The sequence below is a fragment of the Podarcis raffonei genome, chromosome 10, assembly GCF_027172205.1.
Source record: "Podarcis raffonei isolate rPodRaf1 chromosome 10, rPodRaf1.pri, whole genome shotgun sequence".
NCBI classification, from domain to species: domain Eukaryota; kingdom Metazoa; phylum Chordata; class Lepidosauria; order Squamata; family Lacertidae; genus Podarcis; species Podarcis raffonei.
In genome coordinates this window covers 38,014,103-38,302,460 of record NC_070611.1, presented here as the reverse complement: position 1 = coordinate 38,302,460, position 288,358 = coordinate 38,014,103, and the positions used below count along the sequence as shown (strand labels likewise).

The following is a 288,358-nucleotide window of genomic DNA, read 5'->3' as shown; positions in this document are numbered from 1 at the left end:
TAGAGCAGCCTTGATCGAACTGGTAACCCTTAGACATTATACACATCTGGAGGGCACCGGGTTTTGCTGCGGCTGTCAGGAACTGCAGTCTGGAGAATGCTGGATTGGCAAAGGGTGCCATAAAGGGTGCATGTATTCCCCTTAAATCAGTGTGAGGTACTTTTTGTGAATGAAATGTGCAAACAACTCTAGTACAGAATGGAATCCTAATGAACTGAAAGGCTATGCTTTATTGAGCAGACTGCTCCTGGTTACAGTTCAAAGTTTCTTTTCAAATGGCAATTGCCAAGATGAAAGGCTCGTAATTAACTCTATTTTACCTCCCTCCCCCCCCAAACAAAACCCCCAACCCTCAGTTAGATTCTTTCATAGGTTTATGATTTAATTAATGGCTAAGACAACAACTTACTTGATGCATGACTTGCCTTCATAAGCAAGTTTAGATTATTAACTTCTTCTTTTTCCCCAGAGGGACCACCCTGTTGGTGAAAGGGCGATTCACTACACGATATCCTTCTGTCCAAACCTGCTCCTCGATGTCATGTGTTCTGTGATCCAGCCGTGTGGTTTTCCTTATAACAACAGCTGCCTTCCCCCCCAGCCCATTGGTTCCCTCTCTTTCTCTAATTGTAGCTCCTTGCAACTGTGCTCCCTCCAGTCAGATTTACTTAGCTCAGCATGAGCTCAGAGTTCTAATATTTGCGGATCAGGGGTAATTTTATGCAACATGCTCTTTTTAAAAAATATTGTCAAGTACCTGCATATAATTCTGCCCCCCCCCCCTTATGAGGCACGGATGCTTTTTTAGAAGGAAACTGGTGGGGTCTACAACTAAATGTCCCTGTGTTAAGCGCATCTGTTCAGGATTCCATCCACCCTGTCATACCCTTTTCCAGGACATTTCATTCCATTACCCCTCTTGCCATTTTTTGCCCTCCCTGCAACATGCAGTAAGCATTCCATGACTACTGAGCATGCTCAGCCCTTATCAGGCTGTTAAGTGGGGGAATGGAGTCCTTCAGTAGTGTTTTTCTCCTATATATCTCTCTCCTTCTGAAAGATTGGGTATTCCACCATCCCCATATGACTCTGGAGTTATTACTTAAATTGAATGCAGATTCCCCAACCCCAAGCCTATTGTAGGACTTTCGCTTCTTTTGAATGTATTTAAATTGCAGCAAAAAGCATCATCCTAGTCAACTTATGTAGAAGAAAGTGGGTTTTCTAAAAGAAAAAAAAACTAGCATTTTTATTTCTTACACGGGATGGGTTCTGTGAAGAAAATGCTGAATTTGGTGCATGTGGTCCCCCCCCCCCCCAAAGAAGAGAAATAATCACTTCTTCATTTTTTGTTGTTGAAAGAAAATTCTCATTCATAAGTGACAGGTAAAGGTGAAAAACTCAGTGCCTTTTTTCATGCAAAAATCTGCATTATGAACACTGGTGCTACATTGTCTGTAATGTGAACAGTACATAATGAGCCATCACTAATAATTTCACTGGAGACAGAGACTGCTGAGGAATGCCAGACTTGATGAAAACCACTCACTTTAATTGCCACAGTGGCTCAGGAACATGGAATAAATTGAGTATTCTTTATATAACCCGGTATCTCCTTAATTTAGAGGCATATTCTAAACAGATTGTGACCCATTAATATTAGTTAACAAGGATGTTCATAGGTTATAAAATAAACATCTTTATTTCTCCAGTAACTACCTGCCTATAAATAAAAATTGTATTCTTAATTGAAAAAATATTTTGTTCTCAAACTTATCAAATAAAGAGAGGACTCCTTCATTTGCATGCTGTATCTTGTATTGGGGCTATTTTCTTGGATGCCTCTTTCCTACAGCCACAGAATTAGAAACTAAATTGTTTCCAGAAATTGCTGGTGAATGGAAACTCATTGGCGTGTAATAAATAAATCACTATCATTATTCCAGTTGGTTACCTGAGGGCAAAAGATCTAAGGGCTAAAAGTTGATAACAAAAGTATGCTTCTGTTTAGGAGAGATAGAAAAGTCTGGATCTGTCTCCTCAGGAAAAAAAAACCATGGTGTGGTACAATTTTGCAACTATCTTTTAAGAATGTTGCATCTATTGGAGTAGCTCTCTAATAGCCTAAGATTGCAATCCTGTATTCATTGAACTTAGTGGGGCACTGAGCAGACATGCATAGGATTGTTTATATATAGGAATACCAGGAAGTAAGCCTCAGTGAACTCAAGGTGGGTTACTTCAGAGAAAGGATTGCTGGGTGTGGTAGCATACAGTCCTACCTCTGTGCATTGGAAATTATGTGTGGTTTCACCACCAGCTTTTATATGAACCCTTGCTCTGCTGCTCTTAAGAGCAGCTTGCTCTCCAGCAATTAATAGGTGATCGTGCTTATTTCCATGCCAGCAAAGCTTCAGCAGCTAATTTGTGTGTACTGAATTTCTGTTAAAAAGAACAGACAAGGCCAGGTCTTTTATTCTACTCAGTTGCCACCCTACAGCAAACATTGTTGCTTGCTTGCTTTACTGAGTCTATATATCCTGTATCTTCAACTCTAAGAGTTCTTAGAGAGACCAACAATAAAGTAAAATCAAATACAATATGAATGTATTTTTTTAAATGTAAGCAATAATCAAATAAACAGCAGCAGCTGAACTGCTCAAAAGTTGCAAAACCTGAGTGATCAGAAAGGGTCACTAAAAAGATCGTGGCAATATTATAGAAATGTGCACCCATTTTATTTAATTCCTCGTTTCTTTCTATCCCTTTTGGAGCTGGGAAAATCTTCAACTGTTTCTTCTTTAGTTTAGAAAAGAGAGGAGTAAAAGTGGGGGGGGGACAAAATAGACGAGCATAAAATTGGGCACAGTGTGGCTATAGGTTTTCCCCCCCACCTCTCGTGATATTAGAAGCTGGGACCATCCAACGAAGCTGAATATTGGAAGGTTCAAGACAGACAGAAGAAAATACGTTGTCACACAGCACATAGTTAAACTAAGGAATTCTTTCCCACAAAATATAGTGATGGCCACCAACTTGGATGGCTTCAAAAGAGGGTTGGACAAATTCATGGAGTCTAAGGCTACCAATGGCTGCTGGCCACAATGGCTATGTTCTCCCACAACTGCTGGAGAAGTGTGCATCTGAGGGCTAATTTCTTAGAATCACAAATGGGGATTCACTCAGGTGCTTCTTACAGGCTTTACATAGGCACCTGATTGGCCACTGTGAGACCAGGATGCTGAAATAGACGGGCCACTGGCCTGATCTAGCAGGACTGTTGTCTTTTGGACGGGATGCATGAAGAGCCTTGAGAGACCCACACTTAAGTCTTACTAAGAATAGGTCTCATTACTAAGGATGTGGGAGAAATTGAGTTGAGTTTTTCATTTAAAAGCAAACCTGCCAGATTTCTACTTTCTGAAATGTGAACAGAAACACAGACATGCTTTGAAAGTTGCATTTCTCCGAATTTCGCAAGAAATGTGTACAAAAATTCGGACTGGAGCATAGTATGCATAGGAATGTATATGGTAATGAAAATAACATGCAAAGATGCATTATATGAGGGGGAAATGCCTTGCAAAAAATGTGTATATTGGGCAAAATTGCAGGCAACGAGAGGGGGTGGAAAGAGAGAGATTTGTACTAAAATAGTTTATTTTTTAAAAAATTGCAAACGGATGTGGAAATGTAGGGGCCTGAACTTAAGACAGAAAATAAAAGAAACTGAGAGAAACTAAAATTGACAGATTGCACCATCCCTATTCATCACACAGTTATCAACATCTTTAGCAGCTGTACGCATTTAGCATTTGTTAAACCAGCTAGCAAACTATCAGATTACTGCACAATTTACTGAAGCTGTGGTGTTTATTTTTTAAAAAAACAACAACAACTCTCTATTGAAAATGTGGTGATAAACTTATTGTAGCAAAGTACATACTGAAATGAAAAGGAAAAAAAGCCACAAGTGAATGGAAGCTTCTGACATTACTTGCTTTCAGAACGTGAGTGTACATGCCTGCCTCTTAAGCAGCGTTCAAGCACCACATAAGAAAGATAATGGTTTTTGGTCATTTTGCCAAAAAAAACCTTAAAACCCCAATCTCCACTGGCAGATAAATGCAGGAATGCTGTAAAACACACGTGATATATTTTAATTAGACTAGAATGTTTATATTCTTATTTTAATTAGTCTGCAATGTTTACATTTTTCCTGTGTGATAGAGCTTTCATAAAATTTCTCCCACTCTGTGTTAAAATGATTTAATGGCATGTCAACATTATTATTTTTTAAAGCTGGATAAGAGACAGTATTATTGCATACACTAGTTAGGCTGAAGTAGTTGAGTTTAAGAGTATTTTCTGCACTGGGGCTGAATTGGCTTAAATCCACAGAGTCAACTTTGACTGGTTGGTGGACCAGGCAGTTAGGAACCTGTATGATTAAGGAAGGCAAGCAAAAGGCATTTTGGTTTCGCTGAAAGCTTGGAACACCTTTATCATTTCATTACTCCCTTCAGCTCTACAACATGAAGGAACAAAAATCTCCTTTGATTTTGGCAAGATTTAAGGCCACCTCCTGGTTCCCAACCAAAGTACATCTGTGTATTATTAAGACTGTGCCCAGTAATTTAGTTCTGGCACTGCTTATGTAGGTATGTTTGAATCTCAAAGCATATACAGTGGCTGGAGATTACGTTGGAGACAAAGTTTCTTTCCAAATCATTATTTGTATATATTAGTCATTTTTTCCTTTATAGGTCAGGAGACTACAATAGCGTCTCATATTTATATGTGTTTGCAGTTTCTATTGGAATCACTTATTTATGACTGGCCAACTGTTTGAAATAATCAAACAGGCTGGGCTAAAGGTGTTTCCTCAAATATATTACCAGCACTTCCTTTTTAATTAAACCTTCTGCAGATCTTTCTGCCATTTTTGAGCATTCCTCATGAAAGGAATATCCATATTTCAAAATTTAATGTAATATATTCTTTCAGTAATTTAAGATCAATAACACACACACACACACACATTGTGTGTATAATTTGTGTTCATGGTGTTATCATGGTAGTTATATACAATCATGTTTCCAATACCATATGCACCTGCAAAGGTTCTGAGATGGCTATACACCTACACTTGAAATACCTGCATGTCCTGTAGTTTCTTGCTAAAATCCTACAACTTTTTCCCTACAAATGTTCCAGTGAAATGCTGTCTGGGTGGTGCAATATTAAAGGTAAAGGGACCCCTGACCATTAGGTCCAGTCGTGGCAACACTAATGCACTATTATTGCACCAATGGCATGGTGCAGAATACAAGACCCTCGGTCTCATGTTCGCCCTTCCTTCCTTCCTCCTTCCTTCCTTCCTATTCTAAGATTCTTAAGAGAGAAAATGTGTGGGAGTGATGATCTTAAGAGAGAAGTAGAAAGTGAGGAGGTGGCTCTGCCACTCCCCACTATCTTCATGCAACCCTGAGAACTCCCCCCAACCCTGTTGTAGTTCAAGGATTAGGCCTCTTTCGGCCTATCCTCTCCTTGTCCTGTAGTCTTTCTCTAAGTCAAATTTAATTGTAAGCTTATTGTGGGAGGGATCTGCCTCTTTCCTTATGTGACTAGACAAAGCATCAAACACATTGCTAGCAGAATATAAACAGCTATTATCAATTGGTAGTTTGGTCACTGGCAAATATATCAGAACAAAATGCGGGTAAGGTGCTTGGAATCACAAGTGGGGAGAGCCCTGTTGCACTCAGGTTCTGCTTGTGGGCTTCCCAGAGGTATCTCATTGGCCACTGTGAGAACAGGATAATGGACTAGACAGGCCAGGGCTCTTCTTATGTTCTTTTGATGGGTCATGTAAGGTTGCCATATGTCCTCTTTTTCGAGGACATGTCCTCTTTTTCATGGGCATGTAAAAGGAGAGTCGTCATAGTGAGCCATAGTTAAAATTACAAGTAGGCAAATGTGTCCTCTTTTTTGCTCTTCAAAATATAGTAACCATAGGTGGGTGGGTGGAGAATTAAAATCTCAGTTACAATGAGAAGATTGGAACAATCTATTATGAGAAGATTGGAATAATCTGTGATAAAAAAATAACAGATGAATCCTGAAAATTAATCATCATTGATCAAGTTCAAACATGCATGCCTATCACTTGCTAACTGCAGTGTTGCATTTTTTTAAAATAACTGTTTTAGTCTTTATTAGACCCTTTCCCTTGTGCTTCCAGCAATGTCCCCCTTCCCTTCAGCACAGTCTCTGCCATTTCAAATCCACCATAGAAATTCCTCTCATTAAAAAATAGTGTGTTTTTTTTAATGAGCCTTATAAACTTGCAGCTGCAGGACACACAACAAAGAAATAAATAAGCAATCCAACTGCGGGGGGAGGTGAAATGAAAAAAAATGGAGCGGGGAGACAGAATAAAGAGGGAAAGGAGGAAAAGAGAAAACAGATGATCCTCAATAAAGCTTCATTTCTATTCTGCCAAGATTTGCACAAAGCTTCCATATATTTCCTTATACTTTACCTCCCTAGGACAGTCCTCTCTTTTATGGTCCAAATCTGGCTTAAAGAGACAGAACCATATGAAGGAAAAGAAGAAGGGACCTCAGACATGTCCATCAACAGTTAACAACAGCTAACAGACACACAGGTTACTTGGTTACTTCCCTATTATGGTGAGATGTGTTACATTTCTATTTAAATTACAGTAATTATTTCTAAATCTGCAACTACACCTGCGAATTGGCTCATGCAAATGTAATGGCAACCTGCATCCTCTTTTGCGATGCGCGTCTCCCTTTTTGGCAATGCATATGTGGCCATCCAGCCTTAATTTTTAGCAGTGAGGCAGTCAACCTGTCATGGAATCTTAGGCTGCAGTCATTTGCTCTCTTCCTTAGAACTCAATTGCGCTGGAGTACTTTCAAGAGCCAGTGTGGTGAAGTGGTTAAGAGCGGTAGACTCGTAATCTGGGGAACCAGGTTCGCGTCTCCGCTCCTCCACATGCAGCTGCTGGGTGACCTTGGGCCAGTCACACTTCTCTGAAGTCTCTCAGCCCCACTCACCTCACAGAGTGTTTGTTGTGGGGGAGGAAGGGAAAGGAGAATGTTAGCTGCTTTGAGACTCCTTCAGGTAATGATAAAGCGGGATATCAAATCCAAACTCTTCTTCTTCTTCTTCTTCAGCAGGTCTCCCTGTTTCAACAATGCACTCCAGGTGTGTGAATTCTGATGAGGACTCAAAGCTCATTTGGCAAAATGTTGCAGCATCAAGGGCTTCTGTTCAGGGTTTCAACCAGCCAGACATGTCCCTTTTCAGGACACTCCTTTCCATTTGTCCTACCCTTAGTTTTCATTTTTCCTCCTAGCTGACACTTACAGAGTGGAGAGAATAAATATTGTTATGCGCAGTGCTATTTTTCTGGGGGGACGCAGGGATACGCATACCCCTAAACATTTTGTGAATCTTTGTACTTTTGTCCATTTACTGTATTTATTTTTCTCGATTTGAACTATAAAATGGTGATTTTCTTGAGTCAAAATGAGAGCACTCCTAAACATTTGGGGGGGGGAGCACTGCTTATGTGTATCTTATCTCATTTTATATAAATTGGAGAGAGAGAGAATGAATAAAGAAATGTTAACCAAAAATGACTTAAATCTGCATAGCCCTTTTACTTCCTTTTAAGTGGCAAGTCAGAAGCACAGAAGACTAGCATGATTAGTGGTTACACAGTCTGCAAACCACCCACCCCACATTGCCTGGACCATAGATTTCTAGTGCAAGCCTATGCATTCATAGTCAGAAGTAAGCATCACTTAATTCAGTGGGACTTACTCCAAGGTATATATAGGACTGCAACCTTAGTTACTATTTTGGAAATGTGATGAGTCTAGAGGCACAGAATCGCTTTATATGGAAATATGTGGTGGAGCCCTAAAGACCCAGCTTGTCTATGAAGAGAATGTCAAAAACCAAGAAGGGGCAAATTCATTTGCCAAACACTAGATACCCCAATCTTTCAACAGCAAAATGTAGATTAGGTGGGGGGGAATACTAAATGTAGAAAGATGTGAAAGAGCTTAAACATGGGAATCGCCTTTCCTGCAGAAGGATAAGCATGAAGAAGTGGAAAGCTAGCTGTCCACCCTAACATACTTGTACATCTTCATGAACAAGCTAGAGTCTGCATGAGACAACCAATCTCAATTCTCTTGGACTGTCAGGAGAAACCAAGACCAGAGTCCCCCTTACCTAAATGCCACCTGTTGTTGCTCTTCAACCATGGGATGTCCTCATTCACCACAACCTTTGAGAGGTTCAGCTTGCTTCCCCACCCTTTTGAAGTTTTTCTTTTTTTAAATTTTATTCTGGGTTTTGTTGAACTGTCCCAATCTAACCAAAAAGATGATGATAAATGATTCCTCTTAGAAATACACTAGCTGGTGTCTCACCTCAGAGAACACCTGATTACTTCTGAAGAAAAGGAGAAACGTGGTACAGATAAATGACTGCATTACTGTTTTACCTGCTCTCTCATTTCATTGTATTGGGAATATTGGTGTTTTCAATTGTAGGTTATTGTACCCTGCTGTGAATGAAAGAATGATACATCTTTACAAGGTTTGGGGAGCCCTGGAGAGGATGCCATTCTAGCCCCCTTCATCCCATGCATATGGGTGGATCTCCTTGGCAGTTATGGTTCTGATGGGCATCTTTACTTTCCTAAAACACAATGCTCCAGAAATTCATTGTTCCAGCTCTATATGGGTGAAAATTATAGCTTCTGGCTGAGGTGCCCTCTGGTGGCCATTTTTGCCTGTGGCACAAGTCATGTTTCCTTTATTCACAATGTATCAGAACTCCAGGCATATTGCATTTGAGAGAAATACTGTAACAAAGCTGTTACGCACACTGAAGGGATCAGAACAAGGGAACATTTACCTGACCATGTCTTGCAGTGACACTAGACCTGACTTTCATTATAGAGTGATTGGAAGGGATGATAAATATAGAAAGCTCTTTGAAAACTTTAGCACAGAGGTAGCTAACATGGTTCCCGCCATATGCTGTTGGCTTTTTTTCAGCTGGAACTTGCCAGAACTCATTTCCAGCCCCTCTCAGGTGGGTGCCATTGCCATTCTAAGAGAATAAGGGAGGTGTTCCTGGTGAATTCCAGCACCTCTTTTTCTGGAAAAATAGCACTGTTGGATTACATCCTTCATCATCCCTGATCATTTGCTATATTGGCTGACACTGATAGGAGTTCTTGTCCAATAACATCTGGAGGGCCGCATGTTGGTGCCCCTAATCAAGTGCTAGAACAACTTCTTCTTCTTCTTCTTCTTCTTCTTCTTCTTCTTCTGCTTCTTCTTCTTCTTCTTCTTCTTCTTCTTCTTGTTATCCCAATGAAGAGAAGCACATAAATGTTGTCACCTCACCAGAGTGAGGGACATAATTTGGGTCTGGGTGTAAGTGGACTGCAAGGCTCAGTATAAGTGCATCTGATCCCCACAGAATTCCGACATGCCTCATTCATTCTATGGTTTATGGTTTATTTTCTTTTTTAAAAAAATAGTTTAATGCATTGGACACGTTTTCATGTATCACTCAGCTTTCTGCCAAGTGTGGTCCTGGGTTTATCCTGTTTGTTGCTCCCTCCATTTTTAGAGACCATTAAGTTATTTGGGAGAGCTACCTTTGGCAAGGCAAGGAGCTGAGGTCTTATCCAAACAGCCAACAATCATAGCTGGCTCACCACTTACCTATTAATGCTCCACGTTTCATCATCCTGATAGGCAGCGAAGGAGCTGTACTCAGAATGGAGTTTCCATAGCAAAAGCCCAAACAGCAATGTCTCCACAGGACACATTATTACCAAACGCTCAAGGAACACTCCATCAGATATGACATGGTGAACATTTACAAATGGCCCTGTAGGGAAAAAAAGGCTGCATTTAAAATAAAAGTGACCACTTCAAGGCTAGAGGAATGCCAGCCCTTCTATCTTCAGATCTTGCATACTGATCACCTTCATTTCTGGCCTATTTATTTATTTGTCATGGGCAAACCTTTCTGATGTGGAGGGTGCAGTCTTTCACTGGCGCTTTGCCATAACCAAGTTGGAGCCATAAAGCTTCAGCCATATACGTGGCTCCTTGGCCTGTTATTCTTTTATTTTATTTTTGCAGAGAAACAAGAGCGAATTCAATTTTAACAACAGTAACCCTTACATTAACTTTCAGCTACTTTTGTTGATCTTTTCCCCTCTTGTTTATCTCTTGCTCTCTCTTTTTTTTACAATGCCATTCCACAATGCAGCCTCTGTTATGGTTGGGTGGAAACTATGAGAGACCTGGTGAATGCGCAGATGCCAAGAAAGTAGTTTCCTTGACAACCGAAATGAAGCAACAAATAACAAGAATGCAGCCCTCAACTTGGTTCACTGATCTGTCTAACTCTTGGTGCCTACTGAGAGCTCAGAAATGACTTTGCAATGTGTCCCTACAAGGATAAGTTGGCCAGTGCTTCCCATCAGAAAAGAACAGTGAGGAGCTACTGAGGCCCAGACATAATCGTTCTTATTTTACAAGGAAGTACAGCGGTACCTTGGTTCTCAAACTCAATCCATCCTGGAAGTCTGTTCGACTTCCAAAACATTTGAAAACCAAGGCGCGGCTTCTGATTGGCTGATTGGCCCTGGAAACAACGACAACAGCCAAAACGGACATATGGCTTCCAAAAAACATTCACAAACCGGAACACTTGCTTCTGGGTTTGCGGTGTTCGGGAGCCAATTTGTTCATCAGCTAAGCCATTCAGGAACCAAGGTACCACTGTACGTTGTGAATGGGAAGAAATATGCTGCCTTACATGGTGCATCCATGTATTCAAACTGACTGTGTGAGATGGAAAGGCAATCATCCTGGCATAAATATGGAGCAAGTGTGTGTGTGGCAAAATGTGAAGGTTTGTTTCAAAAGAAAATTGATCTGTCATCCATATCATATACGCAGTGGTACCTCTGGATGCGAATGCAACCAGCGTGTGTGGGTAACGATTTGCTGCTTCTGCACATGCGCATGACGTCATTTCGACCATCAGCATATGCACAAGCAGCGAAACCCGGAAATAACATGCTCCGTTACTTCTGGGTCACCACAGCGCGCAACCCGAAAATACTTATCCCGAAGCTACTTCAACCCGAGGTATGACTGGTATAGTACAAGATCACCATTATATATCATCATACAATCACATATACAGTGGTACCTTGGGTTTCATACGCTTCAGGTTACATACGCTTCAGGTTACAGACTCCACTAACCCAGAAATAGTACCTCAGGTTAAGAACTTTGCTTCAGGATAAGAACAGAAATCATGCTCTGGCGGCATGGCAGCAGCAAGAGGCCCCATTAGCTAAAGTGGTGCTTCAGGTTAAGAACAGACCTCCAGAACAAATGAAGTACTTAACCTGAGGTCCCACTGTATAGTGATGAAGTGTGAGGAGAGGTCAGTCTGAGGGGTCATCTCTGGTGTGTTGGCAGTCCAGCTGGAAGGTGAGCTACTTGGAAGGTGAGCAACACTGTTCAACTTAGCAGAGCATAACAGGAGGGCAAGTGATGTACTGAATGTGGTACCCAGCCACCAAGAAAGGGAAGGGAACAGGTTCTTGTGCGTGAGCATGAAATGATGAAGGAGGAGGAGGAGGAGGAAAGAGGAGAGACCCAGGTAGTAAACAGGAGGAAACAAGGGAAAGTAACAAGAGATGAGAAAAAGACACAGACCAAAGCAGGGGAAGGGGGGGACATTATCACTTGTGATGAATTAAGAGAGGAGAAATTACAACTGAATAAAGGGGGATAGCAAGCATTACTAAAGAACAAGGAAAAAGAGAAAGGAAGTCTGTAAAGTCTGAGGCAGCCTACACCAGCTATTCATTCAACTGTGTAATAATAATAATAATAATAATAATAATAATAATAATAATAATTTATTATTTATACCCCGCCCATCTGGCTGGGCCTCCCCAGCCACTCTGGGCGGCTTCCATAAAAACCAAAAATACAGTAAAATATCACACGTTAAAAACTTCCCTGAACAGGGCTGCCTTAAGATGTCTTCTGAATGTCAGGTAGTTGTTTATCTCTTTGACATCTGCTGGAAGGGCATTCCACAGGGCGGGCGCCACTACCGAGAAGGCCCTCTGCCTGGTTCCCTGTAGCTTTGCTTCTCGCAATGAGGGAACCGCCAGAAGGCCCTCGGCGCTAGACCTCAGCGTCCGGGCAGAATGATGGGGGTGGAGACGCTCCTTCAGGTATACTGGACCGAGGCCGTTTAGGGCTTTAAAGGTCAGCACCAACACTTTGAATTGTGCTAGGAAACGTACTGGGAGCCAATGTAGGTCTTTCAAGACCGGTGTTATATGGTCTTGTTTTGGTCATTTTATTTGCAATTCCCCACCAGATGGTGCTCTTCTCACACATGCAAAATAATAAATAAGGAATGGAAATTAGACTGGGGGGAATCAATGAAGCTAACATGTTATAATTTACATATTGGAGCTTAGCCAGATACAAGGAAGCATTAAACCATTTAAAGATGCTTAGTTTTGCAGAATTTATCCTAATCAGAAACCAAAATTTTTTTATCCGGGACCTTGGCTTATGCATTATAGCAGCAAATAGTGGTCAAGATTTATATAAGATTTGTTGTGGATTGGCCAGTATATAACCAGTTGGATAGTAGATGGGGCTGATTCATAAGCTTCTTCGATAACACCGGAATTGAAGGAACCATTCTCTCCCCCCCCCCTTCCCGCCAGCTTTTTGCTATTGGAGACTGTGTTAATCTTTGGGGTGAAGCAGAATTTGCAGTGTTTAGTCCCAAAGCTTCTCATTGCTCTCATTAAATGTACTTTTCCACCGTTAAGTATACAAAGCTGTCATTTCCCCATTAGCCAAGGTAAGATAGGGATCTGAACAACATGAGCCAAAAACAACTTGACTTTCTTTGAGTACCAGAGTCAACAGAATTTGAAAAATGACTCCATTCTATACAGATGGGATTTTGTGGGGAGGAGATTGTGTTCGGGGCATCACAGATGTGGTGCAGTCTACAGAACTGCAAGAGGACCAGGGGGGACTCAGACTTATTAGGCATCAAAAGGGCCTCTTTAAATGTTACATTCCAGTACTCATGTTTTGAAAATTTCAGCTGCTGATTAAATTGGTTTCAATTCTATAAGTGTGTGGGAGAGTGAACTCAGAGTATATAAATGACACCATGTCAGTCCAATGAACTATCCAAAGAATGTATGTTTGTATATACATGCAAATATATCTATATTCAAATAAATAAACTATGTGTGCAAGTGTGCACATATATAACACACCTAGGGCTGCATTCTACATAAGTCCAACTCAGGCTGTGGGACCCAAAGAAATTAAGAAACATTACTAAATTAATTTCAATGGGTCTATTCTGAGTAAAATTTAGTTGAATACAACACATAATAATTGTGTTGTGATTTTATGTTTATCACTGTTCACTATTACTGAGGGGCCTTTATATTTGTTAGGTAAAGTAGTGCAACACTCATTGCGGTTTAGGGGATGCAAGACTTGGACAAGGTTCTGGGAGACCAGGGTTCAAATATTCATTCAGACAGTCACTGTCTTTGAGCCTAACCAACCTCACAGGATTGTTGTGAGGATGAAATAGGATGAAATTGTGTATGCCACCTTGAGCTCCTTGGAGGAAAGGTAGGAAATAAGTGAAAATATTGATGAGTTGTAATTTTGCGAGGAACTGCAAACCAGAAATGTGCCTGGCAAAATTGCAAAAAGCAACATGCCTACACAGTATTTTTATTTATCTGCTGTGGACTGTATAAAATTATGAATCAATCTGTGCTCTGCTCTCTCTCTCTCTCTCTCTCTCTCTCTCTCTCTCTGTGTGTGTGTGTGTGTGTGTGTGTGTGTCCGTGTTTCTTTCTCTGAATCACTTAGAATGCAATTGTTGTTCACATTGATATAGAGGACTTTGAGTAGCCTGTCAGTGAAGTCTTCTGCTGCCCTCCAGTGGTACCATTCCTAATATATTCTTGCTCACCTGTTTTGATAATGAAAGACAGTAGATCACACCATATATTGGCAATTGTCTGAATTTCAAAATGCCTGCAATCAAGATCAAGGGTATGTATACTGTGAAAAGATTTACAAGTCCCGTGCTGACTTCCATTTAAACCAAGACAATTTAAAGTCCTAAATTCTGCCTAATTTGTGTCTGCCAGTTTGCACATTGATCTCCTTAGTCACTCTTTCTCAGATGTGGGGAATGGATGCTGCTGAACTACAACTCCCATCATCCTTGATAATTGGCTGTGCTGGTTGGGACTGATAGGAGGTAGAATCCAACAACATCTGAATGGCCGCAGGTTCCCCACTCCTGCTCTAGTTCATCCTGATTTATTTTTGTCTTAAAGTCAACACAGGACTTATTCAAGTGCAAACTGTCATTAGTGCATAGTAACAAGACAGTTCCTTCGCTGAGCACCTGTACATGACATTGATTTAAGAGGCTTTGCAGCAAGCCTACCCAACCTTTCAGCATTGCCTATTGAGCATTAATGGTTCAAAATATGTTGTTGGCTACCTGCAATAGATGGCATCACCTTGGAGGGTTTGCACCAAAGACCCCAGAGTTTTTTCTAGTGCTGTAATAGTAAAGGTTAGTGGGACACGGGTGGCGCTGTGGGTAAAACCTCACTTGCCAATCGTATGGTCGGCGGTTCGAATCCCCGCGGCGGGGTGAGCTCCCGTCGTTCGGTCCCAGCTCCTGCCCACTTAGCAGTTCGAAAGCACTCTTAAGTGCAAGTAGATAAATAGGTACCACTTTATAGCGGGAAGGTAAACAGCGTTTCCGTGTGCTGCTGGTGCTGGTGCTGGCTCGCCAGAGCAGCTTCGTCATGCTGGCCACGTGACCCGGAAGTGTCTCTGGACAGCGCTGGCCCCCGGCCTCTTAAGTGAGATGGGTGCACAACCCTAGAGTCGGACACGACTGGCCCGTATGGGCAGGGGTACCTTTACCTTTTTACCTTTAATAGTAAAGGTAAAGGGAACCCTGACCATTAGGTCCAGTTACCGTACAGCTTCCAGGTCATGTGGCCAGGATGACTAAGCCACTTCTGGCGAACCAGTGCAGTGCACGGAAATGCCATTTACCTTCCCACTGGAGTGGTACCTATTTATCTACTTGCACTTTGACATGCTTTGGAACTGCTAGGTTGGCAGGAGTAGGGACCGAGCAATGGGAGGTCACGCCATCACGGGGATTCAAACCGCCGACCTTCTGATCATCAAGCCCTAGGCTCTGTGGTTTTGCTATTTTATTTCCTATTTTAATGGTGCATTTCCTAAGACATATCACTGTGTTGTAATCTTTCATTGGTATTAAATGTTACAAAGTCACAAGTAGTCTTTTGAGGTCTTTGAGAATTGACTATCCAGCTGGATATGAGACAAAACAGTGGGCAGCAAGTTAGAAAGGGTTGTGCAAACCCAGTTGGTGCAAGACATTTGGTGCAAGACAGATTGCAAGGTGTACCAGGGGCTACCATGATGAAAAGACATTTTTGAAATTCTAATACCTAGTAGCTGCACAGTTCTATCTCTAGCCTTGATTGAAACACGCAAGTCCATTGTAAAGCGAGGCTCACCAATGCAGCAAAGTCTGGTAGTATTGCTAGATATGGCCAAAGATTAACTCTATGTGGTACACTAGTAGCAAAGTCCAGCATCTTAAAAAGCAGAGACATTGCCAGCAAAGGTCCGTATAGTTAAAGCTATGGTATTCCCAGTAGTGATGTATGGAAGTGAGAGCTGGACCATAAAGAAGGCTGATCGCTGAAGAATTGATGCTTTTGAGTTATGGTGCTGGAGGAGACACTTGAGAGTCCCATGGACTGCAAGAAGATCAAACCTCTCCATTCTTAAGGAAATCAGCCCTGAGTGCTCAGTGGAAGGACAGATCCTGAAGCTCAGGCTCCAATACTTTGGCCACCTCATGAGAAGAGAAGACTCCCTGGAAAAGACCCTGATGTTGGGAAAGGTGGAGGGTACAAGGAGAAGGGGACGACAGAGGATGAAATGGTTGGACAGTGTTCTTGAAGCTACCAGCATGAGTTTGACCAAACTGCGGGAGGCAGTGGAAGACAGGAGTGCCTGGCGTGCTCTGGTCCATGGGGTCACGAAGAGTCAGACACAACTAAACGACTAAACAACAACAACAAAGCAGCAAAGTCAATGGCCAAATTGAGAAGTGCAGACTAGTGGCTAGAGTGCATTGTAACCTCCCTCCAGTTAAGTCCCTTCTAGTCCTAAAAGACAGGCATTCTTCTTCATGCCACCACAAGCAATAGCAGGATGGGGTCAGTGCAGGTATGAGGTCAGCATGCTTGTGGACCAGCCTCTGCCAATATCCATGCTGGTTGGGGCTGGAGGCAGTTGCAGACCAAAACATCTGGAAAGCCCTGGGTAAATGCTGACTGGAAGTGCTGACATAGTGTGAGGCAAGAGGTTAGTCAGCACAAGAGACAAGACCACCTAAATCTTCTGCAGGCTGTAGCTGCTTTCCTAGAAAATACATTCAGCGTACAAATATGGAGAAATTGTAAGATTTAAGAGACGAGGGGCCAGGGTCAAGTTGAAGACCTTTGGCGCAAGGATTAGATTTCTCCGAGCATTTTGTCTGTGCAGCTATGCAGATGTTAAAGCAAAGCAGCTGAGGCCAGTTCTCTGTCAGTCCTCCTGAATGGACCTTGGGGGATAAGATTATGTTACCTTCATAATGTGAACCTTACAAAGTTCATTCACCTCAAGTACGAATGGCAGCCAATTATAGGGTTATAATTGCTGCAGAGGGGATTTGGAATTAGCCTTGGATGAACTGGCTCAAATGATGTATAAAATGTATATGGGAGCATGTGACTCTGAGCAGGGGCTAAATGGAGATGTATTAAGCCTCTGAATATACATAGTTTTAACCGGACTGCTAATTGAATGGAGATAAAATTGCCTGGAAATTCAGCCAGTTTTCAGAGCTGTGAGGAGTGTTTTGGGGATTTCTTTCTTTTTAAGAAGCAGCAGGAATCTGCTCATAGTTTGACCAGGAAGACCAGAGCTGGCTATGAAACTGCTATGACAACTCTGATGAAGTGACTATAATTTAGCCTCAACTTTCAACATGAAAAGTTAGAGTCATAATCCTTAAACTGCTAGATTGCTGTAAGGATTGGGGAGACAGAATTGTAAAGCATCTTGCCCACTGAAAGATCTGAAAGGTGTATTCCAGTTTTTAAAAAGCAACCAAAATAAACCGCTTCCCTTCTTTGTAAAATTATTTGATGGTATACCTGTATCTGACATCACTCGTTTCCTCACTCTCCCAAATACCACAATATTTTGATGTTTCACATTCCTGTGCACTTCTGTGCTTCCTGACTCCTGCTTTTCTGGAGATCTGTCTAGTGCAGATATATTTATTTGCAGATATATTTTATTAGAGAGCTGCTGAAAGGGGCTGTATATCTAGGCTGCGTCTATCATCCACAGCTGCTTTGTAAGACACTACTGGGTCAAAGACAAATAACCAAGTCAGATTAATGGACTGAACGACAAAAGTAATGCTGTGCATATTATAGCATCTTGCAGTGTGTGAATTGGCCCTAAAAAACGCATGTAGATTTTTCAATCTTTTGGGGGTAAAAATATACCCTATTCAGATATCTGGAGTTGTAACAATAAGTGGGAAGCACAGGTAGGTGTATCAAAGATGGCGAAATAGTTTCACTATTAGGACAGCTATTAACTTTGAATCAAATGAAATGTGTTGACAGAACAGGCTGTCCTATAGATATGTTTCATTTAACTGACAGATGGTGGTGATGATGACACCAATAAATATATTATTATTTTCTTTCATTTAAGAATCAGTTCCCATAATGCACCCTGAAGAAATTTACAGTATAAGAACATATATTTTAAAATTTACAGAATTGCATACACAAAAACATTTTTTGAAAAAAATATATAAATATAAAAACAATTTAGTCACATATGCATAAAATCACATCAAACCAAAAAACAGGTAATAACAGGGATACAAGTTTCAGAAGAATACTTGAAATAATAGTAACAATATATCAATTATAATTAAAGGGATAAAGCACTTAATGCCAAATACAAGTTTCTAAGTGGTTCACTTTGTATAAAAATCAGTTACACAAGCATGTAAATATATAAATACCCATAGAATAGAAATGATGACAGCACACATTAAAACAATAATTAAAACAATGCATGAATTAAAACAAGAGCCTCAAGATAAAAGCAATGAAATTCCTTGAAAATAGGTGCTGTTACCTAGTTATGTGCACCTAAAGGGCTTCTGCTGTTGTCATATAGCAAAAGTAACCCCTTTGTGTTTTATGGCAAAAAAACAGCATGTGATATGGCATGGGCTTCTGCTTTTCGGAGAAATTTAGTGACAACTCCCTTGGATGTGTCTAACATTGTAGTTTTTTGAACACTAGGCAAAATATATTGTTTCATACCACCCCAGTCTCTGAGATTCCAAGGGTTCCATGTGTTTACCCACGGTTTGATTTTATTGGAATCAGGCACAGTGATGTCTTTATCATATATGGTTTACCTACACATATATACAACCTGAGCCTACAATGATGGGGCTCAGAGCAGTAACACCCCGGAAGATCTTGCTTCTCCCATAGTCAAAGCCTTGGAGTCCAGCAGAACTAAAGCTGGGCTCTATATCTCCAGTTGCTGCTGCTGCTTCCAGCTCACACACACACACACACACACACACACACACACAGCTGCACCCATTGTCTTTCTCACTACCACCCGGGTGGGGGGGGCACCCATCTGCATTCTGGCACAGAGCAGCTTCCTTTGTTATACTAATGACCATGCTTAGGAGGTAACTAAGGCCCTTGCCATTATATTTTTAACCTTGCTGGACCCAGGACCCAGGCGTCATACAGGCTAACCCCCAAACTCACAATATTATGCATGGAAATCTCTGTGTTAAGCTGGTGTGAGACATACACAAGTTTTTGATTCAGTGTTTCTCTTTCTCAGCTTCCTGACCAGCTTCTCCCTTCCGTGTTCCAATGGTGGAACATTGGCTTTTACATCCAGAAGTTTCCAGTTTCAGTCCCCAGCATCTCCTGGTAGGAAAATCTGAAGACCTGCTGCCAGTCCATGGAGAACATACTGAGCTAACTAGACCAATAGTCTGATAAGGCAGGTTCTGGCAATCCTTTTCGTCATGTCAGTTATTTCCATTGTAGATCTGCAGGCAGGCATTGTTGTTGATCTTTGTTAGTGGTAGAGGACAACATGGCTGTGCTGCTCACCCAGACGCCCTCCAGATGAGTTGCAGCTGCATACTGGGGATAGAGAGGAGAAGGGAAGTAGGAAGCAATGAGGACAGAGGTCAGGTGAGTGGTGCAGCCCTGCCATGCCTTCTGCCACTGTTTCTTGGCAGAGGCTGCCTGCTGATTCAGAAGTTGCAAAAGCTGCTGGAAAAGTTTCCATGTGGCAGCAGGGTGGATAATTTTAGAAAGACTCGCCAATATCAGCTTGCTGGTGTAGATATTCTTCTCCGATAAGGGCAATCCAGGTTGAAAATGGGTTCTGATAAATATGCACCTTTTGGAAAGAATCTTCTTCTTTAAATACCATTAACAGGATTTTATTAATGGTTGGGTTGCGTTTTAGTGGCGTAATGACACATTTCCATTAGATAGCCTGGCCTTTCTTAAAGTGCAGTATTTAGATCTTGAATCACTACAGTCATTCACAAAAGTTTTACATTTTTTTATTTCCAGCATCTAAATCAAATGAAAAGGCTACCCTGGCCAAGCTGTAAATTTTCTCACACAAACAAATGTCTCCCTTTCATTTTTGATCTTGTATGAACATCATTCTCAATATATATACCCCAGGCTAAAAGATGTTCCTGATTACGGATTGTAAAAAAATGCCTTCAACATCTTTCAGAACGATAATGTGTTCCACTGGATTTCTGACTCAGTTTTTGCATTCATTAGGATCCATCAGGGGGCAGATTATCACTTATTAATTATTCCCTGTTGTTTTCCTTAACTGAATTAAAGCATCCCTGTTTCTCTTGCAAAAAGTCATGATCATTACTTTATGCTGACACCTAGTGGGGGAGGAGGGAGAGACACTGGCGTGTAAATATTTCACCATTATAAATCTGAAATGTAACGTACTATGCAAGGCTTTTATTACAAAACATGAAGCTGCCTGGTATCAAGTTTCATTACTAACCCCAAATGTAAGACAGGTTCACTGAATGGCTTGCAAAAAGTTCACTAATCCTATGCTGGGGTCAAACTTCAAATAAGGTACTTCCTGTCCCAAACCATTCAGAAATCAAGGTTATGTTTGAAACAATGATACCTTAGCACTGACCTAAGGGAAAAACTGGTATGATGATGATGATGATGATGATGATGATGATGATGATTAGTTTATTAAATTTGTATACTGCCCCATACCCATAGATCTCAGAGCAGCTCACAACACAAAATGACATTATAAAAACAAAACAAAATACATAATAAAAATAAAAGCAAAGGCAACTCAATCATCTCCTCTTCCGCAACACATTTTAAAAGGGCATTTGATGTCAATCGGCCAAAAGCCTTGTTAAAGAGGAGCGTTTTCACCTGGCGCCTAAAGGTTTATAATGAAGGCGCCAGCCAAACCTCCCTGGGGAGAGTATTCATCCCACAAGTGGGGAGCCACTGCAGAAAAGGTAGGTTTGTCTGAGTTCCTTTCTGAAGATTTGTCAATATCAGAAGACCCTATTTGTCATAAAGGCATGTCTCTTTTCTTCCACACACTGAACTTAAGAACTAAGAAGCTAAAACTACATCTGTACTCCTAGAGGACCATTTTTAACATGTGGTTCAAAGATAGGTTTGTGTCACAGAGAAATTTCCAATATTCCTTCCTACTGAAACCTCAACGCAAGGAGTTGTGCTAATGCTGGGAACCAAAAGGCCCCATAATGGGTGCCTGTAATCTAACCTTTCCTAAGAGGGCCCCCTTACTACACATACACAGTATATGGAACGGATGGCCTTATAGTCAGGTCGCCTTCATGAAAAATTGGGAAGAGTGGAGAGCTTAACCAGCTATGACAGCATGGGACAGCAATGGCAGATCTGATCTTCTTTAACTGTGTCCCTGGATGCTCATTGGAATACATGTATCACATTGTGTATCTTGGTGGTGCATTTCAACAGTGTTACAAACTATACACCACCTAAAGGAAATGAACCTATGGCCATCCTGATTTTCTAGACTACAACTCCCATCATCCCTGAACATTGACCATGCTGACTGGGGCTGATGGGAGTTGCAATATAAAATGACCTGGACACCCACATGTTTCCCTATCACCACACTACATCTTGGTGGGGCCATTCTTTTATGGGACAACAATATTTGAGATAAGGCATATATGGGAATATCTAGTCCCTCCAGTGGAGTGCTAACATTAGTTGGGACTGCATCAGCCAGAAGTCTTAGCTTCAACTCATAAGAACCCCGATCTAAGAGTAGATATTCAAGATTTTTGCTGTTGTTGTTGCATATCCATGACATCTCTGTCAAAAGGGAAACATGCATTTCCCCCACAGATATCTCTTTGTGGGGAAAAGAGGCAAAGGAGCACAATTCACTCTAGCTTCCTCTCCAAGATTTGTTTCACATTTCTAAAAGACATACATGGTTCTCCTTGTAACATGACTCCTGACATAGGGCAGTGAAGCTTTGGACCAGAATCCTGGTCAATCTTCTTGGATAATGGTGGGCAGAGCAATCCAAACAAGAGGAAGCCTGTTTAAATTATGACGGGGGAAATTATGCCAGTGCAATTTGTTGTTGTTGTTTAGTCGTTTAGTCGTGTCCGACTCTTCGTGACCCCATGGACCAGAGCATGCCAGGCACTCCTATCTTCCACTGCCTCCCACAGTTTGGTCAAACTCATGCTGGTAGCTTCGAGAACACTGTCCAACCATCTCGTCCTCTGTCATCCCCTTCTCCTTGTGCCTTCCATCTTTCCCACCATCAGGGTCTTTTCCAGGGAGTCTTCTCTTCTCATGACGTGGCCAAAGTATTGGAGCCTCAGCTTCTGGATCTGTCCTTCCAGTGAGCACTCAGGGCTGATTTCCTTAAGAATGGAGAGGTTTGATCTTCTTGCAGTCCATGGGACTCTCAAGAGTCTCCTCCAGCACCATAATTCAAAAGCATCAATTCTTCGGCGATCAGCCTTCTTTATGGTCCAGCTCTCACTTCCATACATCACTACTGGGGAAACCATAGCTTTAACTATACGGACCTTTGTTGGCAAGGTGATGTCTCTGCTTTTTAAGATGTTGTCTAGGTTTGCCAGCTGAGCTGGCCCAAGCCTGACAGAGGGAAAACAAATCTTGAAAATAGAGTTGAACTTACTCTATCCTTTTTGCTGTGTTACTTCCTTGGGTTGCACAGTCATATGACCAAGCTGAATAGAGTTTGGAATGCAATTAAGTCTCTCCTTGCTCCATCCCACCCACACCTCTTCCCCAGAATGCCCCTTCTTCAGAAACTTCCCTGGCCTCTGCTCAGTGGGATGCTCTGCAGCTGAGCTGGAATGGAGGACTTACACTGGTATATCACCAACTGAGCCAGGATGCTATTCCCAACTGCACTCCCAGTGCAGTTTGGGTTTGGATTGCTCCCCAAGTGCTCTTAAGAGTCCAGCCTTATGAGGACAAACAGCTCCGAGAGACAGACTCACAACAAGGGGCAGAAATCAGCAGCCATTCATTTTATCAGCCTTCAGTAGAGGTGCTGCTCCATTTCAGACCAACTTGGGCAAAAGGTGACGCTCTTGAAAGTCAAACTTCCTGGGCACTGAACAGGAAGCAGAAGATTTCATGCAAAGGCGTTCCTAAGCTCTCCTAATTTCCACTATAATTTCAAGTTTTTTAAAAGGCAAACCAGATAGCTTGAATATATATATACCTGCATTTTCATATTTAATATTGCAACATAAAATTGAATCCCTCCCATTTTTTTCTTCTTTTACAGCAGTAGCATCTAAACCATAAGTAGCTAACCTGGTGGCCTCCAGATTTTTTGGACCACAATTCCCATCATACTTAATGAGCATGGCAAATGATGAGGGAGGATAGGAACAGTAGTCTGAAAATCTGGGAGGCACCACATTGGCTACCCCTTATATAAAGGATAACACTCAATTTGGGCTTTCCTGAATGCTGTTAATAGGATTTCAGATCTCCATGCCTTTTGACATTATTCTTTGGCATCACCCCTCCCCCACTTCCTGGCCTTGCGTTATTTCTCACAATGCAGAGGACTCAAGTATTTTAAGTCACTGGCGGCTCACTCCTCACTTCCATCACCAAAATAAACGCACATAAAATAATAGACTGGTGGTTGAAGGTTTAACAATTATGACAAGCAACCAGGATACAATACTTATCATCTCACTCAACCTCAGACGTTATCAGTCGGCAGGAGAAATTTAATCCCGAACATAAATTGCATTTCCTAAAAAAACATAATCTTGCCTTAAGACACCAAACTCACTGATTAGAGGGAATGTCTGTGTTTACACATTTGTAGAACGCATGCTGACTGTATTAGTGTCCTAGGAAACAAATCGGGCACAGCACACAGGCCGGCTGGAAGCACAAAGCTAAAGGAGAGAAAGAATTCTCTCTTTTTTTACTTTTCTTTTTTTGAAATCAGACCCTCCGATCTCTAAATCCTTTCAAATTCCTGAAGCACATTAGCTTTACTACTGCACGATTTTCGCGGTAGTATTTCCCCTAATGAAATCTGACTAGAAGTTTAAATGAGTTTAATGCATGAAATGTATAAATAAAATGTGGCCTTGATTAAATTTAGACTTGATACATAACTTAAATGGGTAGCACAAGAGCAGCTTCGGTATCATGTATCCGGCTTATTTTTGACCATGCTCTGTTAAAAGGAGAGCAAGCTTTTACATTCCACATACCTTCCAACAGGAAGACAATATAACGGAGAAGGTTCCCTCAGACACAAAGTGCTATCACTCTGCTCACAATCAGGTAGATGCTCTCTGTTATTTTCTAATGCTAGGGGAAAGAATATCGGATTCTAAATACATATATCAAACCTTTTTTAAAACCGTGGTTGGAGATACTTGATGCTTGGTCTCACCAACACCATCATTCAGGTACTAAGAGAGCAAGGGTGGTTTCACTGCAACTTTCCTGATATTACCTCACTAATGTATCAGACCCCTGACCTAGAGAGACCATTTCTAGGTTTGCAGGCATCTCAGTTTCCATGTCCATTAAATTATTGGCCTCATTCCAAATGTGGCAACTTGGAAAGAAGGATTTGTGATACTGAAGATGAGGAGTACCAAAAGGAAAGACATTCCCCCCCCCATATTATCTCAAGATGATGAAACAGATCGCCCATGCTTGAGAACAGTTCTTGAAACCAAACATAAAATCCATCGCCACCAGAATGAAGATGCGAAAGAGATGTTAGTTTATTTGTGATTTAAAATTGCCCGTGCATTTGTTGGGATGTATTTGTGGAAGGGAAATAACTGTCGGCCATCTTTAGTCTTGTAGAAGTCGACATGGGAACGAGTATGTGGTGATCTACAGTTAGTGGCCCTCCTAAAAAAAAAAAAAAAATCAAATTCCTGAGCAAAATAGCAATGGCACTCAGACATAGTTATAACTTTCAAATATATATCCTGAATGTTTTGTCTGAAATGGAACTCCAGGTCATTTGCAAGTTCTCATTTACTGAAGTACCACAGAAGGCAGATCATGCATTAGGGGGAAAAAGCTGTCCCTTGCATGGGAAAAGAAAGAGAGAGAAGCAACCACTTTATTCATTATAGTGGGGCATTTAAACTGGTTCTTTTCATTGTTCGGTGAGGTTCAGCCAAAATCAGTGAGTCAGTGCACATGGTCATATTCATCATTTGGTAGCTACATCACATATTGACCCTTTCAGGGATCTGCAATGGTCGCCAACTTCAAGGTGTTACCATTGAAATGTAAAACCCTTAACCAACTTGGGACCAGCTTTCTGCAAGATCACCTTGCTCATCTATGTCCACCTGTCTGCTTCAGTCTACAGAACTGACCCTGTTGAGGTTGCCACATAATATATGTTATGCAGTTGTAACAAATTGATCTTTAGTGTGGCAGCACTTACACTATGGGCTCCCTGCCTATTGACATCAGGAAGTCACCTTCACTGCATTATTTTTGGTGCCTGCTTAAAAGAAGAAGAAGAAGAAGAGTTTGGATTTGATACCCCGCTTTATCACTACCCTAAGGAGTCTCAAAGCGGCTCACAATCTCCTTTCCCTTCCTCCCCCACAACAAACACTCTGTGAGGTGAGTAAGGCTGAGAGACTTCAGAGAAGTGTGACTAGCCTAAGGTCACCCAGCAGCTGCATGTGGAGGAGCGGAGACGCGAACCCGGTTAACCAGATTACGAGTCTACCGCTCTTAACCACTACACCACATTGGCTCTCCACATTTTTGTTCAGGCAAACCTATCCAAACATGCAAATGTTGATGCATTTTAATCTCTTTTTTTTTACTGTTCATCTGAATTCTTATAAAACATTTAAATTGTTTTTAACTATTTTTACTGATAGCTTTCAATAATTTCAATATTTCTTATCAACCACTTAGAAGTTTTATTACAATTAAGTGGTACAGTGGTACCTCAGGTTAAGTACTTAATTCGTTTCGGAGGTCCGTTCTTAACCTGAAACTGTTCTTTACCTGAAGCACCACTTTAGCTAATGGGGCCTCCTGCTGCTGCTCCACCGCCAGAGCACGATTTCTGTTCTCATCCTGAAACAAAGTTCTTAACCTGAGGTACTATTTCTGGGTTAGCGGAGTCTGTAACCTGAAGCATATGTAACCTGAAGCGTATGTAATCCGAGGTACCACTGTATATCATTTTTGTTAAATAAATTTTGAAAATTGTATTTCATTTTAATATCTGCTCCGCCTTTCCTTCAAGGAGCTCAAAGTAGCACTTATGGGTCTCCTTTTCCCCATGTTATCTTCACAAAAACCCCATGAATTAAGTTGGCAGAGAGACAGTGACTAGCCTAATGGCACACAATGAGTTTCATGGTTGTTTGGTGATTTTAACTCTGGTCTCTTAGGTCCTAGTCTGCATAATATCACTAAATTTTATTCCACATTCTGGGGGGGGGGCAGATGTAGAAATGAACAATATTTTCCCACAGGTCTAGAAAAATTCCCTTGTTAACAACCCTTTGTGGTACCTTTAAGACTAACCAATTTAGCCATGAGAGGACAGAGTTTTGCTGTGATGTGACCTAGAAGAAAAGGCGGCAGGCTAGAAAGACAGAGAGATAGAAGGCCAAGGCTGATTTCTTGAATCCAGGGCTGTGACCATGGAGTCTTAGTGCTGTAAACCCCTCCATCATAGGCTCAGGTTATATATGTGTGTAAATAAACCATATATCCTAAGGACACTACAGTCTCCACTCACTCTGACCCATTCTCAAAAGGAAACATGAAGCCTGCATAAGAACCTCAAATCTTGGAATCTCCCACTGCTCGGAGACTGGGGTGGTGTGCAACATTATGGTTATTATGGCATGAATCCACACTAGACATTGTGATAGCAGGGACTCATTCTCAACCAAGATAAGACACTTGGGTCCTAAGTAGTAATAAAGCTACAGTGTTTAAGTGTACACACTTCCTTTGCAAAAGAGGAGGATAGGGAGGGAACCAGAACAGGTGGGAAAGACACAACTTTTCTCCCAGAGGAGAAGCAATAAAAAAGGGAACTGACAGTGATAGATCAGTCAGTAGAGCATGAGATTCTACATCTCAGGCTCATGTATTTGAGCCCCAAACTGGGCAAAAGATTCCTGCATCACAGTGGGTTGGAGTGGATGATCATTGTGGTCCCTTCCAACTCTATAAGTCTATGATTCTACTTAGCCCTTGCATGGCCCGTAGACACGATATCCCTTTAAAATCTTCCATATTTCCCATCAGCAATCAAAGCTCTTCCTATGGTGATTTATATGACACCAGGCTGTGGAAGTAGCTGTTTAATGATGTTCAACCATGTCAGTGATCTCTAAGGTTCTCCACCTTTTAAAAAAGTCATACCAAAATTCTGCCACTTCTAAAAACACTGAAGACTGTAAAATTGGATTTGAAAATGCAACATTAAATCCCCTAAAATCTGATCCTTCTGTCAGGACCTGGAATAAATTAAAGTGATGTACGTTATTTTTAAAGAAAGGGAAAAAAATATGGGAAGCGGTTTTCAAAGCCTGAAGGCAGAGGACAAAACAAGTTAAGCAGGTGATACAAACCATCTTATTTTCATTCTTATAATGATTTTGCTGCTTCCATATGGGGGCTTGGGCTGGAAATAATTCATAGAATGCAAACTGAAACAAAAAAGTAAAACAGCTTGAATCATACCCTTCTGAAAATATCAGCTGAGTTTTCATAACCAAAATACTGCTAAGAATTTCCTGGAATTCGGAGCAGATTGAAACCTGCCGCAGCACAGTGGCAGGGCATTTGCCTTTCATGAAGAAGGTCCCAGCATCAATCCATGGTGTCTCCATGGAGACTCCTGCCTCAGACCCCAGAAAGCCGCTGTCAATCATTGTAGACAACACTGAGCTGGATGGACCCATGGTCTGACTCAATCGGACAAGTAATGGATGGTAGGGTGGAAATGTGCTACTCACCAGATCTCCAGTTGGTCACAATACACAGTTACATATAAACATGTTAAAAGGTAAAGGTAAAGGACCCCTGACAGTTAAGTCCAATCACAGATGACTCTGGGGTTGCAGCGCTCATCTCGCTTTACAGGCCGAGGGAGCTGGTGTTTGTCCACAGACAGTTTTTCCGGGTCATGTGGCCAGCATGACTAAGCCACTTCTGGTGCAACAGAACACCGAAACCAAAGCAGCACATGGAAACGCTGTTTACCTTCCCACCAGAGCGGTACCTATTTATCTACTTGCACTTTTGGGCGTGCTTTCGAACTGCTAGGTTGGCAGGAGCTGGGACCTAGCAATGGCAGCTCACCCCATCATGGGGATTCGAACCGCTGACCTGATCTGCAAGCCCAAGAGGCTCATTGGTTTTGACCACAGTGCCACCCGTGTACCTAAAACATGTTACAGTAATGCAAAGTTACACACACAAACATATCTGCACTAATATATATAGTTTAGATAGAAACTTTATTTGCATTAGCTACTAGCCATAACAATAAGATAAAATATACCACCTCATGAGAAGAGAAGACTCCCTGGAAAATACCCTGATGTTGGGAAAGATGGAGGGCACAAGGAGAAGGGGACGACAGAGGACGAGATGGTTGGACAGTGTTCTCAAAGCTACCAGCATGAGTTTGACTAAACTGCGGGAGGCAGTAGAAGACAGAAGTGCCTGGCGTGCTCTGGTTCATGGGGTCACAAAGAATCGGACACGACTAAATGACTAAACAACAACAAGAGATAAATAGTTAGCTATATGAAATACATTCTGGAGGTTTGCATTTCCCAGAGGTTCCACAGGATGGGATCCAGCCCGTTGCCCCAGAACTCACAGATATTTCTTCACTCTCTGTCATCGCCTCCTCCTCCAGCTGCTTCCTCATTCAGTCCAGCTTTCTAAGCCTAAACTGACTGCTATGTTTTAGAGTGCTCCATCTCCATGCCCGGTTTACATGCTTGCTGTCATCAAGGTATATCTGGGCATCTGCATAGAATCGTGAATGGGCCTTTTGTGCCTGCTTGGCCTGTCAAATTCTCAACCAGGACCTTCTGTTGTACATCCCTTCCTTCCATGGAAAGCACAATGCCAAAGTACAGGCTTGATCGGAGTTCAATGCACCTTTCTTCTCAATGGCTTTGCATAATTTTGTCATCTGGAAGGAACCAAAACCTAGATCCCAAATGGGCATGGAAGCTGCTTTCTACCATTGCCTGAACCCCACCCCTCCCAAATTTCTAAACCAGCACAGCACAGAACTCTGGTTAACAGCTAATAGTTGTAGCAGGGAATGGTTACTGCAGTAAACACTGTAGAAATATGCCTACATTTCATATACATTCCAGGAGAAACTTCCCAGACTGATTTGCCATGCTGTCATGTGTCACATCCCATTACCTTTGTGACTTCGTGTTATGATACATCAAGGATGTGACTAACATTAACCACATGTAATGTTGCACAGTACCATCTTGTCTGCCAAGGAAATTTAGAGCAGCATGTCTTTCAAAAAGCAGGGTTTCCATTAGAATTATTGGTTTCCGTGCTCGTGTGTGAGCGAGAGATTAACTCATCAGTTAAACTCAGTTTTCAAGTCACGTGCTTGAATACAAAACCCGCAGCCCTTACCCTACTAATTAACAGAGCACAAAGGAAAATCTGGGAGCCAGCCTTCTTTCTGTTCCATATAGTATAGCACAAAATTGGGTGGTTGGGTTTTTGTTTTTCTTTTGTTTCAAACAGGGCTGCATAGACCTTGGCACCAACCACTGCACTCTCAATGTTTGGAAATGCTTTCCAGGGACAAAGAATGCACTAATTAGAAATCAGGATCCCAGGTAGATGAAATGCAGAGCCATACAGTAATTTGTGTTTGTGATCAATTTAAAAGCTGCACTCTGGAGAAGATTGGTGATCTGGGGAGCAGCCGCTGGGGTACAGGAAAGGGCTCTGAATTTACGGTACAACAGTTCCTGCTCCTCACCTACACGGAGGGTGGCAGTGTTGACCAATTGTAATTGGATTTTTTAATTCTAACTTTTTTAAACAGTTGTAACCTGTCCTGAGTGACCTTAGGGTGAAGGGTAAAGGTAAAGGTCAAGGTACCCCTGCCCGTACGGGCAGTCTTGACAGACTCTGGGGTTGTGCGCCCATCTCACTCAAGAGGCTGGGGGCCAGCGCTGTCCGGAGACACTTCCGGGTCACGTGGCCAGCGTGACAAAGCTGCATCTGGCGAGCCAGAGCCACACACGGAAACGCCGTTTACCTTCCCACCAGTAAGCGGTCCCTATTTATCTACTTGCACCCGGGGGTGCTTTCGAACTGCTAGGTTGGCAGGCGCTGGGACCGAGCAACGGGAGCGCACCCCGCCATGGGGATTCGAACCGCCAACCTTTCGATCGGCAAGCCCTAGGCGCTGAGGCTTTTACCCACAGCGCCACCCGCGTCCCGAGAGGGTGAAGGGTAGATGGTTAATAATCATAAGAATAAGAATAACTGTGAGTATATTTTGATAAACTTTTTTAATTGTAAATGACTTAGAAGTCATTTTGGGGAATAAGCAGCATATAATAATATAATGATGGTGATAAAATCTTGAGATAGTTGCATATGAATGCATGTAGAGAATGAAGCATTGTTTGCCATTATTTTATCCTGAAGTTATGGTCATCTTGTACTGATGGATTCATGTGAGTAGGAGTGTTGCATAGAAGCTGGAGAAGGCTTTAAAAGGCAATCTGACCACACTTAGCGAGGGGCCAACCTGGCTCCATTTCATGCCATTGAGGGGTCATGTTGTCCATCTCAGTCAGCAAAATGTTTTGGGGTGTCCGTGACTCAATGTGAGACAAAACTACAATAACTTGTTCAAAGGGGGGGTTCGTATAATCTTGTTTGCATTGGGTATGCATATTCCTGCTCCTCTATTTTGCACCCTAAACTCAGGAAGTGTTCTAGTAAGTGAGACAAAAGGGTTTGTCGTGAGCTATCTTTCTACTAGATATTTCCAGTGAGATAAATTGCTAATCTCAGCAATATTATTATTAGCAGTCTGGATTGAGGCTCTGTGTTCCATTTAATATGTTCCTCATGCAACGTAGCATCCTGAATTGTCGCTTTCCCTTTGAAAAATAATAATTAGCAAACAATTGCTGTTATTTGGGTGCATAAATTTATGGCAGAAGTTTGCCTCTGAAGTGCATGGAAAGTCTTTTCTGATTAAAACTTCATAAGGTTCCATGCTGTGCACTATTGTTTCGCCTTTTGTGCTTAAGGTGTCAAAAGGGATGGAATAACAGAGGAGCAGAACTACAATTTTGTAAAATCATATGCTCCACATTAGAGTTTTAAGGTGTGGAAAGAATTAAGAATAGGGCTGAATAAGTTAGGAAGCACAATGGCACCACACACACAAACACACACCAAGTTCTTAACTGTGCAATCACTGAAATGTTTATAATACATCGGATGAGCTTCCATGTGCAGCTCTAACCACTTAGTGATGTAAGTGTCAAGTGATGATTTGCATGTGTAGAACAGCATCACAGATAACAAGCAACAGGCAGGACCTTCTGATCACAACACCTTCTCCGCTGTTGTTTCCAGTAACGGAGACAGTTCACACATTCAACTGCAACATAATATGAGTGATGAGATGTCAGGTATCACTGTATCATTGAGTGATGCACATGCAATATTTTTTCAACAGATAGTTCTTTCATTAAGTTCCCACCTACATGTTGATCACTTGATAAAGGCCGTGTCAAGTGATATCCTACATGAAAATAGCTGTTTACTTGGCCGTTTTCCTATGTCGTGAAGGCTGAAATTTCAATTCAGTGGAGCAGGGTCAATATTAACTGATATGCATGAAATTTCAGATATAGCTATATAATCCCTAGTGTAGTAAGATAAGACCTTTGGAGCAGGCTTTTTTTAAAAAAAGTTTTTTTATGAACCACCCTATTGGATATATGATCATGTATGATTTAGCTGAGATTCCTGCTTTGCAGAAGATTGGACTAGATGACCATCAGTGTCCCTTCCAACTATACAATTCTATTTTTCTAAGATTCTAGGTAACCCATCTGTCCGGCAAACTTTCCATGGAAAATGAAATCACAACACAAATTCATTCTTTTGATAAATGCCAGCATTATTCTTAGCCGTGAATGTATATTTCATCCTGCCACTCATATTATTGCATTTCTAGGGAATTTACAAGAGAAATTCATCATGACAGAGATTATTTATGGCACAGTTGGTGACAGTGTTTTGTAAGTAGGTCCCATTGTGACCAATGCAGCTTACTCACACTTATTGGTCACTTTTCCCTCTATTTTACAAAAAGCAAACTCAAAACTACATAACCCCTGACTGAATTTAATAAGCCTTCAGAGTGAATTAGGTGTTATAACCAAAACAGTCCTGATACAGAAGAAATACAAAGCAAACGTTATGAATATCAAATAAAGCCATATTTTATCATTTTATCATATTTATTGGCCTATCATATTAGTAGCAAATGGCTGCCGCAAATGGAGGCAAAATCTGTAGGTTTATGTGCACACCATGATTTATAAGTCAATTTCTTAGAAATGAGAGTAACATTACTTTGTTGAAGAAAATATTTAAAGAAATTCCCAAGGACTCCTGTGATATGCCCTGTGATATGGTCAAACGAGCAGCTCCTAATAGAAATATTATAAATGGTTTATGTGTTAAGGTCCATATTTGACCATAAAAAGTTGATAGAATACACAGTTGGGGCTTAAAGTAATCAGTATACCTATTTCCCCCCCAGAAATTTCATTCCTGACCTCTTCTCAAAATTTGTACACAATGTAGTCTCTTGTGAATGTACTTTATTTTCCAATGTAATGGCTGTGAACCCTTTTAATTTTGGTACAGTTTTTTGTACAGTTTTTTCCATCTTTTTATTTATTTTATTTCATATTTATGACTGGATTGTTATTTTAACTTCATATTAAAGACTTGGAAATGTTTTCTTAAAACAAAAGCAAAATGAATTCAGTTAGGATTGCTCTGTTAATCATCCCCTCCTCCTTATTACCTTTGTCTTCTTCATCTTTTAAAGGAGGGGGAAAATTTCCCCAAACCTTAGTAATTGAAAGCAGGAACTATTTCTAACCAAGAAGGGACAAATTAAGAAGTCAAATGAAGTGAGGGGAAAACACACACACACAAAATAAGTCTATGGCTTGTGCCTTCTATTGACACAATAAACGTTCTTGCAGATACAAAACTGACACCTTTGGTGTTATCTTTCACGAGTTATCAGTTAAAGACAAATAAAGGATTTGTAACACTGGGAAGCCCTGTCAGTCAGCTGTAACTAGCTCATTGCATAGCAAAAATTAATCTTTCTTTTTTTAAACAAACAACAACAACAATTTTTGTACCTCCCTTCACTGCAGTGTACAGTGAAACAAAGTACAATAAAGCACAATACATAATATTTCCTATAGAAATAAAGAGATGTCTTTTTGTCAAGGGTTTTCTCCAGTACTAGAACATCCCAAGATTCATGCAATGCAATGAATGTATTTCCCTTATCTCACATATGAGTTAAGCATATATGGCTGCTCAAACTGAACAATCAAAACAACTTGACTGTGGTTAGTAGTTCAAAGTTCAGCATCTTCTGGGTTATTCTGCCACCAGGTGTAACCTTTTCTAGAAAGAGTCAGGCAGCAAAAGAAAATACCTGCATTTCATCATCAGATGATGGGTAGGGTAGATTGCAAAGTAAGGAAAAGAAATCCAGAAGACTCAAGATGCCCATTTCAGTCTCCTTTTTCATGGAGACTCTGTAATGTGAGTGCAGGGTGGCCATTTAGGCATCACCAAAATGAGAGGAAATGGAAGAGGACACAAATTTGATCCTGTTAAAGTTACCCTGATACCTTATTGCATACTAGCAAAAGTAGTGAGGATCAGAAATAGAGACCTTAGGAAGAAATCTTCCAGGCTGTTTTTCTTTGTCTCCTTCCTTCTGAGGGCCCTGCTTTCCAGCTTCTTCTTAGCAAGAAAGAGTAATGATCCCAACTGCACATTTGCAGACTCCTTAAGGCATGAGCCTAAGTATATTTTGTGTCAGTCCTGCCTCCATTTTTATGTTAAGTTGAAAGTGTGTCTGGTATACATTTGTAATGAATATTATCACTGCCTGCAGTATTAATCTCCTCTGTATATCCTGCATAAAGACTTTTCCTGAATTGCTTTTTAAAAAAATTCTGCTGAAAAAATAAGCAGTAATTTGAAGTCTAATAAAACGGCAACTGTAATCCACACACATAGGTTCCCCCACCCCCAATGTGGAACATGATTCTGCTCTGGCATCACCTGAAACTTATTTGTGCCTCATTAAGATGCACACCAACAGCAAGCAAAAATATGAGTTTGAAATTTGTTTTCTCCCAGATTTCCCAGTGGTGGTGAATATTCTTTCCTCGCTTGCATTGTAAGGGCTTTGAGTATTACTCAGCCTCCTTGGAAAGTAGAGCTTGCATATGACTTTTCACACCAGGAAAAAAATAACCCAAACCAACTCATAGTTGAATATTTGTTTTTAATCCAAGCCATATTTCATCTGCTCCCCTATTCTCCAGAATTTCATAATATCCATATGGTCCACGGCAGTGTTCACATTTATTAAAATGTGGAGCTGAGTTGTGGTTTTATATTCTGTTCTCTCTTAATTGTCAATATTTTACTAGCTGTGACAATAGATGGATAAAAGCCTGTTTGCCCGGCATGAGGGCCTGAAGTGACAATGTAAACTAGGGCATAGAAGAATGTGGCATATCTAAGGAAGGGTTCATACAAACTTGAATGCCCATTGCCAAACAGTGTTCAGCTTGTGATTCGATAAAATACACTAGGAACAAATAGGCATTGTCTGTATTAGGTTTTGGAAGGACCTTGGGCAAGACGCCTCCTGCAGTGTGGGGCCCCCTTCCTCCTTGCTGCCATTGGCTGCTCCCCATCACTGTGGCTTGCTTGCCTGCCAAAGAGAAAGCTGGATGGCAAGAGAGTGTTCAGGCAGTAGCTGCCACCATTGTTCATCCTCTCTGGAGCAGAAGGGAAGGGTGTGCAAGTGGCAATAACAAGAAGCACCAGGAGCCAGAGGATTTCAGCAACGGGCCTCCAATATGCCCAGCCGTGTCAACCTCTGACAAACCTAAAAAAAGATCAAGCTTCCTTTTCCTAGTGTTTATGAGATGATGCTTTGGAGAAATTCCTCCCGTGGGAGGAGGACATTCTGTGTATGCTCTTTAAGCTCAGTCTTCTACATTTGTGGTGCTGTGGTTGGAGTGTTGGACTAGGCCCTGAGGAAGCAGGGTTCAAATCCCCACTCAGCCATGGTGATTTTGGGCCTGTCACTGTCTCTCAGTAACAACACTTGTACACATGTCAATATTTGGGGGGAAGCTCTAGGTGCATCCGATATCAACAGAAAGTTTACCAGATTGAATGATAAAGGGTGTTCCACAAATGATGCTTGGTGAATTGACTTTACTTTGTGTGGGTTTTTTATTATTACAGTTGGTGTTTTCTTCTTTTTTTAAAACTCACTATAATCATATAAACCAGTAGTTCCCAAATAGCTAATTACTGAGAATCCCCTGTTTTCCAAACCCAAGCCACAGACCCCCTACTTTTGAAAAGTTTGATAACTCTATGGTAATTACCTCTGCAAAGCAATTTTTTGAACAAAATGTGGGGTAGCCTCTAATAAGCAAAGGATTTTAGGTATACAGTGGTACCTCGGGTTACATATGCTTCAGGTTACATACGCTTCAGGTTACAGACTCCGCTAACCCAGAAATAGTACCTTGGGTTAAGAACTTTGCTTCAGGATGAGAACAGAAATCGTGCTCCGGCGGCGTGGCGGCAGCAGGAGGCCCCATTAGCTAAAGTGGTGCTTCAGGTTAAGAACAGTTTCAGATTAAGAAAGGACCTCCAGAACGAATTAAGTACTTAACAAGAGGTACCACTGTACTAAAAAAACAAACAAGGGCTGAGTGATATTTTCAACATTGGGATATACCCAGTGCTTTTTTTCTTTAAAAAAATGTTTAGGGGTACTCTCGTTTTCCTACTCATATTGAAATACTGCCCCTCAATGAGGCCAAACTTAGATTCACAAAATGTTTAGGGGTATGTGTACCCCTGTGTCCCCATCACCCCCCCCCCAAAAAAGCACTGGGTATATCAGCAGGTAAACATTGTGATATTCCTATATATCACAATGTCTGAAATTGGAAATCAGGTGTGGGGATGAGGGAAAGGAGATGAAGCAGAGTCACCTTCACCGCATGGTTTGAGTGGGAGGTGACGGGGATAGGGGTTGCATCAAGCCACTGTCAGCAGCACAGCCAGCGGTGGCAGCCAGTGAAGAAGCACATATACTATGGTTGCTGCTGCTTTCCTGCTGACTGAGAAAAGCTGCTCTGCTTCAGTGCCTGGGGAAGGTATTCCCATGTTGCCTTGAAGTGAGGGCGATCAGCTGCCCTGCTTTCCCTCAGCGTGAGGGAATGCTGCAACATTCCAGGGAAGATTCTGGAGCAGATCATTAAGCAAACAGTCTGTGAGCACCTAGAAAGGAATGCTGTGATCACCAATAGTCAGCATGGATTTCTGAAAAATAAGTCATGTCAGACTAACCTGATCCCGTTTTTTGACAGAATTACAAGCCTGGTAGATGAAGGGAATGCAGTGGATGTAGCCTACCTTGATTTCAGCAAGGCATTTGACAAGGTGCCCCATGATATTCTTGTAAAGAAGCTGGTAAAATGCGGTCTTGACTATGCTACCACTCAGTGGATTTGTAACTGGCTGACTGACCGAACCCAAAGGGTGCTCATCAATGGTTCCTCTTCATCCTGGAGAAGAGTGACTAGTGGGGTGCCACAGGGTTCTGTCTTGGGCCCGGTCTTATTCAACATCTTTATCAACGACTTGGATGATGGACTCAAGGGCATCCTGATCAAATTTGCAGATGACACCAAACTGGGAGGGGTGGCTAACACCCCAGAGGACAGGATCACACTTCAAAACGACCTTGACAGATTAGAGAACTGGGCCAAAACAAACAAGATGAATTTTAACAGGGAGAAATGTAAAGTATTGCACTTGGGCAAAAAAAATGAGAGGCACAAATACAAGATGGGTGACACCTGGCTTGAGAGCACTACATGTGAAAAGGATCTAGGAGTCTTGGTTGACCACAAACTTGACATGAGCCAACAGTGTGACGCGGCAGCTAAAAAAGCCAATGCAATTCTGGGCTGCATCAATAGGAGTATAGCATCTAGATCAAGGGAAGTAATAGTGCCACTGTATTCTGCTCTGGTCAGACCTCACCTGGAGTACTGTGTCCAGTTCTGGGCACCACAGTTCAAGAAGGACACTGACAAACTGGAACGTGTCCAGAGGAGGGCAACCAAAATGGTCAAAGGCCTGGAAACAATGCCTTATGAGGAATGGCTAAGGGAGCTGGGCATGTTTAGCCTGGAGAAGAGGAGGTTAAGGGGTGATATGATAGCCATGTTCAAATATATAAAAGGATGTCACATAGAGGAGGGAGAAAGGTTGTTTTCTGCTGCTCCAGAGAAGCGGACACGGAGCAATGGATCCAAACTACAAGAAAGAAGATTCCACCTAAACATTAGGAAGAATTTCCTGACAGTAAGAGCTGTTCGACAGTGGAATTTGCTGCCAAGGAGTGTGGTGGAGTCTCCTTCTTTGGAGGTCTTTAAGCAGAGGCTTGACAACCATATGTCAGGAGTGCTCTGATGGTGTTTCCTGCTTGGCAGGGGGTTGGACTCGATGGCCCTTGTGGTCTCTTCCAACTCTATGATTCTATGATTCTATGAACATTATTGGCTGCCTTGGTCTCTCTCAGCAGCGTTATCGGCTGGGCTCATTGTGCGATATCAACAGTGCCTTGAAATTGGCTGCCCTGCTCTCCCTCGCATGAGGAGCCATATATTGCTGCGTATTGCTCAGTCAAAATCGTTATTGCGGTGTGATTTCAAAACCAATTTTGGCCAAATCGCACAGCGCTAAAACAGACCATAAAATGTGTGAGATTACCATGCAAAAATGACAAAAAAATTAGTTGGAGAGGATGCAAGTGAGGGGGCTGCATACCCCCCTGGGTGCGTTCCCCAGGGATACCCAGACCCCTAATTGGGAACCACTGACATAAACGTTTTCCACACAGTTTTAAGCCTCTCCTTCCTCCATTCCTCCCACTTACCTGGGAATTGTTTCTGCACAGCCATGCATACAATAGCATTGCAATTATTTTATAATCAATCAGCTTTGGTGAGCATGTTAGGAGCATGCTTCCCCCACTTAGGTACATGTATCCCATTTTTTTTTAACCCTCTGCATTTACTCATTTAGGTGCTAGACTTTTCATTTCGCCTCCACCATTCTCTATTAAGAACATTGCCCCAGAAAGAAGCTCCTTGTTTGTATATATAAACTTCCTGTCAAGTGACCTAGTTTATTTTTATCCCAAGTTGAGATTTTGTTCCAACTCAGAAGATAGATTTCCAAGGACTTTTAATTAGAACTGGAGTGGGGGTGGGGGGGATATGCCGATGGTGTAATTGATTTTGTAGTTAGGCTCTGTTTAATTTAACTTCCTGGCTTTGTCACATCATTTTACTTCTTTTGAAGCAACGAAGGCAATGTAGTTTTTCTTCCGTAACAGGGTGATTCGTAGTAATAGAGTGAGTGAGATGGGTCTTGGACTGTTCTTTCCTCAGTCCTGTCTGTCTTCACATCATCACATTTCCTGGAAGAAGAATTGGCTGAAAAATGGCTCTAAGCCCAGCTTACGCTATTTCAGTGAAGAACTTGAAAGTGACATTATAGTATCAGGCAGCTGCACTCCCCTCCTTTTTTTTTTTTCTTTCAGCCAGATGCAAAAGGCAATGATATGAAACTGAAAGAAACCACAACTCAGTCGTCTGCCTTCCACTTAATTTTTCATACAAATTTAAGGTCAGGTTGTGGCCCAGCAACCCATGAGGTGTGTGTAACATTAGAAGGCCTGTAGCAAGTCTTGGGAAGGGTGGGGGGAAAGGAGAGGGAGAGAGAGAGAGAGAGAGAGAGAGAGAGAGAGAGAGAGAGAGAGAACTAAGTGTGACTTTTCATTCATTTAGTAGCATGGGTATAAATCCAGAGTTGCGTCATTAAAATCTGTCCAATTTATCTAGATTCATTAATGACTTGCTTAAGGGGTTAAAAGCACAGCACTTGATCTTGTTGTCTTCAGGACAACATTACCAGCACTTAGAAATGGGAGACTGACAATTTTAGTTCTCTCAGTTTCTCATGGTTTTTTCCCCAGCCTTTAATTCCATTCTCCACATTTTTGCAGCAATCTGTGGATTGTTGTGGGGGTTTTTTTTAAAAAAGGGGGTCCATGAAAATCCACCAGCATGTCAGTGCACATTTCTCTTAATATACATATTTTTGCCTGCAATTTCCCCTAAAATAAATAATTTTGTGTGTTATTTTCATGTATATCTGCAGTTTTATGGATGCATTACTTGGTTGGAGTATATGCAATATGCTTTTGTATATGTTACTTGACTGGAGAAAGGCATTGCAAAATTCAGAGAAGTGCAAATTTCAAAGGTGTGTGCATTTTGGCTTGTGTATTGTTTTGGAAATGGTCAGTTAGGCAAATTCACTTTAAAATGCTTACTGAATTGAAATTCTCCTCCATCCCCACCTGCAACCCAATTAAGAATTTTAGAAAATTCATATTTCCTTTTTTATTATTATCGATCATTGTCATTCAGGAAGGACAATAAGAAAAGTCCCCCCAAACACAGTCAAATATAAGGCATGTGCATGTGATAATTAAGACTCCTCAATACTGGAATGTTTTCTTGGTGGCTATACAGTATCTGTTCTTTTTACTAGTCATATTGTAGAAAAGAGGTGAAGTTTCATTGAAAGGAACATATTGAAAACGTGTGCGTCCCACTTTGTCACATCTGTGTCAAGCCCCCCAAAAGGCAATTGTTTTTACTTTCCTTTTAATCTTGCAAAGAAATTTAAAAGTAGAAGAACTGACCCCATGTTCAAAGTCATTGTCAGAGACAATGAAGTCATAGGCTTCTGGTTTTAATAATGTCTTGCAAAACACTCAACATCATTAATCATATTCAGAGAATAAATGACACACAGATTTTCTAGCTTCAAGTCCTCGTGAACAGCATTTCAGAGTCTTGGAAATTCATGGAGACACCTTCCCTGCAATGCTGCTCAGAAGGAAAGCTGTGAAGGAAAGTTTTTTTAATATATATACGGTAATCATTCATTTCCATTAAAAACCTGCATATTCTGAGTAAAAGACTTTAAACCTCCAGAATCCTATCAGTATTTTCTACACTGAAACTGCAATATATTTCCTTCAGAACAGCTCAGAAAAGAGGACCACTCAAAAAAGTATGATGTGGATTGTGAAATGTTGCAGTAATTTTGCTTGATTTAATGACCACTTTCATTCATCAAATTAAAATAAACTGCTGATCCATCAGGTGAGCAAGTAGAATGCAGACAGTCATGACTGTGGTCATATCTCTCTGATGTATATATGAGCGGTGATAGCTGGTGATTTGCCTCATTCCCACAGAGCTCAGCAATTTCCTGCAGACACAGGGGCATCGATTGACAAAATCTATGGTTTGCCCTGGAAATTTCAACTGAGGGAGTGTTTCTGTACAGGAAAAGCACCTCTGAAATCAAAATGATTGTGGCAACCTGGCTCCACATGCAAATATAAACTCATTGTATCACACATATCTCTTTAAATGTGTGTCTTTAATTTATTGATCTTATGCAAAACAGTGCAATAAACATTAAGATACTAGCTAAAGCAGAACAAAACTGGCCTCGCATTAATCATTGTACATCAATATAATTTAGGAATAAATGCAAGTGGTTGGGCTAGCAACATTTGCAGAAAGAGTATCATCTTATGTCTCCAGTTTAATACTGGACAATTGCACATCCTTAATAGAAGTGTTAATAAAAGATAAAAATGTGGCCATGCTGCATCAAACACAACAGATTTGGCTTGATCCACAGCCCTGCACAAATAATGAATTAGCCTTTCCATCTGAGCTCAGTGCCAAGCACGCCTATACCAATTCCCAGCTTCCTGCTATGGTTGACTAAGCTGCCACTGAGGGGGCGGGATTGAGGTCTTTATGGAGCAATTTAGGCCATGTGAAAAGAGATGGAAGAGCTAGAGAACCAAATTTTGGCACTGTTTGGTTGTTAGTTTGAGAAATTTTACAATTTTACAAACTTTGCGGGGGATTTTGACTTAGTAATTTTTGAATTTGGCCTGGCATTTGGTGCTGTTTAGATATAAGTTTGAGTATAATTAAGTTTTTAATAAATCAGTGCTCATCTTCTAAGCAGAGCTTACAAAGTCCAGGAAGCTTTGATGCTGGGGTGCTGAGATTTTGTGCTGGACCACAAATCTCATTCTCTCTCATGTTTTAAACCTCTCTGCTCCCGTTGTGTATTTGGCAAAGCACAGTCCGAGTGTCACCATCTTTATTTGCCCAGAGACTTAAATTGTCATTGGCATATTCCTTCTTGGGCTGCTTTGGAAGGGCAGGATATAAATTTAATAAATAAATATGCAAGTTTGTGTCATAGGCCTATGTCCTGAATCTTTTAGGCAATGTCCCTGTTGGACACTTCTTTAAAACTTAGGGTTAGGTTTAGGCTTGCAAGACCTATTTAGGGTTTTTTTTAATTCATATACTGGGATATAACAATCTGAGCCAGGCACAGAAAACATATATGGAGAATGAGAGAATTCTTGAGCCCAGGAATTCATTCTAAGTACCAGAAATGAACTGAGCTCACAGTCCTTTCACATACAAATATATTTCTGATTACCATCTCCCCCATCCCAGATTCTTCATTTCAGCAATATAATGATTGTGGGTGTAAGGAGTCATTTTGTTGCTTCCCTTGCTAAAAAAAAATTGGGAGTCAGAAATCCTTGCAAATCACTTGAACTACCAGTCGTTCCTGATTTACCTTCTGCCTATCCCTGCTTTAACCAACCATAAAAGTAAGTCACATTATGTGCTTTTTTTATTGCGATCCCTGGTGGAAATTATGCTGTGGTATCCCATAGCACATCTGGAAGAGGGAAGCTTTTCCCCCTCATTTCAAGGGGCAAGCTCCACAATCATATTTCAAACAGTACTGCTTAAGAAGATCAGGTCATTTTTCATCCAATACCAAATGCAAGATACTTTCCATAATTGTCATGATCATCCCCAAGAATACTTTAGAACAACCTTTGCCAACCTGTTACCTTGCAATACAGCTGGGGCTGATGAGATCTGTAGCCTGAAACATCTGGAAGTTGCCAGATGTTGAAGGTTGCTTTAGAAAATATACAAGGGGAAGCCTAGCTCAGCAATTGAGCAGAATATATATGCTTTGCCTGTAGGAAAGTCTAGGTTCCATCTATCACATTTGCAGTGGGAAAGATCAGGTAGTAAGAAAGAGCCTCTGTTTGAGAACTGCTGCAAGTCAGTGAAGACCGGGATTGGTCAATGTGGTGCAGTTCACATGCTGTTGGACTACAACATTCATCACCCTTGAACATTAGCCATAATAACAGTGGATGCTAGGAATCAAGCTGTTGGACCAACAACATCTGACTATCCCTGATGAAGACAACACTGGGATGAATGGACTGTCGACCCTTGTATAAGGCTGATTTCTATATGTAAGCTTGTATATAAGCTTAGAGACCAAGTTCTCATTGCTAGAATACAGTCTGTGACAATTTTATAATAAACACGAACTTTCCATCTAGTAAACAATAACGTGTATAAGGAAGGTGTTAGGCAAATGTACAGGAAAGTGTTGTGATGTCATCTAACCTCCCCATGAACAAATCAGAATTAATGCTCAATAAATAGGTCATCTGGAAGTTGAAGACCCAGTGAAATCAATGGTCACAACTAACTTGTCCATTGATTTCAACAGGTCTACTCTGAGTATGTCTCAATCACACACCCTCCAAGAATTCTGGAAACTGTAGTTTGCCTCTCAGAGAGCTCCAGTTCCCAGCACTCTTAACAAACTATCATTCCTAGGATTCTTGTGGGGGGCTGCTTTTAATGTATGGTGTGTATGCAGCCTCAGAAGGATATAACCCGCTCTCCAAAAGCACAATTCTCTCATTTTGAGATTTTGAAAAATCCTAAATTATTTTCAAAAATATATAAATAAATAGTCTCCTTCAATTTGCTGTGTGAGCAATTCTGGGCTTAGGTGTCAGTCTAGCACTGGTTGCCTCAGTACGGCACGGCAAGATGTGAGGTTTGCCATGATGTTGCCTTCAAAAGCATTCGTGCAACTGTTTGAAATTTAAGTGGCAGTAATATTCATCACATATGTAATGAATAAGTTAATATACATCAAACCTCATTCTTTCCTTAAAACATGTGAGCCCTTTAAATACACCCCCACTTATCTGAAGACAGGACTGAATCAAGATTAAATTTTATTTGCCAATTATGCCCATACTTCAAGCCAAAAAGAAGGGGGGGATGCTTGAGTTGGACTCAACAATAAAATTAGAAGTCAAAATTCCTTTAAATACCCTCAGTGCTTAACTTTATTTATAGCAGACGACAAGAGTATATGTTTTCAATGTTACAGTGGTGTTTGCTGCCTTTTTGAGGTTAGTTGCATTTCCACATTTTCACAGATAAAGAAAACCATGATTTTTAAACAACCTGCAGCTTTGTTTATTGGATTCAAATATGGCTTGGTTAATTTTCTTCTTCTTCCATTGCTGCTTTCACTATAAACATTTTAGCACCAGTTACTGATTTCTCTGTTACCTGCACCATATAAATTGGCAAATCCTATTTGAGAGCTGAAGCATTTAGCAATGCAGAGCAAAACATCTGTCTTTAGAAAAACTGTAAATTAGTTTTATAAAGAGGCAATTCAGCAGAACTAATACAAATGATTTCACGCTTTTTCCGTGAGCAGCTGGCTTTTCATTCCTGTGCACAATGAATTAGCAACCTCTGGAATCTGTTTCACGAGAATAATTCTGCAAATCTAAAAGAGATGGCGGTGGAATATGAAGGTGTTTGGTGCATAAGAGGGCATGCCCATATCAGCGGAGAGTGTTTATTATTATAACTCAGTTGAACTATGTAAAGCAATAGGATGTCTGCACTCATGGAAAATATTTCCAACAGCTGGATCCTAAGACTTACTGTACAAGGAACACAATGCTTAGGGAATAATGGCTACCCTTGGGCAAAATGTCACAACCAGAGCCAGGGCTGTGTTTTCCCCTGCAAAGGGCATAGAATATGATATTAGCTATAGAATTCAGCATCCCAGGAATTTGACTTTCTTTTTTAAAATGAAATGAAAAAAGTTTGTAATCCCTATGGTTTTGAAGATATACTTAAAACCTCTGAAATCAGAGGATCCATGGAATTAAATTTCCATGCTTAGAAACAGAGCCAGCTCAAGACATTTCACTGCCTGAGGCAAAGAAAAAATAATCCCTGCTCCTTTTCATATTTAGAAGCTTTCTTGCCTAGGAGCTAAATCTTACTTCAGCACTGGTGTAATGGCAGCATTCTCCACTGCACCTGATGCCAGCAAGCTGGTTTAGGGGGTTGCAGGAAAGGCAGTGGGGCACTTATATTAGGGTTACCAGACATCCCCATTTCCCGGGGACAGTCCCCAGATTTGTGAATAATTCCCCGGACAAATTAAATCCCCGGAATTTTCCCAGATTTCATCTAATGTTCCCGGGAAATGCAGCAGTGGCAATCTCAGCAGCCCGGAGCAGTTGGCTATGGCTGGCTTCAGGAGCTGCTCAGAAGTACCCATTTGATGGTGGTGCAGAGGCTCTAAGATGCAGCTTCCGGGCTGCCTCCACCTTCCCTGACCCAAGCTGTGAAGAGAGGCTTCATGCTGCCTATCGGAGCAGCCTCCCAACTCCTACTTGCATGCAAGGGATCTCTCAGTTAGGCAATGGGAAGCCTCCCTTCCCAGCTGAGGGATCCCTGCCCCCTCCTGCTTGCATGCAAGAAGGAATGGGATTGGGGCTGCTCTGATGGGAAAGGAGGCATCGCGCTGCCCAAGCCTCACTGCCACCGCCACTCTCGGCCCTCCTTCTCCGCCTTCCGTGCCTGACCACTGCGCACCACTTCTCCACCACCACCAAAGGACCAACAACTCAGGGGCTGCCCAGGCTCATAGAGAAAGGATATAGAAGCCTCAGAGGAAGGGGAAACATGGCAGTTGAGGTCAAAGCAGCTGCCGCCCCTCTGCCAGTGCCATCACTGCAGCATCAACATCCCGAACGTGTAGTGATTAATTAATTAATTAATGTGTCCCCGGATTCATTGAAAAAAGTCTGGTAACCTTAACTTATATGCCCCTCGAGCATCTGCCATCTGAGGAGGCAATGCCACTTTGCCTAATGGTAGGGCCAGTCCTGGTTAGACAGCAGACCTTTGCTGCCTTAGTGCCAACAAAGTATGATGTGTGGATGCATGTTACGTATCTCTTTTTAAATTGGTTGGCCACTGTGAGAAGAGGATGCTAGACTAGATGGGCCACTGGCCTGATCCAGCAGACTCTTCTTAATTGCTAATTGAGAAAAATCTGCAAACATTTAACATCGGCAGGTTTTCTAAATTAGCCATTCAGATTAAGCCTTTCCAATAGCTCGTTTGGTCCCTAGCTTTGCAGTGCAGAAGTCAACTGGTGTTGCTGCGGGTCTCTGTTTTTCCAAGAGATCAGCTGCCAATTAGATGTATGCTAATGAGAATTTCAAAACTGGATTAAAGGCATTAGCACGTCCTTTCACAAGTGGGAAGCCGTGCTGAGTGCTCAGTGGCAATCCTGGAATGAAAGGAGGTGTCAAAATATTTGTTGGGTGACTACCTGGGCTCAGCAGGCCATCATATTCTTCCTGGCTTTCCATTAAGATTAGTTGCAATTACAGGAGGAAACTATCATTGCCCTTAATTCACTAAGAAAACACTAAGGAGTGTCTTCTAATTCATTTCAGGCAAAAGTTAAACACCACCTGGGAGGGATCTAATATACCACCCCCAGGCCTGGATAGACTTCATGCTCCTGTGGGATGTGGTTCAAGCATTCTCAAGGGACCACTAATGTGAAATATCTTATTACACATATTAGCAGCCTCTACTACCAGAGAAAACAGGATACAGTGTTTGTAAAAGAAAGAACAGTAAAAAAAAAATCAGTTCAAGAATAGGGAAGCCTAGTTGGCTGAATCCAGGACATTAAAAAATCTCCCTTCGTTAGATCACATCTCAAAATCAATTCATTTGGTATCCTACTGTGTTCTAGTTTTCTTGCTTATCAACCTCATCCAGTGGGATCCTTTGGGAAAGGTTCTAACACAGGCTTCCTCAACCTTGGCCCTCCAGATATTTTTGGCATATAACTCCCATGATCCCTAGCTAGCAGGACCAGTAGTCAGGGATGATGGGAACTGTAGTCTCAAAACATCTGGAGGGCTGAGGCTGAGGAACAGGTGATGGGCTCTATGGTCACCATGCATTCAAAATATTGGTTGGTCAATGTGGAACAGCTACTGAGTTAATAGTGTCTGGAGGGGTAGCCATGCATGCAGTGGTAGACCTTGGAGTCTCAAATTTCAGTGGCACCCAGTGTGACGCCAAAATTCTGTGCCCCACCTCTCCCCTTCCATTCTAACTACAACTTGTAGAGCCCCCTGAGGCACCCCAAGATTCCACTGGTTTCCCAGTGCGACCAAACCAGTCACACTCCCCTAAATCCGCCTTTGATAGAAGCCTGTTGCAGCAAAACCAACAAGGTGTCTTAGGCTGCAATTATCTTAGGCTGCATTTATCTGCTTGAGCACCACATTCCCACACAGGCAATCTTCCAGGGGCCGCATGGTGAACAGGGGCTCGAGACAAAACTGACAGGGTCAGAACCCAAAAAGTGGACAGGGTGAGGATACAGCTCTTACTGTTTTGTACAGTAGGCTATATTACGGCCTTGAGAAAATCTGAGATTTCTACTCATCTCTCTATCTTCCATCCAGGCAATGGAGATCAATAGGACTTATTCCTAGACCCATGTCTGTAGCAGAGGTGGGGCACATAGAGGCTGAACATGCCCCTCCAGGCTTCACTATCTGGCCCTAAGGGTTATCACCAGGCCATGACCCTCACTGATCCTGATCCACACCCTCTTGACGCTAACTCCCATTGGCCTCAGTGAGGCTGACTTCTGATTAGACATGCACAGGATTGCCCTGACGTTCCACACCCTTACAAAAAATTAAGCAGACTTCCTCAGAAGGTGGTGGACTCTCCTTCATTGGAGGTTTTAAGGAGAGGTTAGAATCATAGAATCATAGAGGTGAAAGGAACCTCAAGGGTCATCTGGTTCAACCTCCTGCAATGGAGGAATTTTTTGCCCAACATGAGGCTCAAACCCAGGACCCTGACATGAAGAGTCTCATGTTCTACTGACTGAGTATCCTCGGATCCTGTCATGGATGCTTTAGTTGAGATTCCTGCATTGCAGAATGTTGGACTAGATGATTCTATGGTTCTATAAGCCCTGTTGAACACCATGTGGTTTCTTTCTGAGTGAACATGCATAGCACTGCCCAGCACAGTCACCATAAGCACTGAGAAATGCATTCTAGCATAAACATAGAGTTCACTTCATCACATGATGATGATGATAACATTTCAGGCATCTCTAATTCATGAAAGTACATGCTGAAATAAATTTGTCAGTATTTAACACGCCACAATTGTCGTTTATTAGTTGGTTTGTTTTTGAGTTAATTGTGCATTGGACTTTCTGAGCAACCCAGATCCCAGTGGCGATTGCAAACATTATACTTTTGCCATTTTAAAAGGTGCCAGCCCTCTAAAAAAACCAGACCTTTAAATTCCAAGGCTGCAGCTCATTATGCAGATATCTTTTCCTGCAAAGAACTGGCATTTGTTATAGCAATAGTTCTCCCATTACGTTTGCATGTATTTTCAAATGCAAGTGTAATTCAAGAGAGTGCCCGGTCTCTTCAATCACTATGAAATCTCAAGGACATCAAATAAGTCCTTATGAAATCAACAGAATTTAAATGCATGGTTAAGTGCATAAATCCCCTCAATTTTTACAGCAGGATGCGAGCATGCCGAAATCTGTCTGGAGAGCATCCAGCGCTTTTTGCCTGACTAGGCTTGGATGAGCTATTTATGATGCATACTTTATTTACTTTCGATAATATAAATCATGGTGTGTTGCCATCCAACACATTCCAAGTACATAGAATTTTCCCCTTCTCGATGATTGACAAAATTAAACTAATTTTTTCAAAAAGGGCAGTGTAACCAACATTTGCCTGCATAGTAAGCTGCCCATATGGTCCTCTCTTACAGTACGAAGAGATTTATTTATTTTTAAGCAACAAATTATAGACCAATATCAACTGGACAGTGTTGTAGTTGTTGTCCTCATATTGAACTCAGTATTCTCCTAAAAATAATTCCAATGGTAGCTGTGGTTTCCTTTTCACAGCTGAATTGGTTGTACTGCAGATTTGAACTGATGGTTTATTGAAATAATATCCATGGACACATCGGATTGTATCCAATACTGCAGCTCTGCTGGCACAACAGAATTTCTTCTTCCTCTCATGTCCCACCCCCCACCAGTGCCAAATGGTTGAGGGGACCCCCAGAGCAGAAGTTTAAGAAACTGAAGTCCTATTACGTGAGTAGAACTCTGCTTGCAAAGAGATGCTAGATGTACAGTCTACCCAGTTCAACCTCTGCTGATATGAGCCTTCTGACTTGCTAGTATCACATGATGCCTTATATTGGGTACAAGAAAACTGTCACTAGAGAACAGGCTAATGTATATGGACTTTAAATACCAGCAGGCCTATGCAGGCTATTAAGAGAACATCCCCCACAGTGGTCTACTGATGTTTGTTTTTAATTTCTTTTTGCATCTAAACTATTTGTGGCGTGACATCTCTTTCGCTTGTTTTTATTTTTGATTCAGATTTGTCACAGTCAACAGCTAGTTCAGTAAAGTTATTTGAATTGGATTGGATAATTTTTTTTACTTTTAATGTTTCTCACTGTTTTTATGATTATATTGTTTGGTTTTATTTTTTTATATTGCTGTAAACGACTGTGATTTATATTTTTATGATACATCAGCATGTAAATATTTCATTTAATAAAAAAAAATTCAACCCATAGACTAGAAGGAGAAAATATGGGTCCAGAAAAAATGTATGGAGGATGCACAACTCACATTCTTTTCAATTAAATATGTACAGGAGACACACCCTTTGGGTTGTGCTGTACTGGGGAAATGGTTCAGATGAAAACAATGATGAAAGATCTAAATCAATGGAAAGAGAAGACATCTCCAAGTTGCTTTCTTGCTCAGCAAAGCATAGGAACATGCTTCGTACCAAGTCAGATCATTGGACAATGTCACTCAGCATTGTCTACACCAGGTATAGGAAAGCTGCGACTCAGGAATGATGGAGGTTGTAGTCTAGCAACATCTGTAGTCCAGTCACCTCTGGTTTACACAAACCTTCCCCAACTGACCTGGCCCCCTCTGGTTGTTTTGGATTACAACATCCATCATTCACAACATCCATCATTCCTGACCATGCTGACTTGGAGCTGGAGTCCAACAATATGAGGAGTAGACCATCTCATTGGTCTACAGTAGGAGTGGCCAATGTGGTGTTTTCTAGATGTTGTGAGCCACAACTCTCAGAAGCCCTTACCAGCAATGGTCAGGAAAGATGGGAGCTGTGGTTCACAACATCTGGAGAGCACCATCATGGCTATCCCAGGTCTACACTGATGGACAGTGGAATCCAAGATTTCAGAGTGGGGTCTTTCACAGAGATGCCATGAAAATTGAACTTGTAGCTTTCTCCATCCAAAACATATACTCAACCACTGAGCTCTTTTCTCTCTCTCTCTCTCTCATACACACACACTTCAGCAAGACAGAATAAAGAGTCTAAAACACTTATTTCAAAAACCCAAGAGAAAGTCAGGAAAGCCAGATCCATCAGCATGTACCTAATGAAATGCTCAAATGAAACATGTAGGTTTCCACAGATGGAAATTCCATTCCCAAAGGAACCGGAAATAAATAATTCTGCAGTCTGAATGAAGGCATAAAGCTGACCCTTTCCCCCCTGTTTTCATTCTTCTCTCAAATTTTAGAGACCATTTGAAACTTTGCCCAGCAGTCTAATTTGACCCCTGGTAAAGCAGAGTTAGGATACGCTATCGAATAACAAATACAGAAAAATGTTTACATATTGTTCCTTTTCATTCAGCTGTGGGCACAAAGCCATATACTGATGTTAACTCCCAGCCTCCAGAATGAGACAGAGAGAGAGATTTTATCTTTATTTTTATTCTAACCAATACCTGCACACCGCTATTTGTCTTCAAACCTTTACTCATACAGTAGCGCTCTGTGGTCCTTGGCACCATCTTTTCCTTCTAATGACTTTGGCAGGTGCAAAATGCTGACTTTGTCTACCCAAATAGATAAATAAATAAACTAGCCAGGAAACATATGGTAGACTTTCTATTTATAAATTTAAAAAATCCCCTAAATAACCCAAAAATATGTTTCCACCATTTCAGCCAAAGATGAGTCTACCACAGTCACAATATCATCTGTAGCCATTTTGAATTACATAAAAGTTCCAAGACATCAACAGATTCGTCATCTTGATAATATTTGTTTCATTTAGATTTGCCAATTGATTATTAAACCAAGCAAATTTGTTCTGTTTGGTTCATCTCTCAAGGAGTGAATATCATATGAAAATATGTTCTGTGCCTTAATATATGGTATATAATAATGTTTAGAAATGAAATGGTTGAGGAGTTTAAATTACATTGGAAAAGTGCAGTTCAATATATAAAATGATTTGCTAACAGCTGAATCGCTGGGGGTGAGGAAGATCTTCCCTGAAAGTGAGCATCAGAGCATCTCATTGCTCTGCTTGGTGCCCAGAATTGCTATCATTTGATGCCCCTAAAAAGTGCTCTAAAGACTTGCCTAACCCATAGTCCAGAGGGAGAAAATACACTCAATCTTGCAGCTCTTGGCTGGGTCATGGGGCATCCTGCAGCCCTAGGATTTGGATCTGCCACTGGCAGGGTTGGCACCAAAGGGGAAACAGTCAAAGGGAGTCATCCCTTCGGGTGTCCCTTGGGGAATGCCAAAACTCAGGGCATTACCCTCCTATTCCTACCACCACCAACTTGGATGAGGTTGGATAGTGGGGAGTGCCTACAGGGGTCAACTTCTCAAAAACTTTGCTGGGGCCCGACACAAGGTCCAGATGTCATGTGCACAACACCGCACAACGTCCTCATGTCACACAGAGCCAGGGGGTGGAGGCAGAGGTAGCACAGCCCCAGTGGCCCCCATCCTTCCTGCCACGCAAGGAAAAGATGGGGGAAGCTTCCCCCAGCAGTGGCAACAGCAGCAGGAGCCACCAAGCACTGAGCCATGCTACACCCAGCTGTGTGTTCGCCCTCTGAACAATGGGGGCCACAAACCACCTCAAAAACATTAAGGGGTCAAAATGCCTTGGCCCCTAGGAGTCGGTTGTACTCCCCCTAAAAAAGTTCATAGTCTGGGGGTTCTCCTGAATCCATCTTTATCACTAGAGGCTCCGGTGACCTCAGTAACTAGGTGTGTCAGCTTAGGGTGGTGGAACAGCTACAGATGTTTCTGGACTGGGATAGCCTAACCACTTTCACCAATGTGCTAGCAACCTCTTGTCCTGATTACTGTGTGGTGCTACTTTTGAAGTTGGTCCAGAAGCTGCAGCTGTTGCAAAATGCCGTAGCTTGACTGCTCACTGGGGCAGGTCATCATCCCTAGTGGGTCACTCCTAACGGAACTCAAAGCAGATAGGTTTTATTCCTATTTTATATGTTGACTCATACACAAGGAGCATGCTTTAGGTCACAACCACACCACACACTTAAAGCACAATTACCACACATCTAAAGCATATGGCTTCCTTCAAAGAATCCTGGGAACTATGCCAAATAAGCCTGGGAGCTGTACTTTACAACCTGACAGACCTATGGTTCCCAACACCCTTAACAAACTATAGTTCTCAGGATATTTTGGGGGCAGCCATGTGTGTTAAATGTGCTCTGAATGGATGGTGTGTATGTGACCTTTGTTTCTGCAATTCTGCTTGGTGAGGAAAGGGTGAAGAGAAAAACAGAATGATTTTGTCTGTGTCCTTCAATCTCACTGCAATTTTTTAAAGGAAAAAGCACAGCTCTTGACTAAAGTCCTGCATGGAGGAAAAGCTTCTGCTTTGTTGGGAAATGCTGGATATCAAGTGTTGCGGTCTTGGCTCATCTCCGAAGACTGGAGCTTCTCAATGGAAGCAGCATGAAATCATTGCGCAGCTGAAACGTTATCTGTGGCAGGAAAGGAAGGACGGTGCCCAGACCAATGGATCACACTGTTTCTATAATTCACAGCCTGTTTTTTATATAAGCAGGATAATTAGAATCAAACAAATCACTATCAACTGTAATTCTGATGCAAAGAGGAAATTTGGCATAAGAACAAGTCGAGTAGAATTGTCAATTAGGTAAAGACATAATATCCCGACCACAGGATTTGGAAATTATGTGCTTCTAACCAGTTTTCATTCTCCTTTTTATTGGCAATGGTTTATAATCCTATTGCCGCAGTCAGCAAATATCAAAAAGTGATGTTGTATTTTGGAAGTTTGCTTGAATGCCAGGGATTCAGATTATTATTTCCTGGCAACAACTAACCTACCATATATGCCATGTGGCATGTGGAACTATGTCCAACAGAAGATGCAGGAAACCAAAAGGAGAAGTTATGGGGGAAAGCGAACTGGGTACTGATTTAAGTAGAACAAGATGTAGTTTTATGACCTGTTTTCCAGCTAACATATTCTGTTTAGGCAACAGGGCATGTTTTACCCATTATCACTTGCACAGAAAATTAAAATATCCTGCCACAAGCTAAAAATTAATATGCAAAAAAATGCATTCACTATTATGTTGAAACCAATAGTTCTGAGTTTTGAAGAAGAGCTCTTGAGAGTATTTAATGGTGTGAAGTTCACTGTACTGTATAGCCTTTCTTTGGACCAATTCCAAAATTATATTATGCAATTTCAAGGTAAAACTGAAATTTTGAGGAAATTTTTTAATGGACCTAAAAAATTAAATTTGGATTATTTATTTTTAAAAAACATTATTTCCAAAATACGAAAATAAATAACAACAAAATACAAAATAGACAGAGTTTCATCTGATGACTGCTAACAGAAGGTAATGCATTTAACATATTTTTCCTCTGATCCAACTTTGAGATTTTCTGTATAATTCATCACAATTTTACAGCTCATAAAATTATCTGAGGAAAGACTTTGACAAATGTCACTGCATACATCCCTGATTTGTATATAAGATAAAATCATACCACTGTATACAATTTGAAATCTGACCTCAAAAGTTTGACTTTTTAAAAATAAACTGGAAAAGGGGAAGTAGCCTCTTGACTGCTTGGCTTTTCTCAGCTCTCAAATACAAAATATTGTTCAATGTTATGTATAAAAAACTGTTAGAATCAAATACCATTGCATTATGCCTACCTAAATCTTAAATAGTTGAGAAACAGCTTTCTCTGTTTCTGGTACAATATTGTGTCAGGTGTTATAATCACATGACCTCTCTGAAAAAGGCCACTCCCCAGACGAAAAGCGGGAGTTGAACAGCAACAGAACAAGATTACACAACTGTGAGTCATCTCTTATGAGTGCAATGTATATTTTCATCTAGCAGTGGCTCCCTCTAGGAGCTGTAGGGTTTGAAACACACCCACACCATGCTGGTCATCCCTACTGTGATGGGATGATGAGCTGCTTGTGCGTAAAATCCTAATCCCTCAGAGTTTGGCTAAGTCCCCAAACCTCTGTCTGTGATGGAGCTCCTTAAACATGACTCCATCAATCGCTCGTTGAATCGGACAGTGGGCGTTTACGGAACTGCTTCCAGCATAAAAGCTCCTTAACGGAAACGCGTCTTCTGGACTCTCGGCGTGACAGTTTCCGCCGAGGAGTGGGTGTCCCTACAGGAGGTCCTGAAATCTCCCCGCTGCTCCCGCTTGAAGTGTCTCTGAGCCCTCCCTCCGACTCACTTTCCCTTGGAACTCCACTTCTCCCCCTGCTGGTCCCCTCCTCCGCTGAATGGTCTCTCTCACCCTCCATGAGCCCTTTCACCTCCTTAGTCTCAGATGGCAGTTCCCTGACATCCACCTCCCCTCCAGGGCCCCCTTCACCCCCTTCCCTCCCCTCCTCTGCGGGAGGCGAGGGAGCAAAACCCCTGAAGGAACCTCCCTCATCTTCCGAAGTTTCGAACACTTCCCTCCACCTTTTGCTGTCTCCGGTTTCCAAGTACTCCTCCTCATCGGAGTCTGTTCCTCCTTCCAACTCCGATTCCCTGAATCCCTCCAGTTCCTCCTCATCGTCGGTGGTGCCAAAGTACTCCCTCCGAAACCTCGTTACTGGCTGAGGTTTCCTGGGGAACCTTTGGTGGAACGTTTCGATCAAGATCTCGTCACGGACCTCCTCTGCCTTCACCCAGGTGTTTTCCGACTCCGGTTCCCCTTCCCACGCGACCAAATACTCCACCTGATTACCCTTCCACCTGGAGTCGATGATTTCCGCCACATGGTTGCGGCTTTCCCTTTCTTCTATGGCTGGCCCCCGTGTGGATACCCCTTCACCTTCCCCCCTGTATGGTGACAGTAATGACCTGTGGAATACTGGGTGCAGTTTCATGTGGTTCGGTAACCGGAGTCTGAACGCCACTGGGTTGACCTGTTGGATGACCTCAAATGGTCCCAATCTTTTGGGTCTCAATTTCTTGCAACCCCCCTTGAACGGCAACCCTTGGGTTGATAGCCAGACCCGACTCCCCACCCTAATTGTTTCACCTTCCCTTCTGCTCTTGTCTGCCTGCCTCTTATATTCTTCCTTGGCCCTTTCTAAGTTGAGTTGGAGTTGACGATGGATCGCTTCCATTTCTTCTACAAAAAGTTCCGCGGCCGGAACACTCCATCTTTCCCCTCCTTCCCCTGGAAACGCCCTGGGGTGGCACCCATAATTAGCCAAAAAGGGGCTCATCCCGGTGGACACATTCTCAGCATTATTGTAAGCAAATTCCGCTAGTGCCAACTTTTCGACCCAATCGTTCTCTCTGTCATTGACATAACACCTCAGGTATTGTTGGAGAATACCGTTTGCTCTCTCCGCCTGCCCATTGGTCTCAGGGTGCCTGGCAGTCGAAAAGTTGACCTCTACGTGCAATAAGCTCATAAGTTTCCTCCAGAATCTGGACGTGAACTGTTTCCCTCTGTCGGAAACCACCCTCAAGGGGGCGCCATGCAGTCTGAAAATATGTTCTACAAACAATTTCGCTGTTTCTTCCGCCGTGACTGCATGTGAGCAAGCTACAAAGTGACCCATCTTAGTTAACAGGTCTACTACGACTAGTATGGCGGTTTTCCCCTGGGATTTGGGCAGATCAGTCATAAAATCTATCGACACCGCCTCCCACGGTCGTTCTGGTGTGGGTAACGGTTCTAATAACCCCGCTGGTGCCCGCCTTTCTCCTTTGGCTCTCTGGCATTGGTCACACCTTCTCACATACTCCCGTACATCCTCCCTCACCTTGGGCCACCAAAACTCCCTGGTCACCAACCACATGGTCTTGTGTTGCCCAAAATGCCCCGCTGTGGGATTGTCGTGCAGCTGTTTGAGTACTCTCCCCCTCAATTCCCCTTCGGGTATATATAGCGCCCCTCTGTAATACAATGCCCCGTTTCTTTCTTCAAAACCCCCGGGGTCTTCTCCCTCTCTCCTTAGACCTCTGAGCTTGTCCTGGGCGTACTCATCATTTACCGTTCCCTCTACCAGTTCTCTTTGCCCCACCCAGGCCGCACCACACACCCAGTGGTCCTCTGGGATAATATGTCTCTCTTCCGGCGCTCCCTCCCCCTCCAAATATTCAGGTTTGCGAGAGAGAGCGTCCGCTCTGATGTTTTCTGGACCTGGCACATAGCAAATTTCAAAATGGAATTTGGAGAACTCCTGGGCCCATCTCACTTGTCGTTGGTTGAGCACCCGTGCCGTTCTCCAATACTCCAAATTCTTGTGGTCCGTACACACTTGCACCTTATGTTGTGCGCCAATTAGTAAGTGTCTCCATCTCCGGAACGCTTCGTGAATGGCGAGTAGTTCTCGGTCATATACCGTGTAGTTCCTCTCGGATTTGTTCAGCTTACGCGAAAAGAAGGCACACGGTCTCCATTCCGACTTATTGCTCCCTGGCTGAAGCAGCACCGCCCCCACCGCCCGGTCTGAGGCATCAGTTTCCACTCTCATGGGTTTTTGTAAATCCACATGCAGGAGCTGTTCTTCCGAAGCGAATGCCCTTTTCAATTCCTCAAAAGCATGCTCCGCCTCCGCCGTCCAAACGAATTTCTTCTTGCTGCTTAGACAGTCCGTGATGGGAGCCGTTAAGTGGGCAAAGTTCTTGATGAATTTACGGTAAAAGTTCCCAAACCCTAAGAACCTTTGCACATCTTTTTTCATTTTCGGTGTCTTCCATTCCAGCACCGCCTGGACCTTCCCTGGATCCATGGCTAATCCCTTGTCTGATAAGCGGTACCCCAGGAATTCCACCTCCTTGGTGTGGAACTGACACTTCTCCAATTTCACCCACAACTGGTTTGCTTGCAGCTGGCTCAGCACTTCCCTGACATCCTTTACATGCTGCTCCTCATTCTCTGAATATATCAGCACGTCATCGAGGAAGGCCACGCAATTCTTGTAGAGCAAAGGTCCCAGTACGTGGTTCATGAGCGATTGAAAACAGGCGGAGCCTGATTGTAATCCGAATGGCATAACGAGATATTCAAACGCCCCCAAAGGGGTGAACATGGTGGTTTTCCATTCATCCCCCTTCTTTATTCGTATCAGGTTGTATGCTCCTCTCAGGTCCAGTTTCGTGAATATCTTTCCCTTCCTCACCCTGGTCAAAATGTCATCAATCCTGGGCATGGGGAAAGTCACTGGTTCTGACACGGCATTTAGGGCCCGGTAGTCCACGACCAATCTCGGTTTATCCGTGTTTTTTTTGTCCACAAAAAACACTGGGCTCCCCCCCACCGCTCTGGACTCTCTGATGAAGCCCCTCTTCAGGTTTTTATCAATAAACTCCCTTAACTCCTGCATTTCCCTGTCTGACATGGCGTACAGCTTGCCCACGGGGAGCTGGGCCCCAGGGACCAGATTAATTTGGCAGTCAAAGTCTCTGTGCGGTGGTAATTTATCTGCTTCCCTTTCACTGAAGACCTTGCTCAGGTCAGCGTATTGTTTGGGCACCTTCCCTTTGTCCGCCACTTCCGTCCCTGCTAGAGAGGCTTTTGCCCCTTCTGGCACCTTTCCCTCTCTGCAGTGTTCCAGACAATGTGCTGACCCAAAGGAGACCACTCTCTGATGCCAGCCCACTAGCGGGTCATGCAACGCTAGCCAGCTCATTCCCAAAATGACTGGAGCCCCTCCCAGGGTGGCTACATTGAACGCTATCCTCTCAGTGTGCCTGGCCACCCTCATAACCATTGGGACGGTTTGTAGGCTGACTTCTCCTCCCAGCAGCTCCCTCCCATCGATCGTGGTGACCTGCAGGGGGTTGCTTAAAGGGAGTGTCTGTATCTGGTGTTCAGCTGCAAACTCCTTGCTCATAAAATTACAGGAGCTGCCTGAGTCCAGCAGCGCCTTAGTCTTTAGTGGGTATCCGTTTGCCAGCTCTAGCAACACCTCTATTACTAGGGCTGGTCTTGGAGGTTCCGGAGTGGGCACTTTTACTGCTCCTTGGCCTGTCTGCAGTGCCCTGACAGAGGCAGACAGGCGTTGGCTTTTACTGGCTCCTGGACTTCCTCCTCCTTCCCCCCAACAGCTCCAGCCATCCCTTGCCATTCCTTTCTTTGCGGGCAGACTCTGGCAAAGTGACCTGGCTGCTGGCAGAGATAACATTTCTTGGCGCTCTTTCCCTCCTTCTTCCTCCCTTCACTGGGATTTGAAACTGCGTGCGCGCGCGCTGTTCCAACTTCCATCGGCTCTCCTGGCGGGAAACTTGGTTCTGGAATCTCTGGAATGCGGAAATCCCTCCAACGCTCTCCTTTCCCCTCCCGCTTCTCCAAGGCTCTTGCCTCCTGGCGTGCTCCAATGGTCAGCGCTGATTTGGTCAGCTGGTCCATAGACTCCGCCCTGGGCGCCCGGGAAAGTTCATCTTTCACCGCCGAAGAAAGCCCCTCTTCAAAGAGCATTTGAATGGGTTCCGCCGAAAGGTCCCACCCCAATCTATGTATCAACATTGTAAACTCAGTCCAGTACTCACGAACCGATCGGCTCCCCTGTTTGCACGCCATCAATTGTCTGCGCACCAGCCCCTGTTCAATCTCGCTGGAAAACATCAAATCCATGGCGCGAAAAAACTTCCTCGCGTCCTTCAGCATGTCACTATTCCCTGCCATCAGGGGTCTGACCCAATCTCTCGCCCCTCCTTCGAGATGGCCAATCACAAACGCCACTCTCGATGCCTCGTCGGGAAAGTCATTAAACTGCAGTTCAAGAGCATACTGCATCTCTGTCCTAAAGGCTTGGTAGTTCCTGGGGTCCCCCCCAAACTTCTGCACCATTCCTGGCATCTTTCTTGCTAGTGTAGCGCCTTTTGCCTTTTCTGCATCCTGCGCCCTCCTTTCTTCTAGCCTCGCCGTTTGCATTGCTAGCTGGAGTTCCAACACTCTGTACCTTTCTTCCAGGCTTGGACCCTCTCCAGCTCCTGCTGCTCCTCCGGCTCCGGCTGGGTTACTCATGATGCCTCTCTGCACAAGCTGCTTTCAGGGACTGTCCGATTGCTGTGATGGGATGATGAGCTGCTTGTGCGTAAAATCCTAATCCCTCAGAGTTTGGCTAAGTCCCCAAACCTCTGTCTGTGATGGAGCTCCTTAAACATGACTCCATCAATCGCTCGTTGAATCGGACAGTGGGCGTTTACGGAACTTCTTCCAGCATAAAAGCTCCTTAACGGAAACGCGTCTTCTGGACTCTCGGCGTGACAGTTTCCGCCGAGGAGTGGGTGTCCCTACAGGAGGTCCTGAAATCTCCCCGCTGCTCCCGCTTGAAGTGTCTCTGAGCCCTCCCTCCGACTCACTTTCCCTTGGAACTCCACTTCTCCCCCTGCTGGTCCCCTCCTCCGCTGAATGGTCTCTCTCACCCTCCATGAGCCCTTTCACCTCCTTAGTCTCAGATGGCAGTTCCCTGACACCTACCATATAGAGAGTCCCAAGCAGTGCTGTCCTGAAAACCAGAAGTTACCAGTGATGTGGTTCATTAGGTGAAAGTACCAAGGCAACAGAATGGGAGAGGAAATCCTGCCCTTACCTGTCAGTATTGCAGTGCTTCATTCTCTCATTGCTTAGTTTGACATGGTGCCTTTAATTGCCTAATTACCTAATGTATTGTTGTGTGAGAAACGGGAGCTATTTAAGTGTCTCCTCCCTTTTCAGGTTTCCCTGGGCCTGCCTGCCTTCTTCCCTTTTGGAGATTGCCTCTGGCTTTACAGGTGCGTGAGTTGTTGTTGTAGTTGTTGATGTTGTTGTTGTTGTTTAGTTGTTTAGTAATGTCCGACTGTTCGTGACCCCATGGACCAGAGCACGCCAGGCACTCCTGTCTTCCACTGCCTCCCACAGTTTGGTCAAACTCATGCTGGTAGCTTCGAGAACACTGTCCAACCATCTCATCCTCTGTCGTCCCCTTCTCTTTGTGCCCTCAATATTTCCCAACATCAGGGTCTTTTCCATGGAGTCAGTCGCTATGTCAATTTATTATTTTCCTTTGTAAATAAACCTTGATGCTGCATTTCAACCACAGTCTGCTTCTGCTGTACTCCGCTATTAAGGGCTAAGTCCCTGACCTCCAGGATAGAAGGGGAGTGTGTCAGCCCACATGACCTTCTGTGTCAGGGCGTAGTGCAGTGTTTCCCAACCTTGGGTCTCCAGCTGGTCTGGGACTACAACTCCCATCATTCCTAGCTAGCAAAACTAGTGGTCAGGGATGATGGGAATTGTAGTCTGAAAACAGCTGGAGACCCAAGGTTTGGAAACACTGGCATAGTGGTATGTGCCACCATGAGCACTACGAAAGTGTGTGGTTGTCGAACGTACAGTATAGTCACCTTACTGGTGTCAGCAGTCTGCACCTGTACCAGGTCAACAACCTACTTGGATGGTGTTCACTGCAGTATCTGCCCCGCAACTCCACCGCTGCCTGCCAGTGCCAAAAAGTGAGCCCATAATTCCCTCTTCCTCACTGTTGTGATGCAGCAGGTACTGGTGGCATCACCTTGTGAGCTGCCTCACCAACCACTGCTGAAGAAAGTTCTTAAGAACATAGCCTAGTAGGAGAGTAACTGCTTTGCATGCACAAGGTTCAATCTATGGCCTCTCCAGATATAGCTGGGAGGAGAGACTCCTATTTGAAACCCTGGAGAGCCTCCACCAGTCAGTGTAAACAGTACTGAGTTAGATGGACCAATGGTCTGTCTCAGTAGAAGGCAGCTTCCTATGTTCCCTTGAGTGTATGTTTTGAGAAATTATAAGTCTCTTGGGGCACCTACATAATAAAAATAATGATCATCATATCTAATAGTAAGAACAACTCACATTCTCTGAGCTGTGAGGAATTTTAGAGGCCCTCGGCAAAATAGGTTGAAACACTCAATTTGAACCAGGTCTTACTCTATAAAGTTCATTATACGCTTAACCTAAAAGCCCTGAATGTATACAATTGATGTATTGCCAGAAAATATTTTCTCTATTAGGGTAAGAAGCTGCACTGGGGAAGTTATCTTTCATCAGTCTATTCAATGCATCGCAGGAACAATACTGGAGTTATACTGAAAAAGAAGTTACCATATTAACTGCTGAGAATATGGATGATAGGCAAAACAAATGGTCACTTGCAATCACTACCAGCAGATGGTGATGTGGCTGCTGTGGTTATTAGAACTGGACTTTCTAGGAAAGTATAAGTTTTTTGGGGGGTTAACTAAAGAAGATAAGACTTCTGACATTGTAAGGGAAACTTGCCTGTATTTCAGGATGTGGTTTAGAGAGTGTGATCACCCCAAAATGCACACAAAGATCACCCCTGTGTTTTCACAGCATGCATGATCATTCCAGGGAAGAACCAGTATTTCTCACCACTGGTTTTCACACACTGAGCAACTCTTAATATAAGTAGTGAAGGGTATCCAGGGGTCATAAGACATAATCCTCTCTCAGGGTTTTTTCTTATAACGATGCTCTTATGAATATCAGCACTTCATTTTTTTATTAAAAATAAAAGCACTGTTCTCTCCAATGGTATCAGAGACAGAACTTCTGTTTTGCACTGCCGCTCCTTATTACTGCTTGAAGCCACTGGTGGCCTGTTCCAACTGATTTTGGAGCTGTAATGTCAGTAGGGCCAAAAGTGGTTCGCCCCTTTTGCAACATTTTTAGAAGAGGACCAGCAAGTGGTTGAGGCCCTAAGGTTTCCCCTACATGCCTGCAAACTGTGGAGAGATATACATATGCTTCTGAGTGAGTCTTAAATCTCCACTTCAGCTTCCTTGGGTAATGTTATAACAGAGGGAGAAATCCTATTCTCTATTGACTTTCTATATACCATGCATAGTTTTTTTTAAAACTTCTAGCATGTCACAAAAATCCCAAACCCTGCAACTGTTCTTCAGAGAGAAATTGCTCCATCCCCTTCATCATTTTGGTTGCCCTTTTCTGAACCTCCCACTGGCTTACACAAGTGAAATATAAAATATCAAGCCTTTGAGTAGTTTTTGTCAAGGATTTTTTTTAAAAAAAACCACTCCCTCATATGCTATGGAACCATCCACCCTTCTCCAGGAAGATGATTTGTTTTGTTCAAAGGAGCAGCCCTTTGTAACATTTCCCTAAAGAAAGAATTAAAGAAGAGGGAGAGATGACACTCTCCTAACTCTGGAGTTTCACATGAACGACTTTGCAGCACCAAACATGTGCTTCACTTCTGCACTGAGATGACAAACACAAGTCAGATGAAATGGGCACCCCATGGCCAACAGATGGCTTTAGGCAAGATTCATTCTTCTACCACGTGCCTTTCAGAGCAAGATGCAGCACAGCACTTCCAGAATTCTTCAGAATCTAGACATGTCTTTTAGCCCAGGACCCCATGGAAAGGACACACCCATAACTAACGGACACATTCTTCTTAAAACACATTCAGATCTATCAGCAATTTTGAGATATTGAAAACTCTAGCTACAGGGAATCCTCAAAAGCATGTATCCTGATATTATGTGATTGATTAAGAGAATGGGAATGGGAAAAAATATTTCTGTAAGATAGTGACAAGGACAAAACTGTGATTATTCTGACTGGCCAAAGAACTGATACTACAGAGGCGGCATGTGGATAAAACGGAATGTAATTTTTCAGTAATAGCTTCTCTATGAAGAAAAATGGTGCATGCCATTCCATTGACATCATGCTACCCTAATATCAGCAGGGCAGTCTTTAAAACATCATTACAGCGGGTAAGGTTTACATGCTTCATTTTTATTCCACCCTTTGTCCAAGGTGTCCATGATGGTGAACAAATCTCCACATATGATGCCATAACCCCTTTACCCCCAGAACAACCTTGTTGTGGCAGTTGTGGCTGCTTCACACATGGAATACCCTTCCCTCTGCCACACAGAAAGAAGTATCCATCATTTGCTTCAGATGTCTTATTAGGACTAGATATCTGTACAGGCTTTCCCTGATCCATAAGACTGTATCCTGTGCCACTGTAATTCTGGGTGGCATTTTAATCTTTGGTGTGTTTTTACAGTATTATCCTAGTGTCTTGATGTTGATTTAGGACCCCTACAGATTTCCTGTTTATTGGATAGTCATCTGGATTTGCTTGCACAAAGTTTATGCAGAGGTTGAAGTATATCTGGTCTTCAGTGATTTGTTTGCAGGGCAAACATTGGGCATTCATCTTTCATGAATCCTGATTTGCTTGCCATATGTTTATACATCTTCCCACTGGTAATTCCTTCATCCCACTTTTCACTGCATTTCTCCATCGCTTTCCAAACTGCAAAGAAGTCTTAATCTTTTTTAAAAATATTATTTGCTGCATTTGGGCAACAAAGTGCTTTAATCCACCTTAATTGCTCATACTGAAATTTCCCAATATGCACTTGAGTCGCTCCTGCAAAATAGTGGCATCCTTACACTGAAGTACACCACTTCAACAATTTAAACATATCAAGCAGGTTAGGAATACTATAAATTGAATAAAATAAATGTCAGCTCACAAGCTTCAAGATTGAATATGCATGCCAACTGAGTCTTCCTGGTCCAATGCTCAACCCAGTGTACAATGCTTAGGAGGCATGCATCCCATGAGTGAGGAATACTGGTCATGTATTCTTTACACAAAGTTACGCACTACATGGTGCAATACTAATATAAACATATATCAGCACTCAGAGATTTCTCTCCTACGCTGGAGTCTGTAAAGCTCTGGGAGACCCACTGTTCTAGCAAACAATGAAATCATCACCTTAATGATGAACAGGGAGCAGGTTTTCCCTTGTAAATCTGGCTACATAGGAGATGGTGGTTTCAACCCTTCAAATGGCTGGATCGAAGCCCTTGGTGACAAAGAATGCCATGATTAAGTATTTGCAAAACATAAAGCAGACGTATCAAGGAGAGTCATTAAAAGCAAAGACAATTAGTCAGACTAGAAAAACAATATGCAGAGATATATATGTCTAGCCTAGATACACACAGTAGCTACAGTCTGGAATCATTTACTCGTGGATTACTTTTTATCTATTAATAACATTTGAAAAATGACTCCCCGCCCTAAGCCTTGTTTCATGAGACAAGTATAACGTACAATGCGGAATGCAATCTTGACTATTCTTAATCGCCTTCCCGTGATCATAGTCCTTTAAAGCCTCTCTAAGCCTCTCTGTTTCAATGGGTGCTTTGCAGGACGGGGGTTCCCATCGAGTTTCAAAAAGGAAAATATAAAACGTAGCCCTTTTTTTGATAGGAAAGTACCTGCAGATTGCTGGGCTTTTGCTTTTGGTCTTTATGCTCTGGGATACAAGAGCCAGGTTGATCAATCACACTTCAGAAACTTCCTTCATATGCTTTTATAGAAGAAAACGATAGCCACAGTGAATTGATAACAGGTGTGGGAAACATGCAGCACAATGTCTATCTGGTCTGAGGCTTACTTTCTCTGGATGGAGTGGTTTCTGCCTGCCCTGATTACATCTTTTGCTGCCTCCGATAATGCTGGGTCAGCTCAAGATATTTTGCTGCCTGAAGCAGATAAGAATCCTCCTTCCCCACAATTCTACATGCAGAAATTGACTGGGCTGGGAGCACTGCTAAAGGTAAGGATGAAGTAGCTAACAGGCTATCCAGTTCCACAAGTCACATGCATTTAAAAAAAAAAAAACCAAGACCAAAGGAGAGTGCATAAATCAAAGGGCCCTCCCAATTTGTGCCCCAGACATTAACGTGGGTTTTATTGCGACTCTGCTTTGTGGTGTTCCATAAAAACAGCATCTGCTGAACTAGCACCAGCATGTGAGCCATAAGCCATCTCCTAGGGCAGCACACTTTCGGAAAGAAATGTGCTCGCTATCAGGCAGCCTGAACCATTGAACTTGCTTTACCACATTTTAGAAGGGCAGGGGGAAATATGTTCTCTGTAATCCAATCATTTCCCAGCCCCTCTTTTTTAAATCAAAAACAGGGCCAGTGCATTAGAAAGGGAAGTGAGAGGAAAATATGAGAGCAGAGACAGTAGCCAAAGCCAGGCTCCATAATATTTACATTAATCGGCCAATTATAGCCTACGAGGGCCCGATCCTACCAAGCTCACCTTTCACTGAATAAGCCTTTCTCACAAATTTATTTGCATGGACTTTGCTTGTAGCGAGGTAAGGATACTGGTAGGTGGCCTTTGGAAGATTACATGGCTGGAGTATTCGTGTGCTAGGGACCTGGGTAGCAAGCTTATATAGGAGACACACCCAAGCCTTACATAGGAAATAATGTCTGGCATATGACAAAGCAGTTGTGATCAAGGACCAGCAAGGCAAAGGGCTCAAATGAGCCCTAATATGATTCTTTCCTGTGCCCACAGCTTGTCCTGGGCACTCAGGGTGTATAGCATGCTTCATTTTTATACACCGGATTTTTAGCAGGGATGCAGTATTTAACTGGCTGGTTAGGTTGAACAATAGAGGATGGAAGCATGGAAGAAAGCCTTATTGACCTCAATGGGATTTACTTCTGAACAGACATCTACAGGATTGCACTGTACGTTTTGCATGCCTATATGTGTTTACTCAGAAGTAAGTTGGGCAGGGTATAAATAATAAATTATTAAATTATTATTATTATTGCACTCAGCGGCACTTACTTCCAGGTAAGGGTGTATAGGATCCCAGACTTAATTTGACTAAAACAGTGCTCTGATTATTTGGGTGGAACATTTAATAAACAAGCAGCATTTTCAAAGAGACATTTTTCCTCTTCTGTCTTTCTGGTGTAGTTGCTGAGAGATCTTTTTCAACAATCAAATAAGTGTGTTTCTCGCTACAGTAAAACAATTTTATCCAAACAATTTTATGCAAACTTATTCAATTTTATGCAAACTTCAAAAAACATTAATTGGGTTGCACCCCTGATTTTTAGATGAAGATTACAATTTGATGTTAAATTCATCTCAAGTTTTGCATACTTTTACTTGAACTTAAGCCCTGAATGTTTGTAGTCGGACTTCAACAAAAATGCATGGTTCACGATCAAAATTTATATGGTTCTGTTGTATCTCATGACAATTGTCTTGCTAGAGAGATTCTGCTTTTCTCGTCTAATGAGGTGCATTAGTCAAGAGCCAAAGGACCTCTGACCCTAAGATCAAGTGTCTACTCTGGAGGGAGAACACTTAGTATATGAGAGTATGATTTGACAGCAGGCAGCTGGAAGGAATCACTGGAAATTCACAGAGAGTAATCCTTAAAAATCTGACTGAGAGTATGTGGAAGTAACAACCACGTCATCTTGTGAAAAGTCTTACAGAGTTTGCTGGGAGCAGGAGAGAGCTCTGGTTTCACTGCTCAGTCTACTTATGTTATAAGTACTCCCATCAACAGGGAGCGAGTAAAAGGCTTAATCGATGGTCAAGGGACACAATCCACCACCTGGAAGTTCTTCTTCACATTCCCTGTTATAATGAATGGAACAGTGCAAAAGAATTCCTGTGGTTAATAAACCCAGCAGAACTCCGCAGAAAATGTCATGTTCTATGCCCTAATACCAGTCAGGCAAATACAATTTTATGCACGAAAAAGAACACACACCAAGACTTTGCTGGGGATGACAGTTCTGTGATTGAGAGATGGATTGCAGGAAGAAACAGCTCTCAAATCAATTACAGTATTTTTTACAGCAACTCATGATAATGAAATGATACATTGTATATAATAATAATAATAATAATAATAATAATAATAATAATAATAATTCTGTGTTTTTATTTGCAAGGTAACTTAGATCATCTGGAGAAATTGTACTTGTGGTCCCACACTCTGCAGAACAGGGTAGTGATCCAGAAATGAGGCTTTTCTTCTATTTGATTCTGCACCCTGGGATGCCCTTCCCTATGCCATACAGGAAGCACCATATCCATCATCTCCTTCAGGTGTCTCATAAAGACATAGTTTTTCGTCCAGGCTTTCCCTGAGCTATAAGATTGGGCCTTTTTATTACTAGATTTCTGTTTTTATCACACTGTTTCACTGTTTTTATAGATGCACTTTTGTACACTGCTTATCTGTTTTCAATATTAAATGATCTGGAAATGCTTTTAAATAAATAGGACAATGCACACAAATGCATTTCCTATTTATGTAATAGCAGAAATGCATCAATAATAACATACCCTGAAAACAGAATAAATGAACACTTATCTTATTGTACTTAACTTACTTCATCGACCGACAATTTACCACCAAACGTCTGCAATGCACTCTGATCTCCTTATATCTGAACACAGCAGAGTCGGAAGAAGAAGAATTAAATCGGAATCAAATCATATTATATCAATTGAAGAGAATTATCCAGAAATTATCAGTAATAAATTTGAATTGGAGCACAGTGATCAGATCTGCAATTCAATCTGGTATGACCCTATTAAAGTTGGTGAGTCTATCCCCCTGTTCATGCATTTAGTCACATGTAAGCAGCAGGAACACAGAGATCTGAGAAGGGAATCCCTCAAAACTATACATTGCTGGTATTTGACCTTTGGGAGGGGGTCAGCAGGTTGCTGGAAAGAAAAATGGCTCTCAGGCTCTCCTAATTTGAAAACAGAGAGGCTGACTGACATAGAAGGTGCATAAGGTGGATCTCTGAAAGCAGGGAGACAGAAAGATAGCAGAGAAAAACCTAAATGGACAATCTCTATCATCCAGCAAGAAGCAGAGAAGGTAAAATGGCAATGGCTGTACAGAGCAAAACTGTTGAACGCACCAAGCAATACTTCTCTTCAACATGATCCCTATGAACTGGCAGGAAATGGCTACTTTCTCATGCACGAGAATTTCATCATCCCAACTCTCTCATCCAATCCCCAAATTTCAAGTATTTTCAAAACACAATCGGGGTTTTGTCTGGAATGATAAATGGCCATCCAAAGCAAAGCAAACTTGTTTTGTGATAATCCTTAGAGATCAACGGCTGCCTTGTTGTCTAGCTTACATTGGCTGAAGAAACCAAAATGCAAACATTCACTCCCCCCATCATTAATAATTGCGGCAGTGAAACAGATCCTGCCTCCCTTCTGGAGGAATAAAATAAAGCTTTGCCTGGGACCCATATTTTATTTACAAATACAACAATCACATGATCTGCAACGAAATAAATCTTACATGCAGTGCAATGATTCTGTTTATTATAAACTGGAGATTGCCTTTAAAATGCACTCCAGGGAAAAATTCCTGGACATCTGGCTAGATGAATGATTTTACCCATGAAATTTGGGCTTTTACTTTTGAAGAATGGGCATCAGGCAGCTCACATAGCCAACTCCGGGGGCAGTGATGGTGCAAATGAAATGTAGAGCTTCAAAGCAAATAATTGTTTGTAAACAAATGGCTTGCACTGACCATACAAGGGGCTATTGCAGATATTAATATTGTGCCATGTGAAGTGACTGGATGCATTAAAACTGGCTCCTTTTGGAAATAAAACATTGTTGTGTGAGGTTTTAGGTTTTGATTTCACCTATTTTATTCTGCATTGGGACAATGGAATCAGGTTGACTTTTTAGACAGGTGGTGTTGGCTACTTGGGCTTGTGTTCCATAAGACAAATGTGCCTTTACTGTTGTTGTTGTTGTTGATGATGATGATGATGATGATGATGATGATTACGTATACCTTGCCCATCTGATTGGGTTGCAGCAACAGCTACAACAAGGATACTGAAAGTGAACCTGAGATCATATGCAGACCTATCATATGCATTTCAACAAAGCAATGAGTCTCCCTATGAGTTGACATCTATTGGCACCCAAATCCCTGATACGTATTTTTCATGAACATCAAGTTTAGGACATTAGACTTCCCCAGCGACTCTAGGCGGCTTCCAACAAAAGAGTAAAAATACATTAAAATCCAGAAGAGGCTGCTCTTTGCTCAGACATTCAATCTGTGTTTTAAAATATTTTCCTTTCCTCAATTGTTTCATTTATTTCCTCTACTAAATATAAATTTCTCCGGTGTGCGGGGATTGGGCTTCCTTCATAATCTCTCCTGTTTTTATATGCTTTTCCTTTGGTTTAACTTATCGGGCTCTGATGTCAGGGCAGCTGCAGTTTTCAAAGAGGAGCTCATGCCACTTCTTGCTCACAGTTCATCCATCATGCTCAGCTGGAACATGATGAGGATTAAAAATGCAACATGATAGTGGACCGATCTTTCGCCTTCCCAGCCATAACTGTGCGGACGCTGGCACACAAATTGAGGCTGACGAGGAATGATATATTTCTACAAAAACCCTCGAGAAATGTGTGAACTGGCTTTCCTGCTGATTTGGATTATGTCACAGGAGATGAAGTGCCAATTTTTGCATGTCCTGACGAAACCAGAAACCTGCGCACAAACCAGAGGACTCGTGGCTCTGTGGTTCCAACATGTCATACCAACAAGGTCTGGTAGATTCCTTACACCAATGTTTTAAGCGTGGTATTTATAAGGCAGTTTCTCAAATAATCAAAAGTCCTTTCTTTAGCATGAATACATTCCTATTGTGGGCTGGATCAATGGTTTTGAAACTGTTTCCTTGGGAATCTTGAAGTAAAAAAGGAGTTTTTTATGTGTTCTTTCCTTTGTTTATATTTATATTCTTATATGGCTCCTACAGTGGTGCTCATATTTAAGTGGGATCAGTACGACTTGTCATTAGATGATCATTTTAGGCATTTTGTATTATACATTGTTAAATGTTGTAGTTTTAATTGTTTTTAACTATGTTTTATTTTGATGATAACCAGAATGCAATGGGAATTTTGTATTTGATTTTTTAAAAAATCAAATTTATTTTGCAGATTGTTTTATCATACATCATGAGCCATGATTCCACATCCCTTGTCTTCTCCACAACCATCATGCCAAATCATCCCCATGCCATCCTCATCCCAAATCCATTTCTATTATCTGCTGAAGGCAAGACTGGGAAGCCTTGGCCCTCCAGATATTGTTGAGCTACAACCCCAGTCAGCTTCAACTAGCATAGGCAATGGCCAGGGATGCTGGAAGGTGTTGTTCAGTACACCTGGTGGACCAAAGGATCCCCACACATGGCTTAGGAATTACCACGTAACCAGTTTTTCTGGAGAAAATTAGTAAAAGCAGTTTAACTTATTTTAAGATGGGTTTTCCACCACTTAATAGCCATTGCTATGTCATCTTGCTTACTGTAATTGGAATTTGTTTTGTTTAAATATCTACCATTTTTAGCCTGGTTTGAATGCATTTGTGCTTGGTTTGGTTTTGCCATTGTCAGCCTCTAGCTGTACTGGCTGGAAGCATACAAATCGTGAGTACGGATTACTGTGTTCTATAAACTTTATAGAAGGGGACATCTGCCAAACCCAGTTTTCAGATATGTGCGAGGTTTTCTCCACTCCCACAAGGTAAATCCTAACCTCTGGTTTCACTAATGGAAAACATGTCTATAAAGTAGAGATGGGGGAAATCAACTCAAGAAAGGAACTAACCTCTTTCTTTTTCTTTAATATCCAAGCCTAACAATAAGTCTCTCTGTGTGTAAGGCCTTTCGAAGTCCTTGTGTCTCCCTGCCTCTGTTAATGACTGCAGCACATTGTGAAGTGTCTAAGAGCTTCATCTGAGACACAACCCAGAATCTACGTCCAGGAGGTAACCATTTGCACACATGCTTCCATTCTCAGAGTTCATTGCTTTCGTGAGCCATATTGCACCTTTTCCAATCACATGTCAGAGATTTGATAAGGTGAGAAATCTTTCTCCTCTGCCTTCTGCAGCAGCACCAGCCAGGAGGAGATGAGGAACCGGGAAGGCAGAGTGCTTGATCATCCTGAGGAACGAGGCAGGCAACAGTATCCAAAGTTTATCACGGCAATGTGGCGTTAGTTGTTACAGGAGTTAGAGCTCAGGATCAAAGGCTCAGAAGAAAGCAAAATTTGACCAGGGGGAAAAAATCAATCCATTGGGAGTGAGGGTCATTGAGCTCAGGATGAACAAAAGAATAAAGAGCCCATTAAAACATCTGCAAACTGCTCTGGAGAGGGGGGAGAAGAAAGGAGGGAAAGGAAGGAAGCCTCCTCCCCCACATGCTAAATGACTTGTATGCAGAAAGCTACATTTATATGTGTGCCGTTCCCTCTTTGATTCTTGTCCACTGAAAGAGAGATAACCAGATTCCAGCCGAAATCTCCCCCCCCCTTCTCTGTAACATTTTCAAAATGATGTGTTTCAAACTATGGTTCCTGGATTTGATTGCAGGGGGTCAGAGGTACCAAAGATCTAACACTCTGCACTCCAAATAATTTCACATGTCAACATTTGTTGCTTATATTTTAGAGCTTTCTCAACCTTGCTTTACTGTTACTCCAATGTCTTCCCTGTTCCACCCAACTTGCTCACACACAAAAAGTTTATGCCGTTGGAGACATATAGATATATATTTGTCTTTATCTGGGGATTTTCTTGGACACATGTTTCATTCAGATGTGCCACCTATTTTTGTGTGCTTGGAACCGAGTCTACACTGGTCCTCTACACCACAGCCGTGGTTGAGAACTTCCAGCCTGCAGACCCATATTGGCGTACTAAAGGGCCCAAGTTAGCTCACAAGGCCATTTCTCCAAAACCACAGTCATCTGTCCATCAACTGGCATCACTGGACGATATCAGCTGATGGTCAGGACAGTGGGTTTCAGTCCTGCTGGCGTCTACTTCCCCAATGCATTCCATCTTGTTAGGATGGAGAGCAGCATAGTCTGTGCAGTCCATACAGTCTAGCTTACCATCTCATCCACCACTTTGATCAAGCCTTTATCTTAACCCGTTAGTCCTTATTCTCGACTGAAACTAAAACTTATACAACTGCACTTGTTTTGAATGCAGGCCTCACCTGGGGGGGGGGGCGTAGATTCCATCAACTGCAGATTTAAATGCCAATTAACTTAGTTTGCACATTCTGAAACAATGCCTGAACTGAACACAGCATCCAGCTGAAATGTAGATTGTAGTCTCACTGATGCAAAGAGCTTCCTTGCTTCTGTTACCTGTAAAGTACCATTTGCAGGGTTGCTGCTGGACAAATCAATTCATTATTGCCATCCTAGTGGTTCCCTGTGCCACAGCATGCCTATTTTATGAAGGAACTCCTCTAGAATTGCACAGTGCTCAATGGGGAACAAGAAAAACTTCCACAGAAACCATGTGCGCCTCTCGATAGAAGCTTAAAAGTGCAAACAGGTCCTTGAGAGATCACAAACCGGTAATTGGCAATTTTGTTTTTAACTTACAAGATTTACTGAGGTGGGGGATGCAGGCTGGTATCTTGATGCTGTGTAGCTTATGTTTAAAAAATGGGGAAGCACCCAAGGTCTTTGTAGCATAGATTCAGTTTGTAATGTATAGAGCTTGAACAATATTACACCATCATCATTCATCCTTATTCCCCCACCCTTTTCTCTCTCACAGTTGTAAGGTTGTAGCTACACTTCAGCATTTGAAGCACTGTGGTTATTATCTTTCTAAAAGCTTCTTTGCAGACATCACTTTGCAAGTGTCCATACCTGCACCCTAAGCAGACAGCATGAGCAGCTGTTGAATCATTGTCATCTGCACACACAGAGGGTGTGTCCTCTGTGGTTAATGTGCATTCCCCTGCTCCTTCCCCTGTCGACACCCATCATGTTCCTTTTAATAACATTTTTTAATCCTGCAAAGTTATTGATACACCAGCAGTCTGGTAGGACGTGCTGCACAGCCTCAGTTAGTTATATTGCATTCAGGCTTCCTACTGTTACGTACTGAGTTGAATAGGATCCAAACTGCAGCAGTCTGATTGGTCCTAGAACAATAGGATTCAGAATGCAGCAGTCTGATTGGTCCTAGAACAATGCAGCAGTATGATTGGTTGGCAGAAACTACCCAATCATGCTCCAGATAGAAGTGAATCCACAACCTGATTGGCTTACAGCAGAATTCCGGAATTAGCCAATCATGTGCAGCCCATTGTGTAAATGTGTAAATGTGTAAATAACGTATATAAAGCAGATACTTTGAGGGGACATTCATTCATTCCTCCTCACCACTATGAGCTGAATAAAGAGCATGAAATCACTTTGCGACTCTGAGTATATTTCACCGGCGACGAAGGTGGGATCCTGCTGAGCTGACTGCCACACACAGCACCGCAGCACCGCCACCTGCCGCACCGCTGCCTCGCACCGTGTATCCAGGCTTCAGCTCCGGGACACAAGGAACTCAGAATGGCAACCGACAACAGCTTCTCGCCGTTCAACCCAGCATCTGGAGACTGGGAAGCGTACGCCTCCCGTTTCACCTTCCTCCTAGAAGCCAAAGGGGTCACCGACGAAGAAGACGCCAAGAAGAGGGCGATATTCTTCAGCGTCTGCGGAGAGGAGACGTTTGAAATCGCCCGGGCTCTCCTTGTGCCTGAAGACGTCGCTACTGTTCCATACAAAACAATAATGGAACAGCTGAAGGGGCACTTTTCGCCACAGCCCTCAGTGGTGGCTCGTCGAAATGCCTTCTACGCAAAGCGGCAAGCCCCTGGGGAAACCATAACTGGGTTTGTGACCTCTCTCCACCAAGCCGCCCGGTTCTGCAACTTCTCAGAGCTGGAGAACATGCTTCGTGACCGCCTCGTCGGTGGCCTGAAGGATGAGAAGCTGCAACGACGCCTCTACGCTAAGAAGGACCTAACGTTCCAGGTCGCTCTGGAGGAGGCCCTGGCAACAGAAGCTGCTGAGAGGTCGACGCAAGAGGCACGGCCGAGCCAGCCGTCCCAACCGAGGGTCCACCACGAAGACCTCACCGACGACTCAGGATCCAACAGGGAGGAGGTGCACCGAGTACAGCAGCGCACTCAAGCAGCCCACACACCACAGCTGCCTCGACGAGAAGGAGGGAACTGCGCAAGCTGCGGGGAGAGTCATGAGAGGAGGACCTGCCTTTTCCGCAACGCAGAGTGCAGGCAGTGCAGAAAATCAGGACACATTGCCCGGGTGTGTCGGGCTCGGCCCACCCGACGCCAGGCATCAGATGACCAATCCAAGAGCCCCAGGTTCCGGGGCCCAACGCACCAAGGCAACTCGACAGAGCTCACGGACTTCCAGGTACACCAGTTGCCCCACCCCAACGTAGAGAAAATTTATGTTGACGTACAGATAGAGGGGGCCCCATGCTGCATGGAGCTTGACACGGGTTCAACTCTATCCATAATCTCGGCAAGGACCTTAAGGAAACTGTCCTACTGGGGGTCCCAAACTCAGGCCGGCCCCATTCACCCTCCGGGACTTCGAGAAACGTAAGGTCCCCACAATGGGGGTGGGGACCTTCAGGGTGCAATACCGAGGGCGGACGCGGCAACTGGACTTGCTGGTGGTCAAGGGCCCCTACATTAGCCTACTGGGATTGGCATGGTTTGGACCACTGGGGCTAGCTGTCACCGGGGTGAACCACACTAGCTTACAAGTGGACGTGGACGCCATATGCAAGGAATTTCCGGGGGGTTTTGATGGGAAATTGGGACAGTATACGGGCCCCCCCATTGCTCTACAGCTTGACCCCGCAGTACGACCGGTCAGGCTCAAGGCCCGCCGGGTCCCGTTCGCCATGAAACCCCGTATAGATGAGGAATTGGACCGGCTCGTGGAGCAAGGAGTGCTGGAGCCGGTGCCTAATGCCCCCTGGGAAACCCCAATCGTCACACCCGTCAAGCCTAATGGTTCAGTCCGCATCTGCGCAGACTACAAATGTACCATAAACAAGGCCCTCACGGCCCATGCATACCCAGTGCCAGTGGTCAGCCATGTTCTTGCCACCCTGGCTGGGTCGAAAATTTTTGGCAAGCTGGACTTGGCCCAAGCATATCAACAGCTGCCAGTAGATGAGGCCACAACAGAGGCACAGACGATTGTGACGCACAGAGGAGCATTCAGGGTAAAGCGGCTGCAATTCGGTGTCAGCGTGGCACCAGGCATATTCCAGAATCTAATGGACTCTCTACTTAAAGGGATTCCTGGCGTCACCCCCTTCTTCGATGATGTGTTGATTGCCGGGCCCACACCAGAGGAGTTTGAGGACCGCCTCCGCACCGTTCTGCACCGTTTCCAGACGGCGGGTCTCAAGGTGAAGCGGGAAAAATGTCTAGTAGGAGTGCCTCAGGTGGACTTTCTGGGATTTATGGTGGACGCAGAAGAGGTCCACCCGACTGGGGACAAGGTACGGGCCATTTGGGATGCTCCAGCGCCCAAGAACAAGACTGAACTTCAGGCCTTCTTGGGACTATTGAACTTTTACCATTCCTTCCTTCCCCACAAGGCGACGGTAGCGGAGCCCCTCCACAGACTCCTGGACAAGCGGGCCCCTTGGGTGTGGGGCCAGCGCCAGGAGGCCGCATTCCAGGCAGTCAAGGACTTGCTTGTCTCAAACTCGGTCTTGGCACACTTCGACGAGAGGCTGCCGGTGGTGCTAGCATGCGACGCCTCGCCCTATGGAATTGGCGCTGTCCTGGGACACCAACTCCCGGATGGAAGAGAGGTACCAGTGGCATACTTTTCTCAGACACTCAACGCAACCGAGCGGAACTACTCGCAAATCGACAAGGAGGGTCTGGCAATCGTGAAGGGAGTAAAAAAATTCCATGATTTCTTGTACGGGCGGCCCTTCACCGTGGTGACTGACCACAAGCCGTTGCTTGGCTTGTTTGCCCCTGAAAAGCAAACCCCCCAAGTGCTGTCTCCTCGCGTCCTCAGGTGGTCAATTTTCCTTGCCAGCTACCAGTATGCACTGATTCACCGTCCGGGGAAGGCGATGGGCCATGCGGACGCCCTCAGCAGGCTACCACTACCGGAAACAGGCCCCGACCCAGCACCTGCACAAGAGGTTATGAGCCTGGAGCTGCTTCCCGACCGCCCCATTCAGGCACAAGAAGTTGCACACCATTCCAAGAAAGATAGGGTCATCTCCCGGGTCCTGGACTGGGTGTGGAGGGGATGGCCCAGCAGCAGCCCCGGGCCAGAATTTGCCGGCTACACAACCCGCAAACATGAACTGCCGGCCCACAAGGGGTGCCTGTTATGGGGAAGCAGGGTCGTTGTTCCCCAGCCTCTCCGCAAAAGGGTCCTCACAGCCCTACACGAGACACACCCAGGGGTATTAAAAATGAAGGCCCTTGCCAGGAGTTATGTGTGGTGGCCGGGGATCGACGGAAAGATAGAGGCCTGGGTCAAAGACTGCCAGGCCTGCCAAGAATCCCGCCCAGATCCCCCAAGGGCCCCAGTCCAGTCCTGGGAGTCTGCCCGAGCACCATGGTCACGCCTGCATGTGGACTTCGCTGGCCCCTTTCAGGGGAAAACATTCTTCATAGTGGTGGACTCCTACACCAAATGGCTGGAAGTCGCACTGGTACCGTCCACTTCTACGTCCGCAGCCATCCGGGTACTACGCAGGCTGTTTGCAACCCACGGGCTCCCAGACAACGGGACTGCATTTACGTCAGGAGAATTTGAAACCTTCACAGCGCAGAACGCCATCCGCCACATCCGTTCGGCGCCATTCCACCCTGCCACCAATGGCCAAGCAGAAAGTATGGTGCGGACCACCAAGGACACCCTTCGCCGCATGACGCAAGGGGATTGGAAGTACCGCCTTGCCACATTCCTTCTAGCACAGCACAGCACCGCACCCCCAGCTCAACGACTGGCCGGAGCCCTGCTGAACTACTAATGGGTCGGCGCCTTGCAATCAGATTGGACCGCCTTCACCCCGATAGAGCTCAGGATGAGGTAGTGGTGGGGGAAGGCAAGAACCCCCGGACCTTCGAGGCTCAGGACCCAGTGTACGCAAAGAATTTTGGGGCAGGCCCAGCATGGGTACCCGCCACAGTCACCAGGGTCACTGGCCCCGTGTCGTATGAGGTGCTAACGGATGGGGGGCAATGCTGGCGCCGCCACTGCGACCAGATACAGCGACGATTCCCAGGAGAAAACCAGGAGGAGGAAAGGGCAGAGGAGTCCCAAGGGAACAGAGGGGCAGTGAGGCCCATAGAGCACGAGGGGCCAGCAGGAGAGGCAGAATCAGTAAATACCGACCTGCGAGGCCGAAAGGACACCGGAACCAGAACCACGACTGAGCGAGCCGGTTGCGCCAGACCAAACAGCCCCATCACAGCCAGCATCCTTGTAACACGAGCCAGAACCTGAACCCCGGACCAGGGAACACCCCAGGCCGCAACGCACACGTAGGCCGCCGGCGTACCTCGAGGACTATGAATGCGACCTCCCGGGCAGGACTGGAACTTAGAGGGGAGGGGTGTTATGTACTGAGTTGAATAGGATCCAAACTGCAGCAGTCTGATTGGTCCTAGAACAATAGGATCCAAAAGGCAGCAGTCTGATTGGTCCTAGAACAATAGGATTCAGAATGCAGCAGTCTGATTGGTCCTAGAACAATGCAGCAGTATGATTGGTTGGCAGGAACTACCCAATCATGCTCCAGATAGAAGTGAATCCACAACCTGATTGGCTTACAGTAGAATTCCGGAATTAGCCAATCATGTGCAGCCCATTGTGTAAATAACGTATATAAAGCAGATACTTTGAGGGGACATTCATTCATTCCTCCTCACCACTATGAGCTGAATAAAGAGCATGAAATCACTTTGTGACTCTGAGTATATTTCACCTACCATGCAAGCAACTTCAAGTTTACATTTCTCCAGAGGGCAGGCACTCTGCATTGTATACGTCTAACACCTACTCAGAATAGGCCCTTTAAAATTAATATCCCTGAGTTAGCTATGTGTGCTTATAAAGCAGAAAGAATGCAACAATCAGTGCAGTTGCTTACTTTATTCACAGTTGCTCCAGTCCAGTAAGGGAGATCTGCCCAAGGAAGCAGTCTTTCTTCTGTTTGCACAGCTGCTGCAGATGCAGATACACATCTAGAGGCAAATCCCCATCCTTATCACAATACTCACCCAGGCCCCACTGGATTAATTACATAAGGGTAAAGATGAGCATCTTTCAAGAGAACGGCTCACCTGTAAGATTTGAAGTGTCGCACAGGCACATGGACACAAGGTCTCCAAGCAACTTGCAACATATTTAAGAGCATAATCAAAACACATTATGCAAGACCCACTTGCGCAAGAGACAAGCAATTCCTAAAAGATACACAGAAACAACTCCCAGCCTTATTATTATTAACATAGAAAAAATGAAACGGGGGCAGGCAGGGTTGGTGTGGTGTGGTGTGGTGCAACATGCCAGCAGAGCCAATCTAGCTCCCATAGTAGTGCGTTCGCACCATGCTGACTTTGCCACCACCTTGTCCCTCCCACTCTTCATCCTTGTGTAGAGCAGCAAGTCCCCCAGGGGGAGGTCAGGGGAGGGGTGCAGCCCTGCCATGCCATCCACTACTCAGAGTATGTTAACTCCCATAAAGCCAATTTGAAGTGGAGTTAAGTCCCAGGGTACTTCTGGTGTCTTTGTAATGTGGTTTGGCTTGTGGGTTTGGTTCATAATAGAGGATGTACTGTGGTGGGCTGGGGTAATGCAAGAATGGAACAAAAATCTATTCCAGCATTTTTGAAGTGGTAAAACCACCAAAAACAATTTGAATTGACTAAATTGTTTTCTGGGTCAGTTGCTGGGGACTGAATGGAGTCCAATTGGCTTATGTTTTCAATAGTTTCACTTTCCTATCCATTTGGGGTAAATTGGGACCCCGATAAATTTGCATATAACTTACAAACTTCCCACACACACATACAAAGGGAGCACTACAGGACAACTGAGGAATACATAGAATAATAAATGGCTCAGGTTTGGCTAAAAAAAAAAAGAGTTCTACAAATATTTCAACAGCAGCTGGGGTCCACAACAACCCCACTGGTTTAGGAGGGTTAAATTGCCTATCATAGCTTGAGAGTGCATGATTCATAAGAGCAGGGAAGAGTCACCGGAGATATTTTGCTGTTCTTTTTCCCTTAGCTTGACTGCGCTTGACAATCTGACCCATTAATGAATTGAAACATAAATCTGCTAAAGAGCTATGAACAGTTTCCGTGTGGTCCTGTGTATCTGCTTGGGAAACTTTCTTTTGGTAGTGCTCCAGTCCCAACCGATGATATGGGGAGTAAATAGTGTCATCTTCTGGTCACAGTGCAGAGTTTAGATCCTATCTCTCCTACGCACTTTACAGATGGTCTACCGTATTAAAAAAATAAAAAATAGTTACTCATAGCATACCAGTGGCAGAGAATAGAGGTCACCTCTTCTCTCATACCCTCTTTGATGAGTCCTTCTAAGATAACAAGCTGTGCATCTGAAACATTCCCATGGGATAACTGCAGGTCACATCCCTTTGTCTATGTAGCAATGAACTCCTTGTTAATCACAAAGTAGTCAAAAGTACCATATTTCCCCTGCTAATAATTTCGTTGTAGTTTAGGGTCTATATATAGGATTTTCATCTAGGGCTCCAGAGTAAGGATTGTTTATTTATTTTGTTTCTTTGTTTAATTTCAGTACTATTCCTAAGCCACCATTCAGGGATTCGTCCTCCCATGGAGGCTCACAACATATCACATTATACAGAATAACAAGTCATAAAATGCATTCTATAATACGTTGAAGCAGGGGTGGTCAGTGGGGTACACTTCCAAATGTTGTTACAATTCCCCTCAGCCCTGACCCTCGGCCATGCTGGCTGGAACTGATGGAAGATGAAGGCTAGCAACATCTGGATGACACCATGTTGACTACCCCTGCACTAAAACACCCATAAAAAATGTTATAATAGCAGCAGATGGACAATGTCAGCAGAGAAGCAGTATGAATACAAAAACAAGCAACAGGGCATAAAGCATTTGAAACAGCAGCCGTTAAAGGCAGAACTTAAAATATCAAGTAAAAGCACTTTAGAACATCAACAACAAAAGTCTTCAGGGCCCATTTAAAAGTCATCACCATATGGACTCACCTATTTAGGAAGGTGAGTCCATATGGTGAGGCCTCCTTCAGCTTACCTGGACAGGGGTGGAGTGGAATGGAGTGGCAGCAAAATGGGGTTGTGCAAGTAAGCCAGTGGACTCGATCCAGCCCCCTAGTTGGTGAGCCCACTTAGCCTTGTCACTGCTGCCACCCCGCCCCTTCCAGAAATGCTGCAGCAATGCAAGGGGCAGGAGGACAGCTCCGTGGCTCCACCCCACCATATGGGATGCTATTGGTCATCCCTGAAAAAGCCATTTACTAGACTAGTTAATGGTGGCCCTGTGAGACAAAATGGTAGACCCAAGGAGGTTCGTTGGGATGTAGACAGCCCATCAAATTCCTTAGGTCCCAAACCATTTAGGACTTTAAAGGCTTTGAAGGTAACTACCCATACCTGTTTACAGAGAGGAGATCCATGACTCATTCCCTGCCCAATCATAGCTGGAGCTAGAGCGAATGATAGGCAGAACCAGCCAATTATAGTTCCAACCTCCTTCCTACAAGACAATTCGAGGACTAAGGTGGAGGAAGGTGACAGGCAGTGCCTCTCTTTGGAATGGTTGTACGTAAGAAGTGGGCAAAGGGGGCTGTCTCAGGGCAGAGTGATGTTCGTGCCCTATTTGCCCTCCACTGCCTGTGGATTCTCTAGTACTGAGATATGTCCAAAGTAAGAGGAAGAACAAGCAAGTGGTAGGTCCTCTGCATGGGGAACACAGAGAAATGCTATTGGGTGACAGAGAAAAAGTGGAACTACTCAACACCTACTTTGCCTCTGTCTTCACCCAAAAGGAAAGTGATGCCCAATCTGGTAATAACAGAATAAATGATGTAAGGAGGGAGCTGCAGCCTAAGACAGGAAAGGAGGTAGTAAGGGAACACCTAGCTACTTTAAATGAATTCAAATCTCCAGGGCCTGATGAGTTGCATCCAAGGGTACTAAAGGAGCTTGCAGATGTAATTTCAGAGCCTTTGTCTATTATCTTTGAGAATTCTTGGAGAACAGGTGAGGTCCCTACAGACTGGAGGCGAGCAAATATTGTCCCCCATCTTCAAAAGGTGGGGGGGGGAGACCCAGGTAACTACCAACCAGTGAGGTTGACCTCGATACCAAGGAAGGTCCTAGAACAGATAATTCAACAGTCAGTCTGTGAGCATTTAGAAAAGGATGCTGTGATTACTAAGACCCAGCATGGGTTTTTCAAAATAAGTCATGCCAAACCAATCTGATTTCTTTCTCTTTTTTTGATGGTATTACAAACTTGGTGGATCAGGGAAATGTTGTGGACATAGTAGATCTTGATTTCAATAAGCCTTTTGACAAAGTCCCCCATGATATTCTTGTGAGGAAGCTGGTAAAATGTGAGTTGAACAAGGTAACTGTTAGGTGGATTTGTAGCTGGTTGACTGTCTGAACCCAAAGATTATTCATTAATGGTTCCTCATTATCCTGAAAAAAAAGTGACAAGTAGGGTGCCTCAGTGTTCTGTCCTGGGCATAGCTGTCAGTGTTTCCCTTTTTTAAAGGGAAATTCCCTTATTCCGAATAGGATTCCTCGCAAGGAAAGGGAAAAGTTGACAGCTATGGTCCTGGGTCCATTGTTGTTCAGGGTCTGTATAAATGACTTGGATGAAGGAATTGATGGGATGCTCATCAAATTAGCACATTACACCAAATTGGGAGGGATAGCTAATGCTGCAAAAGACAGAATCAGAATTTAAAATGACCTTAACAGATTGGAGAACTGGGTGCAAGCTAACAAAATGAACTTCAATAGGGACAAATGTAAGGTTCTGCATTTAGGCAGGAAGAACCAGATGCATAAATCTAGGATGGGGGGCACCTGACTTGCTAGCAGTACGTGTGAAAGGGATCATGGGGTCTTGGTGGACCGCAAGCTTAATATGCGTCAACAGTGTGATGCAGCAGCGAAAAAAGCTAATGCTATTCTAGACTGCATCAGAAGTATAGTGTCCAGATCAAGGGAAGTAATAGTACCACTCTATTCTGCCTTGGTCAGACCACACTTGGAATACTGTGTCCAATTCTGAGCACCACAGTTTAAGAAGGATGTTGACAAGCTGGAATGTGTGCAGAGGAGGGCAACCAAGATGATCAAGAGTCTAGAAACTAAGCCTTAAGAGGAGCACTTGAAGGAGATAGGTGTGTTTAGCCTGGAAAAGAGGAGACTGACAGGAGATATGATAACCATCTTCAAATATCTTAAGGGCTATCACATGGAGGAGGAAGCATACTTGTCTTCTCCTAGTCTGGTGGGTAGGACTCGAACCCATGGCTTCAAGTTGCAAGAAAGCAGATTCCAACTAAACATTCGAAAAAACTTTCTGACAGTAAGAGCTGTTCAGCAGTGGAACAGGCTTCCACAAGAAGTGGTGGACTCTCCTTCCTTGGGGGTTTTTAAGCAGAATTTGAGTGGCCATCTGTCATGGATGCTTTAGCTGAGATTCCTGAATTGCAGGGGGCTGGATGACCCTTGGGGTCCCTTCCAACTCTGATATTCTATGATTCTATGAAATGAAACGCCTACTTTCAAAGCTCCTTGTGGATTTTCATCCTGAGAGTCTCTTTGGGAATGCAATCAAAGGCACCACTGAGCAGCAGCAGCACATATTTTCACAGGCAACTTATTTTGCTGTTACAGTTATTGTTCAGCAAGCCACGGGCCCAGCTAAAACCCTGCTAGCTCAGGATGTGGCTGAAAGTAGCCTCCTCCAGAGGCGTTGTTTATAAATTACTTTGGTCCACTTGACAAGGTCAAATCCATTCTCTTAATGATGAATCTCATCTGCTCTGGCGCAGAAAGAAATGTTTTCTTTCACTTCGACGTGTTGTAAGAGCTCATTCATCTCTGTATGTCCTATAAGAGAATCCCGCTACATCAGAGGGAAAAGGAGCAAGCAGAGTGCAACCGATGGCCAGGAAGATATATGGGATTCACTTTCCTGGGACAGACAGTCGAGTGGTAACAAGTGATAGAAAACAGCTCTATATTTCAGCGGGATGTGTGTTCACTCCCTAGGGATTTAAACCCCGCTGTGCGCCATCTGCATTGAACGGATCCGAACTACTTTGTAGCTTTAGGTTTTTATTTCACTTTTATTTTTTTGTTTCTCTATTTATTTGAGTGTAGGCCAATTGCCACCCCTGTAGAAACTGTTGCCAAAAGGAATTGAAAAGGAGGAAAGCTAACGCAGAAGCCGAGCCAGTGTTGTTTTAAACATTTAGCAGTATAAATAGGCAGTGTCGATAAATGTGGGGATTTTAAGTAGCTCTCTGTCTATCTCTGCTCCATCGTTTGCCTAAAGTCCAGGGGAGAATTAAGTCAATTAATGGATTTAATTGTTCAGGTCAGCTTCTAGTCCAAGAACAGAGGGAATATGCTGGAAACGGTAAAGGAAACGGGAGTCAATATTATTTCCTAGAGCTGGCCTTCCTTAAAAGCTTAGGCAAATCCCTTGTCCAAGCCACACTGTAAATCCACGTTGGTGGATCTTACCAGCTACAACTGGGAACAAGACTGGGAACTGCTGCAAGTAATTAGCTGGGAGGAGGGGGACAGCTAATTAAATAAGCCATTGAATTTTATTGTCGAAACTGTATGAGGAGAAAGAAGGGGTATAAATAGCCTTAAATATATAAATAAATAGCGTGCTTCAGAAACAATGGAGAGAACTATTTTAGCACAACACCTCTTGTATGTGTGTATGTGTTTGCCAAGCTAAAACAGTCTCATTTGGCAAAAGCAAAACACATTATTTATGGAAAGCAACACAACATTCTGAAACAGTTGATAGTTATGGAACGGCTGAGTATCGTAGAATCATAGAATTGTAGAGCTGAAAGGTACTGCAAGGGTCATCTAGTTCAATCTCCTGCAATGTAGGATCACAGTTAAAGAATCCCTGATTCCGACACACCTTTACATTTGCTTCCTAACTGGGATATGACAACAGGATCTCCCTCTTTTTTCTGGATCTCCCCCCTCCCCCATTCTTTTGCCTCCTCTACTTTTTTTGCACAGTCTGAGCTTTGCTTGCTGCAGTCAGTGGGGTAGAAAGAGAAGACACTGTGTCCTCACCCTCAGGGTTTTCTGCAGGAATTGAAATTAAGGGGCCTTTGAGCTGAGGGGATCATCCCCTTTGCCAAGGATAAAAGTGAGCTCAAGGGGTATAGCACCATGGAGGCAGGAAAGAGAAATGCTTCACTTCATGACGTTAGAAGGGTTAACTTACACGTAATTTTAGCATTTTATTTTAACTAAACCAAGTTGTTTGTTTCTAATGTTTGGATTCTTTGCTATTTTTAATAACTATTTTAGATCGTGTGCTTTCGAGGTAGGAAAAACACACAATCTCAGTGTGCAGTGAATGTAGTCTGCAGTGTTGTGTGTACACAGCCTAGGTTACAGTCTGATAATTCTTGCTAATTCCCATTCCTTTCAGTTGAAGGAAGGACCTTTAACAGCAAAGAAAACATGTTCCTAAGCCTGTATAACCAATAGTTTATATTCCAGTAAGTGTTTTTGTTTTTGTTTGTTTGGTTTGGTCTTTGTAGATTTCTTGCATTGGCCCAGATTGTTAAATCTGTTGCAACGGGCTTCCCTGCAACTCTCCTCTCCATAATGTTTATACCTCATAAAGTGCTGGAATTGTTATTTGTAAGTATATTACTTACCCAGCTACCCAAACCAGCACCTCAAGCATATGCATTTCATTGGTTTATTTAAATTCTTATTAAAACTAGTGGGAAAATATCTCATTTATTCACTGATATCCTGTTTAGATTGTGAATTGCTCTGTAAATGCCTTGAGTTTCTGAGCTGAAGATAACAGCCATTTCCCATTATATCCATAATTTAACAGGCAGTAATTGTAGCTGCTGAACCTCTGAGCAGACAGATACTAAAACATTAGCGTAATTGGTTACAGGATAAAACAATTCTTTCAATGAATTTTACAATGGCAACAACAAAAATAACATGGCTCATAGAATTAGCCTATGTGTGCTGCTGCACTAGCTGACTGCCAATCCTCCAACTGAGGAATCCTTGGTAGCGCAGCAAAAATCTGAGCGTTTGTCTCACAATTTTTACTATTTGTATACCTTCTGATATGCCTCCTTTAGCACTGTGCAAAAATATGCCCTCCAATTTCTTTGAGGTTTTCTGACACTGAGAGAGAGATTCTCATTTCCCTGTCTCATTCTGATGGTACTTCAGCTTGTTTGTTTTTAATAATTTTAGCAGGTGCAGGGTTTAGGGCAGGGGTCAGCAACCTAAGGCCCATGGGCCAGAAGCAGCCCACGGAGGTCATTTGACAGGCCCTTAGCCACCCCTGAACCAAGCTGCCCGCCCACGCACTGCACTAAAACAGTGCAGTGCAGCACGGGGACTCGCTTCCACGGTGCTGAAAATCGCATCTGCGCATGCACAGAGACCGAAAATCACAGGGGTGCGTGCGATCTGGCCCACAGAGGGATCTTCGTGGGACCGATCCGGCCCAGGCAAGATAAACCATGTGGACCCCGGTTTAGGGCTTACTTTCTCATTGCGATGTGGTTGAGTGTGGTGGATGTGCCTTTCTTTCCTGGAAACATTTACCCAGCACTCTGCAGCCTCCCCAGCTGCCTTTGCTTTCTGATCTGGAAAAGGAACCCTGGGAGGGGCTTTCACTAGCCTTTGACTGAATCCTGGGCAGCTGGGGAGGCTGAAGACTGCAGACCACTATAGAGACCACTATAGAGATGAAAGAAAGGACACACATACTAGCTTCTTTGCTGCATTGAAAAGAAGGCAAGTGCAACAAAAGCCCTGCATCCCATTCATGAAAAGATCTACATTGGCTCCCAGTACATTTCCGAACACAATTCAAAGTGTTGGTGTTGACCTTTAAAGCCCTACACAACTTCTGCCCTAAAGCATCTCCACCAGATATTAAGATCCAGCTCCGAAGGCCTTCTGGCAGTTTCCTTACTTCAAGAAGTGAACTTACAGGGAACCAGGCAGAGGACCTTCTCAGTAGTTGTGCCCACCCTGTGGAATGTCCAGCAGATATCAAACAGATAAACAATTATGTGCCTTTCCATAGACATCTGAAGGCAGCCCTGTATTGAAAAGCTTTTAATATTTGAAGTTTTGTTGTGTTCTTTTGTATTCTGTTGGAACACACCCAAAGTGGCTGGAGCAACCCAGTCAAATGGATGGGGTACAATATTCATTCATTCATTACCCGTGCTGATTGATCTGTCATCTATGGACTGGGGCAACTGAGTATTGCTTATTTACCTGTGGAAAACGATACTTCCCCAAACAAAAATGTATTTTACATTTAGCTTTAAACATTTACATGGATTCATTTTAGAAGAGAGGGCCCAGTCATAAAATAATTCTTGATGAAACTTTCCAGCAATGTTTCACAGCCATTTTCAGTAAGATAAGAGAGCACTTGCCTCACTCCCGTAAATTTCCTTCTCATTTCAAGATTATCTGATAGCACAGAAAATAGTGAAAGTGTTACGGAGAGAATGTACATGTACTTACTCCCTTCTTTGTAGAGTATACTGTTTAACCTGTCTAGATAAGGAAAGGCTATAGTGGTTCTGGGATATGGGTAACAATTCTGTGCTGAAGAATAATCTACACGTGGATGCATCTGTTGTAAACTAAAAGTAACATCAAATGAAAACCTAAATGTATGCCTGGATAAAAAGAGAGATGTTTTGGACCTGTGTTGAATGAGAGATTGAAGGGTTATACCAGGGATCTCCAAACTCTGCCCTCCATATGTTTTGGGACTACCATTCCTGACCACTAGAGATGATGGGAGTTGTAGTCCCAAAACATATGGAGAGCCAAGTCTGGCTTATACTGTATTGAATAAGTAACAGAACCTAGGTCAATTGAGAGATTCCGGAAGTAAGAACAACCCTGGGCTTACAGTGCTGTCCAATACAGCAGTAAACTCCACAGAGTTCATGGGACTTGTTCCCAGGGAGGGATAAATAAATCATTGGTTTTTCAGGACAGGACTGGAAGCAACCAGTTGAAGTCACTGAAATGGAAATTAAACATGAGCCATGAGTAAAGCTTTGGTTAGGAATGAACTAAGGCAAGTTCAATCGATATTGCAGCAATCTGTTGCCCTGGTATTGTCTTCCATGGAGGTTTTCAAGAAAAAAATTAAACTGTGAGCAAAAGGGGCTCCGGGAGGGAAAGGTGTGGAGTGTATGTATTTAGTCAAAATAACATCATTGCCCAGTGCACTGTAAACCTTAATATTTTCAGAGGAGGGAGAAGGGAAGTTATATCTCTTTCTGTACCTGATGGAAACAGATGTGCATTGTATGAGTGGGCTGCACTATATTCACAGTCATCTTCTAGCATATGGTAGACAAATGGTTAGGGCACTCTGCTTGGGGGATGGCGGAGGTTTACTACAGCTGAGACACTTTTCACATTTGCAATCTGTGTCCTGATAGGGAAGCAACCTGAAACACAACCACAGGGTGATGGCTTCACCTGGCAAATCGGGCAGGAAGCGTACACCTGATTTCTCTGGAAATGTTCAGCCTTGAGAGAGGGATGGCAGCAGTTTTCATTAAATTGCTGCAAGCAGACAGTGGTGTTTACATGCCACGCAAATTATGTCTGTATGCCACAAACCTACATGCAGTTTCATTCCAAGTGGCTTCCATGCCACTTTGTACAAGTCAGAGTTGACCTCCTTTAAGACTGAAATAAGCTTCAGCATTAAGGACCCCTGCTCACTAAGATGCTATTCATTTCACTGCATTGCCATAAGGATGAGTGAATCTATCTGTGTTGCTTTATCAATTTTCCAATCTTATATTCAGTTCACCTCCTTCCCACAGGACTCAGAGATTGTTTTTTTTCAACAACAAAAAATCCTCATTAAAAGATGTCAGCATTTTAGAGTATATGCACATCCGAAATATGCACATTTTTAATGCAGCTTTGCCTAATCTGCACATTTTTGCAAGCAATTTCCCTGAATACAATGCATGCTGTTTTCACTGATAGATAACCTTTTCCACACACATGTATCAATATATGCATTTTTATACTCACAGTTTTGGTTGGAGAACTGTATTGCAGAATTTGGGAGGTTCAACATTTGGAAGGTGAGTTGCATTTAGTTTGCGCATTGTTTCACAACATATTGAAATAAAATAAAACTAAATTTGAATTCCCCACCATTCTGTTGGCTATGTCCCCCACCTCCTCCACCCTCCACTGTTGGAGGCAGTTTGTGTTTGGATACCAGTTTCTGGAAACCCCAAGAAGGATGAGTGCTGTTGTGCTCAGGTTCTCCTTGTGAGCTTCCTCTAGGCATCTGATTCACCACTGTGAGATCAAGATGTGGACTACATGGGCTACTGGCCTGATCCAGCAGGTTCTTCTCATGTTCTTGCATGATCCCTAGCTGTGGCTTAGTTTGCCTGTCACTAGTGACCTGAACCAAAGCTGTGGTTCTAGTTTCACAGTGTCTTTAGGCCATTGAAACTAACAGAGCTAAGCAACAGAGGCAGTGCTTCACATGATGAATGGGGAACCAGATAACCCAAGTCAGTTTGGAGCCATTAGCCCAGGGTAGCTCAGTTATCCTTCATCATGCAGAGCACTGCTTCTAAAGACTCTCATTCATTGCAAGTCCAAAGCTGGGCGCAAAGGCATGACAAGTTTAATACAGCGTCTGTATCTCGTCACACCTCTCCTTCAAGAAGGTCGTGAATACCTGTTTGTCTAAGTGCATCGAGGGATGCCTGCAGTGTGTAATGGGAATAATTTCCACTGTAAATGCAGGGAGGAAAAGTTTAATTTAAGCACAGTCTTTCCAATTATGTGTAAATGACAGGAAATCTGCTTCCATGCCCTCTTCGCTCCAGCTGAAATGACTTTATAGTGTGTGTTCTCAACATAAAGGTTTATTGGGCTGCAAACTGTCCACTGCTGCCGTCCGCTGGTGGAGATTGTGCTGTTCAATTCCAGCATAAAATGCCTCGGTGCTGATGATGAACAATGCCAAAAACAGCACGACGCGGAATTTCATGGGATGACCAGAGGAATTTCTGCTATTGCAATATATGCGAAAATGGAAGCGGAAGCCACATCAAAAGGACTTGAGATTGCCAAGTGAAGCTTGAGCTACTTCCCTACTGATGAATCCCTAATAAAAATTATCTGGAAATTGACTTGGCGTGTACCACATGCTACACCTTGAACATGAGTATGGGGAAACTTTTTTCCGAAAGATTAAAAACACATTTTTCAATAAGAGAGTTTCACTGTCTTAAATTTATAACTCTAGTCTTTTCCTTTCCTCTTCTATGTCTTATAAGGAAGTCTGGAAAACTGCTATATTTACACATATGAATACCAGTACTTTCTATTATGCTTGCATGTAGGTACAATAGCCCTCTTTAATGTACAAATTGATGGCTTTACAGCCATTCTCTCTTAATCATGGTTTCAAAACAACATCTTCCACATGACTCAGCCCACAAATTTTACAGTAAAAAGAAAAAACTAAAACTAAAGCATTTTACAAGCTACTACTATTCTTCAGGCTCCTTTTCCTTTCTCTCCACCCCCTCCCATGTGCAAACATTCCCAGTTTTCCAAAGTAACTGTGGACACGTTTTTGGCAGAAGTGAGGTGCAATTAGTAAATAGTTTGCAAAGGCATATCAGGGACAAGTTTACGGTTGCAAGCAGGGACAAAGACTCTCGCCTTATAAGCAAACGATGCTTAATAAAAATCCATTTGCAATAGTTTTGTTGTTGTTTTTTTAAGCCATTCTAACTTACCAGGTTGTCTTAAAAAATGGAAAGAGCTCCAAGCCTGAAGTTAGGGAGGCTGGTGAATGATTGCTAAATCCATACTCCCCTGGGTGGATGGCAGACATTTATGGATTGCCAGACTTATAAAGGTAGAGTGACCGTTTGAAATTCAGCAGGTACTAGTGCGCAGGTGGGGGCCACACACCAAATCAACTTGGAAATGATACAAGTTCTTACTGAAAACACACAGAACTCATGTCTTTCTTTTTTTAGCCAATCTGAGGAGTCAGGGGGAGAAATACCCCCCTGGCTCTGTCACATCCCTAAAGCTGTTGCTACTCAACCCAAGCTCTAAAGTATACAGTGGTACCTCAGGTTAAGTACTTAATTCGTTCTGGAGGTCTGTACTTAACCTGAAACTGTTCTTAACCTGAAGCACCACTTTAGCTAATGGGGCCTCCTGCTGCCGCCGCGCGATTTCTGTTCTTATCCTGAAGCAAAGTTCTTAACCTGAGGTAATATTTCTGGGTTAGCGGAGTCTGTAACCTGAAGCATATGTAACCTGAAGCATATGTAACCCGAGGTACCACTGTACTCTCTAAAAGAGCAGATGGCAAAAGGAGAAGAAGGGTGTTTTTTCCCACCTCCATTGCCCTGATAAACTGGGCAACCAGGGCTGGTCCAATACATTTTAGCACCTGAGCCAGACTCCAAAATGGTGCCTCCCTCCCAACCATGGAAGAAAGGGTGAGGGAAAATCTACATCAGGAACAAGGGAAAGAAAGATTGACATCAAGATCAGCTACCCCTGTGGATCCAGCCACTTTGCCTCGTGGGTGGGACAGCCCTGTGGGTAACAGTGGACTGTGGGAGATGTAGTTCTCCCAAGGTTTCATGGACTGGCTAGACACAGAGGAGTGGTGGGAGGCACTAGCTGGGGAACCCCCAAAGGAAACCCCAGAGGAGGAAGGCACGGAGCCAGTGGATTGATTGTGGGACTACAATGAGCGGTCAGAGGGAGCAGACTGGGAGGAAGATGTGTTGGAAGCTGAAGAGGTAACAGGGTTTAGTGAGCAGGGAGAAGCTGTGACAGAGAGCAGTCAGCGGCAGGAATGGAGATTGGAGTGCCAAGATAAAGAGATCAGGCAGGCTGCTGAGGAAGCCAGGGAGTCTTCCCCTCCTGTATGGCCAGCTCTTCACCCTCCTGGTCTCCCAGAACATGAAGAGGAATGAAGAGGGTGGAGCAAAGAGAGACAAGATGAAGGAGCCTCAGGTTGCTGGGGAGGAGAAGACTTAGGAAACTGTGGGAAAGCAAGGACCTTCAGTCCTTGCAACTGCCTCAATGGGGCAAGATCTACTGGTAAGAGTGGCCATGCTCACTCAGCCTGAGCTGGTTTTTGTTTCTTTGAATGAAGGGTTAACTTCTCTGACATCTCATGAGTTATTACTCACCTGACCCCGACCCCCGTCCTGACCCAAGGGCTGCTATGATTTTTAACAAATCTGAACAGGAAAATGATTCTGAGATTTTAAAGCTCAGCTGATATGAACTTTTACCAGGAGCAGGGGGCAAACCATGTATACCACCTTGAAGTTATTGGAGAAAGGGCAGGATATAAATGCAATAAAATAAAATAACAAATCTGTGGTCCTTGTTTGTGGTGGTGCTGGTCCTGGTAGATTGTGAATGCTTGGTGTTATTGTTTTCATTCAGGGCACTTTCAAAAGGGGGCCTAGTTTGCAAATGGATCCTTGAGATATCACAAACAGGTGACTGACAACAAAGGATGTTTATATATTTATTTTTAATTTAATGTCGGAATGCCTTTCACACTGAGGGCGCCTCCAGATATCCTTTTTACTATATAGTCGTACCTCAGAAGTCGAACAGAATCCGTTCTGGAAGTCCATTCAATTGCCAAAACGTTTGACTTCCAAAGCACAGCTTCTGATTGGCTGCAGGAAGCTCTTGCAGCCAATCAGAAGCTGCGGAAGCCCCATCGGACATTTGGTTTCCAAAAAAACATTTGAAAACCAGAACAATCATTTCCAATTTTCATGGGAGCTGGAACGTTCAACCTCCAAGGAGTTTGGGAGCCGAGGTACAACTGTACATTTATGATGATGGGTTTGTGGTAGTTTTGGAGCAGTTACACCTGGTCCTGCCTTCAATTCTGTTGATGCCTGAAAAAGTTTTGAGGTAGACATAATGTTTCATTTCCAATAAGTGCATGTCTCATAACTTCCTGCTGAAATCCTGTAGCTTTTCATACCACAAATGTTCCAAGTTTGGGTAGGAGGGTGCCCCACTTTTGTTGTACAAGAGTGCCCTTCCAAATGGCAACAATGTGATGGCACTGGGGAAGCCTCACAAAACAACTAATAAAGGGCAAGGATAGATGGATGGCCCAGTATAAATCCACTACCAATTATGCCCCTGACATGTTGCAAAATATAACATATGAAACAAGAGAAAACAGTCTAGAGGGGTCCTAAACAGTAAGAGAAACACCCATTGGATCCAGGTGGTAGTTTTATTGCACATGAACTTCTCTCACTTCCTGTCTCAAGTTTGGGGTTGTGAGGAAAATGCCAGCAGGAGCAGGCCTGACTGAATCTTGTCCGACTCAGTCTCAAGCCTTCCTTTATTTCAATTAAGTTTGAGTTTGCCTTTATGAACTTGGGAGCGTGAGTGCTTCTTTCAAAGAGGCTAACATTTCGTTCATCCAACGGAGCTTGGAATGTGGCAGGGGAAAGGGAGGAGAAATAAATCAAAGCAGATAGCAATTTGCCAGATGTAAAGTATTTTTCTTCATTCCTCCTCCCCACCTCCCTTCATCACCAACACACACATACTCTCTTTTTCTTTTTCCTTTTTTTTACTATCAGAAATTTCAGAATGTTTGCTGACATTTTAATTCTTCCTTCATCTTTCAGAGGCACTGACATGTCATCCAGAAACAGAAGTTTCTCTCTCTCTCTCTCTCTCTCTCTCTCTCTCTCTCTCTCTCTCTCTTGCTCGCCATCTCTCTCTCCTGCTGAAAAAAATCAGTGGGAGTTTTCCTTTGAGTCCTTGCAGTGATCACTGAAACTCAAAACACACACACCAATGTGTACTGCTGTCAGTTTAAAACTGTAACTCAGTTTTAACTGCAGCAGCTAGGCTTCAGACTTCCCCAAACATTTTCCAGCTCAGCTCAGGTTGAAATTGGCTGAAACCTCCACCTTTGCCTTGGGGCACAGATTAAGGTTGCGCGATCCTTTTACCTACTTTTCTGAGACATAAACAGGATTGAATTTAGCAGGACATCATTCTGGATAGACACATATGGGTTTCACTCAAAGAAAGATGCCCAATAATTAATAACTTCATAGAGGTATCTTTAATACTGGTGAAGGTACAAAACAATAAAGGTATCATTCCTTAATAAATTATGGGTTTAATTCTAAGATCCCATGGGATTCACAGAACACTCCTGCTCATGGATGAAAGGAAAGGTGATTTTTCTGGAGGCTATCTATCCCTGGCACCCCTATATACCCCAAAAGTGGTCGGACTCCCTACACAGCTTGCTAAAATGTTTCCCTTGCAGCACTGTCATAACAAATGCATTTTCCACCAAAGACTTCCTGCTATACTGTGAATAAGGAACTCTGCATTGACACAGCATTGACACCAAGCAACGTATAGCAGATGTGCTTCTTTAATAGGTTTTATTCTTTTTTGCAGGTTTTACAATCATATTTCATCAACCAGTACAGTACAACATATTTGGCTATTTTTTAAGAGGGCTTCTGGAGACTGGCACATGGTGGTTCTATTTTGAGTCCTCCTACATGTTTATGCTTAAAAAGGTGATTGTTAAATAGCATATCAGGCATCTGGCTTAAGCGGGCTCCTTTCTATCTCCTGATCGGTAGCAATCCTTCACACAGCAGCTTATGATTGGGTCCTTTAAATATGGGAAATAAGAAATGATGGTGGGTGGGTGTTTTTCTTCTTCTTCCTTTTGCCTGAACTCTGAAAAAGAAGGGCATTCTTTTACATTACATGGCCCAGGAGATGTTAGCGGTATGTTCTTTGGCTTTCATTCGTAGAACTGCAATACTGGAAGACCTCCGTTCAAATTCCGGCTTGGTTTCAAATGCATGTCCATTGGTGGTTCCAGAGAGTAAAGAGTCAGTGAAGAAATTGTTGAGGGGGACATGGCTGAATTGGCTCTGGTGGTTTGAAAAACCCGAGTACCCAGAATCTGTCCGAGGCGAATGAGAGTAAGGGGTCATACAAGAGGAGGTCTCCCGTGGAAGCATGCAGGAAGTCACCACCGAACCGCTCGCTGCATTTCCTGCCCACAAATTATTCTGAATCTGGAACATATGAAACAAAGAAGATTAAATGTGCACAATCGCCGCCACCCCCCTCCTTAACATAGCTTTCTGCTTCGTTTGGTCCATTTTCGGGCAATCGGGTGACACATCTGCCATTCACGGAACTGTAGAACGTTTATTTATGTGGAAATGACAAACCTGGTGCCAACAGGGGTCCAAAGGTTTGCTTGTTTAGGAGCACCTTGCATGCCCTCTACAAAAATGTTCAAAATCAAAATGGGAAAGGTTTTCAGGGAAAGGGTTTTTGCAGTTGTAATCACAAAACTGTGTGACAACCAACTTTTCACCTGGCTCCAGTGAGAGCAATGTGTCCATGGAAGCTGATTTATGGGCATCAGATTGTCTTCTAAGAATAAGCCCTGTGTGCTCAAAAGTCAGCTGAATTAGAGGACCCCTGCATCCAACATCCCAAACTGTTCTTGCAGTTCCCTTTCAGTTCCAAATGTACAGGGAGTTGAAGTTCACTGTGCATCTTTCAGTGTGAAAGAGATGCATAATTCTGCCCTTTGCACCTAAAAGAGCCATCAAGAGCCATCTAGCGGAGCATCTTGTTTTTTCAAATAGTCTCCAACAGATCCTCTGGACTTTTGCATCAGGGCATCAGTCCCAGCACCTGATATTCAGAGGTTCGTGGAGGTACTATAGACAGCAACCAGTAAGAAGTATGCTCCATGAATTTCCTTAATTTTTTTAAGCTGCCTAACCTAGTGGCCATCAACACATCTTGTGGTGGTGAGTTCCACAAGCTACTTATGCACAGTGTGAAGAAGTACCTCCTTCTGTCTGTCCTGAACCTGCTGCCAGTCAACTTCTTTGGGTGACTCCGAGTTCTAGAATTATGAGAGAGAAAAAGTTCCATCTGTGCTCTCCTCCCCATTTGTCATCTTATAAACCTCTATCATGTCAAATTGTGGGACACAGATGTCAGTCCTGCACCTTCTGCCAGTCATCTTTATTGACTAAATTGTGCATGACACTGTAAGCATGCAGAGATGTCACAAGAATTACTCGTGTATCCTCTCTGCTGCTGCTGCTGCTTTTTGACATGCAGAACAAAAATAAAACAATTTTGCAATGTTGCTCTCGAACATGATATTGATGCTCCTGAGTTAAATGGCTTTCCTCATCCAGTTGAACTAGTGCTGTGATTCTGTTTAGACTTAATGCTCTGCTTCCTGGAATGCCAGTCACTCATCTGGGCACAGCTCCTGGGGAACCAATTCATCCCCATACCAAAATTTGAGTTTCACATTTCTATCCTGTCTTGCACCTGGCCACATGCCACTCCTGTTACTATTGCTTAATGATGTTACTATCTGACCTTTCCTCAAATGAACAAAAGATGCATGCATTCCCACTACCCACCCTGCTTTATCTCACAACAACCTTATAAAGTAGGCTAGACTGAGATATAGTAACTGTGCCCAAGATGACCCCCATGGACTTCAGGGCTGGGTGAGGGTTTGAACCCTTGTTGTTTTCTAAATAAAATTAGGCTGATGAGAATGTGGGTACATGCATATGCACCAACATTCACACATACTCCCCAAACTGAAAACACCATGAGCTGTAATTTTGTGGGAATTATTTGCCAGGCAGGCTGTGAAACCAGTGCGGAGGATTTCTGCTTCATCGCATAAAGAAAGCAAGTGTAAAGTGAAATATATTCTGAGAGTTCATGGGAATTTTACTTCATCAATCTGATTTGCTTTTAATAGAAAGTAAAAGGAAGAATTTAAGAGCCCTTCCTCATTTTTTTTAAAGGATATATGAAAGAGAAATAGTGTGTACTTTACTGCTGTGTCAAATCTTCTCCAAGTTAAATTTTTGCTTTATGAGGAGCTAAATGCCTCCTACCATTTTTTCCCTGATGGATGTTTGCAACTGTTCTTACCCGTTATTTTCCTAGTGAGTGGCCCTATGAAAGGGGCCTCATTCCTTAGCTCAAAAAGTTAGGTATGTGTGCAGCTGCAACCTTATATTCTGATCTCTGCATGGAGGTGCAAGCTGTAAAAGTCCAAGCAGAGCTGCGAAAGTACAGCTTATCTCTCTGATCTGGCCTCAGACCCAGGCCTGGACCAAAGAGTGAATGGGGACGGAGGGGTGGGAGGAATGCCAAGTCATTTTGTCTAAAAGCAAAACAACGCAGATTCATTACAGTTGTGGCAGGACAAATATGCCCTCAAGCCTTTGTTTTTGCAGATTGTCTGGGGTGGGGGGCGGACAAAATTCCAAGCCAGGGTCACCTTACCGCTATTTCAACCTGTGGGTCCCCAGATGTTGTTGGACTACAACTCCCTCATCCCTGAGCTCTGGCCTTGCTAGCTAGGGGTGATGGAGTTGTAGTTCAACAACATCTGGGGACCCACAGGTTGAGAAAGGCTGCCCTCCTAGTCTCCTACACAAAGGAGGAGTGCCCCCCCAACATATTTAGCTAAAGGTGAGATGGCCTCTGCAAACATACCCCTGCCCATTCATAGGGGCTTTGGGGGCATTAGGACAGTGTGACCAGCTCCACCACACTGGGCGCTGAACTGAGGAGTCTCTGTAGGGCATTGCAACTATGACATAATGAATAAAGCAGAATGGAAGGCAAGAGGCACAGATCACCACTGGAATTTGAAAAAGCAAAATCTGAATCTTCTGGCATGATTGGGATTCCAAAGCACAGGTGCAGAGCCTACAAATCCTGTTTCAGAAAGCTTTTGACGTTGGATATTTGCAGTCTCATAGGAACAGCCCACAGGCCCATCTAGCATTATTTAACCTGGTATTTTTTTCCCCATCCTGACCAGCAGTGGCTATAAGGATTTCAGACTGGGGTGGGGGTAGGGACAACAAGAACATTCCCAGCTCTGCCTGGAGATGTCAGTCAGTGTAGACAACACTGAACAAATTGGACCATTGGCCCAACGTGGTGTGAAAGCAGCTTTCCTAGGTTCATATGACGCGATTCCTCCAGCAATGTTACATCCCAAGTTTTTGTCAAGTGGGATACTTGGAGTGCCAAGGAACAATGGGAAGATGCTGGAAGCATGTGAAGGGAGGATTAAAAGGAAAGAAAATGGATCAGTGGACCAAATTATTTTCATGCCGAAGTAAAAGGGGACTAAATCCTTAAAGGGCCAAAAGTTCCTGTAGCAACACGTGCTTTAAGTTCAGCAAGGCAAATGTTTTCCCATGTTTCATCATCTGCCTATCCCTTTAATTGTCTTGAAATTCTAGAATTTAACCACAAAAGTCATGTCAAGCAAATAAAACTGAAAATTTATAAAGTTGGCAAGTAGGTTGTTTAGCTTTTCTTTACTTGAGGGATATGCAATCATAAATTTGATAACAAAAGGGTATCCAGCAGAACTCTTGTTGCTTGGTTTGCGAGCGTGATGTAACTTTAAAAGTTGTGATCCTGTCTGTTTCACAGCACTACTTAAAAGCCTAATTCTCTGTTCCTCAAATTAGCAATTTTTTATTTTAAGTGGATAGGTAAAGATTTGCAGCAGGTTGACTGTTTAACAAGATATATGCTGTTAAGTTTCACTAAATAAATTCCTAAGTGTAAAATATATATTGGAATTTTAAAAATAAATACAGCCCTGTTTTACAATACGTAGAAAACATCAGTGCTTCTCCTGGAATGTAGGGCAGAAAGGAGACAGTACTTGAATTTAAAGAAAATATTTTTCCTGTGATCTGTGTAGTATATAAAAGGCAATTCAAGGCGATTCTGAATAGGCCTATACATAGATCTCATCTCTGGTTTCTGTTAACATCACAAACATCTTGAGTTTTGCTCTTGTGGTTACTGTGAAATCACTAAAGAGCCCTTCAATATTTTTCCTTACTATAGTACATGTGTGTGAGTGGCAGTGGGGGCGGGGGTGGGGTGGAAGCGCTATAAAATTCAATCAAATTAGCAAACACATTAATCAACTACAATTTTAGTTGATTAATAGACAGAGGTAACTTTAATCTGTGAGGGCACATATTAATTTGTGAAGCTGTTTCGGCTCCTATGTGTTACAATAACAGGAATGAAACAGAAAATATTAAAGATTTTTTTTTCTTTTCATTTGACAAGGTGGTCATTTTTCTTATTAGCTAGTAAATTATCACCTCCTTCAGTATCTCAGATGGTCACCTACGTTGTGGTAACTTGCACATTTATTTAGATGCATTTGATCAGAGCAATCTTATACATGCCAACCCAGAAGCAAGTCCCATTGAATTCAACTGGGCTTACTCCAGGTAAGTGGATATAAGGATTGCAGCCTTATTCGGTTAAATCAACTACAATATCTTTAGCACTAATTGATATATTTGCTAGTGGACAATATATAGGCAAACACTAGCAAACCTATACCAGTTAGGTTTCTGAATTTGGCCTGTCAGGTGCAGAGATCTGTTTTCTCTAGCCCTTGGAATGAATTAGTTCAGTTGAACAAAGTTGACTTCCAACAGCTTGCAGCAAAAAGCACAAGTACAGGAACAAAGCAAATGAACAGGAACAAAGCTTTTAACAGCTGTCTGACAGACAGAAATTAAACAGGGTAAGTCTTTTCTAGTATGAAAATACAATTATGGGGAAAGCTTCATTTGTTGCCATTCTGTCGGTCAGACTTCTTTTTACTTGCATTTGGTTTAGATTTACTTTTGAACCCTGAACTTCAGCACATTGCTTTGTAACATTCAGAATGCAGGGGGGGAGGGCGATACTAATTTTTTTATGAACTGTAAAAAGTTATAAATTTGGATGGACATGAACTATTTGTTTTGTAAAAGGATGGGCCTTTTAAAAACAAACTTTCCAAGCCCTGGTTATCTCTGATCTAAGCACTAAGGATCTCTTAGCTGCAGTCTAAGCACTAAGCACCACAGTACTAAGATCAGAGATCTTATTTTCAGAGTTTATTTTCTCTCTTTGCGCTGTGGTACCTAGCATTTTCCTATGCAGGTAACATTTTCCATATCTCTTACCTTACCACTGTAGGAACACAGGAAAAAAACTTCTGCCTATTCCTCAAAAGCCAGCATGCACAAAAAGCCTTTCTCTGCTCTTTAAAAAGCTTATCTCCAGTCCAATTTAGCTGCTACTCTTTTAACATCAAAGAGTCTTATCTCTATTCTTAGCGCTGCAGATTTAACAATATTGTTGAGCTATGGCCCTTTAAAAATGTCGCTGATACAATAACCACGTTTTGTTGTTATCACTGCAGACTCTCAACCACGGCTATGTACACACTACACATTTAAAGCACATTTCCTTCCCCAAAGAAACCCTGAAACTGTAGTTTCCAAAGGGTGTGAGAAACATAGCTTCTGTGATGGGTAGACTACAGTTCCCAGGATTCAGGGAATGGGGTTAATGTGCTTTAAATGTGTACACAGTCCTGATCTGCCCTTGAACGGTGCAGTGCTTTCAGTTTCTCCTCTTTTAAATAGCTAGCATTCTCTGCCTTTTTCTTGAAGTGCCTTCAACATGGATGGACAGCTCTTTCAAGCAGAGTATAACTATGATTTGTGCAAAATGCATTCCAAAGCAGATACTTAACCCCCAATGGTATTCTGACTGCCAACTTCTCCTGCTTATGTCACTTTTACTGAAGCCTCCTGAAAACGTTGACGGTGATACGACTATGGCGATTTTGAAGATGTTGAACATCCCTTCTCTCTGCAGAATTTAGCAATGCAGGATAACTGGAGATGCAAGCAGGGCATCAATCAACCAAGGGGAAACAGGGACCCATAACCAACTGAGAGATGATCAGAAAATCTATATAAATGAAGGAATATCCACTCCAGTTCTTGGCATGGTAGGTTGCTTCTTTGTTGTTGTTCTGGGGTTTTCTTCCCAAATCCTAACTGCTAAAAATAAATCAGATCCTAGTTCTCTCTGCTTCTCCCAGGCTGCTTCAACTGGAGGAGGGAGAGACCCCGTCAAGAAAGGGGTTGGGGGGAGAGAACGCAGGAGGAGCATAGGGTGAGGCTGCAGTTGCTCAGTGGTGAAGGGAAAACATTCTGCATATCTTATTCTAAAGAATTCTCTAATGTGGATTCACTATTGGAACTTAGGATGGTTGCATATTGCTGTACCTCAGTGTTTCTCATCTGTGAATTAGGAGCAACATGGTCAAAGTTGTTTTAATGCGATGCATTTTTAGTTTGTTTGTTCAAAATTTTAACTAACCTCCAGTTATTCTGCACATGTGTGTGCTATATGTATTTGCCTTGCCAGACTGCTTTTGCCACCTAAGCCATCGGCTGCCATGCCTTTCTAATTTCTCCTTTCTGCTTGCCGAATATCAGAATCTGGATTCTGTTGGCTCTGCCACTGTTTACAAGGCTGTGCCCCTGAGCACCTGGGCTCTGCCCCACTCATCCAAAGGAGTCTCTTAAGTTAGAGGTTAGATGTATGACCCCTTCCCATGTATCTATGTTATGCTGTATCTCCTGAAAGGTCCTTTCAGTACGACACAGGCTGAGGATTCTGCCATTCTTCTGACCAGGAATCAGGCCCAGCCAGGCTTGATGTTAAACGCACACATTTAATGTACACATTTTAAAAAAATAAAATAAAAATGCAAATATCATCTGCTGTTGGAGGGGCAGGACTAATAATGAGCAGGATCACAGCATGAATGGGGGGAATTAAACCCTTTCCTCCCCTGAGGCTGTTCTGAAGAAAATCCCTGCTGGGTGCATTAGGGGGGAAATCCCTGATAGGCAACAATAGAGGGCGGAGGGGTTGGTAGGGTCTTAAGAGCTACAACGGGGGTGGGGAAACTTTTCTGGCTGATGAGTCAGATGTTCATCTCCCTTCCACCACCTGTCAAACACCTGATGTCACTATGACATCAGACTGTACTGGGATTTAATGTCCAGGTTGTCAGGACTTCAAAACACAGCACAGGGCTGTATGAAAGCCCTGTTGCAAAGAGCCCTATGTTGCTCTTTGAACCTCTGAAACCCATCATGTAGAATGTCAGATGTATAGCAAGTGGCTGTGATTTGCTCAAAATGGCTTCATGGGCCACATGGAGATGCCTGGGAGGTCATATTTCTCACACAAACAGGAGATTTCCCACCCCTGAGCAACAAGATAGACCAATGGTCTGACTGTAGATAGATGTTCAGTGTATAGACAAGTCTCCTAACAAAACTAGCAAGGGGGGTTAATGATGCAAAGGCACATTATACAGTACATACTTGGGAGTTAAAATGACAATAGTAGCCTGCGTGTCTTGCAGAGTCAAGTGTTATGCAATGTGAGTAGTCGGGACGGGTGCTGTGCAAAATATTCACTGTATGACCCTACCCAGACTAAAGGGCTGTGGTCAGCACAAATCAGAATGGTTGGTTCCAAGAAGGATGGGGCGCCTCTGTGGTTATTTGTCAGCTTTGTGCAGAACAAAAACATATTTTAGCCAAATGCCATGTGGTGTGTAATATGCACCATATGGAGTATTTAATTTGAGCATGTAACTCTGATTATTGCTAATGGAAGTCCCCCATGTGTGCTCTGGTCATAAAGGGCCCCTATGTGGAATTAAGATGCAAGGTTTAACAAATAGCACATGCAGATTTATATAGTTCCTCACACCCTTGCTTTGTGAATCAGGAGCCCCCAAAGTTGCCCCACTGTTGGGAACTTTGCCATTGGCTAAATACATCAGATACAAGAAAATGCCCTCTACCAAGTCAGACCATCTAACTCAATATTGTTGACACTGATGGGAAGCTACTCTCCAGGGCTTCAGTCTGAAGCCTTTTCCTGCCATACCTGGAGACACCAAGAACTGATCCTCAGTCCTTTTACTTCAAAGCATGTGCTCTTTTGCTGAGCTGCAGCCGTTCCTCCAGTGCACATAAACTAGATGAGCATGTTCCCCAGTCCCTGATGACACAAAGCCAGCTATTCTGTTTTGTTTGCCCTTTTCAGGGGAGATGCCATCTTCTTACTTTAGCCACTTTGAACAGGAGTGAGGAGTAAGAGCAGCAGCTCAACTCCTACCTTCCTCCAGTCACTTGCTAATGCCCATTTCATCACAACGCCTTTGCCTCTGGGGTCAGTAGATGGTATCTCTCAGTGAGGGAGATTTGGCCCAGGTTCCTCCAGCTGCTGACACCTACCTTCCTCAGTGCATTTTTCTTTAAGATCTACTTAGCATTATTTTTTTCCATCCAGCTTTTCCTCCAAATAGCTCAAGGTAGTACAAATGGTTCTTTCCCCACCCCATCACTACTTAGTTCAATACCCTTACCATGAAGTCACATCATGCATAATGGCGTTCTTATCAGCATCCACTACTAAGAAACTCATGCCCTGTGACATCCATGTGTGTGATACAAGACCTATTCAGGCTTACTGGAAGGAAGAGCCCAACAGCTGGGGCAACAGGGCTGCAGGACCATGATCTAGCCTCACATCCCAGGTTGCGCATTCCTCCCAGTTTCTTTGGCAGTGGGGAACCTTTAGCATCCATGGAGACTGCATGTATACTTGAGGACCTGGGAAGATCAGGATACCAGGAAATAGGGAAGGGCCATATCACAGTGGTAAGCATCTTCCTTGCAAGCAGAAGGTCCAGGTTCAACCCAGGGGTCTCCAAGTAGGGTTGGAAGAGACATTTGCCTGAAATCCTGGAGAGCCACTACCAGGCAGTTTAGGCAATATTAGGTAAAAGGTAAAGGACCCCTAGATGGTTAAGTCCAGTCAAATTTGACTATGGGATGCAGCATTCATCTCCGCTTTCAAGGTGAGGGAGCTGCCATTTGTCTGCAGAAAGCTTTCCAGGTCATGTGGCCAGCATCACCAAACTGCTTCTGGTACATAACATCATGATGAGTGCCAGAGGACACAGAACGCCGTTTACATTCCCATTGCAGCAGTTCCTATTTATCTACTCATGCTGGTATGCTTTCAAACTGCTAGGTTGGCAGGAGCTGGGACAAAGCAATGGGAGCTCACCCTATCGCATGGATTCGAACTGCTGACCTTCTGATCGGCAAGCTCAAGAGGCTCAGTGGTTTAGACCACAGTGCCACCTGCGTCCCTTCAGACAATACTGAGCTAGACTAATGGCACCTTGAAGATCCCATTTAGGCCAGGGCACTGCAGGATCTAAATATTTTTCAGAAATAGCTAAATACAAGCTAAATACAAAGGCATGTCATGATGAGGATCAGCAAACCACTGATTTTGCAGGCTTTGGTGATCTAAGTGAAATATGCTGCTGTTGACTGTGCTATTATGAGAACTCTGCCTAGATGTACCTAGAGCTCCCACTGCCACAACCCGTTGCTAAACTCAGGGATTTGGGACTCAGCTTCTTCTCCCCCACTTTTGATTCTCTGCAACCACCCATGTTTCCTAGACTCAAGCAAAGATTCCCTGAGAACACAGGAAACTGCCTCTGACCACTGGTCCATCCAGCTCCATATTGTCTACATTGCCTGGCAGTGGCTCTCCAGGGTTTCAGACAGGCAGGCGTCTCTCCCAGCCCTACCTAGAGATGCTGGGAATTGAATCTGGCACCTTCTACATGCAAAGCAGTTGCTCTACCATAGAGCTATGGCTCCCTTCCAGTTCCTTCAGCCATTCCTAAGAGGAACTCTGGATTCCACTCTCTCCTATGCCACAACATTTACCAGGTGGCCATTGGCATGCCATTTTCTCCATCTGACTTATTGCTTGGCTACTTGGAGGAAGGATGGACATACAGGCATAAACAGATAAAATAACAGAAATTGTTCCTGAACGTCTTCACTTAAGAGCACATTCTCACAGGGCCCTTAATTATATGTTTTTAGTGTACTTAGATCTGGGCACAAATTGCTTTGCATTTGCTATTATATTGCCGTTATTCACTCATGCTGGTTTTGGTGTTCTTTAACGCTGTGTTATTTGTGCTGAGATTGTTTTTGCTCGTCTTTTTGGTTTTGTAAGCCACCCAAAGAAAATGAGATAATAATAAGTGAAATTCAACTTAGATTTGTTCTGAGTAGACTCATTGAAATGAATTAATATGACTAAGTTAGGCCCATTAATTTAAATAGATCCGCTGTGATCACAAGTGTTTAAATGCTTGACAGCAATCACAGCAACAACTCTGAATTCTGTGGCCCCATTCAATGTCTATTATTGTGTGTGTGTGTCTTGAGATGGATGCCAACAACACAGAGAGAAGGAAACACACAGAGACAGAGTGCAACTGAGAGACTGAGAGATCCAGAACTTTAAGCAGCTCATGTTTTGACATCTATAAGCTGTTTTTGTTTTTTGTACAGCTCCTAAGAATGTTAAGCATGTTATAATAATTGGGTTTTTTTAATTAGATGATGATGATTATTATTATTATTATCATTATCATGAAAAACAGTATCATACATACTAGAGATCATGGGAAATGTAGTTTTTGAGTGTCCAAGTGTTCAGTAGGAAGATCAAGTGTTCTGGAAATGTTTTGTCCCACAACTCCTTACACCTGGGACACCTCTGAGCAGGCTGATGGCAATGTCCCAGGTGCCCAGAACCTTGGGACCTAGTTTACAGGGCCCCTGCTCTTCCTACTGAGTACTCAACAGATGATGAATGAATGAATGAATGAACGAACAAATGAACTGGATCCCAGTGACTGCCTAGACACCCGGAGAAGAATGGGGAACCTGTGACCCTCCAGATGTTGTGACATTCCCAAGTCCCAGCTCCTATCAGCCTCAGCCAGCAAGTGCACTGATCAGCAATGATGGGATTTGTAGTCCAACATCATCTCTCAAGGACCACAGGTTCTTTGTCCCTGTTCTTGGACTTGGAGCCTGTTGAATAGCCCCAGGCCGGTCATTCAAATAACCACTTTGCATTTAAATACATGGGCATGGGGAGCTATTCCGTGCATTGCCCAGTTGCAGAAATGTAACCTAAAGTTCACTTGGGTTCCTTAAAGGTGGTGAATTTGGAGAGCGGCTCACCCTGACAATCTGCTATATTGGCTGCTGCTAATTCAGGCTGTGATTTATATAACATATAAAATGGAGGCATATGCATTCTTGCTCTGCCACATGTTCACTGATGGCAGAGGGAGTGATATTGCAGATGCTGGACTTCTATCCCAGTGTTCAGCATTAGTGTGCATACAGCAGGGATCCTGATTACGTACACACAGTTGTAGACATGTAGGTCTCTTTCACACTAACACTGAACATCCAGATGTTAGGGACAGTGGAGCCCGTAGGAATTTTCCTACTCCCCCCCCCCCGGCATATCTAGTATACACATGTGGCAGGGGGAATATACATACACCTAGAAATTTCAGGAAATCAAGCTAACTGTGCAATTCTATACATGCCTACTCAGAAGCAAGGTGGATATACATATGTAAGGGGCCATAGGATTGCAGGCTAAATTTCAAAGCTCACACTGAGATCACAAAGTCACCTGCTGTTTGGCAAGTACCACCCAGTTGCCACCAATTGTGCTGCCATTTTCCCCACTGGTGTTCCCAGACTAAATACTTCTACTTGGAAGTAAATCTCATGTATTTCAGACTTTAAAAAACAATAATAAAGCCGCAACATTAGCTTTACGTTTACAACAAAGTTAAATTCTGTTTTAGTGTGAGGTAGAGGTAGCTAACTTTTGGTTAATTTTATGACATGTGAGAGGGCCTAAATCACCTTGAAGAATTAGCCAAATTGGCCAAAGAGAAAAATGGTTCAAATGCCAGACAAATAGCAAGTGCCTGACATTTTACTAGCTATCCAACTTTGTGACTTTGGAAAGAGTTTAATGAATTTCCTCCAAACTGTCTTTTTTTAATAAGAATACATTCCCACAATATTCCAACAGCTATTTGTTTATCTTTGTGAACACTTCAGCTGCTCTGATTACAATGCCTTGTGACATTTACAAAGGGGGGGGGAATAAAAAATGTGTGTTAAGGAAAATAAAATTATACAATTAACGGTCGGGCACAGAAAGGGATAAAAAGAAAACAGATGGTTGGCTGCAATTACTGTTTTTATAGAATTCTTAGTCAAGCAGAGTATAAGATGCCCAAAAAAAAAACTGGAAATATTGTCTTATCATACAACAGGAGGTTAGATTTCTTCTAATAGTTAACAAATGCACTGAATCTAAAGAGCAAAATTGTACAATGGTTTGATCATAAGTGTAACACATTTACCATCTGGTTACCTTTCAAGAATTTGTACTCATCTAGAAATTCTATTAAAACGCTTAATATATATTATAATTAAATCATACCTACAAATTAGGAAGCAATCATCCTAGTCACTGAAACTCCTTACAGCTGGAGAAACTCCAATGAACACATGGAGCTCAGCTCCCCTGACATGCAGGGGCTGTCCCATTCATTTTAATGTGTGTAGGGCTGTTTCTTGGCCTCAGATCAGGAAGGAAGATCAGAGTTCCTCTCAAACTAAAAAGTACATCTTGAGCTTACTCTCTCTCCCCAGTGGATGTGACAGATTTCTATGCAAGAACCCCATGGTACACGCCAAAGTGCCCCGTGTGGCTCTGGCTTGGGTGCCAACGATGGCCAAAATATGAGTCGATTTCAGAAGTGTCAACACAGAGAGCTTGCAGTTAAAGAACCAGAGCTTTGCTATATTAAATACCTGTGGGTAGCTATCAGTCCTCGGTAGAACAGATATGTCATAGGTGGCAGCAAAATGACTTTTGGCTTGTTGGATTTGCCCGTACCGTTCCCTCTTTCTCCACTTTGCCCTTCGGTTTTGGAACCAGACCTACATCAGAGAAGACAACAATCGTTAGACTACTCAGGGGGATGACTTGAGGCAAAGGGCAAGATAACATACCCCTCCACAACTGGACTGGCAGCTGAATCTTACTTCAAGACTTACTTTTTAAGTTTAGAGAAAAGGTGAGTAAGAGGCAACATGATATAAGTTTCTTAAAATATGCACAGAAAGGAGAACGTGGCTAGAGAAAAGGGTTTTTTCCACTCATAGAATCCTAGAATTGTAGAGTTAGAAGAGACCCAGAGGGTCTCCTAGTAAGGTAAAAGGTAAAGGACCCCTGGACAGTTAAGTCCAGTCGAAGGCAACTATGGGATTGTGGAACTCATCTCGCTTTCAAGGTGAGGGCACTGGTGTTTGTCCACAGACAGCTTTCCGGGTCATGTGGCAAGCATAACTAAACTGCTCCTGGCATAACAAAGCATTGTGACGGAAGCCAGAGTGCATTCAAACACAGTTTATTTTCCTGTTGCAGTGGTACCTATTTATCTACTTGCTCTGGTGTGCTTTCAAACTGCTAGGTTGGCAGGAGCTGGGACAGAGTAACGGGAGTTCACCCCGTCGTGGGGGATTTGAACCACCAACCTTCTGATTGGCAAGCCCAATAGGCTCAGTGGTTTAGACCACAGCACCACCCGTGTCCAACCCACTGCAATGCAGGAATCTAAACTAAAGCATACATGACAGGTGGCCAGCCAACCTCTGCTCATAACACTAGAATTTTTGGGCATCCAATGAAGCTGAACATTGGAAGATTTAGGACAGATAAACAAAAGGATTTCTGCACTTAGCACATAGTCAAACTATTGGACACACTCCCCCAGGAGGCAGTGATGGGCACCAATTTGGAGGTCTTTAAAACAGGATTAGACAAACTCATGGAGGAGAGAGCTATCAATGGCTACAGGCCATGATGATATGCCCTACCTCCACAGTTAGCGGTAGCAATGCTTCTGAATGCCTGTTGTTGAAAACCATGGGAGGGGACTGTGCTCTTGTACTCTTGTTATGCTCACTGGGTTTCCCACAGGCATTTGGTTGGCCACTGCAATAACAGGGTCCTGGACTAGATGGGCTAAGCCCTCTCCACATTCAATCACAAGACACGGTGCACACAAACACCATTTGAATGGCAATGCCTATCAACTTAGGGGGGAGGCTCAAATATTTTATTGGGGTGGCCAAAGGGACCTCGGCCCCTAGGAGTTGGCTCCTATGATTGGCTGGATGAATCGTCTAACTATGGATAAAACAGCTCATTCAATCCTAATGTAACAAACATCTTATTTTTATTGTCTTGTGGTGTTTGGCTAGAGGAGAACTCTGAGACTGTGACTGATCCGGTAAAAGCAGCAGCAGATTACTGTCTTGTGTAGGACTCAGTTATCTGAATGCTCTGGCAGATGTTGAGATGGCAGCCCCACTGTCTCCTGGCTTCGTTCAGATTTCATATTCTGAGTCACCCTGTTCTGAGTTCCAGCCCTCCCATATGTTCATGATGGAGCAGGTTAACCTATCACCACCACACTTTAAAAAGGGCATCCCTTGGTTACTTCCAAAATCCCTTCAGGAGAGTTGACTGAATGGCTTCCTAAACAATGTTATTGGTGAAAGGGGATGAGCTAATTTAAAAAAATGTAGAGCAAGCAATCTAAGGGCCAAGCATACTTTATAGTGATCTCTCTAGTCTAGGTCTGTGACTTACATATTTTTTATATTTATTGGTTTTCGGGTATTGTCCATTTCTTTAAAAAAAAAATGCTTGAAATGGTACACAAAATGGATAAAGTTACAGATTAAAATATCATCATAGCAGTAACATTTACAAAATGTGAATATACCCCTCAGCATGCTGTCATTTCACATATAACACATTCCGGGGGGGGGGGTAGCATACTGGAATAAACATTATTTCATAGTCCACCAAAGACAATCAAAGATGGAGCCAGGTGGGTCTCTTTTAAAAAATTAGATACAACCTTAATTTTGCTACCATAATGGTAAATGATGGGAAAGCTCCCGCCCCTCATATCTCATAAAGTAGGGGAGGAATTAGGAACCTGTAATGTTGTTGGATTAGGAACCCAGATGTTGTTGGATTCCAGCTCCAGCCAGCATGGACAACCGTCAAGGATTATGGGTGTTGGAGTTCAGCAATGGGCCACAGGTTCCCCACTTCTGATGCATACAAAGGATGCTTTCACTCCATCAAATAGTGAACTCAGCTAGTAAGTGCCACCAGGATCAGGGAAGTCCCTAGGTACGTAAAGAACTTGGGGCACAGGTCCATGGCATAATATCTGCATATGCTAATTTCGATGTAAATATGTATATGGGGAATTAAGGTGGTGGAAATCTAGAGTCTCATCAGCAAGGCACTTTGCAGTGCTCTGAGTCTTTAAAAAAGATTGAGTGGGGCAACCTAAAAGGGAGGACTAAGCATGCTGAGCACAGTGACCACTGAAAATGAAAAACAGAAGAGTGGAGTGCTTTCTTAAAAGGAATGACAAGTTTCCAAGGCAGCACTATGCCTAATATGTTACAGTAGTCCACAGTAATGATGTGGAGCTCCTGTGCTTGTGCTTTGCCCTTGTTCACTTCTGGAGAGAGGAAGCTCCACACATATCAAAGAATACTTACACTCCGTTGAAGTGAAAGGGGAAGCATTTGTGATCAGAGGAGCTCCAGACAGACAGACAGACAGACACACACACACACACACACACACACACACACACACACACACAGCTCCTGCACCCAGAGAAAGTCATTACAGTGCAACAAATGTGTTTGAAACTTTAAATCGTATCACTAGTCACATATTTATATAAATCATTGCCAAAAGGTTGTTCATGTGAGTTACACGTTATTACCATAGCATTTGTTGCCAAAGCTACTCCCTCCTCTCACTCACCCTATTTCAAAGCCTCTGAATAAATAAATGGATCCTGTTTCTTTCAACAACAACAACAACAAAACGCAACTTGAAACAAATATCAAAATAGCATTGTGGTGTCAAATGGCAGGGAGGTTGTTCTCCTCTGTGCCACATTTCTGGTCAAATTATACAGCGTTAAACTGAGCTCAAAAATAGTGCTGTTCCCCCTGGCTCATGTTTAAAGATCAGCAAACGAGGAAAGAACTAAAGCCCTTAATGCATTTCAAATCTAATATCGGAGCAGGAACTTTAAACAGAAATGTTTCTGAAACTGATTTGAGTGTTAATCATTTGTGGAGGTTATTTATTGCTTTTAGCCCTTCAGGATACCCAAACACACATGTACCCGCCCCTTCCTAATATTGCCCAAAGCAGCAGGGACGGCCTTTTAATTTCCATAGACCCGTTGCGAATTTAATGCGTCAGTTTTGAAAAATGCCCCCCCCCAAACAATCAAAGCACAACCCCGGCTCAAACCTGTTAAGCATTTCTTTTCTTTTTATGAACCTAGGCTGCTGGTGCAATCCTGCCCTTAGCGATTCGTGCAGAAATTCCACTGAAGTCAATGGGGCTGTTCCAGTCCTTAACCAATTGCAGGATTGCACCTCTTGTGGGCAAATTTGTATTATCTATTGTGCCGAAGGCTACAAGAAACCATTCCCTCACCCCTTGCTGTCTCCGCAGGAGGCAGAGAGAACATATTATGGGAATTTAGTAATGAGGCCCTTTCATTGAAAAAGTCCTTGACAATCTCCTTAAGCTGGGTGCCAATTAATCCACTGACATGCGGCAGGAAAGAGAACAACTCCGATAAATTAGGTTCAGGCTGACTCTCTCGGCATGGATGCAGGACGAAACTTAAATTGGATCTTGATGAAATGCCGCGGAAGGGAGACGTACGGAGCATATCCAGCCAGTCATTTGGCTAAACTAAATAAAACAATTTGCTTGAATTTAAAGGAACTGACGGGGAAGAAACCCACATTTTTTAATGCTGACACTCCCCCAAAATGTTTCTGTTTACATCGATTTACTCAAAGCCGGCTCTTGGCAAAGATAAAGTAACCATTTGCCTATACAAAACAAGGCAACAATCTGCTGCTTGTTATCCCTGCCTAGCCAGATGCGGGTCTCTAATGATGTCAGGCCTTTGAAAATTGCTTAATATTGTGATGGAAGACTCGGAGGAAGAAAGATCCCCAGTTTCTTGCATTGGCCTTTTTCAGTAGGCTGATCAGAAATGCAAAAATCCAGGGCATTTAGTTCAATAAGCACGGAAATCTCTGTGTACACAAAGCATAAAATAAACATTCTCAAGGGGGGAAACTGAAACCAGCAATTTTGTTCCAAGGAGAGCACATAATATATACAGACTGTAAATCCACGCTCTCTTTATCGTGCTCCACACAAAACTAGACAGATCTGATTCTGGCACCTTTACCCATCTTGGACAACAATGTGACATGAGAAAGCCCAAACTTATTGCAACCCAGAAGATAAAACTGAGCCAAGCTCCATTCCACTTACGGCCAGATCTCTTGATTCTACTCAAAAAGTGTAAAATGATGTTGACAGAAATTGCAATTATGTCAACATCAAGGTATAAATGAAGGGGGGGGGGATAATCTGAAATCATGATATCTGGATTCTGTGAACTTACTCTCCGAAACACACTTAAAAATAACCTCCAATTTGTTTATTTTTTGGCACCAAGACTTTCAAAGAGAATCCAGAGTCTAAAGAGTTGCTGAACATTCTGGATTTAAGGGGAAGGAATGCAATTTGAGGGATGTCATTTTAGAATTCTGAGAATAGCCATATCTTTTGTTTGTTTGTTTTGTTGTGTGAAGATCGGCTAGTGAAGGAGCATATCTTGTCAAACTGACTTTTTATAAGTGCCAGTGCCCTGGAAAGTTCAGAAACAGACACCTTTGTTCAGTTCCTCATGCTTGAATATCTGTCTCCTTTATTTCTTAGCAAAGCCTTTTCAAATTACAAAATTGTATTCAGTCTGAAGAGTAAACCTCACATTGGCAGTTATTCTGTTCAGATTTTTTTTTTAAAAAAAAATCCAGCTTCTGTAGCTGTTCTCCCAATTTAGCACTGTACAAAACCTCCTAAAGGCAGGCATCCATTGAGGAGACTGTAAAAATCTATTACCTCCTAATGAAAAAACAGTTCACTGAATTTGTCGGTTCATATGGTTTGCAAATTATCACGATCTGCAGCATTTTCTGCATGTGCAAACTGTTTTCCCATTTTTATCTTGTGGTGTTCAATGGGACTTGATTCGCCTCAATGGGCAGGATCCAAAGAACTGAGAGGCTGGTTGTGAAAGCTTTGCAGTGCAATCCTACCCATGTCAACTTGGAAGCTCCCTTTAGACACTGGTTGCCTCCATGTTGCTAAGGTAAAGGTAAAGGGACCCCTGACCATTAGGTCCAGTCGTGACCGACTCTGGAGTTGTGGCGCTCATCTCACTTTATTGGCTGTGGGATCCAGCGTACAGCTTCCGGGTCATGTGACCAGCATGACTAAGCCGCTTCTGGTGAACCAGAGCAGCACATGGAAACACTGTTTACCTTCCCGCCTATTTATCTACTTGCACTTTGGCGTGCTTTTGAACTGCTAGGTTGGCAGGAGCAGGAACTGAGCAACGGGAGCTCACCCCGTCATGGGGATCCAAACCGCTGACCTTCTGATCAGCAAGTCCTAGGCTCTGTGGTTTAACCCACAGCGCCACCCACGTCCGTAAACACTTCCCTAAACCCTCATTGCTAAACATGGGTGCAAAAAGTTTTAGGGGTGTGCCTCTGCAGCTGCTGCCCTGACCAGAGGTGCTCGCCATCCCACCTGCCCATACCACCTGAGCAGCATGCCAGGCAGGAGCTAGGAGAGGATGGCTGGTGAGATTCATGGCAGGGGCGGTGCCACAGCCTGAGCAGGTGCACACATGTGTCCCACCACTGCTCCTCAGCTCCATCCAGCAGCACCGCTGCATGAAGGTACTAGGTAGGGAGTGCAATGCTTGCCTTAGAGGACACAATACTTGCTCTGGGTGCTGGCAACCCTTGCTACACCACTGGGCAGCACTTACTTTACAAAGGTCTGCAGTGAAGAGAGTTTTGTGCATAGCTGTGCACCCAAAGCTTTCAATGGAATCTGGAAGCATTCCAGTTCCATGGCACCCTCTCTACAGATGTTGGTGCTGTTAGTGTAGACATCAGAGGAAGGGCAGGCTGAACAGCACGGTGTTGGGGGTGAGACTGCTCAGCACAACCCCTACTCCTTGCCCCTGTTAACAGCAATGTGAGAGCTCTCCATGCCTGAAAGGAACATGATATAGATCATTGGGAGTTGCCTTATGCCAAGTCAGAGACCATTCGTGCATCTGGCTCAGCACTGCTTGCTCTGACTGGTAGCTGCTCGACAAGATTTCAAGCAGTAGCTTTTCCTCGCCCTTCCTGGAGACAGCAGGGATTGAAACTGGGACCTTCTAGGTCAAAGGCAGATGCTCCATCTCTGAACTACAGCCCTTGCCCATGAATTCAAAGGGGCTTATTCCCAGGTAGGTTCATCTAGGACTGCAACCTCAAACTTGCTGTATTCTCCCCTGGCACATGGCAAACTAAGAAAAGTTTCAAGAGTGGTTTGCAATATGGCCATGGGGGAGTCAGCTGTTTGACAGAAAAGCCAAAAATTCCACTGGGAAACAAGCAAATCCCTTTCCTGAGTCTAAGCAGCTCTTTGGACCCAGGCCAATAGGTACTAGGCAGTGATCCAGACAGCCAAAGCCTAGAGGAAGGGTGGTGCTTCCCCCATCAAAAAATGAAAAGAAAGACCCACATACATACATATGCAACAGTAAAAAGACATAATCCAGATTTCCGTCCTTCATGTTTTTGCATGCATCTTTTACACCCACACAGTCCTCGGGATTGAGGACTGAACTGAGACAAAGGATTTTAGCACGTTATGCATGTTAATTGGCTGACCAATGCCAGGATCTCTGTGTCATCAACAATTGTTTTGTGAATTGCTATTGCTAATTAGGTATTTATCACTGTCTGTACTTTTCTGCATTCAATTTCCCTCTGACCTCATGGCTAACACCCCCACATACAAAACCCCATGGTATTTATACATACCTGCAACTCAGGATAACACTCCATACATCGGATGAAGTGACATGACCTATAGTCCACGAAAGCTTATACCATAATAAATCTGTTAGTCTTTAATGTGCCACAAGACTCTTTGTGGTCTTAGCTATGGTATTTGGGATCTTTTTCTAGATGCAAATGCTTTTAAAATGACCTTCCCCAACCCAGTGTCTGCTAGATGCTATGGACTCCAACTTTTTAGAAATGATATTTGACGGTTGGAATCCAAAACATACAGAAGATGCCAGTTCAAGGAAGACTGCTTTAAATGGACAGCAGTTATTTCTAAAAACTTCCATGGATTAATCTTTTGGGGGGCGTGAGGGTAGGGGGAGGAGGAAACCAATACTTTTCTTTTTAAGTTACAAAAGTTAGCCAAAGCAGGCATGTTTAGTAAGTTCCACTGGAATCAATGTAATGTACTGCAGCACAAGTTTTGGTCTCTGAATTTTCAGTTTCTTAATTGACTTCTTCTCATTCTTTGATTCAAAGAATGTTCTCCCATCTTGTCTCCACCAATACACCCACAGTATGTGCAAGAGTTTATTGGACGGCATGTATTTTTTAAAAAAACTTCTACTTTGAACTGTTTTGTGTTTATGACCCCAGTGATGTAGCCATGCTAAACTGCACACCCATTTCTCCTTTAAGCATCAGTGTGTATTATGTTTTCAAGCTTCTGAACATGCCTCTGCTGACTTCTATGGGATTTGCTTCCGAGAACGTACACTGAAGAGCATAGCTATAACTAATGTGAAGCCTTTTCATCCATTACATAATGGTTTGGCCACTGAGTATATGCTTCACATGCCACAGGCTTCCAGTCCTAGCTGTGTGGATGGCTGCATGTACATGGCTCATAATTTGCATTTTTAAGTGTACAATTTAAATAGCTTAGATGTGTGGAGCTTAAAATGAGGGGGGTGGGGGTAATGTGTTAAACAGCCCTAATTAGTCGCTAATGTTCACATTCAAAGATGTACAAGGATATTTAAGCCAACAATTAGCATGGCATTGTTCATTAAGCATGGGGGATTAACAACAAAGCATAGAAGCCTGTCAGGTTAATGTAATAGACCATAGGATACAAGATTCCATCCTTTTTAAAACACCTCATTGATACTGATATGGTGAAAGGGAGAAATGTGCTAAGTGAAAGGCACGTTTGGTAGACCCTCGCCATAATCAACTCCCGCCCGGAAACCAATGTCCCCACCGTGGAAGGACGTGTGGATCCAGAACTGGCCTCCACAGTCACTTACGGACTCACTGTTAAAACCGTGTTTATAGAAGACAATCTTACTTGGCTACGAGTGATTGCCAAAGAAGAAGTAAATTAGCAGTAAAATACTGCTAATGCCACACAGCAGTGTCAGCTCACTGACCAGAATGGTTTGGAGACATAGAAATTGTAATTATAACCCTTTAGGAACTGTGTATAGTTATTGTGTAACACTGTATAACCATTCTGCAGATGCAAATCCTTGTCATGTGTGATTGCTTACATTGGCTTTTGCATTTCCAGAGCCCATAATGTTAATGTATTGCATGAACTATGTGTTCCTCTCTTCCGCTCTCTTTCCCTCATGAACATCACCCACATCCAGAATGCAAACAGTGCAGCAAAGGCACAAAGGCGCTTTCGGGCATCATGCAAAAATAAAGCCCTGAATATGTGAAACAGGGCTAGTCTGGCTCAGTTCAAAACCCACAAATTTGGTAGATGTCCCTAAGCAAGCCGTTGTGCTTCAGTCTCAGCCCTTGTCCACCTTACAGGACTGTTGTGAGAGTTGCTGAAACAACAGCTGCTAGTGCTGATGGCTATGACTTATCAAATTTATTTGTCACCTAATACCTCGGCCTCTAGGTGACACACAACAAAATATTAAAAACAAGCCGAGGTAACAGTTACAAATATTACTCAATAAACAATGGCTATTACTCAACAGATGGCAATGCACTGAACTGCTAACCCTCTTTCCCCAATACCAGAAGAGGAACTGACATATAATATTCTGTAAGATTGCCGAAGTGAGATTAAAAAAAAACCCTACTTGTTGCTTTAAATAGGCCTGGGAGAATATGAAAACCTTCATCTCATACCACAATGACAATATTGCTGCAAGGTTAGCCTCTTTGTGGAGAGCATTCCACAGAAATGGGGAGCCACCACTGAGAAGGCTCCTCTCTGTCTATTTCATGCCTCAAAAGGAGACCATACTCAGAGGATAAAAGCCACTTTGGAAGATCTTAAGACCCAGATAGGCACCTATAGGAAGAGGCATCCAGTCAGGTACCTAAAGCTGTGTGGGACTTGAAATGATGTGAAGCCCTTGAAACAATCTGTTCAGTATTACGACTGCTGACATGCCTTACTGGTTGAGTAGCAAAGCTACCAAAATAGACGCGCAGTCAGCTGGCCCAGCCTCAGATCGAAACACAACATCCTCCTCTGTCTGAGGGATAATTCAGACAAGGCTCTTGCTCAGCCTAATGAGCTTTTTTAGCCTCCAGAATGAGCGGCTTTGTTTTTGGATGGAACCGCAGCTCCTACCTGAACTCTGGCCTCGGTGAGTTCTGTTCTCAGAGCCAGCTGCTCCCGTACATAAACATCGGGGTAGTGTGTCTTCTGGAACACTTTTTCCAGCTCTTCCAGCTGCAAACTGGTAAATGTGGTCCGGTGCCTCCTCTTCTTGCTGCTGGAAACGTTGCTGTCGCACTTATCTCCCAGTTCGTCCATCTCGCCTTTCTCCTGCATCCCTTTGGCGGGGGACATGCGGAGGCTGTTGCAGTTGTCCAGAGGTCTCCCCAGCTCGGTGTGAAGCGGCTGACCTTCCACTTTGGTAATTCCATAGTTCACTGTACAGCAAAGGGGAAACAAGCTTGGTTTGGGGTTCCTTTCGTTTTTAAATTTGGAAGCATTTTGCGGGGAGGTGGGGATGGAATTATTATTGAAATGGCTACAGCTGAAGAGAAAGTTTCCATGCAAGAATCACAGACTGCTTATATTAACAACTGCCTTTAGCCGTGCCTTTCTTGTCCCTCAGCATGCCTACTGGAGTTCAATGTGACTTGCTCCCAGGGAAAGTGCCCACCAAGTGTGGTGCCCTCCAGATCTTGTTGGACTACAACTCCCATCACCGCCAGCCAGCTTGGGGAAAGGGCAGGGGTGGTGGCAACTGTAGTCCACAGCGTTGGCTGGCCCTGATCTATAGGGTTGCTGTCTAAGTGATGCTATTGGAATACATTCTTGCAAAGTGCCAGCTACCACGTTTACCTGGAAGTCAGTTCCATGGAGATTCAAAGAGAAATTGCTTTGAGACGCCTATATTTCAGATCACAACTATGCATTTTGCAGTGCAAGCAAACCAAATAATAGACACTGTAAACCTGAAGGAGCATCTCCGCCCCCATCGTTCAGCCTGGACACTGACATCCAGCTCTGAGGGCCTTCTGGAGGTTCCCTCACTGTGAGAAGCGAAGTTACAGGGAACCAGGCAGAGGGCCTTCTCAGTAGTCGTGCCTGCCCTGTGGAATGCCCTCCCATCAGAAGTCAAGGAAATAAACAACTATCTAACCTTTAGAAAACATCTGAAGGAAATTTCTAATGTTTGATGTTTTACTGTGCTTAATGTTTCAATTTGTTGGAAGCCACCCAGAGTGGCTGGGGCAGCATATACATGATTATTATTATTATCATTAGTAGTAGTAGTATTAAACATCAGATCAAAATAGACTTGCAAAGGCACATTGCAGTCCTATGCATCTGTTTTTAGAAGTGTGCTTAGGTTCATTTCTGTCCCTACCAAACCTATTTCAGCTTTCACACTCAAGTACTTCAGCAATAGCCCTTTGCATGCTTACCTGGGAGTAAGAGAATTCCATCTGATTAAATATGCAGAGACCCAAGAGAATATGGCAATGAAACTTTCTATAAAGTGCTTTGCTTTGGATGAATTTCCAAACTATTTCATTTTTTAAGCCGGTATAGTAGCTTTAAATTGTTAAGGGAGGGAAGTGTGTAAGAAAGGTATGTGGAAAAGAAGCGCACTCACGAATCAAGAATAATGAAGGGAGTGAAAAGAAATAAAAACACCCCACTTTTTTTTTTTAGTGCTCTTGGTTTTGTATAGCGACTTTGCTTTTAATTAAGGAGTATTTTTACAAAGTGGTGGGGGTTCTCTTCAAAATCATAACTCAGTCAAAGAGATTATTTCCTATATTTTTGCACTCGTCCTACAAGAACCATTTATCTTTGAAAAAACACTTGCTGCCCAAGATAAGGATTAAAGTATTTTCCCCCTTTAGCTTCTGAACTAATTCCCAGCCTTTTTTGCTAAATATTTCTGAGATAACTGATGCAGCCTGTTACAAGATTTGAATGATCTCCAACCCCCCCCCCCTTTCTTTTGACAGGTGGGGAGTAGAGAAATTCCAGTCCTTCAGGGCAGTAAAACATTACAAAGGATGGCACCCAAGCTGCCCTTTCAAGATTGTTTTAACGCTCCTGCCACTCCCTGTAATTTCTTTACACCCTCCTGTTCATTTTCTGTAATTTTAACCAGACACAGACTGCGACCCATAACAGCCCACTTACTTAGAAGTAAGCACCTTTGAAATCAGCGAAGCTAGCGCCCAAAGTAAGACTGCAAACACATTTCCTATTGACTTTAATAGGGCTCTACTTCTGAGTAAACGTAGTTTGGGGCTATAAAATAGAACAGGAGTTCACAGTAGGTCAAGTCTTCTCAGCAATAAGTTCTTAAAAATATAGAGTTAAGGTACCCAATTTAAGGAAGCTAACCAGCAACGATTTACACCCTACCACTAGTATTACTTTCTGTTAAATGCTCCCGTAATGTCCTCCAGCATTGACCCAAATTGAAATAAGAACCAAACCTATACAAATTATGGCAAACCTATCACAAACATGCAATGTTAGATTCCCCAGGGATTAATTTACTTTTTCTGTGCCTAAGGATCTTGTGGGTCTTTTCTCCCACTTTTGTCCTACACACTTAGAATAATTGCCTTTGGAAGTTGTGTGAACTTGCTGTCAAACAATATTAAAATGGGAGTATTTTTTATTTTATTTTTTTTAAAAACCAGATTCCATTATTATAAGCACCAAGGAAAATATTGCATTTTGATGTCAAAAAAACTGATTCTTAAGGCTGTGATCTAAAAACTTACCTAGAAGAATATTCTGCCACATAGGTTTGTGCTGTGCTTGTGCTTCCTACTGAAGTATTGATTCTCTTTTTTATTTTAGGTTTACTATTCCAAAATGTTCAAAGCAGCATTCCAATAATTCAGAATAAGAATCATATTTACAGACCTCTTGCAGCAGGATAATAAATGTAGCGTTTGTTACTATTTAGACATTTTAGGCAGATAGATGCATGGAATTACAAAAATTTCCTTATACTTCCCTCATTTTTATATTCTTCATTACTGTTCCAAATATTGAACTATAAACAGAGCTGATCGTTTTTAGATTTCTCAGTCAAGGCAAAGGGCAGGCAAATATTGAGTCTAATCAAACAGAATCAAAATTCTGCTGTGAAATCTTTGGCCCGAGGAACATTTGCTGGCAAGAAAATCCATCCCACTTTACAAGACATAAATAAAGTTTCAGACAGGCTTCTTTTATCGTTTGGCTTAATTTCCTTTTTTAATCGCCTTGCTTTAACATACGCTATATATAATGGGAAAGATCTCCAACCTCGTTAAACTCAACGAGGTTGCAATAAACATTTCACATCGCATTGGTTTGTCGGCTTGAAAGCACACACGGCAGCGAGCAGGTTAAGAAGGAAGAGAACGTCGCGCTGCATTCCGAGATGAAAAACTGGGTGTTTGAAAGCAGGTTTTTGTTGTTGTGCCTTTTGCGACAGTTTTTTTATAGATTTTGCTACCTAATGTACCACGCGCAGCACAGTCTTCTCCCCCCTCCCCATGGAACATTTTACGAGCCCCATTCCAACCAATGTTAATCTGTGGGGTTTATTTGCAAGTCACGATTGCCTCGAGGATCAGGAAGGTGTAAGAAAGCATACAGTTGATGCCCAAAGGCAAGTGAATTCATCAAGAGCCGGAAGTATGAATGGCATCTATAAATAAGGGGCGGAAGTATAATTGCCACTGACATGACCCGCGGCAGCAACTAAACGGGCACACTTACCGACGAGTAAGCCCCATTGAAGTCCACCAAATTTACTTCCGAGTAGACACGAGATTTTCCTTTTTACTCGACGTGTCCCTTGGTTTTAACACCAAGTGGTGTAGGTCAACTGGTGGAGCATGAGTCTCTTAATATCAGGGTCGTGGGTTCGACCCCCAAATTGGGCAAAACATTTCTGCACTGAAGGGGGTTGGACTACATGATTCTGGCCTGTTCCTTCCAAATCTATGATCCTATGGTATTACCAAATGTAATGGCTTGCATATTTTGTAGGACTGTTACCATCATTTCAGACGGTGAGGAAGAGCAGGAAACTGACCAAGAACGATCTGAACATTTGTGTGCTTTTTAAGACGGTTTGGATTGGCATTTTGGTTTGTGATCTCGCGTTTTTCTGGAGCTCTGGCAGACTGGAGGGTTTCTACAGACACGACCAGATGTTCCAACAAACTTAGCCAGCACTTCCGGTGAGTAGAAAATTAAGCGAAAGGGTAAAATGGGCCGGCGGAATTTTGGGAGAAAGCAGTCCCCTACTTGCTCCTTCCGTAGTAGTTTTTGTTTGTTTATTCGTTTCTTTTGTTTTCAGTCAAGAAAAGTCTAAAGTAAAGAAAGTAGCAGCGGACAAAGATGGGGAGGGCGGGCGACTGATCTCCAAAAAGCAGATATAATATTTGAATTTAAAACCATTGGAGTCAGATTCGAGCACTGTGGTTTAACCGGATTGTGGATCGGATATGACAGAATATTGTCGCTATAATGTAGTGTGAGAGAAGATCAGAAAAATGGTGCTGCATTCAAATACACTCCGGATCCTGGATAAATGCAGCCGATCAGGGGAAAATATGTATATTAATATTTGGCTGAGGGGGAGTGTAAGTCGGGCAGTTAAACATTTCGGCTTCCAATTTCCTCAGTAATAGCATAAAAATATAAAATGCTCTGATATACCTAATAGCATTCATAATGAACATACACACTCATTAGAGCTCTCTCGTTGCTTTGGGACATTTTAGCCGCTCCCGAAGGATCATTTTGGCTTATTCGCGACTCCCTACGATACCTGGCTGTTACTTTTTCTGTTGCTGACAGTTAAATGTCTTCCTTGTTTCCTTCTGTTGTGTAATTAAACTGCGCGCCGCCGTTTTGCCTGTCGTTATAATTTAGTCTATATGATGAGATTATTAATTTATCCGTTTATGTTTGTGTTGCCAACTTTTATTATTACATATGCTTAAAACCCATAGATGACAGACGGATTTAGAAGACGATCAAGATAATACGTGGGTAAACGCATTCGCACACTAGATAGATAAAGGCATTATTGTAGTGTAATGTTTTATTGTGTTTTAAATATCTTGGAAGCCGCCCAGAGTATCTGGGGCAACCCAGATAGATGGGCGGGGTACTATTAATAGTAGTAGGAGTAATAACAGTAGTAGCCAAAAGCCTTTGCAACCTCTCTCTCTTTCTATATATATATATAAGCACATACACGCGCAAAGTTAAAGGCCCATTTTAATCTATAGCAGGGCAAGACCGAAATGTGCGTCCTTCCGCGGTTCCTCTCTCTGTTTTGCGTTATGGTCCCTCCTTCTCCTCCCAGGCTCCGGCTGTAAATCCTTCCACAGATTTGGCTTTCAGGGAAGAGACGGAGAAGGAAAGGAGTCGGGGGAGTGTTTTCTTTTTGAAATGCTGACTTTGGGGCTACCTTCTTTCTCATATCCCTAAAGACAGGGGTGAGCGGGGAAGCGGATCTGAGGTCCTGCGGGACGCAGCTTCAGATCTCACGAGTAAAAAAACCCCAAACCAACTAGAAAAGCAAGGGCAGCTGAACGCCTCCAAGCTGTGTGACACCCGAAGGAGGACTTTAAAAGGGGAAGAAGAGGAAGAAGAAAAGCCCGAGGCCGTCGGAAGGTAAAATCCTCTTTGCAAATCAGCCGGCTGCTGGTGGGATGAATTGACGTTGGATCTTCGCGTCTGCCGCAACTTCCGACGGAGGAATTACAGGCACGGGCGTCAGTTAAAGTCAAACCGGAATGCAACAGAAGAGGAGCACCACCTTCTCATTGTCAACTTTTATCTCGTTTTTATTATTTAATGAGCGGCCCGTCTAAATACACTCTCCTCCCGGAAGGAAACCGGTTTTAGCTATCCGGTTTTTGCGGGCTTCCAAGTCCTCGGATCGGGATGTTTCTAGCTGCCCAGGGCTGTTGGGATTGCGGAGAAGCTAATCTATATTCTATAACTAAGGTGGCGACCGTCTTTGGCGAAGCTTCTCCACAAAGGGAGAAGCGTCCCCGCTCGAGGTGCCTCCAAGGCGCCATCACCTTTTAGGAAACCGCGTTTGCGCCCCAGATTCTTCTGAAATCAAAAAGAGGGGGGTGTTCTCCCGAGAAGAACACTCCAAATCTGCGGTGGATTGGGCCACAATCTTGTCCGCCCTGCTGTGCGTGCGTGCGTGTATGTGGGGAGCTTTGCTGGAGAGGAGAAAACTGCCCACCCTCCCCCCAAAAAAATCAGTTTTCCAAAAACATTCTGCATGCAGACGCCCAAAAGAACCCGCTTCGCTTCGCCGACCCGGATCCCGTTTACACAGAAGGCCAAGCCACCCCTTTCCGGAGGAGAGCCGCTCCAAGCAGCGGATCCCGGACGGCTTTTCGGACACCCTCTCCCCACCCCGCACCTCGCACACTCGCCCCAGATCCTGGGCCTCAGTGCGGGCGGACTGCCTGCCGCGGTGCCGGCCAGCCCTTCACTCACCGGAGCCGTCCCTGCCCGGGGACGCCCTGTCCAGCCTGGCGTGCGGGTTATAGGCGGCCTGGGCAACGCATTTGCCTCCGCCTTTGCCATAGAAGGCCTCTCCGCCGTCCAGCGCTTCCATTACGTGCTCGAGGGGGCCCCCGGAGGCCAGGTAGAAGTCGCCTCCTTTGCCCGCCGCCGCCGGGGGGCTCTTGAGGCCGAATTTGTCGCTGAGGAACTCCATAATCCTCGACGGAGCCGCTGTCGCGCCTGGCCAGTCGTCGTCTCTGCTGCTGTTGCTGCTGCTGCTCTTGCAGTCGCTGGTGCTGCGGCGGAGGCGCCTCGACGGCGCTTTTATATCTTGAAGCGCAGCGGGGGCTTCTTGCGCAACCTTTCCAAACTGCGGCCTCCGCTGGCTCCACCCCGTCTCTGGCCCCCTCGCTCTCCACTCCCCGCCGCAACCTCGGCGGCCCACAGCGGATGGGTAGACAAGCGAATGATGGAGGGAGGGGGGTCGGAGAAGAGTCCCTGGCCAACCGCAGCCAACTCACATTTCGCCCTGACTTCTGCAAGTCGAGAGGCGTCTTCCCCCACCCCCTGCCTTCTTCCTGCCTTCTCCCCCTCCCTCGCCCGCGACGCCGCCGCGATCCGGAGGGACTCTGGTCTGCTTTCGGCCCGTATGAACGGGCAGCAGGAAACGGGCCGGCGATCTGGAGCGTAGGGAAGGCCGAGGAGCGTGGCGGAGGAGGCGGGATGGGAGGGTGTCCCGCCGCGGTCTCTGGACTTCGCGGTAAACGAAAAGAGGAAGAAAAGGGGGGGGGGTTCCGTGACGCGTTGCCAAATTGCAGCGCCAGCTCCAGGGAGTTACACTTCGGGGCGGGGGACCTGTGTGGGAATCGCCAAGAGAACCGAAAGGGGTCCTGGCAGGGTGCGAGAAAGGTGAAGAAGGGTAATAATTGCCAACAGCGTCTGGAAAGCCCGGGTTTCAAGGATGCGGAGAAATCAAGTCGGAAAGTCACCATCCCCGAAGGAGCGAAGCGCCTTTAACTCGGAAGTAAGTCGCCCTTGGTCTCATTACATCCGCATTTCCAACTCCGGATCCGATAGGCGTTTGCTTGTGGGGCAGCGATCCCCTCAACAGGTCTGATTTCCATACAAGGCTGCAATATATTCTCTACTTCCGAAGAAACGTTTTTAGGACCCGGCCTACAGCTAGAAGCAGATGTGTAAGCCTGCAGGAGAAGAATCCTTGGCGTTTGCTTCCTCGCGAGGAAACACGTTGAGGACTGCAATGGGCTACTACGCGTTTTCAGGTCACTGACTCCAGAGGAGCCCCGTTGCCTTCAAAGGGAATATTTCAAAGTAAGCAATAGAAAGCAACAGTTTGATCCGGATAGTTTGAGGAGGAGGGGAAGGAGCACCCCTAAAGTTTAAATACTGTTCTTTAATAATAATATAGCAGGGCTCCGTCAGCCAAAAGGCGAAGGTGTTTTTCTTTTATTAAATATATATATTTTTAAATCGGCTCACATGTGTGTTTCAAGTTGAAATATGATATATTTCAAGCATGCGTGTGCATCAGGGTTTTCAGCAGGAACTGCAGATAAGGGAGCTACAAATTGTTAACCACTTTATATACCGATTTTTTTAATTACTATTAATTCTTATTAGCTGTTTTATTGCGTTGCAGCCAAGACATTGAAGAGTCCTGCGGTACCTTAAAGGTTAACCAACTGATTTACGATATGGGCAAGTAGGAAAGCTCATTCTTCCCCCCCCCCATCACACACACAAAATGCCTCCAAAGTGTTTTATTATGTATTGCTAGGAAATGCACATAATTCTGACAATCGTTCATCTATAAAAACAACCTTGTCCAATATTAACCCTTGTTCTTTCTTTTCAGAAGTGTCTGCTAGGAGAGGGCTGACATTCCAGTGCTGCCCCCTTCCCTTTTCTCCATTCCTTCCCTACCCAACCCGCCCCCCGTCAATAATTAATCTGCCAGCAGCGATCTTTTTGCGTGTCAAATGATCGTCGGAATCGTGCGACGCTTCGTCTCCCTGCGGGCTTTTTTAGCAGCCTCGACTCCTATCTTGAACGTTTCTTGCAGCGCAGAATCTCTGCCTTTCTCCCTCGCCCTCTTTCATAGGGACTGGGGTTAAATAAATAACCGAGGCTGCTTTCCTCATTGGAAGTCGCTGGAGTACTGTATTTTGTTTGGTTCGTTTTAAGCGGGTATCAGAAATGCCTGCGGGTCGGTACTACTGATTACGTCCATCACAGGCTTCCTCGCACTTTGCGACGAAGTCGAGATGTATAGGAGAGGCTTTTGGGAACAGCTGTTGTGTGGACGTCAGAAGGGATACACGGGCGATCAGGATTTTGCTGGGGGGGGGGGGAGCCCCTGGCCCGCCTGAGGCACAAATCGCCAATCATTTTGCTAGTCGTTTCAAAACCTAGCTTTCATCTAACACCTTTCTTCTTCTTTATATAACCATCACCATCATTTGTATTCAACTAAGTTTTACTCACAAAAGACCCTTTGAATTTTCATTAATTCTAAGGGCGATACTCAGCCAGATGGGCGGGGTATAAATAAATTATTATTATTATTATTATTATTATTATTATTATTATTATTATTATTTATTAGCTAAGAATTTTACTCGGAGTAGACTTATTTAAATTAATGGACCTAACTTACTTGTGTTCATTAAATAAGCCCCATTAATTTCAATGGGCCTAGCAACGAATGTGACAGACAATTCAAAGAAGGGGCCGGGATCTGCTAGGTCGGGGTGTCCCCTGGGCTAAACGACACTGAGAATAGAAATCCAAGGCAATATACTTCAAATTAGGGGGGGGGATCAACACTGTAAAGTCCTCAGGGCAGGTTTGCTTGTGTTTTGCTTTGCTTTTGTTACACCATTACCAATATAATGAGACCCACGTTAGGGGATCATTATGATCCACCAGCAGAAATGGCCACAATCAGCCTATAAATAATTCTTCCTTCATAGCCCCCATTCGGATCCATCACTGCAGTGGATTTCGCGCAGGAGGTGGATTGTAGAACAGGTTTGCGTGCGTTGTGTTTAATAATAATAATAATAATAATAATAATAATAATAATAATAATAATAAATAATTCTCCAGTCTTTTATGAAACTATAAACAATTGCCATTTTCCGGAGATTCTTACAGGATTTCGAGGTCTATTCCAGCACATGGTAACGTTGCCATTGGTTCAAGATGCGAGGCGTCCTGAGCATTAGCCGGTTGGCTCCTGCTAGTGTCCGTACTGGATATTCTCCAACGGAGGTTTTCATTGGGTGGTGGTGTGTGTGTGCGAGCGCGCACGCAAACACACAAACCATTTTACACCCCCACTTTGAATGGTGTGCAGATCGATATCTGTATCCCAGCCGCTGGCAGTGCTTGACTTCCCAAAGCCCAACCCTTTCTACACACCTAGTCCGGGTTACGACCAGAAGCTAGCTGCTTCCGTATGCAGGAGAGAAATAATTGCAACCGGGGAACTGGGGGGTGGGGGTGGCGGGCTTCATTCCAAGTCGGCGTGTTTAGGAGAGGTGAGGTTGAAGAATGCCTTCTTCCACTGTGAAAAGTCCTGATCGAGAAAGGAAGGGGAAAAAAGAATCAGATATGAAAGAGATCTAGCAGTTGGGACTGCAGCAAGAAAGCCACACACGGCGCACAAAATAATAGCGTGTGTGTGTGTTTTGTGTTTTTTGGAGGCGTGGATCTTACGCCGAGTCGGGAGCTCCAATCCGCCTTTGCTGGACTCCTCCTCCTATTTCTCCCTGGGCTTGAAGATCCACGGCCCTTCGGCCATCCTTGGGGCCTCTCGGCCTCGCCTTGCCAGGGAGCTAGGAAAAGGTATCCGAGAGAAAGCGCGCTCGGCGCGGCGAGTTGCTGGCTTGCTCGGTGTCTCCTAAATGAAAGCCACGTGCGGGTCTGCTGCAGTCGCGGCTCGCCCCTTCTCCCAATACAAGCCAAGGCAGTCAGCTAGCAAAAACTGCAGGGGAGGAAGGAAAGGGGATTGCGCAGGGCGGGGGGCGGTGGAGAGAGAAAGAGAGAGAGAGAATCGGCCTTCAGCCGCAGCTTTCAGCGCCACCACACAAGATAGGCTCCCCGGGACCGCCCGGACGAGCGAGAGGACGTGGTTCAAACGGGGCCTCCGAAGGATACCCCTGCCTGGGCCCAAGGGCGGCCTCGGGGCTCTTCTTCGGCTCTCCACGGCCTGCGCTCTGCGTGCTCTGCGCGCTCTGCTTCCCGGATGGGATTTCCCTTTCGCGTCCCCCAGTCAAAAACAGAACGGATACAAGGCTCCCTCTGGTCAGTTTCACTTGGCTGGTCGCCCCTTTCCGCCCTCCTGCGCGCGTGTGCGCGCGTGTTTGAGCCCCCACCCCGCCCTATCGTTCCCACTTTGTGCTTCGCCCTAGATCTGATGCTGGAAAGCTCTCCCCGCGCCCCCACCATCGCCAGACGAGCTCCCCTGATTTATAGGCCTCGGCTCTTGATAAGATCGGGCCGCGCGGGTGTACAGCCGGGGAGGGAGACTTTGCAGCGCAGAAACAAGATCCTCTGCACCAGGGAGAGGGGGGCTACGAAGGAAAGGGGGGAAATATCCTCTGGCTGGATTGGGGTGGACGGTTCAGCCCGGGACCTAAGCTGCTTGCCCCCCACCCTCCAAAAAAACCCCACCCCACATTTATTTTCTTTTTTCTCTGGCTTTGCTCCATCTATGTCCCCAAAGGGTCCCAGCAGGCAAGCGGAGGCCATTGATGTCCATTTCTCGCAGCCTGGAGATGCGCAAAGCGGGATCAGAAGATCTCTTGCAAAGAGAGGCGAGCCGGGGCCGCTTCCTTTCCCAAGAGGAGGCTGGAGGTGAGATCGCTCTGGAAAGCTTCTTTTTTCAGGACGGATTCCCGCGGCTACGACAGGCAACCAGCCAGACCCCCACCCATCCCAACCCCGCGCGATTTTTTTTTTTTTATACGGGCCAGGCTGCAGATGTCTCGCTGTGTTTCGCGAGATGGTGCCTTCCCCGAACCGGCTGCGAGAGGGTGTCGGCTCGATCGCAAGACGGCTCTTGGCCAGGGGGAGCGTGTGCGCGAGGGGAGAGAGACAGTCCCCTGAGATAACCCCGAGAGCGAGAGAGAGCGAGAGAGAGAGAGAGACTTCCCGGGTAAACGGCCTCCCCTGCTCCCGAGACCGGCGGAGGGCTCGGGGCGCGGATCTGAGTGCGCTGAAAAGCGCAGCTACTGCGCTGCGTCGTCAGCCTTTCAGCTCGCAGGTCCGCCACGATTAGGCGCCCTTGGAGATGGCCATCGACGGAGCTAATGCTCTGAGGGAAAAGAAAGGACCCTCGCGCCGGGGGAGCGGGGGGCAAGTGGAGAAGGGAAGGCGGAGGACTCCTGCAGGCGACAAATGGGCTCGAGAAAAGGTTGTTTGAAAGAAAGGGCGAAAGATCCGCACTGCGCGTGAGAGGGAAACGGAACAGGAAGCAAGGAGGAGAGAGGGAGGGCAAGGCAGCCGGGCAGCCTAGGGGGCACCGTAGGGGGCTTGCGTCCCATAGGGACCTCTTTTCCAGGTGAGCAAAAGTTGTTGTTATCAGAAGGAAGTCACTGCCTCTCTCTGTAGCATATGCTCCCTACGAGCCCTCTTCTCAACAGCTGAGCTTCCCAGAGAGAATCGTCTGATCAGCAAAGTAGCTCTCGATATTACTATTATTATCATTGCACCGAATTTCCTCCCACCACCAGACATAGTTGAAAAGTTAGCTGTACTTTCAAGGGCAAGTCGTCTTGATCAGAGCAGAACATATGGGGAGGATCATACCGGTTTTTTAGGGTCCACCGTTATCCGCCCCTCCTCCATATTCGTGCAGCCTCGCTATCTGAGAACATTCTCCTGCCTTTAGGAGCAATTCCTTGCAAGCTTGCAGCTTTAAAGAAAAGTCTATAGTTTCTAGCTGTTAGGGTGCTCTGTGGCTATGCTTTGTATGAAACTGACAAGGTGCCTTTCCCAGGCACTCTTTGGTGTCAATTTCCTAAAATTCGTTCCCAGCCGGCGCCCTCCTCCCTTTTCTCTTTCAACGACTCTTTTCTTGAGCAGCAAGGTTAGCATCCTGGTTAGCATTCTGGCTATAGTTTTGGCCCTGCCTGCTTAGCATCTCCTTCCCTTCGACTTATTCCTTACAGACAAGGAACTGATTTTATTGCCTTGCCTTTCCAGGGTGGCGCGAGTATTTATGGAACTGAAAATGCGCGCGTACAGCTCTCCTCTTTTCTTGTTTCATTGAAGGCGAACTCCGGGGAAAGAGCGCATTTCTCGTTACCGGTGGTTTGCTAGAACGTAAGCCTGCGATTATCCGCGGAGAAGGGACTGAGCCTGACCAAGGAAGACGGGTGGATATTTTTAAATGCTCCTTTTCCAAAGGGGTCCCGAAATAAGCCAGCGAATTAGACGTGGAAGTCAGCAGCCAATCTGCCGTTGAACTTGATCGATTTGTCCAAACAATGACAAAAACGCTCCTACTATTAAACAGCACGTTGGTTGTGTCACCAGTTTCAGGTGGGTTAGCACCTTCTCCGCTTGTTTAGGTTCCACCACAGAGCTTGCTCCTTTTATTACAATATTAAAATGGATTTAAACAACAAAACAAACAAACAAAAAACACCCCTGCTATTCAAACAATACAGGATTCTTCAAACCCAAAGGACATTTTGGGAACAAGGGCAAGGAGGCCTGAGGAACAAAGGGGACTTTCATGGATTAAGCCGAAATATTTGGATGTTTAGAGTTCAAAACTGACTGAACTGGGTTGTGTATGAATCTGTGGTCGCGAAATGTACGGAGAGGATAATTTAGGCTGCAACCTTAAATACATTTGCTTATTGAACCCAGTGGGGGGGGTGTCTCTGAGGAAACGTGATCAAGTTCGCTTGGCGAGAAAAAGTACTTCCTGAAATACTAAATTTCAATTAATTGTAAGTTATTAAATTTTGTTGGTGGTATAAAATATATTTGGACGCATTTATTGATTTGTTCATCGGGGATATATATATATATATATATGGCTATATATGGCGCATCTAACTGGATTTGTCGGTCTGCTTTGCCAGAATAGCCCTTTTTTGATCCTAAACTCAAACGAGTAAAGAGGTGCATGATCCCGTTGCCAAAAACGGCAAAGGCCGCTGCGATCCACTTTTCCCGATTTCTTCCATAGCACAGTTAAACTGTTACCTCTCCAGGAATTTAAAGAGAATCTCTACCCTCGACTTCAGTGGGCATATATCTAACCATACGCAGGTTTACTTGCAAGTAAGCTCAGCTGCTTTGAAAAGGTATTACTTCCAAGTAAGTGAGTTCAGCATCACTTCAGTTAGTCCGCGGACTTCGGCCTTGAAAACTTTCAGTAAGATATAAATCCCACTGGCAATAATTGTTTGTGTTTGGGGCATATTAGTGGCGCGTCCGACTGTCTTATTTTCTAAAATTTCTAGGCACAAATCTAATTCCTGGAAGACGTTGATTGCAAACACAGAGGTTTATTTCGGGTGTTAATTTGTTGTGCGTAAATAGCACTGTGGGGCTCCGTAGCCAAAGCCCTTAAGGCGGATTGGAATCCGCATCCCGCCCCTTTGCCACGCATTGGCGACGTCTAGAAAAACCCAGTAGTTGCGAGCATGGACGGCTGCTTAAAACGTGTTACGGGATAGCTAATGGGCATGAAGTGTTCCTGTCTTGGATATGCAACAGGAACACCCCGATCGGAAATAACAACACGGACTTGGAAATAAATTCCATTGAAATCAGCTTGGAGCTTGTTCCCAAGCCAGCGGTTTAGGATCTCCGCCAGCAGAGCCAGGGCGGCGCTCCTCATTGGTCCGAGTCGCGTTGGAGGAATGTGGGAGCTCCTCGCAGCCTCTTGGGAGGCGAGCACAACATTCTCCCTCTGGGCCAAGATCCTGAAATGTCACGGTTCCCTAACAAAGCTCCTTTTCAGGATGGCCAATTTCACGATGCCTCCTTTTTGTTAATTTACTACAACAACAACAAACGACCAAAAAATAAATTTAAAAAATCACCTGGAGCCCAGATGCGACTTCACCGAGTCGTCTTTGGAAGTGCATCAAAGTATCTCAAGAGATCGAGGCTCCCCGGGTGGCTTTGCCCCACCTGGCAAAAGTCCAAGTCTTCATGGACCCAGGTTTTCTAGGTGGCTCGCCGAGTAACCTTCCCGGGACTAATCCTGCTACGCTGTTGTCCAGGTGCAGAGTATGGGACTAGCTCTGGGAAAGTGTGACCAAAGCCTTCGCCTTTGCCCGGGTGGGGGAAATCGGCCTCTGCAGTCTAGTCTCCAAGCCAAGGTCGCTTTCCCAGGGCGGGAGGAGGGAAACGGGCTGAGGAAGGCCAGCTCAGCAAAGCTTGGACGCTCTCCAGCCGTGCAAAAGACGCCGAGAGTAAGCGCGTTACTTGGGGCCGACTGCTTCACCAGTCCAAAAGACTCCTGCCGTTTTCTCGACAGCCTCTGCCCAGCACGAACCGTTTCTCTCTTTCTGTCTCTCTCCCTCCCCCTCCCACCCCCGTGCGTCGGATCTGTAATAAAGTCAAAAGGGACCTATCGTCATGGTTCCAGTCTTCAGCCACTGCCCGAGTCCGGATTGTGAGTCTGAAAAGATGAGAGTGTCAAATGAAGAAAAGGTGAAACTGTCCACTGCAGGACCAGACCGAAGGTCCACCTGCAGGCCAACCCTGCGGCCAATTCGCCCAGGAACAAGACTCCCAGTGGGGTTCAATGGGACTTACTCCGAGGGAAGCGTGCGTAGGATTGGATACCTCTTCCAGCACTCCGGTTCCGTCCTCCAGATGCGCCGCGAAGGTCACAGGAAGGGCACCCCCCCCATTGCCCACCTCCAATCGGGTATACTGCGGCTGTACATGGATGTTCCATTGTGTAGGTGTTGGTGGTCTTTGCAGTCACTTGTCTAATAGCTTTTTCAGCTGATTGCTACTATCGCCCGAGCTCTTCGATCATCGAAGACATGGAACGAACCGAGAGGGCATCCCAGAAAAGCCGCCGAAGTCCCAGCGAATTCAGTGGGACTTATTCCGTGATAAGCGGGCAAAACTTGGCAGCCGAAAAGTCGTCTGCTCTGCCTCCACTGCGCTCCCGCCACCCCTGGATTTGGAAGCGTTGCATACACGACGTTAGCAACAATTCCTACCCAGCCTATACCTATTCTGTGGTTTCTTAAGAAATAGTAAGTTTCCATGCGTTTTCCCCCCAAACCAGCTTCGATCCTAATTGACCTAGCTGCGTATTCCTTTCACCCTGCACTCTTTAAGCTGCCAATATACTATTTTCATTTTCGTGGAAAACCTCTGAGCACTTGAGGTGAGGATAATCCACGTTACCCAGTGGGAAGCTAGATTTTAAATATTTGAGGCACTATCCAGCCCAAGCTGGACCACGTGCACCCCGATCCTGTTTACACAGCAGCAAAAAGCAGGTCGCCTTGACTTGCTCCCAGCTATAGGTCGCCAGCATTGCAACATTGCGCACTTACGCATCTGAGCCAGAGAAAAGGAAGGCCGCCTCTCAGCACCTTTGCGCGTGATACGGGGGTGCCAGATTTGGAGAGAGGAATGCGAGACCATGGCTGAGGCTCCCAGCCTGCCTTGGCTCTCAAGCCTGGTGTCAACAATCGCTTTATTTCCTCGACTGACTCGCCCAGCCGTAATCATAGGGGCTGCTTGGCTCAGCTGCCATTCATGACACATGCCTAGAAAACAGAGAATGTTTCTTTTTAAAACCATGGCAAAGGCTTCTCTAGACGAGCCGTTGATTACGAGGGCGATTACGCGCCGCTCTGTGCGCTTTTCGGCGCACAAAGCGGTTCGAGGCCGGCTTTAACGCGGAGCGCCATAAACCTGTCAATGTCGCGTCCAGGAGAGAGATTACGAGGGGAAATCGGGAGTGTGCCTGGCAACGGTCGCTTTCCTGCTTTCGCCTCCTGCAAAAAGCCGAGTTGATTTCAAAGCACGTTCGGCTTTTTGATGACTTCCTCCCCGGGATACGGATTTGCCCGAGGATCTAAGGTCGCTCTCCAAACAGAGAGAGATGAGCTAATATTCCTCGTGTGGATTCAATCTTTGCTCCCCGGGAGATCTTGATGAAACGGACATAAGAAGGAATGCATATTTTCAAAAGGAAAGAGCAAACTAAGGCAGAGACCCCAAAATCCCTTTCCTGGAAGTTGGGGGGGGGGGCTTGGGGCTTCACCTTTCAATCCCGCTTCACACCTGAGGCTTCAACCTGGCCTGTGTCTACACTGCAGAGATGGGGAGTCTGTGGCCCTCTAGATACTGATGAACTACGACTCCCGTCAACCCTCAGGAGTTGAAGGTCAACATCAGGCATAGGCAAACTCGGCCCTCCAGATGTTTTGGGACTACAACTCCCATCATCCCTGACCACTGGTCCTGTTAGCTAGGGATGGTGGGAATTGTAGTCCCAAAACATCTGGAGGGCGAGTTTGCCTATGCCTGGTCAACATCATCAGGTCCCCCGCTTTGGACTCTGCAATCAACGCGATTACAATGGCAGCCCCGGAAAGAAAGCCCACTCGATTTGATTTATCCCGCATGGAGAGCCTTCACACGTGGTACCAAAAAAAATAAGCGCTAAGGGCGCAATCTCCCTTTACGCAGCAGGAGTTTACCCAAAATAAAGTTCCCCGGAGTGCAATGGGAATTGCTCTTCAGTAAGTATGCATATGGACGCCATGCAGCCTATGCAGGTTTACTCCAAGAAAGCCTTGCCTTCAGTTTGTCTTACTCCCAAATAATCGTACATGCGGTTAAACTCGTTACGCACAAGCTTATTTGGAAGTAAGTTCGGATTTCTTTAACCTTCCAATAAAACGCACGTGGGTCAGGACACTGCAAAACTGTGCAGGTGAACTCGGAAGTACGGTAAATCCCACTGAATTCAATGGGCTTGTTCCCACGATTGCTGTTTTAGTATGGAAACAGTGGGACAGGTGCTGGGAAGAAGCAGCTTCCTGAATAGAAACTTACCTCGGAGTGGAGTTGGATTCCAGCTCCACTGGACTCTGGACCCATCCTAAGCTGCCCCATGATGGCTGAAGGAATATTTCCTAGAGGAATCATAGCCCTGGGGCTTCCCACGTGGTCCTGTCTAATGTTCGTCCTACTCAGAGTAGACCCACTGAAATTAACGGGCGGGCGAATTTAGACCCTTTGATTTCAATAGGTCTACCCTGAGTTTAGCATAGTTGGATACAACTCATTCTCTCAAAGGCCGATCTATTCAAACGTGGCGCAGGATTGGTTGAGCCAACCGCGCTTAGTTTGTAGGTCATCCTCCCCCGGCCCATTTGCCCTTTCCATGTCCGGTTCCTCTTCTCTTTGATGCTATGCATCCCATCTTGAGCACACTGAAGTTCATTTGCTAGGTCTCATGGTGCTGCGCAGCCTGATCCTATTCAGGTGTTACGTCTCTCCAAAATAAAACCCACAGAACGACTGATTAGAGTGTGGTGCTGATAACGTCAAGGTTCGATCCCTGGACTGCATATTCCTGTATTGCAGGGGGTTGGACTAGATGATCCCTAGGGTCCCTTCCCTATGATTCTATGACTGCAACGCTAAAACAGTGGGAGTTACTTCCGATTGAAACTGCATGGGACTGGATTTGAGCCCAGAATTTTGATACTACAATACCTTAGATTGCTTCCCAGTGCAATCCCAAGGACTGATAACATCCAGTTCAGCATTTGTAAGTTCTCTTCATTTCAATGGAAGAAAAGCACGCGATTCACTTTCCCACTGAAATATCCAGTATCATTAAAATTGCTTTGGAATAAATTCTAAGAGTGACAGCATGAATACTGAACACTGGTCCAGGTTAAATAGGAGTTGCAAACTGCTCATAGGATTGCCATAAACAGCACTGATTTTTAAAAGCTCAGTTTTAACATCCTTCTCTCAAATATTGTTACAATGAGTAAGAGGGGGAGACACCGAAAGAAATTGCCTTTGAGTTTAAGTGCTTCGGTATGTTGTGTGCAACGAAGTTCACTGTCAACCAGACGGAAGGTCGTGCTGCAAAAGGTGTTTGGGTTTTTTTTTTTTTTTTGCCTAGTTTTTCTATCATGTTTAGGATTAAGGTACAACGATCGTCCAACTTATGCTAAAGTTCTACAGCAAGAGAAAGGCAAACGGGAGAGAGAGAAAGAGGGGAAGAGTGGGAAGGGGAGAGAGAAAGAAAGAGAACTTTATTGAGTTGAAATTCTGGCTGACTCTTGCTAAAAATGAGAGAAATATTTGCTCTTTCACACACACATAAACCGCCTAACCTTTGGTTTTAAGAAAATGATGCAATGTAGTAGGGGCAGGTCTGTTGGCTGCGAGCCTAAGTGCCCTGACTCGCGAGTAAACTAGTCTCAGGCTGACGGGAAAGTGATACTATATAAAGCGTCTGGCGCAGTTCTGCCGGGCGTGCGCGCCATGGTGCGCTTGGGGTGGGCTTCTGTACCTGCGGCGTGGGGCGCGTGTGTTCCAGCAGAGGGATCCTGGTCAGTTTCAAGCCGTCGGTTTCGTGCCTATTCTTGGCTCTCTCTCTCCCTCCGCCCCCTTGAAGGGGAGCCTGCCCTTTGAAAATAAGCGTGGAGGTGAATGCTGAAAAGGGACTTTGCGGTCACCAGGTCTGCTCATAATATTTGAGCAAGCGTGCCTCCTTTCGCTTTCTGCCGAGTCGAACATATTTTTCAAACTCTTTGTTTAAATACTGACGTTTTCACATGTACAGTCGGGTAGCTATTGCTCATTTTGTCTGGGAAGCGCCATGAATGCTTGACGTTACAGGCTGCCTTCCAGGTACCAGCAAAAGCCTCTGGGCTTCTTCTGAGGCAGAGCGCACAGTGATGGTTGTTGTTGCTAGGAAAGCGACGTGAGCCTTTTTCAAGACACCCCCCCCCCCATTTTTTAAGCGAATTGAGAAGAGGCCCCAAGGGAATGGGACTCAGCTTGGCGACCTCTTCCATCCAGATCCTGCTGAAATCCAAGAAACTGTGCAACAAAGATGCTAAAAAGGGCAAGCGGTATATCTGATGTGTTCTTAATCAAGTTTACTTCGGTGCCAGATGAATGGGACTGACTTCTGCATCACCATGGATTGCGGCCTCTGGCAAACTTCCTGTAAAGCGAAGTACCACTGAGGGAAACATGTTTCTGGACTGTCCCACTGCACAATGCTTGGGGGCGGCAGGGTATTTGTGTGGGGTGAAATCTCTCCACCTAATATCATGACCAAAAACAGGGCTCTAACATTGACTTTCCCTGGAGATGTAGTCCACCCTTCCACCCCCAGTGTGGAATTTATTTCATTTCATTAAAAAATGTATGGAATGAATGGTCTTTCAGACGTGTGAGCTCCTACCTGCGGTCTGTTGTGGAGCATGCCAGACACAGACCAGTAGTACAGTGACAACCAGGTCTCAGTGGGATTACCGGTAGTCCTTGACGTGTCCATTAGACTGCCCGGCTGCGTTTCTAAGCACACTGCTTAGGATGGCGTTAAGACTGCTGCGTGATCGGGTCCCGTAGTTCATCCATACAGTGAACCCTGTCTCTCTCACACATCCACACGAAGGAGTCGATGGATGAGAACTGGAGGATTAAGCAAGCGAAGCGAAACCCAGTATCAGTATGACTGCATTCATATGCCTACTTTTCTGGGAGTAAGATCCATTGACGTAATGGGGCTTAACTCGTGAGTTTTGTTTTAGTTTTACATTTATAGCGCGCCTTTCCTCCAAGGAGCTCAAGGCGGCGTACATAGTTCCCCGCCTCCCCAGTTTATCCGCAGAACAATCCTGTGAGGTCGGTTGAGTGACTGGCCCAAAGTCACCCACTGAGTTTCGTAGCTGAGTGGGGATTTGAAGTCCGGTCTCCCAGGTCCTCGTTCGACACTCTGGCACTTTATTCCATATTCGGGACATTTCCTCATTATAGTTGAGCTCTCACACCAGGTGAAAGCCACTTCCAGAGCAGTAGTGGAATGTAACGCTAGTTTAGCGCTCATTTCCATTTTATTTGAAAACGCGTTTTGACCCTGGAAGCAAATAACACGGAAACGAGCGCTAAAGTCGCGCTGTGTTCCACTATAGTTCCAGAAGTGGCTTTTACATAGCGGGAAAGCTCAAATATAACGCAGAACTTAACAGTTAGGGAAAACGGACGGAAACGGAATTAACAGTCGTGTGAATGCAGCCCTGCTCTGTAAAGTGTGTCTTTCACGAGGACTGCTCCAGAACTCGCCCTCCTCGCTTCCTGCAGTGTTTCCTCCTTAAACAGCACAGAGGAACAAAACCTGCTCTGGGAGGAGGACCATGGAACTCAGCTGGACTAGTAGACGTGCATTGTATAGGAAACAATGGTGTTTCCTTTTCTTTTTCTGTAAGAGACCCGCACCCGTTACTGCCTGTGTCCAAACCCTGAGTGATGCAGTGCAAAACGTTGGTTATTTCAAAGGCCGGGGTGTGTATTTGGTGAGTTCCCGGTTTATTTACTAGGAAGCTCCTTAGATTTCAGCCGAGTAAGTTTTAGGGTCACAGCACGACTGACCCAACCTTTGTTGGGTCCGGAAAGTTCCGTGTTAGTGTTTTGGGGAGGAACTCTGCATACCTAGAGATGGGGGGTGGGGGTGGGAGAGGTCAGAGGAGATGTTGACATGGCAATGAAGAGCACAGAAGCTGATCAGATCGCCATTCCCCAGCCTGGACTCGCCTTAGATATCCACGCGCCCTCGGTTGCGATTCTAATTCCGCAGTCAAATTGGATTGACGCGAAGCTTTGGAGTGTCCTGCGCACGCACTGTTTCAAAGCCCGCTTCGCTGCATTTGAAATGCTCGGGCCAAAGCCCAGCAACGCAGAATCGGGGGTTTTCTGCTTCAAAAGAACCTGAACGAATTCATCTCAGCCTGTCCCCAGTCCAACAAGAGCTGCCTTTGTGCTCTGCAGCCGCCGCAGTTTGGAAAGGGTTTCGGCCGCGAAGCTGCGCCACTGACTGTAATGGAATCACACGTCTCCGAGGGGAAACCCCCGAAATTAGCCTTCTGCGAGGTGGCAACAAAGCGGCCTCTTTAGCACTGAAGGCGAGCGTGCTGTTTTATCCTAAAATAAAAACTGCCCAGGGACGGAAATCAGTTGGGTGAGGTAGGACCCTAGAAGCAGGAGAGAGGATAGTTAACACTATCCCAAGATTTTGCAGGGAACGTAAGTTTTGGAAGGGGCGTTAAAATCTGCAAGGCAGCCGTGTGTTTCCTTCAAGGTTGCGATCCTGTTTACACTTACTAGAAAGTGACAACTTGTTGAACTCCGTTAGTTTGTTGCTGTGGCGCGGAGAAAACTTAACAGATTTTAGGGGGTGGGGGTGGTAGTGCCGGCCCTATCATTAGCAACAGTAAAGCGACTGCCGCTGATTTTGAGCGTCATAAAAGCGCAGCAAATTGTTAGTTATTGAATGTGTTGCATTTTTACTGGTAGAGAGGGGACCCGGTGCTGCTGCGACTTCCTGTTTCAGGGGCCAACTGATTTCGATGGGACTTACTCCAAAGTAAGTGTGCATAGGACTGCAGCTTCAGCTCTAAATCACAATAAAATAAAATGCAACTCAACATAACGCAGTGCAGTGCAGTGCAATACATCCTTCTCAACTTGGTGAGACTTGTTTCAGATGAAATATGCCCAGGATCGGACTGAGCTGCTGCAAGTATGTCCCTCCTTATACTACTAGGCTTGTTTATTATAGATTGTGAGCCTGTCGAACAGTGAATGCCAATAATGATGACATACAATACAATATAGTTTAATATAAAATGCATTAGGCGCGGAGCAAAATTTAAAGGAACAGGTTCCTCTTGTCATGCCCACGATCTTCCTGGAACTTATTTCTGAATAAATCCACACAGTCTGCGCAGGTCTGGCCGTTCAGTTCTAACCGTAATTGACAGGAAAGTTGAATCACATGGGAAACGTGTTAGGAATAAGGTGGGGTACCAGATGCGATCATATTTTCGTTTGTCTGGCAAGGTCGTTTTTTCTTCGCTGTAGATCCCCTCCAGTGCGGAAAAGGGCGAGCTCAGTAGGAGAGAATTTTTTCCTCTCTGCTCGTTTATACTGTCATTGCTTCGAGCCCTTGATCAAAAGCAAAGCTCCCCCCTCCCTCCAGGGAGTCAGGTGTCCGAAAGGTACACCCAGATCCTAAACAGGCTCCCTCGGACGCCAGTTCCATTGCGATCAAAGTCGGCTGGGCTGGCTAGCAGTGGCGCACTGGCTCCCGCTCTCAGCTTCACCCAATAAAGCCGAATACTTTGCTGTCACCCATCCCACATCCACGCCGCCCCTGGTTTCAATGGAACTGATTCCCCAGTTCCCAAACAGCGTTTTGACTGGGCCATTAGCATATTCTCAGCCAGGCACCAAATGTTCCGACTGCTTTCTAAGCGCAAGAGAAACAAATGACGTCCCGTTTTGAAATCGGGTCAGTGTGTTGTTGTTTTTCCCCAATTGCGGAAGAGCCAGTGAATTCTAACGACGGAAGTAGATGCTCTATCTCCCTAAAAATAAACCCGAGATAGACTCTCTGACCATTGGCGCTTCCCGGATTCCATTGTTGACTCGAGACTTCATATGTCGAGCTGGGTTTTATTGCAAAGGGTCTGACTTGTTACCCTGCACACTATTAAAACTTAATTAAAAGAGGCACACACATACGCTGCAATCCTATACATGTTTACCTGGGATTCCTTTTCCTAAGTAAACATTGCACTGCGTAGGTCCAATCCTATGGAAGGTTTTTTCCCCTGTGCAAGCCCGATGGACTTGAATGAGAGCTGCGCAAGGTTGATCAGCCTCAGGCTTCACACGACCAGGTCCTCATACACGTATTAAAAAAAGATCGTCCTATTTGCTTCCAAATAAAGACGTGTACAGGAAAACTGAGGTGGAGTGGCCGGATGTTTAGGATCCGTGTTTTGTTTATCCTTTTTAAAATATGGCTTGCTTGGCATTTTTGTTATTCAGGTTGAAAAGCCATCCCATTCTGCTATATGTCTCTCTGTTTCGTTTCAGCTCTCATTCAAGTCGGCGAAGCTCCCGCAGGGGAAAGAAACCTCGTTGGAGATTGTGTTCTATAAGCCTATGCGTACTTACTTGGGAGCAAGTCCTATTGAGCGCATTGGAATTTACCGAATAGTAGAATGATGCTCAGAAGATGGGGCTTGTGTGTGCGTATGAAAAAACAAAACAAAACAAAACAAAACTTCCACCGACATGAACATGCGGGTCCCCCTCCCCGTGATGGGAAGCCATAACCCACAACCATTCAGTTCAATGGGACAAGAAGACATCCATCCCAGAGTGCATCTCGCGCTCTTCTCGCTCTTCCTCGCACTGCAGACTACCAGAGGGATACAACCACGTTGATTTTTGGGCAGCAAAACCCAACAAGCAATCCTGTGGCTCCCCAAACTCTCAGATTTGTTGTGGTATCAAAAGGCCTGTTCGTCAGCAGGCAGGCACTGCTCCTCGACGGTCCGTATCAAAGCAGCCGAGGTCTCACTCGTGTCGGTTTCAGCTCTTCAAAGCGGGGGAGGGAAAGTTACTGGGTCAGCAGACCGGGGCGGTTTCGAAGCTCCCCGACCCTACGACTGAGGTTTGACCCGTTAGGGTAAAGGATTTCTCACTGACAAGCTCCTCCACAGTAACTCGCTTGCGGTAGATCAGAGCCCCGATTTCAACGCAGGGAGAATCTTGCGTTTATTTCCACCCAGTGCGCTTAAGATCTGGGGCGCGATCCTCTCTTCTGCCCTGATTTGATGGTAATTTTAATTGGCTTTCCTTGTTATTGTTTTTGGACATCTGGGCTGTATTTTGGGCATAGCCGTATCTGTGCTGTATGTTTGGCATAGTTCTCTGGGCTTCGGCAGGCGGGCCAGATAAGTAAACCATAAATAAATAAAACAAATACTCCTAATATTAGACCCCTACCCCCTCAGACGGTGAAGGAACTATTTCTTTTTGATGTCTTCAGGTCAAGATATACTACATGTAATTGGAAGCGGCGTGATCCGAAGCATGTGCCCTTAGAAATCAGAGCTGGAGAGTCCTTCGCTTCCAGAGGCGCCTCTGTCGTGGAACTGAAAGGGGCACTTGCTGCGGGACAGAGGTTTGCAACGGATTTCACGCAGCCCAGATTTAGTTTATTAGCCCCAGGGAGTGGGACGGGGTGGGGGCTTGAGGGCTCTTTCAGCTTCCGATCTCCAAACCAATTTCCTTGGGAAGAAGGCCCAGTCATTTCAGCCGGACACTTCGGGATCAGACTCCTGGGAAGGCGCCCATAGTCATAGTTTACAGTGTAGCGTTATTGGTTTTGGATGTGGATCTTTGTCATTCGAGGTTTTATCATGATGATGATAATGTTGAAAAACAAATCGGGAAGGATGCATTCATTGTATGATTAGAGGAGTCACAAAACAAGCAGCTTCGTCTTACAGAGCTACAATTCCCAGTAGCCTTAAAAACTACAGTTCCCGAGATTCTTTGGGAAGAGGTCGTGTTTTAAATGTCCTTTGAATGTATTGGGTGGGCCTATATCACTTTGCATAATCCCCAAACCTTATTATTTGTAAGTTCTCCTGGTTTGATATGCTAAAGGAAATTCCCACTATAATGGTGAGTCTTGAAAACTCACGTCTCCTAAGTTACAAACTGCACCTATCGATTGAAATTGACCGCCACATAGATTCATCAATGAATGAATCCCAACCATTTAACCGAACAAAGTTTATAGCGCTGCCTAGATTTGCTTTCACAGATCAACACAGAGGAGAACCTGTTTTGGTATCTCTATCCTCTTTAAAATGGACTCAGCCGGATCCTGTTCAAGAGACCGACTTGTTCGTTAATATTCACACGCGGTACAAATAACGTGTGTGTGTGTGTGTGTGTGTGTGTGTGTGTGTGTGTGTGTGTGAGAGAGAGAGAGAGAGAGAGAGAGAGAGAGAGAGAGAGAGAGAGAAGGAGGGAGGGAGGGAGGGAGGAAGGAAGGAAGCCTTAGAAACACGAATACGCAGCTATTGGACGAAGCCGTCCACTCTGACCCACCTGGGGCCAAATCGGAGCCCAGCCAGGCCCATAAAACAGCGCCCCGAACGACGAGAGATTGGATTTGGGATCAGCAATCCTGATTTGCAGAGAATACTAAGAACTTAACCGGAACGGCAGTTCAGCCACCTCCAGCGTTGTAGCCTCTGGGAAGGTGTTAGGGTACTTGGAATCTGAATCTTTGTACTAAGGCTAGTTTTGCAGGTCAAAGAAAACAACGCCTTTCGCCACGAGTGGAATGCATTTAAAAAGGATTGTTGTGTGCGTGTCTACACTGTATCCTGCCACTACTGAGGTCAGCGGCAACTGTATCCTGTCACTACTGAGGTCAGCGGCACCACCCAGAGATGGAGTGAACTAATAGATTTTATAACTAGAAAATAGCCAAGCGTCCAGAACTGTATTGGATTGGGAAATAAATTGAAATGGAAGGTAACGGACAACCCCATTTGGATCACTTTCACATGAATGAGCAGCTGCTTTTAGCACTACTTAAAATGTGTTCTGGGTGACAAGTCTGTGATTATTATTTATTAGATTTCTATACTGCCCTTCATCTGAGGATCACAAGGTGGTTTAAATATAAAAACACAAAAATGCATAACAAAGTAACAAATAAAACACTTTGTTTTATATGCAAGGATATTGATAGCTCATCTCACCTACCAGTAGCAGAGTCAGGGCAAAACTTGAAGCCGGCATCTGCCTCTCCCTACCCCACAGTGCATATGCTGAAAATCCCAGTCCAGGATGTTTCTGCAACAGATATTGGGCTTCTTGTACAATTCTGGCAGCAAGATATCTCCATTCAGTTGTTTTCTCTGATGTAAGTCATACCAAGTTCTTGTACTTTAACATCTCAGCATTATTTCATTAGGAGTTAAAACATTTTTTTAAATAAAAAAAATCCTTTTCCAGTCTGCTAAATAGGGAATGATGAAGGCAAAAGGAGGCAAAGACTAGTGAGCATAGTGAAAAGGGAAATAATTCTTGACTGTGATTTGCTTTCTGTGGTTCACAATTTGTATAGGTTTCTTTAGAATTTTGCTTATGAGGACTAGAAACCTGCTTTGCCACAAACACGGTCTGAAGTCCAGGGATTCAAAGTTCCACAACACAGGGCGCTAGCATGGCTACACAAATGCCTGTGCATCATGCAATCACCCCTATATGGGAAGTGCTTGCCTGCCACTGTTATCCCCCTTCCCACAGCTGTCATTTTGTTTGGATTGCACTGGGAATCAAGGCCATTGCCATAAATAGGCTGCAGAGGAGCAAACATGTCAAACTGTAATCACTCATGAAACAGGCACACAATATGCAATTAACAACCTATTGGAAGTAACTTCACCTGGAGTCAAAGACACTGGCTTTCAATGTCCCAGCCTACAGGAAGCTCAGTTTTCATACTTAGAAGCATAATAAGGCTTACAGCCAAAATGGGGTTTGGCTCAAGGTATGGCAATAATGCATTGCAATCTTAAACATGGTCTAAAGGTAAAGGGACCCCTGACTGTTAGGTCCAGTTGTGGATGACTCTGGGGTTGTGGCGCTCATCTCACTTTACTGGCCGAGGGAGCCGGCATACAGCTTCCGGGTCATTTGGCCAGCATGACTAAGCCACTTTCTGGCGAACCAGAGCAGCGCACGGAAACACCATTTACCTTCCTGCCAGAGAGGTACCTATTTATCTACTTGCACTTTGACGTGCTTTTGAACTACCAGGTTGGCAGGAGCAGGGACTGAGCAACGGGAGCTCACTCTGTTGCAGGGATTCAAACTGCCAACCTTCTGATCAGCAAGCCCTAGGCTCTGTGGTTTAACCCACAGTGCCACCCACGTCCCTAAAATGGTCTACCCAGCAGTAAATCGCATTGAATTCAGTAGGCCTTACTCTCAGTTAAGTGTGTCTAGGATTGCAGCTTCACTGAAGCTCTCTTCAGGCATTACTCGTGTGAGAAGCATGTTGAATGGGGTTAAACATGCACTGTCTTTCCCCATGCCTTCCCTTTTCAAGCAAGTAATGTCTGAAAGAGGGCTACTGGTATCCACCATTTTAATTTAGTAGCTTCTTCATGGGCACTTCTGTTGATGGACGTCTATCAGAATTATATTCCACACTTTTCCCAAGGACTTCAAAACAGTATATATAGCTCCCTCTCTTCTTTTAACTCCATCCCTGGAAGGTAGGTTAGGTTGAGCAAGTGGACTGTGGCCATCCTGTATGCTTTGTTGTCAAGGCTCCCCATTCTAAGGTCACATCCACATCTCATACAACTTAAATAGTTGTGGCTTCCCCCAAAGAATCTTGGGAACTATAGTTTGTTAAGTGTGCTGAGAGTCATTGGAGACCCTTAACAAACTACAGATCCCAGGCTTTTGGAGGAGAAGCCATAACTGTTAAAGTGGTAAAGGACTGCTTTAAACATATGGTGTGGATGTGACAAGTCACACACCACGAATGGGAAACTTTTCAGAGTACAAATGGCATTCTTCCTGAACAGAATTCCACTGCTGAGATTTTAACCTGGACAGCTCAATTCTGAAATGTCTTAAAATGAGAATACTTGGAGATCAGTGAATTTACAGCTAGCAACTTTGCACAACTGATTTTCACTGCACTTTATTTCCAAGTGAGTGTGCTTAGGGTTTTGGACTGCATCTTCTTAAATCCAAGTGTTGGGCAGGTAAGTCTGAAAGCTGAAACCATCTGTTTAGCAGCATTTTCATTTTAAAAAATGAATTATGACATGAGACATTAAAATACAGATTGTAATTCAATACCCAAATCTTTGTGTGCAGTAAATAGCTGGCAAGACGAATGTGCAATTTTCTATTTATCGCAAACCCAGCCATAAAATATATTAGAGGTCCATACTGCTTTGGTTTTCCCTACAGTGGTCTTAGACAAAGAGAAACATTTCCAAACCATATTAACTTGAAGACATTGATGAAAACAGACAACATGATAGAAACTTTACTGTGTCTGGGAATGTATAATATATTCTAAACACAGCCACAACATATTAATACATCTTTTTCATTTTTATTGACTGAAGCCTTGATTTTTGTCTTAGCTTTTCTATTTCAACAGTATTTCTGAGTGGGTCAAGGCTCCAGTGGGATATAATGACACCAAAGTAAATAGAAGAGTTTAAAACCAAAGAATTGTTTCTCCAGATTCTGTCAGCAATTTGTACCATGCTAACCGAAACATTGCTTCAGTAAGAAAAGCATACATGCATTGAAGTAATGCAAACAACATTAGTATCAGTGGTATGGAAGGGACGGACTCATCATGAGGCTACAAAAGGGTAGATTTTGACCGATACTGAAGTAATAGGCTAGGACAAAATTGTTGTGTGATGTTACAAGTTATACTTTAATTCTGGAAAATAGGGTAGCAGACCTGAAACGTAAGAAGGCTGCCAATGTACCACAAAATAATAAACATAATTTGGAATTATGAAACAGATCTTAATATCACATTACTGAATTTTAATGTGCTGTGAATGTGCATTCATTCACCCCACTGGGGTGTGCAACTGCTGGGGAGAAATTGATGCATTTTTTACACAAAACATATTTACATCATTAATATGTTTGGAATAAGATGGACATTCCACATTTTACTTTTTAACAGATACATATTCCAATCTACAAAGCAGAGAAGCAAAATACCTAGATTTGGGCCAATTTGATTTTGATTTGTTTTGCTTGATTGAGAGGTACAGGAAACGAGTTTAAACACATGTACTTAAATCCAACTGTGGATCAGGCTATCTCGGTCACATACCACTGCACAATCACAAACCATTATTGTACGTATACATCCATTTGTTCACCGGATCATACCAGCCACTTTATAATAATTCCATACATGCTTTTAAACCATACTGCAAAAATAAATTTCAGATACAAATATTGTAATTTCTCTGATATTTATAAAAGAACTTAGCCAAAGAAGAAGAAGAAAAGGTGGGAAATCATGCAGCGTAAAATAAAATACAGCATACATGGAGCTGAGGAACTTTCCATCTGCAGAATCCAAAAAGAATGGCAATGCACAGGCTCACCATATGTTTTAAATGCTGAAGGTCCAATGACTATTTCAAAGCTTTTGCCTTCTTTTTGCCACTTCCCCATCCACCGCTGAGCTGAACTGGATGGTCTCGAAATGAGATCCGCTCTTTATGTGAGGGCCCCAAAGGTGATCTTTCAGGCACAGGTGCATCCTTTTCTACACAAGAAGAAATTGGTATGAAAATGCTGTTGCTCAAGTCATCTTTAAAAAAATAATAATAGTAACAAAACAGCAGCCTAATTTTGTTAGGTAAAGGTAAAGGTACCCCTGCCCGTACGGGCCAGTCTTGACAGACTCTGGGGTTGTGCGCCCATCTCACTCTATAGGCCGGGAGCCAGCACTGTCCGCAGACACTTCCGGGTCACGTGGCCAGCGTGACAAAGCTGCATCTGGCGAGCCAGTGCAGCACACGGAAACGCCGTTTACCTTCCCGCCAGTAAGCGGTCCCTATTTATCTACTTGCACCCGGGGGTGCTTTCGAACTGCTAGGTTGGCAGGCGCTGGGACCGAGCAGCGGGAGCGGACCCCGCCACAGGGATTCGAACCACCGACCTTTCGATCGGCAAGCCCTAGGCGCTGAGGCTTTTACCCACAGCGCCACCCGCTTTACTAAGTAATTTTGTTACTTAGTTCCTAATTCAAAAAGTTTTAGCAGAAAATCTAAGCTACTTTAAAGCCATTAACTGATTAAAAACTTTGATCTCAATGGCAATTTGTGGATATTTAATATGTGTGTGCTCTCACACACATGTGTTTCTTTTGAATAAATGCAGATAAAACATTCATTGGCCAGGAAATCACACTAACCACTTTGGCGGAAATAAGAGATGTGCAGAGTGACAACAATGTGGTCAGCACTGAATACTATTTCACAAGGGAATGCCTCTGATTAAGCATATACATTTTAAACACATAGTTAACACATTCACAAATTGCATTGATAATTCATTCACATTTACATGCTATCACACAACTGAGATTTGTAAAAAGCATGGGCAGGAACAGTATTTTAGAAATATTAGAATCAAATTGAAAAAATCCAGACATATAATTTACATATTCATTGTTTCCTTTTTGTGTCCAATTATTTCTTCGTCATTTGCACATACCATATTTCATGAACACATAAGTGGCACAGAGATATCATTTTTATGGATTCTGGCATTTTTTAACCACATGAAGAAAATTCCAGATGATTTATAGGGCCAACGGGTTACTATTTTAATTTCTCAGCTCAACATACGCTAGCCAGACTTCCACCAAGGGAAAGACAGAGGAAGTCACCATTTACTCCACTGAATAAGAAATGGGGAAAGCTGACCTAAATATTGAATTTTTATTCAAATCTTAAGTCTTCAATGGTAACTATGTAGCTGTCAATAACACCTTCAGAAATTTCTGAGTACTACGTAGGGCTCTAATCAGCCTCAAACAGGAGCCATATAGCAAGCACTCTCTGGGGCTTGTCAGATGTAGTTTTATCACTTCCCTCTACTATACAATATAGTGATCATGGTAATGGGTTCAGGATGAGGGCTGGCTGCGCATCCTGAACCTGAGTGCTCTATAACTGCTACTGTCGGTGGTTGTGTGTTTCCCTTCCCACAAAACGTTCCCGGCCTCCGGGGTAACCTTAGCTCAATTTGACTAATTCCTCTAGCTTCTTCTTCCATTTTCATCTGCTTCAACTGATATCTTCGTCATTCCACAGTCCATCTGCCCTCAACCACACTGTGATAATGTGCATTCTGTGCTGGATGCAGGTACATTTTTGGGGTGCTGCACACACATATCGTTCCTGTCTTGCACCATTCATATATATAAGGCTCATCCTGCTGGAACGGTTATAATCCATTTTGTACCGAGAATGAACTTCTCAAGTGCTTTCTGTCTCCCTGTGTACACAGAGAGTGCTTTTTCATGTCATCTCCTATTGGGGTGGATTTTCTGACATTGCAAGGCCTGTGCCAATTCACGTTTTCCAGTCTAGCTACATGCACTAGGAAAAGCAGAGAACAGACCATGGGTATTTGTATTGATTTAGATTGATGGGGCGGGGCAGCTGCCCCCTTGCCCTCCCTTGGCTACACCCATGGAACAGACTGTATATTGATAAATCAGTACATCAGTTTCTGTACTCTCTTTTTAGGGACAGCTAGCGTTTTGAATGACCAAAAATAATTTCAAAAAAGTACTATGGAACAACATGTGCTCAGCTGCAGTGTGGCATTACATCATTTCTGCCCACAGCCAGGAGGCACGGGAACACAAATTTAGGGGAGTAGATAACACCAATGTGTTGGTGTACATGTACTAGTTGGTATACATACCCACCTATGCGTACAGACAACATGGACAGTAGTGGCTGCTTTGCCTAGTATTATAATGATGTGAAGAGGTGTACAATTAAAAAGAACTATCTACAAAAGTGTTTCACACTGTGAACATAGCCTAATTGTGCATTTCACACAGCGTCCCCAATTTCTGGTTCATGCAGACATTCAGCACTTCCCAAAATGGAAATGAGAGTGCACATTGAAAACAATGCAGAAATGAGTCATTATAGTTGTGATTAAGCTGTACTGCGCCCTTCCCCCCAAAGCAAAAGACAGGAATTTCTGTCTTTCATTTTAAATGTGAGCCCAAAATTCCCTCTCCAGGCAATTAGAAGTCTTGCTCATATTTTTCTCATCACTATTCTTTCGACATTCTACAGGTCATGGAAGCTCACAGGCTCCCCCCCTTTTTTATACAAAAACCTTTCACATAAACTTTTGCATACCTAATTAATAAGTATGTGAAAAACAGAATCCTGGGTTGTATCCAAGTAAGTCCAACTCAGAGTAGAGCCATTAAAATTAATGTCTGGTGATGCCCATCATTCTTAGTGAGTCTATGTTGTATATAGCCACTTGCTTTTAGGTGGTCTCATTTTGCTTTCAAACAGACACTTGCCTACTTAGGTTCACTATTAGAAGGAATGTGTAATTTTAATGTAATTCCACATATTAAATTAGGAAAATATGCATCTTTCCATTTGAGTACACACCAGCTGGTGACAACTTCAGTTCCTTGAGATGCATAAGTCTTTTGCAAGTATATACGTATATACAACACGGCTACTAAAAGTGGATATGGCCTCTAGATGGATGTGTTTATAGTCAAAATCATCCAAAGCCTCTGATATGGCTTTGTTTGATAAATGAAGGTAATTCAATGACTTTAAAAATATTAAGAAGAGCTGGTTCTATCAATCCAGTGGTTTTCAACCAGTGTGCCATGGCACCCTGGGGGTCTTTGAATGATGGTCAGGGGTGCCGTGGACAACAATGGTCTCTGTCCCTCTTTCCTTCCCTCCCTCCTCTGATGCCCTCTCATGTCTCTGCCTCCCAAAGGCTTGCATGGATGTTTGTTATAGCAGCCCTGGCTACAAGCTTCCAAGGTGAATGGTGCCTCTGGGGCTGGCCAGGGGGTGCTTCCCAGACCCCTGTGGGGCAGTGTGAGAAGGCACCTCTCTTTGGGGTGGGCAACTCAAAGACCGGGGGCGGAGGGGAAGCAGCTGCGGTTGCCCAGAGGGCTCCCAAGAAGAGGGGAAAGAAGAGGAGGCTGAGGGAACACTCTACAAGGAAGGGTGTTTGAAAAAGGGTGAGGGGCTGCCAGCTCTGTGGGCAAGGGGTGACATAACTGGGCTCCTGAGCCCCACAGGGGTGCCGCAGAAAGAAAAATGCATCTCTGGGATATTTGTGGGGCATAGGAATTTGTTCACCCCTCCCAAATATAGTCTGGCACCTGTCAAGGTCTGAGGGACAGGGGACCAGCCCCCTGCTGAAAAAGTTTGCTGACCCCTGGTGTAAACTCTATAACCCTGCTTCTTTAACAGCTTTCACCAGAACTTAAACCAATTATAAGAAGTTGCACTTAAGATTAGAACAGCAGTATTAAGGAAAAAAATAGATGTGGTTCATCTTATGTGCCTGAGTAGCATCCAGACATTTCCCTATGTGAATGGAAGGATTCCTTCTTGTACAAATGGTACTCTAATCCAGTGGATGCTTCCACTCACTGGATGCTCCTGCAGGAGGCAATTTTTGCTGATCTCTTGCTTGCTGCAGCCTCCTGTGCCATTGCCTACACTGTTCCGGAGTCTCCCCCCCCCCCATCCCTATGGAGCAGAGGACTGAAGAAGTAAGAAGGAATTGCTGAAAATTGTCTCCTCCCCTTTCACCTTCGGAAACCCCCAATTAGTGAGACTCTTCTTCAGGCAAGCCTGGATTCAACCCATGCTGTTTGGTTAATCAGAAATAACTCTGGACTTATAGTGAACTTTCCTCATTAAAATTATAAGAACCAGATAAGGAACTCTATTCTAAGAGCAACACTGATGTTAATCCAGTTATGCCTTTGGTGAGGTTTCTCATTAAGCCAAGTGAGAAAGCAACATTATTGAGTTTGTCTGCTTCCTTAACTGGAGGCGTAACTTTAAGGTTGGAAAATTGTGATGAGGAAAAGGTAGGTGGGAGGAACAGCATTAGAGTTTTTGAAACTGTAATTTTCTTGTGAAAGAGTCAGTCCCTCATTTTGTGTTTAGACTGAAGAAAGTGCTCAGGGCTATTGTTTTGGTATGACATCCTTGATCCAATAATTGTCATTATAAGTTGCTGCCTCTTATAAATGTTATGAGGGTATGAACTATTTCTTTGTCTATCTTTATGAAATCTATTTTCTTATCTTCCTTACTTCCTACCCAGCCTTTGTATCTCTGAGTCTGTTTTCATTTATAAAAATATTGTTCTGAAGTGGTTTGGCACTTCGAGAGATTTGGTGAAAAGTGTTACAAGACTACTACTTAAATAGCAATAGGATGCAATCTATCCTGAGCATCTCTTTCAAAAAGATCATGGAAATGAATGTGAATTGTGCAAGAGTGCAACTGTGCTCTAAGCTTCCTTTCATTCTAATATGGCTTGGGTAAGAACAACAACAACAAAAGGAATCCTGCTGGGCTGTATCTAAAACTTTGTATTAGGGACTTGAGCTTCAAAATGTGATTTTTATTTGATAAATAAAATAAAATGCTTACTTCTACGTATTTAATAATGGTATGAGCATTATCTTTTCTAAAAGATACCCACTAATCTGCTTATTTATTTCATAAACTGTATTCTCAGTAAAGGAACCTGTATTATTAAATTTGATGTTAAGGGCCACAGTGTATCCTGTAGCTTCAAAATCCCACACAGAACTACATGGGGAAGTGCAAGTGTGACTTGCAACATAATGTTGCGGCCTGAGGTGCTCCTGTTCAGGTTTCAGACAGACATTCCTCCATTCCCCTTATACCCTGGTTTTCTGTGCCCCAGCTCCACCCATCAGCTAGTGCTGTGTGCCCACTAAACACCTTTAGCACTGGGCTTCATTTTGCCATCTTTTAAGGATTTTGCTCCCCTCCCTGTGGTGTTATTTTGGCTACATAAGTTCCAGCATTTGAAAAACAGATTCCACTGTATGTATATATGATGTGGCATTGCCTCTCATAACTTCAGCAGCATTATTCAGGTGCTGGATAATTTCTTATTGCATTGCTTTTATAAATATATTTTTGATGGAGAAGAGAGAGGACATTCTTAAGTGGACAGTTATGGCTTCTGGAATCATTGCCTTATTCCTTTCTGCCATTTAGAAAAGGTATGTTGTGTACCAAGCATAATATGGGTGTAAGTAGGTATAGCAAGAGAATAATTATTTCTAGTGATCTTTATCTTCCTATCTGATACATCATTGTTAACAGAAAGTCAAGGAACTCTGGGAAAAACCAATCAGTAAATTCTCCTGTGTGAACTCCTTAGAAACACACAATAATTTTGCCACAGCAGAGCCATATCACTACTTCATCAAAAAGCAATCTTAAGTGCTGATGTCTATGTAGCTTAACTGGGCCACTGGGAAACAAAAGAGAGATACCAACATTCTTGGTGTAGAACTGAGGTTTGCAGGGATGAAAAATAGAAGAAAAAAACCCTCTGTGGGGAAAAACTTCAAAATAGCCTAATAATATATAAGATTCACAATTGATGGGGTGAGAAAAAGGAAAGTGGAATAAGGAATGACTGGCTGGCTTGGACTCTGAACACTTCCCACTATAACATTCTGTTACAAATCTCAACTTGCTGCATGGCTCCTAGCTAAGTTTACAGTACCAAACATATTGGTACTGCCCTCAACCTTCCCATTTCTAGTTTTTCTTGAGAGTTCTTCATGTAGGATAACCCTTAATTTCAAAGTCAACAAATGTGTTAGGAGCAGACAAAAGGAAACAAAAAAGAACAGAGTTCTCTGCTTATGATTGTTACCAAAAGGCCGATATTTCATTGTAATGTTTCTGAGATCACAAGCCCTGTTCTTGTCAAACTAATGCCACAATAACCACACATTCATACACAAAAACTACTCTTTATAAAACCACAATTACAATAACAGATAAATACAGAATTGTTTCCCCCCCCCAGTTCAACCTAGTACTACATCATGTTTTGTGCATATAAACCATTACTGCCTTGATATGTTTTCACAGGAGGAGCAAGCCATAACCTTGGAAGCTGAATTCCTGGAACAGAAGCACCATGTTCTTGAAGCACCACTCCAGAAATTGCATACATGGTGGACCTAGCAAAGGTTCTGAGGCTTCTGGTGCCACATGCGGTCAATGATATTATTATCCATTTAACAGATCAGAAGCTTCAGGCATGGAACGTGGGAGCCTTGCATGCTCCGAGGACTCTGTTGCAGTAAGAGCAGTCAGATGCCACAGAAGAGGCCTTACAGTATAGAAAAAGGTGCCCTCAAAATGTACCCAGGCTGCTCTACATCTGTGTCATATGCATTCCCCAGAGCTGGCATGAAATAACCTGAGTCTGCTCTTGGAATACTTCTGCCTGAATTGGGAAGTCCAAGGTATTTGGGTTGGGGTGGAAGCATCCTTTATAATCTACAGCATTTGGTAAACTGCATGTGTGTTTAGTATTACAATGTAAAATTTTGTGACCGTTACAATGAAAAAAGCATTTGCTAGACACTCAGGTGATTTACATTATTTGTACCCAGCTATTCAAAATTTCAATTAATATTTTGAGTCAGATTTTAAGGTGCCTGCATGTACAAAAACCTGCAGAATTAAATGCGTGCTGAAAAGACTTCTTAAATTTGAATAAATGCTCATTTCCCCCAGGCATTAAGTTCTCTTCTCTTTAATCTATTTTCTTTGCTAATGATTTGTTCTGTGCACGCTCTCGCGCTCTCTCTCTCTCTCTCTCTCTCTCTGCCCCCTCCCGACTAAATCCTCTATTCTTTAACAGATGTCAAAGTTGACATACAACTCTGTTTTGATAAGTAATGCAGTATAGGAAATATTTGGAACTTTTATTGGAGGGGGCACGAAGAAAGAAAAATAGAGACTTTGCAAATCAGTGTATCGGCATACCATAAAGTCTGCTAAGACGTCATAGAATTTTCACCAGTCTATCTAGAACTGTGTGACGTATTTTATAATTTATCCAAATCCTTTACCATATTGTATTACTTAGCAGCAAATACAGCATGGTTATGTGTGAGAGGAAATCAGCTATTTAACAACAGTGACCAGAACAAATCTTTTGCTGCAAAATGTTTACATCAGTTTGAAGTTATATGAAATAAGTAGAATTTAGCAGGTTGGAGTTGAGTAACTGTTTTGTTATTTTTATTCTTTAAACAACGTTTCTTGGGTCTGTCCTGAAATCATTTATTTAAATATTTAAATCATATGTGCATACAATGATAACTGGTGAAAGCTTTTTTAAAGATAATGTACGATCAACAACTGTAAGCCTGTTAACACGACATGTACACACACACACACACAGAGAGAGAGAGAGAGAGAGAGAGAGACATAATCACAGGAGAGGAAGCATAGGCCTCACAATCTTTTAGTGAATGAAAAACTGTCCCCCCTCACTGGCAAAGGGAAACTTTTACCGAGAAGGATGCAAGGATGCACCATTTATCTTTTAAAAAAGCAAATAATGGAACTCATTGATTTCTAATCTATGCATTTCTTTCAATTCAGTCTGCAGAGTGTGCCTTTCTTCAGGTCCAAGTCAACAAATGATATTTTCAAATAGATTTACTTATTATTGCAATTTTTTATTTTACCATGGTAGGGAAAAATGTAAAAGTGTTGTAGTCTTTTATATTATTATGGAAAAGTGTTTCAGAGCATGACTATTGAATGTGTTGCAATCTTACTCATGTTTATTCAGAAGCAAGCCCCACTTTGGGCTTTTCCAGGGAGTATGCAGAGGATTGCAGTCTTAGACTTCTTAGAATGTGAAATAGCCCAGACCAAAAACAAAAACAAAGGTAGTCTAGAGTTGCCATGCAAGAATTCTCTTTTGAAACTAAGAGGAGTTTCATAAAAACATTCATCTTTGGAATCAAATTAAAAATATTAGCAAAAATCACTGGGGCATACAAACTCTTCAGGGCCAAAAGCAGCTAATTAACTCTCTAAGCCAAAATTACACTAAGCTTGAAAATTGATTCTCCAGATTTCTTAGAAAAATTAGACAGAATATAAATGAACATAGTACTGCAACAGACCTCAGCTTTATTCACTAATAAGTACCTTTGAAACATTATTATGTCTCAATCTTATTTTTCTTATAGTTTTTAAATACTAAAATGTTTCTGATTACTTTTTCTGATAAACCATGTATTTCTACCTGTCCACCAATTCTTTATAAAAGTGCTATTTAAATATATGTTTCTGAATAAAAGCATTTGTGCCAACTCCACCAGACATTTTCTATGAAGGAATCATAATATCAAGGAGTGTGATGCTATACTGGTATAGTTTGGTATGCCCAAACTTTGCAACTTGTATGGTAGCAAAGCAAATCTTAGTGTTAGACTTATCGCAGTAGGTGCTTAACTGCTGTTTGTGGATTAAATGCATACTATACTCTTTTTTTGCCTACAACTTCTGTAAAAAAAGTACACTAAACTGTTCTTGTCAAATTACTGATTTAATACTTATGGATTAAACAATTAAAAAGACAGAAGACTCTCATTGTAAATCAAATCTGCACTACTAAAGTGAATGAAACCATGCCAGTTGTCTCACTGAAAGCTACCAATGAGCAAGTGGTTTCAGGATTAGGCCTTAAGTGGCAGACAAATACCCATCTTCAGGAAACATCAAAGGGTTTGGTAGGGCCTAGAGGAATAAGTAACTAAATTATAGGTTTTAGTTAAACAAAACCTCTGATGATTCTAATTTTCCACGTGGTTTTATGCACACACATTATCATACACACTCTCTTTAAATCAATTTGTCAATCACTCTCCCATACATACACATCTAGAGATATATGTATGCAGTGATTCCCCCCCCCCAAATGTTTAGGGGTACTCTCATTTTCCTACTCATATTGAAATACTGCCCCTCAACGAGGCCAAACTTAGATTCACAAAACGTTTAGGAGTATGCATACCCCTGCGTACCCCCAGAAAAAAGCACTGTATGTATGTATGTATGTATGTATGTATGTATACGTATATACATATACCGGTACATATACATATGTATATACATATACATATGTATATACATACACATATGTACATATCTCTCGCTCTGGATATGCTAGATACACACACACACACACACACACACACACACACATTTATGTAGTTCTGTGCTATCTACATGCATACACTAACATTTCAATATATCTATAGGCATACATTTTATATTCACATAAAATTTCAAAATAAGGGCAGACGTAGAGACTAAACCACCACTGTCCTGCTAAGATTGTGTCATTTGATGCTAAGCCCTGTCAGGTGATTCAAGTTTTATCTAGCTGATTATTAAAAGGAAAGTACAACTTACTTGAAGGTCCTGCTGAGTGTCTGTGTGGCTGATTATTTTTTTCTTTGTTCTGAGTCAAAGTACTTCCACTGGTCATGGAAACAAGCTCTAAATCCGTGTCTTCTCTCCTTACAGGGCTTGTCTGGAAGCAGTGAAAGAGAATGTACACAATCAAGAAACAAAATATGACATTTTCTGAATGCAGCTCACATTACTCTCAAATAAACAAGCCGGCTCTGTCAAACAATCTTCTTCAGAATGATCCCACAATCCTTTATTGCTGCCCAGTCTGAACAAATGCACTATGTCAAAGCATTTTTGTAAATAGGAGGCGATCTTAAAATTGTGGTTTGTGATCAGAATCAGTGCAGCAACAAAAGACAACATTTTAGTACAGTAATTTTGAAGAAAATAAATCTTGCAGACAACTGATGAAACCTTAAACAGCTTAAGATCATTTACTGAGCAGTCTATAATTTAAAGTCAGAGTTGAAAGCCAGAAATGCTATATTTGATTATTTTTTTGCCATATTTGTGCTTAATCCAGAGCAAGTATCAGTTCTATCAATCAAACACTGAGTGAGTAATTTCATCTTTGCTACCTAACTAAACCTTCAGAAGAGTTTTTATGTACAGCTTGCATAAGATAATTATATTAAAATGTAACATATTGATGGATTTAAAAGAATAGAACAGAAAAAAGTTCTTTCATGTCAGTATGTTTTTAGATTTAGAATGGAGATTGAATAGAGAAATTAATTCAATGGTTTCAGCAATGCACATATCTGTACATTACAAATACTGGTCTTTCAACCATAAATCCTTGTAAGTAAGACTATTTATGTTTAGATTTATTTCCATGTAAGGATCACAGCCTATGAAACTGAAATGTACATACGAATTTAATTTTGCTGAGTTTAAAAATGTGTTATTTGTGAATGCAATGCTGTATTTAAGGTTTTAAACATAAATAAAATTACAATTCATAAATGTACTGACATTTTTAGTGAAATTAGTTGGTGCATCTGCAAGAAAGTTAAAATACACTTACATCTCATTGAGGGAGGACCTAAGAATACAGTACAGTCTTTATTTCTCAATTATTTCAATGGACTAAGTGCTCTCAGCTTCTGAAGTGTATCTGTAATGACTGTGGTGCTTCCAAGATCTTGGCAGAACAAATTAATGCAGACATTCAGTGTTTGTCCACTCTTATAGACTGGAGTAGACTTCAGGTTTCTTGGATCTAGTTTGGTTTTGGTTTTTAATAGAACCCCAAGACCTACAAACTGGAACCATGTGCAGAAGACAGTTGGAATTAAAGAACAGGGGGCCTCTGAGCACGCTCTGAGCCTATGAACTTGATGGACACATTTCAGCAGCCTAATTTAGCTAGAAAAAGGTAATTATGTTGCTGTTGTTCCTAACAAAAATAGGAGACCCTTGCTGATCAACTATTAATTGCCAGAAATCTAATTGCCAGTTGACCCTGATCTAAGTTCTCCCAATCTGTTAGACAAACATCTGTTTTATCTACTTCATCTGAGATATAGTCTTGCCCCCTTTTTGGAGAAAAGAGGTTTTGCCATGCTGATCCATGCTTTTGTAATCTCGAAAATGTATTGCTGAAGTGTGCTTCATTGAAGCCTGTCCATGAAGATAAACTAGAAGCTTCAACTAGTGCAGAATTCTGTTGCCCATCTCCTGGAAGAGGCTTACATTTGGGAATATATTCATCCTACTTTACAAAGACTAGACACCTTCTGGACTTAATTTAAGGTGGCCCTTTTAAAATCCCTTTATAGTCTGGCACCTACAGGTTTCTTAAAGTTCACCTCTCCCTAGATTAGCTGAGTTACTGCCTTAGCTATGCAAGACTGTTCCTACTCCATGTGCACACATGTGAGGTGAAGACATACTTCTATCTTAATGATTTTGAGGCTGTAGAACAGGAGTCACTAACCTTTTTGGACCAGTGGGAAAATCTGGAATTTTGAGAAAGTGCCGTGGGCACCACTCACAAAATGGCTGCTATGAGGGTGTATAGGAGAGGCCAAGACAGTGCAGACAGGGACTGAGCAGAAAGAGAAAATACTTTCTCAATTATTGCAGACTTTTGAGGAAATATTTCATTGCACCTGATGAGGTCCTGGTGGGCATATTGTTGGCCATGGATGCCATGCTGATGAACCCAAGAACAACCTATCTGATGAGATACTTTGGCCTTGTGTCCTATTTATTTATTTTATTTGCAACATTTACATCTTGCCTTTCTTTCATGGACCTCAAAGTAGGATACTTTAGTCCTCATCACAACTATGTGAACTAGGTTAGACAGAGTTTGCATGACCTGCCCAAGGTCATTAAGCGAGGTTTATGGCATAATAGGGTTTGAAATCTGAGTTCTCCCAGTCCTAGCACTAAAACATACCTCTGGCAGAATGCTTATGGCCACAAAGTGGACACTGTGGTGCTGTGTTCCTGCTGCTGCAGAGTCTACTGTACTGATTGTTATTTAAAACACTTATTGCTGGTTTTTATTCTTTTATTCTGCTGGGACTCATCTCAAGTTTTCAATAAATGTTTTGAAATTAATATATTCATGAGGCAGAAGCTACCAATTAACATGCCTGGCTGTATCAAACAGGTCTTGATCTCTTTGTGGGTTTATACAAAAAAGTAATCTGGGTTACTAGTCATTCAGACTGGGGGTAAAATTCATTCCTCAAACATAATTCAGAGATAAATCTGTATTATACTGTGAACAAAGCCCACCCACATATTTTGTTAGTGTATTATGTTGTTCGTCAGAGGGGATGTAGCATACATCTGAGTAAAGTCAGTTTGCTATTCATACACAAGTAATTATTTTTGAGTGGTACTCTGCTGTTCACACAACTGGATTCAGCACCCACCCTAATACAGTGGTACCTCAGGTTAAGTACTTAATTCGTCCCGGAGGTCCGTTCTTAATCTGAAAGTGTTCTTAACCTGAAGCACCACTTTAGCTAATGGGGCCTCCTGCTGCTGCTGCACCGCCGGAGCCCGATTTCTGTTCACATCCTGAAGCAAAGTTCTTAACCTGAAGCACTATTTCTGGGTTAGCGGAGTGTGTAACCTGAAGCGTATCTAACCTGAAGCGTATCTAACCCGAGGTACCACTGTACATTGTCTATTCTCCCTGCACCTCAAAATCTGAGGTACTGCTGAAAGTCAATGTGCAATTGAACAAGTGGAACAAGGGCTCACAACTCACGTTTATTTCTAAACAGCCCTTTACCTATATAGATCACAGGCTGGTTTACAAAGCAATCACGTAAAATATAATAAAAAACTAAAATCGCAGCTAAAACATTTTCCCCAATAGAATACTTCCAGTAATTTAATAAGAACCTGAATGTTCATGCCAGTCAGAAACTCTCCCTTATCTTCAAAAAGTCTTAATGAATAAATTAAGCTGGTGCCAAAAAATAGTTACTGAGGGGGTTCATTGTAATTTTCCACAGTTGGGGTGCCATCACAGAGAAGGCCTTGCTTTGTGTCAGCACACAACAGTGGGACTAAAAGTAAGGCCTCCCTGTTGATCCCTGTTGAGCATTGCAGAGGTGCTCCTTTAAGTATTTGTGTTCCTAGTCATTCTGGGCTTTTGAAATCAACAACTTACGTTGCACTTGGCAGCTTATCAAAAGCCAGTGCAGCTCCTGGCGGACTGGTAATGACACATGCAAGGGGATAACCCACAATTGAGGGACAGAAGGCAAATGCAAAGAGCTTATGAATTATGTATATATGCAGATTTGATTTTACACAGCTGTAGCATTCAAAGAAAGGTCTCACCCTGATCTCAGAAGCATTTATAGGACAATCATATGCATATTTACCCATAAGTAAGTCACATTGCGTTCAGTGGGGCTCACTGCCAGTTAAGAATGCACGGGATTGCAATTGTAATCATTTTTTAATGTTGTACACTGAGTTAATGTTGTGCCCTGAGATCTTTTGATAAAAGGTGGCATATAAATTTAATAATAATAATAATAATAATAAACCAGTTACCATGGTAAAAACAAAACAAAACAAAACATCTTACCACATGTTGAACTCTTCCTCCCTTGATAACTTCTGGATCTATCTCAGGTAAGAAATGTTTGCTATACAGTGAATGGAAAATGACAAATATGTCAGTAACAGAATAAAATGCATCAGAATACTAAACCTAGTACCCAATGAACTAGTTCAATTGCTCCAAGGGCTTTGGTATACCCAGTGAGCTGTTTGCCTTATCTTTGAGCAACAAATTTAAACCACACAACACACTGCTTCCCCCCAGTCTTCTCCCTATTTCAAAAGTGATTTCCTAGGCATGTCAAGTGGGGTCTTGTATGACAAACCTAAAGCTTGCTTGGGCACACATAAATATCACTATTAAACAATTTATGGAGAGCATTTTACAATTGTCTCATGGCAATGTATGAATACCATAAACACAGCTAAACGTATTTTAATAGTATAAAACCCCCCAACTAAATATCGGTTTGAGAACAATACAAAACAAACGCTTAAGGCAATTACTAGGTCCTGTCCTTAAGTGTACATATTTACCTGTTGGCAAGTTTCACTATAATCAATGGGACTTCTGGATAAACATATCTTTCCAACTCTACAACTCCATGATTCTATGATAGTTAGCATTGGGCTATATGACACCTACTGCTTAGAAACTGCAGGTCGTCAAATGTTTAGCTAAATATCATTAAGAATTTTGGCTCTTATTTTCAGTGGGTTTAAGGAATATTATTTTTAACAATCTGGCTCAAACAGATAAGGAAGTCATTCATTGCCAGAAAGTTTAAGATAAAATTCTCAAAATGCAAGTTCTTTAATAGCTAGAAATTTATCGAATTTACTAGTGCATTGAAGGAATATAAATTACACCTATCATTATCCAATCTTATTCAAGCAGTCTATTATATAGCAGTAATCTTGGTTTTGGTTAGATAAGTCTATCAGTTATTTGACCACATGGCTTCTGATTCCTTTCCAGTTGATGTTTTGCCATCAAGTTGAGGGTAAGTAGGATCAGTCATAATACCTAAATTATCCTAACAAATGCTATTACCATTAATGTGCCACACATCTACAGAAGTGATTTAATACGATTTAGACTGCAACAGTATACCTACTTATCTGGAAATAAGCCCAATTGAACTCTATGGCTTACTTCTGAGTAGGCATCTATAGGAGTGTGTTGTTAGAAACAACTGAGATTGCATAAATGACATTTGACCTTAATTCTAAAAAACTATTGTATTTATCTTCTCTAAATGCTTTTATGAAAATTAAAACCAGGGAATTAAAAAAACCTAAATTGTAATATCTGGGCCCCTCTGCTAACTTACAGAGCTCAAGATTAAAAATACTATAGTTTATGGTTTTATCTTTTCACCTGGTTTTAAAAAAACACATATTTTTCAAGGGTAAGTATGGTACTCCTGTATATAAAAAACCTCATCATTATATAAAATATTGTTTAAAAGGTTAAACTATGAATTGAACTTCTATCTTTTTCTGAACCACTCTGGTTGGAGAGTGGTGCTGATAACACCAAGGTTGCAGGTTTGATTCCTGTTTGGGACAGCTGCATATTCCTGCATTGCAGGGGGTTGGACTAGATGATCCTCAGGATCCCTTCCAACTCTACAATTCTGTGATTCTATGATTACTTGAGGATTGTTGCTTTAAATAATATTCAATATAAGTGAAATTCATTTCTAAGATGTTCTAACGTTGTCTGGCATCTCAGTCCTAAACATAATTAATTGAAATATACTATCTTGTTCCAAATAAGAATATTTTGGGGAGTATCTGTTGTCACTGACTTCCACTTGATATGGTTACCATTGCTGTTAGGTAAGCAGCTGCTCACAATGTTTAATTCAATTTGGCATGGGATTGGCAGATAGCGCCCTACAAAATCATGCCATTAACATCCCTACTGAGAAATCAATCGTGGCACTTTGTCCCTGGGTCCACTGCACCACTGATCTCAACACAAATAGCTTGCAAATAAAGGAAGGGAGGGATCTGTTTAGAGCTATTATTACAAGTAAGTAGGATATAAATGATGTTAAATAACAATAAATCAAAATTTATTTAGAGAACCTTGGACTTCCAGGCTGCCTATGGACAGCATGTTGCGTGACAGTAAGGTAAAGGGACCCCTGACCATTAGGTCCAGTCGTGGCCGACTCTGGGGTTGTGGCGCTCATCTTGCTTTACTGGCCGAGGGAGCCGGCGAACAGCTTCTGGGTCATGTGGCCAGCATGACTAAGCCGCTTCTGGCGAAACAGAGCAGCGCACGGAAATGCCGTTTACCTGCCCGCCGGAGCAGTACCTATTTATCTACTTGCACTTTGGCGTGCTTTTGAACTGCTAGGTTGGCAGGAGCAGGGACCGAGCAACAGGCGCTCACCCTGTCGCGGGGATTCAAACCGCTGACCTTCTGATCAGCAAGTCCTAGGTTCTGTGGTTTAACCCACAGCGCCACCCACGTCCCAGTAGTGTTGCATCATAGTGCACACCTGCTTCCTGGGGCAGAATTTGTGCTATGGCCTGATGCCAATTATGTGTAGTAGTTCCTCTGATATTCCACCAATTGGATCCTGTCTCTTGCACTTTAGCATCTTTATTAATCATGACAACATTTTTAAAAAGTCCACCTGTATGCTTTTTGTCATTCAGCTGTCCCCCCACTGACAAGAAAACTCTGAGGAGTGTTGTTTTTTTCCTGATCTGAGGGCAGAATTGCCTCGCATCTGCAGGTATCATCTGCCTGACAGCCTTGATAACTATCCTCAGAGAAACTCTCTTTTGACTTCTGAAGAACCACCACTTACACAAAGATAAATCATTGAAGTTTAAAGGGAAGCATTTCCTCAAATGTGCAGACCTGACATTTTGTTATTTTTTTTAAATAACAATCAAAAGCTTCGTATTATTTCTGCTCCCTTTTTCCTTGTGTATTTCTGTAAAATATATTGTCCACTCTAGCCCATGCCTAGTTCAAAATACCATCTGCCATGTCTCCACATATTGGTGCACTATTTAGTGTACCTGGTTAGCCATTAAATTACAATGATTTTGAATGCATTCTGTAACTTGAAGAATACAAGAAAAATATATGTTTTCCTGCATTTTTCATAAATACAACTATTTGGGTTTCTGACAGAAAAAATATTCATGGATATTATGAAGTGATATTTCATGCTGGCATGTCATAGCAATTCACTAAGGTTTGTGGCAGAATGAGATGCAGAATTTATTAAATTAATTCTCAACGGGAGTGTGTTTGAAACTTGGCAATCTGGCCTTTGGCAAAAAAAAAGCATATTTGTTTTAGGACAATTAAGATGGGTTTCATGTTACATGATGTGTTATTACAATCCAAAAATCTAATTTAAAGGCAATGATCTCACCATTTTTCATTTCTGGGGCTAGTTGCTTCAAAATCCCAAACCTGTGTATGAAGCCATTGGTATGTACGCTCTTTGTTCCTTTCCATCTTATCTGCGGAACCATAAGCAAATGCTTCTTCCTTACCTGTGGATGAGAGATATTTTCAAGTTCTAACTTTTGTTGTGACAAATGCCAAACAAACAGCACTGATTTACAGCAGAATGCTATGAAGGGTTTATGTGGCAGTGAGACAAAATGGCCTCAACAAGACTTCTTCATAGGATTGTGCAGATAAGGTGGTAAGTAAAAACAGAAAAAAAGATAGAGCCCGTATTTTCTCCCTTATTTCCTTTCTCTGTACTTTGTAGCACACAGAATATTTGCAAAATAAGGCTCCATATAGAAACAGAAAGTACAAAATGTGTCTGTGGAAGGTTAGTAGGGCTATTAGAAAAGATCAGTTAAGTAAACAGGTATGTAAATAAGCTTCTATAATTGCCTTCCCTTTGATTATATCCACACAAGATTTCCTTAAAAAACATTCCAAAGGGCTGGTCCCCTCCTAGTGGGGGCACTAAATAGCTGGGGTTTAACTCTGTCTTCTGCCTAGGGATGGCAGAGGATTGCCGTAACTCTCATGCTTGCCTGAAGTCCAGAATGGAAATGAAGCAAGCAAATATGAGTGGCATTACTTTTTTGCTGCTTTCTTTTTTAATCCACAAACATTACACAAATTATCACATTATTTTCTGCATAGTTTTTGTGTTTCCTTTTCACTGAAATGCCTTGAAGTTAATTGCACAATTAATTGCACGTAATTATGTTTGTTTCAGGCTTTCAGCCATAGCGGGTAGGAAGACCAATAACCCAGGTTTTAACAGAAGCCTAACTGTAAGAGAACAGAAAGCTCTGATTGTGATGAACACTGGATGGGACAGGAATTGCTGCCTCCTTATAGGCCCACTGTGCCATTTCTGAGTTTTTACTGGTGGTCAGCTTTATTCTAGGAGCCTTAGCTGGTTCCAAGGTGTGGTTAGCACTCAGACCTGGCCCTCTCCCTCTTCTTTCCAATCGCCTTTGACTAGATCTAACTATCCAGGGGTCATTTACCTTTAACTTTTACCCACCAACCTTACTACTGATGAGCTTCTATCTCCTGATCCTGCACTGTTCTCAAGGGACCCAGGACCTTACTCTGTTCTGCTTCTTCCTATTTTATGTTTGTTCCCTTGAGTGACATCATTTCTACTTTTCATGTGCACCTGGGCCATGGCTAAATAAGATGGACTCTGCATTGGGGTAGCTTGGGATGTAGGATGTACATGATGGACTGTGGTGACAGAGCTTATTTAGGTGTTGTAATTGCAGTTCTATGAAGATGTAAAAGAAAAAAAAGTGGAGGGAGATGGGGATAGCTTCTGATATCATAAACTAAATCCTGGTCAAACTCAGTACATGTACAAAAAAAGGATGAAACTGCAATATAGAAGGAACAGAAAGAAAAGAGCATCACATTCAAACATGTGTGAACCAAATACAGTACCAGACAGAAGTGAGGTAATCTCCTGTGCAGACATTGCTTCAGAAATGCAGCAGACACTCAAAAAGTTACTTTACCAACTCACAGCAGCTGGTAGAAGTCAACTTAGAAAGAAGAAATTCACATTGGAATATGTGATATTATATGTTAAAGATCTCTATACGTAGTGCAGACCTCTTGTTTCTGGCCTTTTCAGACCAGAAAAGCCTGAGGCTTCTGGCTGATTTTGTGATGTGTAGAAACACTCAGTGTAAGGTGGTGGAATGAACTTCCAAATTCATTCCCGATTTTTCATACTGTGAACTTAGAGCACTGAATGTAATCAAGTCATATCTCCAGCACCTGTTTCCTAAAATCTATGTATTATCAGGATGATCTGTTGGAGCATTTAATCCCTTGGGATGATTATGTGCCATGGGAAAGTACCCTTTGTGATCACTTTGATTTTCTAGAGCAAAAAGAAACCATATTCTCTGTACTTTAGCCTGCTCTTAATTTTTCTCTCTTGCCACCAGCAATAACATTTTCATAGCAATGCTTGTTCTGTCTCAAGACATTTTGGGAATGTTCCTAGTCATTAACAGAGTAACAAAATACACGGACATTTAAGGCAGCAATCACATGCACTCTTACTTGGAATGAAGCTCTAGAATGACTTACTTTTGAGGAAACATACACAGGATTGTATTGTATTGACTAAAGAAGAAAAGCTAGCAAGCTTAGAAGTATAATATACCCCATGTGCAGGCTTACATATTAGTCATCTTGTATTGTGTTCCCCACTTCCCCAGTGGCGAAAAGTTGCATAGGCAATGCTAAATGGGCTTGGTTTACTTTGGATGAGAGTGCTGAGACTTATTGTATCATTATGATATTGGCTTTATTTACAAATAATTATTTACAAATATACAAATTAACCCTAAGTGGAGGCAAAGCTGATCTGGTAACCCACATCAGATTTGCAGAGATGCCAATTCACAGCGTGCTTTCCCCTTCTGTCTCAAGTTCACACAAACACACACACACACCCCTCTGCCCCCTCCTCTTAGTTGGTATCCCAATCAAATGTATTCCCAACTATCTCATAACCATTTGCTCCGATCAGCTGACTATTCTGGGGTATTAACCAGCAAATCTATCTAACTAAAGAATTGTTATTCAGGTAGGTAGCCGTGTTGGTCTGATACAGTCGAAATACATTAAAAAAAAAATGTCCACTAGCCCCTTAGAGACCAACTAAGTTTGTTCTTGCTTTCATGTGCATGCACACTTCTTCAGAATCGTTAGTCAATAGTTGTCACAATATCAATTATTTAACAATATAGCTTCCTGTCATGCTGTATTTTAAACAGCTCATTGGTGATGACAGCCCTAAATGAATTTTATCTAAACAGGTAAACCCTTGGAACATTTGCTTCAATTTAGTATTTTAAGATGTGACCATGACCACACTGTACAACAGATCATCTAGATTTCAAACCAAATCGTAATAGTCTTTTCATTTGATTTTACATCTCAAAAACTAAATGATCAAATGCCGTTCTTACAGGGACTCACCAGGAGACCTCTCCATCTGGCAGCTGGCCTTTGGAGCTTTTACCTGGTGCCAGAGCAAAAGAGATTGACTATGCTGCTTCTGTTCTGAACAGCCAGCTGACCACTAGCCTCCCTGACTGAACTGGCAGAGGTAGTCTCTGGCATGGTGCTGGAGAACTCTAGCCTTTGAAAGGCTACTTTCCCCTGATCCAGTTTGAGACTTCATTATTTATTTATTCTATTTAAATATGTACGAACTGCACTTTCACAAAAAAATGCAGTATAATTAAGTGATGTCTCATGTGGTCATTGGCCTGACCCACAGGACAGGACATTCCCTGGATTTGGTGGTCTGGAATTGGAGTGGTGATGGCTCTACGACTCCGATGCCATGGTCAGACCACTTCCTGTTGAACTTTAGGGCAACTCTATCCATTTTCCCCTGCAAGGGGTGGGAGACCAATTAAGATGGACTCTCCTAAGAGTCTTATGGATTTCAATGGATTCTTTAATTTTCTGGAAATTTTCCAGTGGAGAGCCGGCGATCCTATCAAGGCCCCTGTCTCACTGTATAGTGCTGAAATGCAGAGGGTTAGCAACACAATTGCCCCATAGCATCCCCTCTGATGCTACGAAGCACATTCAGCCCCCTGGCATACTGGGGAACTGTGCGTGGAAAAATAGACCAGTTCACAAATAAAAGTGCAGCTGATTTAGCGCATGTATGCCTACTTATGATCGCCGAAGAATTGATGTTTTGAATTATGGTGCTGGAGGAGACTCTTGAGAGTCCCATGGACTGCAAGAAGATCAAATGTATCCATTCTTAAGGAAATCAGCCCTGAGTGCTCACTGGAAGGACAGATCGTGAAGCTGAGGCTCCAATACTTTGGCCACCTCATGAGAAGAGAAGACTCCTTGGAAAAGACCCTGATGTTGAGAAAGGTGGAGGGCACAAGGAGAAGGGGACGACAGAGGATGAGATGGTTGGATAGTGTTCTCGAAGCTACCAGCATGAGTTTGACCAAACTGTGGGAGGCAGTGGAAGACAGGAGTGCCTGGCGTGCTCTGGTCCATGGGGTCACGAAGAGTCGGACACGACTAAACGACTAAACAACAACAACAACAACAACAACAAATGCCTACTTATGGTGGCAGTGAAGAGGGCCTGCGTTGCTGCCTCTCTCATGAAATTAACTCTTCTAGCATACAGGTTAAAAAACATTGTTCAACACCATTCTAACTACAGTGGTACCTCTGGTTACGAACTTAATTCGTTCCGGAGGTCCGTTCTTAACCTGAAACAGTTCTTAACCTGAGGTACCACTTTAGCTAATGGGACCTCCTGCTGCTGCCACGCCGCCGGAGCACAATTTCTGTTCTCATCCAGAGGTAAAGTTCTTAACCCGAGGTACTATTTTTCTGGGTTAGCGGAGTCTGTAACTCGAAGTGTTTGTAACCCGAGGTGTTTGTAACCAGAGGTACCACTGTACTGGTATTTTGTGACATAGAACAAACAGTTAAATATGAACTTATAGTAGTAAAAATATTTTCTGGAACTTAAGTAGTTAATAAAATGACCAAATAATGTGACTGTGGAAAAAGGGGTTGAGTAAAATGGGCATATATGCTAGAGACTGAACAAATGCTAAAAATTCAACTACTGTTTAACTTTTCTGATTTATAAGTATAATTCACCTCCCACACAAAGCATCAGTACTACTGCTGCCAGGGTAAGATTAATAAAGAAAGTAGTCATTCAGTCCATGCATGCATCCTGGATGAATTTCAGATCTCTCTAACACTGTGCCAGCATTCAGATCTAATGTTCAAGGTTTGTTTTTTTGTTTTTTGTTTAAACTGGCTTGAGGTTGCATTAAGAAAAATGGAAGACAGGTATCATGGCAATCTTATTTGTGGTCTGAAAGCAATGCATAGTAATTTGGATTTTTACTTAAAAAGGTAAGTGGCTTATACTTTGATCATAGTGATTTGCACCAGGCTGAAGTCTTAGAAACAAAGGATACATTAAGGAAAGTGCTTCTATAAAAAGGAAAATCAGATCGACTCAGTGTATTTCTTCTATTGTACCTTTACTTTCTAAATTATCCCATTTTTCTGTGTATAAAACTAGTTTCCCCCCTAAAAAATAACTTCAACATTTTGGGGGCGTCTTATACATGGATACATCTCCCCCCATTTTCTTAAATCGGAGTCCCCCCAAATAGGGGACGTCTTATACATGAGGATGTCTTATAGATGGAAAAATACAGTAATTTTTCAGGGCCATTACGGCATACTGTGAAATAGGGACTATTACAATAAGGTATATACATGCACATCATTTACGCTTATTACAAACAGCTACCCCCATTAGTCCAATATATGTTAATGTATAATTAAACCAGGAATAGTTAACCTGTGACCATCCCTGATCAATTCTAGGAGCTAGAATTCAAAGCATCTGAAGGGCCACGTGTTAGCCATTCACAAGTTAAAAGAACAATTGTGGATACTTCATGTACAAAGCATGTAGTGCAAATGATTTTGCAACGGTACACATTTTTGCACTTTCAGGAATCACTCCTGTGTCTGAGTAAACAAGAAAAATGCATTGTGCTTGTAAGGGAACTTATGAATATTATCTGTGGATAGATCCCTGATCATGAATATTTATGTTGAAATTTCAGAGATCACGGGTCACATTAAAGCAGAAAAATATGGGAGCTGCTTCTTTGCACATAATAATGCCCATGTTGTAGTGTATCCATCCCAAAGGCTCAGAAAGACTCTTGTACCTGCAGGAACAGCCAGAGCATAAGTGAACCAGTTGAAAAGCATAAAGACTTGACTAAAATATAACTGTTTATTAAATATAATTTCTTTGATAAAGAAAGCATTCATGCCAAACTGACCGCAGTGCAGATTGATAAATCAGGACCTAGAAAGTTGTGAGTAATCACCAGAAACACGGGCTCCCCCCTCATCCTCCCCTCACTGGCATGCCAATTCTGGTTGGTTTAAACTACAGTTTTCCTTTATGTAAGAGGGAACTGTGGTTTAGTGTCACTTTACTATGGTTTGAATAGATTTATGGTTTTGGTTAGGGAACAGACATTAGACCACAGGAGGCAAAGGGAGGGGGGTATGCTATGGTCTAGCAAGAAGGGAATGAATCTCTGAACTGGCCCAATGACACTTACATGTCAGTTTTATGATTTGCAACAACACCAGAGCTTCCATATTTGTATTGTCTATGCCTTGCATTCTTTGGCTGTTGTGGTGGAAGAGCCAGTGTGAAACTGGAGCACATATGGTGGAAGTAGAAGGAGTCATGATGAGAAAAAGTTGCAGAAAATCATAATGGAACCATTTTCATTATGCAAGAAAGAAGCACTTTATGATACAAGGTTAAACAATGAATGAGTGGCAGCGTAGCTAAAACATTGCAATTTGCTACTTAGGCAATGTGGTTAGCTATACTATACTCAAAGATTTACTACGGACAGTGGAGTAAGTTGGATAATTTGCATGGCACCAGAGGGGATGGATGCAAAAAAAATTATGCATTTAGCAACATTTGAACTATAATACTTGGATGACTGCTGTTAAAGGTACAGGTAATGTGTTCTATGCAGCATTTGAGGAAAAAGTAAAAACAAACAAACACACACATTAAAATCTTAATATGCATTTTGCAATGGATACCTAACAAGAAAGTTGTTTATATATTACATGACTATGATATATTCCCATTTGCAAAATGCAGAGTTTAAAAACTCCTCAATTTCAAAGAGCGCACCGGTTACAGAGCACCGTGACAGCTCAAGTAAATTGTAGCATATATAGCCTGGACTACTAGGAAAGTCTGACAAAAATCTAAGAAAGCAGACCTGGCTAAGAGTCAGGAGTCATGCTTATTATATAGAAGTCCCAGGGGTATCTTTCAATCAGAGGTCACAATCGAGGCAACAGAAGCAGTGTCACGATATCAGAGAAAGGGCCAATTCAGACCTGCTCCCTGACAGTCACTGAGGTCAGGGCTTGCGGCAAATCATTGTATTACAAGAGAATATTCCCTGTACACTTTTAGAGCTGTCATCTGAACAAACAAGGCCAGGTCATCTGTAGGTTAAACAAGAAACCTTTGCTGACAGCATAAACCATATATTCTCTTTAATTCCTTTTTAATTTTCTTACCTGTATCATACATTTTAAAATGAATATTCTTTGTTTCCACTTTGAAACAAGCTAACAATTCAAAATATATGAATTTGTGATTAATTTATTCACTTCAGTAAGAAATATCTCCTTACTATAATGGACTGTTCACCATCTGCACAATTGTTAGGCAACTATATAAAAAGAAATGTGTATCTGCAGTTAAGGTCTTAGTGATGTGGAGGAAAAAGGACAATAAACATGGTTGATATATTCAATATATTTTGCGATGGACCTCATTGACAGTTGGCCTGATGTAGCACAAACAATCCACATATGGAAGCAGGGTTCTGCACACAGAACTGGATCTGATACTCTGCATTTTGGGTCAGATACCCTCAAATTTGGAAAGCTGTGATAGACCTGCCATAAGATGATTCATGTTGGACCAGGGTCCATGTGTGCATCTCCCAACACAGGGATGGGAAACCTGTGGCCTTCTGTAACCATTGACCATGCTGGCTATGGCTGACAGGAGACGGATTCCAAAAACATCTAGGAGGGCCACAAGTTCCCCATCCCTGCCGTAATAAATGGATAGTACACACTAAGGGTTGAAAGTGCTTATCACCAGATTGGAGAGGCAAAGTCAGTTCAGGTCTTCCTTATCCTCCCCACCCTTAAACATGTGATGGATGTCAAAGCTGACCTTGCTAGTGCCCTGGTTTGTTTGGATTTTTTTTGTTATTTATCTATTTATTTTGCTTTTAGATTGCCCTTATATTGACCCCAAAGGACCTTAGATCAGTATAAAAATTACAACAATTATGTTAAACCACAATTAAAATATAACAGGCAATCAATGAAAAAGGTTCAGCGGCAGAAGTTACACCTTTTATTTGCATATTCTTATGTTGAAGATCTGTAGGTAGATAGTAGCCATAAGGGCTGTTCAGGTGCAAATGAACTAGTTGATTTGGCATGACTTGCTAGTAGTTTGCAGACTGCACATGTTAATAGTTTCCAATGCGAAGAATTTTAATTTGGGAAGTGTACGTTAGATATAATACATGCACTAGCACTTATTAGAGAAATGTCAAGGGGTTATACTGCTGTACAATCCCATTATTAAATATCTGAATCATTTGTAACCATGCCTACAATTTCTCATAAAAGTTTCTAAATCTAGTGTACTTACTTTCTATTTGTGCAGATTAACTGAATAGTGTAAAAGGTATATGACTTTGTTCCTTTTATTTAACAGCACCACATTTTCAATATCTAGGCTTCAATTTTGCAGTCTTCTCACAGTGTTTTGTTTAAAATAACATTTCACATCATCAAAAGGAATTATAATATGTGGGTGTTCCACAACTTTATTAGTTACAAAAAGAAAGAGCATTAGCTTGTGTTCAATATTAAAAACTATGTCAAAAGGAAACAACCTTTTGGGAATGCTGTAGCTCTCTGACCTCATTAGGACAATCAGTCCTTCATAATGCTATAGTTATCATCCAGGGGATAGAAAAATCAGACCCCGCCCCCATAAAACTTGCAGTCAATCACATTATGATATGCCCATATAAGGATTGTCTATGTCCTAATCCATTCACTTAACATTATTGTAGGTACTAAGGCAGGAGCATATTAAGAGGTAAGGTAGAAGGACTACATAGGAGGCTTGTTCTAGCAAAAGAGATCAGGATTGGGTCATGTAAAGACATGGCATCTAGTACCCAAACATGAGCCACACTGAATGCATTCCCTGACAGATGGTCAGCTGACCATTCGCTTTACATATGTGTTTGAACAGATGATTAGCACTACGAAAATAGACAATGCTGACGATGTTTGATCACTGCTGAATACAAAGATGTTCCAGTTTATGTTAAAGACAAGGATATGTCAATTTAAGCATGTTGGAGGAAGTTAAGCGCTCTTAAGTGGGAGGCAGACATTTCTTTCTGTGCTGCATGGTCACAGGGTAAGTGTATTTAAAACAGACCACAGACCAAGTCAGTGGGATGATAAATGACACAACCTCAGCAGCAGCAACATGTCAATGGCAGCAATAAGATCTCAATAATATATGAACTGTTTGAGAATTTGTACACACCAACATGTGTTTGCGAAATATATTTTCATCATTTATATCCGGTCCATCTGCCAACACTTTCTACGTGAAATAATTAAGGTTTACACACAAGAATATAGCTTTCCATTCTAGATTGCTTTAATGCAGCATCCACATCATAGTTCTATATCCACAATCTCCAATGCAGATTAAAATTCTCATTCCACACAACCATGCCTCACACAGTGCAGATTAAAAGAGTGTGGGAAGTTTCACTTTTAAACTACTGTTTAGCTTCTTTACGAATGCCAAATAATAGTTAATATGAATGCTAGGGTTCCCAATCTACTATTGGGAACTACAGTATATGTCTTTCTTAAATATGAATGTATATTTGGGGCCAAACTTGACAAGACACCATTCACATAATTAGCAACTGGGTGTGAACAGTTTTAAAAAGTAAATAGCAGACATGACCTCACCCCCATGTGCTGGTGTGGCTGGTAATGAGAATTTAACCCATTGCTCCTGCTACAGTCCCATCCATGGGCCCTACATGCCTGCTATTTGTGTCCTATTATTACCACAAACGATGGTTGGACAGTGTTCTCGAAGCTACCAACATGAGTTTGACCAAACTACGGGAAGCAGTGGAAAACAGGAGTGCCTGGCGTGCTCTGGTCCATGGGGTCACAAAGAGTCGGACATGACTAAATGACTAAACAACAACAATAACCACAAACAGGAGCTTTTCTTGCAATACAAATAGCGGGCACAGGTTTCCAATCCAGACTAGATCAGAGTAAAGTAAAGGGGTTCAGCACCCTCATTCCATGCAATAGGATGATGGTCTGGATTAGGACCTGTCCCTCACCATTCAAAGAACTGCTAACTGCATGAATGATGTCCCGTCTACTTTCGCCCTCAGTTTTCTAGCTGGAGTTTTCCATAACTGACCTTTATGTGTGAAAAAAAAGGACTTAAAATAACTAATCAAAGTTATTTCTTCATTCACTGAGACTGTGCAGAGTGTAGGAAGAAAGACAATGAATGAGCTGAGGAAAAATACAGTGACATTTGTATTTGTATTTAAGAAAAACTTAATAATTTGTATTTAAGAAGTCCAAGCATTATAACACTTTATTCAATCTTTCTTGCCAAACACCCTATCCTTCCTCATCTGTCCCCTGCACATTCTCCCCTGAGCCAAACCTATTTGAATTTAAGTTGTTACTAAAATTATCTGTCTTTTGCACTCTAAGACCTAGGTCACAACCTTATTTAGGGGCAGGAAATAGTTATCAGGTCACCGACTGGTCAGATGAAAAGGATTCGAAATGCTTCAGCACTCAGCGATTTATTTCTCCAAATGACTGCCTTATGGAGTATAAAATATTTTAACATTCTTCCATCTATTCTTTGTGTGGGGGTATGGAAAAATCACTGAACTTCATACCATGAGGAACAAATTGGTGAAAAAGGAAGTACATTCAAAACAATCAAAATCAAATCTTTTGTATTGCCTGATCTACAATGTTTGTTCAAATTTTAAAATTGTGATCTGTAGTGGCAGGAAAAACCACATACACTTCTACCAATGAACATAGCAACTCAGGATTGCAGGCGACTGATTAAGAGAGTAAGTTCCACTGGACCTAGTGGGTGACATCAAATGCTGCCATTCTGTTTGATCCAGTAGACCTCTACTAGTATATGAGAAGAGTACTTCTGCGTCACTAGCCAGTAACATAGGAAAGAACTATAGAAGGCAAATTTATTTTGGTTTTGAATTTAAAAGCTAAATATCATAATACTAACAAAGAAGAACCAACCAATTCATCGTCTAACTATAGCATGTCTGTCTATCTATCTATCTATCTATCTATCTATCTATCTATCTATCTAGTCTTTCTGCATAGGAAGACATTCCATTTCCAACAAGACTTTTAAGCAGATATCTTTCCCAGTCTACATCTGTATTAGCACTGTTTTTTGCAGGCTCAGTGAAGTTAAACTGCAACTTCTACTTCCTATATTTGTTGCAGTCACCCTTTCTTCTTGGTCTTCCATTAGCCTCTATAGTACTTTGAGAGTCTTGGGTCAGCCCTTTCTCTCCCCCATATTTAACTTTTGCCCAAGTTTCACCCCTGACACACTGTAACAGACTTTTTATGACTTATGACTTCATTTCTCTTATGGGCCGGTTGGAGGTGCTGCACAGCCTAAGACATTTAGTTGTCCTCCCCTCTTTGAGGAAAGTGGATCCTGCCCATGAGAGCAACGAAGTGCAAAGGTCATTGAGGTCTGCAGGCACCTAACAACACACAGGAGTCTATAAGCTTCACTGACCTGATCAGAGCGGGGGTGGGGGAGTGTTTAAGAATGAAAATGCTTTTTGCAAGAAACCTAGTAATCCTAAGACTGCAGTACTAAGATCACTAACTGCATCACCGGTAAAGATAATAAATGGTCCCATAAAATTTTAAACAACCAGGCACAACTACCTGTTTTATAGACAAATGTGTGAGACTCCAAAACAGAGAGCCTTAAATTACAAGAATTAGCATGTAGGGCTCCACAAACATTTTTTGAGGTTAAAAAGGGGTCCTCATACTCCTAAAGGTTGGGAACCATTGTATTAGAGTACTGATTAAAATAACTTTTTCCTCAAATCACAATACAGTTTTACACTATTACCTCTAGCATACCATGATGATATTTCATTGCTTCACTTTGAACTTGGTGCTTAAACTACACTTCTATTCTCTAATAATATCTATCTGAATATATATTTATTATTCACGGCCAGATTAGAAAATCAGGCACAGATTTTATTTTTAAATTTTGTTTTAAACAATGAGAAAGCAGACAACTTCAACTATGTAACTGAAGCTCCAGTGTGTGCACTGTATGGACCCTGCTGTCTTACAACTTTTGAGAGCACTGCTGTTGTGAACTGGGTTTGCACTCTGCCAGCAAGGCAGCTCTGACCCATGGAGAGCACTCCTTCAGATCAACACTGCCTCAGGCTTTGCTGCGTTCTCCAAGAAGTCTTACATTTCAGGCATCAAGTTGAATTTCTTCTGGAGATGATTAACCCAAACCCATGACAGATTTTTTCCAAGATATCTAACTCCTTATGTTTATTTTATCCTGGCTCTTTTTGGATGTACTGGACACAAGTAGCTACTCATTTTACATGTTAAAGGGCTGGTGGAGAGCCATTAATTCCTTAAAATGAGAAAATATTTCAATGTGCAGGGCTCTGTTGTGTGAGCTCACACTAGATAATAAGAAACAAAGCTACAGGACTGTGATTCTTGAGTAAAAGATTCCCTTCTGTCTTGGAAGGTTTCTTTAAAAACACTTTTCATCACATTCCGAGGCACAGATCTTAAACCTTATAGAAATGCTGCCACTGCAATATTATAAATGGCCAGTTTCATGCAATTTGGCACACAGATCTGGAATCAACAAAGAATGCATTTCTTGCAGTTTCCAGTAGCTAATTGTATGTTATAGATTTTGTGAACCATCTCTAAGTAAAATTAGATTTTGAAGATTCAAAAACAAGTTCTGCTTTTGGAGGAGATAAAATAATAGTTTAGGAAGTCTAGTTATTAATGTCTGAAAACAATAGCTGAAAGGAGCCATAATGTGTAATATCCAATGACAGACATACTTGAAGCTAACAGACATAACTAACATAGGTTCATTTATTTCAATGGGTCTTCCCTGAGTATAACTTAGTTGGATACAACCTAATATCTTTATTTGCTCTTTGAAGTGATACCAATGATACTTTTATAACATGATGCTTATTGATTTATAAAAGACACAAAACCAATATGGCTATATATTACTTTCAAATCACACGAATAAGTGTCACTGGGGTCATCTCATACATTCTCTAAAAATACAAAATGAACAAAAAACTAACATCCAAAGATAATGTAAAATCTAGACTAGTGATACTTTTTGTCTTTCCATGTTTAAAAAAATCAACCATAGCATTCTTTGAAAAAGTCCAGAAATACTGATATTTATATTGTAAATCCAACAAGAGTGCTTAGAATTCTAGCCTCAGCCAATGTTATTAGAAAGAGAGAAGGTAGATTGGAGCCCTAAATTCAAGAGAAACTCAAACTGTTTCATGAAAAGAAAGGGTGAACAGCACTAATCTCAGACATGTGGGGGTTGGTTTTGCTTCCTTAGAGGTATAAGATAGTTTATCTGAGCTTTTGCATGTTGCAGGGCTGACCTTTGGCACTAACACAGGCCCAGAAAGCTTTAGCTCAAATAAATAGCACAGAAAAAATGCTAAAAACAGTGGCCTAGCTCCTTTAAGATGTTACAAAATATCCAATAATATTTTAAAGGGCACAAGCTCCTTTCATCTGATTTAGAGGTTCAGTAAAACATGAGAATGGTCCAATGGTTTACATTTAGAAGATGCCACCATATGTACATTCATCAGGCAGAAGGTTAAGGCAAAACAAAAAGTCAAGACTTTTGGCAGTATTCTTATCTTGCCAGTCCAATGCAGGGGTTCCCAAATGGTGGTCTGCAAACCACCAAGAGATTCATTCAGCTAGTCTGAGTCCACATTAAATATTCATATTGTTTTTTAATTGTATTGTTATTGCTTCTTTTATTTCTTATATTGATTTTAAATTATATTCTATGGAATTCAAATTGCAATACTATAAAATGCAATACAGGGGAAAAAAGAAGCAATAAAAATAACATTTAGCACACATATTACATTTGCTACAACAGTTTATACTCATGAGAACAATCATACTACCTATATACCCATATATTGTATTGTACCACAGTTTCAAGCACTTTTCTCTTTCATTTTGTTTTAACTTCTCTCTACCCTTTTCACTTTCCTGAAAAATTTCAATAAAATATAAATATTTAAACAATCAATTGCTACAACAGTAAGTAAGTAACTAAATAAGTAAATGGTCTTCCAAAACCCTCAGCAATCTTCAAGTGGTCCACGTGGGGAAAAAGTTCTGGAACCACTGCTCTAATGCCTTCAGCTTCTGGAGAAAGTTCTAGGATGGGCTTCCTCAACCTCGGCCCTCCAGTTGTTTTGAGTCTACAATTCCCATCATCCGTGACCACTGGTCCTGCTAGCTAGGGATCATGGGAGTAGTAGGCCAAAAACATCTGGAGGCCGAGGCTGAGGAAGCCTGTTCTAGGATCTACATGCCCACTGTCCTGGGTAGATCACTATAATAAATCCTAAGCTCAGATCTGCTTCAAGTATTCAATCCGTATCTTGTTGTACTTAAGATCACTGGGTGCAAATGTACTAAGGATTCCACTCTTTTTAAATTTTTAAGTAACTTCTTCTCACTGGCAATATGGGCAGTTGTTGGTATTTCTGTCTAAAGAGCAAGACTCATGTCTTGCCAAGGAGTTATCATAGACTCGTAGGACTTTGGAGCTGGAATGGTTCCTAAGGGTCATCTTGTCCAACCCCCTGCAGTGCTGGAATCACAGCTAAAAATGCCTGGCAGATGGTCATCCAAGCTCTATTGAAAAACTTCTAAAGATGGAGTGCTCACCACCTTCTGAGGGAGTCTGTTTCGCTGTCAAACTGCAAACAAAGCAAATGGGTTTCTTGCTCTTGATTTTGTTCTGTTGTATCTTGAACCTAAGGCACTGTGATTGTCTTGACAAGAAAGTGCAGTATAAGCCACCCTTTGCCAACCAGGTGCTCTCTAGATGCCAGGGGCTGATGGGAGCTGCAGGCCCAAACATCTGGAGGGTGCCAGTTGGCAGGAGGCTAGTATAAGTAAATAAACTAAATTCAAGGTCAGCTAAATGTTTGGGAATGGACACGTAGCCTATCCTTTGGTCTGATCCAGCAGGACAGATCTGTTCTTAAAAGCTCGGATGTGAAAAACAAAAACAAACAAGCAAAAACTTTGTTAGAGCAATGCAGTGCTGCTGCAGATGTAATCCTAAAAACCACATGTAAGCAGAAGTCTGCCTGTGGAAGACAGTGCAGTCATTAACAGGTTAGATGTTTTGAAAATACGAATGTTGAAATTCTTAGAATACCAAGCAAACTGTGGTCCCCCAGGAAAATGATTATATTTTCTGATCAGGAGGCTAAATATTTGCATAGTTCAACTTAAAAGCAAGAGAGATTAAAATATCTGCATAGCATACAACTACCAAAACATCAACTTGTTTATTTATTACCATTTTATCCTTCCTTTTTTCAACGGAGCTCAGAGTATAAAGCATGGTTTTTCATCTGAAGCCAGGTTTGATTTCCTCAAGAACTGAAACAGCTGGTATATCAGCCTAAGCTGAGTAAAGGCTCTTCTGGCCCACCTATCAACTGGTAATTCAGATGTAAAGCTGAATCTAGGAGTTTGCTCGAGCAACAAACCTGATTTTTCAAGCCATCTGAGGCAGGTTGTATCCCTACTCCAGGGTAGCTCTCTCCTGACCAGAAGCACATCCATTATCTGAAGTGAGCTTCAATTTGTTAGTCCTCATCCAGCCCAATACCACCCCATCATGGGTTCAGAACCATAACTGCCTGCTTCATATTAGATGAAAGGAGAAATAGAACTGTGTGTCATTTACATATTGATGACAATATGCTCCAAATCTTTGGAATACCTCTCCCAGTGGTTCCATGTAGACAATGAACAACATGGGGGACAGAACTGATCCTTGAGGGACACCATACACCAATGGCACACTGAACAGGAATCCTCCAACAGTACCTTCTGGGGGAAAAGACCAGTATCACTGCAAAACATCTCTGCCAGTCAGTCCAGAAGGATATCATGGTCAGTGGTCTTGAATGAGAACAAGAGAACCTACCAGGACTTACTCCCCCTCTTAAGTTCCCAGCTTGGATTGTCTACCAAGGCAACCAAAGCTGTTTCAGTTCAAAACCAGGCCAGAAGTGGAATTCAAAAATAGATTGTTTTCACCCCATGTGTGTCTGTGAACTTGAATCACCCAGATTCCCATTTTTTGTTGGTTTTGCAAGCTTTTATACTGCTACTTTATTTATTTTAGATTGTACATTTATTTTTATCATATTGTTTGTTTTTATATTGTACATCACTTAGAGAGATACAAAATATCCAGTGGCTTTTATATCTTTAAAGGTACCGTATCTTTGTGTCACGTGTCAATGATACCAAGTTTAGCTGTGGATCTTGTACTGGCAATGAATGGAGCTAAATATCAGATGGGGCAGTAACAGTGCTGGTGAAATGGTAAACTGCAATGTTCCATCATATGAGATCAGTACAAACCTGGTATTATGGTAAAAGCATGCCGTTCCCATAATTAATATTATCTGTACAACATTTTGCACTACAGCCCATATGGCAGTTTTGCTGGCTTACCATACACATTGAAACAGCTTTAGCTGAATCAATGTGAGGTCAAGACTGTGAAAGTATGACTTGGCATCTATCTCTAGCTGTTAGTGAGCCACTGGTGCATTGTTTCAAGTACTATCTGTGCTGTTACAGTAGATGGCTGGGATTTGTCAGAAATGCTTTGTGTAGATCTTCACAGAAAATTCATTTCTATAACTGTTGGTTGCAATGTGCTTCTCATTACGATGATTATCCTCCCCTATTCTAACAAATGTAAAAAAGATGCAGTACATGACATATTTGTGGTGCATTTTCATATCCAGCAACATCAAAGTCTGATTACGTATATAATGCATATGTATACACATAGTTATTAGTTAAACAGTAGGATCTCATACATGTAATTGACATTATATACTGAAGAAGTATTCCCCCCCAAAATTAGCCCTCTTTGCTGACCCCAAAGGACTATACAAAAGTTGTAAAACCTTTTCTCTTCATTTCTGCTACTTTATACTCCATATATTCTCCAACAATAAAGGAGGTGATCCTTCCATTGTGTTTCAATCTTGCCTATCCAGAATAAGTTTTTTTATTTTTTAAAAATAATTACGTTTATTTTAAATATTTATATCCAGCTTCTAAAAAAACAGAACAACCAGTGGTCTACATACAAGTTAAAGGAATAAAATATAAAAATTAAGAAAGATCACTGATCAAGAATGCCTGGGTGAATAAAAAAGTTTTCATCTGCCACCAGCAAGATATAGATGCAGCACCAGGGATTCCAAAGAGAGACAATGGAAAAGGCCTTATCTCCGGTCACCACCACTGACCTCACATTTGAAAGAAAAGGAGGAGGAAGAGAAGTACTTTGGAAATGAAAATTCTATTTCCTTGCATAAAGAATACAATGGGCCAGTTTACACTTTAAAGTAGGCCAAATTATAGTGAATTGTGAACAAATGAACAGTGGAAAAATTGCTGCTACTTCTGCTGCTGCCATGCTTCCTGGAATGCAGCTATAGTTCACCTTAGTGACAAGCAAACCTAGGCTCACCATTGTCTCCCTCAGGCAAAATACGAATGGTAAACCAAGAATTACAACTCGTGGTTTGATGTGGTTTGACAAACCACAAGCCCATGTTCAGACGTAATGCTAAGCCAAACCATGGTTTAGCTCCAGGCAACATGACAGCAGCAGGATTTGGAGAAGAGTGAAGGAGTAATGTTTTTGAATCTGAGTACTCACACACTCACTCTTTCATAATAAGCCATGGTTTGGCTTAGTGTTTTGTGTAAATCAGACCAGTATCTAAACAATACAAACTATTATTAAAGTAGGATCTCACTGACCCAATAAACTGGGTTACAAGCATCCTTTCTAACCATTATAAAAATGTTTCATAATTCACTAATTGGACAATACATTAAACACCAGAGATGTCTTTCCCCACATCATTTCCCCATTATTAAAGAACAATGCATTTCATGTGTGTGATGCTTGCTTACCATAAGAAGCTGTATATGCTGAACTAAACTGCATAACAATGTGAAAAAAAAGGCCATGGTAAGAGCATTTCCCAGACAAAAGGATACTGTTCCATACAGTATAACAAGTTTATATTGAGGTTGCTGCATTGACTTCTATTGCTATTTGGGCATACTCAAAAGTCTGCACGTGCACAGGAACTATGTGGATTTAAAGCCATGGATACCACCTGCATCACTTTCTTTCTTATGTCCTTGTCAGAGAAATATACCTACGGAAATAATTTGCTTCTATAGTTCCCTGTTGTGTCAATTCCCCAGTTAGAAGTTTGTGTACTATACTATTTTCTAGAATATAAAAAACTAGCATTGTCTTAAAGAAACAAAGCAATGTATTCATGCTATCTTCCTTTGCAACAGGGCCTAAACATGCAGAGAATCTGAAAAATAAGGGTAAATATGTAGAAAACAATAATAGTTTTTCATGAAGTTTTGAGTAGCCTTTTAAGGAAACAAATTGTCAATTACTTCTTTGGAAATTTATTTCAGCTTAAAGGGAGAAAAATGCAATATTTATGTAAGACAATAAATAAATAAATATATCACACACTGTTTAAACTCTTCAGAATAAATATGCCTGCCCAGCTATCTCTATTCTTCTGAGTTTTGCTGCTATCATCCTACAAAACCCAAAGTATGAAAAATTTGAAGCAAGGCAAGAACTGGATGTCAGCTCAAAATAATTATTTTGGCATATTATAAATCTAAGTTAAAATTGGTTTTAGTCTGATCCATTCACTGGACTTTTTAGTACAGGTACAAAATGTTTCCCCACTACAATTTCTATCTGTTACTAGAAGAAGAATATTTAAATCCTAAAAATATGAAACACAAATGTGTGCAATATGAAAATAACAAAACAAGTTAGCCACATATGATTATGAATACAGTAAAAAAAAACCTTGCGTATCTAGTAACCAGATACAATTTTGTATATATTATTTCTCTTCCTTATTGTGTCAGGATTTATTTTAACACTGATAATTCAGTCAAAATGAGAAGAAGCAGTCAAGAAACATACTATGTATTTGGTAGTCTCATTCCTTATACTTTTTCACTACTGTGATATATTCCAGTTTAACAAAAATGAAAAAGTGTTCTAATTGTTTCACTTCCTAGGGCATCCCCTTTCAAAACTAGCAACCCTTTTAACAGATAACATATGTGTACTTGCTGCTGATGTTAAATTCCACCCTGCCTCCTGCGATTCCAAACATTCAAGAAATAAAGGAAATATATTTTCTATGAAGATATCACTTTGTTAGGCTCTCTGATAAACTGAAGTTTAAAATTTCCACCTGGGTACTCTCTCTCTCTCAGTGTGTGTGTGTGTGTGTGTTCAAGGGGTGTGTGGACAGCAGATCTGCATTATCTGAATTAAATTGTTTGTCATTGTCAACCTAAAAAGAAGTATTTTAAGGAAATTGATCCATACATCTGAATGACTTTCATAATTTCGAAAGATCTGAGAAAAAAAGTCAAACATAAAATGAAACTCCTTTGCATACCTTCAAAGTAACCAGTTTTTGCAGTCTGTGCCTTCTTTGGTGGTTTCACAGGGGGATGTTTATTTTCATTGTTTTTGAACAACGCCAGGCGCACAGCTGGGTCTAGACGACATGAACAAGTTAAAATCAAAAGGTCAGATCTTGCTCACTCATTCCCTAAAAGAAGTATTCGCCTTTTAGCCATTTATTAAGGGGAAAAAAGATCTATGTAGGTTTTACATTATCAAGGGAAAATATACTATTTCTAACATTAAAGAGTTAAAAAGAAAGGAGAAAGGAAATCACTTTGATTTATGTGACATATCTTAAACAATTATTCCATGGCCCAATTATTCTCTGGGCCAGTTTCCATGGTAAAGCAAAATGCCAATTAAAATCTGTATATTTAAAATAATATTTGAATCTTCTAGCTGGAAGCTGCACTTTCTGTTGAGTAGGCCCAGACTCCATATTCTATAACTAGACTGACCTGTTGAGACTGCTGAGGATGTTGAATAATGGTGTCTATTTCAAAATTGGAAATTATAAGCATCCTATTATCTGGAGCTAACTTTAAAGAAGACCTATAATAAATATTTTCAAATAATGTGTTGCATAAAGCATGTTACTTGTCAAATCCACCCGATGAAAACAGGCTTCCCTACATTTATCATAATTCTACATCCCCTTGCCCGTACAAAAAGGTGCTACAATGGCAACACCTCTCACCTTAGGGAGGGTAAAACTTCCACTACATCCAGTACCTGAAGTGTGGGAAGTATCAAACAGATGGTCAGTGCTATCTGCTGCTTGGGGGCTACTCAGGGGGAAGGTGGCTGATTCCACTTACTGCCTCCCATCTCAATAGGTGATCAGTGCTATCAAATATATCATAGAAGCGTAGAGTTGGAAGGGACTCAAGGGTCATTTAGTTCAACCCCCAGCAATCTGCCAGCATTAATCATCTGGAAATGGGAGATTTTCATATAGAGCACTGTACATGTAGCACACTCCTATGGAAAAGGACACCTGGATGATGCCCATGGTGCGTCTCCATTTAAACATATTAAGCTCCCTTCACACACACAAACCCGATGGTGTTGAAAAGTCTCCACCATTGTTCAGAACTATGGTACATGTTTGTGAACAATAGTTACATGCGTGTGGCCAACTGTATGGACCTTTCCCTCTCGATCAATACCTGCAGGGAATTGAAATCAGCAGAACTGAACTGAAATATCTATGCCTTTATTCCTATGGTTTACTCTTATGGAGCAAATGTGTATTTTATTATATTATGCACTGGTACCAGAAACTGGAATTACATATGATGTAGACTAGAATGTTAAACCCTATTGTTTGGATGATGTGCCATTAAAGATAAGTTGGCTTGGCTCTAGAAAAAGTGCTTAGCACTGTAATGTAAAACGAGACAAAAGCCCTTGACAAAATTTATATATTGTTTGATTTTAGTGAAAGCTTTAAGTGGTTAAACTTTGTTTAAATAGATTTTTTTTTTGTGGGGGAAGAACTATGACAGAGTATTTGTGAATTACAGACCAATCCAATCTGTGAATTGCTGTGCTGGCGGGCATTTGGATGGAGAGGAAGTGTTCCTCTGCCCAGCCCAGCCTTGCTTCACCACCCTCCACTGACAGTGGCCAGTGGAAAACCCTGAAATGCAGCAGGGTAACACACATGATCCGGTAGTTATGAAGTGTGCCTTGTTACAGTCACATGATAGCACTGGGCTCCAACTAGGCGTCTTTGCAGCACCAGTCTGAGTGCTGGTGCAGGAAAGGGGCTTTTAAAAATCCCCATGTTCCACTCTGAGTGGCGTGAGTGGTGGGGTTGTGGATGCAGTGATTGCTGTGCTACTCCATCATGCCCAGCCACTGCCAGCCAGGGGTTAGGATTACAGGCTTAAGAGGATAAATACTGCATCTTCAAGAATCAAAGTATAATGAGGAACACAGTTCCTATCTTGTCAAGACATGGCAAATAACACTTTGTGACCATGGGTGTTTAAAACCAAAGTGATACATTGTGGACTACTGCTTAATTAAGACTGTGCATTCTCCACACTTGGAAATCTTTTGACATTCTGCCAGTTCTCCTTGGCTGCAAAGTGTTCCAGTATCATGCCCACACTTTTCCGATTATCTCATATTAGAGAAAAGTACTTGGTGTGGACACAGTAGATGAATAAATCACAGCACACATTTGGTATGGTTAAACTGTGGCCACAACTTATTTAACTGCTTGAATAAACATTCATAACTGTAATGGATTAAAGCAGAACAGCCCTCTGATCCATTACCTGACAGCACTGGTCCAGCAAAGTACTCAGACACCAGTTGTCTACAGCACAACATATATCGAAAGCTAATCCCGAGACCTTCCTTTTGATAAAAGCCACAAGACTTGGGTACTTGCCAGAACCTAATTTCCCTTCATGCAAACTTTCAGACATCAACACAGACAGACTTTGTAAAAGAATACAAACATGCAAATAGCCTGGATCGCCTTCTTTCTAATCTGAGTTCAGGATAGTGCTCACTATATACCTAGACAACGACTCCATATTGTGCTTGCAATGGAGAAATGCTTTTCAAAGAGAATATATAGCAGATGTCAGCAAACTTGGGGTATGATTCAGTTATAATTTGGGTCTGTGGGGCTTTAAACTGACAGGCAAATTTGGGGGACTTCAGAAAATGGAGAATTTAGTAGTCCCTTCAAACCCAAACATTATAATTTGCATAAGAATCTGAATGACTCCAAAGACCCATTAAGTCCAGCATTCTGTTTTCTACAGATGCCCCAGGAAAGCTCACAATCAGAGTAAGATGACAATAGTCATCACCTGCTCTTTCCTTTCTTTCTGATTGTGCTCCTTTGAGCCATAGAGTATGGACAGCAGAGCTACTGAGCAGCCTATCAATACATAGTCTATGGTCCAGGGCAAGGGGCAGAGAGAAACATGGGGGAAGTCAATATAGCAATATAGCCAGAGCTGCCAGAGGCTACACTAGGAGGGCTGTTGGATGCCATCCTCTCCTGGTACAAAGGCTACAGACACTGTAGCAGTGTACAACACACATGCCTGGTAAGAAGGTGGATGTGAAGTAGCTTAAAAGACTTCTTACCAAATAAGCTAAGAGAAGGCTCCCTGCCACTGTCCACCCTCTGATGCCAAAATAGTCAGCCAGAATATGGGGAGGGAAGAAGAGGAGACAACAGAAGGGAGAGGGAAGGGCTTTTTATTTTTTTATTTTTCTTGCTTTCTTTTAATAGAAAGAACAGAGTAAACAGGAAAAGAAAACAGGTGGGAAGATTTCCAATAAGGAAAAGGGTGGTAGTGGACTGGAGAGAGCTGAGGGGGAAAAAGGACTGCAAAGCTGCACTAAGGAAGAAATAAGGTCACTAAAAGGCAAAGTGAAAAATTACCAGAGCAATCAGAGACAGAGAGGGGGAAAATGGAAGGGAAAACAGGCAAAAAGCTAGCCTGAGGAGAAAAAGAGAAGGAGCTGACTTCTTTGATGAAGGCAGGAGCAAACTGAATTGTGGGAGCTGCCTAATTCCCTCAATTTCACCCAGCCTTTGACCACCTGGTGGAGCTGTTACTCAACCCTTTACTAGCAATGGGAAAACTCTGTGTATTATATGTATTGCACATGCGTTTATCTTAATGCACATGCATCTCTTGGGAACTTGGCATCTGTCAGGAATCCTGTTGCTCTTAACCATTATGCCAGATCAGCCCTCTGTTTATATACTGATTATATTCTCAGGACAAAAGACAGGACAGCAGACTTTGATATGCTTTAAGAAACAACAGTTTAGGAATGTGTTATGTACTGAGTTGAATAGGATCCAAACTGCAGCAGTCTGATTGGTCCTAGAACAATAGGATCCAAAAGGCAGCAGTCTGATTGGTCCTAGAACAATAGGATTCAGAATGCAGCAGTCTGATTGGTCCTAGAACAATGCAGCAGTATGATTGGTTGGCAGGAACTACCCAATCATGCTCCAGATAGAAGTGAATCCACAACCTGATTGGCTTACAGTAGAATTCCGGAATTAGCCAATCATGTGCAGCCCATTGTGTAAATAATGTATATAAAGCAGATACTTTGAGGGGACTTTCATTCATTCCTCCTCACCACTATGAGCTGAATAAAGAGCATGAAATCACTTTGCGACTCTGAGTATATTTCAGAATGGATTAATCATAAGTAACATAAAGCAGACCACATATGGAGAAAAGATGATACACTCTAATGGGTTCCATTAATTACAAATGATACGTAGGCCACCAAGATGTATGTATGTGAAAAATTCAGCTGGACACCAGATATTCTGGATATTTTGATAGAACAGGGTGGGAGGCCATGAGAATCCCTGGACTTGCATGTACTCTTTGGTGGCTCTCTCCATTTTCTTTTCCTTTGTCACAGGCACATGCTTAAGATTTTAAATTGCATTTCTTAAAGGCACACTTGATTTTGCCACACAAAATTCAGCACTGATGATACATCAAAACATCTGCAAGAGCGTTTCAAATAGCATTCAAAATATCAAAGTGGCATCATTAATAACTTGAAATTAGAAGTCAACATTACTGGCATTTCAATGTTTTCAAATGGTTTTTTTAAAAATTCACAAAATTGAGAATTGTCTTATTAAATAAACAATCTAGAGCAACCATTGTCCACATATATTTCCAGATGATATGAAATGAATATGTCTACATTATAAACAAAATTAAGGCTGATAAAATCAAAATGATTCTGTTACCTGACACATAAGTGCATAGAGGTGCAAGCTACTTTGAAATCAATGATACTTAAGTAGCAATCCGATGAACATCAATCAGTTTTGGATGTGTCAACCTTTCAATACACTTCAATGCTTTTAAGAGGTGAGGGCCTCTTTCCAGATGTAGATCAATAGACCAGATTTATTTTTGACATGTAACTTCTATCACATAGTTCATCAGGAATGCTTACTTACCAAGCTTATTAGATTTCTTTGCTTTCATTTTATGTGCTCTCTTTAGCATCAACTGTGCAGTAGAAATGTCTTTAAAACCCCTAAAAGAAAGGTGAGTTTTAGTCATCAGGCAACAAGAAATATGCATCTACTGAATATATAGGAAGGTATGTGGAAAGCCACTCCTGTGCATACCCAGAAGAGTTGTCAGGTTTCCTCACATCACATTGCAGACCTCACATCACATTGAATATTGGTCTTTGAGGCCATTTTGATGCTGAGGGGTGAATTCAGGGACAGCAAAGGACATGTGAGAAGGGGATGGACCTAAAATGTTGAATTACATGTGCATACCACATGCAGGGCTGTTTGGATTCTCTATAATACAATAGCAAAGCACATATTACAAATAAAGTATATGTGCAGACCTTGGCATGGGCTGTAGACCTCTATATGGTTCCAATAATGTTAGCCCACTAAAATTAAGAAAATTGCGTGCATAATTGCTCAAGATTACATTCAACACTGGCTGCTGAACGGGCAACTGATCTCGGGGATACACAAACCATATTTCATAAATGTATTACTATGGACCAACTTGATTCAATAAAACCATTCTCATTGCCAACAACTGCACATTATGTTCTTATTACCATCACTTATGCTGATTCAGTCTCAGAAAACCTAACATGGTGTCCATCATGATCCAAGGATGGTGTACAAAGTTACCGGACACAAAAGCACAAATGTTTCGGATTAGCTGTGACAGCCACTAACACAGCTTTCACCTAAATGAGCAAGTCCTGATAAATACAGTTGCCATTAAAAGTGGAAGTATGATAAACTAAACATACCATTCTTCTGAAATTTTTTCTTCTTTTTCTGATCTTTGTGATGACCTTTGGGGGAGTTTCAGGTCAGAAAGCTGTGAGAGAGTGCTCTTCTCTGACCTGAGGAAGACAAGCAAAAGTTCTTGAAAACTAGCCCAGTAACAGAAGTAAGTCCCCACAGTTTTTTATAGTGCTACCAAGCACCTAAGCCTTCTGAAACCCAGAAATAAAATCTATTTTAATATACCAGGAACTTTATCTTGGAGAGTAATAAAAGTCAGACTTCCACATGAAATGTTTACACTCCAATTACTCAAAGCGTATTTCAAGATTTTTCTACAAAGGAATGCAGAGCTGTAAGAAATCCTTCTGCCCTTATCTAGCAGATATCTGCATTTTAATGTCTACTTCATACTTTACTTTTTTATTTTATGACTTCAGTTTATAGCACTTTAATTTTATGCTTTTTAAAAAAAATTAATGAGGAAATACTGGCTCATTAAAGGGCTACTGTTTGCATTTGATTTGCGTTATTTTAGTGCCAAGCACATGTGCTGAATACTTAAATCACATGAATTAAAAATAGCAAAACAGCAACAAGAAATTCTAATTGCTCTTCCAGTGATTATTAAATCGGTTAGTTACAGAAAGCAACATTAAAAGCTATTTGTTTACTTACCTGTTACTAATCTGACTACTTTCTGACAAGAATGATTTGGGTCTTTCCTTAAGCTGCCGAGTTTTATGTGGAAGCCACTTTAAATGATGTGAATTGTCTCCACATCCTGTAGGTTCAGTATACTTTTAAGGAGAGGAATAAAAATGTTTAAACAAATAGTTCTCTTACTTCTGCTTGGACAATAACATAAAAAGGGCTAGTTTACACATTTATAAAGCAATGGTATACATGCCTACTCAGAAGTAAGGCATGTGCTATATAATCAGAGCCATCAACATTTATCGTAGAGTTTTCCTTAGCCTCAATGCAGTCTACAAGAAAATTAATAAATGCTCAATGCATAATAAAACACTAAGATTGTTTTCTAATGACCTGCTCATTGAACATTTATCCTGATTTGTTTGCACAAAATTTGCAGGGAAGTTATAGAACATCCACATTCATTCTGGTAGCTTGTGGGGAGGTTATATGATGTCACATCAAGCAATGGTTATATCACTTGCTAGTGCAATTTCCTATCACTTTCCATAGTGCAAAAATTCTCTCTTTTTTGGTGGTGGTGGTTGGGGGGATGCTGTTCAAGAGCAGGACCAGCCATTCCATGAGGTGGACTAAGGCAGCTGTCTCAGGTGATGGAATCCCAAGGGGCAGTGGGCTCCTGTGGGCTCCTGCTGCCACCACAAGAGAAGTGAGGAGACGAGAAGTGAGGCAACGGCAACTTCTGGCAAAATCTCATGGGAGCTTGTGGAGCTCTCACAAGTTCTTGCCGCTGCTTCTTCTCCTCACTTCTCTCATGGTGGCATGGGGGTGGGGGCCTGGTTGCCCCCCCCCCCACTGCTGCCACCAGACAAACAAGGAGAAGCAATTGCAACTTCTGGGTTCCGGTGAGATCTCACTGGAATCCAGAAGTTGCAGCTTTGCAACCCCAGTAAGCAAGGCTTCAGCATGAGTGGGAGTAAGGACTTCTCCATTTCACCTCAGATGGTGAAATGGGACATGATTCTACTTTAATCTACTTAAATTGTGCAACCTAAATTTGCTAGCATGCAATTGGATCCAATCCACATAACAGCAACAGTCTAGAAGTGGCCTAAAACAAAGAAAAACATGATTGAAGAAAACAACTTCTATTTGCTTTCAGAATTTGACAGATGCAAGTCATAAAATCTGGCAACCAAAATAAGAGCCTTGATGCTTTTTCTGAGACAACTCAGATTTTTGAACAATTGTTGTAAAGTCTTTGCTTCAATCACAGTTTCTCACTCCCCACAGAAAAAAATTACAATGCAGGGGCTGATCTGAGAAATATAATTGGCATGAGTGCAGATATAGGGAGAGATGACTTCTGAAATATATGGCTCTCATGTCATGAAGTGCTTTCAAAAGATAAATCCAGCACCTTTGATTTGGCCTAGAAGTACACTGCAAAATATGGAGAAATAGAAAATAGAATATAGAAATAGAAAATATGGAGAAATAGGAAATTTTCACATAAAAGATTTCTCAGTGAATGAGTGATGCTTTCATGAATATCCAGCGCTGGTGAATGAAACTCTACATGGTATGATAGACCTATGTGACAAGCCATGTTGACTTATAACCAGACAAGGAAAATTCCATGAGAATCATTCCATGAGAAGAGCAACATGCAGACCATCCTTTTTTTATTTTACACAGACTGCACTCATAGGCTCTGCCCAAGTAAGCTATATGCACAGGAAAGAATCCTGTGAGGTCGGAGGTTTGTTTGAGGTTTCAACCACAGCTGCATCTTGCAAAAGGAAGATGCATTTTAAACCAAAAAGCTGGTCTTTGTTGCAGCATAAGCATCCTTGGTGGAAACTTCAAAGAAACAGCCGTCTGTGTGCACAGCTCTCCCCCATGCAGACATTTTGTTTAGTTGGATCACAGCCACAGACTTTAACAAGATCCAGTCATTTTGCAATAATTTGGAATGCACTTAACCACCTCAATGTACCTAAGACGTGAGCAGGTTATGATCTGGAAGCAGTTTGAAATTCAAATTAAAACTACATTCCTGAAAGCATGGCTGGCACCCTGAACTTAAACACATTTAATTGGAGAGGAATCCTACTTGAAATCAGTGAAATCACTCTGAAGGAGGCATGCTTAGGACTAGAGTGTAAGGCTTGCATTTAATTACTCCAATGAGTGAAAAATTAACATGCTTAAGCACTACTGTCTGCCATTTATGACCATTCTCTATCTTATTGCTAGTACAAATATTGTTGAAAACACATTGCATATAACAAAGAGAATTAAACATAAAATAAAGAAAGCTGAAACTTCAAAGATTATCAAATAGCTAACAGACATTACAGTTCAATGATCTTTAGCTGCTCTGAAAATCTTCAGCTGTTGCCATATATTGCAGGCTTCAGTGTTTTTGAAAGCGCTGTGTCAACTAGCAATTTTTAATCCACTGCCAAATGTGCAGCTGAGGCACATCATCATATATATATATTTTGCTACTGTGAAGTAAAGTGTTGAAAGAAATCCAAAAATAAAGGGGGGGAATTAAGCAAATGAAAGAAAAGCAACATGAAAAATTACATCTGGGGATGAGGAGGAAGTCAGAGGCTTCTTAAAGTAATTATGTTTTTTCAGTCAATAAATTGCAATATTAATCACACCAAGTGTAGTGAGATCCTTAAGGAATGAACAAAGGCCAAATACGAAGAAAGTTTCCGTGACATGTTACCTTTGGCGAGGGCAATTGGTCTGAGAATAGCAGTGTTTGTGAAAGGAAGCGGGTGGAATCCAAAGCTGGCCATTCTTTCTCTATGACAGCCTGGTTTAAAACAACAACAAACCAATGAAGTCAATAGTGCAGGGATAATATCAGTTTCGTTTTGATAACTTCTATAAAGCACCATTTTGACCGCGTTGCATGCTGCTTTCAGTGATTCTGAGCCATTCTATTCTAATATAATAGTCACCTGTAGGACAGTAATGATGAAGCTAAAAAGAAGTTTTGGATTAATTTATATCATTTGATTTCCCTCATAATAATTCCAATGGGAACAATCTAGACTAAATTGTTTTAAAGTGCTATTCAGCAGAGTCAGAATTAAACACAGAAAGCTGCCTTCTGCAGAAATTTTAAATGCAAATGGAATTTTTGCAACATCTGGAATTGCAGAGCTAATCTTTCCAACTGGCAGTCAAACTCTGCCTGTAAAAGGTTGCTGTTGCACCACCACACACACTATTGAAGCATACAGAATGTCCTCTCACTCTCTGTAATTGCCATTACAGTATAGGAACATGCCAGACAAATGCTGAAAATTTGTACAGAAATGTTCCTGGATGCATTTGCCCAACCACCCTTTACCTTGACCCTTGCTTCCTTCTTAGCTCCCTTGTCCCTGTCTGTAGTTTTCTCTGTCCCGTTTCTTCAAGTCCCTCCTGCCTCCATACCACTTTCCTTTTCCTAGGTCTCCTAAGTAATCCAGCTCACCGCTCTTCCCTTGCCTCCTTGCCTCTTCTCTTCACCACATCTTTTCACTTCCCTTAAGTATCTTCTGCTTCCAAAACATATTCACCAAGTCCCCAAGGAGGTGGTCCAAGGACCAACTTCTACATGGAGGAGGAAGGCAATGGGGCCAAATCATGGTGTAAACACACTTAATCTGGGGGATTCTGAGGCTGAAAGGACTTGTAGCATCCTAGCAATGTGCTGCTTCTCTCAAGGAGTAACCTTTTAGTGAGGCAGCTCAGAGTAGGATGCCCAGTACAGGCACATGGGGAGAAAGGGAAGAACGGAGATTGTCATTCTCCTCCCTGTAACCCAGTTCTCCTCTGCTTGAATTACTATAGGTATTCACTGCATCAAAAAGTATTTTAAAACTAGTAGTGATTATAAAATCAATTACAGACTAAGATCACCTGAAAAAAGGAGAGAGAAAGTACAGGTAGTCTATCATTGCACGGAATTAACTGTGCTTTGTTCATTGAAAGTTTGAGAGAATTTATCTATTTTGAATTTTCCTTTTCCTATATAGTATGATGATGATGATGATGATGATTAACATTATCACCATTATTTTTCCTCTTTTGTTTTTTTGTTGTTGCTGTGGACCCACTTCCCTTTTTTTTGGTAGCAAGACATGTGAGATGGGTGGGTTTGAGAAGGAGCACACATATGGAAAGATTAGCAGCAACTGTATCAAAAATGCCAAAACAACATGTTGTTACTTCCTTCACACCGGGGGGAGGGGGCGGAGAGAGACAGATTTGAAATTTTAAACACTTTAGGCATATGCTGTGGGAAACACCAGTGTATCCACAAAAATTGGGTGTGCTGCATAGAGCATGTGTACCTGCCCTTAGGGGCTGAGGCTGTTTGTATGTCAGCAAAATTTTGATGTTTCATTTTGATTTAACACCTTTCCCTCCCACATAAAAAGCCTCTAAATGGCGTGGCTACAACATCTTTCACCCATTTATGCACTACTGCTAGGTTGCATTTATTTCTCTGAGATGATTATCCGAGCTTTTGGATACCAGAAGATAGGATTACCGAAATTCTATATTGATCTATTTAAGAACAACCCATGTTGGTGAAAAGGGGGACTACTAGGTTACTTCCCCCTTAATGAAAAGTAAAGGGACAGAGTCATATTTCACCTATTTTGAAAGACATTACATTTTGGATGCTGGTCAAAAATTAAACTGATTTTTAGAACTGCTCATATTTTAATAAAGGCTACATGATTTTGGGATCATCAGTCTTAGCTATACGGTTCCATGTTATTCTGAAGCCACTAGTATTTTTTAAAATTAGGATTTTTCAAGCCTTACTACTTGAGATTTACAATTGTGAATATCACAAAGATTAGTTCTGGAAGTGGGGAAAGATTTGGATTTGACTGGATTTTAAAAAAAACTAGACAGAAATGTTTCAACTTTCCCTAAAGTACTATGTGTACTTTTTTCTTTTTCTCCAGAATATATTGTTGTTGTTATTTTGCAGTTTCATATGCTTCCTTCTTTATGCAGTAGGATATTTGACTTCAGGAGAACAGTGGAGATGTATGTAACAATGTTGGGCTACAATATACAGATGGATTAAGTATTATGAAAACACAGAAGCAAGCATATCAAGTCAGGTAATACATAGTAGATTAAAACAGCCCTCTTAATTATTCTCTACTCCCACATTAGCCTCTCAGTTCAGAAACCTCTTAGCTTTTTAGTCAGTCAGTGTGTTTAATGCATCCTGAAAAACACGGCTCCCAGTGACTAGGAGCCAGTCTGGAAATAGCACGATGGAGGAGCAGTTCAAGTCCTTCTCTTCTGTATGTGTGTGTGTGTGTGTGTATGCCTCTACATATGAGGGCTTCTACATGAATGCTGATTGCACAGAGTCCCTTTCCATGCAATTTTGGAGAACGGAATCACATACTGCCTGCAGTATAGTTGATAAAGATTTCCTTCAACAAAATATGGGTTTTCTCTAGTTCAGTTCATGATGCAAGCTAGGCAACAGCAAAGATAAATAGATTTAAGCTTTAAATAGGAAACTGAGAGGGGTTGCTAATACCTCAGAATATAGATGCACGATTCAAGATGATGTTAACAGATTGAAGAACTGGACAAAAACTATCAAAAGTAATTTGTGATCTATGGGTCTTAGTAGACCATAAGCTTAACACGAGTCAGCAGTGTGATGTACCAGCAAAAGAAAAAAGCTAATGCAATTGTAGTTTGCATCAACAGAAGTATAGTGTCCGGATCAAGGGAAGTAATAGTACTAGTCTATTCTGTGTTGGTCAGACCCTACCTGGAATACTCAATCCAGTTCTAGGTGCCACAGTTTAAGAAGGATATTGATAAGCTGGAACATGTGCAGAGGAGGGCAACCAAGATGATAAAAGGTCTTGAAGCCACATCTTATGAGGAATGGTTGAGGGAGCAGAGTATGTTTAGCCTGGAGAAGAGAGGGCCGAGCCACCTTAAATATCTGAAGGCCTGTCACATGGATAATGGAGCGAGCTGGTTTTCTGCTGCTGCAGGGTAGGACCTGAACCAATGGATTTTAAGTGCAAGAAAGGAGATTCTGACTAAATATTAGGAAGAACTTTCTGACTGTAAGCGTTGTTTGACAGTGGAATGGATTACATTTGAATATGGTGGACTCTCTTTCATTGGAGGTTTTTAAAGCAGAAGTTTGATGGCCATCTGTTAGGGATTATTTTACTGTGGTTCCTGCATCGAAGGGAGTTAGACTAGATGATCCTTAGGGAACTATGACAAGTTCTTGCTTAGCTAGCCATATCTCCATGTGTGCATGTACACACACATATATACACACATTTCCATAGGCGCCCTCCCAACATATATACCTTTTCTATTTGGGTACGAAAACACCAAACCTGAAACTTGTAAATGTCAAGCACATATAGCACAGCCCTGTTCTTCACAATTAGACTCTAAACCTTAAAGCCAGTGTTGCGTGTGGCTAGAATAAGTTGGATGAGGATGTAAGATGTCTAAAGTCCAATCCCTGCTTTTATGGCTATAAAACTCACTGGGTGGTCTTAGACAAATAATATCCCCTATATGCTTCTCTGAGCTCCACGAAGGAGAGAGGCATATTGTGTGTAATATAAATTGCATACTTTCTTGAATACACCTATCCAGCCAAGGAGCTCTGCCACTGTACTCCCTTCATTCTTAAATGCATTTTTGATCTGGTTCATAATCTTACTTCATCATCTTCATACTACTCTTGAGCTCAGCTACCCAAACTGTGGACAAATCTATTTCTTGTGGGATGAAAAGCCGAGTTAGCTACTTCATGAAGACAATTCTCCTTCAGATACTCATGATCAACAGAGAAAAGGTGAGAATGCAAGTGTAGGGAACTTGCTGCTCAGGTAAAGGCTTCTTATAAACATGAAGAGAAGAACCAATTCCTCATTTTCCTGATGACAGGAGTGGGGAAAACCTCACCAATTTGCTGACACTATCTTTACATTTATTTATTTAGTTGTACATCACCCTAGACTCCTTCCAGTGGAGGGTGATTTATATCAAAAATAAGAAAACAATACGGTACACAGAGATGAAAACATACATACACTAAAAATGTAGAAGAAAATAATCAAATTATGATTATGATTATGGTACTGTATTTATTTATATCCCACTTTTTTCCTGATAGGGACTCAAGGTGGCTCGCAGTTAAAATAGAAACAGCTAAAACATAGAAAAAGCAATAATTAAAACAGAATGAAACATTCTTAAAATCTATAGAATCAGAAGTACACACAATACTAATGAGGAGTGCACCTCTTGTTTGAACATAAGAATAGACTTAGAATCATAGAATCATAGAGTTGGAAGAGACCACAAGGGCCATCGAGTCCAACCCCATGCCAAGCAGGAAACACCATCAGAGCACTCCTGACATATGGTTGTCAAGCCTCTGCTTAAAGACCTCCAAAGAAGGAGACTCCACCACACTCCTTGGCAGCAAATTCCACTGTCGAACAGCTCTTACTGTCAGGAAGTTCTTCCTAATGTTTAGGTGGAATCTTCTTTCTTGTAGTTTGGATCCATTGCTCCGTGTCCGCTTCTCTGGAGCAGCAGAAAACAACCTTTCTCCCTCCTCTATGTGACATCCTTTTATATATTTCAACATGGCTATCATATCACCCCTTAACCTCCTCTTCTCCAGGCTAAACATGCCCAGCTCCCTTAGCCGTTCCTCATAAGGCATCGTTTCCAGGCCTTTGACCATTTTGGTTGCCCTCCTCTGGACACGTTCCAGTTTGTCAGTGTCCTTCTTGAACTGTGGTGCCCAGAACTGGACACAGTACTCCAGGTGAGGTCTGACCAGAGCAGAATACAGTGGCACTATTACTTCCCTTGATCTAGATGCTATACTCCTATTGATGCAGCCCAGAATTGCATTGGCTTTTTTAGCTGCCGCGTCACACTGTTGGCTCATGTCAAGTTTGTGGTCAACCAAGACTCCTAGATCCTTTTCACATGTAGTGCTCTCAAGCCAGGTGTCACCCATCTTGTATTTGTGCCTCTCATTTTTTTTTTGCCCAAGTGCAATACTTTACATTTCTCCCTGTTAAAATTCATCTTGTTTGTTTTGGCCCAGTTCTCTAATCTGTCAAGGTCGTTTTGAAGTGTGATCCTGTCCTCTGGGGTGTTAGCCACCCCTCCCAGTTTGGTGTCATCTGCAAATTTGATCAGGATGCCCTTGAGTCCATCATCCAAGTCGTTGATAAAGATGTTGAATAAGACCGGGCCCAAGACAGAACCCTGTGGCACCCCACTAGTCACTCTTCTCCAGGATGAAGAGGAACCATTGATGAGCACCCTTTGGGTTCGGTCAGTCAGCCAGTTACAAATCCACTGAGTGGTAGCATAGTCAAGATCACATTTTACCAGCTTCTTTACAAGAATATCATGGGGCACCTTGTCAAATGCCTTGCTGAAATCAAGGTAGGCTACATCCACTGCATTCCCTTCATCTACCAGGCTTGTAATTCTGTCAAAAAACGAGATCAGGTTAGTCTGACATGACTTATTTTTCAGAAATCCATGCTGACTATTGGTGATCATAGCATTCCTTTCTAGGTGCTCACAGACTGTTTGCTTAATGATCTGCTCCAGAATCTTCCCTGGTATTGATGTCAGACTGACTGGGCGGTAATTATTTGGGTCCTCTCTTTCCCCCTTTTTGAAAATAGGGACAACATTTGCCCTCCTCCAGTCTGCCGGGACTTTGCCTGTTTTCCAGGAATTCTCAAAGATGACTGCCAGTGGTTCTGAAATCACATCTGCCAGTTCTTTTAATACTCTTGGATGCAGTTCATCTGGCCCTGGAGACTTGAATACATCTAGACTAGCCAAGTATTCTTGTACTATCTCCTTAGTTATTCTGGGCTGTGTTTCCTCTGCTGAATCATTTGCGCCAAATTCTTCAGGTCGGGCATTGTTTTCTTTATCGGAGAAGACTGAGGCAAAGAAGGCATTGAGGAGTTCAGCCCTTTCTGTGTCCCCTGTTTGCATTTCACCATCTTCTCCTCTGAGTGACCCCACTGCTTCTTTGTTCTTCCTTTTGCTACGAACATACCCATAAAAGCCGTTTTTGTTGCTTTTAACCTCTCTAGCAAGCCTGAGTTCATTCTGTGCTTTAGCTTTTCTGACTTTGTGTCTACACGTGCTGGCTATTGAATTCCTCTTTGGTGGTTTCCCCCCCCCCCCCTTTCCATTTTTTGTACACATCCTTTTTTAATCTTAACTCAGTTAAAAGTTCTTTAGATAGCCACCCTGGCTTCTTTAGGCACCTTCCATGTTTCCATCTCAATGGTATTGCCTGAAGTTGTGCTTTTACTATCTCCCTCTTAACAAACTCCCAGCCATCATGAACTCCCTTTCCTTTTAGTATTATTGTCCATGGGATCTCACCCAGCACTTCCCTAAGTTTTATGAAGTCGGCTTTCTTAAAGTCGAGAAATTGAGTCTTAGTATGCTTGGCTGCTCCTTTCCGCTGTATAGTAAACTTCAGAAGAGCATGATCACTCGCACCTAATGATCCTTCCACTTCTACCCCACTAACCAGGTCATCAACATTGGTTAGGACCAGATCTAAAATGGCTGTTCCTCTTGTTGCTTCTCCCACTTTCTGGACAATGAAGTTGTCTGCAAGGCCAGTGAGGAATCTGTTTGACCTTATGCTCTTGGCTGAGTTTGACATCCAACAAATATCCGGGTAATTGAAGTCCCCCATTACTACTATCTCCCTTCCTTTTGCATGCTTGGCCATCTGTTCCAGGAAGGCATCATCTATGTCCTCCGTTTGGCTTGGGGATCTATAGTAAACTCCCACAATGAGGTCACTGTTATTCTTCTCTCCCTTAATTTTGACCCAAATGCTCTCACTTTGGCTTTGAGGTTCTAAATCTTGGATCTCTTCACAGGTATACACATCCCTGACATATAACGCCACTCCTCCTCCTTTCTTGTCTGGTCTGTTTCTCTGAAATAGATTGTATCCCTCCATTATTACATTCCAATCGTGGGACTTATCCCACCAGGTTTCAGTGATTCCTATTATGTCATATTTAGTTTGCTGTACCAAGAGCTCAAGCTCATCTTGTTTATTTCCCATGCTTTGCGCATTAGTGTACAGACATTGAAGTCCATTAATCATTCCCCCGTGTCTCTTATTTAAGGATTTTTTCCTCTCACCACTAGGTCTGCGTGCTGTTTGCTCCATTTGGTCTATGACATTTGGATGATCATCTTCATCAATTGATAGACTCCTACCTTCAGGAGCACTGTCTCCCTCCCCCACATTAGTCAGTTTAAAGCCCTCCTGATGAGGTTTCTGAGATTTTTGGCAAAAACATTCCTCCCAACCGTTGTGAGGTGCAGCCCATTGCTTGCCAGAAGTCCATCTTCAAGACTTGATGGATCATGAAATGGCTCCTCTAGTCCAGCATCCTGTTCTCATAGTGTTCAGCCAAATGCCTACAGGAAGCTCAGAAGCAGCAGGGCTGAATTAACCATTAAGCCAAATAAGTATGTGCTTAGGGCATCAAGGGAAGAGGGGCATCACGGAAATTTTCCATTGCTGGATTTACCATAAACCATATGGTGCAGCTGAACAAAAATAAACACTATTTATGTAAATATACAAAAATAAACATTATTTTCCATCTTACTGTAGCTTTTGTTTCATTTTGCAAAATAAAAAAAATATATTTTACAGTTCATTATTGTCTCTATTTTGAATTAGATATATATGGGGCACCAAAATATTTTAAGTCCTTAGAGTCTCTTAATCTGGGCCTGAGAAGCAGGGCCTGAGTGTAACACTCTTCCTGCTAGTAATTCTGAGCAACTAAAATTCAGAGGCATATTGATTGCCTTGTCAAACTGCAGGAACCTGGGTAAATAGGCCTTTCCCTTTCTCAGCATGGAGAAGGCAGTTCCTGCCTGCAAAAAGAAATATAGCCTCTGGTTCAAACAAGCAGGAGCTTCATGTATCCCATGTTCAAGACCCTATGTCATCTCAATTCTCTCCTCTAATTTAAAGCTATGAAGTGACTGGATGACTGTGGTCTATAGGCAGTGTATGTAGAGTTGTTGGAAACTCATAGAAGTTCCCTTCTTGCTCATCAAGAAGCAGGGGAATGTCTATATTAATCTGCCTATGTGTGCAGGGTATTTCATTTAATAAAAAAAAACCTGAAAGCACAACCAATGACGTTTTGTATCATCATATCAATGCTTTTAGGCTTCCCATAGGCATCTGCTCATCCAGAGGTATGATCCAGCAGGGCTCTTATGATGTCCAGATAGATATATATATATAGAAGCAATGCTGTGTTTCCCCTTTACAGTATATATCTTGGAAAATTGCAGCATCTCAGTCTCCCCAACAAGACCTATTAGATTTTACATATTCTTTCATTAACCAGATGCAAAAATAAACAAACAAATAAAACATTTACAACACAATTCTAACAAAGCCTATTCAGACAGTGGGGTTATGATTGCAGCCTTAGATGCCATTCAATATGCTTCTGAATTGTTTTGGAGGTCAGAAGGCACAAAGATGAAATTGGTGGGAAACATGCATTTGCCATTCTTCTGCTTTTTACTACAAAAAAACCCTAGTTTATTTTTAGTACTGCTTTTCTGAATTTTAATATTAAAACAGAATAAAATACCCAGATCTATTTCAAATAACATTTCTCCTACACAAGAAGGAAAGTGAAAAATCAACACATCACTCCTTGCACTGGTCCCTTTAAAGGGACTGAGAGATGTGTCAAGTATGATCTCAGCTGCACTGATGGCTCCTATTCACAAAGAAAGCACTTTGGAAGTCAATGCTGACAGAATTAACGCATTCTTGGCACATGGCTGTCCAAGCACTTTAGTGAGAAAATGACTCTCCAAGTTCCTGATTTTTTGGAAGTGGCTAAAATAAAGCCTGAAGGCTGTGTGCTGTAAAAGATTAACTAGGTCCCAGTTTACCTCATATTGTGTATAAAGACATCATAAATGTCACAATTTTTTAAAAAAGGGTATACGGTATGATGGATTTACAATAGGGTTAAATGCTCTGTAATTGATGGCAGACAACAGGATGGAGAAACTTAAGAAGAGCACATTTTGCTGGCCCTTTCTCAGAGGCTGAAATCATGAGGTACGAAAAGGAAATAAAAATGAAGCACAAGTCATCACAGACTCTTAGCAGGGATTATAATAAATTAGTTAATATCTTGGGCACCCTTTAGATATTACAGAAGTGGTTTGGGAGCTGCTTTCTCAGGGTTAATCTCAAAGCACCTTTGCAATGTATAAATATATCCTACCATGTGCATAAGGTGAGCTGAACAGGTTCTGATAATTTCCCCTTATTCCAACCAGGGAACCATTGTATGGTAAGAACAAGCCAAATGGTTAAACCCAGTGGGTTTCAAGCATCCAACAGACACTTCCCAAGCTATTATTGTAAGGTCTAAAGGGCACCATTGATATATTGTGAAGAAAGGAAAGGCCACCAGAGATACCCAAATAACCACTGATACTGCAACAAATGGGTGGAAAACATGCCTGAATCTTGCAAGTAAAATTCACATGAATTAAAATGAAAAGGGGTTTAAAATTTAGGGACCAATATAGAAATAACTTGGATATATCTGGGCACCTAATTATTTCACAGTATGAGAAAGAAGGCTGATAACCCCAATGAAAGAGTTGGTTTAAAAATGGATCTAAGGAATATATAATTAGAATGAAATGTAGTCACAGCATAAAAAAGTAATTCAGCCAGAGGTAGGGAACTTGTGGTCCTTCAGATGTTGCTGGACTACAGCAGCCATCGTCCCTGAGCATTGGCCGTGCTAGTTGAGGTTGATGTGAGTTAGAGTCCATCTTAAGGGACAGAGATCCCACCCTCCTAAATTAGACATGAGTAAAGCCCCCAAATTCTAGTTATATGTGTACAACTTCTTTCCCATCCAAATACAAAAAAGCCCAAAAACCTGTCTTTGAAGGGTCATTTAAATCAATGTCTAGAAAAGGAATTCAGGACAGTTAATTGTGAAATGACCTTCTGTACAGAGCCTCTTGGGTGTTAATATCTGCAGAGGAAGCCCTTTTGCTTGTTCTGCCTCCCTCAGAAGTTTGGGTGGCAGTGACCAGGAATTCTACACAGAGGTTTGACTGCCACCTTTACTTTATAGTTTTAGGGGAATGCTGTTTACTGTGACCTTTGACACCTGATATGTGTGTTTTAAGGCCCCATCATATTCCTGTGACTGTCTTTTCTTTTAATTTTTTTAGTACTGAATTTTCAGTTGTTACAACCCACCATGGAACCTGCTGGTGAAGGGCAGGAAATAGTGTACATGATCAGTAGCCAGATTTTTGAGATTGTTATCATCATATTATCTTTGTACAATGTTTTTTACATGGACTTTGTTTCCATCACTGTGAATTAGCTGTGAGTTTTGAATGCCACACTTAATTGACTATACAATTAACACGAGTTGGAAAAGAATCCCATATTAAGAGTGCTCTGTTGCAAGGAAAGGTTGTCATCTAGGGAAGGGGAAGGGAAGGGGAGAGACCTGGCAGTAGTTTTGAATTTTTGATTTATACTCAATTGTAGCTACTAGCTATAATTCTAGTTATACTAGAAAAATATTATCAATGTTGCATAAATATTCTGTTTATATTAAAACTGAAATATTAGTGTGTTAATCATTATTGTATTAATAAGCAATTCCCTAAACAGTTTTTTTGGGGGGGACCATGTGTTTTATTTATCCTTCATCATCAGAAATAATTTATAGCAATTTTAATCTATTCCATCTGAAACTCTCATATTACTGTTTGATCACATAAATATTCTGACTTTGCAGGTTTCCACTTTCTTTTCACCTTAAACTTTTTAAATTTGGAAGGCAATTATACTCATTCATGTCTAAAGAGACAGGAGAGTTAAATTACTCAGAATTCAATTACTTCTTTGTTTTAGTCTGTTTAGTAGAATTTGTTAATTTTATCATTGTTGCTTGTAAAACAACTATCAGACCTGTTATGCACCATAGTTCAATATATCCTTTCTTGTAAATAAGACTAAATAATTATATGCTAAAAATGGAATAATAAAGAAAAGGGTCTGTATCAGAGTCCTCCATCTACAGAAGCACTCCTCAACCCAAATATTAAATTTCAAATCTTCAGTGAATGTATACATGCAAAACTGAAGTACTGAGATGCTAAAAAATATTTTTATGATAAAAATAGCAGCTTTTCTATATGTATCTATTTACACATGGGTATTCTGCTGTACTGCTCAGCATTCCATGAAAAGAGTCACAATAATAGCACGGCTAGCAATAGAACAGTTTATAGGGCAAGAAACTAATATAGCACAAAAATTACAAACAGGTTTGTATTTTAAAATAATGTAAACCACTTTTTGAAGGATTTTGTCAAAAAGCCGAGACTACATTTTGCAAATAAAAATAAAGAAAATTAAAAGTAAATTAAAACAAATAGATGAAACAAATAGATTTGTTCTCCAGTTATTTGCCAGGAGACAAAACTTTAAAACCAATTCATTTCTTCTTACATTTAAATCATATTTTTAGCACCTGCACCAATTTAGCACCAATCAAATAACTTATAAATTAAATATTAAACAACTCTACTTACTTCATCAAACATAAAGTCATCCACATCTATTTCGCTATAGTCATCATCAGCTTCATCAGTTTTAACAGCTGCCAAAGCACTGGCCAGTTTCTTTCGCAGACGGAAACCTTTCCAGAGTGCCTAAACAAAAATGTAAAGCATGTTATATGAGGCCATAGATCAAATCCAAATCCAGATTCTCTGTTATCCCATTAGGAAGATAAAACATTGTAGTTCTTTTTCTGTAATAGCTCAATGATCTGTTTTTTGAACTTTATGTGACATTTAAAACTACAAGACAAATTAAATATCAGCATATGTCTAGAGCTCAGAATACTCTGGAGGTTTGGCTCGAGTAAGCAGAATGGAATCCTAAAACCCTCTCAACTACAAACCAAGGTCAACTAATTAATTATTTGACAATCCCTTCAGGACCTACTATAAGCTTAGGGGACGAAGATATAAGAAAAAGAATTAAGTGTTAACTTTCACAAAAATAAAAACACACTTAAATAAAAATTTCCACAGATTACACCTGACAATGTATGCAGACGTATCAGCAATTAACTTAGGCTAATCATTTTCACCTTCACTAGCAATCTCTAGACTATTTTTTTTAAAGGAAGAATTTAATTTATGGGAGAAAGTTATGAGAAGGGGAAAGGACAAAGAACAAAACAAACCCACAAAAAAAATGAAAGGGAGGAAAGGCATCAAGAGAACCACTAATAAGAGAACAAATAATGGCTTGTAATAAAGGAGATAACATAAAACCACATTATGGGGCTCTGAATTTGAGAACATTTTAGTTGCATAACTGAAAATAGGCACTACCGTTGCCTCCTCCCTAAATCTCTATAAAAATAGCATATAAATAATGATACTTTGGGCATATTAATTGTAGCATGACATATTGTTAAATAGTACTAACAATGAAACTCTTAAGTAGAAATTCTGTTTTCCTGCTTAGCTGTAGTGCTTTACTAAATTTGGGGCTGTGCATTTGATTTTGGGCCTTTTGAAAGTTCACATTCAGAATGCAGGGGGAAATATAAAAAATCTCAAATCTCTCTTTCACTTTTGGAACCCAGGTGAATTTCCATCACACACATTCTGGGTTTTAGATATTTTGAAGTTCTGGTTTCAACATTAATTTATCTCCCTCCCCCCCAAAAAAAAAGATTAAAAGAAGTCTTGGCATACTCAAAAGGTTGTTTTAAGGCTAGAAGGCAGGATGACATTTTTATTTGCACCATAAGGTAATGATTCACAAAACTCTTAACACTAGTGAAATGTCACGGAAATTCAGTGGAACTAAATCAGTGCAAGTAGCCCTTTTAATCATATAGTGCCAGTAACCAGTAATGCAAACTTGATTGTCTAAAGCAGGGGTGGATAATAAGTGACCTTCCAGATGCTTGTTGGACTACAGCTCCCACTATCTTAGAGTTATAGGGCTTCTGGAAATTGGAGTCCAACAACAGCTGAACAAAGCATAATTTGATGTCCCAATTGCAAACTTAAAAAGAAACTGCCTTGTACCATGTCAGACACATTGGCCCATCTAGCTGTCTTGTCCATACTGACTGGCATCAGTTTTCCAGTGTTTTATACTGGAACCTTTCCTGTTCCTAACTGGAGATGCTTGAGGGCTAAACGTGAGACCTTTTATGTGCAAAGCATGTGTTCTACCACTGAGCTATGCCCCCCTTCCCTAGAACAGCCGCAAGGCTATTGAATCCAGCAACATGTTTGCATCAACAGTCAGTCCTGTCTCTCCCCAGCATGTAGCAGTGAATATGAAGTCACCATTTAGTTATCAGGCATGTGGCTCCCAGTCACTATTTTGAGTCCCACCACCCTTCACGTAATGGAAACAACTTTTCAAAAGCAAGCCCTCCAGATTCTACGGGGCTCCATTTCCCAGCAGTCCTAGCCAGCATAACCAATCATCAGGGATATCGGAGTTCCTATATTAGCCCTGTTGGAGGAAAACAAGATAGATATAATATGCCTGAATAGGGCTTTACTCGTTAAAGGACTACTGTACAAGACTTCCTTCTGTTTTTGTGTTTCTCTATGTAAGTGATGTCTAGTCTTAGATGAGGTTGCCCCCCTGGAGAACTACTGAGGAGCACCCAACCTGGGCTATACTGATCCATTATATGAGCCCCTAGTAGGCAACAGGAGAGGGCCACCCCACCCACTGATGTACACACACATATGGTGAAATTGTAGAGTGGTACCTCTGGTTAAGAACTTAATTTGTTCTGGAGGTCCATTCTTAACCTGAACCTGCTCTTAACCTGAGGTATCACTTTAGCTAATGGGGCCTCCAGTTGCTGCCATGCCGCCGGAGCACGATTTCTGTTCTCATCCTGAAGCAAAGTTCTTAACCCAAGGTACTATTTCTGGGTTAGTGGAAACTGTAACCTGAAGCGTATGTAACCTGAATCCTCTGTAACCCGAGGTACCACTGTATTTTATAGTATCTTTTAGTTTTATTGTATATTTTAAGGTGAAATTGCATCTTTTAGTTGCATCCATTTTAGAACCAAAGAAAGTTTGCTTGGTGGATTGACTCTGTGAGGTAACGTCCAGTGCTTGATTCTATTTGCCTTTATGTTTTTTCAGGTTGTGAGGTGGTCCAAGCTTATGTGAGAGAGTTAGGCATCCATTCTCAAAGACTGCAGACTGACCTGAAGCTTAGTAGCAGCTTTATGCTTGTCTGTGGAATCATGGTGATCTTCCTTCTTTAGGTTGACAATCTTTTTCCTGGTATAGTAGCTTCGCCAATAAGACTGGATCACAGTTGCAGCCAGATGTTGCCACGTATAGAAATTTATCTTTTTACGAGCACAGTAGCTTCGCCAGTGTGATTGGATAACTGTGGCTGCCAAGCTAGAAATATCAGAAAAATAACAGACTGTACTCAGCAGTTGTGACCAGTGCCAATGACAGCAAATGATTTTGCAAGTTTAAAAAATTGTTTCACCACCCACTATTTACATGCAAGACAGAATGCAGAGGAAGACTGGATAAACCACTACAATATGGAGAATTATGGTTGTTTATTATTGTTGTTATGGTTATTATTATTAGGAAAACTGGAGTAATAAAGAACAACTGCTGAAGATGATACAATGACTGACAAAATAACTAAGGAATGACATAAAGAAGGAAATATTTAGCCCAGTCCTATGCACCTCCTGCTGTGAGCAAAACTATTTCTAAATTGGGAGTGGGGTTGGGATGAAAAAGAAATTTGGTGGCTGAGGATTTCTTCATGCAGAGCAGCAGAAGCAAAAAGGGAGGATGAGGCAAAATGGCCAGATTATTCCAAAGGCATTCTATTTTAACATTATTTTGTTCAGAGCCATAATATGATCCACGCATATTTCATGAGGTTTCTATTTAATTTATTATAATAAGAGTGGAAATCTATGTGATGTCAGATATTGTAAATGAAAATTATTTCACAATTAAGAATATATACCCAGTCATATGGCTGCAACAGCAAATTTGCACATGGAAAACTGTATTTTCTGTGCACATAGCACTTTGTTTCTACCAGAAATAGCCACATTTAAATCCCTTGGGCCACGTGCCTGTCAGCATGGTGGATATTATGTCTGATTTGGCACATGAAATTCTGTTCTATTATATTTCACATGCACATACTGAATTACTCACACAAAATTTCAGGGTAGTGGAAAGGGAGGGAATTATATCATGTATGGTGGTTTTGTTTTGTTGGAGACACATTATCACAATGGGGTGGGGGCGCATTGAATGATGTTTTTCTATGGCACTTTTCGGTCCTAACAACAACAACATATTATTCATATATCACTTAATGCAAATATGTCAATTTTCAGTTAGATGGGAAAAGGAAGCACAATGACATGACTTCTCTTTACCCAGGAATGAAATTTCACCAGCCAGCTCGTCTGGTAGTTTTGTATTAGCAAGCATATAGAGATTACTGATACAGTAAGACCATATAGCTCACCATAATGGTATGAGGTGTGACTAGAAAACCAACAAAGAAAGCAGTCATGAAGACAAGCAGAGCCCTTCAGGTTGAGAAGGAGAATGACTAATAGCATGATACCACAGAACTCTTATTATGTTATACATCCTAAACCTGCTCAAAAATAACTGCTTTTTAGAAAAATTGGCAGGATTTGTGGTATCTGCACAAATTTACTATACACACACCACCTATGAGGGTTATAGTACAGCCTGAGAATACATATTTTTGTTTTGGACAAAACATCCAATGCAAGGTAGAAACTACTAACAAAATATTAACAGAATCATAGAAGTGGAAGTGTCTGATTTGGTTTTTATTTGATTTGGTCTTGTAAGCTTATCAGATATTTTAACTGTAGTATGTTTTTATTATTAGCGATATGGCAATAGAACTGCTAGCACATTTGCAAAGCTAAGCAGAGCCCAGTAAGGTTTCAAAGTGGGCGGGGGACCATGTGGTGAAATTCCTGCATTGCAGGGGGTTAGACTAGATGACCTTTGGGATAACTTCCAACTCTGCAGTTCTATGAATCAATGATTCCTACTATATTTTACACTTATTTATTTTGTAAAAGTGCCTAAATAATTTATTATAAGAGGCAACTCATAAAAACAAATAATAAACATCATCAAGGCATTGCCCATGTAGGAAATCTAAGTGTACAGTGCAGAATCACAGAATTAGACAAGCTTTAACATTTCTTTGTATTTTTTCCAATAATAATTTTTAAAGCAATAAATTACAATTAAGCACAAGTGACTGAGAGTTCATGCCATCAGTTGCATGAAATTGGTTTTGAAATATAGGGTATAGGTTGAGCTTTTGTTAGGAAGACCACAAAACTGTTCAGCTTTTTTTGGGAATAGACCCAAATTGTTGAGCTTTCTTGGGGAAACCTCCACCCAAAACAGCTTTTTGAGCTGTTTTCACTGCTTTTCTCATCTCATTGGCATACATCTGGGTTTTCCTGGCATTTTGCCAATTCCCCGCTGATGCTATTCTTGCATCCAAAAACCAGGACATGTCAGGAATTTTCCTGATGTATGGCAAGCCTAATCAAATATGAAATTTTTGATATCACTAGCCATTATATCCTTCTGGGTGTTTTAATGTTTTAGTCTTAAAAACTAGACTTTAACAAGTTAGTTCAAAAACGGATATTTTATTATAGGTAAAATAATAAAAAACACTCTAAACTGTGTGTATGGCAGATCTAATTGCATGCATAGACATTTGTCTGCACTGTCTAGCCGCAGGGTGTCCCAAGCAGACCCACACATCTTTCTCTCTAAATTTGCAAGTTCTTATGGGACATGACAATTGTCTGTTCATCATGTGTTCACATCTATATATGGTGATAGCCACAGGATGGGGAATTTTAAAGCAGCCATAACATGGTAAGTGGGTCTGTAATTTTACCCTACATAAAGGAACCAAGGCTCCCTGCTTTCCCTCCCACACAAAAAATCGTTTATAGATGAGTTACCACATGGCAACAACACAGGTCTGTGTAAACTCAGAGAAAAGCCTTGGGAAGGCTTATTGCAACCATAGTACTGCCTATCCCTAACCCATTTCAAAGTCCACTGATTTCAAAAGTGGACAGGTTTTATTATGGTAAACACACAAGAAGTGAGATTGTCTGACAACTGAATCAATGCATTAGATTACTATTTGGGTATGCTTTCAATAATGGAATGTTTGAGGCTTGGAATATGTTGTTCATATATCTGTAAAATACTTTGCTTAGTTTAACACTATTTAACACTATCATTTAAAATGATATTTCGCTTCACCCATTTCACATAAAATAGCATATAACTTTTGACAGTTCTAAAGATAACCTGTGAGAGAATAAGTCTAGGCTGATTTAAGGTGAACTGATTATCAGATAAGCAACCTACAAACTAGAATGAAGAGAATGTTAAACAAGATTCTGAAAGGAAATCCAAGTTGATTTACAGGCAACCAGATTCTATAGATATGAATATCTGTTATTTAATGTAAGTCATAGATAATCATACAGCAATGTAGTTATGAAGGTGTTCTTAGCTGAGCAAGTACATCCTATTATTCTGAAACTTTGAGGAGACCATACTGAAACAGCTTATTATCATCTCTCAGGTGCATCAGTTTTCCATACAAAACTAGCCCCATATTTCTGCAAAATCTTTAGCACAGCATTTGAAGGAGACACTACCAGCAGTGACACATGCACACATACCCACCTTTGGGATTTTCAGGGATTTTCTGAAATGACTATCTACAGCAAAAAATAGATGGCTGTGTCCTATGCAGAAGCAAGGACCCTGAAGTGATGCCCTAGCTCAGGGTAGTTGCTTCTGTGCTTGCAGATCATGATGTTGTGCTGGTAAAATAGACATAACAATCCTTCCTAATTATTTACTGAGTACTGGAGCAAAAGTATTTTTATTATCTATTAAGGAAAAAATATATAAACTGAGGGGAAAATAAGTTTTGACAGCCACTTTTTAGAATTATGATTATTTCTGAAAGATCATCTGGTACATAGAATCAGTCATGCCCTTATTTGCATTAAGATTACACAGTGATATGGTTATGTTTCCATAATAAAGTGTTTTGACCTTTGAATCTTACTTTTGTGAACTGTCAAAATGTTGAAGATAATTGTTTTCCATGATTTGCTTGCTGAACGTGTTTTTCTGTAGACTGATTAATACATTATCTTTGCTTTCCTCATTGTGATTACGGGAATATTGAATAATGTCCTCTTGTCCGTGTTCTCCATTTTTCCCCATTCCAGACACTGTCACGAAAGAGTTAACGGACATAGCCTGAGTGTGGCCAGGAGCACTCTGTCTTTCAGCCATAATGAATGAGTCCTGCTTATTTTGTTTTACACCACTTATACTGGAGTTATTTTGCTCTGTGATGTTAATGGCTTCTTGGTTCAAAGGATCTGTCCGTTTTCCTGGTTCCTCTCCTTCAGTAGCGTTTAGAACTCCATATTCATGTGCGTAACGGTGCTCACTACTTAGCTTCATCAGCTTCTTAAGATACCAACACTGGAGCTGTACAGCATCTGCAGAGAATTCACTTTGGGAGGGGGAAATGTTAAAAAGCATCTATTGGTTCTAAAATAATGACTCATCAAACTTTCCCCCATCTAAATTTTAGTTATGCTGCCCCATAAGAAACAAAAATAATAACTTCCCTGCAGTTTCAAAGACCAGAGATTGTCTAATTAGCCAAAGGTCAGGGGAAAAGCCTCCCTGGGGAGAGCAAAAGCCCCCAAAGTTTCGACAATATCAGGCGCAAATGCCAGTTTGGAACAATTTCTGTCCAAGCTGGACATATGACCAGCTGAGACCCTCAATGGGGCCAATAGATACAAATTGTCCTTTAGTTAGAGATTAAAGCCATAAACAGAAACATCTGAAGACCTGAGAAATTTCACAGAATTAAGCTTCCTGATAGAAATGTAGGAAATATTCTAATACACAGGGTAGTACCTATTCTATAAAACCATAAAACATATACTTTGATTTTGAAATTGTAGGTTTTAAATGTGCATATAGCACTATTTCACCAAAGCGGCTAGAATATTACTCTTTGCATTTGTACATGTCAAATTAATGAGATGTAATCTTGGGTTGGTCTTAATAAGGTATAATGTATCACTGTGCCTGTTTATCCCTCCCCTCAAAAAATACCGTACCTGTTAATTAGTTATTTATGTACCTTTCACTTTTTGTCTGAAGGAGCCAATGTGGTGGCTTACAAATAAGAAACACAAATATTAAAAACTAAAATAACCAGGAAAAGACACTTGAGAATCACATAAATTATATAAAATCAGCAGACAAGAATAAACTAAAAGCATTTTATATCTCCTTCCTGTGCAAAGCAAAATCAGTAGCAACTTTGGATTTGCAAAGCTACGGTAGCTTCCAAATGTCTGCCAAACAGTGATAAAAGATTGGGCCAGTCAGGCTACCTTTAGGAGAGAATTCCATAAAGGCTGCGGCACAACCAAAAAGACTCTGCCTTTGGAAAACACGGAGCAGTGATTTATTCTTTATTTTATCAAGATCAAGCATTAACCGAAACAATTCGGTATTATTATTTTTGGAACACTGTTGCAAAAAATGTCTGTGGTAGTATACAGATTTTCATAAACAGTTAATAGGATATGGTATTGTTCCACTTATCTTTGCCTTTTAAGACTAGAGATAGAAAATGGAGTAGGTTTATCTGTCAAACAGAAGAACTCTATAAGGGGCCAGACGTGGGATGTTACTTTGAAATTAAAGTCAGTTTGCATTATAGTTGTAAAATTCACTAGAATGTGTATTAGAAAACATATTAAGTGATGCAATTTCAACTGAAAACATCCCAAATGTGGCAGAAGATGCTTTAACACAGAATATTTCATCAGTCAATCTTTTCTTATCTAGGGAGCACTTCTGCAGCCTTCTCTACTTTTCAATGTATTGCAGAATGCATTACTGAGTGATACAGTAATGTAGCGACTGTAAAGCTGGTTTCACTCAAGTGAATCTCTAGAATTACAAGCCTAGTTTTAGTTATTTCTAATGTAAAGTACCCCAAGTTCAATTTTTGTAATGTTCTAGGATTGCAAAGAACCAAAGCTCTTGAGGGCTGGATATAGCTTTCAGGTAATTTTGCAATATGAAATAGTTCTGAGAGAGTGATTCTCATCACCATTCAAGAATAAGACAAGAGGTGAGGCTGGACTCTAACATTTCAGCTTAATATACATATTATTCAACATTAATTATATCATTATGTAAAGAAGCAATATTACTTTAAGTGAACTTGATATTTTTTATTATACCTATGGAAATTCTGACAAACTTTAAAGTTGAATATTGTTTACTATGTTGTGCTTTTTTACTTGAAAGATGGTGAGATATTATCTTGCTTCACAAACAAAAGCATTTTGGATTTGTTTGTTTTTTTAAAAAGATAATATGTATTGTGTAAAGAAAAGTAAAAGATGTGACAAGTACATATTCAAAGAAGCATCATGTAATGCTATATAAATTGACATATACTTTAATATCATTATTGTTCCAGTCTAGTTTGCAAAAGGCCTTTAACTCCATAAAGAGTTTTAATGTTTATATTTCTTCAGTTATATTTCCTTTTATAAGCTTTTATGCCATTTTCATCTGTTTAAACTGTAACTGTTTAAAAGGGTTTCAACTTCCATTAGTGTCTTTTATTTCCAGGCATCTGTACAAGAGCCTGTTGAAAGCCAAAACACTGAAACGGAAGTGCATTTTAGCATAGCTACTTACAACTAAGTGTGAAAAGATTAACTGACAGACAGAGTAATTAATTTTTTTTAAAGCACATAATTCTTAAACATGGGTAGGCTAGGCATAGTGAATTTGAAAGCAGGAACAACACAATTTAATTGAGCAGCTCTAGTGTATGAAACATGGATTAGGAAACCTAGCAATGATTACCTTTGGCAGTTTACATACTTGAGGTCATACCTACAGGGCCTCATAACTTAGTGAGATGTCAAACAGACAAGAAGCTTGCTTAGTTTTTATGCTGTTCGTTAGGCATGTTGCATTAAGGCTGCAATCTTAGGCACTCTTATCTGGGAGGAAGCCCTGCTGCACGACCTGAGGGCTTATTTCAATTAAACATAGGATCATGCTACATGACACTTAATTTACATGAAACAGAGATTGGTTTAGGCACACATAGAAGGGGGGGATCATGTGTGATTTCATTATATGAATTTTGTTTTCCATATTTTTAAAAAATATACCACACCGTCAGGAAATTAGAGAAAGATGAGAACTCAGTAGCAAAGCACATGTTTTTCATGTAAAGTGTTCCAAGTTCAGTTCTTGGAATCTGCAGGTAGAGGTGAGGAGGAATGCTGTCTGAAACTCTAGAAAGTCACAGGTCATCAATACTGAGCTACATGGTCAAGTAGTCTAACTCATTATAATGACAACTTTCTATGGATTCCATTTTCTTTGTGGAATGGCACTATTTTTATTACGGTTCTCATTACTGTTGTTTTGATTGTTTTACAGTGCAGTCCCATGCATGTCTATTCAGTTTTGTTGTTGGTCTCTGTGGATTCTTTTCAGAATCACACATATGAAAATTAAATAAATAATGCTGGCCCATTTCAGAAATTAAAATATGTCTTAACATTTTTCATAATATAAAAGAAGAACAGTTAACTGATAGATAAGACACAAGTGGTCTATCTTAACCAGACAGCTTCCCCCCTTTCCATTATAAATCACACCCATTTCTTTTCAGTCAGAATTTTACCTCATCACCTCAAAATTGTATGCTATTCTCCTATGACCAGATTACCATTGCCGACAACATCACACAACTGAAATTCTGCCTATTACCTTTTCTTTATAATAAAGAATAGTCTAGTGCAGGAAAGCAGAGATTTAGTAAATGTGTCTCAAGTCTTCTAAGCAAACACTTTCCCACTTTGTTTTACAGCACTTCAAATAAGAACTCGTGCTTCTCCTGAGTGAGGTGAACACTTTAGGCTCTGTTCAGACACTTAATCCATGTGGTGAGGCATGCAAGGAAAGGAGTTACACTGCACACATGGTAAGAGCACATGTGCACTTCACACCTACAGAAGACTACTTAAGTAAAGACATGGTCTTTGACAATACAGTACTAATTTCCTCATGCATATATGTCTACAATAGTAGATAGCCTCCTTGCAATGCAAAGTAATGTCATGAAACAACTGATATAGTCTTAAACACAGTGAGTGCAATCTAGCCACAATTAAGCTGTTTTTAGGCCCATTAGTTTAATGGGAGAGTAAAGCATCTGGTTAGTTTAAAAACCTTACTAGTGGCTTTGTTTTATGAAGCCTTGAGGAAGAGCTAAATCCATCTGGTACATTTTGAGACTGTTGTTCTTTAAAAGGTGTCGCAAGGCATGAATTAATTAAGTAAAAGAAAAACTGAAATAGATCTTTTAGCAACTTTTCACCTTAATGTGATTCTGATGTATTCATATTCTCATATTTAGGAGCACAGAAAGGCATATCAAAATGCTGAATATACTTACATTAACCTAGTTGTGGCTTTTTTGCTGACTAAATCAATTTTTTGAATCTGAGCTTGACAAAATGCTGCAAAGCTTCCTGGCTGTGCTTTTTTCATCATTCTTTCATCTGCATTTTCTGCATCAGACTTTATGTTTTCATCATTAAGCACATTCAGACTGGGAAGAACTTTAAGTAAAGAGCGCCTTTTAAGATGAGAGAAAGCTATGTTAGTGCTAGAATAAACACAGTTTATTATCATCTCTGCTGTAAGGAAGATGGTTAGGAAGATGCATTTTCCTGTTTAACTACATAACTATTTACTTGAAAGACAAAACACTTTGTGATTCTTTAAAGATGAAACAATGCACTTCATTTGATTATTGGACCATATATATAAAGTTCTGATCCAAACCAGGCAGCAGCTCAATACAAGGGATTAGATGTGGGAGAGGTAAGTTTGGGTCTCTTGACATTTAAAACAAAAACAACCAGAAAAGTAGCTATGGGGTTGCCCAAGTTGGATTGGGTGATGATACTGGGAAAAGGGGGTGTTAAACTCTCCTACTTCCCCCTTGCTACTTCCTCAATTGAAATTTCACCCTTGAAGCTTCAAAAAACCCAACTCAGGGAAGAAAAATATATGTGAATCCCTATCTTTTTCTTTCTCTTGTAAGCTGCTTCCCTGCTATGATACTTCCCTAATTGAAATTGCCCCTCTGTAGTTTCAAGAAGGTCAACTGAGAGGAAGGGACAACAGGTACATGCCTAACTTTTGTCTTATAGATGGGCTGGAATTTTAAATTTGTTTTATGGGAGAGCATGGTGGTCATTTTGGGCACTGCAATTTCACCCCGAAAAAGCACTTTTGGGGGGCCGCGATCTCGTGCAGGTCACTTGACTCACGAAGGAGAATGGCCCTGGAATACAGTGTCCCAGTTTTTCACCTCGACATGTTGGATGGTATGCTCATGATGACCTAAGGCAAATAAAGAAGCCCTTGCTTGTTTGGGAGCTCCTTATATGTACTGGGGATTCCAGATCAGGAATTCTGGAAGCACAGTAATTTTATGGTAGGGACAAACTTATTGGATCCCCAGGCCAGCATAAGTAAAGGTAAAGGGACCCCTGACCGTTAGATCCAGTCGTGACCGACTCTGGGGTTGCGGCACTCATCTCGCCTTATTGGCTGAGGGAGCCAGCGTACAGCTTCCAGGTCATGTGGCCAGCATGACTAAGCTGCTTTTGGCGAACCAGAGCAGCACATGGAAACGCCGTTTACCTTCCCGCCGGAGTGGTACCTATTTATCTACTTGCACTTTGGGCTTTCGAACTGCTAGGTTGCCAGGAGCTGGGACTGAGCAACGGGCGCTCACCCCATTGCAGGGATTCGAACCACTGACCTTCTGATCAGCAAGTCCTAGGCTCTGTGGTTTAACCCACAGCTCCACCTGCATCCCCAGTGCCACCCACATCCCAAGCCATATTCAAGCCATATTCTTTATAAACAATTACAATATCACCAAATTTAGACTCAATCTAGCCAAGGTTAAACACTTTTAAGTTCCATGGATTTCAGTGGAAAAGTTAAGTACCGTATTTTTCGTCCCATAGGACGCTCCGTCCCATAGGGCGCACCTAGTTTTTTGGGGGGGAAATAAAGGAAAAAAAATTCCCTTTATTTCCCCCCCCAAACCAGGTCGGGCAACAGCGGTATGGCGGCACTGCGCCTCCCCGCTGTCCCCCGAGCTTGTGGGGCTGGCCGATGTCTGCCCGGCGGGCGGGCCCCCTGCTTCAGAGCGCCCCTCGCGCCGGGCAGCAGGCTGCTATCCGCAGCGTGGGGAGCCCTGCGGGAACTCCCGCGGGCTCCCCAGGCTTGCTGATAGCTTCCTGAAGCCTGGAGAGCTAGAGGGGTCGGTGCGCACCAACCCCTCTCACTCTCCAAGCTTCAGCAAAAGCCTGTATTCACCCCATAGGACGCACACAAATTTCCCCTTCATTTTTGGAGGGGAAAAAGTGTGTCCTATAGGGCGAAAAATACGGTATAAGTTGAATACTTTCTTAACTGAAAAATACCACCAACCTGATGGACAGATGCCCAAGGAAAAACAATGAACTAAAACCACTTAATTTTGGCTGGCTCATATTCCTTGCTTCTATAAATAACAGCATAGCTACAACAACTGCAAAATGTTTCTTGTTTTTTTTGTTGTGCAATAGTATTAGGTGATAGCACTAAACTGATAAGTCCACAATGCATGTGCAGGTCTATTAGAAACAATGTTGAATAATATATTGAAAAGATGCCATATCAAGTTGATTAATGTTGGAAAGTAAGGTTTCTTAGAGCCATGGGATCTTAACACTAGTTTTTCCAGCTGGGTTTCTCCTAGTGGCGGCTGAATCAATATTTCATTTAGTGAAAACTTCCTGGTGAATATTCTGTCACTTAAGAGGTTCTATTAATCATTACTGCAATGAAACACTTTCCCCCTAGGAGTGCTCAAACTGATCCCAGGGTTTAATTTCTAAAAAGTGATTTCTTAGTACTTCAGCTTCCTCAGTGTTATCACTGGCTGGACATGAAAGTAGGAAACCTATTGGGAAATTTTACAACTAATTCCTTTGTTGGTATCAAGGGGTTATGTAAAGTTCACTGAAACATATTGCCTGAAGTTATAGTGAATGCTGAATACAACAAATCCATACTTTATAGTATCCCGTTAGATAAATTAATCTCTTGTCCAATTATGAAAGCTCAGTTGGTCAAATAACGTCGGAGGACCTTGATGGCTCAGGAATTTCAAGGATTTTTAAAACTAGGCTTGCATGGAGCAGCAATTAATTATATGTAATATCAACCATTAAAAACAATATAGCTACAAATGGTAAGAAAGTTATGTTGTCATATAACATGCACTACTTTAGTAAAATTACTTTGTCTTTTACAATTACAGTACCAGTTATCTTCATCATGCATAAATACATATTCACAAGTAATGCTGTGTTAGTCAGTTTCTACATTTTTCTGCATATATGTTGCCTCATCTGCACCTGTCATATAAAACATGTTTAGAACAAGGATCTACTCAATTGGTATGACTCTTTGGAACCAGTACTCATGGTGAGATCAGGAAAGGATCATGGTACCCTCCTTGCCTGTTCCCTAATTACATACAACAGTTAATAGCTGACTGATATATTGTGTTTATTCAAAAGTTGGATCTCCCTGATGCTCTGATCTAAACACTTCTAGCATGATCCAAATTTTTGTGGGTTTCCAACTTTGTAGGGAATGAAGTTCGTCTCTGTGTGTGTGTGTTTGCATATATGTGTAATATGACTTTCAGCTGAGCTGATCCATTTTTAGAAAAATGGGTTTTCCAAAGTGAGTCAGCCAAGTTCCATGCGGAAAAGAGATGATTGAAAAGAATCTGAAAGCATAACCAAAACAAGCATAGAAAGGAATGTGAAAAAAGGAAGGAGACCATTCTAGCTTTAGAGATCTCTTACAATTATTTGAAAACCAAAAGAAAATTTTATACAAGGTAGAATGACATACAAATAATTACTAAGAATGGAAATGAACAGTATAGCTTGGTTATCATTGTCTGCTTCCACATGAACCCAATTTGATAGGCATTTTAAATTAGGCTGGAAATCACCTAGCAATTGCTAGTCTACATAAACAAGTATCCGTATTGGAGAAAGAGCTACCATCATATACAATAGCAATTGTACTTCCAAGAAACAGGAAATACCCTTTTACAGATCTATTTGTTGAGCCACTTGAAGTCCAAAATGAACATGACTTTTTTTTTTGTAAGGACACCAGGGAGAAGCAAATAAATTAAATAAAATGGATGTTTGAAGTGGATATAGTTTTAATAGCATTGATTTTGAGGAGATGGGATACTGTATTTATGAAAGTCTGATGTTTCACTAGATTCCTGGATTAGATGCTATGAATCTGACCCTGGGTTGCTGAGAGAGCTCCAAAGAGCAACCCTCAGATGCCATCTCATTCATCCAATGTTCTGAGCAAAGCTCAGAAGATGCTTCCTAATGAGATTCTGATCTACCCTGTCAGTGCTGTTATTATGTGCAGGGTTTGTTGTTGTTAGTTTTGCCTCTTGGTGAACTGGAGCAGAGGTCGGTGAGCAGTTTGGCCGTGCTGGATGCCAAGCTGTATTGGATGCTACAACAACAATGTAGAACCAAGTTTGAGAGGCAGGGGATACCAAATTTTAGGCAGTGTTGCATAGGGAAACACTGAAATTTGAGAGCCCAAAGTCCCCCACCAACTGGAGAAAGAGGAGACCACCAACTTGGATGGCTACAAAACTGGCTTAGGCAAATTCATGAAGGATAAGACTAATAGCCATCCTCACTATGTAATACCTCCAGTTTCAGAGGCAGTATACTTCTTGGCACTGAAAGATCCAGACTAGCTGAGTTCAATGAGATTAACTCTTGCATAAAGTCTGCACAGGCTTGCAGCCTAAGTGAGTTGAACTTAGGTCCTGTTGAAATCAGTGGAACAAGTTAGTCAAGAACCACAGAAAGCACGAGTAATTAATTGTAATTAACTTGACTTTTTTATGTGCAAATAATGATTGTAATCAAAAGTATTGGCAAATCTTTTTTTCAGAACAAGAGACAATCATGGTTTTGTTTTCACATTCCCTTTCATCTGTGATGTATGTTGCTTCTATATAATCTTGGGAAGAAGGGAGAAAAGGAGAGAGGAAGTGAAACAGCTCCCCAAAAGTACATTTCACTATTATTTGGTTAAAGGCATAGCTGGCCACCCTAGAGGAAGAAAAAAGGACAAAATCTCAGCCACCATATTGATACTCGGCACTTGTCACAATCTCTTACTCTCATTGGTTACCTCCAGTTCTCTTCTTGAAGAAGTGGATTTCCTTGCAAGGATAATTCTCTTAGGCTATCACAACCACCAAGCCACTGAATGACACTGTTAAGATCTGCATTTGTTAAGAAAAGTACAAATAAAATACATGGAATAATTCTTTTATTGCTGTTGGGATCACAACAAATTATTTTCAAATAATTGTCAAATTCGAAGAAAATTAATTAAATCAAGTTCATCGTTCCAGAGATTATTAAATGTCATCACTAAATGCCAACCCATTTCACCCCTCCTAATCATTGCAACATAGATTATGTTCACCATATTGGATTGTTATAGGGTCCTAATTTGGACAAATTTCATTTGTTCATTTAATCACTCAATGAAACTTATTGCTCTCTTTTCTTTTGATTTACCTGAACCCTGGATTTGCATGAATGCTATTTGGTATGCTGTTTATCTTTGTTATATTGGTAGATGCCCGACTAGTCTTTTTTCTTGGCTAAGGACAGGTGTCACTCACCAAATTCAAAATCCCTTGGCTACTACATGAAGGCATAGAAACTAAACCAACCAAGGCTTAATATAAAGTAAAATATATATAATTACAGCAATATAAGGATACAAAGTAATTTTGATTGCCTTATCAAAGTAAGACTCTAAATCAGAATGAACACACCGAAGTTGTAGATGCTATTAAAAAACAACAACCAATGGTGTTTTAATTTGAACTGTTGTCAATTATGTAGTAATACGTATTTAAGTATTACTTAGATAAACTATCTATGATTAATGGTTGAGGAGAAGACCTTGGAATTGCCCACTTGCTCTCTACTGTTCCATTGTCATTAACCATATAAAGGCTTCTGTCAGCACCACCATTAAGTATTATTCAAGCTAAGCAGGATTTACTCTTAACCAGGGTTGTATCTGGGTTTCAATCCTGCACAAGAGCAAACTCTCAGCACTACTCAGCACCTCAGCCTCAGCCATGGTTAAGCATAGCAGAGATTTGTGTTGGTGAAGAGATAATGTGATTCTGAGAGTACAGAAAATTTGTATACCAGCTCTAAACTCCATGCTTAAGAGCAGTGCAACAAACAATATAGGCATTTTATAGCTCCCTCTGTATATGTGTCAACAATCGGGCTGACTTATATTTTACAATGCAGCATCTGAAACTCATGATAACAAATGTCCCTCCCATTTATCTTTTAAACTCACCTAATAAGCAGTTGTTACTGATATCTAGCTTTTCCAAAGACACACACGAAAAAAGAGGTGCAAGTTGAGTCAAACTGAAAGAAAAACAACCAACATTTTAATAGAAAGTCAATGCAAAACTATCTTAACCATGGGAGTGAAAAAGATGGAGCAGGTACTACAGAACTATACCTTCAAAACCCAAATATTTTTGTATCATTTGGTAGCAAACTGCCTGTTAGCTATCCAAGGTGCTAGAAGGTAATTGTAACAGTTTTCCATGTAATAACAGATAACATTTATCAGGCTTCAGGAAATACCATAAGAACTATGGTTTTCAAATGTAATGAAATGAACTTCCTTAGAGAAGAACAAGCAGTTCTGTGGAAGATTTAGTTTCCACATAATCCCCTTTAGTGGATGCTGCTCTTGGGACAGAACAAAGGTGATCTCTTCCAATCAGTGCAGTGGAGATACTGCACTCTTATCTTAATTATTAGGATGAGAAATAAATGATGCATACATTGATTATATGCAATCTATTTGGCACACTTATTCCTACTTTTTTCTTAAGATTCCTCCCCCCAGCCCACAGCTAAATATAAAAGCAAGAACACCCACCCTTGTAGCTTAGATACACTCTGAACCTCCTCATACAGATATTTACTGCTTTAAGGAAAGCTTGGTATTAAAAAGAAAGAACCCTACCCAAAGAGATTTGTAATTGTAGACATATTGCGCCTTGCACCATCTGTTTGTTTTATAGTATATTTAACTCAAGCTGCACCTGAAGTTCTCAGAAACTGCTTCCCATGCAAAAGGTTCTTAAATGCACGACAACACAACCTTGCAGCCATTAAATTTCCAAGATGTTATTCCATTTAAAAATATACGTATTGCCTTTCTTTTATTTGTCTCATTACTGCATGAGAGAAAGGCTTTCTTGTTATACTAACAGAAGGAGGATTATTGACCATAGTATTTAGAGTTGAAGGCTGCAAGCCAGCAGCTTTGCAATTTTAGGTGGAAGTTTCACAGTAATGGGTCAAAGCAACAGCTAAACATTTTCCAGAACACAGAGTTGACAAACATTTTGATCACTAAAAGCTCAAATTGTGGCCATCCTGGATTACAGAAGTTAGTCTGTTTGAAATACGTTGGCAATAGAAGAGTTAGATTGTGGTTTAATGGTGTCTCCTGTTCTTATCAACTAAGTCTTACTCAGAGTAGACCAGTTGGAATTAATGAAGCTAAGATAGTCATGTCCTTTAACTTCAATGAATCTACTCTGAGTTGGAAACCCCACCAAATCTCTGGGCAGTGTACTGCTAACTTTTGAAATGCTCTAACGGAATGAGAACAGAGCACACAGTAAAATCATAGATGTAGAAGAACTCTGTATGCAATACATCTTATGTTGCTTGTTAATAATGGCATTTAGGGTGTCATAATTTAGAGAACTGGATGTCTTACTTGCCATTCAGATCTAAAATTCTTGTCCTGTACTATACAAGGCAAATCCTTTTTTTCAGTCTGTCATTCTATAGCTTCCTTTTCACTGGCGGTCTTTGTCTTTTTTTTTCTTTTTCTTTTTAGAAAATTCAAACCAGAAAGACAAAGGACATTACAGAAAACTTAATACCACTTGACCTTGTCCCACTAGCCCTGGGCATTAAAAGGATATAAATTACAAAGACGACACAGAAGTAAAAGATATTTTTTTAAAGTCCAATAGCTTCCTTTTTCTGGTATCATTTAAAGCCAAACAGTCGCAAAGGCAGGACAAAGACAGTCTGGGAGACTTATATGAAGAAAGCAAAACTGAAACAAACTTGAAAGTTAAATGCATGTAGTAGTGGGGGTTGGGGAGGAGAAGCAGCAAAGTGCTGAAGTGTATACTCCAAAATATGCACACTAAATACACTTTTTGTCAAAATCAATTTATTGGTCTTCTCTGCAATGCAGCTAGTTTTTTTATGGATGCTTACAGACTTTTCTTCTGAATCATGCAATTGACTTATCTTGTTTATTATTCAATAGCCACTTTTGCTGAATTAAAAATGCACAAGCGTTAAAAGAAAAAGGCAACACTTCATATTGATACAAAATTATAAAATAAAATGATACTTGATTACATAGTGCATCTTGTAAAATATTTGTTTGGGTCATGATTCAGACAAAGCAAAGGCATTTTAAGTAAAAATTCAAGGAGAAGTTTAAACACATGTTTGAGGCTGTGATCCCATGCCCACTTACTTGGGAATACTGTAAGTCCCATTAAACTCAATGGGTCTTCCTTTTGAGTACACATATATAAGATTCCACTGTATATTTCTTAAACAATCAATGGTACTTAAAGAGGCAAGTCTTAGGAATGATCCAGAGGTTGCAGCTGGTGCAGAGTGTAGCAGCTAGGTTGCTTATGGGGGCAAACTACCACCAGTTTATAACACCCTGCTTGGGGGATTTGCACTAGCTGCCAATCTGTTATCAGGCCAAGTTCAAGGTGTGGGTACTAAAATATAAGGGCCTATGAAGCCCAGGCCAGGTTACTTGAGAGACCATCTTATCCCTTATACAACCAATAGATTGCTGTGGTTTGCAGGGGACCTTTTTTTGCAACTTCCAAAGATCTCAGAAGTCAACTCCACAGTAACTCGGAGCAGGACTTTTACTATGGTTTCCCCTGTTCTGTGAAATAGCCTTACTGTCACTATATGACAGGTGCCCACTATCTGTACTTTCTGGAAATAACTAGAGACATTTTTCTACCGTCAGACTTTCCCAGCTGGATAAATGGGTCTTTCACATGTATGTCTACTTTGTTAGGGTTTAGTCTTGTTTTAAATGCATTTGCTATAGCTTGTCCCCTCTGTGGAAGGACGTGTGGATCCAGAATTGTCCTCCACAGTCACTTACGGACTCATTGTTAAAACCGTGTTCATAGAAGGCAATCTTACTTGGCTACGAGTGATCACCAAAGAAGAAGAAGAATGCTCCCCAATCTCTTAACAATGGTTCAGAGATCTGGAGAACCCCTCAGACTTGCACACTTCCTTGCCTTCTCAACCTCATATGCTCCTCGGTCCCTCTTCTTTTCTAATTACTCCTTCTCTTTTCAGCATTAGCTGAAACAGAGTTTGAAATCACAGTTAGAATAAGGTTTCAAATGCTTATTTTAAAGCTGCCTCTCCTGAGCTAACCTTGGTTGGTGCTGAAATAGAAGGGTAGCGAAAAGTATTGAAAGCCCGAGAAGGAAGGAACAGGAGAAGGGTGCTCTTGCTCTCTTAACCACGGAAATTCCTACATGATACAACTTATAAAACTTGATGGACAACTGCTTTGAAAAGGGGGAAGGTATTCTGCTTAATAAATATGTGGTACATACGGAAATATTATTATTGTTATTATATATTTTTATCCCACCTTTTCCCTGATAGGGACTTGAGGCACAGATAAATAAGGACAACTTTGAAATATGAAAATGTGTTCTTCTCACATCATGCAGATATAATGTACTTCATTCTTTTAACAGGGGCAGTCATCCAGATAAACATACTGTTCAAATTTTTTATATGTGCAATGCTTTAAAAAATATTACGAGTCACCTATCAGTATTTTGTCTGCTAAAGCATTATTAGGCATCCATGTTTACCTTTAAAAATCAATTATTCCTATTATAAACTAAAGATGAAGACCTGTTATCATCTATTAGTTGCAAATTAGACTTTCCTACTGGAGCTTTATTCTTAAGGAATATGTGGATTCACAATCCTAACATTCATAGGGGCTTCCAGCAGTCAACAAAAAAGGAAATGACACTCACTGCACACTCTTAAGAAGAAATCATACAACTGTATCAGCTGCAGGATAAAAGCAAAGGAACAGCTTTTCTTTCAACAGCTTACTTCATTACATTCAATCCTTCTGTACAGAACATCCAATCACTTATGCCATAGCAAAAGCATATGGAGCTGCTTAGAACATGGCCACATTGGTAAAGAAACTACAAATATCAACTACTGAACTACTACATTTTTTACTGCTTTAATCATCCATTCTGCTGATATTGTCATCCATTCCAGCTATATTTATAGTCATGCCTATCCACTTCATCCTCATTCTCACTTTTGCCCAAACGATTTATGTTAAAGATGTTGACACATACAGCAGAGGTACGGGAAGCTTTTCCTGCTAGAAATGTCAGCCAAATATCCACTCAGCTATTATGACAGAGTGCTTCCACACAACAGGAAGCACTTCACCAGCTGTCGACTGCAATATACAGCAGCAAAGGGAGGGGAAAGAGAGAAGTCACACAACAGGGTTCAATATGTATGAAAGGCCCATGGCTGTATGCTTTGTATGCAGAAGGGCCCTGACTTCATTCCTTGTATTTCCAGTTTTAAAAGGGTCTGAACTTTATACAGTGGTACCTCGGGTTACAGATGCTTCAGCTTACAGACGCTTCAGCTTACAGACTCCGCTAACCCAGAAATAGTACCTCAGGTTAAGAACTTTGCTTCAGGATGAGAACAGAAATCGCACAGCAGCAGCGCAGTGGCGGCAGCGGGAGGCCCCATTAGCTAAAGTGGTGCTTCAGGTTAAGAACAGTTTCAGGTTAAGAACAGACCTCCAGAACGAATTAAGTTCTTAACCCAAGGTACCACTGTAATCCACCCCCCCAAAAAAATATAATGTTATTAGTTTTACCTGTTTTGTGAGATAAAAAGTATCTGTAGCAAAGGCAGCCAATATGTAGAAAGCTTTTCCATTGTTGAGATGCTGTTGTCTTCCAAGTATAATTCTCTTAGCAAAACATGATTTTCCAGGCTGGGGAACTAAACATAAATCAATAGCATATTAACATATTATTACAGCACATTGGCTATCATACTAAAATGACTAAGGCTGCAATCCTATTTGCAGTTACTGCAGCATAAGTTGTTAAGAGGTTTTTGAAATATTATTGTTCATTTAATATGCTGTGAGTCACTTTGAGCACAATTTTGTGGGAAAATGGCATGCAAATAAACAGTTGATGATGTTACACACACACACAGGTAGAGAATATACATTTAAATGGGACCAAAATTAAAGGTGCTTCAGCCTCTGATGTTCCTTTGAAAAACTGAAATGTATATTCAATAATGTATATAGTGACCATTCAACAGCAGCAATGGGGGGATATGATTCTGTGTACCATACATGTGCATACAGGTGTGTGTGTGCATGGATCTGCCCAACACTCCTTTCCCAACACATTATTTCAGAAATAAGATGAAATTTGAAGTCTTATAAAACAGGTAAAGGGGTGACACTATGTGATTCCCTCTCAGGATGATCAAACAAAACTTTATGCATTGATAAGAATGGGGCACTCCAAGTGTCATCTTAGAAGAGGCAATGCACCTTCTCTATTGAACATGAAGGAATATATTATGTAAAATAATGTATGCTGAGGCACATAAATACATCTTTAGAAACCCAAAAGTGTGCTTTTTATTCAGAACTACTGGTTTTTCTCATCTGCAAATATAATCAACTGATAGTGTTGGATGCTTCAGACCTTCCACCAAGTGGATAGAGCAATCCATGGGTGGAGGAGATCAGCTACCAGAGATGTCTTGGGCACAGGATATTTAGAGGTGACTGCTATAACAGAGAAAGCTCACTGTTGCATTGCTACCAAGTAACAATCCAGCAGATTCTCCTCAGAAGAACATGTAATCATCTGGTTGGCCACTGTAAGAATATGACTGTGTCTTTGGTCTGATCCCTGAATGGGTCTTCTTAAGGTTTTTTTAAAACTATACCAAGCTTAAAACTGGCACAGCTATTTTTCTTCTCATTTAAAGCAACGGAAAGAGAAAAATGAAAAAGCAAAAAAGAGAAAATCGGGGTGCCTGGCATGAGCCTAGAAAACAACAATTCCTCTACCACAGACTTTCCCCCATGCCTAGAATTGCTCTGTAAGACTTCTTTAATTGGATAACAGCCAAGGTGTTGTAGTTTTTTTACCTCATTGAAGTTATTCCCTTGTAACTTCAGAATTTGAAGAAGGCCACAATTTTCAATGCCATCAATATGAGTAAGATGATTAAAGGAACAATCTATATACACTAGAGTAGGAGTATAAGATAGTCCTTTGGTGCTGATCAATTGATTGTGATCAATAACAAGTCGCTGAAGATTTTTCAATGACTCCAATCCACCTAAAAAGTAAAGTTACAATATTTCAAAGCATTGAAATAAAAAGTTACATTGGTTTTGACTTAAGGAATCAGAAGTACAACAGGCTTATATTATATACATAAAAAACAAGTATGTTGCCTCTGTTTCCATCATCATACTAAATAGTTACTAAGCATGAGAAGGCATTGACATAGCTAGTCCATAATATAATTGTTTATTGAAATCTTATTTATTTTTGAAATCAGTAACAAGTCATAATAGCTTCCCATCAGCACATTTTGTATTTTATTCTCCATTTGTTAAAACCATGTAGCATTCATAAACCATTCATAAACACCCCATATTCTCTGTTTAAAGGGAAGTGAATTTATTTCTTTACTGAATATTTATGTTGTATTTCCATTCAACAAATTCTCAAGGAAGCTTGCATGGTCAAGAATACAGAACACTTAAATTACATCTAAAATACATAAAATTAAAAGGCACATTAACAATAAACTATATAAGACAGCATACAACCACATGACAAAAAAATGAAAATAAAATCAGGACTGATAAAATGGCCTTTGCCTAGTGCTCGAGTGACATTAAGAAAGGTGCTAAGCCAAATATTGATATGCAGTTGTAATTATTTTTATTGGGACCCATGGAAGGGATGGGGGAAGTCAGGAGATTCGGAGTAATCTCAGTATTTGGATTCTGAATTGATGTTCATTGTGTGTTTATATTTTTAAAAATCAAATAAAAAAAGTATTTTATTTTTTAAAAAAAGAAAGGTGCTAAGTCAGGTTGCAAAAGAATTGTCCAGGTCAGGACACTACCAAAGAAAAGGCACTTTCTCTAGCAACTATCTGCAGCATCTCACCTGGTGGGTCCAATTAGAGAATGACATTCAGTTAAGTTAGCTGTGTGCATGTTGTTTGTGCACCCTTACATCATAGAAATATGATGTGAAAACATAATAAGAGACTGCTGGATCCATTTGAATGCCCCTCTAGCTCAGGGCTCTGCTTTCACAGTTGCCCACTGGATGCTTACAGGAAGCCCATAAGCAAGACCTCAGTGCACATAGCTATTGTTGTTAGCAATCCTTTCATAAAATCATCTCATCTTTTAAAGGCATTCAAGTTGGTGGCCATCACTACATCTTGTGGGAGTGAATTTCAACTTTAATTAGACAAAAGGCAGAGTGGGAAAAGCACAGAACAGTGAATAACAGATACTGTTAAGAAATCTGTAGGTGGAGGCAGGGAAGATATTTATTTTCTGATGATTCTTTTGTGCCAGAAACATTGGTTGCCATACATCCAGATTTTCCCGGACGTTTCAGCAATTTCCACCTGGGCACCGTTTCCGACGACCGAATCCTGTCTATGTCTGGGAAATTCTGGATGTATGGCAAACCTAGCTATAACGTACAACGTGTGTGATGTTGAGTGATGCTTTCCCAGTTTTTTTGTTTTGAAATGAAAACAACTTTTTGTGACATGGCATATGTGCTCGCTGCTTGCTTTTTGTCTGCAAAACACTGATGGAGACAGAGAAAGAAACTAAAGTCAGTACGCTAACCTTTCTATTTGAAGTCCGACTGTTTTATGGACTGAAAAATCCATAGTGCATGCCTGCAATATGCACTAATACAAATGTTGCCACATATGGTTCCATATAACACTTTGATTATCCATTATTCAAAATAATTTTTTTGTTAGAATTAGGGACATGATCTAACGAAGAAATTTGCATGTGTAGCAGAGAACTATGTGTGCCGTGGAGACATCTTGCTTTTACTATAGCTGTTCCTACTGCCAAGTCACAAGATGTTCTTAAACTTGAACTACAAATAGGCGCATCAGCTCTGGGAATTGCGAGGCTGAAAAGTTTACTGAAAGCTTATTTGGACTGAGGTCCAAGTTTCAAACCAGGAACTATGCCTTGAATTTCAGTTTAAAATACCGACAAATATTTCTGCTGACATGAAAAAATAGATCCAATATTAATATAGCAATCAGCAGGAAATATCCTACTATCTATAACCAAAATGCCTCTGCACTGAGTACCAATCCTGCACTTACTCACTTGAAAGTAAATTGCATTGAATTCAACCGATACCCATTAGACTGTACTGTTAAAATGTCACAAGTTCTGCATTACATGAACTAAATTTTCTCAGATTTTTTTTAAGACTAAGAATCAGACTACTGGTTTAAATATGATTTCCACTAGGATGGATTTGGGTACCATTCCACAATTACTAAAAATAATTTCAAATATGCTTCTAAATTTAAACGCAACATTGCAAGTCAGCGGTTTGGAATCTGCTGTTAAATAATCTGGAAAGCTAACCTGCACCACCTAGTGGATTTATGGAATATAAAAGAGTTATTTAGACTTGTCACTTTGGATTCATTTTTTTCCTTAGGAAAGTCCAGTTATCATCCCCCTCCTGCTGGCATAAAGCAGCGGACCAATAATAACAGTATATCTAATAACAGGTTGAACTCTTGCTTGGTGCATTATCTGTAAATTTTAAAAATAAATCTTGGGATTACCCAAATCGCATTGTAAGGGGTTAAACTACATGTTTCATCAGGAGTGGCTGTTGTGGATGTGCTCTGCTACCATCCTAATATTGGGGTTGATGCTGTTTATTGGAATGGTGTCAGGTGATGCAGGGGGGAAATACTGGATTGGTTCTGCCTGTGTGCCAATGCAGTCCTGGATTCACCTGCTACACTACTGTCCTGGTAATACTGGATTGGTTCTGCCTGTGTGCCAGTGCAGTCCTGGATTCACCTGCTACACCACTGTCCTGGTAAGTGGTAGCAATGCTTCCCCGCCCACTCCCGTGTTCCATTAGTAATCACATCACAGTGTTTTATTAAAAACAAAAACAGGAATTTCTTTTCCTGGGGCTAATAATTGGTGTATGCATGTCAGAAGTAACAGTAGGGAGGGAAGGGTTAAACATTTCCTTCCCATAGGCTCCTTGCCTCCTATTAATTTAAAAAAGAGAATGTACACACTATCAGACAAGTTTTCCAATTATACATTTTGTGTCATGTGTAGTTTGGCCCGGTCTTTTTGGGGGGCATGGGGAGGTGCCTGGTTGGCAGGTACTGAAGGTGTGGAATTACTAACACTTCAAAAAAATAAAATAGCATACATTTCTGTTTCTGATCCCCTGTAGAGTTGGAAGGGACCACGAGGATCATCTACCCCATGCAATGCAGGAATCCTTTGGTCAACATGTGGATTGAACCAATGACACTGAGATTATCTTTGTGCTATCTTTGATTTGTTAAGTTGTTATTAAATCTATTAAATCCCCCAGCTTCTTTAATAGCTTAGTCTCTATTGGTATAATAATATGTGATGCTTTGTTTTAAGGGTTCTGCGTAACTCGGAAGGTAACAAAACTTTCTATTTACTATTTACTATTTACTAACTACATTTCTGATTTCAAAATTATCAATAACCTATACTTTCTTTCTTTTTAATTTATTTTTATTAGTTTTCAAATTATTATAAAACCATGAAGACGGAGGAAGAGTAACAAAAATTCAGAAAATATCCAATTTAAGGCATATTTTTAAATCCAGAACTAGTTTAAATTATTCTGATAATGAGCAGTCAGCATTCATAGAATGCAATACAATTTTTTAAAAATTTTAAAACCCCTTATTTTATCAACTGAGTTTAAACTATGTACTCTCTCTGCATTTAGTTTTACATGATGTGGAAAACAAAAGAGACACTAAGGACTAAAATGTTATATACAGACAGTGCGATTCACTGCATGCTTTCTCAAAAGGAAGTCCTACTATACTCAAGGGACTTACTACCAGGTAAGTGACAGCAATTTAAGCCTCATTTTAAAGAAACAGCCACAGAATCATTTGAACGGAATGTAATAAGGACTGGGGTGGGGTTGTTGCACTGCAACTTCCAAATCTACCTAGGGAAACTCTACAGGACTCAGAGATGGAAAAGGAGGGGGAAATCTTTAAAAACACAAGTCTATCTTTGTGTAATTCCATAAGGTGTTTTTTTTTAAAAAAAACTATCAATATGTGATTGTGTAACATGAAATGCAGCTTACAAACCAGACCTCCCCCAAGCAGTTGATGAGGACAGAAAAGCAGGCTCCAAGTGGTTTTCTTGAACATCTACTTTCTCATTCAAACTCATCTCATTTACGGGTAAGCACAGTGCTTTCATTGTATATACAGACAGGACAGGAGGCTTTTGCCTCATTGGGCCTGTAGTCTTCATATCCAAGACTCATCAATTCATATTATGTCACTCTCACATTAATCTTTCTGATATTCTACCTCAGGAAATCCATCTGAAACAAGTAATCCTTTACAGTACTACTGGCACCGAAGACAGATTGAACACAGATTCCAGCATTTCTGCTACCAATCAGTCCACCTTGTTGGTTTACCTTGGATTACTGATCTTTGAGATTTAATGAACACCAACAGTCACTATTCCAAGCAGAAGCTTGTGCCTAAGAAATCTGTCACTTTAATATAGAAAATTTAGCAATCTAAAACATAACCAACTGGATTGGGTGCATTGACATTATAAATGTTCACATTTAAATTAACATTTATATACAAGATTTATATACTAGAAGTAAAATAGCTTCTTAACCTTTCACTTTCAATGTCGTAACCTTTTTTGGGGATGCAGAAACTTTAGTATGACATCATATAAAGAGGCTTTACTGGAAAGAAGCATTCATTCAGCTACCTTGACACTATTTTTCATAACAGGAGACTAATAGCAACAGTTTTGGAAATATAAAATAAATTATAATGTCATTCTTTGGTTCATACTCCCCTTTGTTTATTATGTGCAGACATCTTATTTGCTCATGGGGATTTTTTTGGCTACTTTTATTTTTTAGCACAGTAAGATAGCCAAGGCAGCTTTTGCTTTTATTCAGCCGAGTCCATGTTTCATTGCTGATTCATCAGTTGAATCCTCAGGTTTTGAAAACCAGTTTCCTAATATGTTACTTCATTAAATGAACCACAAATCAGATATGTACCTTATTTTACTAACCATACTCATGTACACTACAGTACACTACAGTTTCTTTGTCTAGCATGATCAACAAAAGGAACCCTGGTTGAAACTATGAAAACAAGAGCAAAATTTTCTCCAATGCTCCACTTGAAATCTATGAGACAACCAAGCAGATTGCAGCATAGATGCGCTGAGAGGGAAGGAGGAGAGCAGACATGGGGATCAACAGTGCGCCAAACGGAAGACAGGTCTTCCTTCAACTATGTCCGCAAATTTCTGTGAGCTTTCTTGTTTACTTTACCTTGAAACAAGTTAATCAGCAAGACTGGCCATTTATATAAAATCTGCTCCACACCACAGACACTGAGTGCACCAGGGAATATGCAGATGGACACATATTTACTTTCCCTGGTAAATGAAAGTTGTTTACTTGTACTGAAGTGTAACTAGGAACCACAAGACTGCCCACCTATGACCTGACTCTCAGTGCTGAGACAACCACCATATTTTTAAAAAGAGCAGACCACAGAGGCTACTAACCCAAACCAATTAACAGAGGCGTTTATTGTTAATCACATAAAAATAACTTATTAAGAACATTTATTTACCTACTAATGGTTGCAGTTCTACTATTTATCAATGGAAATAGTCAGTCCCTTACCAATTCGAGTGATTTTATTGTAGGAAAGTTCAAGATTCCAAAGATTAGTGCAGCCATATAAACCATGAAGGGATGAAATGTCATTTTTGTTCAGAATTAGAATGCAGAGATTTTCAAGATTCTCACAATTAATCCCTTTAATATTGTTTTCCTGTAAACAAACCAAACAAATATTAAGTTTTCTTACATTTTTTTGAATGAACTAAAAATAATTAACAGTACAATCCTATTCATGTCTACTCAGAATGCTCAATAAATTGAATGAGATTTGTTGCCAGGTTAAGTGTTTAGGATTGCAGCTATTGCCCCCGATCCTGATTAAAACTGATACAAAAATCAGTTCAAGCCAGGCTGAATTGGGAGGGAGGTTGGTTTCCGTAGGTTCCCCTGGGTGAGAGGCAAAGGAGTGTACTTATGAGATTAGTACTATATTCTGTCTACCACATGGGATACACTTACTTGTGAGCTTTAGTTTATCATCTGTGCCCCTAAACTTTGTGCTGTACACAGGGTTATTGGGTGAAGGTGTTAAGATGTGTCTGGGTGAGCCTTTGGCAGGCAGTTACAGTAAAACTGCTTCAATTCCATTCATTGTAGGCAAGAGAATATTTGAGTGGAGGAACTGATTACCACCTGGGATGGAGATCTAGATGTTTGGCCCTTTTCAGCTCCTCCAGCAGTTTTTGATGGGGGCTAGCCACTTAGTCTTCTATTTGCCAGGTCAGTCTGTAACTAAATTATGTTCATCCCTGATTTGACCTAGAAGGGGATGACCTGACATGTATTACTGCGACTCACATGCATAAACTGGGTGGGCATGGGGTAATTCAGCTGTGCACATCTGGGTTCTTGGTACAGCACCAGACCAGTCTAGATGGTCAAAGGTGTTGGTGTTGGCATTGTCCATAGAAATATAATCTTTTACCAGAAAACCTATTGATTTGGGGATGGGCTTAGAGGCACTGCATCTGTGTTAGACTAGACAGACAGATCTGGGATGCTGTCAGTGTATTCACCACCCTGCTGATAAGCAGCCTCCCTGGCCAGGCTGGTTACTAGCAAGGTGAAAGATATCCGTATGAAGGTTGCTATTTGAAAATATTATGCTGGACTAGCTAGACCTTTGATTTGATCCACTAGGGCTCTTATGTTCTTATTGTATGTGGAGTGAATGTGTAACAGCACCTTTTGAAATAATTTCCACTTCAACATAGACTAAAAACTACATAGTACCTCTGCATCTATGTATTTTAGATCTTTGCAGTTGCTGAGTCCTTCCAAAGAAAGCAATCCACAACGTCTGAGACTCAAAAATTGTAGCTTTGAACACTGTGACAACGTGGAGAGGCTGCAGCCCGGCAAATCTTGAAAGGTAACTGTGGTCACCTATACACATTCAATAACAAAAAGTTTATACTCTTGCAGCATTTGAAATATATTTGCAATGCATTATATAAACAGTGATTTCAAACCATCCAAAATATTGTTTCTAGCTCAAAACAAAAAAGTTTGGAGAAATCCAAAATCATATCAGAGGGTGGAGGTAGAAAACAATTCATGAGATCCAACACACCACAATGGAAAGATATACTTCTTCGTGCCAACAATTCAACAATTGTTCTATGCTACTGTAACTCTCGTCTTGCTCATCCACTACTCTGCAGGCTGTGTAAGAGGTGTAAAGTCTCTTGGAAGGTTGTGATCAGGTTGCCTAACTGCACAATACTGCCATAGTCCCCACCCAACCCTTTGCATCAACAGAACTAGAGAACACAATGAACAAGGAATGTGGGAAAGAGTTTCTATAAAAGTCAGTAAATTATTCAAGCATTTTTGGCAAACTTTATGATTCCACTTCTTACTTCCTCCGAGGGGAATGTTATGTCAGCACTAAGAACCTACGAATAGCCTGCGATACATAAGCACTAAAAGGATTCACAAGACACTTGTACGACAGTTTTGAACTTGCAACTTTTACTCACCTGTTGCAGAGAATTCCAAGGGCCAGCCTGCATTATCATGGCAGCACTCAGAGGAGGCATCAGACCAGAGGAGCATTTCCGTGGCCTGTTTCTTTCAACTATTTTCTTCCCCTGGTGTTCCCTATAAATTCTAGACCAGGATTTACATCCTTTCATCCACGCTAACCTCTTCTTTTCAATAGAATCTGAAAGCACGAGCGGTTGCTCAAAAGAATTGACTGAATTCTCACATCTGGCCCAACGACTAGTGACTTCCTCATGAATTTCTTTTAAAGCAAGCTCTATTTTAATATTTTCAGATGCATAAGACCCATCTATCTGTCCAGCGCCTCCAGAATCTAGCTGTACATCCATGCTGATGCAACTGCTATGCCTGCTGTCTTCCTGATTAACTATTGTAATAGTTTCACTATTGAGAGCATTTGTATTACCATTTTCCTGAAATTCCACAGTTGTCAAAAAACGGTATCTGTCATCATTTCCTACATGCATCATTTCATGCATTTTATCTTGTTTCTTTTTCTCATACCCTTTTTCCTGTGTTTCAACTTTCTGTTGCTTTCCCTCAATTAGTTTCATTCTTCCATATTTAGCTTCCTCCTGTTCTTTTACCTTTTTGATTTTTTCCTCCTTATTTGCTATTTCTAAAGTCTTCTCTGTATTTGGGGGGCCCATTCCCCTTTTTATTTTGGCAGTTTCTTCTTCCTTTCGTTCTTCTACCTGTTCTTCCTCCTCTTCTTTTACCTTTTTGATTTCTTCCTCCTTATTTGCTATTTCTAAAGCCTTCTCTGTATTTGGGGGGCCCATTCCCCTTTTTATTTTGCCAGTTTCTTCTTCCTTTCGTTCTTCTACCTGTTCTTCCTCCTCTTCTTTTACCTTTTTGATTTCTTCCTCCTTATTTGCTATTTCTAAAGCCTTCTCTGTATTTGGGGCCCCCATTCCCCTTTTTATTTTGCCAGTTTCTTCTTCCTTTCTTTCTTCTACCTGTTCTTTTGCTTTTAATTTCTTTGTTATTTTTGTAACATTATCAATATTGTCCAGCTTCATTTGCCTTTCTGATTTTTCAGTTTCATCATCTTCTTTGACTTCTTTAATTATTTTTCTGTTTTTAGCCAACAGTTTTTCTTTATCCACATTTGCTGACTCCATTTTCTTTTCTATCACAAATTCTAGGTGGCCTTTTTCTGTCCTTTTCAGTTCTTCCAATATTAGTTGTTCTCGCTGAAGTCTCAAAATTTCTTTCTTCTTTTCATATCCTTCATGCCTCTTCATCTTTTCCTCAAGTTCTTGCCTCTCTTTTTCTTCCCATCTCTTTCTTTCTTTCTCCTCTTGTTCCTTCCTCTCTAGGGCCCTCTTCATCAATCTTTCCTGCTTTTCTTTCCTTTCCCTTTGCATCGCTTCTTGCAATTCTCTTTGTTTTTCCAGTTCTTTTTTCCTTTCTTTCAAGACAGGGGAATATTTTTGGTATACCAAGAAGGCTCTAAAGGTAGCTTGGATTTTTACAGCAGCCATATCCTGCAGTTCTGCCAAGTGTTGTCTTTCCATAGCTTGTTGTTCTTCAAATGCCTTCTTTTCTTCTTCTATTTGTATCTGTAAGTTGTTAATCAATTCCTAAGCCCAAACAAAAAAGTAAGCATTTGTAAGAAATACCAAAATTATGACGTACAAATCACATAAAATAGAAACTGATATTAATGGTTCTATATTAAATAGGTTGCATATTAAATAGGCATATTAAAACAGGCGGGTCAGAGGGAGGTGATGTCAATCTATTTGTAACATATATAGTGAACTGTGTTCCATTTATTGTTCAGTGTATTGTTGTTATATAGGCTCTGTTATCATAATAATATGAAATGAGCTATTTGTAATTGTTCCAGCAGGTGTAGAAAAAGCATGTTGCTATCCTGAAAGAATAAACTTGGGGTGGTATTCAATGCTAGTATGCCAACTCCTTGGGGCCCTGGGTGCCTAAGTACCCACAAAATTTCCAATGGGGGGACAGGCACCCTCAAATTTCAATGCCAGGGCCATTCAAGCTGCATGGCACCCATGGCCCCAAGCACCCATGGTTACAGGGCCAAGAATCAAAGAAAGTTAATAGACATGACTATCTTAGATACATTAATTTCAATAAGTCTACCCTATGATAGTTTGGGCATGATATGTGGGCTGAGAATTATTTTCCTATACATAAACTACAATGCTACAATCTTATAAAAATTGTCAACATTCTTGTATGTAAATTACCTCATGCTGTCTCATTTGTTCTTTCCAAGACTTCTCCTCTTTCATCAGCTCCTTTTCTATCATTGCCTGTTGTTGCTGTACATAATATAGATCATCAATGTTAGCACTTCAATGTAATTTATTAATGTTAGATAGAAGAATGTCTGACAGAGAAGGTGCATGTAAAAAAGTAACAGAAAAGGCTGGAAAATTATAAAAACCAAATGACAAAAGCTGAAACATTTACTAAACTCTGTTCCTCTAGAAAATCATACTGGTCATTTGATTGTTGGTATTCTTATAATAAACAATAAAGCAATGTTTCTGAACACACTCTTCGATAATATGTGTAGCACCAAAGAGAAATAAGGCCCTCTTTGTACACTAAAGGAGCTGATTGCTACACTATAATTCCTTCCTGTAACATTTGAAGTATAATATATATATCAATGTCAGTGAAAAGCATGTCAGAATGTATCAATGACTAGCATATTATGAAGACTCAGTTCTTTAATTTAAGCTGTATCTAGGTTAGCTACACAGGGCACATATATGTTTAAATTATTATGCGATATTTGCATGATTTAATGTATTAAATTTAATGTGTTTCATTAATGTATGAATTCTATTTTATTTTTTCTGATGTTTATTATTTTTTAATGCATTCAAATTCATTTCAGTCTAAAAACAAGATATACTAAATAAATAAAAGATACGACCCACAGGTTTTAAATATGCCCATTATCGACATTAAAATATTACCGCATGGAACATTTCTAACTTCATTCTTTCGGCCTCCAGTTCCTCCTGCCGTAGTTGCCTCCTTTTTTCCTCCTCTTCATTTTGCGTTTCTTCCATGCACTTCTTAATTTTCAACTGTTTTATTCTTTCATTTTCAAGTTCATTTTGCTTTTCTTCCCAGAGCTCATATTCTCGCTTGCATCTTTCTTCAACTTCTTGGAAAGTAAAGCTAAGGTCTGTGTCACCACCATCTAGAAGAATGCAGGCATTAGAACTTGGAACCACTCATACTGTTTCACCCCATAAAACTGTGTTGCCAGCTCCTGGTGGTTTTAAGAATTTGCACTATACCATAAAAACAAGGTGTATTATTTTTTTCTGTCTGTGATAATCTATTTTAACATTCTGCACTAGAGGAGGTTGCTTCATCTTCAACATCCCCAACAATATAGCTCATATCATGCAGATGTAGAACATACCATGTATGGAAAATAACTGAAGTCTCTGGCTAAACAATATTGATCTCAGAGACCTGGGCTAAGTCATGAGGATGAGTGATTCTCTGTGAGTCACTATCTTATAAGATTGTTTACCTGTCAAAGAACTTCTATCAGCAGTTTCACTGGAAGCAATGTCTCCATTATCATTGGCCTCTATTGTATTATCAGAAGTCACATTGATCTGTTGTTGTTCTTCATCTTCATCTTCTATTTCAGACAATACCTAAACAGCAACAAATATTTTCATGATAGTGTAGTTGAGCTTGGAACTATCAAACTATACACAGAAGCAGTTATGTTCTCTGCTAGTCATCGTTCAAAATTGCAAGAGATATAGTAGGAGAAGTATAGGTAATGAACAGATGTTATTTGTTATGGATGAAAAGTTTCGGAGCACTTGTATTGGCCACAATCCAACTTGGTATGTGCAGAGGTCTTGTTGTAAGAGCAGCAATCTTACTATTCAGTTGTTTAATGCGGAGGAGAACTGAATTAAATTCCTTTGCTTTCCCTCCTAAGCTGCTAATCAGAAATATCACCGATTTTTGAATGGGGGTTTGTGTTTACTACCACAGCTAGATTGGTGAAAGAAAATGTGAATGCAATACAGCACTAGCTTGCATTTAAGACTTCTTATTGAATTAGGGATGTCTGCATAGAAGTCTACTTCAACACGCATATTGCCACAAGCAAAATATGAAACAAGCCTCCTACCCAACAATAGGTTTGTATTTGTATTACAGTTTGTATTTTATCAGAGATATATTCAAAATATATTTTAAAGGAAGTTTAGAGGAACCACCAAGCTTATCAAATTATTTCTGTTATGACAATCAATGTAAGCTTATCTCTACATGTGTCACATTTTCTGCTATATTGTTATTGCTCTCTACTGCCGAAATCTAATCAGATCCTGAATTTTTTTCTACATATGAAATTTTATTTTTGTCATAACTAGCCAGTTTCTAAAAAGAATGTCACTAGGAACAGTTTTTCTGGAAACATATATTTGAACTACGTATTAGTGCAAGGGGAAAAAAGAAATAAGAATACACACACACACACAGTGGATTAAAAAAAACCTATTAAAAATATTTCCTTATATTTGAACTGGATTTTTTTTTAAAGAGAATGGTAAAGACGAAGGTTTTTTCAAATCAGGTGTGGGGGAACCTTTGGCCCTCAGATGTTGCTGGCCTACAAATCGCCTGACCCTTGCCCATGCTTGCTGGGACTGGTGGGAGCTGTAGTTCAGCAACACCTAGACGGCCAAAGGTTCCCCATACCTATCTTAGATAATAACCAGATTATTATTAAATAACATGTATATAAGTATGTTAGCCAAAGTTGAACAGGAAATTCATGCAGGTTAGTGAGAGGGCTGGCATCCATTTTCTGTACCCAGTACAGAAGCCAGTTTGGTGGCTTGAGGAAATAAGCCACCAGGTCTAAACCCAACAGAGAAATCCAGTTTTCTCACCCTTCTCTGCCAACCCAACCCGAGCAGATCTTCTCATGGCTGGATTGTTGTTTCATAAAGCTTAGATTCCTGGTGGTAATTCCCCTGCACAAGGGTGATAGCCCAGCCCTTAGAGGCTGTTAGTACCTACAAGGTACCTCATGAGAATTGACCAGTGGAAAATGCTGATGATCTTTTCAAAGTCCTGTTCTCACTACAGAATGGCAAGCTAAGACAGGAGGTTGACACAATTGCTTCTGAGCATCCCCTCCAGCACTGTGAAGTCCAAGTAGATCCTTGATATTCTGAGGAGATAGAGGCTATGCAGAAAGCCTGATGAAGATTAGTTAGTGCACATAACTGTGCCTACCCTGAGGCTGTGCAAATGACTAAGGCATATTTTGCAGCCTGCATTGCACCCCCTAGCAGCTGGCCAGTGGAGATATTTCACATGGTCCAGAAGTTGCTGACTCACACTCTGAAGGAACATCTTGTCCACATCATCTGGTCGCATAAACTGAAGCCAAGCCCACAACACACCACTGATCCCACAATATATCACAGACTGTAGGAATGTTTGGCAAGTGGAATGAGCAGTGGCAGTAGCCCTAGTAAATATATATAGAGAGAGAATACCCTTTTCTTTAATTCTTCTGGATCTTCATTATATTCAGAAGCCAACTCAGCCAAGCATTCTGAAGCATTATTAGGAACTACCTTGTATATATCACCTGCAAATAAAGAAATTATAATTTAGACACTGCAGAAGAAGTTACTGTTTAAAGCTTCAACTAACTCATTTCAGTGAGACATCCTACTAGCACATATATAAATAAGATAGTACTTCTTTTCAAATGGGCAGGATTTGATCTGACACTAAAAATAAGTTCCATACAAGTTCAGGCTTGCTTATTCTACCTTTAAAAGACTCATTAAAATTCCAATGAAAGGAATAGGTAAGTGTTTTATACAAATCATACTTAGGATATCTTAATAATCAAAGCATAATTTGCGGCAGGCCCAATGTTAAACAAGGGTTTCTATCAATCTCCTAAATTTGCACTCCCAGGAATTTTCCTGCTAATATTTACAAAAAATCTCCATAACAGTGATAAACAGCCACTGCTACCCAAAATGAGTATTAACATTTGTCTATTTAAATATTTTGAATACTGCTAACTTACTTTTGAGTTACAAATAATTCTAAAAATGTTTGAGTGCTGTAGTTTCTCTTGTAAAACATAAGCATCTTACTTGTACACCAGTAGCAGAACAAACTGACTCACTTACTTGATATTTCATCGTTTTCCAAATCTTGCAAAATTAGCTTTTCTGCATTGTGGCTGCTCTTCTTCACAAAATTCAAATAATGGATAACTGATTCTGGTAGCTCATCTGAAATCTAATATACATTTTAAATTAAATTCTACGTTATTTTCATATTAGGCTTGTTTGCAGCTAAGGTATAACCCTAGGTGGAACTATGTAAGGTAGAAGTATTGGAATACAAGTGCTGCAGTCTCAAATCCTATTTATTTATTTATTACCTTTCTGCTAATTCACTTAAAAGCAGTTATTTGTACATGGTTTAAGTAAGTTTATAAAAAAATTAGATAAATTCATAGGGCAGCAGTGGAAAACCTTTAGCCCTCTGATAATAATAATAATAATAATAATAATAATAATAAAAATAAAATAATTTTATTTATATCCCGCCCTCCCCAGCCGAAGCTGGGCTCAGGGCGGCTAACAACAATCAAAATAATCCAACATTCTAAAAACATTCATTATAAAATTAATTAAAATCAAATTGATGGCAACCATTAAGCAAAATTCTGTGCAGATTGCCAGAGGAGGGGGTCAGGCTGCGCCCTGACCAAAGGCCTGGTGGAACAGCTCTGTCTTGCAGGCCCTGCGGAAAGATGTCAGGTCCCGCAGGGACCTAGTCTCTTGTGACAGAGCGTTCCACCAGATTGGAGCCACGGCCGAGAAAGCCCTGGCTCTAGTTGAGGCCAGCCTAACCTCTCTGTGGCCTGGGATCTTCAGGATGTTTTTATTTTCAGACCGTAAATTTCTCTGTGGGACATACCACCATGGAGTCCCTCTGAGAATTAGATGCTGGTTACAATCAGGGGGACTACATTTATGTTATAATATGTTACTGCAGAACTTATATGCAAGTTTCTTTAGGGTCTAGGATACTAAGAAACAAACCATCCACATGGTACTCTCCATGGCATATATTATTGTAATGGTTTAAGGGGTTGCTCGTGCGTAAATTACCGCCACTCTAGGCTAGGTTGCCTGGTTAAACCTTTTCCGTTTGGACAGCCATTCACTTTGTGGCTGTTCAGTCGCTAGCAGAATCCGTCAGTGGCCGTTTCTTGAACCCCTTCCAGCAAAGAAGTTCTTTGACGCCAAGTCTCTGCCTACTCTCCCTGCGCGGAAGTCTTCTGCGCAGGGTGGGTGTGGGCAGCGGAGGACCCGTGCTCTCCCCGCTGGTCTCCGGCAAGGAGTCCTGGAGCCCCCTCGCCGATTCCCCCATCTGCCCCCCTTTATCCCTGGTGTTACGCTGATTTCCTTCCCCAGCCGATGAGCTGTCTCTCTCCCTGCTGGGCCCTTCTCCAGCATCGCTTGGGAGCCTTGCCTCCACCTCTGGCTCCGATGTCAGTTCCCTGACAATTATCAACCAAACTAGTAAATATATCAATCTGCCAGAACTCTGTATACTGTATATGCCAAATTTGTCAAGTATGCAGAAAGATCACTGTATGCTACCAAGTCCTGTGGAATACTTACTGGTTCGCTGTCACTTGAAGCTTCTGCTGATAAATCAGGATCAAGATCAGGATCATCTATTTCAGAGGATGAAAAACTGATTTTGCTTAATTCAAGTTCTATTTCTTCTTCAATTTGTCGATCATCATAATCTTCCTCCATTCCTTTTACTGTAACATGGAAAAGGCAAAAAGAAAAGAAATGCATGTGCTGCCGAACTGTTAGTTCTACGGTTAACATTATGTTGTTGTTTAAGACCATTCTAAAATAATATGGCATGCTATCCATCTCAAGTAAAGGTGGAGGTATAACTAGTGATCTTGACAGTATGAGGAAAGGGCCAGGTACGCAGTTGCTGAGGTTTAAGTTATGGAGACATTACATTGCCTACCTTCGTCTAGTTGTTGTCACTGTCATTAACTGTGCTGCCTCCTGACTGGTTCATCTCCTTGTCCCATGCATAAAGACCATTGTGGCTTGATAACAATTGTAGCTAATGTCTTTCTGTTGGCCAACCACTTTTCAAAAGCAACACTTTGCAAGAGCAATAGAAATGGGGATACAATGTGCCTGCTTTTATTTATTTATATACACTCAGGAATTGCTATATATATATATATATATATATATATATATATAGTAACAGGGAGACGGTTTAAAAACAAAACAAAACCACAACCCACTTGTGGGTTAACTGCCCTTAATCTTTTACCAGGGACAATTTACACTTAATGGCAATTATTAGTTTTTTATCTACATGGCCCTAATGAAGTCATGTGGCATTTTGCAGAGAAATGAAAGAGAAATGACAAGTTACTCCCTTAAAAAACCAGAACGTTATACCCACCGTCAAATAATAAATCTACCCAATACACACAACTCTCAGGATATATCCAAGTTTGAGGCACACTCGCTGCGCACTAATGCAACGGAGTGACACCTGGCACGTCACGTCTTGGCTCCAAAGAGAAGCAACTTAAGTAGTTAAAAAGAAAGAAATAGACGGCAGCCAGAGCCTCAAGCTTACAAGCGACACGTGCCCGCCAAGCCCTCAGAGCATTTGGACTACACGTCCCAGAGTGCATTGAGGTAAGCAAAGAATTAAGCCTTGAGCGGGCAGCGCCCCGTTGCACGCTGGGAGTTGTAGTTCTAGGAATCGCCCTCGCTCAACGGACGCCCCGCTCTATCCTAACGATCGAAACGGGTTCCTCCCTGGCTGTCTTGTAAGGAGAGGGGATCCGTCCCTGCTCTCGGCGTCGAAGACCGCTTCATCGCTCCCGCTTCTCCCCGCCGCTGAGCACTGACCTGCTTCAGAACCCGAGAGCTTAGAGCGGCTAACTTCAATGTTACAGGAAGTGTAGCCATGACAACCGCGAACAGCGCGCAGAAGGACGTCCTAGCTACGGAAGCCGAGAAAGTTCGAAATTAATTGACTTGGAATCGGAGCCCCGGGAGGAAACAAGGGGTTTTTGAACGCCCTGGGAGGAGGGCGCGGGGATGCAGAAGAGCCAGCTGCACTTAGGATGCGTGGAAAGGCAAGACGCTGGCCTGTAGCTAGGGAGAAGGACATCTTTCTTCATCGCTTTGGCTTGTTTTTCTTCGGGACACAGCTCCTGGAAAAAATAAAAATGCTAGGCAGCCTCGTTGGTCCTTTAGGAACCTCCTCCCTCCAAACATGCAACAGTGGTGCAATACAGGGCTATGAAACCTATTTATTTGTTTTAACAAATGTGTAAAAGATTTGTAGCCCGAAGCTTATAGAAGCAGTACAAAAAAGTAACAATGAAGCAAAGTACGAAAAGTGTACTTTGCAGTCCTGAAAAAGCAATCAATTTCTACAGATTCTAACAACAAAACAAAAAACTTTCCCACAAAGTCTGAAAACAAAACCCTTTCAAGGGGCGTACAATGAATATTTTACAAGTGACTCAGTCACACCTCAGGGATAGCCCCAAACCAAAACAGAAAAGCTGGAAGTGAGCAGAGGATGGCGACCAAGATGCTCAAGGGCAGCGGTCAGCAAACTTTTTCAGCAGGGGGTTGTCCATTGTCCCTCAGACCTTGGGGGGGGGGGGGGCTGGACTATATTTTGAGGGGAAAATATGAACAAATTCCTATGCCCCACAAATAATCCAGAGATGCGTTTTAAATAAAAGCACACATTCTACTCATGTAAAAACACCAGGCAGGCCCCACAAATAACCCAGAGATGCATTTTAAATAAAAGGACACATTTTACTCATGTAAAAACATGCTGGTTCCCAGACCGCCTGCGGGTCGAATTTAGAAGATGATTGGGCCAGATCCAGCCCCCGGGCCTTATTTTGCCTCAAGGGTCTGGGAACCAAACCATATGAGGAACAGTTGAGGGTATTAGGTATGTTTAGCCTAGATAAGGGGAGATGGAGAGGGGCTACGATGGCCATCTTTAAATATCTAACATGGAAAGTTGAGCAAGCTTGTTTTCTTCTGCTCCGGAGAGTAGGACCCGAACCTATGGCTTCAAATAACAATAAAGGAGATTCCAACTAAATATCAGAAGAATGTAGCTGTGATTCCTGCATTGGATTCCTACACGGCCCTTTGGCCCTCCCAACTCTACAATTCTATGGTTCTACATTTTAGTAGGCATGTAAACATCAAGATGCTAAGCACTTCTCTAATTTTAGCTAAAAGCCTCTGGGAGCATGGAGTACTCTCAGCCGCATGAGAGTACCTCTGTGAGTTAGGAAGGGAGCCAAACCAGGAAGGGTGTTAAATCATGAAGAATCCAAGTCTCCTCACTTCAGAAATTCTCCTTATACAGGTGAAACTCAGAAAATTAGAGTATCGTGGGAAAGTTCATTTATTTCAGTAATTCAACTTAAAAGGTGAAACTAATATATGAGATAGACACAGACTGTGGAAACTTTTGCATCTCATTTGAAAACCAAGGACCCAGAGTCTGGAGGAAGAATGGGGAGGCACACAATGCCAGATACTTGAAATCCAGTGTGAAGTTTCCACAGTCTCTGTTGATTTGGGGAGCTATGTCATCTGCTGGTGTTGGTCCACTGTGCTTCATTAAGTCCAGGGTCAACACAGCCATCTACCAGGAGATTTTGGAGCACTTCATGCTTCCTTCCGCAGATGAGCTTTATGGGGATGCTGACTTCATTTTCCAGCAGGACTTTGGCACCTGCCCACACTGCCAAAAGTACCAAAACCTGGTTCAATGCCCATGGGATTACTGTGCTTGATTGGCCAGCAAACTCGCCTGACCTGAACCCCATAGAGAATCTATGGGGCATTGCCAAGAGAAAGATGAGAGACATGAGACCGAGCAATTCAGAAGAGCTGAAGACTGCTATTGAAGCTTCCTGGTCTTTCATAACACCTCAGCAGTGCCACAGGCTGATAGCATCCATGCCACGCCGCATTGAGGCAGTAATTGTTGCAAAAGGGGCCCAAACCAAGTACTGAGTACAATTTGGGGTTTTCATCAGCTGTATGCCATGATCATCACAATTATAACAAATAAAGGCTTGACATATCTCGCTTTGCATGTCATGAGTCTATCTCATATATTAGTTTCACCTTTTAAGTTGAATTACTGACATAAATGAACTTTCCCACAACAGTCTAATTTTCCGAGTTTTACCTGTAAAATGGCACCGAAGGCTTTGTCACTGACAGCAATATCACTCACACAGAGGTGAATACTAACTTCAATAAAATTGCAATAATTTATTTTGAGGTTCTATGTGATTTTCATGGCCAAGAGTTCAAATGGAAAAGAGTGGCAGGCCTTTTTGTTCCTTTCATTAGGTTATTCTAGTGTGTCATTACTGAATGCTCTTGCTTCATATTTCTTAAGTAATATCACCCATGGGTTAATAAGTTTTTTTCCTAAATTATATTTCAGCAAAGTATCAATTTCAAAACATTCCGAAGACTAGGATAACATTTACAGATTGTACAATAATAAAACATTTTGATTTTTGATTTTTTAAAAAAGCTCTCTTAAGAGGCCTTGGAGAATATGTGTGAAGTTATGTATATGAGAACTGAACTGAATCCAATAAACATTGTTTTCTTACTCCCCCCCCCCATATGGGAGTCTCGCTAGTGTTTTTTTGAGGTTGGGCTTCATGTGCAAGGTAAGTTGTAAGTGAGTGCACTATGGGAGGCTCTGGATTCTATATATTTATGAGAAGTAGAAATTAAGCCCAAGTGACTAAACTTGCCATTTCTATGGTTTGGGCACATCATTGGATTTGTAAGCACCTTAACTCGTCTCTAAGTTGTTGTTTTTAATTGTAGAAGGGAGAGAAAGAAAGATAATGGTTCTTGAAAGCAAATTAAGTGCAATGGAAGTGTCAAACAAACTAAACATCATTTACAAAGACATGTAAATAGTAACCTCAGTAACAAGGAAGTAAATCCTTATCAACACAGCATACTGTGTGGCAGATCTAAACAGTGGAATTTGGAATTAACATTAAAATTGGAGTATCTGCGAAGAACTATATTGTGGGTTTGCTTCTTTAGAGGTGAGAAGAAAATAATACTGTGCTGTGTGTATTATCAGATAAGTGGTGCCATAAGTTTCTTATTTGTTTTACTTATTACTAATATCTGTCAGATGTCTTATAGAACAAGCTCTCAGGGTGTCATACAAAAGGATACCATTTTTAAAATCCACAATTATTAATGCATCCACTTAGTTTGATTTGCTTAAAACATTTTTGTTAAGCCAATCCTATCCAGACATGCAGAAATAACGTGTGCTTTATCCATTTCTAGCTACTGTTGAATTTCAGTCTTTTCAATATTTTAAATACCTATTGGGTGTTGGGGTTTTTAAAAATATATTTTGATATTTATTTTATATTTTGTAAACCACTTACAATCCAACAGTATGTAACATTAAATAAATATAGTCATTAAGATCCTCACTGGAAGAATCTGCTATTCCAAATATATTCTTACACCAAGTTTCTCCTCTCTTCCCACTCTCTAAAATGTTGCAAGAACTTACACAAAGAGTTAATCCTAGGACTGATTTGCTCCTAGAACATGCTTTCTAGGCACAGGTGCGGGATTTCTAGGTCAGTGTCCAAGCAGAGTCCCCACCCCCCCACCCCTGCCCTATGCTTTCCCTGGGAAAACCCACATTTTACTCCTAATTTGGAACAAAGGGCAATAACCGGAAAACCTGGTTGCCATTTGCTCTGATTTTGTGGTAAAATGTGGGTTTTCCCAGGGAAAGTGGTGGAAGAAGGAAAAACCCTGGAAATCCTAGACCTGTGCCTAGATTTTCAGTTGAGGTTTAGGTCTTGTTCTGGCACAGAAACTGCTTTGATCACCCTGTATGATGGCCTTTGTCGGGAGAGTGACACAGGGGAAATGTGTATCTGTTAATTCTGCTTGACCTGTCAGTAAGAAAGACAGAAAAGTGGACTGCAGAAGACTTTATGTCCTTAAATATTTTCTGTGTTAGAAAACATGGATACATTTTACTGGCAATATACATTTAAAACTAATGTGAAATACGCATTTTAGTTTTATATAAATATCACAATGTGCAACCATTGTTTCCAGGTGCCATTTAAATGAAGAGCAAAATGAGAAGAAGTGAAAAACTCTTCATACTAAAATACTTCTTAAACATCCTCAATGGAATTTTCTTGGTAAGAAGTTTTCATGTACTGTTAGACAGGAATTAAACATTAACTGTAAGTTCTGTAGCATAATTCAGATACAAACAGCCATTATGTATTGCTTTCAGGTGTTAGGTCTTCTGCTTGTGACTTTTGGTCTTTGGATATCGCTAGACAGAAACAGGTTTTTCAGACTTTTGCGTAAGTATAAGCGCCTGCCCAGAACTTTCTCTAACCTTTAAAGGAAAGCGTATTCTATTTAACCATTAAAATGTTGACTTCCCACAAGATGGCAGCATTGCCTTAGAACATTTATTGTACAAAGCCAGGAATCAAAATATCAGTCTTGTTGTCATGTTATGATGCCCTTCATTATACAAACTTGAAAGAAAGCAGATGGGTTGAACTAGAAAATTGTAAAGCTGTAATACTTGGATTTATACTAGCTTAGCCCCATTGGCTTCAATATACCAACCATCCAACATTGTGAATGGTTTGCTTTTCCAGCATTTAGGTAGAAATCAATTCAGTCATTCTGAAAAGAAAAAAACCATCATTCAAACTGGTGTACATGTTACAGCCACTGTGTGGAGGCTGTTTTATATCACTTCATATTGCAAGCTATTTGGCTCAACTCATCACAAGTACCAGGTAATTTTCTCAGTGCCACTGCAGCAATCGAAAAGAGTGTTATTTATGGTGCCCCACACAAAGCAGCAATAGTGTGTACACTGACTCTTACTGCAGGGTCAGTATTATCTAGAACACAGTTATATGGGCTATAATAAATAGTAGTAATGGGCTGATGGTAGGGAGTTCTGCCAAAGACAAACTCTGGCTATTTGATAGCTAGTTATATTATAGCTAATATACACAGTGTAGGGCAGAGGTATCAAACTCAAGTGGACTGGAATGGCACATCTCCCCACACAATAGATGCCCAGATGGCACATTCATTTGTGTGTGTGTGTGTGTGTGTGCGTGTGTGTGTGTGTGTTCCACCACAATTCATAACTTCTAAAATGCACTTCACTCTTTTACACCTGGCTTCTAATTTAGAGTGATGGTGTGATATTGTAAGTTAATTGCAACAACTGGTGGTTGATTGCACTTTGCCCTATAGCGAAATGGAATGTAAACATTGCTTTTACAAAATTAGATAATTGCGATTACACAATATGCAGTATAATCAGCTTTTTTCGGTAGGTATCACGGTTGTCCTCCAACGGATTCCCTATCGTGGCTCCATCTTAATAGATTCGGTTTAGGCTTGTTTTAGAGACCACAATTTTGCTTACTTTATCGATGTTTCCAAACCCTTTAAAAATGATGGTTTTGATGTAGCAATGAGTCACGACTTCAAATACACTTTTATCATATGAACTGGCTGCTGACACACTACTCTGCTGCACAGTATAGGGTACAATTTATGTTATCATCATAGGATAACTACCATTGAATTGTCCAACCTCGGTGCTTTTTTGTTTTGTTTTTCTCAGCTTCAAAGAATGAATTGGGTCACTGAGAGTTCAGTTCCGAAGCCTGGCAAGATGACATAGTCTTGATTTACTTCTCTTTCATCTTAGGATAAGTGATCATGTAACTAATAGCAGGGTGGAGTTGACAGCTTCGCAGAGAAATAGTTACCTCTCAGGGCTTTGGCAGTTGAATTTTGAACTAGTTGGAGTTTGGACGATCTTTAAAGGCAGTCCTACATAAAGTGCTACTCTGAATGCAATTAGAGAATGTAACACTGTGGCTGCAGTTGGTATACCAACCAAAGCTGAAAAAACACATACCTGGTGTTGATGCTACCTGGGCTTCCCCAACCAGCACCAATGCAAGAGCATTCCCAAACTGCAGATATTGAATTTTAGGGGGGGGGGACACTGTGGCGATCACACAGGGTCCCTGGACATTTCACCATCTATTGATCCCTGTGCCACCACTTGATTTCTCGCTGCCACCACCCAGGCTCTACCTGGTACAATACTGAGTTCAGTCAGGTTTAAATTGGGACATAAACTTCTGTTTATTTATTGCAGTTTAACAAGCGTGTGGTTTCATAAATGGTATTGGTCAATTACAATCATAGGGTGCCTATCCAGACCTATAACTTCCGCTACCTGCTCTCACTCACTAAACCACCTCTCAGATATTTACTTGTCTTCCTAGCTCCTAACTGTTCCTGACTCAACTTACTTCGCTACAACTAACTCAACCTGCCCACAGACTCTATCCCAATTCACTCCCACTCCACCCAACTCCCAACGAACTACTCCCAGAGCTGGTTTTATAGTCCCTCTGACTCCACCCGCCTGGGTTCTGATTGGGTAACTTGTTTAACTAATTCACCTCCAGCACTCTCATATGTTAACGTCACAGGCACTATCTAGAAATAGCGGTAATCCTTCTTGAGCTAGAATCTCCCAACCCACAGCATTATCTTGCCTGGAGTTAACTTCAGCTTGTTTGCCCTCATCTATACAAAAATTGCCTCCAGGTAGGTTTAGTAGTGTGACTACTAGTGGTTGGACAGGGTTCTCGAAGCTACTAACATGAGTTTGACCAAACTGCGGGAGGCAGTGGAAGACAGGAGTGCCTGGTGTGCTCTGGTCCATGGGGTCACGAAGAGTTGGACACTACTAAACGACTAAACAACAACAGCAAGTGTGACTACTATTAGTAAACATGTGTAGGCTTTAAAAAATATATATCCAGGAATTCATGAAAGTAAGATTTATTTTCTCAGAGACAGCAAACTAGGATAGATATCTCTAGAATGGATAACCTAATACAGTATCAGGAAAGGATGTTCTTGCACAGGTCAATCTATGTAAGCAATTTCCCATTTCAAAGTCTCGTGTAAGCAATTTCACATATTCACTTATGGCTACAGACATCTTGTTTTAAGTGTCACACATTAAGAATTTAAAAGTACAAAATACATTTTTACAATTTTTTTAGTATCCACAGGAGGACATTCAGTGGCAGATTCTGTTTCTCATATGCTGCTTGCCGTTGGATTCATCATTGTTTTTATTGGACTCTTGGGATACTTAGGAAGCGTTCGAGGAAACAGGTGTTTAGTAGCTGTGGTAAGTATAACTTGTGAAAATCCTTAGCACAAAGTTGTTGCCCACAACAATCCTCAATGTGGTTTAACCTTTGAGATTGTTCTGCATCCCAAAGCTGATAGAGTGATACAAAATGCACAATAATTGATGGGATCTTACTGCATGTACACAGGGATATATCCTTAATAGAATACTGTATTTCAAGTGTTCCAGCACAGAGAGGTTGGGTGCTTAGCCTGCAGAAAAGTACTGTACAGAAAAGAAGCAAAAACTGTTTAGACTCAGTTCAAAGTCTAGAGATGCCGCTTGCCAATTTGACATTGGCAATAGCTCCCACTGAAGTCTCAAGGCAAAGTCAGAAGTCTTACTACAGGGGGCAGTAAAATTGTTCAGAGTCTTTTCCCACTTTGTCTTGGAACTGGTCAGATATTCACCTACAATGCAAGTCCGTTCTTCACCAGGTAAATTCTGGACTTGTTGGGAGGGAAGTCAGATGCTAAGATCAGTACTAAAATCTCATCAAATACCTCATCAAGTCTGTTAAGTGGAGCTTTTAATTCCATTCTATCTTGGATTTAAAATCATTTTTACATTATGAAACTGTTCTTAATCTTTTGTATATATGATTCCCCCCCTCCATTGATTAGGATGGTGTGTGTGTGTGTGTGTGTGTGTGTGTGTGTGTGTGTAAAATCAGAAGTGATTCAGAATCCTAATCAAATAATTAAATAAATATTTAAAACCTGGGGAAGGTAAAAATGTCTTTGGCATTAAAAAAGAGAGTGACATAGAAGCCTAATGAGCCTTCAAAGGAAGAGAGTTTCAAAAATGGGGTGACACCACAGAGAAGGCCCTTACGCTTGCTTCTTTCCTTAACTAAGTGGGCAGGGTCACCCAGAGGAGGGCTTTTGAAGAGTATTGCAGCAAATGAGTGTGTTGGTAAGGCCCCAGGCTATGCAGTGGCAAACGTTGGGGTCTCAAATTTCAGTGGTGCCCTGTGCCATGCCAAAATTCTTCCCCTGCTTCTTGTACTCCATTCTAAATAATAGTTGAGGCATCCCCTGGCACCCCTGAGGCTCAGCACCCAGTGCAGCTGAACGGCTAAAACACTCCCCTAAATCTGTCTCTGCTATGTAGCCCTTAAAGGTAACAAAAAAGTTATATTGCTTGTCATCTGTGATTTAATGGGATCTATTCAGTGGGCGTCCATAATATTCATGCAACTAGGTTACAGCATTCTAAATCACAATGACTTCCTCAGTTTATTACATTTTCTACACAATATTGCAATTTGAGCATTAGAGAAATGTGATTTCTCTGAAGCAGATGTGAGAGAAAACACCTGGAACCTGTGCAACAAATGAGTAGCAACTGTACAATTGTTGCATTATAAACATTTAGCAAAAGAGCAATCTGTCTGTTTCAATCTATCTGGTCATGGACTCTACAAAACAACAACATGTCTAACAATGACACAAGAAACTATGTGTGTCCAAAAGGGTGTTCAGTGGAGGTAAACTTCATTCAAGACCTTTAAACAGCTTGGTTAGAAAACAAAGACTCTGCCCAGATTTCTAGCTGGAAGGGAAGATTGTTTCTTTGTGGAAGCATTTTTAATACTTTACAAAATCTCTCTAAAGAAACGAATGTATTTTCCTAGGTGCTAGGATATCTTATGGAGATGCTCATACTACTGCTTTGCTTTTCACTGCACAACATTTACTCAGTCAAGAATAAGGTTCTCTTTCTTTGCTGCCGGGCTAAGATTAGGGTTCAGAACACACTCATTGACAAATGAAGTCATTGCATTGCATTGTAAATATATACATGCTTGGAGAAAGGCAAAATGCATCCCTCAGCATGTACACAGGATATGGTATCTTGAAATCTGAATTTCCAATTGGAATGTGATAGCTTAGTGGTAGAGCATGTGGGAAGTTTCAGCTTCATTTCACAGCATCTCCATGTTGAACTGGGAAAGTTCTCAGGAGATGCACTACCAGTCGATGTAGATAATTCTGAGCTAGATGGGCCAAGGGGTTGACTCACTATAAGGCAGCTTCCTATATTCTTTCTACATTCCTAACATGATAGCGCAATTCATCACTCAGCAGCTGGTGCTCAGCTATAAAGCTGGTATGTTTTACAATGATGACTCATTCCTATAATACACATAAATTCTTCTTGCAGGTACCAACATTTCTAGTAACTGAAATTCCTCTCTATATTAATCACACAGAGCTTATTAATGCCATTTTGTGCAGCTTTCCTAGTAATACGTCTATTTTTATTTTCAGTACATGGGTCTTCTTGTCCTTGGCCTTGTTATCCAAATGGCAATACTCGGGGTCCTGTATACAGGAAAGGAAATGGTATGTACCTATTATTTACCCAAAAGTATATTGTGGTCACCCCTTCATGGATCACTGCCTTGCCGTGGCGAAGGGGCTTGAAGAACTCAGAGAAGCTATGAACTACGCCGAGCAGGGCACACAAGATGAACAGGTCATAGTGGAGAGTTTTGACCAAACGTGATCCACCTGGAGGAGGAACCGGCAAGCCACTCCAGTATCCTTGCCAAGAAAACTCCATGGACAAAGACAACAGGCATATAAAAGTTATGACGCTGGAAGATGAGCCCCTCAGGTCGGAAGGCGTCCAACATGCTACTGGGGAAGAGCGGAGGGCAAGTACAAGTAGATCCAGAGCTGATGAAGCGGCTGGGCCAAAGCCGAAAGGACGCTCAGTTGCGGATATGCCTGGAAGCGAAAGGAAAGTCCAATGCTGTAAAGAAAAATATTGCATAGGAACCTGGAATGTAAGAACCATGAACCTGGGTAAGTTGGAGGTGGTCAAAAATGAGATGGCAAGAATAAATATTGACATCCTGGGCATCAGTGAACTAAAATGGACGGGAATGGGCGAATTCAGTTCGGATGACCATCACATCTACTACTGTGGGCAAGAAACCCGTAAAAGAAATGGAGTGGCCCTCATAGTCAACAAAAGAGTGGCGAAAGCTGTAATGGGATGCAATCTCAAAAATGATAGAATGATCTCGATACGAATCCAAGGCAGACCTTTTAACATCACAGTAATCCAAGTTTATGCACCAACCACTGGTGCTGAAGAAACTGAAATAGACCAATTCTATGAAGACTTACAAGACCTCATAGAAGTGACACCAAAGAAGGATGTTCTTCTCATTATAGGGGATTGGAATGCTAAAGTAGGGAATCAAGAGATAAAAGGAACAACTGGCAAGTTTGGCCTTGGAGATCAAAACGAAGCAGGGCAAAGGCTAATAGAGTTCTGTCAAGAGAACAAGCTGGTCATCACAAACACGCTTTTCCAACAACACAAGAGACGACTCTACACATGGACATCACCAGATGGGCAGTATCGAAATCAGATTGATTATATTCTCTGCAGCCAAAGATGGAGAAGCTCTATACAGTCAGCAAAAACAAGACCTGGAGCTGACTGTGGCTCAGATCATCAGCTTCTTATAGCAAAATTCAAGCTTAAACTGAAGAAAGTAGGAAAAACCACTGGGCCGGTAAGATACAATCTAAGTCAAATCCCTTATGAATACACAGTGGAAGTGACGAACAGGTTTAAGGATTTAGATTTGGTGGACAGAGTGCCTGAAGAACTATGGATGGAGGCTCGTAACATTGTACAGGAGGCAGCAACGAAAACCATCCCAATGAAAAGGAAATGCAAGAAAGCAAAGTGGCTGTCCAACGAGGCCTTACAAATAGCGGAGGAGAGAAGGCAAGCAAAATGCGAGGGAGATAGTGAAAGATACAGGAAATTGAATGCAGATTTCCAAAGAATAGCAAGGAGAGACAAGAAGGCCTTCTTAAACGAGCAATGCAAACAAATAGAGGAAAACAACAGAATAGGAAGAACCAGAGATCTGTTCAAGAAAATTGGAGATATGAAAGGAACATTTCGTACAAAGATTACCATAATAAAGGACAAAAGTGGTAAGGACCTAACAGAAGCAGAAGACATCAAGAAGAGGTGGCAAGAATACACAGAGGAATTATACCAGAAAGATATGGATGTCTCGTACACCCCAGGTAGTGTGGTTGCTGACCTTGAGCCAGACATCCTGGAAAGTGAAGTCAAATGGGCCTTAGAAAGCACTGCAAATAACAAGGCCAGTGGAAGTGATGGTATTCCAGCTGAACTATTTAAAATTTTAAAAGATGATGCTGTTAAGGTGCTACACTCAATATGCCAGCAAATTTGGAAAACTCAGCAGTGGCCAGAAGATTGGAGAAGATCAGTCTACATCCCAATCCCAAAGAAGGGCAGTGCCAAAGAATGCTCCAACTACCGCACAATTGCACTCATTTCACATGCTAGCAAGGTTATGCTTAAAATTCTACAAGGAAGGCTCAAACAGTATGTGGATCGAGAACTCCCAGAAGTGCAAGCAGGATTTAGAAGAGGCAGAGGAACCAGAGACCAAATTGCAAACATGCGCTGGATTATGGAGAGAGCTAGAGAGTTCCAGAAAGACATCTACTTCTGCTTCATTGACTATGCAAAAGCCTTTGACTGTGTCGACCACAGCAAACTATGGCAAGTTCTTAAAGAAATGGGAGTGCCTGATCACCTCATCTGTCTCCTGAGAAATCTCTATGTGGGACAAGAAGCTACAGTTAGAACTGGATATGGAACAACTGATTGGTTCAAAATTGGGAAAGGCGTACGACAAGGCTGTATTTTGTCTCCCTGCTTATTTAATTTATACGCAGAATACATCATGCGAAAGGCTGGGCTGGATGAATCCGAAGCCGGAATTAAGATTGCCGGAAGAAATATCAACAACCTCAGATATGCAGATGACACAACCTTGATGGCAGAAAGTGAGGAGGAATTAAAGAACCTTTTAATGAGGGTGAAAGAGGAGAGCGCAAAATATGGTCTGAGGCTCAACATCAAAAAAACCAAGATCATGGCCACTGGTCCCATCACCTCCTGGCAAATAGAAGGGGAAGAAATGGAGGCAGTGAGAGATTTTACTTTCTTGGGCTCCATGATCACTGCAGATGGTGACAGCAGCCACGAAATTAAAAGACGCCTGCTTCTTGGGAGAAGGGCAATGACAGGCCTAGACAGCATCTTGAGAAGTAGAGACGTCACCTTGCCAACAAAGGTCCGTATAGTTAAAGCCATGGTTTTCCCAGTAGTGATGTATGGAAGTGAGAGCTGGACCATAAAGAAGGCTGATCGCCGTAGAATTGATGCTTTTGAATTATGGTGCTGGAGAAGACTCTTGAGAGTCCCATGGACTGCAAGAAGATCAAACGCATCCGTTCTTAATGAAATCAGCCCTGAGTGCTCACTGGAAGGACAGATCGTGAAGCTGAGGCTCCAGTACTTTGGCCACTTCATGAGAAGAGAAGACTCCCTGGAGAAGACACTGATGCTGGGAAAGATGGAGGGCACAAGGAGAAGGGGGCGACAGAGGATGAGATGGTTGGATAGTGTTCTCGAAGCCACAAACATGAGTCTGACCAAACTGCGGGAGGTAGTGGAGGACAGAGGTGCCTGGCGTGCTCTGGTCCATGGGGTCACGAAGAGTCGGACACGACTAAACGACTAAACAACAACATATTGTGGTCAAGTGCACAGTGCCCTGGAACCATCCTATGCATGATCATGCAGAGGGATTTCAAGCATTCCACATCATTTACTTGTCTCAAGAGTATGTATGTATCTGAAAAAGAAACCTTAACATAGAGAAAGATTGCTTATTTATTTATTTATTTATTTATTTGCACCATATATACTGTGTATATGTATATGCCTATGGAGGTATGAGGGGAGAGATAGTACCTCTGGTGGGGGACACACTGTGCTGCTTTTGGGGTAGTTTGTCCACCTTTGGGTAATTTGTCCACCCTACACTCAGCTCTCACCTGTGGCTCCTGGAAGCTGTCAGCATTTGACAGTAGCCACACCCCAGGAATGGCTTTGACTGATTGGCTGAACCAAGTGAGGATAGCCGATGGGTCTCAAATCCTTAGTGATTTAGAGCTTTCTCCTGCATGCAAAGACAGGCTCCAGCAGATGGAATGGATGCAACTAAGAATGGATACAATGGTCAAGAAGGTGGTTTCTGCATGTGTTGTAGAGGGAAGTGAGGGGCAGATGCAGACCTTCCAAGTGTCTCTGTTTTTCAGGGACGTCCCTGATTTAGAGAAATTGTCTCAGTTTCTGATTTGATCCTGGAATGTCCTGCTATTCCTTAGGACGTTCTCCTGTTTTCACTGGAGAAATGTTGGAGGGTATGGAGCTATCCGACCCCCGAGCCATCTGAAGGCAATCCTGTATGGGGATTTTAAAAAAATGTTTAATGTTTTATTATGTTTTTATATATGTTGGAAGCTGCCCAGAGAGGCTGGGGCAAGATGTGTGGGGCATAAATAGTAAAAATTTTCGTTATGGAATGGAACGTCCCTGTTTTCATTAGAGAAATGTTGGAAGGTATGCAGATGGGGTTCACCAACCTAGGAAGGTAGCCCATCTAAGAGAAGGAAAACTCTGATCCTAAACCTCCACGGGCTTTTGGGATATCTTCAAGAGAAGAAAAGGCTAAGGAGTAAACCCTACACAAATATGAAGTGGAGTCCCTAAGCCAGTTGGATGGTTCCTTCCAGAAACTCCTGCAGCCAAGCTGGTGCCAAACATATTGCTCTGCTTTCCTTTGGGCCACATCAGGGAGTTGGAGAAGGAGGTCTTCTCATCTCGGCAGCCCAGGACCTCCATAACACTACCCAGGCTTGTGCCCTGGGAAGGCCATTTCAGCGCTGCTAACACATCCGTTTGACTTCATCCTGGAGGCACACTCCACTGTATCTCGAAACAGATGGTTGGCAACAAATTATACAGCGATCCAGAATAACAAGTCATACAGAATGCAACAGACCAGCTGCTGATGGGGCTTCTCATCAGCAATGTATTACACCTCTGCTCTGGCTTCCTATATACTACCGAGTCAAAATCAAGGTCTTGCTGTAAGACAATAAAGCCCTGAATAGCTTAGGACCAGCTTCCTTGAGGGATCTCATATATGCCAGCCTAAGCTTTACATTCAGCTGGAGAGGTACTAATTAAGGATACCACATGATATTTGCCTGGCTTCTACATGACAGTGGACCTTTGGGGGTGTCCACACCTAGGTTTTGGAACTCCTTGCACAATAATATTAAGCAAGCAGAAGGTATCCAGGGTTTACTGAGCATTTGCTGTCAAATGTACACACAGAGAAGGCTGGCAACATGAGCAAAGCTCTTTAATGGGACAGTAACCCAAAAGGGGCTTGGCTCTAGCTGGATTGTACCTATCACTTGTGAATGCTTGTTGTTAAGATATAAAGACTGGCATGTGCAATAGCTTAGCCCTTCTGTTATGGTGTATGCACACAGGGTATATACACAAACTGTGGCTTACAGAAAGCTGTGTCATCTATTTTAAAATAGGTATTTTAACAGCCCTCAAGTTTTGGCCTTTCAACATGCAAGTCACATGCACTTTGTTGATTCTGTTTCCCTTGCCTGGTGGCTACTTTGAGACTGGGTCACTTTATTTTAAACCCCCCACCCTTTTTTTGCTTTCTTTTTTTCGGTAGTCTCCTTGTTGGCAGGAAGGGTGTCAGCAGCCTAGACACAGCCTGCCCTTGGGGGAAGCAGACTAGCGGCTAAAAAGGGGATGTGAAAAATATACAGACATTAGACAACAAGATGAAAGCAGAGGGAGGGTTTTCCGAAATGTGAAAGCTGTGGAACTCTCATTCTAGAACAGCTGCATGCAGGGCTGCGCTCTTCGATTCGTGTTTATTTTCATTTCCCTTGAGAACTGTAGGATACAATGAGCATGAATAGAACTGAAAGTCTGTCTGCATACAAAAACTTCTTTGTCTAGATATTCATTGACTTATACCATCATGAGGGCAAGTGGTGGCTGCTTGAGCTCTGTGTATATTTGCTTCCTGTCTCTGATGAGCCAGTCATGAGCACTGGCATCACTGCACAGGGTTCAGCTCTTTGACCACAACGGAAAACCACCTGAATTTTTTTTTTGTGGTTCTGGCATGTGACAAACATATTCCTTCTGTGTGCTGAGAGCTATGCACAGTTGGCTTTCCATCAGCAGGAGTCCATGCATCTTGTAGGCTCAGTGTTGTCGCCTGAGGAGCTTCCATGTGGTGAACTTTCCTTGGAGAGGCTGCAAACTGACTTTCAACCTACCTATGTTGAGTCAGAAAGTGTTGCAGCCTGAAGCTCATACCAAAGAGACCAAGCAGATCACAGCGGCACTCCCACTTTGGAGTATAGGTATTATGGATCTATATTCCCATACAACACTGTTCCTCTATAAGTGAGGGATAAAATGGAGTCCTGTGCAGATGCACTCTTATGCACTCATTCTCTAAACAGCAGGTGAACTTCCTATGGAAGAAAGATGATTTTTTTCGTCCCTTCCACTCTCAGTATTCAGTGTGTGATCACCTTTTGTCAAGAGCAAAGGATATCAAGGGGACTGCATTGGAAGTGCTGCTTGCTCAGCTCATCCTTCTGAACATAGCCTTAGTTCAGAAAGATATACTTCTAAGGAGCTAGAAACATTGAAATCAATGGCAGTCTAGCTCCATCCCAGGCTCTTTTTAACTGTATGTAATGAACAATGGACTCCACTTTAAATGTTTTAGAATGCCACTGATTGACCATAGCAGATGACTGCAATTTTCTGAAAAGTGAAGAAAAAATGATGACACACTAATGGAATTATTAACACTATTTGTAAACAGGCCAATGACTTGTGGAGAGTTCAGATGGATGAGCTTATTTCTAACTACGGCAATAAACATCTATCTGCAAAGGAACATCAGTGGACTATTTTGAATAATATTCAGCGTATGGTAAGTCATAGCGGTAGAAGACCAAACAAGCACATTGTTTTCTGTATCAGATGAAATGCCTAAACCCTGCAGTGCTTCCTTTCAAAGGTCATTTGGCATATGTTACTGAATGGAATTTTTAGCTGAAGCTGGCTAAGAAATCTGAAGCATTACTGCGGTGCAATTCTTTGGGAATCTAAAGTTAGATTAGCCATTATGCTGCCTGCTTATAGGAAGCTGCTTTCTTCCAATAAGCTGATTGTGGATCGAGGGCCCGACCCCCGCTATGTGAAATAAACACACAAGGACACGTGATATAAGGTTAATGGGCAAGAAAAGGCCACAACTTTATTGATTACAGCAGTGAAAAGGTATTGGCTTAGGCATTGGATGACTATAGGAGGTGGGTTTATTCAACAGTAGGTGGAGCCTGTTGATGCTAATCCAACTATAGGCTCACCCCCTGATGTCACCGAGGGTCGTGCCATGGCCTCCTGCTATGGGGATTAATTTCCTATAGATATGAGGAAGGAGAGGAAGAAACAGAGAAAGGTCATGTATGCACCAGAGACTTTGCAGCTCCTGTGTAATCTATGTCTTTTAAATTTTTACAAAGACTCTCCTCCCTGGAAGAGAGGGGAGTGGTTGTGGGCGGGAGCCCGAGCTCCGCCCCTGGCCGGGGGCCTTAGCCCCCGCCCCTCCTCACCTGGCTGGTGCCCACGCCCACCAGAGGCAGCCAACCAGGTGTCTCCGGGGGGCGTGTTTAGCAGCTTAATGCTGCGGCTCCAGCTCCGCCTCCTCCTCAGTCATCGTCGTCCTGCAGCGAGTCATCAGCTAGGAGAGTCATCACAGAGAAGAGCCATGAGGTTTGGAGTCGGGGGGGGGGTGTCTGGTTCCTTGCATGCCTTTTAACTTTAAGAGGATTACACAGGAGCTGCAAAGTCTCTGGTGCATACATGACCTTTCTCTGTTTCTTCCTCTCCTTCCTCATATCTATAGGAAATTAATCCCCATAGCAGTGCTCTGATTTTCTCATCACTTGAAAGAAGAAACTCCTGTTTTAACAACAGGGCTTCATTGTCGATTTTTTACTTTACTACTTTATCATGCAACTTAATATGACTTACCTTTCTATTACTCATAACACTGAGGACTTTTCTCCTTCTCCAGCTCCACTGTTGTGGGCGATACAATTCCACAGACTGGAAATGGAATAAGAATAAAGATCATGCAAATCAAGTACCATGTTCTTGCACAACATCTAACACGAAGAAGTGGTTTTGTGATGCACTGAAAAATGCAACATATACTAGGGTAGGCATGCAATGTATTGTAAGGCATGTTTCTGTACTCCCAGTAGAATTTGAAATATTTCTTATGTATCTCAGTGTGCTTGGAAGGCTAGCTGCTGCTTCTGATGAAAGCAAACACTACTTGCAGCAGGGGCTGGCTGTATTTGGAATCTTCTGTAATAATATGGATTGTTACTTTACAGCTGCATGCCCAAAGCTGATGTCTCATGATGTCAAGTGTAGGGCAGGCCAAATTGGAACCCCTGGCCAAACTGGGACCCCTGGTGGACCTAATTAGGCCCACAGGCTGGAGCTTTCCCATCTATGCTCTGTATCTGGGAAGGCTCATATTTGAAAACTGCTAACCAAGAATAAAAAGCAGATTACCTAATTCTAGCCAGCATCCTGTTTCCTATGACAGCCTATAAGATGCCTATGAAAAGTCCACAAGCAGGACACACACATTCTCACCCTATACATGAGCATTCTCCATTCCTCTAGTAAGTGACAGAATACATTTGCTCTTTGGCATTTCCCCCATGCCCCAAAAATTGTTGAGCCCTAGGTAAAAGATAATAATTGAGTGTAACTTGAGAAATAAACAGTTACAGTCGTACCTCGGAAGTTGAATGGAATCCATTCCGGAAGTCCGTTTGACTTCCCAAACGTTCGGAAACCAAGGTACAGCTTCCGATTGGTTGCAGGAAACTCCTGTAGCCAATCATAAGCTGCGTCGGAAGTTCGGATTCCAAAGAGCGTTCACAAAATGGAACACACACTTCCGGGTTTGCAGTGTTCGGGAGCCAAAACGTTCAACTCACAAGGCATTCGACATCTGAGGTACATCTATACTTTCATTTAAATATCACTTTTTCCCTCAGGGTTGTGAAGAAGATATTAAGACGTGGTATGAACAAAATACATGGCTATTACTTTCAATCAATACTGGATTGCTAAAGGTAGAAGTAAGTGTGTTTTTTGTTAAATGACAGTGACTCGTTTTTTACAGGACACTTAAGTAAGGTGTGTGTCACACATTACCTTCACAATAGATGGTGGCTATTTTATTTCATTTTTCACATGTGGGTGCAAAATTGTATTACACCACACGTGGACAAAAATTCCAGTCATGTGTATGAAATAGGTACATATTACAGAGAGTTGGGACTCCATACTGAGTCTAAAACAAGCTGATGGTGAAGAGACCTTCAGTGGTTTGTTCTCAACATAGGGGTTAAAGATGACCCGGAAACTTCAGCTGGTCCAAAATGCAACAACTGCATTAACTGCCAGTTTGTTTCCAGGTCCAAATCAAGGTGCTCATTCTAATATTTAAAGTTTTTAATGACTTAGGCCCCAAATATCTGAGAGATGGCCTCCTTCCCTACAGACCTCAGAGGGGCCTCTTTTGGTAGTTCCACCACCCTCAGCATTGGGCATTCTCTGTGGCAGCCCCTGAGTTGTGGAATTCACTCCCCACAGAAGTACATTTGGATTCTTCACTATATAGCTTTTGGCAAATGCTGAACACACACCTCTTTAACCTGGCCTTTGACACCTCGGATGTATGTTTTCAGGACCCACCCTATTCCTGTGAATGTAAACTCTTTTGTGTGTTCTTAATTCTGACATTTCAATTGTTGTAACCTGCCCTGGGAACTGCTGTTACAGAGTGGATTACAAATATTAATAACACCATGGGCATTTTCTCCAACTTTTGCTACCTTTTTAGGTGCTTCAGTTCGTAGCAGCAGGCTGGCTCTTCAGAACAATGAGGAAGAATATGGTTTTGCCCAGGAATTAGCAAAAGGCCTGCGTCATCATTGCACTAAGCGTCTTGTACTCTACTACACAGTTTTCAGCTTCATGTGTGCACACATTAATTACAATCTTGTAAAATGATTGATTTTTCATATTAAACGAAGTAATGTTTGTGGTGGATCTGTGTTTGCATCATGTCTCACACTTAAAATGAATATTTCTTTCTCTCTAGTTTTACTGAAATAATTTAGCTAACTGCAATAGGTAGCAATTATTGGCTAATTAAACAATCCATGGCCTTCTGAACTGTGTGGTGTGTGTGTGTTATTTTTGTTGTTGTTACTATGTTACGTATTTTTGTGTTTTTATATTGCAAATCACCCTGTGAACCTCAGATGAAGGGTGGTATAGAAAATTAGTTAGTTAGTTAGTTAGTTAGTTAGTTAGTTAGTTAGTTAGTAAATATTTGTGTATCCCTGTGAACATGAAGTGCATCTCTCTTAGTTCATCCCCAGTCAGAATGCTGACTTCCTCATCTGGCCAGACATGTTATGCATACAGCTGAAGGCATGCCTGTGTTGTAAGCACTGCAGTTTTCAGAAACTGAACCGCATGGCAATAAGCAGATTAAGTACAGCAATGGCTGCTCTCAGGCTGAGTCCACAATCCTAGGCATCCTTACCTGGAATTAAGCCACACTGAGGACGCTGTGTCTGCTTTCTGAACACACATGAGTGTGCCTTCAAATGCTCATCGCTGAGTTAAAACCCATCCCTATAATACATCCAAGTGTTTTGGAGTCTCTCTCAGTCTCTTGGGAATAATGTAGTGATGGGATTTGCAGGAGACTGCTTGCCTATAGTGCCTATCAACATAAACTCCCAACCCGTCAAGAATGATCTTGGACCAGAGAGTCCCACTAAGGTGCAAACACTGCTAGGCAGAGCAGACAAAGTCAGTTTCTCAGTTGATATAGCAGCACTGGAGTACAGAAGCTTAGCAAGCAGAAGCATATTCGAGAAGCCAGAAAGTATCATTGCAATTCCCAGCAGAATTAAGCAGCTTTGCAGTATCCATTCCATAGCTGCACAGGGGATCAGACAACATCACACTTCAGTAGATGAAAACTTGCCCAATTAAGTGATAATTCACATTTTTTTCCAGTTTCCTCCACAGCATTCTGGGTAGCTATAAAAACAAGGCTTTACAGCAGCCCTGCCTAGCTGAAAGGTATGGTTTTTTGAAACTTTCTGTTGACCTATGCTTACCACATTCCTTACCACTAGGTTTACATGCCAGTGCCCCATTCTCCCCCTCCTGTGATGGATCCTAGTATTGCCATCCAAAAATGAGGGATGTTATCCATAAAAAGCCATATTTCAAAAGGCTGAACGTGAGAAACAATTCAAATTGCTTCAAAATAATACAAATGCAACCCAATTGTTTGAAGGAATCAGTTAGTTAAGGAAGACCACCCACCCCCATCATTTTTGGTCTACTGACACAATGTTCGCCCAATGTGAATTTTGCCTTTCAATTTTCATACAGAGCATGTATTTATCTTCCATTATTATCTGCAGCTTCACTTTTAAGGTTATGGCTCTGAGTAATAGCTTTAGGTTTTTGTCCCAGTTGCTGCCCTCTGCCTCTGCAAAAGTTGGAAGCACAATGGGGTGATCCATCTCCAGCTTTGCCTCAAAGTGTACAAAGTAATTGTGTTGATAAGGAAGAGAGACTTTGCTGATGAAGCAGACAGTCTCAAAGAGATTAGCCCTTTTCCCTTTCTTGCCGCTAAATGGAAAAGACCATAAGAACAGAGGAAACCGAATTAGGCCATTGGTCTGTCAGTATACTGGCTGGCAATGGCTTTCCAGGGTTTCAGACAGGGGTATCTCCCAGCCCTACCTGAACATGCCAGGGATTGAACCTTTCTGCATATAAAGCAGATGCTCTACCACTGAGCTCCAGCCCTTCTTTATAATATTATAGTCTATGCAGATGAGATCCTGAAGACATATAGACAGTTCTCCATGCTTCACGGTGGATGCCAAGGCTGATATACATGGAAGGAAATAGTTTTTTTCCCCTTTCCAAATTCCAACTGTCATGCTTTTACAATTTTAAAGACATAATTGTAATTCCCAATGTTAAAACAGTGATCTCTTAACTGCATATTCATTCTTTTTGATGTGTTGGAGAATAGCACCATTGCCTATTCCCCAGCTATGGTCATGCTGTAGAGTTTGCTAAAAGGATGGAAAGAGTCCATTGTTGTTGTTTGTTGTTGTTTCATTCCACACTGCTTTCTAGTTTCATGGTGCAAAGCATAAAAATGAAACAATCAATTCTGATATTTACTAGGAGACCAGATTTGAAAAGATACCTATTTTAGGCCAGTCTTGAGCATCACCTCCTCAGGATAAAATAACATAATTCAAAGGGACTGGGTTTTAGGATTAATGATAAACTTTTTTTAAAGGAAAATGACAATTTTTACAGGAAATCGATGGTGTCCCTTTGAGTGCATTTAGGAGCTGATTTTAATATTACAGAGCTAAATTGATATGTGGCACCAGTAACATCAAGAGCTGCTGGTTCCATTTGATCAGTCATCAAAGTCCCGCTTTTCTCAGGCAGATGATAGCCCATGTTTACTCTTAACAATACAAACCTAAAGAGGCACTGCGGGAAAATACCTTGGTAATGTACACAGAGATGCTATCCAAACTTGGGTCTTTCTAAACTGGATTTACTACTGAGGGTCTAATCTTTGTATAGATCTGCTGGCTGAAGCTGTCTGGTTTTTGTCTGGGTGTTTCAACAAAAGACCCACACACAAACTCATTTCTCTCCACTGGAAGGCAGAAGCATCAGCTATTGCTAATTGGAGTGGACACCACATGCTGATGGTTGGGTTTTAAGCAGTTGCACTTTAATCACATCTGATGGGGGTATTACTGTGATCATGATATGTGAACTGTAACACTGATATATATATATATACATTTGAAAAAAGACTAACCAGATAGGCTAGTATAACTTTCCATCACTAGGCTAAGAATGAGGGAGAAATTGGCTCCATTCACATTTCTATGTGAACCTAATGGGAATTTGCATTTCCCAAAACCACATGTGAACCAAAATGCAACTACCCTTTGAAATTTGCACTTCTCTGAATTTTGCAATGCAATTCTCCAGGCAACAAATGTATACAAAAATGAATGTATTAGGGGGGAAGTACACCTAAAGATTCATAAATCAGGAGAAATGATGTTAGGAAAATAACAGAAAAGGGGGGAAAATGTATGCTGACATGTGTACATTAGGCAAAATTGCATACAAAAATTTGTATATTTCACAAGGACTTTTTTATCTTTTATTTTTAAAAGCAAACTGATGGGAAAATGTTGCAAGCTGAACTTAAGTCTGGAAAGCTGAACTTAAGTCTGGAAAGAATGAGAAAGATACAGACACTGAAACCAAGATTCATTCATTTATAACCTCAGCTACCTTCTGAACCAAGAGGGTTCTCATATGCATATCTCACCAAGGATAATTTGTCTAAATAGATGATTTCTCCAAATGGTTACAACCCCATCAACCATTTTTATCTAGTAGAACAAGGCAATGAATAAAACCCTTGTCTCAAAATGAAGGTGAAAGAAGAGCATATGTAAGTGTTTTGGGCTAACTGGTGTTCACTGGCAACATATATACATATAAGCCTTCCCTGAGAAGTCATGATACACTACAGCTGCTCTTTTAAAGGTGGGGTCCTGTGTGGAGACACAGTAACATTGAGTTTTCTTTCTGCTATGCTGAATAGTGCTGTGCCAAAATCTGTCCTCCATTTTCTTGAAAGTTTTCTTCCTTGGAGAAACAGACTTAATTTTTTTAGTTAATTCCCAGGCCACTTTCGAACTTCTGCAGGTGTGAGGTTTTAAGCTTGCCTTATTGTTGTGTGGTGGCTGAGGATTATGTGTATTTCGTTTTGTTCCCCGTAAACCTTTCCCCAGCACTTGCAGCCTTCCTGGCTGCCTGCAGTCTGATCTGAAAAATCTCAATGTGAGGAGTTACCTAGTGATAACTTCCCCTGGGCTTTGATTGAAGCATGGACACCTGGGAAGGCTGCAGGGTGCAGACCACAGATGAGCTGATTTGTGGAATGAAGGGTACCCACAAACACCCCTCAGCCACCTCAAAGGTAAGGTAAGTAAAACACACACACACACCACACCCATAAGAGGTTCGTCAAAATGTTCCCTTTGATCATTTTCAAATGCCATTTCTCTTCTCCTTAATTGATGGAGAATGATCAAGAAGAAAGAGGAGAAACACACAGGAGAAAATCTCAGGAGAGACACTAAAAATAATGCTTGGAAGCCCTCCTCACTGGCAAAGCCTCTTGTGGAACAAGGGAAGGCTATGGCAATCAGTTTCTTCTTCAGCTCCATAAGCAACGTATTTCTTATTCTCCATTCCCCTGATCAAAGATTGGATCTGGTTTATTGGAACTTCCTTCCCAAAAGAGAAAGGAACGTTGTCCGTCCCCCCCATCCCCCACCCACTGACATGATTCCACATGGCCCCCATCCTCACTGAGATTTCTGAGAGTGGGTGAATTGACATGTACAAACAAAGTAATATACACAATAGATCAGTACTAGAACAAACTTCACAGTAGTTGAGCAAATGGAATGAAATGCATAGGATTTAGAGTGACTGAATGTGGGCCTCCTTTCCCCACTCCCCCACAGAAGGTGTTCATCACTGTCAAGATTGACAATGAAAACAGTCTGATTGGCAGAGAGATGCATGGAAATGCAGGCATGAATCTGCATAGAGGTGTGGAATTTCCTTGCTAGATATATTGAAGGGGACCCAGTGGGTTGACTGAGTGCACCTAAGGCTGCAGTCTTACCAGGTGTGGGCATGGATAGGAAACTTCTGATGTATAAGCAGGAAATTAGGTAGGTAGGTAGGTAGGTAGGTAGGTAGGTAGGTAGATAAGACAAGAGGGGTTGGATAAGAATAAGTTTGTGCATATATGTTGAAATGTAAACCTATGAGATATTGCCACTTCTAGATAATCCTTCCAATCCCATCTAACACTGTAAATCTACAGACAGTGAGTATTGGCAGAAGAAATTATATAACAAGGCTGATTTTCCTGGTTTGGAAGCTATTGAGGTTCATTTAATTTCCACCCAGCATCTTGATCATCAGCGAGTAGCAGGATTTTGTTAATCCTAAACACTATGCTAGTACTTCAGTTTTTAATACATCTGGCAGAGTAGGGATCCAAAATACACACTGCTGTATGAAAATTGGTGACCCAGTTAAAAGTTCTCAAGGTTTAAACCTACACAAGAGGCAGTTATTGCTTTCTATGAAAGTGTCTAGATGCCAACCACTCTGATATTTTATCCTAATAGGATTTCATTTGATACCCTCCCAATTTTTAAAACTAGATTAACCATGCAAAAATAAGTGTATATTCTGTGTGTTTGGCCTTCTTTGTATTCACTAATTAGGTGAACAGGCATGACTGATTAATTATGCTGTCACTTGTTTCAAGTCTGTCTAAATCTTATAATGGAGAAATATGTGAGTCATTATAGCCTGGGAATCTCTTTCTCTGGCCCTCATATTTTTTCCCTCCTTTCCGCCCTTTTAAAATTGATTTTTAATTTCAAGTAGCAAAGCATACCCATGCATGGAAAACAGAGCTTAATGGTTGTACAGAAAATAAAGAAAAATAGTGGCTGATGGTTGTGGTTTCAGACATTCCAAGAAAGGCAATCAAATGAAAGTGCTTCTCCATAAGGTCCTATGAGTCAATGGAGGCTGAAAACCATGTTTGATGAAGAGTGAAAACCATGTTCAGTTGTCTTAACAGTCAATAAAAAGGATACCAGATTGTACAGAAGGTGTGAGCCTTCCCCCTTCCCTGATCAATATTCCTTTTGTGAAATGGTTAATCTGTCCATAAATATTATGTTTCTCTATAAACACATAATTGGGAAATCCAGGCTTCAAAAAAATTTGCATCTGAAGTTTTCCAATTTTTTGCAATCTCTAATCCAGCTGCAACTAATAATGGAGGATGAAGTCTTTACAGGTTATGTTCTTAATCTGAAGAGTAAAATAATAGAGTAGGGCTATTTTTGGTTTTGGTTTTAGTGACTGTCCCATCATTTGATTAATTGTTAGAAACACTTTTTTCCCAAAATGGGGAAAAACACACCACTTGTTTACCAGAAAGTCAGGTAAAGTGCATTCCTCCCAGCCAAGGTTGGATGTGTTGTGATTAATTTGTTTTAAACCGTACAAAACTATAACAGAAATGACTGGTTCGTCAAAGAAGAAGAAGAAGCTTCCAATAGCTTCATAGGCTGGCATGCAAAAAAAAAAAAAGGCTGCAAGAGACACCTGAATATAAAAATTGTAGATTTCAGATGAATTTCTGCTGGGGGTAGTGGGGCAAAAATGATCCCTGTATTGGCCAATAGAGGGCAGCCAACATTTCTCCCACTATGTAGCATCATTTCCAGGGCCAGATTTAGGTTTGAAGAAGAAGAAGAATTTGGATTTGATATCCCACTTTATCACTACCCAAAGGAGTCTCAAAGCAGTTAACATTCTCCTTTCCCTTCCTCCCCCACAACAAACACTCTGTGAGGTGAGTGGGGCTGAGAGACTTCAAAGAAGTGCGACTAGCCCAGGGTCACCCGGCAGCTGCATGTGGAGGAGTGGAGACGCGAACCCGGTTCCCCAGATTACGAGTCTACCGCTCTTAACCACTACATCACACTGGCTCTCTGATGAGGCCCTAAGCTACTGAAGGTAATGGGGCCCTTTATATGTCCAGCTGTCCTTTGTCAACAACAAATTGTTGCTGTTTTTTGTGTTGAATATATGCTATTAAGCAGGCTGGGACCATTATTTACATAATAGGAGCCGATACAACACAATACAAAACACTGTTTTTGTATGTAGGTTTTATTTTATTTGTTTTTTATCTTATATTTTGGAAATGTACATCCAGGTTATTTTCCTTTAATTTTTTGGGGGGCCCCCAAGAGAGTGGAACCCTAAGCTATAGCTAGTTTAGCTTATATGTAAATCTGGCACTGATCATTCTCTTGAGGGATTATGCCCTAGGACCACAACTATGCTGCTGGTCAAAACAGCAGCAACATTTTTGTTGTTGTTGTTGTAAAAAGGAAGAAAAAGAACACTTCAAATTTAAAGGTCTGACCACCCTAATTCTTACAATTCAACTCCACACCAAAGTTGCCCACATTCATCAGGATGAATCATCACACAAAAATGTTTTGGGGTATTTGGCCCATTAGTTTCTGCAGTTTTCCTAGTTAATTTCTCCATAACCCTCCAGAACAAAGACATTTCAGTTGCACATCCTTCTAAAATTGGTTCGAGTGCTCCTCTATGGTGTTTCCTATATCAAATGTTGGGTAGCATGGTGAGAGATTTTAATGAGAAATTTTAATAAGGATTGGGAAGTACATTTGCCCATATTCAAGCAGTTTTCACCACTGTCAAACCCTTAAAACTGACTTACATGGATTATGAATTGGCAAGTTCTGACCTGAAATGTTTATTATGTTTCTCCTGTGGATTTATTACCCATATGACTATGACTTCTATTTAACCGCATCTTGATCTCTTTCACTTAGAGATTTCTTTCCCAGCCATTTGTCTCTGGACTCACTTATGATGGAATAACTGTCAGGCATAACTTCATGTGAAGTATAACTTCCTGATGAAATTTTGAACTAAATCTATGTCATTTGCTCTGGAACTGATACCAGGTTGTCAAAATGCACTTATAAACCTATCTATATATCATTCACTTTTTTGGATTTTTTTTTCTCTCTGAGAGGCTTACAATAAATAGTAAAATATTGACTTCTGTTTCAGGGCATATGATGAAGTGTGCATGCACGCAAAAGCTTATACCAAGAACAAACTTAGTTGGTCTCTAAGGTGCTACTGGACAATTTTAATTTTTTTATATATATTTCAACTGCGTCAGACCAACACGGCTACCTACCTGAATCTAGTAAAATAATAACACAACAGTAAAATAATAATGATATTAAAGTAAAAGAAATCACAGGTTGCACCCAACTTTGTCCATCTACGAAAGCAAGCCACCTTGCAATGGTGGAATTCTATTTTACAATGCTCAGTTTTATTTGTGTTATACGGTTGTGTTTTGTTTTCATCCAGCTTTTAGGAAAATTCTGTTGGATGTTGTTACTTTTTCTTTTTCTTTTTATGTAAATAAAAAGCTCTACACCCCTCTACTTCTCCATAACACCTGAATCATGAGAGGCTGGCAAATCTCTGGACTGATGTTGAATACAAGGATTGATGTCCTAATGCAGGGGTGCACTGGTTGAGGGCTAGCAAACTGCGCTTGAATTCTGGAAAGATAAGAGGTTCTGTGGTTGGGAGGTTCCAATGTCTAGGAGATCAGTAAGGCCCAAGTTAACAGAAAGGTGCAAACAGAGCACAAAGATGACAATAGGTAAGCCTCCTCAGGAGGGCTATTCATTGGTTTACACCCAGTCAGACCACTGCTCTAAGCAGCTCAGTATTGTCTACAGTGATAGGCAGTAACTCTCTGGGGTTTCAGACAGGACATGCCTGAAGATGTTGGGGATTGATTCTGGGTCCTTGAAATGCAAAGCAGGTGCTCTACCACCAGGATACTTTGCCCTTCCCTGTAACCAGGGTGCTACAACTGAAAAGGATCTCCTCTCCCTGGTGGTTCAAACATAATTTGAAATTACATGACTTCTTAATCTGAAAGGTTTTTCTTGCAGAACCTCCCTCTGCTGAATCTCTGGCATAATATTATGCTCAAATAGCAATATCCTTGGATAGTGGAGTGGTATATTCAACAGGCAGCCCTGTTTAGGGAAGTTTTTAATGACTGATATTTTAATGTATTTTTAACCTTCTGTTGGAAGCTATCCAGAGTGGCTGGGGTAGAAATAAATAATAATTATTATTATTATTATTATTATTATTATTATTATTATTATTATTATTATTAGTTCTGCTCATAGTAGACCCAGAGCCACTGCAATTTGCTATATGAGCTGTCACATTTTCAGGCTGCAATGATTTGTTCCTCTCTACACGTGCTTTGCAAAACAGAAGCATGACATGCATTTTTGGAGGTCAAAGGGCAAGACATTAAGGCAGGTACCAGGCCTGAGGTGCCCAAGTTGCAATGATACCATTAGTTGTGTTGAAAACCAGAGAGAAGGAAGACTGAATGGCATGTCTGGCAGATCAGTAGTCCCTTTCCATCTACTGATGGCTTCTGAGCCCAGTCTCTGAGCTTAGTGACTCTTTGGAACCAGGGCCTCAGAAAGTATACAAAGTTATGAGGAAGATGTGAGAGGCTGTAGCTTGCAGGTTGCTCAGGATGTATAAAAAAGCAAGCCCTTTGTGCTTACTTTTTTAAAAAAAGAAAAAAGAAAAAGCTGTTCTTAAAATATTTCCAGGCACATTTCAAATAATCCAACTCAACAAGCTTTCAATTTGCCATTTCCTGATTCCCCTCCCCCTGCCCCACATGTTTTGAAATAGTGTTTTATAAATAATCTATTTAAATGTGTGTGTCTCTTTCCCAAGGGGATGAAAAGTCTCTCTGAAGTTTAAGTAGATACTTTCAGTAGTAATTAGTAACATTTTCCCAGCAATTAGCTTCCCCTTCTCTTACAGTAGTACTGTTAATTGAAATCTGTGGGACTCCACGCAGACTGAAGTACCACTTCCTGGGAGTTACGGCAGCACATTCTGACTCTGGGGAGATAGGAACTCACTGTGATCTCCTGCACTTCGTTGCAGAGGTTTCATGCTTCTGCTTTGTTGCTTGTTGCTTAGATTTAACGCGAGGAGGTATGACACATACTACTTGGCACTGCACATTCAAGCAGAGAAAGTCTGCACCAAGGAAACCCAAATTCTTTGAAATTATGCATGGCAGCACAGCAAGCCCCTTTCAGATAATCAATTTGGGTTTAGCAAATGCATGCTGTGTGTTCAGGATCGAGGGAGGAGGGAGGAGTTTCAAACTTACACGTGTCCATTAGAATGTGTGGGGGAAAACCTGTGTGTTTATGTCTTGTACATACATAGGCCCTGTAGGCAGCTCTAAAGCCTGCAAAAGACACCAGTTTACCACAAAATCAGATTTGCTTCTTCCTGGCTTAGCTGAATGGGTTGATCCCAGTCAATTAGGGATCATTCCATGAATACAACCAGATGGCTATGCTATGTAGCCAATCAGTTTTAACTGTGTGATGACTTCACTGAGGGCAAAATTAATTACAGTGGTACCTCGGGTTACATACGCTTCAGGTTACACACTCCGCTAACCCAGAAATAGTGCTTCAGGTTAAGAACTTTGCTTCAGGATAAGAACAGAAATCGGGCTCTGGCAGCGCAGCAGCAGCAGGAGGCCCCATTAGCTAAAGTGGTGCTTTAGGTTAAGAACAGTTTCAGGTTAAGAACGGACCTCCGGAACGAATTAAGTACTTAACCCGAGGTACCACTGTACTTGAGCGACAGAACAAGGCAGCATAATGTGAATGAGCAGGTCAATTTTATTTATTTATTTATTGCAGAAATTGCCTAACCACAACAACAATGTTGATAAAGGAAAGTGTTGTTGTTTTTGTTTCTGCATTGTCAGAAGTGTTTCCGAAAACAGTGACTAGGTTTATGCCTAAATAAATTGACAGTGTTAATGTAATGTGTAATTAGGCCCAGGACCAGCTCTAGACATTTTGTTGCCTGAGATGAAGGCTCAGAAGGTGTTTCCCCCACCCCATTCCCCATGCATGTAGTCTGGCTAGAGTAGCAGTTGACTCTTACATCAACACTGGTGATGGGACAACATCTCCATCATACCTGAGGCTTAGGGGACTCTGGCAGGATGGTTGGTACCTCCTTCCATCTCCACCACCTGTTAGATGTGTGGCTTTAAAATAGATAGGACAAATAAAGGTTTCGGTTTCAGAGGCAGTATGCCTCTCTGCATACCAGCCACCGAGAGACGATAGCAGAATAGTTCTACTGCCTTCCTATTCTATGGGTGGACTTTGTAGGAGCAATTGGCTGGCACTGTGAGAACAGCATTCTGGAGTAGATGGACTGTTGATCTGGTCCAACAGAGCTCTCTTATCTTCTTAAGTTGTCACACTGAATTTAACAGGCGTTAAGTGCAACTAACTTTCTTTGGATTATGGCTTTTTACTAAGGAAAATCACCAAGGATATTTGATCTTTCTTCAAGAAACTGACAATATAAATTGGTCAGTTTAAGTCCTTTATGCCATATAATTTCCTTTACCGTCACCATTGGAAAATCTGTCTTGACTTACCATTGTCTTACCCTTTATGTTCCATACAAGAAGGGATAAGTTATAAAGTAGCCACAGGATTAAACTTGTAAAATTGTACCTTTGCTGGGAACATAAATTAGAGGCCTGAATTTACTAGATCATGGTATTCTTTTTAAATATACAGTTTGCAGTTTGTTTCACTCCTCCTTCTGCTGCCCAGAAGCCTTTGGCAATAACATAAAAATAATAATAACTTACATGTCTAATTATTATCATCTGAAACGATCCAGAATTACAGTTGCCCCCACAAATAAAAATTACTGTAGGACTTAATTATTTTGGCCAGAATGTTAAGATTCCTATGTTATGAGAAATATAAACAAATTTTATATTTTATGTCAGGGCATGCTGAGCTAACAGTAAGTCTTTTCATTATGATTATTCTTTCACAACAATAAAACTCAACAATGTGGACTTTTAATAATAACTTTAGTTCCACTTTCAACAATCTGAGGTGTTGTTTCTTCATTTGAGACTTATTTGAACTGCTTCTCAGTAATATATTTATTTATTTGGGCAACTAGCTGAATAACTACGAACAAAAGGTGGTTCTAGATTAACAGCATTTAGGGTAGGATTCAGTCACACATCAGCAAACTGAGGCTGTGCAACTAAAGTTGTTTGCCACTTTTGTGCACCAAACCTGTCCTCCCAATTGACTTTTCATGATAAGGAGAGTGTAGCAAAAATGCACTAGAAACTGTAGGATGACAATTAATGCAACATCAAATAACTTCCCCGCAAACAAATCAAAATGAATTCTGAATAAAGAACCAACATCATCTAACTTTCCAGCAAAGTTTTGGGCAAACAAATCAGAATGAGTGCTCAGTAAACAGATTGGCTGGGAGTGACCCAATCCCCATGTTATTTTAAATTTATGCTTATCTGGAGAATTTATGTTTCTCACTCACCTGGCATTTGTGGGCAGGGGATTTCAGGGGATTAAAACAAAGCAAGATCTGAGCAGTGGCTCTTGAAGACGCACAAGAGACAGCCCCCCCAAGCTGTAGGGGAAGGGGGCATTTACCACCAAGCTATGCTTTGCATGAAGAAGATCACTTGTTCATTTCCCATTTCTCCAGTTAAAAGCTTCAAGGGATAGGTGATGAGAAAGCCACCACTAAACTAGATCAGGGTAGGGAACTTTTTCAGACTCAGGGTCTCATCCCCTTCTGTGGAACCATCTGAGGACCAGGGCTGGGTGGGGTAGAGGCCAAAGTGGGCAGGGCAATGAGTGCAAAATTTACCTTTGTATAGCAGCCTAGTTTTACACATGCTCACATACTCTGTGGCCCACTCAGGCAAGTAAGAAGGATCATCAGAATTAAATGGCACATTCTAGTCAGGCCAAGATGCTCAAGGGGAGTCCCAAAGGCCAGGGAGAAATGTGCACAATTCAATTCCCATAAACAAAATATGTATGCATTCTCCATGAGGTCTGGTGAATCTGCACAGTAGCTGGTTGTTATGCACATGAACCCCTCAGCACAAATCATGTAATATAGCAGAATGTGTGTAAGTATGTCACCTAATATGCATGCTATCTCTTCTCTTTGTTAAGTTGTTAAATGATATGCCTAGACTATGTTTCTGACACTACTTGAATGTGTGGAAGCACTCAGTTTGCTACCTCTCTAGGCACCTCACACTTTCCTAGTCAGCTGTTTCACGGGGAAATGCTTGTTACTAAAAAAGTGATAATAATTAATTCTTTTTTAAAAAAACAACACCAAAAACACTGAATCAGTTAAACAGAACTTAGAAACAATCAAATTGCAGGTGCAGGGTTAAAGCTCAAAGCTAGGATTCTGTCCTGGGTTATATGTCTCTGCCCCTCTACACTGGTATGTAGTGGTTGTTTTTTTTTTGGGGGGGAGCTCACATTTAAGTGCAACCTCTTTGTTGAGCATTCATCCTGATTTGCTTGCCCCACACTTGTAGGGAGGCTATACACCATCCAGTGTTTATGGAACATCTATTTTGATTTGCTTAAACAGTGTCACATCAATCAATCATTACCCCACCCTTTCCAAACATTACCCCCCACCCATATTTCCTTGCTGCAAGATGTCTAGGTTTTTGTTTTTGGGGATTCCTTAAAAAAACAAAAACAAAAAACAGGTTTGTTGCACAAGGACACAAAAATTCACTTCAATTACACAACTTGAATGTGTTGTATCTAACCAAATCCCAATTGCAAAATAGTGACTGTCTTGAAGTGGCCTGCATGATAAATAAATAAAAAGGTAAATGACCCGTGGATGGTTAGATCCAGTCAAAGGCAACTATGGGGTGTGGTGCTCGTCTCGCTTCAGGCTGAGGGAGCTGGTGTTGTCCACAGGCAGCTTTCGAGGTCATGTGGCCAACATAGCTAAACCACTTCTGGTGCAACAGAACACTGTGACAAGTACCAGACCACTCGGAAATGCCACTTTCCTTCCTGCCGCAGCAATACCTATTTATCTACTTGCACTGGTATGCTTTTGCACCACATGATAAATATAACATGTAGTTTAGTCTCAAAAATGAGGCTGCGTTGGGCTGCAAATTTCATTGGTGCAGCAGGTGTGTGTGTGTAAGTGTGTGTAAAAGTGTAAGTATTTTCCCCAGATTGAAATAGCCTCTCATGTCCTGTACTACCCTCAAGGGGGAAAATATAATGTCTCATCAGACTGGTTGAAACTGAATGAAGATACAGTATTCTTCTCCACTGACATTATTCCTTCCTTCTGAAAACAAAGTAGCATTTCAGTTAGCTATACCACTTGGCATGGAGCCCGTCTCAACAGAAACATACTGCTTGCTACATTATTGCCAGACTTATTTCCAACTGCAATGCAACCTATGTAAATGTAACTTGGAGCTGTCTAGGGTGAGTGGGGGGTTAAGAAATGCTACATCACAATCTGCACCGATGGTATGGCATAAATAAACCAACCTTCTCCAACCTGATGTCCTCCAGATATTTGGAATTATGGCCCCCATCAGTCCCAGACAACACAGACAGCGGTCAGGGACTATGGGAGTTGTAGTCCCAAACATATGATTGGCATCAGCTTAGAGCTTCTATCCTTCAACCCAAAGTTCATGTCTTCCATGATACGGACATGTTCTGCTACTGTATATACTAATTTTAAGGGCTTCTCTTTACCATAAATGCAAGTTTCATCAGCCAGCTCTGTTGCATTCCCAATTTGTGCTTTTTTGCTAAGGCTGTGTGCACCCTAAATTGTTTGTGGCACAACAATGTAGAGGTTGGTTGTTGTTTTTTTCAATCTGGGATCATTCATGCTTATCCCAAACATGTAGCTTTCAATCTAGATTGATTCTAGAAGCTGCCATCCACAAGTGTGGGTGTGGTTACTTGATAAGTGTTTGAAAACCATCCACTTGGTTAGGTTACCCATGCCTTTTCCTCCCTCCTCTAGGTGAATAAAGAAGGAAGTGGTGATTGTGATCCTGGTATACACCCACACACAGCATCGTTGGGCAGGTGTGGCTACTCCCCCCTCCCCCAACACACACATTTGCTGGGACTGCTTATATGTGTTTTCAAACTGACACATTGTGGGGTAATGCAGAATTGCAATGGGTTTTTATTTTTTTGGAATAAAACCAGTTTCTCCAGAAGCACTTTTCACTGGCAGAAAATATGCAACACATCTAGACTGTGTGTTAGCTATATAGGAAAAAACAGCTGCCACCTCTCCTTTGATTCTAGAATGAAATGTTTTGTGTATGCAGTCTAAGTCACAAGTGTGCAGTGAATGGATGACATGATACCTCTTTGTTGCTTAATGCATGCTGCCATGAACCTCTAACAGAAGCAGGCTACTCTCAACCTATCCTGTGTAGTCATTTACTTCTCTCTTGAACTCTCAAGCTGCATTATTTCTTATTGCAGAGTCTCATCTTTCTTTTGTCCATACATTGGCACAGAAGCCATATTCCCCTGGCAATATGGGCAACTATTTTCTAATTTTTATTTTGTCTTTCTGACTGATAATTAAGGACCTGAATCACCCATGCAGTGCACAGGGAAATTCCAAGAACCCTGATCAATATTTCTCTCCATTTCATTGTGCTTAAAGCTTTGCGCAGCCGATCGCATGGCACCTAGACCACATAAGGAGCATCACATGCTTTTCTGTTGCTAGGGGTAACTGAGAAGAGAGTGAGAACTGGCTACCGCCTGTCACATGACATCCTGCAAAATGTAATGCATTCGGGCAGCTTGTCCTTAGATTGTTTAAGCCTTGTTATGATCACATGATTACATCACTCAAGCAATATATGACTGCCAGTTAGAAATAAAGTGATTTACTCCATGTTACTGGAACCAAACTGACTAACGTTGTTGCAAATGTAACCATGCCTGAATGCCCATCTCTATGAAACAGAATTGCCATAAGTCAAGGGTATGTCTCCATACTATTTATTCCTAATAGATTCGACACCTGCTTTATTTTGTAGATTTTTTTAGAAGCAGTATTTTTTAAAATAAATAAATAAGAAAGAAAGAAAGATCCACCAGCTTGAATACAAAGCCAGGACATATTAGGATTTAGACAAGCTAGCAAGTCATTATCACTTTCTTCTCAGCTACCTTCTTCAGAGAACGAGTGGAAATGACACTGTTAACCTTATTCTAGCTTCTGATAAATTTGAGTCCCCATTTCTGTCATTCAGTTTGTGTCTCTGCATGTACATGACAGAGTTTGCTTAAAAGAGGCTTAGGGGCTAATATAGCAGGGCCATTGCAGGTCAAGCTTCACAGGCATTGGCAGAAATACAGAATACCTCTGGCCTCAAATGAACTTGGGAAGCTCCTATTGAAGTAATGGGATCAGGGGGGGGAATGAATTTAATGAGACTTTAAGAACATAGGAATTGCCATGCTACAGAAGTCCTTGGTGGTTCTTATCTAGTCTCCCCCCCAACCCAGTTCCCTGCAGATAGTTTTGGGCTATGATTCCCATCAGTCTCCACAAGCATGGCTAATGGTCAGGTTTCATGGTCCAAGAACATCTTGGGGACATTAGGTGGTGGTGGTGGTGGTTGTTATAAGTTGTATACTGCCTATCCCTTTTACACATCCCTGCAGCTATTCATACACCTCCCTCCCCATATGTTGAAGGCTGAACTTAAAGTGGACTCTGCACATGATTTAGACCCTGGAAGATCAGGATTCTAAATTGCAGAGGGAACTTGAATACAACAGTTCAGAAGTTCAGTCCACAATATATGGAGTGTGGTGGAAATGACATTAGTTATGTGCAGGGGGGTGAAGCCACAGGCCACCCCCACCTACTCTGTTGTGTGGTAGCAATTGTGTGTGTGTGTGTGTGTGTGTGTGTGAGAGAGAGAGAGAGAGAGAGAGAGAGAGAGAGAGAGAGAGAGAGATGAGGACACAAATGAGCAATACAAGTGCATATAGAAGATCCTAGGTTCAATCCTTGGTGTCTTCAAGTAGGGTTGGGAAAGATTGTCTGCCTGAAACCCTGGAAAGCCACTGTTGGCCAGTGTGGAGTACTGAGCTAGGTGGGCTAACTGCACCTAGGCAGCGTCCCAAGTTTCCGTAGTTCCTAAGTTTGGAAACTACTCAGATATGTGGATTAATTGCTAAAGGAGCTGGCGGTAGACATTATATTCCCTCTTATGTGAATAAATTAAAGGGGCAGCTCTGTTATAAGAATGGCCTAGAGTGTCTAAGTGTAACACTGCTAGCCCATCTGCACTTCTAAAAATTTCACCTTGCCAGGCTTATGAACATCCATTAAAAAAGAGTTGATGAAGATAGACGTAATTATGGTTCATGCTCTCAGAAGCCTGAGCTAATGAGATCATGGGGAAATGTGGCCAAGGTCCAGTTGGCAATGCTGCCAGTGCCAAGGGCAGGGCTGTAGATCAAAAGAAACAGGCTGGGTTTCTAGTCTCAGCATCAAAGGATCATGAAATGTGAGCATACTGGCAGTTTCTGCTTAGATGTATCATTTATTTTAGTTAGGCTCCTGATGCTTGCTGAAACATACAGATTGATAGATACATATGCACAATTTCGGAGCAGACTATGGATTTCAGCAACTGGAAATGAGTCTTTATATGAAGACAATTGGCTATAATATCTGCAAACATACCACATACATATTTCTGAAGGGGATGTGTATTCTCTAGGGATAAGCTAGCAGACTTTGGAAAGATTCGCCTGCAAGTAGCGAGGATAATTATCCTCCACGTCAACTAAAACACAGTGCAATTAGTGTGTGAACGCTAGTCTCAAGGCAGCCACAATAACAGTTCTGGCTACCATGGCTAGTCTACATATATGGGGAAGGCTCAGAGTTCAGTGGTAGAGCATTGCCTTTGCATGCAGAAGATCTCCAGGTACTACCAGAAATAAACCCTGCCTGAAGCCCTGGAGAGCTGCTGCCAGTCAGTGTACAAACTTGGGCCTCCAACTGTTTTTGGACTACAATTCACATTATCCCTGACCACTGGTCCTGCGAGCTCAGGATGGTGGGAGTTGTAGTCCCAAAACAGCTGAAGACCTAAGTTTGGGAAACCTTGGTATAGACAATACTGAGTTAGAAGAACCAACGATCTCAGTATAAGATTGCTCACTATGTTCCTAATGGAATTTATTGGTTTAGTTTTGCATTTTAAAAAATTACAGTTTTTTGCGATGAGCCCTTTTGACACTGAACAGGCACATCAGGGAAAGCAAGATCCTAACAGAATGACAGGTTCTCCAACTACACATTCTCTTTTCAAGGCTGAGAAGGAGCCTCTATGGCAGGCATAGGCAAACTCCGGCCCTCCAGATGTTTGGGACTACAATTCCCACCATCCCTGACCACTGGTCCTGTTAGCTAGGGATGATGGGAATTGTAGTCCCAAACATCTGGAGAGCCTGAGTTTGCCTACATGGCTACACTTGCCTACATAAGACCACTATCACAGCATGCACTAGCTCCATTGCAGATTCTAGGCACATTCAGCTGAACATGGTGAGACTCTTCCGACTTTTGCACCCAATGCAGGAAGGACAGAAGTGGAGCTAAAACTATGCATGAATCCTGGGATGGAGGCATGGCACTTCCATGTGCTTCCTTGCCCACCCCCACCCCCCACATGTTCCCCTGAATGCACAGGCAGGGCTTTACAATGTATTTTTTTTGTTTATTGCATTTATATCCCACCTTTCCCCCCAAGGAGTTCAAGGTGGTGGACATGTTTCTCCCTGTCCTCAGTTAATCCCCACAACAACTCCATGAGGTAGGTTAGGTTGGGGAGCAGTGACTGGCCCCAGAGTCACCCCATGAACGTCATAGCTGAGTGGGGATTTGAACCCTGGTCTCCCAGGTCCTAGTCCAGCACTCTAACCACTGCACCACAAGGGCTTTCATTCTTACAGTCATCAGATGAGGGACATATATATATGTACCAGCCTATAGTCAAGTGGCAAAGATGTGACAGTGACAAATAAGATTAAATTCTAATAGAAAATAATAAAATAAGACTTTATCGGGACATACCTGTAACTACAGAAAGCATGCTGACTGCGTATCATAGACTAGACATCACTGCTATTAATAAGTAAGAAGACTGCACATTTTAAAGATGGATAATGCTGGCCTATTGACAAGCATAAATGGAAAAAAATAGTATTTTAGCATTGTAGTAAAGCAAGTGAAAGTACTAATATAAAGGAACAGTTATGGAGCACTGCCTCTATCTTCAGGGATTGTTCCTAAACCAAAGTTCAAAGCATCCACAGCAATTGGGAACACACCAGAGCATCATTATGACAATGACACTCAGAGTTCTAAGTGTGCCATTTCCCCCTTCTCAGTTAGCAGTAGCAAGCCAAAGAAAGTAAGACTGCCCATTAACTGAAGCACCAGCTTTGTCTAGCTGCTTCATAATCCTTGATTAATAATGCAAAGACAGAAAGGCAATGAATGGGTCCAACCCAAAGATGCTTATGTACATCCTCTCCTATCACTGCACACTTGAATCAGCTCTCACCATGCTGGTGATCTGTTTGGGGAGTGGGGGAAGAAAGAGGTGCACTCATATTCCATCCACTGATCAATGGTACTAGAGACGCCAGTGTCAAATTCTTGTATGCAGTGAAGAAGCTTGTATTGCTTCCTGCTGTCCCCTACTTCAGGCAGCTGATTTTGAATGCTGTGCAAGGGCAGCAAATTATTAGTTATTTACAGTGCAATCCTATGCATGTCTACTCAGATATGAACCCCAGATAAGTGTGTAAGGGGATCCAGCTTTCATTGATTATGAAGATAATAAGAATCTATATTGTAGTTCTAAGGTCAATGTGATCACAGCACATCTGAATTAGTGGTATTCCTGTGCAGTGTCTGGACACAATATTGTGATTAGTGGAGAAGTTGTGGTCTCTGCATGCAAAATTCTTGTTCTGTATCCCTAAGATTACACTGGCTGTGCACTGGATTTTACTACTTTGTACAAGAGGGCAAGGGTGGCTGTCATAGGGGGACCTACATACAGGGCTACCTGGTGAGTAATAAAGCAATACATTTCCCCTTCCTCCAACAATTTCTCTTAATCCTTTCATTGTGTGCCTCCTTGATTACAGCTTTGCGCATTTGTAAAAATTTACCTGGCAAGCCAACCTTCCATTATAAGAAAAAAGAAATCCCACTGTGCGCTAGATGCCTAAGCTCAAGGCAGAACTTAATTAAAGTTCAAACGAGCATGTAAGGTGTTTAAAATGTGTGGCATACTTTTTTTTAAAAAAAAAATGCATAAAGAAAATGTTGCTCATTCATCCCCTCGTATAATTTCTCTTCAGTCAAATGATGTCCCTCCACTTCTAGGTAGTTTCCCCCCAATATGCTCCAAGTAGATTAGCACCGGCACACATAATTACATTTAATTTTTGCACTTATTGTGCAGTTTTCTTTGCATGTGACAATTATGTTTGCTGATTAGGAAATTAATTCATGACTAACTTGCATGTTGTTTCAAATAGTGTTTGCAGCTGCTAAAGAATCTGGCAGGAGGTACATAAAACAAGCTCCTTTATTTTTTTTTAAAAATGCGTATGCTAAACTCCTCACATTTTGTGTCGCTTCAGCTATGTCTTTTTGCTGCTTGCTGAGTTAACTCATGATACAGTAGTTGCCCACTCAACCTGTGCCTTCCATCTGGGTTATTAGGTTACTTTCTCTGCTTGCTGCTACCCCATCTCTGCTGCCTAGTTCATACACTGATACAGTGGTACCTCGGGTTACATATGCTTCAGGTTACAGACGCTTCATGTTACAGACTCCGCTAACCCAGAAATATTACCTTGGGTTAAGAACTTTGCTTCAGGATGAGAACAGACATCGTGCAGCGGCAGCGCAGTGGCAGCAGGAGGCCCCATTAGCTAAAGTGGTGCTTCAGGTTAAGAACAGTTTCAGGTTAAGAACGGACCTCCGGAACGAATTAACTTCTTAACCCGAGGTACCACAGTACACCTTTCCTTTAACAACTTTAACAAAGAGTACTATTTTAAAACTGGCAACATGGGGACCAGACCCTCATATACTTAAAAGAGTTTAGACATAGAGAACACCCATTTAAATCAAGTCCACTGGTTTCAGTCGGTCTCTACACGGAGTATGATTTAGTCGGCTATCACTCATAGTCTTACAGATGACGGGATTTTGCAATCAAGCTACCCATGTGTTAATCTGTTTTGTGGCAGATTATCTCCTGGTGATAGACGGCACCTGTGGAATCTAAAGGAGGCCGAGATTTGCTGGGAGTCTCTTGTTCACTTGGGCAATCTGGGCTCGCTCCAGTTCATGGGTATAGCCAGGGGACAGAGAGGGGCTGCTGCCCTCCCAAATCAAGTAAATCAATACAAAATACTTAACTAACTGAGGTTCTGTCCCCCTAACACAAAGCCTGCCCCCCACATAAATCCTAGCTACACCCGTGCTCTAGTTTAAGGATGAGCTATGGCATCTTCTCTCTCCTGAAGTTGGTTCCCTGCAGCTGGTTTTCCTGAGTGTGCAATGGAAGGCTGCTGCTGCACAGGTTCCTTTGATTCTTTCTCATGGCTTGTTTTCTCCTTGGATCAGTGTATGTTCACATGGCTTTGGACCTCAGCTTTCCTCTACTCTTTATTCTGTAATTCTCTTTGCTGTATCCAAACTTGCTCACCCATATCCCACTTAGTTTGGGTAGGTGCCTTAATTTGTGTTCTGCTATAAATTCAACTTATCCGTTGTGTCCCTGTTGACTGTTGAAAGTTGATTCACGTGGGCACCAAAGTGTTGACCCATCAGTCCCTGTGCTTGACTACAAACTTCGCGAAGGTGCATCCAGGATGGCTAGATATAGATCAGGTGTGTCCATGATATGCTGGTTCATGGGATGACTTAGATATGAACCACTCCTTGCTCTCCTGGCTTTCTTCAAAATTTTCTTAGCCATATATTGTTGCACATATGTGAAGATGTTTCTGTGTCAGAGTGTGCTGCATGTTCATTACAGTTTTCTAATTCGTATAACAACAATTGTGTAGTAGATCAAGCTGGAGGAGCGAATCAGAATGAAAAATGTACTCATCCATGAAACTCACTGGACAGTCTAAATACTGTAACACTATAAAGCCTTGTTGGATCAGATCAAAGGCATGTCTAGTTCAGAATCTTGTTTTCACAGTGGCCAACCAGATGCACATGGGAAGCCTGCAAGTAGGACTTGAGTGCAATAGCACTCTCACTACTTGTGTTTCCCAGCAACTAGTATATAAAGCCTTCAATAGGGGAGGCAGAACATAGCCATCATGGATAGTAGCCATTGACAGCCTTATTATCCATGATTTTGTCTAATTCCATTTCAGAACCACCCAACTTGGTGGTTCTGGGAGAACATTCCACAATTTAACCATGTGGTGTGTGAAGAAGTATTTCCTTTCATCTTTCAACATTCAGGATGGCCTTGAGTTCTAATAGTATGAGAATTATGGTTATCCCCACAACCATTATTTGAGGAAAACAATGTAAGCCCCTTGCTTTGCCAGGACACCCCCTCTAACTTAGAGAAAATCTGATAAAGCCTCTACATTGGCCAATTCATGTATAGAAATACCAGGAAGCTGGTTTCATCTCTTGCCGCACAGTATCCTCTACCAGTTCTGAGTTTGAGTTATAGGTTGTAGAAATAACCTGGACTGAAAATATCCATCCCATATTGGGATTTGGATATGATTGTCATCCAAATCCTAAACCTGGTCCCAACACTACTAAACAAATCTGCACTGATTTTAAAATACTGATTCACACACACTGAGAGGTGTAATAGCAGGGTTATTCAATGGATGATGAGTCCATATAGCAACCAGTGGGCAAATCCACAGTGTTTTCCATCTGCAAGATTTTCTGAATTATTTTCACACATTGGCCTATGACTAATTGATTTACTTGTGCTGGTGAAAAAGGGCCGGTAAATTATTTCAAATAATTTTCAATTAGGAAGCCTTGGGAAATCTAAACAATATTTTTGACCATCACTTTGTTTTGCTACAACAAACCCTCTTCCTTTCATTAAGCCTGCCTTTAAAACCAAGTGTACACTTATAAAGCAGATAAGGTTTTATGATGGCAATTTACCATATCCACATAGAGGGTTGCATTTGGTAGATAAGGTGCCAGAAAATCAACAGATGTTCACACTAATTGAACTGCCTTCCTGCTGGTGCTCTCAGTCGAATCCCATACTAATTATCTCTTTATACATATTCTAAATAGGATCTATTCTTCTGCATGTTAAATGGCTTCAGAACACAATAGGGATTTACAGTCTAGTGTTGCCTGGTTTCTCAGTTTTTGCCTTGCTAAGTGATAAGACTGGTTCTGCCAGAAGGGGATGGGAGGCCACTAGCCTCTAGGTAGGGATGGATCCTCCACAAATCAGCCTCTCCAGACCAATGTATTATTGATATTATTCCTATATGCTGTATACTTCCCTGACATATTTACATGGAAGTGTGGATTACAGTGGTACCTCGGGTTAAGTACTTAATTTGTTCCGGAGGTCCATTCTTAACCTGAAACTGTTCTTAACCTGAAGCACCACTTTAGCTAATGGGGCCTCCAGCTGCTGCCGTGCTGCTGGAGCACAATTTCTGTTATCATCCTGAATCAAATTTCTTGACCCAAGGTACTATTTCTGGGTTAGCGGAGTCTGTAACCTGAAGCATCTGCAACCTGAAGCGTATGTAACCCAAGGTACCATTGTATATACTACTTGGAATGAAGGACAAGATGGCAACCTCACCATGTCCTAAAGCCAACAGAACTAGTAGTTGACTCATACATGCCAACACCTTCCACCACCCTTGAGCAGCAGTTCAGATCGGAGGCTACAGAGCAGGCTGAGCAGCACACACAGTGTGTTCTCCAACAGCTCACCACCGCTGCCTCAGTCATCAGCTGCCTCAGTCTCCCCAGTGGAAGAGCTGGTCCTGACCTAGCTCAAGGAAAGTTCTCAAAGGCCATAGCTGCACAAGAGCAAATTCATTCATGCATATGCAGCACTTTTCAGTGACTCCCTACAAATTTGCTACACTTTCTTGCTACTAAGTCCACAGGCTTCTTCTGTTGAATCAACACTTAATCCCTGGTTTGGTTTGTTGTGTTCATTTCTCCCCATCAAGAAACAGGCATTCGAGAA

At 41.6% G+C, this 288,358-nt stretch overlaps 3 protein-coding genes across 6 annotated transcripts; 1 reads left to right on the top strand and 2 right to left on the bottom strand.

Moving 5' to 3' along the window:
• Window positions 1-93,648: 93,648 nt before the first annotated feature.
• ALX1 (ALX homeobox 1) lies at window positions 93,649-123,616 on the bottom strand. Of its 2 annotated transcripts, XM_053405258.1 has the most exons (5): window positions 123,160-123,616; window positions 116,770-117,074; window positions 106,974-107,102; window positions 95,114-95,170; window positions 93,649-94,319 (listed from the first exon to the last, which is right to left on the bottom strand). In XM_053405258.1, exons 1-5 carry the CDS (start codon window positions 123,380-123,382, stop codon window positions 93,999-94,001), a joined length of 1,035 nt encoding a protein of 344 aa, XP_053261233.1. In that variant the 5' UTR covers window positions 123,383-123,616; the 3' UTR covers window positions 93,649-93,998. The 2 variants fall into 2 exon arrangements, with proteins under 2 accessions (XP_053261233.1, XP_053261234.1); XM_053405259.1 differs by lacking the exon at window positions 95,114-95,170.
• Window positions 123,617-145,391: 21,775 nt separating this feature from the next.
• LRRIQ1 (leucine rich repeats and IQ motif containing 1) lies at window positions 145,392-244,888 on the bottom strand. 3 transcript variants are annotated; one of them, XM_053405655.1, is made up of 27 exons: window positions 244,806-244,888; window positions 243,522-243,670; window positions 242,013-242,124; window positions 241,359-241,453; window positions 239,357-239,486; window positions 238,785-239,014; window positions 238,044-238,118; window positions 235,794-237,404; window positions 235,045-235,197; window positions 233,812-233,962; window positions 227,943-228,136; window positions 226,635-226,762; window positions 221,943-222,016; window positions 220,740-220,833; window positions 215,869-216,051; window positions 211,402-211,860; window positions 207,446-207,647; window positions 204,768-204,887; window positions 192,760-192,849; window positions 190,038-190,159; window positions 189,383-189,478; window positions 188,550-188,629; window positions 183,555-183,656; window positions 163,832-163,955; window positions 160,447-160,507; window positions 156,378-156,498; window positions 145,392-146,605 (listed from the first exon to the last, which is right to left on the bottom strand). In XM_053405655.1, the coding sequence occupies exons 2-27, from the start codon at window positions 243,660-243,662 to the stop codon at window positions 146,472-146,474; spliced, it is 5,082 nt and encodes a 1,693-aa protein (XP_053261630.1). In that variant the 5' UTR covers window positions 243,663-243,670; window positions 244,806-244,888; the 3' UTR covers window positions 145,392-146,471. The 3 variants fall into 3 exon arrangements, with proteins under 3 accessions (XP_053261630.1, XP_053261629.1, XP_053261631.1); XM_053405654.1 differs by lacking the exon at window positions 244,806-244,888 and adding an exon at window positions 243,892-244,034; XM_053405656.1 differs by lacking the exons at window positions 239,357-239,486; window positions 241,359-241,453; window positions 242,013-242,124; window positions 243,522-243,670; window positions 244,806-244,888 and having other exon boundaries at window positions 238,804-238,885.
• Window positions 244,889-249,094: 4,206 nt separating this feature from the next.
• TSPAN19 (tetraspanin 19) lies at window positions 249,095-264,387 on the top strand. Its single transcript, XM_053406794.1, has 8 exons — window positions 249,095-249,172; window positions 249,271-249,343; window positions 252,110-252,240; window positions 254,517-254,591; window positions 261,050-261,160; window positions 262,310-262,453; window positions 263,313-263,396; window positions 264,164-264,387. The coding sequence occupies exons 1-8, from the start codon at window positions 249,095-249,097 to the stop codon at window positions 264,233-264,235; spliced, it is 768 nt and encodes a 255-aa protein (XP_053262769.1). The 3' UTR covers window positions 264,236-264,387.
• The last annotated feature ends 23,971 nt before the right edge of the window (window positions 264,388-288,358 follow it).

Bases quoted from the DNA above. Each gene is read 5' to 3' on its own strand.
- LRRIQ1 (XM_053405655.1), bottom strand. From the start codon at position 243,662: ATGGAGGAAGATTATGATGATCGACAAATTGAAGAAGAAATAGAACTT. The intron at 239,015-239,356 runs GTAAACAATCTT...GCATTCTTCTAG, and splicing joins TGATAGAAGTTCTTTGACAG to ATGGTGGTGACACAGACCTT. The intron at 216,052-220,739 runs GTAACCAATGAG...TCATCTTAAAAG, and splicing joins CTTCAAGAAGAGAACTGGAG to GCGCTCTTTACTTAAAGTTC.
- ALX1 (XM_053405258.1), bottom strand. From the start codon at position 123,382: ATGGAGTTCCTCAGCGACAAATTCGGCCTCAAGAGCCCCCCGGCGGCG. The intron at 107,103-116,769 runs GTAGGAGCTGCG...TCTCTGATGTAG, and splicing joins TCACCGAGGCCAGAGTTCAG to GTCTGGTTCCAAAACCGAAG. The intron at 95,171-106,973 runs GTATTTAATATA...TCATAATTCTAG, and splicing joins GGACTGATAGCTACCCACAG to AACTCGGAGTCACCCAAAGA.
- TSPAN19 (XM_053406794.1), top strand. From the start codon at position 249,095: ATGAAGAGCAAAATGAGAAGAAGTGAAAAACTCTTCATACTAAAATAC. The intron at 249,173-249,270 runs GTAAGAAGTTTT...TATTGCTTTCAG, and splicing joins TCCTCAATGGAATTTTCTTG to GTGTTAGGTCTTCTGCTTGT. The intron at 261,161-262,309 runs GTAAGTCATAGC...CTCCTTCTCCAG, and splicing joins TGAATAATATTCAGCGTATG to CTCCACTGTTGTGGGCGATA.